Below are 288,358 nucleotides of genomic sequence, written 5' to 3'. Positions count from 1 at the left end.
AACTAAATTTAGATTCCTAATAACCCTCTGAGGCAGATACTTCAGATGTAATTACCCCCATTTTACAGATGAAGACACTAAGGCTGAAAGCAATTGGGTGATTTAGCTAGCCATGGTCACACAGCTAGTAATGACTGAGCTGTATTACAGTATAGGACTTCTGAACGCTGTCATTCTAACCTACTATAACACATACCACTATAATAAAACATTTATTTGACTTAATATATACTTAGTAAGCATCACAGGTCACATTTGGGGCACTGCTCAAGTAAAAGCAGCCCATGTTGGCTTGTGTCCTGATTTCCCTAGCTACAGAAAGACGAGGTGCCCATTTAACCATTTACCATTAACCAGAAAGGGAATGTAGTTTAGGATGTTGACCACTAGGTGACAGTATGTTCCAGCCACCAGTCCAGTGATGACTCCTGAGCAAGATGGCCTCTGTGTGCAACACTAGTAAGCCTGTGGTTCAAAATAAACTGGCAGGAAACAAACTCTGGCTTACCTGGGCTCTGAAGGAATCTAGAGCATAATAACAATTATTTTAAGTATTCCTCAGCATTGTAAAAATAAAATAACTCAGCGCTCTAGAGAAAGCCCACATTCCCACTGACTAGAAAATCCCCTACCTCAGTCTCAAACCTCTAAACCAGTGGTTCTTTACTTTGGGCCCCAATATTTTGATTATTATTTTCATTCAGTCGTTTCAGTCATGTCCAATTCTTTGAGACCCCATTTGGGCTTTCTTAGCAAAGCATTAGAGTGGTTTGCCATTTTCTTCTCAAGCTCATTTTACAGATGATGAAACTGAGGCAAATAGGTTAAGTGATTTGCTCAGGGTCACACAGCTGGTAAATGTCTTCAGGAGGATTTTAAGTCAGGTCTTCCTGACTCTAGTCCTAGACCATTATATTACAATATAATTGGATTCCTTTGTGATCCTATATATTTCATTTCAAGCATTTAAAAACATTATCCCAAAAATGAGTTCATAGACCACCAAAAATGTAAAACAAAAACTCCATAACACATGCATAACACCAAAAAAAGGCTAAAAAACACTTATCTAAGCTGATAACACACAGGCAATCAATCTGTCTTGGTTTACTAAACATAGCAAAACTGCAAAGACACTCCAAAGACACTCACCCCATTCTTGGAGAGTTCTTCACCAAATTGTTTCTGACCCCCCCTCCCACTAATCCCCTTCCTCCTTTGAGGGTAATGACTTTGTAAACCTTCTGCACCCCTAGTCTTGAGGACCTCCAAGGGAACAGGGAAGGTACTGGAAAAACCTAGGCAGAAATGCCAGGAGTTGGTCAGGCCTTTTCACCAGCCGTAGAAGTATTCTCTGATTGTTTTGTCTCATCTAAAATATTTATTTCTCCTCACCCTGGCTCTTAATTAACTGACTACTCTAGCTCCTAGATTAATCCAACTCCAGTCCCTAAAGAAAAAAATAGAAGCCTGTTCAACACGTTAGAGTACTGCCAGATCAACTTCTAGGACATCTCTCTCTGGGTACAGCAGCAGCTGATTCACAAACTACCATGGAACAAGGCTCCAGGACAAGTAATAATTTCTTGTAAAGGGACAGGAGTTAACAGGGCACAAGATTATATTTAATAGTCATTCAAATTCTTGTTGATGGATTTTTAAGGCATTAAATATTAGCAGTTAGGTGACACCAGTTGATAAAGCCCTAAACACAGAGTTAAGAATACTGAGTTCAAATCTGGCCTGATTTACCAACTGTGCAGCCCTGAGTAAGGCACTTAACTTCTGTCTGCTTCAATTTTCTCATCTGTAAAATGGGGATAAAAATAGCACCTATTGTGAGGAACAAATGAAATAGTATTGGTAAAGTGTTTTGTAAACCTTACAGCATCATATAAATACTATCATTATTATTATTAGCTGACAGTAGAAATATTATTAAGTCCTACAGGTAAAACCTGTATCTTGATCATGGGGTATGGAATGGAAAATGGACACCCCACAGTATTTTGTATTATTTTATTAAGGCTTATTCAATTTACTATGCATTATTGATCAAGTTATTACTCTCTCTTAATGTCATCTTGAACTCCTTCTGAACTCCTTAAGTCTGCAGTTATTAACCTCTTTTTTCCCAAAACAAGCCACCCCTCTACCCACTAAATTTCCTTTCTCATTTCCAGTCACAATATCTTAAATTATTAGAGGCTGCTAACATGTAAACCACAAGTGTCATGTTCCCCCTCAAAAACTGCCAACCAAACCACAAGATTTCCCAGAGGATGTTGGTCCACCTGGTGACTGTCTGATAGAATTTGTGGTTCGTGACCTTAGCACTGGCCAATGAGAAATAAGATATGCCTATGTTGCTCAAGATTGTGTAGGGTGATCAGTTCCTCTATACTGACTGTAAAAGAGTTGCTTTGACTGTCAGATACATCCCTAGTTACTGAGGAGCCTTGAATCCCATTTATTAGCAATTGCTAGCTTTGTTAATAAATTGATCATGCTTGGAACATTCTGACTCAGTTTCTCTTTATTGCAGATTTTTTATTGCAACAGGAGACTGTTCACCTAAAATTTTTAATAAAAATATTTCTTGCCTAAGTAACCAGCACACAGGCACTAATTAGAGCAGTAGGACCCAATTACCTGCCATCATTATGTAACTGGATACAGCTGTCAGCTAGTAGACTTGGTTCAATAAGTGATTATTTTAAAAATTCCTTATCTTGCACACATGCGGATTTTCGATCATTTGACCCACATTGCAAAATGCTGAAGACTTCTATATTAAACCTTTGAAATTTAGAAATAATTTGGAAGAACGCTTCAAGGAAGTTTCTCAAGAATTGGAATCTAGACAAGGACGAGTCACTCACTAAAAGGTAATGGTGAGTATTAATTAATGATATTGGATTTATACAGTAAATACCGCTAAATCATTATGGTCACAAAAGGGCAGTCACTTGCTTAAGTGGAAAATAGGAAGCTCTTAAAGTATCCCATGTGATTTTTTTAGGATACAACTGAATTAAAAGGAAAAAATTACCAACTGGTCATTTTGTTTCAACATGCAAGCAGTAAATGCTGAAGTACTATTATCCACTCTGCTAAGACAAATCAAAATCCTGAGAAACAGAGTTTCTGGGCAATTAATAATCAATTTAATAATTAGGCTAGCTGATAATAAATTTACGTTCAGGCGTCTCTCTTGGCAACTAAAGACAAAACTATGGAGATCTATAAACGCTTAAATACTTTTTGGAAAAGGAGGTGGGTGCTCCCAACAGGTGAAAATCAATCCTGATTAGTGAATAATTAACGAGGGAAGAGACATATTAATGAGGAGGTGGGCTAAAAGTCTTCTGCTCCTGCTGAGAACCTGACTTGAAGAAACTGAGGCAAACAGGGTTAAGTGACTTGACCAGAGTCACACTGCTAATAAATGTTGAAAGCAGGATTTTACCCTCAGGTCTTCCTGACTCCTGACACCAGAGGCCTGATACTCTATCCACTGCACCTTGCAGTCATAGATTAATTGTTTTCCTTTGTGATCTTATGTACTTTATTTCAAGCATTTAAAAACATTGTCCTGAAAATTAATTCATTGCTTCATCAAAAATGTACTTCTGAGAAGATGACATGACTGTGAGACTCAGCCATCTCCAGAAATCTGGACAAAGGAATGCATCCCTACCCAGACCGCTCTGGTTGATTTTCTCCTTCATAAACTGGGTTACACTAAACTCCAATGGAGGGGTACAATGACTTGTGGTTGAAGGACAAGAATTTACCTAAATTAGATTCTGTTTATATTCTAAACAGAAGTAAGGTCTTCTGGTTGAATGGGGTCCAATCCAAGATCACAGAGCATGTACCCAGAGAATTTGGGCAATTTCATTTATCAGCAATGTCCTTCAGAGACTGACTGGCCTATTAGGGCTGGTCCCTGAATGAGGAAATAGAAAGGAAAAACCTCAATCCTAATTTAATTATTGGTTATTAATATAGTAGAAAAATAGTCATTTCCCTCACTGCTATTAAAGCTAAACAAGGCCAGCTGATTAAGTCAATCATTACCCCCACTCCACTTCAATAATAAGGAAACATACTCTGATACCTTATCCAAGTGAGAACAAGTGTCAAATCAAAGACACTTCAACTAAAAGTGACAAGGCACCTGTTCAGATTGACTGAGGAAAAGTAGTCACGTCACTAGGTCTTTGGGTTGTCTATAAAATATCAAGCTAGGTTAGTACCCAGATATTCAAACATCTGAGGGTAGAAATGAGAAAGAATGAACCATATGGGAGAGGGGAAAGAGCACTTCAGCTTTGGCCTTATCTCCCCCATCCTCATTTTGAACTTCTATAGACTGAAGGATTTGAATTTTTTCATGAACATCTTAGTTGTATCTCTAAGCCAGCAGTAGCTAGAGACAGCGTCTGTATAGGGAAATAAGAACAGATGCGATATGATAGGAGAGGCTAATAGAAATATCTTGAAAACTGTAGTAAAAGAACTTCTGGGAGTCCTTTCGCCATGTGTACTCTCTAAGTTTAAGTCTACACGGATGAGAGAGTATGTTATACACCTTTGAAGGACGTCTTTTTGAGAGAGGAGGGGAGATTTTTGTACTAACTGTCGCACCTTAGTAAATACTAAAAGCAATTAAGTAATTTTTCATTATTGTTCAGTTGTTTCAGTTGTGTGTGACTCCTCATGATCCCATTTGAGGTTTTCTTGGCAGAGATACTGCAGTGGTTTGCCATTTCCTTTTCCAGCTTATTTTACAGATAAGGAATCTGAGGAAAACAGAGTTAAGTAACTTGCCCAGGGTCACACAACTAATAAGTGTCTGAGACTGGATTTGAACTCAGGCCTAACGTTCTACCCACCCTAGCTGCCCCAATTAAGCAATGATTTGATATCAACTGCTAATCATTGTAGGAAGGACACCAGTAGGGACTTGTGAGCCTATAGGATTAGACAATCACTGTCCCCAGCCCCTCAGAGTTAAACCAAATATCCCTGAGGGTACATACTAGCCACCGTCTGAGGACTTCCAGTATGGGAGTGGGAGAGAGAGGCCAGTTTGAGTGCTAAGAACTGTGCTGGCCACTTCCTGCTGCTTGCTCTCCAGGCTTTCTCAGGGCAGCCTTCTGTTCCTGCTGCCTTTAGCCACAAAAGCCTTACAGGTTCCTGTAATCTATTTTTGGCCTCACAGGGAGGCTGGCACTTCCTTTTCTGGTGAAAGTCCCCTTTGGATTACTCCTGGGCATTTGTCTGGATTGTGTGCTGTTGTGAGATAGAAGAAGTCACAGTAACTGCTTGGATTTGCTGGTAATTATTCAGTCTGGTGTAAACATCAGGGTTTTGCTGAAGTCGTTATGAGAGAATTGATCAGTTTACCTTCCACTCAGGTAACCATCTTGGCCAGAAGTCCCTGCATTGACTCCCGAGAGAAGCTGAGCATCCTAAGAGTTAGAGGTGAAGAAAAAGAATGTTCCAAGCATAGGGAACAGGCAGTGAAAAGGCACAAAGATGAGAGATTTGGGGTGCTACGTATGAGCAACAGCAAGCAGAGACCACCATTCCTGGATCATAAAGGGGAGTAAATGGCAGAAGGCTAGGAAGATAGGAGGCCAAGAAGAGCTTCAAATACCAGATAAAAAGACTTTATATGTGATCTTGGAGGCAATAGGGAGCCACTGGAGTTTATTGAGTGGAGGAAAGATGTGACATGAGCAGACCTACAACACTTAAGCAAATGTGTAGAGGATGAATTTTAGTGAAGAGAGGCTTGAGGGAAGGAGACCAAAGAGTGAAATCTGAGGGACAGTTTAGAAGAGAGTGAAAGTGGAGACATCAAGTATAGGTGAGTTTTTCAGGGAGTTTAGCTGAGAACAGGAGAAGTAGGAAGATAGCTAGTGGGGCAAAAGGATCAAGTAAGATTTTTAAAGAGTGGAGAAGGCATAGGCCTAGTTGAAAGCAGAAGTTCTATCTCCAAAATAAACAGCCTTTAATTGTCTAATTCTATCTTTTCCAGGTTTCAGACTATTTAGTCAGACCTACAGACCCAGGAGTCTGTATGCAGCAGCCTGTTTCTCTCTTTGTCTTGTGAGGATAAGAATCATGGAAACCCAGAGGAGCAGGCAGCAGGCAGTGGCCAGAATGATTCTGTAGTACTCAGTGAGAGCCTAGGAGTAAGGACTCTGAAGTCCCCAAAGCTCTGTCTTGACAGTTCCAAGGGACTTAGGATGAAAAATGCTTTCCATCTCCAGAAAAAGAACTAATGGAGTCTGAACACAGACTGAAGTATACTTTTTTTTAAACTTTATTTTTCTTGGGTTTTTTTTTTTGGTCTATTGGCTTTCACAGTATGACTAATAATGGAAATATGTTTTGCATGACTACACATGTATAATCTATATCAAATTGCTTGCTCTCTCAATTGGGGGGAAGGGGAGGATTTTTAACTCCAATTGTTTTTTTTTTAATTTTTAAATCTCTGTCAAAATGTCAGTCAAGCCCATCAATGAACTTTTTTGAGGAAAGTTCCTGAGAAAGAGAAAGGACAAAAAGGCTCACAGTTCCAAAACTGTAGATTGCTTTGGCTACATGTGTTACTCATTACCATAGTATTTTAAATTTGTACTATTTCTGCAGTATATATGAAGGAGGTTATGCCCTAAAGTCAAGGGTAGAATATTATGCAATTCTCATTCTTGTTTTGCCTTTAAGAGTTGAGACAGTTTGATGATTTGATAATGAGAAGCACTTTGGTGGTAGCTCAGGATAGCCATCTCTCTGGAGACTCAACTTGCTAGCACAGTTCTGGAGGAGAGGAAAGGAAGAAGTGGGGAGAAACAGACAAAGAGAGAAAGAGAGAGAGCTAAATAAAACACTTTTACATGTTTCTGCAACTGCATCCCTCAATGAGCAGGTAATTAACTAATGGCACAATGCCATCTTAAATAGACTAATGAAGGCCAACAAAGTTATGGAATTCACCTTTGGGTAAATTTGACTGTTCTAGAATTGGAAGAGGCACTTCAACCAGAGTTAACCAGATAAGTTGTACTGCCACTATCACTGATGATGTTACAAGACCTTTTGAAAGCTAGATATTCTGCCTTTTAATTGGCCAGAGCAGACAAAATTGAAAAATGTCTATTTCAGCATCTGGTTCAGAAAAGCTCCAGTAATGTACAGTAATGTAGTGATAGTGGGGACTTTGGGAGGCTGGGATCTGACTAATGAGGCAGTATTATCAAAACTGAAAATCAATTCCAGGCATGCAAATTTCATGAGGAAATTAATGGTTCAGGACTTGAATATATATTCACGTGTATATGTATATGCATATGCATGTGTATATGTGCATATTTACATATGTATGTATGTGTGTGTGAGATGAGCATTTTACTGAATGAACATAGACTAGAGATATATCTCTGTTTTCATTTAGCAGGGCATAAATTATCTTTTCTTTAATGAATTCAAGAAGCAGATGGTACTATATAAATTATTTTATTTTCCTTATTTTTTTATGATAGATATTGTTTAACTGTGGACATAGCTTTCAAGTTTATACTGCAATGTGTTTATTATTACATAGCATATGTATATTCAGAAAGAAAACTTTGAAATAAACCATTACACAATTATAATACCTAGAGGTTTACATATTTTTAAATATTAATTGAATACCATAAAAGTATTGGTGTTGGGGAAATTGTTCAGCTGCTCAATTGCACTGGGCTGTTTTGAAGCCGGACTGGCTGCTCTGCTAGGCCACTTCACTGGTAGGCCAGACTTCTCATCTACCAGGTTAATGTAATACCTTTTACAAAAAGAGTGGAGACAGCTTAGCCTAAGATTTTCCTAACCTCTAATTTTGCTTCATCCATTCAATAGTATGCTAAATAGTAGTATACTAAGGCCCCCAAATAGTCAAGCAACTATTTTGCAAAAGTGAAAAAGTGAATAGCTATTTTGAACAGTTTATGACTCCAGAAATCTAATAGTAATTGTATCTGTCCATGCCTTAATACTTGCCAAAGACTCTACCCATCAACAGGAAACTCCACAACCATAGTTCCTACATGATCATAAGGCCCCAAGGAGAGACACTGAAGGACAGCTCACTTGGCTATAGGTTGTCCCAGGACCTATACAGTTATATATTAACAACAAAACCAGGCAGGGAGAGATAGAAAGAGAAATTCCATTCAAAATAATTACATAATAAACAAAATCTTTGATAGTCTACCTATTAAGTCACACAAACATAGGAACTATATGAATGCCACTATATAATATTTTTTACAGAAATAAAGGCAGACCTAAATAACTGTCCTCTCTGTAGAACTGGAAGTAGGCTCCTAATCAGGGAGAGGATTTAACTCTTTGGGTGCTGGAAGAGTCTGCCCAGGAACATAAAGAGAGCACCTAAGCCAATATTCCCTGGATGCTATTGAGTACACTGCATAAACTGAAGTCAGATTGAAAGTAAACTAAGCAGTGTATTCAGCAGCAAGGGACAGAGGGCTTTTAGAGTCCTGGTAGGTAGAGCTAAGATAATGAAGTACTAGGAAGCAGTGGGAGCTAAGATAAGCTCAATGGAACTGAATTCCAGTTTACAAACTCATCCAAATATATATAGAAAATGCACCTGCTAGGGAAATTCAGGGAAAAAAAATCGCAGTGAGTTTTTTGCTCAGTCCAACATAGGGAGACAGACAGGGAGGCCTGTAGACACCAGGGACAGAATCTGACCAGGAACATACTACATGAAATATTTCAGTGCCCAGGGAGAGAGCCTGTGTACCAGAGTGAGAGGAGATCCCAGATACACAACAGGGTAGCCCCAAACCTATACCAGGTGACCACAGCCAGGATAGGTATGACTGGTCAATTTTGTTATCCATACACAATTCTTGGCCATAGAACTATATTGAGGAAGGGATCTGGACAGGGAAGTGGGATTCCATTCCCAAGTTGAGAGGTTCTGGACAGTGTATGGAGAAAAGAGGAAGTTCTAAAGCCAGGAATAACAATGGTATGGCCCAGACACTAGACTCTTAGTGATGGGATACAGACTGAGAACCTCCTTGAACTCTCACTTAATCTGGCTTTTAATACCCAAATCTGTTGCTCTTAATCTAGCCTGGCCCTCTGTATTGCCCCGCCTGCCTGCTTCCCATCCCAGTTCTCCATTGTCTGTTATCTCCTTTTTGCCTCAACAGTTTTCCACCCTTGATCACACTAAAATTCCACTCTCCTGTTTCTAACTGGTAGTTACTCCAGTCCCATTAAGATCCATCTTAGTCTCCTCCTCAAGACCTTCTCTAAACCCCTCCTCCCATCACCTGAGAGTACTAGACCACTCCCAGATCCCTCCCACAGTCTTTCTGGATATAAGATCCTTTCTGTCTTCATCAAGTTGCTCAGATTCAATCTAGTTCAGATTCAAGCTAGGTCAGATTCTATCCGGTTCATTGGCATTAGTGTCACAAATGTTCAGATTCTTTGAGATGGTGAGGCTACTTAAGAGTCAAACCAATATGGTGAATCTTTAATAAACTTTGTTTTTACTTCAGCTAAAAGAAGGCTGGAGTGGAATTCATTCAGGCAGGACCTGGGGTATCAGTATTTTGGGGTCCCAAGCACCCCAAATCTCAACATATGGTTCTCTGACCTCAACATTAACAGGGTATCAGTTCCAACATCTAGCCCAGTCTTCAGAGCAATAACCAAGGCATGAATTCCATAACAAAGGGGAGTCAAAGTTCCAACATTCTGAACCAACAAGAGCTTTCCAGCCATTTGATATGGGCTGACTCTAGCCATAGTCTACCCTAACACAGACCCAAACCCAGGTCAGGAACTTGCGGAGCTCAAATGAGAGGGGTAACAATGAGACTTTACCCTAGATCAAACCACTTTGGAAGCACTGAAATCTTGCAGGTTTCCAGTCTGTCCCTGAATTCCTTCAATAACGCAACACTCAATACCCCAAGAAAAAGGTAGTAGGACCAACCAGACCTTTCCAGAAGTGTTGCAGAGTCAAGTCCCAACATTAAATTCAAAATCAGGAAGGAGGGCAAACAAAAAAGAGTCACATCATAATGAGTTGTTATGGTGGGAAGGGATGTTCAAGATACAAAAGTAGAAGAAGAGAATGACTCCAAAACATCAACAAGCAATGCCTCAGAGAAAAGCATATCTTAGACATGAATTCAACTAGAAATTCCCAGAAGAAATGAAGCAAGAGTTTTAAAAAGTGTTTGAAAATGTTTTTATAAATGGAATGAGAATGCTTAAGGGAAAAAATGGAAAAGAAAATGAGAGCTATGGAAGAAAGAATTAGAATTGAGAGTGTGGTACAAAACCTTGCCCAAGCTACAAACTCCCTGAAAATTCAAATAGACCAAATAGAAGCCAGTGACTCTACAAGAAATATTAATATAAAATAAAATGAAAAGGCAGAAAAAGAGAAGAAAATGTAAAGTACCTCATAGCAAAAACAACTGACCTGGAAAACAGATTGAGGTGGGGAAATGTAAGAATCATGGACACTCTGAATGCCATGACCATAAAAAAAGCCTAGATATCATTAATTCCAAGAAATCTTAAGAGAAAACTATCCAGATCTCTTAGAACCAGAAGGTTAACTAGAAATAGAAAGAGTCTACCTGAAAGAAACTCTAAAATAAAGACTCCTGGGAATATCATAACTCAAATCCAGAAATTCTGGGTCACAGACAAAATACTGGAAGTTTCCAGAAAGAAGTACAAGGAGACACAGTATCACATATGATTTAGTGGCCACTACTATAAAGGAGTGGAGAGTTTGGAATATAGCCTAGAAACCCAAGGCTTACACACAAGAATAACTTACCTCCAAAAACTTAGGATAATGCTACAAAGGAAAAGATAGAGTTTTAATGGAACAGAAAGCTTGAAAGGATTCTTGATTAAAAGAGCAGAGCTATGAAGAAACTTTGAAGTTCAAATATAGGAGTGAAGAGAAACATAAAAAGGTAAACATTAATGAGCAATAAAGGACTAAATAAGGATAAAGCACTTACATTCAAACATGGGGAGATTATAGTTCTCTCTAACTCCTATCATCATCAGGGTTCATTAGGACCCTGATTAGATAAGGCCTTGGAATAATAGTACTTTTATGTCTTGATGATCTTAAGAAAAGAACTGAAAGAGGGGAAGAAGAAAACCCCAGAAGAAAAGGGAGTTTTGGAGTAAATGAAGGAAAAGTTAGGGGAAATTATCTCATGTAATCAGAATACACAAGTAGACATTTATACGAATAATAAAGAGAGGATTGGGGAAGTTTCATAAAACTGAACTTCATCATCACCTAAAATGATCAAAAGAAAGAGTTGAGTACAGAAATATATTTCAGTCAACAGAAAAATATGAGTGAAAGGGGAAAGGGAAGGGAGAAAGTAGAGCGAGGGCACATTAAGGGAAAAATTAATCCAAAAAAAAACTCTTAAGGATGTAAAACAATATTTGTTGCTCTTTTTAAGGTAGAAAACACTGGAATTCTGAGAGGGAATGTCCATAAATTAAGGAATGTATGAATAAGATATGGTTTATAAACAAGATGGAATGCTATTGTCTTGCTACACTTTTATCAGTGTAATGATCAACCAGGATTCCAGAGGATTAATGCTCTACCCACTCCCTGATAAAAAGGTGAAAGACTGAGAAAATAGAATTAGATAATTTTTTTTTTTATATAGCCAACGTGGAAAGTTGTTTGACTACATATGTTTGTAAAGGGTTTTGTTTGTGCGCGTGTGTGTGTGTGTGTGTGTTGCCATAGGGGGAAGTAAAGATTTGGGTGGGAGAGTGAAAAGGTAGATCTAGACATATTAAAAACAAATATTTTTAGAAAGAAAACAGAGTAGGCAGCTGTGCAAATGAAAATATCTCTCCTGAGGAGGGCAGGATCCCACCCTGTGGACTCTGATCCAGAGATTTAGATTTCTGCTAAGAAAAGAGCTTTGCGTCCTTAGGGAAGAGACTGAGGAACTCTCAGGTAGGGTAAGAAAGTTTCAGGCTTATTCTGTCATTCTTTGCCCTGAGGGAACAGAAATTAGGCAGACCCTTAACACTGACCAGAGTAGAAAAGGATGCTGGAAAACTGTAAAAAAAGAACCTGAGGAGTACTTAAAGCAGTGGCTCATGAAGGTGCAGTGTAATGGAGTCAATGCCTAGAGGCTCTTTGCCGCAGTCTTCCACAGCCTGGGGGAACTCTTTGAGGATCTACTTTTAAAGCCAATTAAATTTATTAGACCCCTAGAGGGTAAATACTCTTTGTCCTTGTCCCATTTCTTGTAGCTGAGATGGGAGGTTGCACCTAAGCTTACAAAGATAAATTCCTATCCAACCAGCTTACCTAGGGGGATCTGTGAGGAAGGGAGTAACTTTCCTAAAGGATTGTATAATTTTGATTTGATAGTATGGATAGTTTGGTTTGATAGTACGGATTTGTGTCCTACCCTACCCCCAAAGCCTACCACACACCATACTCAACCTCAGGGGGGGTCTCCGGGTAGAACCCTACTGAATGACTTCAGGCTATCCCCAATCACACAGCCATACAGGTGTGGACTGATCAATTGGTGAAATTTGAGTAGGATGTCAAGACAGTTGCCACTTGAGTAAATACTGGTGTCAGTGCAAAAAGACACTCTAGAAATTGGCAGAAGACACAGAGCCCATTGCTATTCTAATAGCAGGTAGACTGAGAGGGATGACCCTATTCTTAGGAGGGAGCTTTGGGTGTGGCTCTGGAAACACAGGATTGATAAGAAAGTAATGGATGGCCAGACCATGGAGGTGTTCATAAAACTGTATAGGGAAATTAAGCATCTAAAAAGCACTGGGGGGGAAGAGGGGAGGGGATCCCTTTAATTGACTTGGTGGTAATTCTGAATCACTGGATAAGGATGAAGGAGAATGTTTATTTAACCACTGTGAGGGGACAACCCCCCTACAGAGGCTTCAAGGGGGCAAAGATTTTGTATCAATCCTCTGATGTAACTCTCAGGGAAAGGGAAGTTTTGGCAAGTGGACCAGGGTACAAGTGAATGGAAATACAGGGAGAACCTTGGTATTAATTTAGATCCTGGGATAAGTTGCACGCAAGAGATTTATGACCTCTTAGCCACTCTGATACAAATGACAATGCAGAATTAAGGATTGTTAACTGAAAGAAATGATTAGTTTTCTATTATATCAGTAACCAATTATTAAATTAGGATTAAGGTTTTTCCTTTCTATTTTCTCATTCAGGGACAAGCCATTGTAGGTCATTCAGACAGTCTCTAAGAGATATTCCTGACAGATAAAACTGCACAAATCCTTCAGGTACAATGCTCTGTGATCCTGGGCAGGACCCCCACTCAACTAAAAGATCTTACAAATAGAATCCAGTCTAAGCAAGTTCTTGCCCTTAGGAAATAAACTCCTGTCCCTGACACTCTCCATTAGAATTTAGGGTGATCTAGCTTATGAAGGAGAAAACCAATCAAAATAGTCTGTGTAGAGAAGGATTCCTTTGTCTAGATTACTGCAGGTACTTTATTCTCATGATCAAGTCATGTTCTCAAAAGAAGCTGAAGGCATTTGACCCACTTCCTCATGAATATGTCCACCCCCTTAGCAATTATTCACCAATCAGTGTTGATTTTCACCTATCAGGGGCACCTACTTTTCCAAAGATATTTAAGCATCAGGGATCTCTAAGGTTTTATTTTTGGTTACCAAGAGAGACTCCTGGCCATCAATTTATTATTTGCTAGCCCAATTAATAAACTGATTGTTAATTACCCAGAAACTCTGTCTCTCAGAATTTTCATTCATCAAATGACTGTGCCAGATGTGTCCCTATAGAGGTACTTAGAACTGCTCCTGCTCATCATCACTTCACATCAGGAGAACAAATCATTAATTTTAAAGGAGGTGTCATCATCTGTGCTGTTATTCTGATATTCCAAGTGCTGATCTAGGAATTAGAAGGCCATTTTGAATTTGGAGACCCACTTCGAACTTCAAATGTGTCATTATCCATTGTCACATAGATCAGACTGCGAGACTGCCAGACTTAGTCTTTCCAAAAGAGGAAGGAAAGGCTTAGGATTTTTGGCTTTTCTATTCCTTCACATTTTTTTGTTTCTCTGCTTTTCCCCTTAGTACTACCCATATCAAGGTGGAAGGTCCTTTAGAAAGTGCTTCTTAAACTATGGATTTTGACTTTAGAACCTTTTAATGTTGCTAAATTCTCACAAAATTTCTGAGGTTAACAACCAAAAATTTATTAAAAATCAAACGTGTAATGAATCCTAGATGTGTCTGGGAGCACTTGCCTTTACTGCATTGAGCAACTTCACTGCAGCCTTGGTTCTGAACACAAAGTATGTGCACTTTGCACTGCTAATGCCCTCAGGCCATGCAACACCAATGAATGTTGCTGAAAATTGTAAAGGGTTCACTAGTAGAAAAAGTTTAAGAAGACCTTGCCACCAACAGGTGGTATATGATAGGACCAGCATTTTCCTGACCCACTTTCTTTGCCCTAGCTTCCCTGATACAGATTCTGCCCCTTACATACTCTGGCCACAACTTCTCTGCTGTAGCTTCCTAGTCTATAGGATTAAAAAGTTTCAGTCATGGGTAGTCTGACCCTCTCAGATTTGGTAACTCCCTCAAGTCACATGAATCACCATACCCTGATGACTTGTTAACCAAATATTTGTAGATAGAGATAAGGGGAACTGTGTCTAGTGAAGCTAATGCAATTGTATCCTTATTGCAAATTCTTGGTATTAGGGCAACACAAATCAACTCAGTTAAATATCCAGGGACTTGTGAGTGCCTTAGTTTGATTTAACATCAAATCTGAACTAAGAAAATGCTGATATTAGAGCCTTATCTCTAATATGCAATAAAAATAACTTTACTTAGAATGATTGAAAAAAGCACAATTTCTAAAATTAAACTCAGATAAATTAACTTAGATAAAAAACTACTCCCCTCTGTATGCCTCTGTATTCATCCCATCAACCAGCCATTTGTGGTCAGAATGACATTGGTAATTCCATGAAAATTTTTAATACTATCTCCCCATTTTCTGTCTTTTATGTCTCAGGTTGCAAGGAAGACAAACAGATTCTCCTTTCTAAGGACCCCAACTTACATAAAACTAATGCTGCTCTTACAAAACAAGTCATTTAATTTCTCCTTACTATAAAGAAGGGATAAAATTTGTGCTATCTCCCCAGTTGATAAAGGGTCAAAGATATGAATAGGCAGTTTTCAGAGGAAGAAATTAAAGATATCTACAGTCATATGATAAAATGCCCTAAATCACTATTGATTAGAGAGATGCAAATCAAAACAACTCTGAGGTACCATATCACACCTATCAGATTGGCTAACATGATAAAACAGGAAGATGGTAAATGTTAGAGAATAGGTGGGAGAGTTGGAACACTAATTTATTGTTGATGGAGCTGTGAGCTGATCCAACCATTCTGGAGAGCAATTTGGAATCATGCCCAAAGGGCTACAAAAATGTGCATACCCTTTGACCCAGCTATATCGTTCCTGGGACTATATCCCAAAGAGATCATAGAAATGGGAAAGGGTCCCACATCTACAAAAATATTTATAGCAGCTCTCTTTGTGGTGGCCAAAAACTGGAAATCAAGGGGATGCCCATCAACTGGGGAATGGCTTAACAAATTGTGGTATATGAATGTAATGGAATAGTATTGTGGTATAAGAAATGATGAACAGGAAGACTTTAGAGAGGCCTGGACGGACTTATATGAACTGATGTTGAGTGAAAGGAGTAGAACTAGGAGAACTTTGTACACAGCAACAACCACAGTGTGGGAGGAATTCTTCTGGCAGACTTAGTACTTCATTGCAATGCAAGGACTTAAAACATTCCCAATGGACTCGAGGCAAAATGCCTTCCACATCCAGAGAAAGAACTATGGAATTTGATCCCAGAATGAAGCAGACCATTTTCTTTTGTATTATGTTTTGTTTTGTTTTATGATTTCTCCCATTTATTTTAATTCTTCTATGCAACATGACTAAGGTGAAAATGTATTTAATAGGAATGTATGTATAGAATCCGTATAAGATTGTACACCATCTCAGGAAGAAAGTGGGGACAGAGAGGGGAAAGAGGGAGAGGAAGGGGAAAAAATTTAAGATATATGGAAGTGATTGTAGAACCCTGAAAACAAATAAAATAATTTAATATAAATAAATAAGAAATCTGTGCTGTCCATTTCACAGGGTTATTGTAAAGAGCTTTGTAAACTATAAATATTAATTAGATATGAACTATTATTTTCATATAGGTTCTCTGAAAGGGCAGTAAAGGTAATTCTAGGAGAAAAAAATTCATGTGTAAATAAATAGGTATTCTGTTATGTGAATGAACACTCTTTTATCTATAATTCACAATCATTTTTATTAAGGTTCTCATTAGCTGCCATATTATAGTGGTCTAGTCTAGGACTGTGGTGGTCCCCCACTGTAGAAGTCCCCCAAATTATATAAACCCCAGTGATAGACTTCTATTACCTCTAAAGTACAGAAAAAAACAGCCTTTATTTTTTTCATATTAAACATATTTTCACATTAGTCATGTTGTAAAGAATCAGGATCAATGGGAGGAACCACAAGAAAGAAGAAATAAAACAAAAAGAGAGAACAAATAGTATGTTTCAATCTTCATTCAGACTCCATAGTTCTTTCTCTGGATGTGGGTAACATTTTGCATCGTGAGTCTTTTGGAGTTGTCTTAAATCTTTGCATTGCTGAGAAGAACCAAGTCTATCAAAGTTAGTCATCATACAGTATTGGTTACTATGTACAATGTTCTCTAGGTTCTACACATTTCACTCAGCATCAGTTCATATAAGTCTTTCCAGGTTTTTCTGAAGTCTACCTGCACATCATTTCTTATAGCACAATAGTATTCCATTACATTCATATACCACAGCTTGTTCAGCCATTCCTCAATTGATGGGCATACCTTCAATTTCCCATTCTTGGCCAACACAAAAAGAGTTGCTATAAATGTTCTTGTACATGTGGATCCTTTTCCCATTTGTATGATCTCTTAGGGATATAGACCTAGAAATTATTGATGGGTCAAAGGGCATACCCTTTTATAATTTTATAGTTCTTTGGGCATAATTCCAAATTACTCTCCAGGATAGTTGGATCAGTTCACAACTCTACCAACAATGTGTTAGTGTTCCAATTTCCCCACATCTTCTCCAGTATTTATCATTTTCCTGAAAAACCCAACCTTTAAATAAGCATACAAATACGTTATCACTGAGCACTTGATGGGTGCAACCTAGAGCAAGATAAACAGGAATTATTCTATTCTGCTGAGTACTGTCTCAGGCATGGGATATATAACTCCATTTTACCTAAGCCAGGTAAGCTAGGCTTGCAGTTATAGCTACATAAGGAGGGCCATTAGGGAATGAATGGAAGAACTGGGGCTAATACTATGAAACCTCCACCTAAATCTAACATTTTCTTATTTTTGCAGTATCCCATGTTTAAGACAAAGGGGAAGATCAGAAGAAAAGAAGATTTAAGTTGAGAAGAAAAAAAATTTTTTTTAAACCAACTTCCAGGAGATTTCCTGGCCTCTATATAAAAATCAGCCCAATTTCTAACATTCTCACTGTCTCAGGCATTAATTAGGGAGAATTTGTCCTCAGAACAACCCTGATTGTATGGAGAGGGGTAGGGAGATGGAATATTTTTGTGAGGGCCAAATGGCAAAATGTATTTTTTTCATCTTGGCAATCCCTCCATAGGGAGAAATGACTATTACATGAAAAGTAAATTTCTTGAGGGCAGAGATAGTCTCACTTTTGCATTTGCATCCCCAACACCTACCACAGTGATGCTACATGGGAGATACTTTATAAATGCTGAATGTTTGGTTAAAATTTATTCAAAGAAGTCTGGAGTACAAGAGTATATCTGAGTAAGAGTTGAGTCCTTAAGCTGTCAGCTTCTGGGCCTTCAGTGTGGCCTCTTGACTAAGTCCAAGTTTTACAGAACAAACCCTTTTTTAAGGGGATTTGTTCTGTGAAGTTTGGATTCAGTAAAAGGGCTACCCTTGAGGACTTAGAGGATCAAAGGTGGCCTTGAGGCTGCAGGTTCCCCACACCTGGGAGACTCATTAGGACTCTCCACCTTTCAGCTGGTTGCAATATTCTTTCTGACCACCAGAGGGTAAGCAAAGCCTAAACTGCTCTTTTCAATGATGCCTAACTGCTTTGTTTTTTGTTTCTTTTCAGCATTAGAAAATGGCTTCCCCTCCTTTCACATGATGACACTTTCAGAATTCAATGAATAAGGGACCAATAAAATATTTAAAATATTAATTACTTCAATTATATTGGCTCAACCCTTACCCTTTTGAATAATCCTCTCCGTTTCTCTCTATATACCTAATGAATTCAGGCAGGCTACTGTACTTTTTATATACATAAAAGTAAAATGGGCACACCCTCCTACTGCTCTCCCAGCTGGACACCATTTAAGATTGGGACAAGCTTTGCTACTTTTCTTTTAAATCCTTCACTCCCCCAACCTGTTTTTCCGCACCACTTGCCTCCTAGAGTACAGGGGACGAGGAAGACACCAACCATGTTTTTCAAGTTTGAAGGAGGACAGAGGGACGGAGTGTCTCCCAGTGCAATTATAACCGTTGCTAGACAGGATTCACTAGAGCCATTGGAAGTCAGCAGCTTAGTACTCTAGCTGAGGGTGGTAGCTTTTCCCCTTTCCACTGGCATCTCTTCCTCCTACAATATGAAAGGTCTTTCAAATCTCACAGGATCAGGAGCGAGCTGGAACTAGCTTATGGGAGTATACTGTTAAATTTTCAGTGTAAGCATTTGCCCCTTGGAAATCAGCAATGCTACAAATTAGGGCTTGATTTATTGGTTTGTTAATTGCCTAGACTAAAGAGAGTGATAGAGAAAACATTAATGCAGTTTAAACTTAAAAGTAGGCTCTGAGAGTATTTTTTTCTCCTGAGAAATCATTGTTAAAAATTTACCAGCCTACTGCTGCCCAGGGGACACCTAAGGTGGTCATAAATCACCGTTGTTCTCCTTTTATATTTGTCTTCCGTCATAGGGAGAATTAGCAAAGCACCCTAGGATAGCACTTTATCATAGAAATGTTTCAGTCTACCTCATCTTGTTCTCCTTGAATCTTCCAGGCTCTTGAGAGATCCAAAGAGGCGCAGAAAACTAAATAGATTTCCAATGCTTTACACACTCATTCTGTGGCTATGAAGTACTGTATAAATGTGAGTTATCATTTCTACAGATGTTCAATATAACAGAAAAAGTACTAGACACTTGCTAGAACTGTTTCCTCATTTGTAAAATGCTGTTATAAATGCAAATAAAAATAATAAATGACATTTATATTGCGCTTTAATGTTTGTAAAATGCTCTCTATATGTAGCACCTGGGATCTCCACTCTCATATGTGGAGTCCCCAAAATAATGCCTCAAATCAAGCTACTTTGTGGGTCCACATCTACTCAAAATAACAGCCCATGAGCCCCCAGTAACATGTTTATTTTTCTCAAGACAGCCAAGAACACTACTAGTTCAAAGAAAAGGACTTAACAAAATAATATATTTCAAAATTTCATAATAAAACATTACTTCTGTAAACCTAGGACACACTCTCCCACAAATATATGTAACTTCAGCTTTCCAGCTAAGCCGAGGATATTTTACATGAGCCTCCTAATTGGTGGAAAGAATGCTGACTCAACTCTGCATACCTGAAGAGGGTGGAATTGTTAAAGAGCTCTGGAGAGGGAAAACAGTTTTTATTATTGTTCAGAGAGAGAGTACACATGGCCCCAGATTGTCTTTGGGACAATTCCAGAGACATGGAGAGAGACAGATTTTGAATATTACAGACATATGAGAGAAACTGGCTCTTCAATATGTCCCTGATTTCCAAAGATTTGGGGGAATTTCCCCTTTGGTTAAATCAGGACCTCTCTCTTTTGGTTTAAACTGAGATATCCTGCTTCCAGCACAAAACTTCATTTATTCTGTGAATGTTCTATGCGGGGTGCAGGGGGAGAAGAGGGGAGGAACAGGAACCCTGCGACCTCAGGCCACGTGTGGCCCTCTAGCTCCTCAAGTAGAGTCCTTTGACTAAATCCAAACCTCACAGAACAAATCCCCTTAATAAAAGGATTTGTTGTGTAAAACTTGGACTCAATCAAAAGGCTGAACCCAAAGACACAGAAGGCCACATATGACCTTGAGGCTGCAGGTTCCCTGTCCTTGTTCCAGTGCATTCTAATCTGCACAGCTCCGATTTCTACAGGCCATTTTCTTAAATCAATAAGTTTACTCACTATTCACTATTTGTGATGACTCTTTTTTTGTGGGAAGATATCAATCTGGTAAATATAAATTAAGGGCTTTCCCAACTCTCCCCCACACAAAGGGCTACAAACAAAGCCAGGAGCTTCTTGTTGTGAAACAATCATGCCTTTAAAGTAACAATTTTTAGAAGGGTCAGAGAGATATCATTGTAATCCAATGTCCCTTTCAGAGAATAGAGAACAAATTGTCCAGCTTCAAGGCCCTTCTCCTTCCTATCTCAAGGCAGGAATCACAGCCTCCCTTGGAGAGGAGTGGCAAAGATTCCAGAGAGAGCTATCAGTACTTCCCTTTGAGCTTCCTAGATATACATTTGGATATCTCAAGTGGAGATACATCTGACATGGACTGGTATACCCCTTATGTGTAGGAGCTCATCCTGGACTACATGTGAGGGGTGTGTATACCCACCACTTTGGAAATTCCCATATAAAATACCCCAGGATTATCTGGAAATACAGATTACATAGACAGCCTAGATCACCAACACATCAGATTATGTTTTCTAGTATGTCTTCATGCTGCTCTTATCGGACCTGCTCTTCCCTGAACATATCTCAGCCAGGTACATTGCTCCTCTGAGGTCACTTGAACCTACTGGTCTAATCAGATCTACTAAATTTACCCCATATTCTCCACTTGTCTCCTAGTGACATCTAATTTCCACTGTCTTGTTCTACAAGTCCCACCTGGTCTTAGCTTGGGGGTATTCTGGTAAGTACTAGCCATTCAGACTCTACTGGGCATTGCTCTCTGATACTATCTTCTGAGGTTGTCTTTTCACCTTCTCACTAGCACTTTTGTCACCCTGGAGAGAGTCTGCTCTCAAGATAAGCACTTTCACCTACCTGGTGAATCCTTAGCCCAAGCATGTTCAATTCATTCTCCAGGTTGCCTCCAAGTAGGTATACTCTTCCAGCTTTCCTTTATGCATTGTCTTCCCCTGTTAGAATGTATAACAGAAGGCTGGCTAGTGAACCTAGTCCTTATGAACATTCAGAATACCAGGCTGATGCAGTCTTTATGTGAATATTAGAACATGTGCAAATGATCTATAACTGATTTTGCTCCACCAAACATGTTGGAAACAGGAGCCTTTTTGACTGACAGAATGACCAGAACTAGGGTGCATTCAAAAGTCAAGGCTTGGCTTTATTAGGACTTTTTCATGCCTATCTACGTTCTAGAACTCTTCTCATCTGTGCCCAACACGTGGGCTATGAATATGGGCTCCATTCTTTTCTCTTTACATTTGTTCATTTTTATTTTAGGTGGAGATTGGATATGACTTTGTAAGCTTCCTAGCTTAGTCCAACAGTTTCAGAGATATATTTGGAAAAAAAGGTTATGTAAAATATATAATTTTTTAAAGATACAATGAGGCACAGGGCCTCAATGGGGCACAGAGTGAACCTTGGGTCTTTCTTCCTGTAGGGGGTCAATTCAAGGCAGTACTTTGACTCACATTGTAGATTGTAGATATCCCTGCAAAAAGGCAAGACAACTGGAGAAGATATACTACTTGATTTTCTAGCAAGCTCTGTTTTATTTCTCATTTTTCTGAGGGCCCTTCACTACAAACTGCTTTATAAGTATAAAGTAAAAAAATGTGAGTTATCATTGCTATTACTACATTTAGTATGTGTTGATAGCGAATGTCAGGTCCATGTCACAGACAAAACAAAGAGCAATTAAGAAAAAGAAAGAGAAATTAAGAAGACAAGAATTTCTGGCATCCAATAACAAGATAGTGTAAAGTTACCACAATGTTCATAGGGTTTCAACCAGAAGCTAGAAGCATGTACCTGGGATCCAAATAAGAAAGAACCTCATTTCTCCAGAGAGAAGTGAGTACTAAAGGAGGTAGTAGCTAAAACCTGAAGCTGAACTAGAATTGAGTAGGCAGGAAGTATCTTGTGGGAGAGTGTTTAGTACATCTATGAATCTAAGTTTTTTAGCGGTGACATGAAAGAACAAATTTAAAAGGACTTTTCCAGACAAGGTGGCTCTGTCTGAATAGAAGGCAGACCACCCAAGTTCCACATATTTACTCTAACAAAGACTACAATTCACACTAAACCAAAAAATGACCAAGAAATCCAGTGAAAAGGGACAATAAATAACTTCTGCCACAGAACTATACAAAAAAAAAAAAACCAACATCCAGAAGCCTACAGGTAATAGGAAAAGAGGCCCCAATACCACACAGAGTAGTCTCCCAATGGAACCAAGAGCCTGGGTATGTGCAGCCTTCAAGGCTCCATGTCCAGCAACATCAACAGTTGAGGTATCCCCTGAAAAAGCCCTCAGTGGTAGGAAAACCCCAGGATAGGGATGTTGAAAGCTATGAGTGGGTGCTACAGCACTCAAATTGGGACAGCCCAAACCCAGTCCTGAGACACCAGAGAGGCTCCCAAAAATTAAGTAATCTGAACCTGAAAGGTACAGGAGAGTCTAACTCTAGAAGATGGAAGTCCATGCTGGAACCTGAGATAAAAGAGAAACTAAACAGCACTAACCACCCCACCCAAAAGCCCAGCAGAGAGTGGAATCTGGTCTTGCCACAAAGCCCCAATTAAGAAAGTAAAGACTGGAAAGATGAATAAGCTAAAGAAAATAACAACCGGAAAAAAATGTACCATCAGAACTAAATGTCATCAAAGGATATCGAGAAATAAAGGTCCTAGATATGGAGAGGTTCTGTTGTAAGGTCTTGAAAGAGGTGGGAAGATGGAGGGGAGAGAGAGTAAGGAGAGGATAAGAAGAATAACATGAGTGTAGATAAGAGAGAGAAAAGGGTGAAACTTGTTACTTCCCATAACTGGGGAGTATGAGAACAGGAGGATACAAACATGAAGAAAGAGAAAACAGGAGCAAGGAGAAGAACCATCTGATCGTTCTCTCTCTTATCTGAAATTGACAAAAGAGGGTTGAACACTAGCTGGTTAGCATAGAAATGTATCCCAGTCAACAGCTAAGACAGAGAGGTGGCATCGTGCATAGAACAATGTCCTTGGAGCAGGTCTGCACAACCTGCAGGACACCAAATGATTTGCTCTACATAGTAAGGGTATTTTCCTCTATGGTTTTTCATAGGCTGCCTGAAATTCTTTGGCATGCAGCAAGCAGCCCAAGGGCCATAAGTCAGCTGCAGCTGCAGGTTATGCAGACCTGACTTGGAGTAAAGAAGACCTGAGTCTGAATCGTGCTTAAAACATTTACTAGCTGTGTCACGCTTGCCTTGACTATTCACTTACCCTGTTTCAGCCTTAGTGTTTTCATTCTGTAAAGTGGGAATGGATAATAATAACACCTGCCTCACTGGATTTTTGCAAATATCAAGTGAAGCAATATGTATGAAACACTTTGCAAACCTTAAACTAGCTAGTTATCATATATTCCCTATCAACAGGATGGGGATTGGGGTGTAGGCTGAAAGGCGCTGGCTAAGCAGGAAGAAAATACTGGGGAGAGAATAGCTACAAGTAAAATAACCTTCCTGATCGTGAAAGAGATTTTAAAGAGGGAAGAGCTAGAATCTAAGGGGGTACCTTAGATTGCTTCTTAGACAAGTGAGGCATGACTTAAGAAATCAAGGTATATGAACATAGCATATAATATTATTGTGACATAAGAAATGATGAAAGTGACTATTTCAAAAAATTCTCAGTAGAATGAACTGACAGTGATGTGAGCAGAACCAGGAGAACAGTTTATGCAAGAACAGCAACATTGTAAAAAAAAAAACCAAAAACCAAAATTTTTGGAAAGTCTTAAGAATTATGATCAATGCAATGACCAACTGGAATTACAGAGGACTTATGATGATGCATGTTACCCATCTACTGACAGAGGGGATGGATACAGGGTGCAGGAACATATATTTTTGGAAATGGCCATTGTGTGGATTACCTGACTATGTATATTTGTTACAAGAGGGTTTTTTTTCTCTTCTCTCTGCTTTTAATTGGAGGAAGAGAATGAGGGGAGAAGGGTTGCCAATAGCAATGACCAAAAATGGCCATTGTAACTTAAATAAATTGTAAATAAACAGTAGAGGCAGCTAGACAGCATAGTGGATACAGCACCAGCCTGGAAGCCATGAGGACCTGAGTTCAAATCTACCTTAGAGACTAGCCATATGACCTGAGGTAAATCACTTAATCCTGATAATCTCCAAAAAATAAACAAGAAAGAACAAAAGGAAGTTTAAAAGGAAACAAAGACAAATAGGACAGTTTTGAAAGCATAGTATAAAAATCATTACATCATTTTTTTTCTAGCAATCGGTATCAAGTCTTACAGGTTTCCTATGGAATTCTCTTTCTATATCATTCCCTGTTTGTTTGTTTGGTATAAAACTTAAATCATCCCCTGTCTCCAATAGGAGACTATTTTGATAACATCCCTCTCTTGTTTATAACAAGTAGTCATTGTGGATGCTCCTGTAGATCATAACTAAGAAACTTGACCTTCCTGTGGCATGAAATAAAAAGTACAAAGACTAAGATCTATTAATAGTCTAATCCTATTTCCCCTGTTGTTCATCTTTGTGGATTTTCCACAGGCAATAAAAACTTCATAATAAATAACCGGGGGTGGGCAACCTGCAGCCTCAAGGTCGCATGTGGCCTTCTAGGTCCTTGGGTGCAGCCTTTTGGCTGAGTAGTTTTACAGAACAAATCTTTTTATTAAGGGGATTTGTTCTATAAAGTTTGGATTCAGTCAAAGGGCTGCACTTGAGGACTGAGAGGGCCACATGTGGCCTCAAAGCCACAAGTTTCCCATCCCAAAATAAACTCTATGACATACTTATTTCTATATATGTGAATATATAACATTCATATATACACATACATACATATGTGTATATGACCCCATCCATGGCAACATGCTTTAAAGTCTGAGGCAGAAAGACTTTTTCAGTGGCCACAAATGAGAGCTTCCCCTGGCCAAAGTCCACGAAGGAGTTAGTGTTTCACTGGCCCACAAGTGATTTTTTACCAGTGTAAAATTCCACCTTCTGAAGGTCTTCACTTCTTCAGTACAATGTGGGAATGTGTGTGTGTGTGTGTGTGTGTGTGTGTGTGTGTGTGTGTGTGTGTATGTGTGTTGGGAGAAGGGTATTCCTTGATCAATTTTATGAGCTTACAGGATGGGAACATTTGTCTGAGATCCAAAAGTTATTTCCCTATGGAAAAAAGGGAGCATGCTGGTTGGCAATTAGTTAAGATGATAAACACAATTTCTAAACTGTTTTCAGTGATTGGGGCTGCCTCCAAGATCAGGAGAATGAACTTTTGTTAGAGGAGTAATCACTCTCTGAAGGTTTATAGGTATATACTGCACATTTCATTAGGGTAAGTGCACAGGAAAATTGTTTAAGGCAAACATTTATTAAATATTCAATCATATAAAAGATTATATTTATTCATCAAATGAATGACATCAATTTAGAAACTAAATTTATTTTCTAAAAAGTAACTAAACTTTAAAATATAAACTTTAAAAAATCAGATTAAAATGACAAAAAACACTTTTTTGAGACATCCTATACATCCTATGTTATATGAAAGCAGGAAGCTGACAGATCAGCATGGCTTTAACAGAGTGCTCTTTGCTTCTTCGTATTCAGAGAACAGACCAGAACAAAGCCTAGCAGAGCTGTATTCTGGGGTTGTCTGGTGGACACCTGTATATTCACAGTCTCTTCCCCCCAAGAATTAGTAAGAGAGGGCTTTGTGGTAGAAGCACATGGAGTTACTTGGGAGCCCATAGCTCTTATGCACAAGTCAGAGACCACAGACCTGAAAGTGGACTTTCCTAGTCTAAGAAGCAGTAGCAGTGAGGGGATAGTGACAGATTTTTTTCCCCACAAAGCACACAGCAGGCAGATGTGTGCATGCCCACTCTATCTAAAACAGGAATTCTCATACAATGTTCCTGAATTCCAATGTTCCTATATAAACTATTCAAAGGAGGGGAGAGTTCAGCAAATTGTCAGCGAAGAGAAATTTCATGAATGTCTCTCCCAGTTTGTTAGAGAAAGAAAATGATCACATGTGAATCAATGAAGAGGACCCATGACTTGGGAAAGCAAGGGACTTGGACCTTACCACTACTAGACCTCACTATTACATTGAATGACTCAAGACTACAATATAGATCCAATGGAAAGAGATGGTCCTTGTTCAACAGCTCCAAAACATTGATTGCTTTTGGGGTGGGGTGGGGTTATGAATTATTTAAATATTCCATATATTTGCTCTATTGACTTTATTGAGTCTTTTGCATCCTCTACATTTTTTGTGGGGTAAAAATAAAGGCTATCTCATACCTGATACCCATAATATTATTTTTAAGTACTTGCAAAATAGCTGACAACTATGTTACCCATATTTGGCTAAACTTAAACATATGAGCCAAACCTAATCTAAAGCAGGAGATTTGTTACAGAAAATTCCCTGTGGGGAACCAAAAAGAAAATTACCCTTTGGTCAGCCCCAGTATTGAATATGGTCTGTGTGAGAACAGAATCTTTTTTCTTTTCTCTTTCTTTTAAAGGGACAGGAGGTAGGGTGAGGAGGGGTAGAGGTCATGGACCACAGATCACACTTTTAATCCTTAAAACCTGACTTCTTTTTATCTTTGTGTCCTATTCCTTCCAAACTGACACCTCCCTCAGTGGCTCTTGCCCTCTAAGTCACTGATAGCTGTCATGCGAAGTCTGCTAAGGAGAAGTTATTTGGCAAGAACAAGCTAAATTCCAATTATCTTTTTTGGGAGGCCATCTGGCATAATGGTTAGAGCACTGAACTTGGCATTAGGAAGAAGCAGGTTCAGTTCCCACCTCTGACTCTCAGTTTGTGAACATTTAATCTCTCCAAAGTCTCAATTTCCTCACCTAATGTGAGAATAATAATATGGTAGAAAATACACTCTGGGACCTCTCTTCCAAAGCCAGTCCCTTCACTATTCCAGACTTATCTCTGAAGAACTGGGTAGTCTCTTCTCTAAGACTATCAACGTAAGAGCACATTCCAGTGTGGCTCCTGGTTGGTTAACCAGCAAATTAAATTCCAATTCCATTTAACCAATTAACATCAATCAGCTTTCACAAAACAGCTAGGTGGCATAGAGAACTGTGCTTTTAAATTTGGAAGACTCATCTTCCTGAGTTCAAATCTCAGGTACTAGCTGTGTGACCCTGGGCAAACCACTTAACTCTGTTTGCCTCAGTTCCTCATGCATAAAATGAGCTGGAGAAGGAAATAGCAAACCACTCCAGAAAACCCTAAAATGAGGTCATGGAGAGTCAGACATGACTGAACAACAACCACCACCACCACCACCATCACACTTTTACAGATGGACATTTCCTTAGAAAATGTAGCAGTCAAAAAAGTATATTTCTTCCCAACATCTCAGAAACATACTCTCCCCTATAATATCTCAGTGTCTGGGGAAGTATGGGATCAGACTTAGCACATTTCCTATAAAGCACTGGTTCCACCTAGTTGATGTCCAAATGTGTCACTGCTACTGATCAGTCCTAATCTCCCGGGCTGGGTTCCAAAGGTCCTCAGGCCATAAAGCCTGGGCTAGCTCAAAACCTGACATGGACTAATCTCTCAGACTGAATTCCCAGGTGGCTTCCTTTCCAGACCTTTGGAAACTCTCAAAAGCATAGCCTCCAGATGAATTTCCTTAATCCAAAACAAAATCAAACTTCAAGACAGGCAAAGAATTGAGGCCCAAATCAATGGCCAAATACTGGCCTTAGGCAGGGAAGGGACTAGAAGCTTCTCCCCTGACAGCATTGCCTTTTACCACATGCTGTCTAGTAGGAAAAAGCCATCTAAAAAGAAGTCCAGTGAAAGAGAAAGGTTCCACCAAGAGAGCTGAATGGAAGCTGATTAATTCCCTTTTTAAATTCCTCCATAGCAAATAAAAAAGCCTCCTCTTCACCTGACCAGAACCAATTATGGAATGTTTATACATGCTCCAAAATCTCTCCAAGGCATTTGGATTACACAACTCTCCTACAAGCCAGCTCCCCAGCCTCTTCCACTTGGGGAATTGCATCAGCAGTACTCTCTACATGTTCTCATGGGCCAGTCCACCTTTTCAATAAATCAGCTATTTGAAAGAGTTGTTATGAGCTTCAAATGAGATAATATATGCAAAGTGATTTGCAAATGTTACAGTGTAACATGAATGAAAAAGTACTGATCAAATGCTTGCTGCATGACACGGAAGCAGCATAGCCTTCTTATTGTGAGGTCCCAGGGCCAATATACTCTGGCTATTTGACACACGTCTAACTCTTTCAGGGAAGTTTGTGGTCTGCTCTTTTTCCTCAGAACTCACAACCTTACATGTGACAGCTATCTGTGGGCACTTATGACGCAAAAGTTTAGGAAACATAATTCCTGGGCAGTTAAACATTTTATTCATCATACTAGCATACAATTAATGAAAGGGGTCAGTGACACTCTTGAATGCAAAAGACCCCTCAAGACACCCACTCAACACTTATATGCCCTTGGAAAAGTAGGTGTTTCTAAGGGCAATCTTTTCTGATTGTTAACAAGTAATGAGAGACAATGAACATTATAATGAGAGGTGGACCTATTCTAATAAAGGGCTGGAGGTCTTGACTTTGATCATCTCCTTACTTCCAAATCACTCCCAGAAAGTATCTGCACCCTAACCTGAGTAGAACCCAATGAACTTCCCCATCTGGGTGAGGTCTGAACAAGATTGAGAAGTTAACCCAATCTCAGTATCAACTATGTCAGATGCTAGTTTGACCTTAGTAGATAATAAGGTTTCAGAGAGGGATAAGTCCTGTGTCTCCCCAATATTAACAATTAGTTATTTAATAATCATTTCTCTCACTTGTAAAAGTTTTTTCAACCAAATCTCCCAAGTTCTTACTCCAAGCTGAGTTAAGACTATGTGACTGCATTCATGGTATCACAGTATCTAGCTGGAGCTAGAAGGGACCTCAGAGGCTCTGCCCTCTAGTTCAACCTTCTCACTTTGCATGTAGGAAAACTCGGTTCCAAAGGCTAAGATCATATAGTGTGGTAGAATTACTATCTCAACCCCTCTCCCCATGTAGTTTAGGTTAGGTTTTCCTTAAAAGGTATTGAGCTGGAGATTTAGTTGGCTCAGGGGACCAAAGGCTCAGCCTATTGACATCTCTTCCACATAGCTTAAGTGCAAAACAGCCACAAAGAGCTCCAGGTCCAATCTCCAGTGCTTTACTAGTACATCATAAGTGGCAAGTTAGGCAAGGGAGCTTCGCTCAACTGAATCAACCACAGACACTCTTTTTTTTTTTTTTTACTTAAATTTTTTTTTTTTGCTTTCAGTTCTGAATTCTCACCCCCTACGTAGGACACTTCTCCCCTACACCCCACCCCCAATCCCACTACCACCACACCCATTACCTGGTGTCTACCTTAAGTGCTACTTGGAGGATAGGCTTTGCACTTCCTGGCAGGTAAGTAAAAGAGCAAGCCTCTCCCCTTTTCTTCTTGGGTGGGACAGAGTTAGTCACACAAAATGAACCTGCACAGATGGGGGGTGAACTGCAGAGTTAATTTCATTATATTATCTTTCCCCAAAAGCTCAAATCACTTCTAAAGTTCTGTCTGTGTTTGTTCTTCATTTTCAAACAAGACTATGACATCAGAGAAATGATGACATGACTTGCACTTTGATTTGAGTGAGGGAGGTCTGTGCAAGGTCACCAGCCTCACTTTCCCCTCCTGAGCCATCTGGATCTAGTCACCAGATATTCATCAGGATGACTGGAGATGGCTCAGGATGCACTGGGAGACCTTGGTCTATTCAGGTACTCACTTAGAGTGAGGTAACGCCCCCCTCAGTGAATAGGCCTCTTTAAGAAGTAATCAGGGAATGGCCCCATTACAAGGACATCCAATCATTCAGGTTCACAAATCATTGTTATTTTATACTCTTCACTCTCCCTTATCCCATATATCCAAAGTTTCCACATCTTGTTTCTACCTTCACAAGATCTCTAATGTCTGTCCCTTTCTCTCTACTCATATAACCACAACTTTAGTTTAGGACATTACATCTCACCTCAAATCTGTCCCCCTCTCAAACCATTCTTCACTAAGTTGCCAAAGTCACTCCTTTATTTAATAAACTCCAGTTATCAACTATAAATTGATTATTATTTCATCTTTATCCCATGTTTTTAAAAGTTTTATTTTGTGAAAACTTTATGATGTACATAATTATTCATACAGTGGTATATCTATATAAATTATTTTAAAATTAGTAATTCTATGCATAAAACATGGGCAAAAGTAGATATAATTAGAATCGCCCTTCATAGTTTTGGTGGACTGAGTTGGAGCTTTGGGGCCATCTTCCAACCATGTATGACTCATCATCAAGTTATTTGCTCCACAAGATGATGCAGAGTCTTCTGATTCATTATGGAGCTGAAGGAGTGAACTAAGTGGATGTACAGAAAAGATCAACCAGCCCCTCTGACTCTCTTTTTTGTCTGTATAGAAAGCATGTGAGGACTGTTTGGAGCTGTTTCAAAAAGTTGGATGGGAGAAGGCAAGTGTGTGTCTCTCACACCAAGCCTCCAAGCAGCTGTAAGCATATGTCCTGCCTAGACAAGTTTTCATTTGTGCCCCTGGATGCTTTTGTCTCTTTTGTTTTTGTTTTTTACCCCCTAATCTTATTTGAATTCGTATTCCTAGATGGATATGTCCAGGCTTGAAAGTGACTTTGTGAATCTGAAAGCTAGGGAAAGAAGTCTTGGGACCTTTGTGATTAGAGCTGATCAGTGACAAGGAATACTCTGGGCTGAAGAGGGATGCAAACCTGATCATTTTTACCAGCAAGCATAAGGATAGTGTCAAGATCAGGGTAAATGTGAATCGCCTAGTTGGCAGTTGTGCAAATTGCTTTATTTTCTGATTTCCAAATATCAGTGTTCCAGCAAGTTGTATCAGTAGTTGAATGTATGGCAAGTTCTCTCTGGCTCACTATCCCAGAACCAGAATGGCTGTATTTTCTCCTTTAAAATGTTATTGGCTCAGGCCTCTGTTCTAGATATGTTCCCCTGCTTTTGAGCACCAGTGACTAGCACCTCAATTTTGTTTGAACACTGTATGTTAGCAGGATTTTGTTAATCCTTTTAGAGTTTAGTTTCTTAAGATCCAGGGCCATGGCAATATCTAGTTTCCAGGTGTTAGATAATAACTCCCAGAATAGCCCCAAGGATTCCAGATAGTAATTCCTAGAATCATAGTGACAGATAGTTCTACTGAGGCTGCTCTATGAGATATGGGGTGACATAATTGATATTTACTACACTTATGCCAAATGATAATATTTCTAAAATTAACCTGTGAGCTTAATGTTGGCAAGATGCCTTCTTTGTCTGGTGCCCTATAAAGCAAATGGGGTTGGTGAGTGGGGGAACTATGGGGAACACATTGGGGGAGAAAAGGGAACCCATAGGGGAATCTGTGTGTGCCTTGACCATCCCCCATAAAGGCTTGAAGGGATTTAGGGGAGTACACAAGCTGTGCCTGTCTCAACTGGCCCCATCTCGCTGGCCCCTGCAAGAAGAGTGATTAGGGAATGTTGGAGTTGGTTCTCCCATTATCAGCAACCTTTCTGAGAAGACTAGACTAGAATAAAGTAAGATTATTAATCACTCTGAAGCTATCTGCTTGTCTGACCAGATCAAGAGTGAACCTGTTAGAGGCTGGAGTCCAAAAACTCCAGTGCCTCCCATGTGTTATCTGCGAAACAACTACTTAACTTTTAGAAAGGACTGCTTACTTCAAGAATGAAGAAGGAATAGAAATACAGATATTTCCCTCATCCTAACTTAGCACAGCTTCTACACAGCATTATTTCCACCCAATTTCTGTTCAAATGCAGCATCACTGTTGGCTGATTTGTCCCTGGATTGGGTCCCAAAGGTCAAAGGTCATTATTTGTCGTTTCCCCCCCCCCCCCCCAGCCTCGTATCAGTTCTGGGGTGACTAAAATGGCTATGATGGACCCATATCAAGACTCCTGATCTCTCAGACTCCCATACTTCTGGATTGCTAAGACTTCCATTTAGCTCAGTCTTCTGACCTTCATAACTTGTAAACTTTAACTTTACCTAAAATGTAAACAAGTACGGAAGAAGACAACCAGTGCCCACATTCATGAGCTTAGATCGTGGTCTCAGAAGGAAGGAGGAGACTTGGTCCCTAAATCAATGTCTCTTACAATATGCCATCAATAAAGGAGTCAAACCAAGAGAGAGGTTAAGGCCAACTGAGGACTTATGAAGGTATGTCTGAGAGTATCAGTTCCACAACTGAAGCTAATAAGAGTCTCCCATTCACCACATGGTTAGCAGTTACATAATGTCTGCACATGCTGCAAAGTCTCTCCAAGTCACTTCCAGAAGCAGTGCTCAAAAAATTTTTTTCCTGTTAAGAGTACATAATCCAAAAAGTTTGGTGACCACTGCTCTCTTTATATAACTTAGGCAATTGACTTTCTTTCCTGCCTTTTATAACCACATCATTTATTAAACATAGCAAAATTGCAGAGAAAATTATTAAGTGCTCCCTTCATGGAGCTCTCCTTCAAATCTCCCTCTCAGGGAGTTCTCAGAGAACATTCCCTCTTAGGATAGCAAAGAGAATGTTAACTTACCCCTTTTCTTGCCCAAGGCCACAAAAAAAAAATCAGAGAAAAGGATTGCATATCTGGAGCCCACATAAAGTCATTTCTACAAGCTAAAGAGAAACAGTAGAAGAACAAGAAAGGTAGCTCACTCTCCTTGCCTTTCTGCCATCCAGCAAGAGTCACAGCCACAGCAATTTAGTTCTACTTTTCTCCCATTGCTGCTGTACAGCTATGTCCAGCTCTTAGTGATCCCATTGGGGTTTTCTTGGAAGATACTGGAGTGGTTTGCCATTTCCTCCTCTAGCTCATGAGGAAACTGAGGCAAACAGAGTTAAGTGACTTGCTCAGGGTCCCACAGCTAGCAAGTGTCTGAAATCACATTTGAACTCATTTCTTCCTGACTCTAGGTGCAGACTCTGTGTTCCCTGAACTGAACAGGAATGGCAGGATGTCTCTTCATGAGGCCTGCATCCAGCTCTAGTTTCCCTCCTCATGTCTAAAGGCTTCTGGTACCAGGGAAAGCACAGGATCTCCAGTTACACATGAGAGAAGAGAAAAAAATATGTTATCAACATTAGTGCTCTTGACCTGTTCCCTTTCTCTGTCTTGAACTTATCATTAATCCAGGCACTGAGGTAAAATATTAATTCAGAACAGAGAAAGTGGTTTATCTTATCCACTAACTGTGCCATATCTTCTGGGCTCCCTACCTCCAACTTACATTAGCACTCAGGTTTTTAGGTTGACTCCTGAGGAGGGGAGACTGTTCTCAAAGGTTCCTAAGTGTATTGGATGGGTCTGCAATCCTAAAACTACAGCCCTCTACATTGTGCTGAATTTTAATTAATAGATAAGATTAGCTCAAAACAAAGGCAACTATTTACTAACATATTATCATAAAAACAGTAGTTACAAAACATTCCCTGACACACCTAGAGTTTACTTTCCTTTTAAAAAATTTTATTTATTTTTAGTTTCCTTTCCCACAAATACATACAGCTTCTGTGAGAAGAAGGGGCACACACTTAGAGTACAATGGTGGTGAGCTACAAATGTAGCAAACCTTTGTGGCCAAAGTTGTTCACACCACTGGTATCACACGGCCCCAAACACTGCTCCTCCTCCAAAATACATAATCTTTACTGGATTTTCTACGTTTACTCTTCTTTGTTCAATTTGATGACCAGGACTCATTCCTTCTTTAATCAATAATTGGCTCTCTTCTCTGCTGCCAGGGGCCATGTTCCTTGAAGCTGTTTCTTGAACCAAGCACTATGAATTTATTTCTGTCCTGCTTTAAGTGGTGTCTCCTACTGAGCAAGTAGCTCAACCTTGTGATACTATGGCCACTGAGGGAAAGAAAAAGGAGAGAAAAATTCTTTCCCCCTTCTGCCTTCTGATAGAGTCACAGGAGTCACAGTCCACAAAGCTGTTCACTGTTTACAACAGCCAGACTCCTCAAACTCTCTAGAGCTTGGCAGACTTAACTTTGTAAGGCTTCCAGGCCATAGTCCTCAGTTAGAACCCTCCTCTCTAGGAGGACACCCACCAGAATGGGGCAGGCATTATCTAGAGGTTTCTCCCTCCATAATACAACCGTAAACAAGTAGGTAAATCAATTGGTGATATTTAAGTGTGATATAGGGATAGTAGCAGTCTCCTGGACAAATACAGTTGTCAGCACAAATGGGTGCTCTAGAGACAGTGAGAAGAGACACAATAGCCACCTGGTAGACTAAGGGCAATGACACTTTTTTCTAAGGGGGTTTTTGTTGAAGCTCCTTAAATTTAGGATTAATAAGGAAGCAAGCAATAGTTGACCTATGGACTTTCCAGTAAAACTAGACTGTGACATCCAGGATGGACTATAAGGGTCCTTCTACTCAAATTTAAGCCATCCTCAAAAGCTCTCACCTGGTCTTGCAGTCCTGAGTCACCATAAATCTCTTTATTTAGTCTTGAGGAAATTTGGTATAAGTGCCCCTGGGGCCAAATTCAAGATTCCCCAGTAGCTCAGCTCATCAGAGTTGTATGACTATGATGGGACTGAAGGCCACATAACAGAGTTGTGATAGCCTATGAAGGGGGGAGGTGCAAACTATATCAACAACTACAAGACGCTAGAAGGCAAGTTATTATCATGTCATAGGGATGCCTCCAAATTACAGAGGCATTTCAATTGCCATTGAAGATTTTGGTGGGAGAAACTCCTTAGTCAGATTGAAAGTAGGTGGACTATCCTTTCTGGATCACAACTGTAGCAGCTAATCTGGATGAGCATATTGTGTAAATGAACCTGATAAGTTCTTAGAAGTAAGTATCAATATAGGCCCTTTTGGTCTATTATTTTAGAAGAACCAAGTGGAAATCTTTGAGTTGCCTGAGATAATCTGTAGTTTGTATCAAACAATCTCAGGTCCCCAGAGATTGGGGTAAGATGAAGGAGGCCAGACTCCTTTCTATATCATCTCCTCTTAGGAACAACTCTGTGTGGCCCATGAGAAATGTAGAAGGCAACTGACAGCCTGCAGTGAATTACAGAGAGCTAAACAAAATCATTATTCTGACAGATGAGCTTTTACTTTATCTTGACTAGAACCAAATATCCATACCACACATTGTTAATATATTTTGTCTTGGTGTCCAATGACATAATAGAGCTAAAACTATCTCTGCATGATCAAAGTGATAACGAATTTTCCAAGAAGAAAGAGGATTATATAGCCAACTTGTTGGCAGTTCTCAGTCCCAGGGTATAAGTGAAGGAGAATTCTTAACAGGTTCCTGAGGAAGAAAGGGGAAATCCCTCAGCAGAGCTCTCTAAAGGGTTTCCCCTGGAGAGTTTAGATTTAGTGTAAGTTTTGGTGTATCCCCTTGATAGGAGTCTCTGACAGTTTTTCCTGGTGATCCGGGAAACACTAAATGATTGACGATAGGGAAAGAGCTTTGGTGTCAACTCAGATTCCAAGATCAGCTGAATACAAGGGGCTTCTGACAACTTCGCTACTTTGCTGCAGATTGCCCTGACCTCGAATGAAGACTTCATGTATGCCATCTGGTGACTACACCAAATGTGTCACCATCTATGCTAGTATTTCTGATGTTGTTCCCATCCACTGTCACTACCATAGAACAGAAGTTGTACTGTGAACTATAAAGATTTGACGTCATCCACCACATGGAGTAGATTGTTAATATCCAGCATTCAGTCCTTCCAAACTGGGTTTTATATTTCCTTCAAAGGACCTTTAAATGTTTTTGCTTCTTTGTTTTCTTTTTGCTTTCTTTTTAGTTCAGATTTTTGACTTCTTTCCCCCTGGTATTACCTAAGCTAGTCTCTTCATATTCCTATGATTAGGCTAGGGTATATTGGGGGTATTGAGGGAGGACTAGCACCTCTAGTGCAAGGACTTGCTCAGCTCTTTTCAGAACTGCTCATTCATCTTTTGTGATTACCTCTCACTCAACTCTTGCCTGTAGCTCCAACAAGCTGTAACATGTGCAGTGGCCATACCCAAAAAATAACATCTCAGCAGATGGGCTAAACCAGGGTGAGGGTAACTGATAGGCCTCAAACTGGTCAGTGAGTTAGAGGGATGTTTAGCTCAAGAACATGAAGACTTCCTCTTGTAGAAAGAGTTAAATGAGAACAATTTGTTCCAATAGCCATAAAGGTAGCTAAAGCAGGTGTTGTGGAGCACTTAGAGCTTGGTCAGACATGAAAGATGCCAAGGTCATCCACTGCATCCCAGGCCATCTCCAGTCATCCTGACTTCTGCCTTAGCACTGGACTTCCATGACTGGAAGAGAGTGAGGCTGATGATTTTATGTAACTCTACTTCACTTAAATCCAATTCATAATTCATGAGCAAGTCAAAACATCACCCTGTGATGTCATTGGTCCTCTTCAAAAAGGAAGGACAGACAACAAGATTAGCCTTCTCCAGTAAAGGCATTTGTTCTTGACTAGACCTGACCCAAGTCAAGGCCCTGGCAGTTTAGGTTTGATGATGGAACAAAATAAGACGTTTGTAGAACATTCAGTAGTTAGCAAAAAGAAATTTACTTATCCATAGCAGGAGAAGGATATTTGATAAGGACAGGTATTGAGGACATCTTACAGTTGATTCAGCTAAGTAAAGTTTTCTATGATCCATCAGCCAAGATTCTCAGAACTCTTTTACCTCCTCATGGATGCTCTAAACTCCAACACAGATGAAATGATGTCAACAGTCTGAGCCTTTAGTCTCCTAAATCAACCAAGTGTCAAGAAATTTCTTAATACCTTTTAAGGAAAAACTAGCCTAATCTGTAGGAGAAGATGAGTTAAGATGTTGCTCCTACCATAACTCTAAAGCCATTTAAGTGATGGCAGGTCCTCTAAAAGACCATTAAGACCTAGCCACCAAGGAGTGTATGTGATAGGATCAGTATCCACCAGGAATTGTCCCTACTCCCATCATGTAAGTTTGGACAGTTCCTTCCCTAAAAATCAAGGTAATAGCTTCCTGGTAGACTCAGATAGCATTGATATGGCTTCCTGGTCACCTAAAGCATGAAAGTAGTTCATAGTAATTGGAATAAGAGTCCTGATTCCATAGAAGACCTAATGGTACAATAGATAGAACAATGGGCCTAAAGTCAGGAAGTCCTGAGTTCAAATCTTGTCTCAGACACTTATTACTTGATCCTAGACAAGTCATTTAATTTCTGTTTGCCTCAGTTTCCTCAACTGTAAATTGGGGATATTAATAGTCATCTACCTTACAAGGTCGTTGTGAGGATAAAATGAGTTATTTCTAAAAAAAAAAAAAGTGTCTAACACAAAGTATGCTCTATATAAATGCTTATTCCCTTCGCCTTCACACTTGAAGGATATCTGAAAGTGAAGGTCACCACACCTTGCCTTATGCATTTCCTATGGAAATAAGGGGGTAAGGGACACTTCTACCTGAGTTAAGTAAACCTCCATTTATTGAATGATCTATGAGTATCTCATTTCATTCCAATATGAAATCTGAGTTATAAGATCAGACTAGCAGTCTTGGCCTGGGACAGCTACAAGCTGTGACTTACTCTATTTTGTATCATAATCATGGTAAATTAGCGCTCTACACAACTCTTTTTTTTTTCCAGATTGGGGATGAATCAGTCAGCCAATACACACACACACATACACACACATGTATATGTATATACACACATACATATATACACACACATATATATACACATACATATACATATATATATATATATATATGTAGATGGTAAATTAGAGGTAATTTCACAAGGAAAGCACCAGCACTAAGGAGGATTGGAAAAGGTCTCTTTCAGAAGGTGTCATTTGAACTGAAACATGAAGGAAGCCAAGAATCAAGAAAACAGAGAGGACAAGTAAGAGCATTCTAGGTATGGGGACAGGTAACAATAATAATAATAGCTAACACTGATATATAGTATTATAAAGCTTGAAAATTGCTTTACAAATACAGGGTATCCCAAAAGTCTAAATGAAGTTTAAAGCTGTAAAAGTTAAAATTTTTGGTATACTTTGTATTTCTAAATTGATTTGCAAACTTTAAAGCTCTGTATAAATGCTAGTTATAATTATTACTAGTTATCCCTCATGCCTTCAAGGTACTCATTCTTCAGCTTTAACTTATTGTTTTTCTAACTTCTTTCCAAGTCAGTGCTTCCAAAAGTCTTTGTGCAGTTTAAAGCTGTTAAAGATTAAAACTGCACTAAGAACTTTGGAATACTCTGTATTATCTCATTTGATCCTTACAACAACTCTAGGAGGGACAAGCTATTTTATTATCTCCATTTTGCAGGTGAGGAAATAGGTTGACAGAGATTAGGTTACTGTCCCAGGGTCACACAATTAGTAAGTGTCTAAGGCCAGATCTGAACTTGTCTTCTTGACTCCAGGTCTACTGCTATGCCATTTGTCTACCTACTTAGTGAAAAGGCACGACATAGGGTCAGGAATGTCATGTGTGAGGAAATTAGTGTCACTGCATCATAGAATATGTGGAGAGGAGTAAAGTGTAAGAAGACTAGAAAGATAGGAAGGAGATCATTGTGAAGGGCTTTAAAAGTCAAATAGAGATTCTCTAAATCACTATTGATTGGAGAAAAGCAAATCAGAACAACTCAGAGGTACCATATCACAACTATCTGATTGGCTTACGTAACAAAACAGGAAAATGATAAATGTTGGAGAAGATGTGGGAAAATTGGAACACTAATGCATTGTTGGTGGACTTGTGAACTGATCCAACCATTCTGGAGAGCAATTTGGAATTATACCCAAAGGGCTATAAAATGATACATATCCTTTGATCCAGAAATACCACCTCTAGGTCTATCCCAAAGAGATCATAAAAACAGGAAAAGGACCTATATGTACAAAAATGTTTATAACAGCTCTTTTTGTGTTGGCCAAGAATTGGAAACTGAGGGGATGCCCATCAATTGGGGAATGGCTGAACAAATTGTAGTATATGAATATAATGGAATACTATTGTGCTATAAGAAATGATGAGCAGGCAGACTTAAGAAAAACCTGGACTGACATGAACTGATGTTGAATGAAATAAGCAGAACCAGAACATTGTACAGAGTAACAGCCACGTTGTGCAATGACTGACTTTGATAGACTTAGCTTTTCTCAGCAAGGCAAGGATCTAAGATAACTCCAAAAGACTCCCAATGGAAAATGCTATCCATATCCACAGAAAGAACTCTGGAGTCTGAATGCAGCTGGAAGCACACTGTTTGCTCTCCTTTTCTTTTCTTGTTTTGTTTCTTCTTTCTTGTGGCTCCTCCTGTTAGTTCTAATTCTTCTTTACAACATGACTAATGTGAAAATATGTTAAATATGAATTATAAGTAGAGCCTATATCAGAATGCATGTTGTTTTGGAGAGAGGGGAGGGGAGAAAACTTAAAACTCAAAATCTTATGGAAGTGAATGTTGAAAACTAAAACTGTTAATTAATTAATAAGATAAATAAATAAAACAAAAGCCAAACAGAAGACTTTATATTTCATCCAACAGGTAATAGGAAGCCCCTGAATTTACTGAGTAGGGAGTGGACATTTTCATACCTATACTTTAGGAAAATCACCTTGGCAACTGAGAGGAGGATTGCCTGGACTGGGAATAGATTTGAGACAGAGAGACCAAGCTTACTGAAAGAATCCAAGAATGAGGTAATGAATGTTTGCACTAGGCTGCTGTGTCAGAGAAAAGGCGACATAGAAAGAGAGAGAGTGTGCACATGGAATATGGAACATAGAATAGGACTTGGCAACAGATTGGATATAGCAGTGAGTGCAAGTGAGAAGTCAAGGATAACAATTAGCCTTAGCCACTGAGAGGATAGCTGTGCTCTCTTCAGCAATAGGGAAAGTAGGAAGGTTTGGAGAGAAAGATAGTGAATTGGATGGAAGGAAACAAGTATTTATTAAGCAGTTACTATATGCCAGACAGATTGCTAAACACTTTACATATATTATCGCATTTGGTCCTCACAATAATCTTGCAAAGTATTATTATCTCCAACTTACAGTTGAGAAAACTGAGGCAGAAAGAGGTTAAGTGACTTGCAGGGTTACATAGCTACTAAGTGTCTAAGGTCAAATTTGAACTCAGGACTTCTGGACTCCAAGACCAGTGCTCTAATTCACTGCATCATCCACCTGCTTCAGGGTCCAGGACAGAGTCTTTTCAGACACCCATGGTAAATTAAGAATGGCCATGGATATGGATTCAGCAAAGGAAAGAGAGGAGTGGCCAGATGGTTGTCAGGAGAACCCTGAAAGAAGAGATTATCTTCACCATTATTACAAGCTCCTGGCACACCATAGTATTCACCTTCTTTCTTGAATCTTCTATACATGTCTTTAAAATCTAAGCTAGTTGAAATTCAAGTACTGTGACCCTGAGTCTAGTGCTCTTTCCCCTATACCAAGCTCCCTCCCCCATACTTTGGAAAATCTGACATCATCGGTCCCCTGATAGCGCCAAAAAAAATTATCTAAATAGCAAAATTAAATAAGACCAATCAAAAGGTCCCTAACTTCCTACATTACGTCTTATTGTTTCCTAAAGATTCTCCCAGGCAAATCTGTAATTTGCAACATCAAAGCACTGACTCTTTTATGTTGCTTATAAAAACATCTCTTTTCCGGTCCTACTGCTGTGGCTGCATTTTTTTCCCCTGAGGTTTACCATATGTACTGAAATCAAGCACTTAAAAAAGCAATTTCCCTCTTGTTTCTTATTTGAAATTTCCAAATGTGTAAGGATTTGGGGGTAAATTTAAATAGTTAATTTTTAATTACTCTCCTGCACAGGATACAAGACCTCACTAGAAACAGGTTTATGCTTCACTATAGAGCAAAGATAGATACAAATCAAGGGAAAATAAAATATGCATAAAATTAGAATAGCTTCTCTAGTGAAGCGGTCGTCCATGTTCACCTTGCATATTCAGACAGCTTGTTTGTATTCTGAAAGCTTTCGAGCATAATGAAGTGTGGCAGAATTTAGCCAGCAGAGGGAGACAAATGAGTCTCCAAGCCCATGAGGGAGCCCCACCCAGACTGGAATTGTTTATGTAACATCTCTTCAGGGCCTTAAAAAAATGCAACTCTTTAACAGAAAAATGCTATTTTTTCCTTAAAATAAGTTGTTTTGTGTACAACTGCTTTTCCAAATCCGCCATTTGTTCTACTTCCTTTTCTTCCTTATCTACAGAAAAAGAATTGCAGAGCCTTGGCCTGCACTGGGCGGAGGCGGGAGCTCAGTCTCCATCCAGCTCTGCCTCCTTCCCACTCCCAGAAACGTCTCTCTAGGGTTAGGCCTTTCTCCAGAAATTCCATAATTCATGAGACATTCCAATCAGAATGGCTGCCTTGCCATTTCCTACAGAGATTCTAGCTGTCACGTGTCAGCAAAGGAGCCTTGACATTTAATTTAGATTCATTGTAGCCACAAAATGAGAAGTAACAATGTAACAATGTAATAACAATAAACCCTGCTCCTTTCAGGTGGCTTCATCCACCAAAAAAATGAAAATGAAGCTTCATCCCAACAGGGTACAGCCTAACAAATGCCAAGATTTTAAGGCTCCCATGTCAACTAATTATATTAAGTTGCAAGGTTATGAAAAAGCAGAACTAAATCCATAATGGAATAAAAGTATTCGGTTTTTCAGCCCTAGACCATTAAAGAAAAGTGGAAACTTCGTGGGTTACTGGACCAGGAAAGGGTAAAAAAAAAAATGCCAAACTGGGGAGGAAGGAGGAGGAGGGAGAGAATGCTTTGGGTGACTGGGAAAACAGGCGGGAGGGAGCCTGAAAAAGAATGAGGGTGGATCCGCCCAAACAAAGAGGCAGCAGCTAACTGCCCCAACAGCCAGAATCCAGTTCAGGGCGGTTTGAGCCAGTTTTCAAGGCTGGAATGAGACAACAGCAGCTGCTGAGACTGCACCAGGGCTGGGTAGAAAATGTGAACTGGATTCTCTGCAGTGGAAAGTGGATTCGGGCTGGAGTCTCAGGAGCTGAAAACAGTTTCCAGGAGAAGCAAAGTCAGATGAAATATAAGGCCTGGAATAAAGTGGATGGGGAAGGGAATAGCCTATTGCAAAGAGAGAAAGAGAAGCAGCCCGGCCTCTGTCCTGGAATCCATTCCACATTTTCCTTTCGACAGCCCCTTATTATAGCTTGCAAAGGGAAAAGGGCCTCTGGGTATCAGCTTTCCGGGAGAGAAAGCAAGCAGAGTTGGGGGAGGGGAGGCTTGTGGTACTTAGAGGAATGAAAAAAAATGCCAGAGGGTCAGAAGGGGCATGAGAGCCTTCACACCTTGGCAGTTCACACCACCTTGTGACACACCAGGCTCTTTGTTGCACACTTTAATAACCCACCCAGTCCTCTCTCATCTGCATTCTGTGGGCTTGCCACATAAAAGTGGCCCACGTACTAGCCACACATGTTCACAGTTCGTGGAACTCTAAACAAACACATGGTACATGAGGAGCACGTCGCTTATTTTCACGTGCGTCCGAAATGTATCTATATAGAAATGTATCTATATAGGCACACATGGCAACCCTGTGTGCATTCTACAATGGTAGTATTATATTCCAGCCTCCCCTCCCCCCGGGTTCCAGACTTTCCTAAGCTATAATCAGACATAATGCTGATGTTGGTTAGAGAGCGGCTGGGTGGCTAATAGACGCCTAAAGCCTGGCCCTGTAAGTGCTGGGGACCCACTCTTCCTTCAAAACAAGCTCCAAATACCTGCTTCCTTCAGCCTCTGGGGGCCGGAGAACCTTGGGGAGACAGGGAAATTCAGGGACGGCTTTAAGGTCAAAATGGGAGAAGTGTCTAGAGAAGCCAGAGACCTTGGATTTCCCCCAGTGAGTCACCAAAATTAGTTATAGAATTCCTATGGGGGTGACCCCTAAGTGTCTTCCATTCCACCCTTCCCCCCCATCATGGCTTCTTTTAGATTGAGAAGAATCACTGAGGAAACTGCATCCCAGAGGATGTTCCCTGAACGTCCCTGAGCTTTCAGAATCACTCCAGAAGTGGCCAGGGGTTTATTCAGACCGTCCAGGAAGAAGACAGACCAAGTTACCAAGGGTGTCACTCAACCAGCCTTAGATACACCAAAATGTCATTCCCCCTTCGACATAGGAAAGGCAAATGAGAAGAAACTACGTGCAATTAGAACCATCACAAAGGTTAAAGGACAAGTTTATGCACATCCCAACTACAGAAGAAGACAAACCAGTTTGCATCCTTTACACGTTTGCACAAGCTAAATCAGTGCATCATTGTTTGAAGCATTCTGTATTTATGGGTATTGCACACATATTTTATACAACACTTCGGTATATGCAATTCTCTCTGCCTAATGAAGACTGTTTCTCTAAAGCAAAGAAAGAACGTGGAGGGCTTCTGCAGAGGGAAAGAGTGTTTCTTTCTTCCCTCTGTTTTCCTGAGCTTAGAAAGGGGGCAGGGAAAAAGGCAGAGCCTGGGAGCCTGAAGCTGGAGAAATTCTGCTGAATTTTTCCTTGCCCTAGTTACCCAATGACAATGGTTCCACCTGTAAAAATCACTCCTAGGAAAGGCTTTTGTCTTCATAGCTAACAAAGCCAGTCACCTCAGGGAGTACCAGCAGGGTAGAAGCAGAGGTGGAGAGTAGGACTTCAGTTGCTAAGTCTGTAGCACAGTAGAAAATGTCGTTTTATTCTCTTACATCAAAATGGGAGCTCAACACCTGTAATGCAGATCAATCTCATAGCCACTCTAAATTATGGAGGTTTATTAGGGAAGGGGGAAGGGCAGTTATTATTATTATACATAAACTCTCTCTACTAAAAACTCCCTCTTTTTCAAAACATTTTTAGTTGAAGTGGTATTTTTTTTCTTAAATAATATATTCATTATAGAAACAAACTTCTCTAGGTTTCAGGATCAGAAGAAGAAAGAAAGCTGATTGCTACCTCTGGATTAAAAATTAACAAATGAAGGGAAGTGGGGGTGGAACCTGGGGGTGGGGGAAGGGGAAGTGGGAGAGGGAAGGAAGGGGAAGGAGAGGAGGTAGAGAAAGGGGAGGGAGGAGGAAAAAGAGAGGGGGAGGGGGTGCCAGTACAAAGGGGAGGAGGGAGAGATCAAGCCCCACCCCCATCCCTTCCTCATTCCAGCTCCTCTGCTTCAGTTTGGGTGTATGATTTAAGGGTTAAGATTGATTTCTTCTTCTTGTGTTTGAGATAATTGAGACTGAGAGAGGGGAAGGGAGTTAGAGGTCAACTGCTCCTCGATGGAAGGGCAAATTTTACATTACAGTGGAGTCACATTTTACTGTGGATCAAGTTCTAAAAGCAAATTCCATAAGACAAAGTCGAACATATTCAATTATCATCTCCCCTTCCAGTCGTCCTCCTCCCCTCTCCCTTCCCCCTTTCTCCTCAGTGAGCAGCCTTTGCCAAGTTGAAACACTGTAGGTAAGGGGAGTCAGGAAGCCCAGATACAGTAACTTTGAGCAAAGGATTGGCTCGGCTTTTAGGGCTCCGTTAATCAGGATTGGATTCGAAGAGAAGCTCAGAATCCAAGATGAAGTAGGAGCCACCCTTCCCCTGGCTAGTGCCCCACATTTCCCACCCTCCTACTCTTTCATTCTGACCCCTTCCTCCCTCTGGAGGCAGGAAGCAGCATCTATTAGGGGGAAACTACATCTGGGGCTGAAGATGGGGGAGGGGCAACTTTCCATCCTCCTTCTCAAACTCACTCCTGGCTATGAACTCATTGAGTAGAATGACAGGCAAAACCTCAGATATTCTTTAACTTGCTATTGACTTCTAAGTATCTGTTTTTGCTGAATGAGTATAGTTTAATTTGTATGTTAAATGCCCATATGATGCAAATTCATTGTATTGATAATTCAACTATTCTGTTCCATTCTGCTATATATGTTGAAATGGATCCACTTTAATCCAGAATTATTTTTTAGAGAACAGAGAAAACGTTTGTATTCAGAATTATTCATTGTTCTGTTATAATCAGAAGTTATTTCTTTAATTACCAAGTGGTATTGACAGCCTTTGACCTGCTCTGGTTTAGAAAAAGGATATGGATCTCCGGAATCCTACACTCACCCTGGCAATCTCTGCATGCTCTCCCAGGGCAGAAGTGGTGAGTAAATTGTCTCTATAGTGCTAAATTCTTGACTTTCTATCCCTCAACTCTGTCTCTCTTTTCGGAGCAATGTTGTCTCATTGCCAATACGTATGTGGATTTGCCTAATCAAAATTCAGCTAAGTCCCTACCCACTGGTGAGCCCTACCATATGAGATCCCTACAAACTCTTGGGTTCTGCCAATCTCCTTTCTGAACAGGCTATATTTCAGTAAATCCTAATCACATGATCTAGGCATAATGAAATTGATTCTCCGCAGTAACAGGGACCATATTCTTAGATATTAGAGTCAGTGTTTACTCTTTACATAAAATTGATCATCAAAGAGCTAGGCTATCATAATAAGAAAACAACAGCTAAGAAAATAATAAAATGCCCATTGAGCAACTTCAAGCCTGCTTCTCTCCTAAATTACCCCCAAACCCTTCAGGCAGTTTAGAAGCTGCTTCTGCTCAAGAGTCCTGAGGAATGAACGGTATGAATTTTATTTCCCCTATCACTGTTGCCCCCAGGAAGTGGTGGAAAGAGTTAGTGTAAACAACATTGTTTCCACAGGATGTGTAACTCATACTTCCAGTAAGGACTTGTCATTTAAAAAACAGAAGCATAAACTCCAGAGGAAGTTTTATGTTTGCCTTTCCCAGGTACACCTGTAGTATTGTGCACATTCCTTCCTCCTCCCACCCACCCCTATAAAATGCATCAGTCCTAAGTATTCTTTCTTAAGTGATTTGCTTATAAAGGCGTGCTGACATTTGATAGAAGATAAAAGACAAATGTGGGTCATAAGTGGAAGTAACATCTGTTAAGGCATCTGAATCAATAAAAATTGAGTTTGTAGAACTCAGAGTTGTACTAGACCAGTTCTCAGTACCAGCCATTAGTCTTATCCCAAGATGGCAGATACTTCAATAGATAATCTGTAAATGGAGTAAGTGCCCCTGTCTTTAGCAGTCCCTAGTACTTTGGTACACTGGGATTTGGTATACCTGATAGATCTGCTTCGAACTCAGATTGCCATGGTGTAGTAGAAAAGATACTAGATTTATAGTCAGAGAATCCAGACTCTGCTGCTTGGCAGTTATTTACTACTAACTCACTGGGCTTCTGTTTCCTTATATGTCAAACAAGGCGATTGGACTAGGTCAGGGGTGTAAAATACCCTGTGAAACTATATTGTGGGTTGTAAACTGGAACCAGATTAAAATGTAATTGAGAAATATTTAACAGGACATAGTAGAATATAAATAATGTTAATATGTGGTTTTCTGAGTCAATATGTGGCCCACAGAGATCCTTAAATAGAGTTTAGTGGCGCCTATTTCTATTTGTGCTCAACACCCCATCTGTAAATCCTATAATCCTGATAACCAGAGGGCAATGAATGTATCAGCTGTTTCCCAAGAATGCCAGGAATACACGGTAGAGTTGCAAAGTCTAAGAAAGTCAGAGGAACTACAGGGACTCCTGTACAACAGAGTTTCTGATCATTTTCACCAGAGACTCTTAGTCACAGTGCTTACATTTCCTTGAACTAGAAGATGGGAAGTTTTTTCTGGGTATACCTTCTGGGTATGATTCATCCTCTGCTATCTTGGGATGATAGGATCAGACCATGAAAATTATCTTGTGGCTCAGAAAAGATTCAAGAAATCACAAGATGTCAATAGATGTGAACCAGGAGTTCTCAGAAGAATGATAAACTATTAACAACCATATCACTAATAAAAAATACAAATTTAAACATCCCCAGGATTTAATCTGAAATTGGCAAAGATAACAAAAGATGGGAAGACAATATAGGAGAGATTGTATTATTGGAGGAGATGTTCGTTTGAAAAACCCATTCTAGAGAGTCCGGGAGGTGACCAAAAGCATCTGTAAAGCAATTTGGAATGATACTAGGAAAGCAATTAAAATGTCCATACCAGGGATGGGGAACCTGTGGCCTCAAGGCCACATGTGGCCCTCTGAGTCCTCAAGTGTGGCCTTTTGACTGAATCCAAACTTCACAGAACAAATCCCCTTAATAAAAGGATTTATTCTGTAAAACTTGGACTTGATCAAAAGGTTACACCCGAGGACACAGAAGCCACATGTGGCCTTGAGGCTGCTGGTTCTCCATCCCTGGTCTATACTGTTTGACCTAGAGATTCTACTGCCAGGCTTATACCCAAAGGAAATAACAAAAGGAAAAGTCCCACATATTTATAGAAATATTTATGGAAGCACTTTTTGTGGTTTCAAAGAATTGGAAACTAAGTAGTTGCTCATCAAATGGCTAAACAAATTGTGGTATAAAAATACTGCTGTGCTATATGAAACAATGATTATTCATTCCTCTGCAGGTCCATTCCTAACTTTTCTCAGCAGCTTTCTGAAACTAGAAGATCCCTCCTTTCATGTTGTCCCTTACTCTGTTTGCGTATTTCCCCACAAATAATCCATATTTAAGCTACAAGAAAAAAATAAATATCTGGAATTTTTCAAATTACAGAATTCATTTCTAGGATAGGTCAATAATAAAAGATCTATTAAAATATTTTAAAACCAATTTGTATGAAACACATAAAACTGAAATTGCATTTTTCCATATCAAATGAAAAATGTCTGGTTTTACATTCTACTGCTGGGTTTCAAAATTAAGATAATTCTCAACTGCCAAACAGTAACTAACTTTTCAAAAGAAACGTATTATAATAATTATTAATTAAAAATTAATTATAATTATAAATTATAGTAATTTATATTTAATTATAATTAATTGTAAAAATTAATCTCAGAATTAAAAATGTTTATAATAGAATGAAAATACAAATAAATCAAAGGGACTTTTGTCCTCTTATAACAAGGTGCCCACCTGTATGTTTGTATTCCCTATGGGAGGTCCTTATAAAATGTTTCAATAAAAGACTCACTGTTCTCATGAAGTTGAACTCAATAAGGAAACTCTTAATCAACTTCTGGAAGAGGGTAGGATGGTAACTGACAGAGATTAGGAGTTGCCTAACTCCTATTTTGCTTGTATGATATTTACCAACAAGATTCATCTTTAGTCTGGAAAGGACAGAACAAAGAAAGCTAATAAAGATTTGAATCCAAAATAAGCAAGAAGATAATAGCACTTAGTTGTCTTTTCCATATACAATGTGTTAGTCATTATGCATATTATTTTCCTGGTTCTGCTTATTCCACTTTGCATTAGTTGATGTAAATTCTCCCATGCTTTTTTGTTTTCATCATAGTTATCCTTTCTTACGGAAAAGTAATATCCATCATGTTCACATACCACAACTTGTTTAGTAATCCCCAATCTATGAGCATCTACTTTTTTCCAGTTTTTTGCTACCACAAGAAATGCTCCTGTAAACATTTTGGGGCTCACAGGGCCTTTTATTTTACCACTGACCTCCTTGGGGTATATGCCTAGCAATGGGATCGATATATAGAAATGAACATTTTATAAACATCTATACGTAAGTATGAACATTTTAGACATGTTCTTAACATAATTGCAGATGTCTTTTTCATGATGAGTGGAGGTCACCAGTCAGTCAATAAATCAACAAATATTTATTAAGATCCTACTATATACCAGGAACTATGCTAGACAATGGAGATATAAGGGGAAAAGTGAGACAGTTCCTGTTTTTATATTCTACTAGTGGATACAAAATGTTCCTAAAGAAGTAAATTCAAGGTAACTATAAAGAAATAAGTAAATGCAAGATAACTATAAAGCAATACATAGGGGCAGGTAGGTGGATAGAGCACTAGCCCTGGAGTTAGGAGGACCTGAGTTCAAATCTGGCTTCACTTGACACTTACTGGTTGTGTGCTAATCCAAAATGCTTTTATGATTCCCTGAAAGCTATTTATGGACCAAAAACCTATGGTGCATCACAACTATTCAGTGCTTATGGAGGCACATTGATTAGTGATAAGGATATGATTCTAGAGAGATGGGCTAAACTCAACAGACCATCATCAATCAATGCTGAGGCCATTGACCATTTACCTCAGGTTGGAGTCAATCCCTCCTTAGCTGAACTTCCAACTGAAGAAGAGGTTTTGAGGGCCATTAGACTCTTTCATGTGACAAAGAACCTGGTGCTTATTTTATTCCAGCTGAGATTTACAAGGTAGGGGGACCATTGCTCATACAAAAGCTGACTGAAATTTTCCAGATTGTATGGCAAGAAAAGGTTATGCCTCCACTGTCCATCTCTATAAAGGTAAAGGGAATAGATTGTCCTGCAACAATCACAGGGGGGTCTCTCTCTTAGTCATTGCTGGCAAGATTCTTGCTAGAGTCCTCCTTAATAGGCTGATCCTTCACCTGGAAGATAGGCATATACCTGAAAGCCAATGTGGCTTCAGAAAGGGCCGAAGAACAGGTGATATGGTGTTTGCTGCCTGACAACTCCAGGAGAAATGCCAGGAGCAGAACAGAGGTCTGTACACAATTTTTGTAGATCTTAAAATGGACAGACCAAGACAAGCACAGGCAAGAGTTCATTGAGAATTTGGAAGCATCTTTATTAGCCAGCGGCTGTCCTCAAAAGAAGTAGCCCTGAACAAAAGGTGTGTGTGCCTTTTAAGCATCTTAGCACTTCCCAGTACAGCCTTGAGGTTCCAATAGCACACATTTTTCAGAGAACAGTTTTGACAGGGGTTCCTAGGTACTGCTAGGCAAGGGGGCACAACAGAGAGGGAGGCCCAAGCAGCTGCTAGGCAAAGGGGTACAACAAAGATGGGGGCCTAGGCAGCTGCTAGGCAAAGGGGTACAACAGAAAGTATAGCCACTAACAGTAAGTGGCTACTAGGCCCAACCCTGCCTGGAAACTCAACAGACATTTCTCAACCCAGGGGCTCTGCGGGGGAGGGGAAATAATGTCCACTTCAATCTGACCAAGGCTTTTAACACTATTAGTCATGAGGGATTATGAAAAATTATGTCAAAATTTGGTTGCCCAGAGAAGTTCATCAGTATTGTACATCAATTTCATGATGGCATGTTTGCCAGGGTTCTGAATAGTGGACAATGCTCTCATGCCTTCCCAGTCACCAATGAGGTGAAACAAGGCTGTGTATTTGCTTTCATGCTTTTTAGCATGATGTTTTCAGCCATGTTGTCAAATACTTTCAATGAGGGTGAACATGGTATCAAGGTCATCTACTGTACTGATGGTGCATAATTTTCTGTTTGCAGATGATTGTGCACTCAGTGCAGCCTCTGAAGCTGAGATGCAACAAAGTATGAATCAATTCTCTGCTGCCTGTGCTAATTTTGGCCTAATAATTAACACCAAGAAAACACAGGTGCTCCATCAGCCACCACCACACCACCCATACGTGGAACCATCAGTTACAACAAATGGAGAAATTTTGAATGCTGTGGATAAGTTCACTTACCTTGGTGTACTTTCAGGGATGTACACATTGACAACGAGGTTGACATACCCATTGCCAGAGCTAGCTTAGTGTTTGGGAGGCTCCAAAGAAAGGTTTGGGAGAGAAGAGGTATTAGACTGACTACCAAACTGAAGGTCTACAGAGCAGTTGTGCTGACCTCATTGTTATATGCCTGCAAAAGCACGGACAGCGTAGCAGTGCCATGCTAGGAAACTGAATCACTTCTATTTGAACTGTCTTAGGAAGATTCTGAGAGTCACCTGGCAGAATAAGGTACCAAACACTGAAGTCCTTGCTCGATCTGAACTGCCAAGCATTCAAACTATGCTTCAGAGAGCACAAGTCTGATGGGCTGGCCATGTTGTTCGAATGCAAAATGTACACTTGGCAAAAAGACTATGTTATGGAGAACTTACTTGGGGCAGGAGATCTCACAGTGGTCAGAAGAAACGATGCAAGGACACTCTCAAGGTCTTTCTCAAGAACTTTGGATTTGACTGTGCAACATGGAAGACACTGGCACAGGACCACTCAGCATGGTGTGCCCACATCAGAAAAGGTGCTGTACTCTTTGAGCAAAGAAGAAATGAGACAGCACAAACCTAAACATAGGATGCACAAATTTGGGATATCCTCCCCAAATGTTCACATGGACTATCTGTGCCCAACTTGTGGTAGAGCATTCCAAGCTCATATTGGTCTGATCAGCCACAGTCGGACAACTGAAATTTCACTTTACAATGGTGATGATGTTTTGGTCCTCTTTGAAGGCAAAGGACAACAACCAACCAATATGTTTTTAAATTTGCTTACTGTGTTATACATAGGTCCCAATGATTCATTCAGCCAAACATGAAATATTTCTTTTGAGATGTCTTCTGCTTTCATCCATTGACCCAAGTACTTTGCTCCTCCAAAACTGATTAACGTCTTATTCTCACCTAGTTTATACCTTTCATGATTTGACCTGCATGCTCTACCATATATCACCACCAGTTTCTAAATGAATAAAATCCTAAATATATAAAGTTGGACAATTTTTTTCAGTTGGAAGAAAATAGAAGCATATATCTTTCATAAACATGGCTATAAGAATTTTTAGCCAAAAAAGGGAGTAGAAGTGATCATTTTCCACCAATCAATAACATCTAGACACTTTTTTGGAAAAAGCTTTTTTCTTTTTAAAATTTATATACTCTACATTGTTTATCTCCTCTTTTAAAAATCACCTTTATGCCTTACCCTTAACCACAGTTGTGAGAAGTATTTCCTTCTGTTCTACTTTAATTTGCTTGATGATGCAATTTTTAAAATTTAGGTGCTTGTCCTTTTGAAAGGGTATTGTATTTATATTTCATAAATATGTTTAAAATTATTTTCTTTCAGGCTAGTTTTCAGTTTTTCCAGCTGTTCATATCATAATGGGGAAAGGAGCAGTTGAGGAGGGGTCTTCTCTGAGTAGTTTTTATCTTTAGTATAATGAGAGGAGGGAAGAACCAGGTACTCTGTGTATGTACCTACAAGATATATACAACAGAAATGAGATAATGATATATACAATATAAATGAGATAATCTGATAGGGAAGGCACTTCCAGTAAGGGAGAGGTGAAATAGGGGTGGAGGGAGAATAGGAAAGGCTTCTTGTAGAAGCTGGGGTTGAGCTAAGATTTGAAGAAAGTTAGGGAAGCCAGGAGGAAGAAATGAAAAGAGAGAGTACATTCTAGGTATGGGGTTCACCCAGTAAAAAAGTAGAGGAGGTGGAGTATTATGAGGAACAGCAAACAAGTCATTGATTTTTGTTTTCAGTTTTGTTTACCTCTTCTTTGATTTTTATCATTTCTACTTTGAAACTTGTTTGGAGATGATTAGTTTGTCAATTTTCTAATTTTTTTGTTGTGCTGTATGTGTGACTCATTGGTCATTTACTTTTCTTCGTTTACATACCATATGAAAATATAAATTTTCCTTTGAGGAATAGTCTAGCTGCAGCTTACAAATTTTGGTATGTTGTCTCATATAATTTTCTTTAATATTGTGCTATTATTTGTTCTTTGGCCCACTCATTCATTCTTTAGGATAATATTATTCCATATTTAAGTTTACCTTTTCATATTTCCTCACTGATTACTCTTTTATTGTATTTTTATCTCCAAAGGGTATTTTATATATAACAACATTATGTATATATGTATAATAAATATATTATATAACATATATTACGTATATGTTATATATATAGCAAATTTATATTTCTGCTTTTATTTATGAGTTCTCTATTCTTTAGCACAACGGTCTTCAAAGTGAAGGACTAGGCCTCTGGGTGACTGTGATAATACCCTAGAGGGGCTGTAGACTGACCCACTTATGTGATAAATCAATTTGAGAGTGAGATAATAGATCACATCTCTCTCTCTCTCTCTCTCTCTCTCTCTCTCTCTCTCTCTCTCTCTCTCTCTCTCTCTTTCTCTCTCTCTGGTAATGAATCTTGGGCTCATCTCCAGCTCAAACATATTTACCCTTACAACACTTCCCCAACAACCCCCTTCTTTATGCAGTGTCTCATTTCCCCCTTACTTATTCAAGCATTGGCCACTCAAGGCTCCCAGTCACTGCAAGCATCAGTTGTTCACATGCCATTGGGAAAAGTTTTCCCCACCACCTGCCCCCCAGATTATTATGTGACTGTAACAGCCACTGTTGGAGAACAGCCTTTGTACTTACAGAATTATGATCAGGGAGTAAAAGCAATGCCCCACCCTTTTCTTCTTGGGTGTGACAGAGTAAGTGACGCAGGATAAGCAGACACAGCTGGCTTGTGATCTGCATTGCAAATATAATTACATTATCTTCCCCAACCCATCCCTCTTCCAAACTTACACATCATTTTCAAGGATACTACCATCCTTCTAGTCTCCCAGGTTCTGATAACCTCAGTGTCATCTTTGCTCACTTTTGCAAGTTCAGGCCCTTATCACTTGTCACCTGGACTGCTGCAGTAATCTCTAAGTTGATTTCCCTGACTTCAAACTCTCCCTTTTCCAATTCATCATCTATTCAATTGTCAAATCGATATTCCTAAGGAAGAAGTCTGATCATGTTGCTCTTCTATTCAATAAAATCTAGTTTTTCCTGTTGACTCTAGAATTAAATATTTATTTTGTGTCTCATACATTTTCATTTCTATTTTTGTGTTTTACAATGTACACAATTATTACTACCATATGTAAATATACATTATTAAAAATTCTTTTACTGTGATTGAGGTTGACAATAAAAAAAAATTTAAGGTTACTGTTCTAAAACACTGTCAGTGTTTGTAAAAGTGCCAGATAATGATGAAAAATGGGCATACACCTTGGATTCAAACTCAATAATCAGCAAAGGTCTGTCATAACTTTTAAAAAAATATTCTGTTCAGATCCTCATTTCTTTCTTTGTCATTTTGTTAGATTGGTCTAAATCTGAAAGAGCATGGTATAGTGAAGAGAGTATGATCGAATGTGGGTTCAAATTCCGCATCTATGAAGTTGGACAAATCATGTGTTCTTCCTCGGCCTAATTTCCTAATTTCTAAAGTGCGGAGTCTGGATTAAATAGCCCCTGAGTTATAGATGTATGCTCCTCAGTGGATACCATGACACTGAAGTCCCCTACCAATTCTTTTCTGTGATCTGGGTCATCTTGTCATTCACTTGATTTTTTCTTTAGTACTTTAATGCCATACTCAGTAAAAGTATAAGGTAGTACTGACACTATTTCATTATCTATGGTGCCTTTAAGCACAATGTATTTATCCCTCATTTTTCTGCCTTCCTCTCGTAATTGGATTTGCTTTTGCTTATCTTAAATCATGATAACCATTTCTTTTTTTTTTGATTCAGCTGAGGCATAATAAAGTCTATTTTAGCCCTTTATTCAAATTCTATATGAAACTTCCTCTGTTGTGTGGTTTTTGTATAACAGGCGTTTTGTTCACTATGTCTAAAGCAATCCCATGGATGAACGTGTGGGTATGTGTGGTATGTTGAGAGCAAAACTTCTCAGGTGCTTTCCTGGACAAATGCACCAACTTCCATTTTCTTTCCTGCTACTGATGTGTTACCTTATTAATTTTTCCACATTATGTTCAAAGACAATCAAGGGGTATGTGCTGATATTTCCTCAAGAAGTCTCACAAATACAGATCTTACTTCAATAATTTATCAATTTGCTCTGACCTCCCACCCTGATTACAAAAAACACAGAATCTCTTTTCAAGCCAGCTTTCTCTTCTTTGTTATTCTCAAGCTCCAGGCTCACAGGCCTAGACAAACATCAGTAGTACTGGATATATGATATATTAAAAAGTAACAAATAATGTAAAGAAATACATACATGTTTCAATATGCATCACTTGTCACAACCACATTAAAGAGTACAACCAGAGTCACCTCTCACCAATTGCTAACTCCTTCTCAACACTACAGGTCTCCAACAATTCAGTTCTCCCATGTTGGAAATTAGTCTCTCAGGATATCTTCACAGAATGTCTTCTTTTAATAAAAAATCATCTTTTTATTATTGTAATAATACAGAGTTTCTTGGCATAGGGGAACTTGGGCACTTGCCTTCTCCCTCTAAAGGGGCCCCTAGCTCTTGATCATACACATAAACTGGATTCATTCCAGGGGCAGCCTAGCCCCTAAAGGGAAGCTGTTTTTTCTGAAACTCTCTGGCTCTTTATATCATGACTACACTGGAACTTGGGGTGAAAATCACTTAAAACTAAGGTTGGACTTTTGTCAAGGGTCTCCCCTAAAAGGGAGCAGAAAGATTCTCAATGTACAATATAGATGAGGTATAGGGTAGTTATTTCCTCCACTTGAAAGAAATGCTAAAAACACAAAAGACTTAAATGCTTTCATTGACTAAGACTTAAACACAGTAATGTAACTTATAAATTCTAGTATATACTCTCCTGGGAGAAAAATACTTAAAAATTTAAAACAATGAACATTTAATGGGGCTGTTGGATAGGCATTGCACTTTTGCCTTGGCTCAGCCTTGACTGAACAACTCACTTCAAGTTCATGTCTTCTGGTATATATTACAAGTCAGGCCAAGCTTTGGGCTCATTCTTTTGCTGGTGGTCATTTTCTCTGATAAGCATTGTAATAGCTGCTTGAGGGAAGGGTAGGAGGACCTTAGCTTCCAGAGTGCAACCAATTTTGATTGAAGAACTGAGGAATTCCCAAACGAGGTGGTCATTTCCAAAAAATTCATCTCTCATGATTTCTGCTCAAGGAAGGAAATGTAAAGAAACAGAAAAGCATGCTGATGAATGAAAATTCATTCAGATTCACCTAGGTAGCGCATGGACTTGTAGCTGCCATGTATCAGTCCAGGAGTGATGAGAGAGGTACTTCCACCCCCACTCACAACCCATGGAAAGAGGGATTTCCACTTCATAGGTCTCAGAGGGAAGAAGGAAAAGAGAAAGAAATATTGGAAGTTTCCTTTCCTTTTAACTGACACATTGCTTCACTACTATCACAGGGGCAGGAGAGAGAGGTGTATATCCCAAAGCAGTAAGATCTTAATCACTGTACTGGAATACATGGCCCAATAGGAATGGCCCACAATCCAGCCATTTCTATTGGGCGATGTGTTCACAGAGACTTGGGATATTATCACTGCATCCTTAAAATAAAATCTTGAGTACTTACAATTGAATTATTATTCTATGGAGATGTATGTGTGAGGTACTGGGAAAGGATAAAAAGAAACTTTCTGGAGGATTTGAGGAGTTGAATGTAGTGGGAAAAGTTTTGAAAGACAATAAATAAATGCACCTTTTACAGATTCTGGGCAAACAATTTGGGAGAACTGAGCTGCAACTCGTTCTTTTGAGACAACATTCTTTGTATGTAACAGATGGGTCATCATTTCATATATTCTGTCCTTTGCATTTTAAAATGCTCATGATTGCTAAATTCATGATATGATAGGGGTTCATCAGTAACAATATCCCAGGTCTCTGTGAATGGGGCTATTTAAGCTGGGTTTATATTTGAACACAAGTAATGAGGGGTCTGGCACATGTATGTAGAATGACATATCTCCAGAAGGAGAGATTGGGAGGTCTGGTTCTGGGAGAACTATGATTAAGTGCAAGGTAAGTTCCCTAAAAGGATTATGGAGAACACGTAGACATTTTCTAACTTATTCCAATTGGTTAATGAAATGTCAAGAGGAGACTCTTTGGACTTCAGAAGCATTCAAAAAGAATTATCAGTGTACCTACCATCTCTCCCTCATTCACTTCTGGGGAATTTCAATGACTCCTTCCCTCTGGTGAAGGAAATAGAATTGAGGAGTTTAGAAAAGTTGGAAGTGCAAGCCACAGGAATCTATGTCAGGGCCCAGGCTAAGTGTTGCAACCAGTCCATCCATGAGAAACAAGGAGTGAGCTTCAGGGTGACTTTTGGGTTCATTTGCAAGCGGAAGCTGAGATGAGGTCTTAGAAGTTGCCTTTGGACATAAGCTTCATGGGACAAATGCTATGTAAAAACTGAGCTAACTTTTGAGGCAGCTTTGCTAGAGATTTAGAAATTACAGGGGAGATTATACCCCTGAGGAATTGTGGGAAATGTCTATATGTTTGTCCTTTCTATATCCTTAAAGAAAATATCCCTTTGTAAAAGTCAATCAATGTTAAATGGTGAAATGGAACTGGGATGCTAGTCCCAGGCTCCCTAATAATGGGGAGAAGGCTGAAACCAATAACAATAGGGAAAAGATACTTTCTGTCATGAGAGAAATCTAAACCAAAATTCCAGGCATGACCCATTTATTAGCACACACTAGCAATTGCCAATAAATGAAGTTAATGGCCTCTCAATGACCAAAGCCTCTGAGTGAGAACTGACAGGGACTTTTATAGTGATTAACAAGATGACAGAGCAAAATGTCCAGCAGCATAAATATATCTTCTTCTGATTGGCTAGAAAGCAAAAACCTCTCATATCAGCTTGATATTTGGACCTCCTCTTCTGAAATCTTATAACCACAAACAAAACATGTGACAGTATCATGACAGACAGTATCGGTTCTTTCTCTGACTGTGGATAACTTGCTTCATCATGAGTCTTTTAGAATTGTCTTGTGTCATTGTATGACTGAGAATAGCTAAGCCACACAAAGTTCTTTGTTGTACAGTTTTGCTGTTAACTGTGTACAACATTCTCCTGGTTCTGCTCACTTCACTTTGCATTACTTCATGTAAGTCTAGGTTTTTCTGAAATCATTCTGCTTGTCATTTCCTATAGCACAATAATATACCATCAGAATCACATACCATTCACTTGCAAACAGAAGCTGAGATGAGATCTCATCTAGCATAGAAGTTGCCTTTGGACATGAACTTCATGGGACCAATGCTACAAAAACAGAGCTAAGTTTTGAGTCAGCTCATTTAGTCATTCTCCAATTGATGCGTATCCTCTCAATTTCCAATTCTTAGTCACCACAAAATAGCTTGATCAAGTCTTAACAAAATAGAATTAAAAATCAATTTTCAGTTCTCAATTCCTCCCATTGATTCTTGGGGACTCATTCCTCCCATGAATCATTTAGCCTGATTAAAGTCACAAAACAAAGCGTAGTAAAAAAAAAGTATGTCTGTCACTCCATAATGTTTAATAAAGTTGAAGTAATGAATGCTGTGAATAAGAAATTTGAATTATTGTGAACTGCTATGAGTTTCTTGGGCATTAATTTATTAAAACCACAAGGCAATTATGCCTCGGGCTAGGAAAGACCTATGATATGTCACAGGTCCCTTGACAAACTCATGTAGTAAGCTAGTATCTCTGCTAATTCTAATACTGTAACCCTTATAAATGGGAATAGAAACTAAAGAAATTTTATGTCCAGTATTCTACTTAAACCGATTAATTTCAGAGGGGATAAGTCACCTAAACCATCAGACTTAATCTTTTTTTTTTTTTTCATTTTTAACACAGTTTATAACAGATAAAACAATTCAAACTTTTGGTCAGGTGATACTTCTTTCTAAAGCATTTACAATATGGACCACAAAAGCAGACTTAATCTTATAACAATTTACTCTTTGGTCTTTGACATCATCCTTGACCAATACATTGACAAATTCCATTGGGGTAGGTCCTCTTCAATAAGTAAGTCTTACAGAGACAACAGCACATGGAGAAGGAAGGGAAGGGTGAACATTAAGTCTCCTTCCTAGTAACTCATTCCCAATGTCTATTTCATCAGCATATTATACCTTAGGGCTTAGATAGTTCATGCAGTCATCTGGTTTCTGAAAATAGCTCCTCTTGGGCATTCTGGAATAGGCTTGGCCTCAGAGCAGCTCTGAATGGAGGAGCTTTTCCTAGAAGATCTACTTCTCTGGTTTAGGCTACTTTCAATATTTCTTAGATGTTTTTGCTATGATCTTTTGCAAAACAGACCTTATTATACTTCAGTACAGCTACCTACATCTGATTTTTTTCAATAACCAGCTCAGGCATCAGGAACCCATAATTCACCTAAAACTTCTGAGAATTTGTTTTACACCTCACCAACTGTTACCTAAACCTTGCAGCTGATATGGACACTGCTATGAACAGGCTAAAAGGAGAATCTTATTTATTTATTTTTATTTTAGACTTAAACACCAGAAAAGAATAGAGAAAAGAAAAAAAATATCATAAACTTAAATACTGAAACTTGAATATAAAGTAAGAAAAGAAGAACATGTCATGTGCATAGGAGAACATAAGAGAGGATTTAAAATATGTAGTGATAAATTTTCATTTCGAAAAAGCCTTAAAATAAATACTACATGTTATGTTGAGAGCTCTCCATTTTTTCTTTGCTTCCTTGTAAGTTTTCTTTTGTACTCTGCTGTGCACTTTTTACTTTGTTCTTTTTTTCCCTCCCCCACAAAGGCTGCAATTAAGTGCAGATATATTTAGAAAGAGATATAGATATATACATGCACATATATGTACGTACATACATGTCCTTCAGCCTTCTATATGGAGAGTCTGTTATACTTTGAGATTCAGAACTATCCTGGTATATTCATAATCTCCTTTGGTGCTGTGAATATTACCTGAGTGATACATTAGCCTACCCCCCTCAAGGATCTGTCCCTTATCCTCCCATTCCCATTGATCTGAACACCATTCTATACCACCCTTTAATCTATTCCCTCGCCTTCCCCTCTAGAGAGCCCTCCCTTATCCTCTCCCCCTCCCTATCCCCATTTTATTTCTTCTGAATTTAGAAGACTTATACTCTTCTAAAAATATATGTATTGTTCTCTCTTAAAACTATTCCCAATGAAAACAGGTTACCAGAACTACCAGCCCTCCTCCCCCATGTAATTCCTCTGTCATTTCTTCCTCTTGCACCTCATTTGTATAAAATATTTTTTTATCTGTTCCTAAATGGTTTTACTCATGTCATATTCAGATCTACCCTGATCTTCCTTACAAACTACCCAATTACTAATGACAATCTTAAACATATGTTTCACATTTTATATATGGAAAAGGTAAATAGTCTGTCCTTATTGAATCCTTGAAATCAGTATGTACCTTATATTTATCTTAGCTCTTGTATGTCAAATCTTCTATTAAGTTCAGATTTTTGTTGTTTTGTTTTTTTGTAACAAAATCCTGAAAGTCTGACAGTTGATCAAATGTCCTTTTTTTTTTTTTTTGTCATTCAGGATTATACTTAACTTTGCTGGGTATAAAATTTTCAACCACAACCCCAGTTCTTTTGCTTTTTGGTATATAGTGTTCCAAGACCTGTAGTTCTTTAGTGTCTCCATTGCTAGGTCTTATGCGATTCTGATTGTGGCACCATCATATTTAAATTATTTTTTTTCTTGTTCTTAGTATTTTATCCTTGAACTGGGGGTTTCAGAATTTGACTATAATATTCCTATGAGTTTTCCTCATAGGATCGCTTTTCAGTGGTGATCTATGCATTTTTTCTATTTCCACTTTTCACCTTTGTTCTAATGCTTCAGGACAATTTTCTTTAATTATTTCTCTTATTATTGTATCAAGATTTTTTTTTTAATCATAGCTTTATGTTAGTCTGATTCTGCTTATTTTTTTCTCTTCTCAATCTGTTCTCTACATCAGTTGCTTTTCATTTTCTCTTCTATTTTCAAAAGAATAATCTTGAAAAGAAATCCATGAGGGCCTGACTTGTAAGATGAGCCCTTCTAGATAAAGATTACTATTTATCAAAGTGGACATAAGCTAGAATGCATGAAAGCAAAACCTTCAATTCAGAAGTCAGGACTCTGAAACTCTTTAAGTTAAGCTTCAAAAATAAATCTCCACTCCATTCAACTTTGGAAATTTTTTTATATTTTATGTTACATCATTTTATATTACATCTTCATCTCACATCTTTGTCCTTAGGAGGATATTATCACAAATCAGCTTCAAAAAAATGAGGTCTCCAAAACCTATTCTCATATATAAACATACAGTTCTTAAGGGGGTGATAAACTCAAACAATATTTAGTTGGTTAGGATATGAAATTGATATTACTATTGGTATTTTAGTGTTTTTAATATGAGACCTCAGTAACATAGATGTCTTAAGTGTTCACCTGCTGTGACATAGAAATTTGCCATAAAAGGAAAAAGGAGAAACATAACTATAGTAAGAGGAATATACTCCCCACCCCCAGTTCTGTTTTAATCTAGGTTAGAGTCATAACTGAGAACCAATCATGTAGCAAAGCTCCACCATATTCACAGGGTAGCAAGCCAGGCTCAGAAATAACCAGGTGGAAAAATTTCATGTCCAGAGAAGAAATATCACAGTGGGAAGCTGAGTCAAGAGTCTCCTACTTTCACCTTCAAAAGGTCATCCTTTCAACTGTTCCAGGCACAGACATTCACCTATAGAAGGCCTCAGACTGCTTCATTTGAGTAGCACTGGCATTTCCTTTGCAAAGATGAACTATTGGCTTCACAGCAATTTAGACAATATCTGAAATCAAAATTTGAAACAGTATTGAATTAAAGTCCCATGAGATTTAATCTTAAATAGTAAAAATTCAGTGATCTCCATTCAGGGCTAGAATAGTTAATTTTGTTTTCATAATTACAAAGCATCATAAAGTTACTTTTATACTCTAAGCAAACTTGTAAGTTCTCCCATACCTTCTCAGAAAACCAATGTAACATTTTAGGCCTAAGATATGTTTGGTAACTATCTATTATTATTTATTTCAAGTAAACATATCAAAGTTAATGTGAAAAGTGCTGGGTCAGGAGTCAGAAAATTCACCTTCATGAGTTCAAATCTTACCTCAGACTCTAGGCAATTCTCTTAACCCTGTTTACCTTAGTTTCCTCATCTGTAAAATGAGCTGGAAGATGGAAATGGTAAACCAGCATCTTTGCCAAGAAAACCTCAAATAGGGTCACAAAGAATAGGACACAACTGAACAACAAGATCAATAGTAAGTATAAAGTGCTATTGCAACAAAGTGCCAGAGAAGCTAACACTGCTTTCAAATAGCTTTAAAATAGCTTTTAAAACAGACTACCCCCTTCTGACCTAACATATTCAGTACCTTCCAAAGTTAAGTAAAATATTTTATTCAAATAAATTTTTAGAATATTCATTACAGTTTCAACAATATGTTGAGTGGCCAGTTTACTGACAACCAGGAAAGACACTATTGTTTGATTAAAGCACTTGACATAACTTCTGTTTAATAAAAGTTATTCCCTTTAGTTATCCTTATTACATTTAAAAACATTATTTTCTATGGAAGTGTTTTGCATGACTACACATGTATAGCTTATATTGCATTGCTTGCCTTCTCAATGGGGGAAGGAGGAAAGAAGGGAGAGAAGTTGGAACTCAAAGTTTTAAAAACAAATGTTAAAAATTGTTTTTAAATGCAACTGGGAAATAAGCCATACAGGCAATGCAGTATAGAAATCTATCTTGCCCTACAAGAAAATAGAGGGGAAAGGGAAAAATGTGAAAAAAAGGAGGGATTGGGGGAATGGATAATCAGAATGCATGCTGTCTTGGAGTGGGCAGAAGGGAGAGATGGGGAGAAAATCTGGAACTCAAAATCTTGTGGAAGTGAATGTTGAAAACTAAAAATAAATTAATTAAAAAAGAAAAAAATATATTATTTTAAAATACTTTACCTTCATATGTATAAAAAAATCTCTATTTTAAATATCTGTATATTTGAGATATTTGCCTCTGATTTACTTAAACAATTAAGTCCACAAAACCTTCTTGCAAATTGAAGTTTACTTACTTTTAAGATGGTCACAAGACTTTCTCTTTTCCTGGAGGCAGTTCTCTAGAGCCAGATAAATTTAAACTGCTTACTCCTGAAAATTCACTGATACTCAAAAGCTATTTGCAGTTTCAATTCCTCTTTTTACTGACTCTTGCAAACAGGCTCAATTTCCCTTTTTTCTCTTCCCTCTTTAAAACAGTAAACTTGTTACTCCCTGGGGAAAGACTGATTAAAAGTTGATCTATTTTTCACTTTTCAGTCTCTAGACAGATTTTCTCTGTAGATTCACTATTCCTCTTTTCTTTAAAATACCGAACTAAAATGTTTGATTAGAACTTTAAAATTATGATAATATTTTCTAATTTCCAAATCAAGAAAATTGTATTTTTAAGTTCCTAACATTTCATACACAATAGTTTTATAATAAGAACATATACTTATAATATTAATTTTTGACATTCTAAATTGATTACATTCAAGGCCAATGGGGAGAAATCTTTATCAAATTATACTTTAAAGACAAAACTTATTTTTGCAGTTTTTAAACATATTTCCTGATGTCAAATATTGGACGACAACTTGGAAATTAAGCTTCAGAGCAATAATCCATATCTAATATTCCCCAGAGCTAGTTTTATCTTAAGAGTTTGTTCCTTGAATCCTTCTTCTTTGTGTAATACCTATTCCATAAACATGCTCATATCTTCTTTTTGCAATTCTTAACAACATGACCTTCTTTCAGACAGTAGAAACATCTAACCTTGGTCCTAGACTTAGATTTTTCTTTTTCTTTATATTTTCCTTCATAGACTACTGGCTTGTTGTTTTTAACTCATTAATTCCTTTCTCACATCACCCAGGGCAATTCTTTAAAAAAAAAAAAAAACCTTCCTAATTTCTGATTGAGACTGATCGACAATGCTAAGTTAATAATTCAAGCATCACATGAATCACTCGTGTTTAGATCTGTATAATGCTTAGCATTTTTGCACAATCTATTTTTTAAAAGCAGTTAGGAGTTCTTCTGGAAATTGAAAAATAGTTCAAATTCTAGAATGGACAGTACAAGTGACCATAATCTAAAAAATTTAGTTTTGAGAGTTCAACTAAATGTGGGTTTATAATTTCTAATATTTAAGATCAATCTTACTAAACTACTTAAAACTAAGGATTAAGTTAAGTTTCACTCACACTTAAGTTGCTCCTTGATTTAAACAAACATCTTTCCTTTCATGGTTAAGAACAGGGGTGTAGAACCTATGAACTTAAGGCCACACATGGCCTTCTAGGTCCTTAAGTAAGACCTTTCGATTGAATCCAAATTTTATAGAACACATCTTTTTATTTTTTTAATACATTTTTTTATTTTTTATTTTATTTTTCAAATAAATGTATTTACAATACCAAAGGCTAAAATAAGTTTCGATGAAAATATTCTTCCAAAATGACTGAAACAATTAGAACATTAGTAAGCCATAATGCCTTAATTGATAACTGCTATGCTATTTACTTGGTTCTAACTTCTCTGGGCTGACTGGCCCATTACCACACGAGACTGGTTGGTGAGGATTTATGGACGTCAAGTAAACCATTCTGTTCTCAGCTTTTGTCAACAATGCTCTGTATTTCTCTTTGAAGTAAAATTTGTGAATAGTTGCACAGCTTAACAATATTTTTAAATTCTATCTATTTAACAGCCCATCATGTCAAAAAAAGACCAAGAGAACACTGAAGGAAGAAAATAGATCTTTTAATGAGGATTGGGAATTGCAATATATCTTGTTTCTGCTAAAGATAAGATGATTTACTTGCTTTGTGATACTGCAATATCAACATTTAAAAATTCAGTGCTCACCAGCATTGTAACACTCACAAGAAATGCAAATATTTTAAATTAGAGGGAGAGGTGTGAAAGGTTGTAATGCAGCAATTAAAAGATGAAAAGCAAAAGCACAGACAGTTCTTTCAAGCAGTAATAAGACCTGGAAATAATGCCACTGAAGCAACTTATCAAGTAGCTTATATACTTGGGGAAAAAAGGGCAGCCTTTCAGCGATGTGGAAATTGTGAAAGAATGCATTGTCAAAGCTGTAAGATGCTTAGACCCAATAATGTTTCAAAGTACAAACAATTGCCTCTTTCAAGGAGACTCATAACTAGGAGGCAGCATAAATTAGCCTTCTACTTAATAGAACAAATTCATGCAATACTTCAAAATGAAAATACATATTATTCAATCACTTTGGATGAATCAACTGATACTACTGATGGTGCAGGTTTTATATTTTATTCAGGTCATAACAGGAGATTTTCTATACTATGAAGAGGTACTCACTTTGGGCACTCTTGCAAACAGAACCCGGGGAAGGGGTATCTTCACCAGCTTTCAAGATAAATGTCATGAGGTTGGACTGAATCTGGTAAATTTAGTGAGTGTGTATACAGAAGGTGCGCCATCCGCGAGGAAACACGGAGGGTTTATTGCACAGATAAAAAAAGCATTAACACATCCAAATGCTCTCAATTCTTTTCATCATGTCTTGCATCAGCAAAATCTGTGTTGAAGCTACTATTTTAAGTGACACGTTGCAACAAATTATAGGTATTGTTAACTACAGTTGTGCAAACGCAACGTGACATCATCAGTTTCATAACTTGTTAAAGTTGAGTGATGAGGTATTCAGAGTGGATTTGCCATATCATTCTAAAGTGTTTGACTATCTCAGGGACAGGTTTTAGCCAAAATTTTATGTCTGCAAGAACAGATAGTTAAATTTTATGAAAAACAGAACCAGTGATGTGAATTATTGAAAGATTTCTATAGGAATGCCATATTTCTGTGTGATATCATGCTAAATCAAAATGACTTGAATATTTCTTTGTGAGGTAATACTAACTCTATATACGATATGTGGCCAAAAAAACCCAAGCATTTTTTTAAAAAAGGTATCTTTTTTCAAAACACTTCTTCAAAAAGAAATTTCAGATGAACCTTTTCCTCAGTTAGCAAAGGTCATTGGTGAGCAGGATGATATATGTGAATCATTTGAAGAATATGCAGCTATTATAGACCTATTAGTTGGAGAAAATTTCACTGACTCTGTGAATCACAGCATCACATTCAAATTAGCATTTCAACCTCATCTAGTTGCTATCACCAAGGTGCCTAAAGAACTACAGCTGGAATTGATTGCACTCTTAGTAGATGGCATTTTCAAGTCATTGTTTGATGCTAAGAAAGATTTACTTGAAACATGGAAAAATGCAGCAGAATACCCATGCCTTCAACAATATGTCCAAAAAATGCTTTCTTGCTTTCAACCACTTATTTCTATGAATCGACACTCTCCTACCTAACCCAAATCAAGACTCCCTTAAGGTCATAAATGACTGATACCCATCGAGAAGATCAACTGAAACTTGGACCTCCATGCTGCCACCAAATAGTCGAATACTTTCTAACAAAAAGCAGACACAACAAAGTCATTAGAAGGTTAGTTGACCTTAAAATTAACAAATAGTTTTCACTTTTTGAAATTATCAAGTACATAGTAGTTAAATTTTTATAAAATAATGTACATTTTTAAAATATATGTAATTGAAGTTTCTTGAACATGGCCTTATTTGATTATAGCTAAATATTAATTCAGCTTTCCAACATGAAAAGGTTTCCCACCTCTGGTCAAAGAGAAAGTGCAAATTGTAAACTGTCTTTGAAATCTTATTGAAGCTGATTTTTTAGTGGATAGAGCCCCAGCCCTGGAGTCAGGGGAACCTGAGCTCAAATTCCACCTCAGACTAACTGTGTGACTCTAGACAAGTCACTTAACCCTGCTTGCCTCAGTTTTCTCATCTGCAAAATAGCTGGAGAAGGAAATGGCAAACCACTCCAGTATCTTTGCCAAGACAATCCCCAAAATGGGATCATGGAGAGTCAGACACAACTGAAACAGTGCAACAATGACAAAAACCCTCCCTTACTAGAATTATAAATTCTGTCTGTATGTAATCTATTTTTTTTCTAAAAGAAACTACAATTTTGAGGTACCACAAAGACACAACATCTACAAACATAATAAATTCATAATTTCAACAAGCAGTAAAGAACCTACATTTTAGTCATATATTTTAATACCTAGTTTAGTTTAAAATTTCATAAATTTTTGCAAACTGGGAACAAAGATTTTTACCAGATATGTGTAGCCAAATGTATAAAGACATGGTTTCAAGGATTACCCTGGAATAAGAAAAGCAGGGCTTCCTGTCAGAGTCTAATCATTCAAAAGGGGTCCCTGTCCAAGGGGTCACGTGGTTTGGTTGATTCTCCTGGCCTTTGCCTCCAGGAGCCTAATCACAAACCTGGCCCTTAGATCATGAATCTAAATAAAGTCCTGGAAGCCCTAATAGGGGATCCCTCTTGGTTGTCCAAGGCAATCAATTGATAGCCCTTGATTTTGAGGCTGCTATCACAGCACGAAGCTCAAGACAGCCTCAGGGCAACTGCTACCAATCTTAGTGTCAGAACTAGAGGACAATTTATGTCTAAGACCAGGGAAAGGTCAGTTCACTCTACTAATACACAAGGAGCAGCAAAGAGAAATAAATCTAGCTTGATTAAGTTTTAACAAAATAGGATTAGAAATCAATTTTTCATTTCATACCCAAAGCGCCTTTAAGTACTTAGAGGAGTAGATTTAGCTGACCTGGCCTTGACAAAAAGGGCCAGAGCAATCCATATTACACAAAGAAAGTTGTGGAGTTTTGTTTTGTAGTGCATTTTTCCACCCTCCCTTTTTTTACGGGCAAGTTCAACACATTTACATGTATAATTATGATGATTCTTTATTTTTTCCTCCAATAAATTCTAACAGGTTTTTCCCCCTCTTCTTTTAGAAGTAAAAATAAAGAAGACAGAAATCAGCTTTAAGTATCTCCACATAATATATCTTGGAACGATTTGATCAAAGACTTAATCCTACCTGTTCCTCTTCATGTCTAGAGAAGAATAATGAGGTCTTGTCCCTTTTCCTTTTGTAATCATATATATAGTAATGTATATTATAATAATTATATAATAACATATACACACATATATATGTGGTGTAAATATACACACACACATTTTTCCTTCTCCCAAGGCCCTTAGGCCACTCTTGTACCTAACTCTTGGTTTCAAACCCCAACCCCCTCATAGACCTGGTCCAGTTTCTTGTTTACTTTATTCCACTCCTACTACTCTAATCTTCTTCCTCCTTTTTTTAAACATTACCCTGCCTAAGCCAAATACAATCAAGAATCATCATAGCTCAAATTTCCCCAACACTCTTCTCTACTTTAAAATGATTTTCCCTAGCACCCTGATACAAAAACATAGTAGGCTTCCCCAGTCCTCCTTCTGACCCAGGTTCACCCCTTTGCTTACTTTCCTTCCCTCGGTTATTTTTTCATCTTTTTCTTTTTAACGTGTGAACCGCAGCTTGTCTTTCTCTGTTCCCTCTCTGACTATTGCACAGGGTAGCTACTCTAGAAATTCAATACTATCTTTTCCCTTTTTCATAATATAAGCACTGGAGCACTGGACAAGTTTTACTTGCCTACAGAGATTTCCTTGATAAGATTTTTGTCCCATTCTGGTTCAGTTAACTGGAATGTATAGAAGTTATCAATTCTATTAAAAGTACAGTTCCCCTGGAATATTATGCTCAGATTCAAAGAGTGTTATTTTGGGTACATACCATTTTGCTTTGCTTTTAAGTATATCAGATTCTAATCTTTGCTTTCCTGTCACGTTGTTGATGTGCAGCCTTCCCTGAATATGATTGGGTTTCCCTCATGTGTAATCAATCTCTCTCTTCCTATATTATTTCAATAATTTTTTTATCTTACTTGGGAACTCTAGAAATTACCAATAATATTTCTGTGTATTTGATACTTAGGGTTTTTCTCTGTGGGTTATATTGATCTGGACTTTGCTCTCTGCCTTCCATGTCTTTTGAAGTTATAACTTTTGTGATTTCTTAATGTGTTGTATACAGGCTTTTTCTTTGATTATACTTTTCTGAGACATGAGTGACTTTTAGATTGTCTCTTTATGCCTTTATTTCCCCATCTATTGGTTTTTGTTGTTGTTGTTATTCAGTTGTCCAGTCCTGTCACACTCTTTGTGACCCCATGGACCACAGCACAACAGGTCCTTCTATCCTCCACTATTTCTCAAAATCTGTCCAAGTTAGTTTTCTTTGTTTCCATGATACCATCTATCCATCTTATCCTGCTATCCCCTTTTCCTTCAAGTTTTCTCATCATCAGAATCTTTTCCAGTGAATCACATCTTCTCATTTATGTTGCCACAGTATTTAAGCTTCAGCTTCAATATTTAACCTTCCAGGAATAGTTTGAATTAGTTTCTTTAAGTATTGACTGATTTGCTGTCCAAGAAATTTTCAAGTCTTGTCTTGCACCACAATTCAAAAGCATAGCTTTTGTGGTGCTCCACTTTCCTTAGAGTCTAGCTTTCACAGCCACATCTCTAACATTGCTATTGGAGTAGTAGTGATGTGGATAGAAACAGTACCCTAAGAGTTAAAATATTATTGATTGACTTTGTGAAGCCCTTGGTGCCCTAAAGTCTCCCCTTACTACAACTTCCCCTTATCCTGGACCATAAGATTCCCTGTCCCAATCCTGGGGACATCCTGGGAAATGGGATTTCCTTATCTTGTGTTATTCATAGTCCTCACCCAGTGCCTTTATCTTGTAAGACTTCATCTTGCAAGATTTACTCTAGATCTCCAACCCCCACAAGGAAGTCCTAAAATCATCCTATACAAGTCAGTTCCTTTTCCTAAACCATTGCCTTTGTTTAGCTCCTTGCTAAATTTCAAGCCTGCTGCTTTTGCATCAATAAAGCTCTCAATGGCTACAGAGAAGGTCTAAGTGAATTCATTCACATTTTGAACCAGCTCTCCCATCTCTCTCTTCAACAGCAGTAGTAGTGGTGGTAGTAGTAGTAGTAGTAGTAGTAGTAGTAGTAGCAGTAGTTTTAAGAATAGATCAATCATGTTTTTCCATTTTTTTCTGTCGATTTTGATCTAACATTTCTTGTATCAGTGCATTTTTTCTCCATTCTCTTTTTTTTTGATAGCTAGTCTTTTGCTAAGGTTTTGCAGCCTGCAAAATCCTTTTAAGTTTTTTCATTAAAAGTTCCAATTTGACTCCTTATTTCTTCCTTGACTTGTGTTATTGGGCCATATAAATTCTCTAGGTATTATTTTGGTCATTCCATTCTGTCTTCTACCATTCTTGTTTGCAGATTCTTTCTTTCTTCAGTTTCTATCCTGGGACTCTATTACTCCCATGGAATTATTTCATTATATTAGTAGTTTTCTTTTGCTTGGTCGGTTCTTCATTCTCTCTAATAATTAGTTTGGTCTTTTTTTCTTACAGAACCTTTATTCCTCAATTTCTTGCTGTTGAATTGTGGGGCAGTTTGACTAAATTATTGCTGAAGGGGTGCTACAGTAACCTATTTTGGCTGATAAAAGTCCACCCACCTACAATTATTCCAGGTACTCTTGTGTTTCTGTATATATTCAGAGTCATTTCTTAACTATTTTCACATTATGTCTTCTCCACTCCAGTAATCAGTCACCCCTCCTCCTCTACCTCCCAACACTGGAAACCACCCCTGGGAAATCAGGCTCTAATAGGTGAACTTTCACCTTTCTTTGTTCAGAATCAGGTCTCACTACCACTTCTTGGCCCCCTATATGCTCCTATTCCCTTTTATTGTTTTCCTTTATGTATTGTTTTCCTCCATTAGAATCCAAAATACCAAAGGGTAAACATTGTTTTGCTTACTTGTATTTGTATTCCCGGTGCTTTGCCCAGTGTTTGTCGAGTAGTACGCACTTAATAAATACTGTCTCTGTCTCTCTGTGTGTATCTCTGTTTCTCTCATTGTCTCAGTCTCTGTGTTTGTGTCTCTGTCTGTCTGTCTATCGCTCTCTCCAAGAGTACAGGACCTTGAGGAGATGAAGGTATATAGGTACAGAGCAGAGAGCAGGGATTGAAAAGCAACAATAAATATTGGGGTGATAAGACTGTTGGTACTGGATGTCTTTCATCTGTTGTTAGACCTTAATGGTCTTCTGTCTCTGTAATCACTGCCACTACCAGCATATATACCAGCATACATGCATCACTTCCATTTGAACTGTCTTAATAAGATTCTGAAGATCATCTGGAAAGATAAAATACCAGAAATTGAGGTCCTTTCTCAAGCTAAACTGCCAAGCATTCAAACTCTTCTGCAGAGAGTGCAACTCTGATTGACTGGCTATAATATTTGAATGCAAAATGAACACTTTCTAAAAAGACAATTTTATGGAGAAGTCACAGAGGGCAAGTCTTCACATGGTGGTCAGAAGTAGTGATAGAAGGACGCTGTCAAGATCTCTCTTAAGAACTTTGGAATTACTTGTGTGACATGGGAGACACTGGCACAGTACATTCAGCATGCCATGCCCACATCAGAGAAGGTGCTATGCTCTATAAGCAAACCACAATTGAAAAAGCCCAAAGAAACATAAGATGTGCAAATTTGGAGAATCTACCCCCAAATGTTCACATGTGCCTGACCTGCGGTAGAACATTAGAAGCTTGTATTGGTCTGATCAGTCACTGTCCAACACACTGTAACTTGACTCTAGCATAGTGATGTCATTTTGGTCCTTTTCGGGAACAAAAGACAACAATGACCACACACATCCCTGAAGTGTGGGAGCAAAGTATAGTGGGGCAGGGTGCAGAATGAAACGGAGAACTGATCATACAGGGAGGAGACCCTTGGAGTTGTTTTACTCCACCTATTGCTAGTGAATAAGCCTTCTCCTGACTAAATGCTGTGATGGGAATTCCTCGACACTGAGCTTAGAGGATGTGGGGGAGGGGCAAGCAAGCAAGATTTAAAGCAGGGCAAGGAGTAGATCGTGCAGCCTTCTGTTATTGTTTTTCCCCTGAGTAATCACCTAAAAGTATTTTCTTTTCTTTAGATTTTTTTTGGGGGGGGGGTTTCTTCATTTGTTACATTTCTTAGTGTTTTGAGGTGGTGAAGGAAAGTTCTGTATGACTATAACTTTCCACTCTGACATCTTACCGTAAAGTCTGAGTTACCTAGGGTGTAGCAGAGTATTAGACAAATTCACTTGTTCTCCTAGTAGGCAAGCTATAATAATGATAATTATTATTGCTGTTGTCATTATCATTATTATAACCATTATTTATATAGCACTTTAAAGTTTGCAAAATATGTTAAATGTATGTTAAGCTCATTTGATCCTTACAATAACCCTGTGAGGTAGGTTCTAGTATTATCTTCATTTTACAAATGAGGAAATTGAGGCTGATTGAAGTTAAGTGACTTGCCTAAAGTGACACAGCTAATAAGTTTCTGAACTTATGTTCTTCTAAATCTAAGTTCTATGACAGAGGGGACAATTTGTTGGAGAAGGTAGGATAAAGTGGGATTGCTTGAGCAGGTAAATTAGCCTTGATAAGGAGTTAAGGCTACTTTATCATGTGAAATAGGGGTGAAGGGGGAGAAAGTGGCAGAAGGGATCTGAGTGATGGGAGATGAGGAAGAGGTGAACAGAGGGAATTAAGAGTGAATGCCCTCAATTCCTTTCTGTAAAATATGAAGCAAGGTTCTCAGCTGAGAGAATGGGAGGAGTCATGGTTGGAGGAGGGATGAAAAGGCTTGGAAGAGCTCTTGCAGGAGAGTAGGATAGGGAGTCGATTAGAGAGGTATTAGGAAGGTCAAATTGCTTAGCAACACTGAAGGTCCAGTGAGGCTATGTAACAAATTTGTAGTGAACTCAGAATGGTTGCATGATTTTCTCCACCTTTATTCAGACACTCGTGTAGGCATGAAAATGATCTAAGGCTGAAGCTTGAATGGGCATCCTCAGCAATATTATAAGGGGGCTAGGGATTTAAGAGAAGAGAACAGTGTAAAGCTAAATTGGTTCACAAAGGAGTCAAGATGGAAAGAAGAGAGAGTAGTTAGTGCAGGGAGATGGCCTGGGAAAGAACTGAGGAGTCATGGGATTGGAGGTCACAGTGAGGATGGAAGAGAAGACAGAGGGAGAGGTAAAAAGTCAATAGATTATAGTCAGATAAATGGCCATTTTTGTGTGTGACTGATGTGGGATGAAGGAGTAGCTCATGGGAGATAAGTAGATTGATGAGCTAAATGGTTAGGGTATTTGAAGGAGAATCAATATGTATGTTGAAGTCCCCTAGTATGAGGGCAGGAATTGGGGAGGAAAAATAATTGCAATCTAGCTATCAAATTCATTGAAGAAGACCTGGGGGGTCTATAGACAATGGCTATCATGATTTTGATTGGGTGGTAGATATGAATTGCGTGAATTTCAAAGGAAGAGTGGTTACTGAGTAAAAGAGGAAGGGAGAAATTTGGACATGGCAATGGAGAGCAAGAAGTATTCTAACTCCCTCACCTTGACCAGTAAGTCAATAAGAATGAATAAAGGTTTATCCAGCACTGAAAAGGGTAGCCAGAAAGGCTATATCATCAGGGGAAAGCCAGGTTTCAGTAAGAGACAGTACATGGAAGGAGTGGAAGAATAGATTTAAGGTGAAGGGAAATGTGTTACCTATGAGGGCACAGTGGAAGACCTGGGTAGAGTTAGGATGAAATGTTGGGGAGGGAGGGTTGAGGGAGATGAAAATGAGGAATCAAGTAATAGGGGGTACTGAGTGTGGTTTGGACAATGATCTACAGGAGTTCAGAGTTGCTGAGATATGAAGGGTATGACCAAGTATGAGTATGTTCATCATTTAGTAGAGGACATCATTCTAAAGGAGTGATGCCCTCTACTCTCATGTGAAAAGAAAAAAGATTAAACTAGATTTTCTTGGCCTCATTGGGCTGAACTAGAATCAATGGGTAGACATTTCAAAGAAGCAAATTTACACTTAATTTAAAATTTTATAACACAGCTATATCAAGTGAAATGGTTGGCTTCAGAACACAGTGGATTATCCTCATAATAGGTGTTTAATTGAAACTGACTGATCACTTTGGCTGAAAGACAGATTGGGTCGAATTCATTGGGGCAGGACCTGGCATGTGGGCATTTTGGGGTCCATAGCACCCTAAACCTCAACAACATTCCATATAAAGAACTTAGACAGAGTTTTTCTTGACCACAAAGTTGATCCTCTATGATGTCATTTGCCTCTAGAGAGGAAATATAAAAAGGGACAAATGTAAAGTCCTACTTTTGAGAAGAGATATAACTAGGATGAAATGACCAGAGATTTCCCTCATATTTAAAAAGTGCTGTCAACACTTTGAGTATTTCATCAGCATGCAAACAATAGAGTTTACCTCCTAAATAGAAAGGATAATGAGTGAAAATAAGAAGCTAACAGAAGATGAGCAGAAGAAAATTGTTCCTGCCCCATAATGTTATTTTATATTTGGGCACACAAAGTCCTCACACCTTTCACTTACAGCAGTCCCTTGAACAACAACCTGTGTCCTGAAGTCTTTTTCTCCATCTTCCCTTTCTTCTAAGCCTTGGGAATTGGTAGTGGTACTTGCCCTAGGCACAAAAATTCCTAGTTATGCATGTGGGTTAAAAACAATTATCTTTAGAAGTACCATAATGGGAAAGGCATTGCTAGATGGTAATTTTATGCTAGACAGGTAGGTGACAGAGAGCAGTAAGGTGACACAGGGGATAGAGTTCTAGGCCTGTAGTCAGGAAAACTCATCTTGCTGAGTTCAAATCTGACCTCAGACATTTACTAGCTGTGTGACCCTGGGCCAGTCAATACTGTTTGCCTCAGTTTCCTCATCTGTAAAATGACCTGGAGAAGAAAATGGCAACCTGTTCCAGTGTCTTTGCCAACAAAACCCCAAATGAAGTCATGTAGAGCCAGACACAACTGAACAACAACAAACAACAATTTTCATGAAAAAGATCTGGGTGGGTTTTTTTTGGATTTTCAAGTTCAACATGAGTCAACAGTGTGATATAACAGCCAAAAAAGCTAATATAATACCATCTTAGGCTCTATTAAGGAGACATGAGTGTGTCCAGGGAGGTGACAGTCCCATTATTCTTGTTTTAGTCAGACCAAGTTTAGAGTACTATGTTCAATTCAGGATACCCTAGGCCTGTCTTGAAGTATTTGAAGGATTTTCCTGTGGGAGTTGGATATGATCGAAAAAAGAACTGAACAGACAAACCTGTGGAGGTGTGGAAGCTGCTGTGCTTTTGTACATGAGGAACTTAATGCCTTCTTGCCCCAGGATCCATATCATTGGGAAATTTCATTTTCCTGAAAGATTAAGTCAGCCGTGGTACTCACATCTCCTTGATGTCCTTTGTAACTCTGATTACACCCTCTGACTAGAGGGTATTTCCATGAACTCCAACACTTCCACTAAAGGAAGGAGCCTAGCAGTCTTTTCCCCTTCTCCTTTTCAGCTTCCCCCAGTTACACTATTAGCACTGTGCCTGGCACATAGTAGGAGCTTAATAAAGATTTAGTGACTAACTGAACGGAAAGTGATTATATTTGTTTTATTTAGTCTTAGATGGCAAAACTAGGGACAATGGATTGAAATCTTCTAACAATTAGGGCTATTCAAAAGTAGAGGCTCTTTGGTGAGTTTTCCCTGCTCCCTAGAAATCTTTATCTGAAGGCTGTTTGACCAACCCTTTATGGGGGATTTTAGAGAAAGGATTCTTATTCAAGCACAGGTTATATGAGAATGTCTTCTAGGTCTACCTTCCAATTCTAATTTTCTGTTATTTAGTCAGATACTATAACTAAGCCTCTAAGAGCAGCTGTCTGGCCTGAAGTCTTCCCCAGGTAAGTGGGATTTTTTGGGGGGTGAGAGGCAGAGGAAGGGGAAGGACAGTGGTGAAGATCATAATTATACCTTTAGATCCAACTACTAGATGTCACAAATGGACTATGTTAAAGCCTACTATAAGTATTTAATGTATTCAGAGTCTTGCTACCCACCCCCACTCCCAGCAATCTCCTCCCTCTTCCTGGCTGCTTGAAATTCCTTTAACGGGAAACAAAGCCTTTCATTTCTCTGTGATAGATTAAAGGCTTAAGTCTGGGGGAGGTAAACACAATTTAAATGTATTTCAGTTCTGGCTTAAATAAATGATAAAAGTTTCTTTTTAAAAATAGTGGCTAGAAAAATTAAATTAAAATTAATTTATTTGATTAAATTGAATTTTAAAATTGATTAGAAAACAAAAGGAAGCTGAATATCTGAAAGGACACTGACAAAGGGAACATACAATTCAAAAGGGGAGGCTAAAGTAGCCAATCAATCAATGAGCATTTATTAAGTTCCAACTATGTGCCAGAAATACACCAGGCTCTGGGGATACAAATAAAATAAGTACTCACAGACCGTGCTTAATTCACACTTTAGCTTCAGGAAAGCTCTGTTTATATATATAAGTTGCTTTGTGAGAAAGTATAAGAACACAGTGTAAGAAAACAGCCTTTAGTCCAAAAATATAACTTCTACTGCCTGTCATTGTGTTTGAAATTTAACCATTATAGCTTCATTCCTTTGAGTGTTGAGCCTTTTGTTGTTGTGGTTTTTGGTCTTCATAAAATTCCCCTAATAAAACATAAAAATTTTTCGAAGAAGTAACACCTCATTTAGAGAATCTTCTGAAAACAGAGCTTTGTAGATGTCCAGGGGAACAAAGAAGGCCAAAAAATACCAGGTATACTGTAAAAGGAGGTAGGAAAACTTCCCTTGCATGAGAGTTCTACTGAGGACCCATTCATTAAATAACTTAATCTCATAATACTTCATTTAGCTTGTCACAGAGTCATACAAAATTCAACATTTTATGTTTGGTTCCAATTGCAATTTTTTTTAATGGAACTTGAGAATTGGAAGGGACCTCAGATTTATTCCTTCATCCTAGAATAGAAAAGTTCTTCTCAAAGTTTCTAAACTCCACTTTTTTTTTCAATTCAACTCACAGAATTTCCCTGAACAAACCCCCCCACCCCTTGCTGGGCAAAATTCCCAAGCTCAGGTCCCCTGAACTATTTCTGTTCATTCTTTCCAAGCCATAATTTCCCTACAACTTCAGACTTCTTCACATTACCACCTCCTTTCCTCTTGGCCTATGACTTGATTTTCTAATATTGTCATTAATATGCCTAAATATCAATTATGATTAAACTATTTCTCTGCCATGAAGTCTAGAACTATGCTCAATTCATGAATAATTGGGAAGATGGAATTTTTCTATCCTCACTATCTTTCACTTAGCACTAAGGAAGTTAATAGCATTTTTATTGTATTTTTTAAAATGATCTTTCATTTTTAATTTCTCCTGCAGGGCTCCTATTTCTTCATGCAGGATGTGGGAAGGAATAGAAGGTTGGTATTACACTGATCCTTACCTTACCACTCAGGCTTTGGTGAAAGTCGATTTTCCCTTCCACTTTTGTTTTAAAAGCTGTGCTTGAAATCATTGCAAATCTGTCTCTCCACCATATCTCTGAAATAGCTGTTTACTTAGACAGCTGAACCCCTAAGTTCATTTAGAATTCTTTTCTATTTGACTCTAGATAAGCCAATTAATATCCCCTGCCTTTCTATTGACATCAGGTGAAAAGTGAGAAAGAACTGGAAACAAACTTTAATTTTCCTTTTTAGTGATTGGATATTAGTTCCATATCAGTGGTACTATTCCCCAGTTTCTGCAGGTTCCCTTAGATTCCTAAAATAAAATGCATGCATTATTCTTAACATATTATCTCATCAAATTATGGTTAACTTCAAATTTTTGCTTCCTTATGTGGCCCTCAGTCCAACTACAAGTCATGGGGAGTTCAGATGTTCTGTGGTCTGCTCCCTGAAATGACATTTTATCCTGAATTTAACTTCTGCAAAGATGAAATCCTTTCTTAATTAATGTTCTTTTAGCTGCAGTCAGCTTTACACAAAAAGCTGATGGTAAACACCATGAGCCTGACTGGATGTTTAACTGTGGAGTTCCTTTCTCCCCCCCACAAATAAAAAGTAATTCTAGTGAAGAAAATGTTATAGTTTGTCCTTAGTTCCGGAAGAGGAACAATGATATCACAAGGGTAATGTGGGAAACAAAGAAGTTATGTTTCTACAGGGTAAAAACTCCCAGTTTTGAGTGGTGACAGTTAATCAGAGTTGTGACCTAGCATGGTCAGGTAAAAAGGTCAGAAATTTGTATATAAACATATATACCCCACATAAAATTATCCCTTCATTTTCTGATCATGGGTCTTATGTTGAAATATGTTTGGGAGAGGGGAGCACACCAAAGAGTGATGTGTAGTGAGCATGTCAAAGATTTTGTGACCCAAAAGAGAATGGACCAATCCATCATCTTATGGGAGGATCTGTCCTAAATTAACATTATATGAATGTCCTCACTTCTGTATCCCTCCTTCCTCCTGAAAAGGGGGGTGGGATCCACTTTAGCCAAAGTGTTCAGTTCCTCTGAACTCTGGTCTAATAAATTTTCCTTGATACCTTTTAGTGTCAAGAATGTTTCCAACAGGTGATGCCTTGATTTCAGCATGAATTGGTTTTAAATGAGGCAGAACTGTGCAGAGTCATCAGCCTCACTGTCTCCTCCAGCATCCTCAAAGTCCAGTGACCAGACAAAAGTCAAGACAACTGGCAATGCCCCAGGATGCAGTGAGTGACCTTGGTCTTTCTAAATTAAGGTCTTCCCAGGTCCCAGATTATCAGAGGCAATGTCCATTCAACACTAAGGGCAAGGTAAGAATTGGGACAAATCTGTGAACATGTTGTTTCATGCCAGTAAAATATAAACTCCTTAAAGACAAGGACTACTTCATTTTCACATTTTCATCTCTAGGATCTAGTACAATACAATAACTGGTACACAATAAGCATTGAATAAATTTTTTTAATTGAATCAAGATAGAGATGTGATTATGAAAATCCTTTCAATAACTACATAATTTAAAAGGATGGAGTTTATTTTTTCCTCCAAACCTGTGGTCTCATCCATCTAAGAGAACACATTCAAAAGTCTTTTCCTTCTAAAAGTAACAGACAACTTTAAGGGAAAAAAAATGAAATTTACATGATAAATTTGTTATATATTTGGAGGGAATAGCAAGTTGTACAGGGTAGATTTGCAGTTTCATGTGTGATCATCTTTTTTTTATTGTTCAGCATTATGGAAATGCTTGCTTTGTTCCATGAACTGAAAATAAAATAAAATTGTAATACAAAAAAATTGAGACAAAAGATGGTCTAGATTATCATCACAAAAGTATTAGTTTGGGAAGGAAAACCTCAGAGTTTCTGGTAAGAACAGAAAACAATTGTTATTATACGCATTCTAAGCCATCAAAATCTAAACAATGAGCAGCAAAGCTTTGGACTGGGGCTATTATTGGTCATTCAATGAAAGTTAGAATGATTTGGGTTAAAAGGTTTAGTTAAGTAGCTCTATTTGAATACAACAGGTTTTCTTAAAGTCTGTTTTTTTCAGAGCTATATTTCAAGAAATCATAACTGAAAACTGTGCAAGACAAAAGGTAAGTTGTCCCAGCTTTTTGAAAATAAAATAAAATAAAAATAAATAATTAAAATAAGTCTAGCTCCCCAAATGGCTTACAAAATATAAGCCACTAAAAATTATATTCCTATGGACAGAGCACTCACATGATGCCACAAATTGAGAGAGAGACCAAGTGGCAAAGGAAGAAGAAAGGAGAAGGAGATGGAGAAGAAGAAGGAGGAGGAGGAAGAGGAGAAGCCCACAAGCATTCTCCAGAAATAAGACTGGAGCTGGCTGAGGAGGTAGTGGGTGACCTTCAGTGAAAAAGGTAATATTTTCCTAGGACTTTTGTCCTTATGACTAGGACTATATCATAATGGATAATCATACTTCTCTTTCCTTTTTATTTTCCTAGTAAATTGCACAGTTCCTAACTTGTGTTTGTTCTTGACTACAAGAGAACAAAGAAAAAAAACAACTTGTTCCATTTCAAACTTAGTGTAATATAAAGTCAGTGACTTTATTGGCAACTACATCATTAACAGCATAATTGTCAAAGGTGAATCATCACCAACAATTCAATTCAACAAATGTTTATTAAGCCTTACTGTGAAGAAGGTACTGTATGAAGTGCTGGGAGACATAGAAAATTTAGATAAAACAAAAATTTTACAAAGGTTAGCATTTGTTGATATATATTACAGCTACGTGATATAATCATCAATATACTATATAGGTACCTAAGATATAACAGAAGAACTATATGATGGAGGTGAGAGAATGGCATGTGTGAGTTGAAAGATAGTAAGGCTTAATATAGGAAGTAGTTTTTCAAACCTCTAGTAATACTTATAGGATTTAGTACTATCTATCTATCTATCTATCTATATCTATCTATCTATCTATCTATCTATCTATCTATCTATCTATCTATCTATCATAGTATCTCATTGCATCTCCACTTTTTACTTGGATTTCTGGGTTTCTTACTGATATATTCTAGCTATTTATAGCAATCCACTATGAATTTGAACTTTCTAAGTAGAATTGTCCTGTCTAGCTGTATTTTTGTTTTCCATTAAGATTTTGAGTTCTTTACTGATATGTTTCCTTCATATAAATTTTAATATTCTATTAGTAGCTGTCTAGTAGGAGCTGAAACTGTATGGGTGGACTTGCTACTAATTACTATTTGTAGTTTTTGCTTAAGAGTTTAGTTTCTTGGTTGTTATATTTATTCAGCTAGATGTCTACATATGGAAAGATTTTTGAATAGGACTATTGAAAATAGTCTGCTTCAAATGGTAAGAACAGGTATGCTTCAAAAAACATTTTTGAAAACAGGCAAGGTCATTTTAATTCAACAAATGTTTGTTTAGCAGATGTTCAATGTACACAAGAAAAAAGATAATCTCTGTCTTTATTATAGTGTTTTATAAAGTCGTATATAAATGTTGTTACTGTGGCTAATTATTAAATATTTTATTTGAGTGGAAGAAATTAACAATTGTCCAATATCTGATAAATATTGCACATTCATAGGCAAAGAAACTCGTGGTATATAACCAACCGGTTTTTAATACAGCTTATACTGTTTTGCTGATTATTTTTGTGATTGACATTTCCCAATAGATTCTACCCTCCACCCCAATAGAACTCTCCCTTGTAGCAAAGAAGTAGAGCTAAAAAAAAATTAGCACATTGTCATTTCCAAAAATGCATGCCTCATTTCATGACTCTAGTTTACCAACTTCCTGTTGAGACAATAGGCATATCTCACATAGTGTTTTCACTTTATTTCATTGTTCAAATGAGAGTGAGGTTCAAGTCTTATCTCTCCCTCTTCCCACCCCACATCTTCCTCCTTGTTTATTCAGATTCCTACTTGTGCATTCCAATTATGTAGGAAAGTTTTCCCCATGCTTCCTCACCTCCTCTCCCTATTGTATTCCTTTTCTTTCCCTCTCTATTCTTTTGAAATAATCAAAACATAATTTAATAAAAACTGCTGGGAAATCCAGAAAATAATATGGAGGTATGAAATGATACAACCATTCTGGAGAGCAATTTGGAGCTATGTTCAAAGGGCAATCAAACTGTGCATACCCTTTGATCCAGTAATACTGCTTCTAGGTCTATATCCCAAAGAGATCATACAAATGGGAAAAGGACTCACATGTCCAAAAATACTTGGAGCAGCTCTTTATGTGATGGCAAAGAATTGGTGAGGAAATGACCATCAACTGGGGAATGGTTGAACAAGCTGTGGTACATGAATATAATGAATCATGAGCAGGCAGATTTCAGAAAAACCTGGAGAGACTTATATGAACTGATTCTGAGTGAAATGAGCAGAACCAGGAGAACATTGTACACAGTAAGAGCAACATTGTGCAATGGCCAATTTTGATAGGCTTAGCTCTTCTTAGCAATTCAATGATCTCAGACAATTCCAAAAGACTCATGATGGAAAGTGCTATCCACATCCAGAGAAAGAACTATGGAGTCTGAATGCAGATCAAAATATACTATTTTATCTTTTTTCTTTCTGGTGGTTTTCCCTTTTGTTCTGATTCTTCTTTCACAACATGACTAATGTGGAAATATGTTTAATATGATTGTATATGTATAGCCTATAGCAGATTACATCTTAGGAAGGAAGGAAGGGAGGATGGAGGGAAATTTAGAACTCAAAATCTTATAAAAGTGAATATTGAAAAACTAAAAATAAATAAATTTTTTAAAATAATCAAAATATAACAGAACCACTCCCAGTCCTTTTGTCTAATTAGAACCCCTCTATGACCCCTAATGATGATAATATCTTAAAGGGAGACATGTATTAACTCCTTGCAAATAGCTATCATTGTTCAACCTTTTTGTTTCTCTTGACATCTATGTTTATATTTCAACTCAGATCTTTTCATTAGGAATGCTTGAAAGTCCTCTATTTCATTAAAATCCACTTTTTAAAAATCTCTGTAGGATTCTGCTCAGTTTTGCTGGATAAATGATTCATGATTCTAAGCTTATATCCTTTGCCTTCAGGAATACCAAATTCCAAGCTCTCTGCTCCTTCAAAGTGATGGCTACCAAATCTTGTGTGATCCTGAATGTGACTCCTCAGGACTTGAATTCTTTATTTCAGACTGCTTTAAGGTTTTTTTTCCCTTTTCTCTGGAAGCTCTGGATTTTGACTATCATGTTTCTGGGAGTTTTCATTTTAGATTTTCTTTCACAAGGTTGACTGGTGGATTATTTCTTTATTTTCACTTTGCCAGTGTTCTAAAATTTTAGTAAGCTTTAACTGATCGTTTCTTAAAATAGAGGCACCTAGGTGGTATAATAGATAGAATGCTGGGCCTACACTCAGGAAGACCTGAGTTTACTTCCAGTCTCAGACAATTATTAACTATGTAACCTTGGTCAAGTTACTTGATCTACATTAGCCTAAGCTTTCTCATCTTAAAAATAGGGATAATGATAGCACATATCTCTCAGGGTTGTTGTGAAGATCAAGTAAGATAATAATGATAAAGTGCTTATCACAGTTTCTGACACGTAATAAGTGCTATGTAAATATTGGTTATTATTATTAATCATATGATGTCTAGATTCTTCTTTGGGGGCAGCTAGGTGGCACTGTGGATGGAGTGCCAGATCTGTAGTCAGGAAAACTCATCATCCTGACTTCTGAACTGGCCTCAGATACTTACTGGCTGTGTGACCTTGGGCAAGTCATTTAACCATACTTGTCTCAGTTTCCTCATCTGTAAAATGAGCTGGAGAAGAAAATGGCAAACTATCCAAGTATCTTTACCAAGAAAACGCCAAATTGGCATCACAAAGAGTTAGATATGACTGAAATGACTGAACAAAGGGTCCTTTTAGATAATAGCTTTCAGGTAGTTCAATAGTTTCCAAATGTTCTCTCAGTATATTTTCCAGGTGCATTGTTTTTACTGAGATACCTTACAATGTCTTCTATTTTTTCAGTCTTTTGACTTTTTAAAAATATTTCTTGATATCTGGTAGAGTCATCGGCTTCTATTTTATCCATTTTAATTTTCAGAAGTTTATTGCTTGGGGTATGTTGTTTTCATCTTAACTTGTGCCAAGGGAAAACCTTCAACAGAAATAGAAATTTAGTATTGTCCCTTCCACCTCACCATGATGCTCACATGGAGAGGGGAATCTTGGTTGATTCACAAGCATAATGGTCAGGTCTGACCTGACTCAGGCAGGTACCTTATTAGTTTGGTTTTGAATTAGAACAAAATGAGATATTCGTAGGTCATTCAGAAGTTGATAAATGGAGGTTTACTTGACAAGTAAAAGCTATCCATACTATACCACTTAGTTTACATAGATGTAATCCATCCCAATCCTCACTCCACCATATGAAAATATGTCTGTTAAGTAGAGAGAATGTGGAAAGTACCCAACTCCATATAGGTAAGTCTTTGAAATGTCCTTGGGTGACAAGGAATCACATTAATATAGGCAGAGGCTATCAGGAAACTTCAAGGGAAGCACAGCTTGAACCTCATCTCCTGGTCCAATCAAGGACAAGCTTTATCATAATCCATGTGTCAGGGTATGGGAAATCCTGGCAGACAGTGGTCCTATCACATCCCACCCCTTGGTATCAAGGTCCTAATGATCCTCTAAGAGGACCTTTTACCATTTAAATGATGTCAGGGCTTTTCCTGAATAATTCTCATCTTGTGAGTATGAAGATCCTGGCATAAGTAGTCCTGGAGGAAATGAAAGGGGAAAGGGAACTAAAAAAAAAAAATAGGAAAAATAGAGATTCACAACAACAAAAAATTTAATGACTCTCTTAAGGACTGACTAAAAATGTGAAAGAGTCTGAAGACCAGATACCCCAGCCTTTTTCTCCCTATTTCAGAAGGATGAAGTCTTAGATCACTCATTTCTTTTTTGGGGGGGGGGAGGGAATAATTTATTTTTTTTAATTTATTTCTTTTAATTTATTTATTTAACTTTTAACATTCATTTTCACAAAATTTTGGGTTCCAAATTTTCTCCCCATTTTTCCCCTCCCCCAACCCCAAAACACCAAGCATTCTGATTGCCCCTGTCACCAATCTGCGCTCTCTTCTCTCATCTCTCCCTTCCCTTGTCCCCATCTTCTCTTTTGTCCTGTAGGGCCAGATAACTTTCTATACCCCGTTACCTCTATTTCTTATTTCCTAGTAGCAAGAACAGAACTTGACAGTTATTCCTAAAACTTTGAGTTCCAACTTCTTTTCATCCCTCCCTCCCCACCCATTCTCTTTGTGAAGGCAAGCAATTCAATATAGGCCATATCTGTGTAGTTTTGCAAATGACTTCCAAAATAGTTGTGTTGTGTAAGACTAACTATATTTCCCTCCATCCTATCCTGCCCCCCATTGCTTCTATTCTCTCTTTTGATCCTGTCTCTCCCCAAGAGTGTTGACTTCAGATTGCTCCCTCCTCTCATTGCCCTCCCTTCCGTCATCTCCCCCACTCTGCTTATCCCCTTCTCCCCCACTTTCCTGTATTGTAAAATAGGTTTTCATACAAAATGAGTGTGAATTTTATTCCTTCCTTGAGTCAAGTGTGATGAGAGTAAACTTCATGTTTTTCTCTCACCTCCCCTCTTTTTCCCTCCACTAAAAAGTCTTTTGCCTGCCTCTTTTATGAGAGATAATTTGCCCCATTCCATTTCCCTCTTTCTCCTCCCAATATATTTCTCTCTCACCACTTAATTTCATTTTTTTAAAGATATGATCCCATCCTATTCCATTCACTCTGTGCTCTGTCTCTGCGTGTGCATGTGCACGCGCATGTGTGTGTGTGTTTGTGTATGTAATCCCACCAACTACCCAGATACTGAAAAGTTTCAAGAGTTACAAATATTGTCTTTCCATGTAGGAATGTAAACAGTTCAGCTTTAGTAAAGTCCCTTATGACTTCTCTTTACTGTTTACCTTTTCATGCTTCTCTTCACTCTTATGTTTGAAAATCAAATTTTCTTTTCAGCTCTGGTCTGTTCATTAAGAATGCTTGAAAGTCCCCAATTTCATTGAAAGACCATTTTTTCCCCTGAAGCATTATAGTCAGTTTTGCTGGGTAGGTGATTCTTGGTTTTAGTCCTAGTTCCTTTGAATTCTGGAATGTGATATTCCACACCCTTCGATCCCTTAATGTAGAAGTTGCTAGATCTTGTGTTATCCTGATTGTATTTCCACAATACTTGAATTGTTTCTTTCTAGCTGCTTGCAATATTTTCTCCTTGACCCAGGAACTCTGGAATTTGGCCACAATGTTCCTAGGAGTTTCTCTTTTTGGATCTCTTTCAGGCGGTGATTGGTAGATTCCTTGGATACTTATTTTGCCCTCTGGTTCTAGAATCTCAGGGCAGTTTTCCTTGATAATTTCATGAAAGATGATGTGTAGGCTCTTTTTTAGATCATGGCTTTCAGGTAGTCCCATAATTTTTAAATTGGCTCTCCTGGATCTACTTTCCAGGTCAGTTGTTTTTCCAATGAGATATTTCACATTATCTTCCATTTTTTCATTCTTTTGGTTTTGTTTTGTGATTTCTTGGTTTCTCATAAAGTGATTAGCCTCCATCTGTTCCATTCTAATTTTGAAAAAACTATTTTCTTCAGTGAGCTTTTGAATGTCCTTTTCCATTTGGCTAATTCTGCTTTTGAAAGCATTCTTCTCCTCATTGGCTTTTTGACCCTCTTTTGCCAATTGAGTTAGCCTATTTTTCAAGGTGTTATTTTCTTCAGCATTTTTTTGGGTCTCCTTTAGCAAAGTGTTGACCTGCTTTTCATGCTTTTCTTGCACCTGTCTCATTTCTCTTCCCAGTTTTTCCTCCACCTCTCTAACTTGATTTTCAAAATCCTTTTTGAGCTCTTCCATGGCCTGAGCCCATTGGGTGGGCTGGGATACAGAAGCCTTGACTTCTGTGTCTTTCCCTGATGGTAAGCATTGTTCTTCCTCATCAGAAAGGAAGGGAGGAGATATCTGTTCACCCAGAAAGTAGCCTTCTATAGTCTTATTTTTTTTCCCTTTTCTGGGCATTTTCCCAGCCAGTGACTTGACTTCTGAGTGTTGTCTCCACCCGCACCTCTCCTCCAGATCCACCCAGCCAGTGCTGGGGTCTGAGATTCAACTTCTGCTTCCCAGCCTCAGGGTTTTCAGCCGGGGTGGGGCTGCTATTCAGTGTGAGATTAAGTTCAGGTGCTCAGGTGGGGGCAGAGCTGCCTCACAGGGCTCAGTTCCCTCAGGGGGTTTATGCAGAGACCTTCAACAATGGATCCAAGCTCCTGCCTGCTTTGGGAGCCCCTTTCTGCTGCTTCCCCCTCTGCTGCCTCCCCCAAGGGGGCCTGAGTTATGGGGACACCCCACTCCCCTCTCGACCAGTCAAAGAGACCCTCTCACCAGCCTTAGGCACCTGTGGGTGGAGGGACCTACATGGCTGCTGGAGATTCTGTCCCTGAAGCCTGTTCAGATCTGCTCCTCTCAGTGCTGCGCAGCCAACGCAAGGCTGGGCTCTGCTCTGGGTTTCGGGCACGGTGGACCTTTTGCATTGGTTTTTCAGGGCTCTCTGGAACAGAAATCTCCTCCACTCCATTGTTCTTTGGCTTCTGCTGTTCCTGAATTTGTTGGGAGTTCTTTTTTACAGGTATTTTATGGGCTGTGCATTTGGAGCTAGCATATGTCTATCTTTTTACTCTGCCATCTTGGCTCCTCCCCCTAGATCACTCATTTCTAACCTAGCCTTAATCATTGAATGGGCATTGCTTCATTCAAACTGAGACATGTTAAAGACCTTAACTTAAAAATAGCCAAAGTCTCCTACTGCACCCAGAGCCATCTCCAGTCATCCTTATCTATATCTGGCCACAGGATCCAGATGACTTTGGAGGAGAAAGTAAAGCTGATGATTTTGCACAGCCCTCCCTCACTTAAATACAATTCATTTGCTTGTCATTGCATGACCACCCTGATGTCGAGGTCCTTTTGATGAGAAGAAAGAACAAGAACTTAACAGTGGGTGTCTTGGTGTAAGATGATAACAGTGAGCACCAGGAACATAAAGTGACAGATAATGATACCTCCAGCACAATCACAAAATCTTCTAATATAAAGCAGTGATGACAGGTAGAAGGATCACCAGGAACAACAGGATCACAACAGAGATGATTATACTTCCTGCATAGTCACAAATCCTTCATCACATGTCAGTCATCTCTGTAAAATGGCTAAGAATTCATAAACCTCTTGCATAGAACCTGTATTGGGGTCTGAGTTGATCTACTTATTCTGTGTTCTCTGGATCAGTCATCAAAAATCTTCCCTCCCAAAGATGCCCATGAGAGTAATGATTCCAAATTTTTACCCTTTTAGAAGCTTCTATGAAAAGCTACCCCATTCATCCACAGGGACTAGATAAGGATTCTCCTTTACCTTCATGCTGGAACTTACATGTAAGGAGCAGTGGGGAACCCTGATGTTATATAAACTCAGGATTACCAACAAGCAAACTAGGGAGATTCCCTTTCTTTAATATGAATACCTATCCACCATAATTATATATCAACAATTTCACTTTCTTATACTGTTAAAAATTAAGGCTCTTCTCAACAATGCCATCCCTTGATCCCCCAAGCTTTTTCTGGGAAGGCATTATCTGAGCAATCTCAAGGGAAAGTAATTCTGTCAATTTATGGGGACCTGAGATATTTCTCCAAAATGTAGAGAAGCTTCTAAGGTGATAAGAACCTCAAGGTCCAGGAGACCATACCAAAGAGGAAATAATGAAGGACCAGAGAGAATCAATTAGAACTTTGTCCAAAAGTAGTCATTTTTATAAGGAAGTCTTCCTAGAGATTGGTTCTAAGAAATGTCCACCTGAAAGTTTGGTTAAAGAAAAAGCAACAGGCTAAATGCATATATTTTTATTCTTATTATTCCCTTTAAAGTTAACAATACATGGATCCACAGAGTCAGGATTGGATCTGCCTGCTCAGTACAGGAATGGTCAAGCTTAAATACATTTTACCTTGAGAAAGGACCTCTCTTAGTTGAACAAACTGTAAATTTAGTGAGACAAGACAATTAACAAAGTAGTATCAGTTGGAATTTATGATTCCAGGATGTGTGAATAGCATATGTCTCTGTGACACAAGATAAGGAGAAAATCCCACCACTCTGGTGGCAGGCATCCTGTCATAAACAGGTCTTTGAAATTGCTGACACAGGAAAGGGAATTTTTTAACAGAGTTGGCAAAGTTTCAATTGAAATTATGACCCAAGATATCTATGTCTTCTTTACCATTAACATATCATAAGATGTGGAAAAAATGTCCTATAGTGTCTTGGATTAAAGGTCTCATAAGGAATGCTAAGTCAGCCCCATTTGGCTTTGTTGACATAGAAAGAAGCATTCTCTGAGCTTGCTTCAGAGAACAATGAGACTGTTAGGCACAGGCTCTTCTTAATTCAACCTCTGGCCCTTATTAGAGTTCAAAATTTATACTAAATATTATCAGAAACTATTGGACTTTTCTTATCTCATAGGAATGTGTTTCTCATTCTTGGTGATACATTGATTTATCATCACCCTTACCCAGACATGGTCCTAATGGGGCAGGGGATATAGGAAATGTCTTATACATGAATGGGATTCAAGGGCCTCTAATGTTATATACAGTGCTGAATTTCATGGAACACATGGTAACTAGCACCCCTATAGGTAAGCCATCAATTGCTGTCACATTGACCCTGTATTTTCCAAAGTGATATCCAAAGCTCCCTCTAGAACAGTGTCATCTCCCTCTACCCACCAAGCAGAGTAACAGGCTCTGTCCCTCATCTCTCCAAACTCAGAGCATTTATTCTTGACACTGACAGCAGTTTTCACCTTTGCCACTGTTGTCCAGAACTTCTGCTCAGATTTCACCAATTTGTTGCCTCACATCTGTATAGCTGTAGGAGAAACCCATAGTTAAAATCATTAAAGTCATTGTGGTGGAACTTCATAAAGTTACATTTAATTACCCCTGAAGACAAATAAAAACAAATAATTAATTAAAAATAAATCTAGCTCCCCAAATGTCTTACAAAATATAAGGCACCAAAAATTACACTCCTAGGGACAGAGCACCCACGTGTAGGACATGGTACCACAAATGGAAATAGGGACTAAGTGGCAAGGGAAGAAGAGGAAAGGAGAAGGAAGAGATGGAGAAGAAGGAGGAGGAGGAGAAGCACACAAGCACTCTCCAGAAATCAGACTGGAGCTGGCTGAGTTTCTGAGTAATTAATAATCAATTTATAAATTAGGCTAGCAAATAATCAATAAATTGATGGTCAATGGTCTCTCTTTGTAACAAAAGAAAATTGAGTTCATTGAATGCCTTTGCAGAAAAGTGGGTGCCCCTATCAGGCGGAGGTCAACCCAGACTGGTGAACAATCAAGAAAAGGATGGACATATTAATGAGGAGTAGAACACAAGTCTTAAGCTCCTCCTGCTCAGAAAGTGACTTGATCATGAGACTCAGCCTCCAGAATCCATCTCTAACTAGACTCCTCAAGTTGAACAATGGGGTTTCCAAGGGCATGAGCCTATTTTAGGGCAGGAATTCACCTAGACTAGATTTTATTTACACTGGTCTCTAAATGAGGAAATAGAAAGAGGGGAAAACTAAGGTTTTTTGCTTAGTGGCTGCCCAGAGAATCATCTGGTGAAACAAACACTTCCAACGAGTAAGCCCTAAAGTAAAACTTCACCTCAGAGTATTTATACATTTTTCAGAGTCAAAGGGCATCACAACCCTGGAGAACCAGTGCCTCATTAGAAAACTAACAAAAGATGTGGCCCTTCCCTAATCAGGCTTGCCTTAATGGGCAGGCCCATTAATGGGTGGGGAAGATCTTTAACTCATTAGCATTACAATAGTCTGTTTCATTCTGTGTTCTGACTCCATAGTTCTTTCTCTGGATGTGATGGCATTTTATATCAAGAGTCCTTTGGAAATGTTTTAGGTTCTTGCATGACTGTAAAGGACTATCTCTATTAGAAACAGTCCTTGCACACTGTGGCTTTTGCTGTGTATAATATTCTCCTGGTTCTACTCATTTCACTCAGCATCAATTCATATAAGTCTTTCCAGATTTTTCTGAATACTGACTGTCATTTCTTATAGCACAATAGTATTCCATTATATTCCCTTTAGCCTGAATTTAGAAGATTTTTTTTTTTATTGTGGCTTTCAGGTAGTTCAATTATTCTTATTTTTTTTCTTCTTGATCTGTTCTCCAGATCATTTGTTTCACATTCTCTTCTATTTCTTCATTCCTTATATTTTGTTTTATTATTTCTTGGTCTCTTATAAGTTCACTGGCTTCCCCTTACCCAATTTGAATTTTCAAGTAGTTGGGTTTTTTTCTTCTTTAGATTCTAGATCTCCTTTTTCAAATTGGTTAACTTTCTTTTCATAACCTTCTTGTTTTTCTTACATTGTTCTTTTAAAAAAATTTCCTCAATCTCTTTTCAAAATTCTTCTGTGAATTCTTTTTGGGCAGGTAACCATTTGAAGTTACTCTTTGTGGTAGGAGAGTCTTTTTTTGCTTCAATATGATCCTCTGAAGAGCCCTGATCTCCTCTATTCCCATAGTAAGTTTCTGTGGTTGGGTTCTTTCTCCTTTGCCTGCTATTTTTTTTAACATAGCAACTTGTTACAGTTATATCTAATTGGGGGATGTGGGGTAGACCTCTGACCTCAGGTCCTCCTTCATTTCTCCCCTCTATCCTGGAACTGAAAACCTGGGTCCATCCTCCTGTAAATGTCCACAGACAGCAGTGTCTCTTCTCCACTGCTTCTGCAATCACCAGGAGTATAGTTGTTTTTTCTTGTCCAGGGCCCCATCTCAGTAGCACAGCTGGAACTGGTGTCTCTTATCAACAAAGGTCCCCTCAATCTTCCCCTGAAAAGATGCCCAACTCTCCACCCTGTCTGGGAGATGAAAATTACTATGGCTTGGGCTGAGACTACTTCCCAAGGCAATTGGCCCCAGGGCTCACTGTTGTTTCAGCAAAACAAGCCTGGAGGTGTTTACACTTCACAGGGACCAAACCTGCATCCTGGAATTTTTCTTCCATTTTTCTCTGTTCTGGGAGGACTACTGTTTTATCTCAGTTCTTACTTCTTTTTACCACTCTACCTTCACCCTGAGGTGCTATTTTGTCTTGTTTGTGGGGAAATTTTGGAGAGCTTGGAATTTTCTGACCTACTCTGCCATCTCATAATCCTCTCCCAACTTATGAACTTCTGAATTTATCTCTGAGACAAGGAAGCATGAGTCAGGGAGCTACAGAATAGAATCAATTACAGAATGGAATAAAATATGAAATACTAAAGTAATATTTTAATTTCTCACACTGAATGATCCATAGCAGTCAAGAGCACTGTCAGTCATACTGTGTTGATGGTCTAGATTCTGTAGCACTGTCAACAACAAATAAGGAATGCCCAGTTAGATGATGTCTTTATCCTCCTTATTAGCCTTCTCCATTAGCACTGAGCTAATTACTCCATGTCAGTGGGGGCCTGATCTCTGTTCTATATGGAAGCATTTAGGTCACAGAATGGATAGACCACTGAGCTTGGAGTCAGGAAAACCCAAGTTTATCCTCAGTTTATCTACCTTCAGACATTCATTAGTTATATGGCCTTGGACAAGTCACTTAATCTTAGTTTGTCTGAGTATTCTCAAAATGCAAATATATAAACATAAATATATAGATATGGAACTATAAATATATTGATATAAAATCTTATTTTTGTGAAGACAATAATGTTACATAGATGAATTTTTATAAAAATATAAAATGGGGATAATAACAGCACCTAATTTGCAGAGTTTGTTAATCAAAGAAGATAATATTTGTAAAACACTTAGAAAAGTCCTTGGCACAAAGTGAGTGCCAGATAAATACTTATTCTCTTCCTTTTCCTTCTCTTTGATATGCTGCCATGCCACAAGTTACCATGGTGTCATCTAGTCACATCCAGTCAACCCATGATCTATATTTCTGTCACCTTTTCACCATCACAACAGGGTCAGGGAAGCCAGCTGCGTGTGTGTGTGTGTGTGTGTGTGTGTGTGTGTGTGTGTGTGTATATATGTGTGTGTGTGTGTGTGTGTGTGTGTGTATGTATGTATGTATCTGGGAGATGCCATGGTACTGACAGTCAAAGAATATTGGGGGCATGGTGGTACCAATCAAATGTTGGTATCAACACTGGCACCAAGGATTGGCTACATGCCAAAAGATAATCACCACTTATCTTCCTAGTAATGATAACTGTGAGTCGAAATGAAGGAACAATGACTGTGCCTAAAGTATCATCATCTAATGCTATGGTCCTGAAGTTTCTGGTATATCTGACCAAGGTCTTCGACATTGTTAGTCATGAGGGCTTATGAAAAATTATGTCAAAATTTGGTTACCCAGAGAAGTTCATCACTATTGGATGTCAATTTCATGATGGCATGTTTGCCTAGGTTCTGGATAGTGAATAATGCTCTTGTGCCTTCCCAGTCACCAGTGGAGTGAAACAGGGCTATGTGCTTGCTCCCATGCTTTTCAGCATGATGTTTTCAGCCATGTTGTCAAATGCTTTCAATGAGTATGAACACAACATCAAGGTCAACTATCATACTGATGGTAAGTTCTTCAGTTTGGAAAGGCTACAAGTGAAGACCAAAGTGGAGTTTGGTGCATGATTTTCTGATTGCAGATGATTATGCACTCAATGCAGCCTCTGAAGCTGAGGTGCAACAAAGTATGGATCAATTCTCTGCTGCCTGTGCTAATTTTGGCCTAATAATTAACACCAAGAAAACACAAGTGCCCCATCAGCCACCACCACACCATCCATACATGGAACCATCAGTGACAACAAATAGAGAAATTTTGAATGCTGTGGATAAGTTCACTTACCTTGGTGTACTTTCCAGGGATGTACACGTTGACAATGAGGTTGACACACCCATTGCCAGAGCTAGCTCAGTGTTTGGCAGGCTCCAAAGAAAGGTTTGGGAGAGAAGAGGTATTAGACTGACTACCAAACTAAAGGTCTACAGAGCAGTTGTGCTGACCTCATTGTTGTATGCCTGCAAAAACATGGACAGTGTAGCAGTGCCATGCCAGGAAATTGAGTCACTTTCATTTGAACTGTCTCAGGAAGATTCTGAGAGTCACCTGGCAGGATAAAGTACCAAATACTGAAATCCTTGCTCTATCTGAACTGCCAAGCATTCAAACTATGCTTCAGAGAGCACAAGTCTGATGGCCTGGCCATGTTGTTCGAATGCAAAATGTATGCCTGCCGAAAAGATTATTTTATGGAGAACTCACATGGGGCAGGTGATCAAAGGGTGGTCAAAAGAAGTGATACAAGGATACTCTCAAGATTTCTCTCAAGAACTTTGAATTTGACTGTGCAACATGGGAGGACCGCTCATCATGGTGTGCTTACATCAGAAAGCATTCTGTGCTCTATGAGCAAAGCAGAATTGAGACAGCACAAAGTAAACATAGGATGTGCAAATTTGGAGTATACACCCCAAATATTCATATGGACTATCTAGAGCATTCTGAGCTCATATTGGTCTGATCAGCCACAGTTGGACACAGTAAAATTTCACTTTATCATGGTAAATTGGTCCTCTTCGAGAATGAAGGAAAATAACCAACCAAGAAGCAAACTTTTATAATGTTACTGGTTATATCAGGAAACTCACTGTTAATTTTAATACTTGGCAGAACTCACCACATGTAGCATATTCTTAGAATCTGAACTGAGTGCCTTGTGGAGGGAGTGACAGAAGGGAGGTGAAGCCTGGGATTTTTTATTTTCATTCTCTTCTGTGTTCATTCATTCCTCCAGAAGGCCATTATTATCACCTTCCTGATTTTCTCTCTCTTTTACCTGAAATAAGCTCTTCTTCTTCCAATGTTTACATCAGGCTTCTTGAATTCTTGAGATCAGAGCTATCTAAGAACACCACTAAAGCAATTTTATTAGTTGAAGTCCCTCTAAAAGTCCTTGAGTCCTTGTCACCAAGAACTGGGATGTGGTAGAAGATATAGCTATCATGAAGAGGTATGGTGGCAAATATTTTAAAAATCAGTTGCATAATACACTTTTAAGTTTAATCTGCACTTTAACATTTTCTCCATCATTTCTTAAGTCTAGGCAATCCATAAAACAATAAATTAAGCCTGATTTGTATTGTTTGTTGATTTCCAGGGTGTACATACTCAAAATTAATTAAACAATTTAGTAAATGGGTTCAAGCTGGCTCTGGCTCACTCCTAGTTGAAAAGTTTTGAAACTGATAGCAGGAATAAGTATAAGAACACTCTACTCCTAGAAAATTCATTTGATTGGGTCCTGCTTGGGAAATATGAGATGAAGAAAAAACGTTCTAGGGAGCATTTCTCCAGCCTGGGCCAGCAAAGGGAGATAAACGTAGAGGTCTATGGATACTGAGTTCAGAGATTAAGCAGAAAAATCACCTAGACCATCCCAGGCCAGGGAAAGACTGTGGGCCAGAGCAAGAAGAGATCCCAAATCCAATATGCAGAGACCTAAACTTGTGAAGTGTGCAAGAATAGATGCTAAATCTTTATTTCCCATCACCTAGTTGCAGGTCATAGCCAGAGCTGACTGAGAATGAGACCTGTACCTAGGAGTAGCATAAAGTTCAAAAGCTTAAGCAAGCAGCAATTACATGGCTCTTACCCCAGGAGCAAATAATGCTCTCAGTTCTAGATTCCTGCTTAGTCTGAAACCTGTAGTATAGGCCTGCATAACCTTCAGGCCCCCTAAGGATTTCAGGTGGTCTGAGAAAAATGTAGAGGAAAACTTTCCATGGGCTGCCTGAAACCCTTTGGCATGCCCACAGGCTACTTATGGGCCAAAGGTCACAGGTTGTGCATGCCTTTTATAGCAGAATAATCACAGTATGAATTTCATAATAAAGGGTAGTATTTAGTTTTGGACTACCTGAAAGTCATGACCCAAAAAAGAACCTAGATATCATATTTCAAGAAATCTTAAAATAAAGCTACCTAGATTTTTTTTTAGAACTCCAGAACAAAGAGAAAACAGAAAGAATTCACCAATCACTTCCTGAAAGCAAACCTAAAATGAAAACTCCCAGGAACAAGATAGCTAAAAATCCAGTTTCCAGATTAAAACAAAACAAACTTCAAGGAGCCTGAAAGAGAGAATTCAAGTGCTGATAAACCACATTCAGGATCACACAAGATTTAGCAGCCACAACCTTGAAGGAGCAGAGAGCTTGGAATATGATATTCCTGAAGGCAAACCAAGAATAATTTATCCAGAAAAACTGAATATAATCCTATAGGGACTTAAAAAAATGGATTATGATGAAATAGAGCATTTTCAAACAATCCTAATGGAAAGACTTGAGCTGCATAGAATCTTTGAAGTACAAACATAGGAGTCAAGAGACACATCAAAAGGTAAATATGTGTGAACAATCATAAGGGACTAAATTCTTTTATGGAGATCCTTAAAGGGACTAGAGGAAAGTTGGGGAATGGAACTCCAATAGTAGCTCCTTCCCCCTGGGCTCCCTGGATGAAGTCTGGTGGTTTATGTCAGGGGCAGAGGGAAAGGGAAGGATGTGTGTACTAATGGCTTTTCCCACCTAACTGCTGCAAATATTTTCAGAGTACATACAACCCAGAAGTTCCTAATGCACAAGTTGAGTATAATCTTAAAATTTCCATGCCACCATTGGGAGAGGGAACATTCCTGATGCATGATCATAGGGTTACATTATAGTTAGAATCTCTTTCACAGATTTTGTCAACTGACTAGACAGTAGATCATTGCGGCTGTATTTTACCTCTGGGTATGCCATTCCATTTTGCCTCTGAAGTTTATGTTTTACTGTGTTTTTGCTGAGCTGCTGCTGCTATCTACTTCTCCGCTGCTTTTTTGCTGGCCAGCTGCAGTTTATTGAAGTTGTGTTTGACTAATGGACGTTTATACTCCTTAAAGAGAGCATTATTGATTTTTTTGTGAACTGCTCAAATTTAGAAATAATCAACATAGCAATAATCAACACATTTTAGCTTTTTTGATAGTCACCTTAGGTTGCATCAAGATAGCATAGAAAGAACCTTTTGGGTCAAGATCTTTGTTTTCCAACAACCTACCTCCTCTGCATTAATATTAAACATCTTCTATATTGTTAGGTGAGCAAATTTCTTTCATCTCACAAATGATTAGAACCTTGACAGCTAGTTGCAGGGTTTGTGTAAACTATGCAGTAGTTTCAAATGGTCTCAAGAATATTATAGCTAGACTAATACTGTAGCTGATGACCTTTGCTCTGAATTTTTATTACTATACTCAGATTACTATCCTCCTTAAATATGAATTTATCAATAAACATTGTTTAAACATGTTATATTCAAGCCACTGTGCTAGGCACTATAATTATAAAAATGGACACAGTCTTTGTTCTCAAGGAGTTTATAAACTAATAAGGATAGGGAAAAGACAATACTATATAGATAATAATACTGTAGAATAAATTTTTTTTTTACTTCATCAGGGTTTGTCATGGTGGGAGCATAGGCACTGGTGGGAGCATAGGCACTGGTGGGAGCATAGGCACTGATGGTAGCATGATGTTTTCATGCAAGTGGCAATGCATTGCCACGAGCCTGTCATTCACTCTGTTTGGCAAGCATACCAGCTTGCTGACTATATTAGTTTTGATTGCAAAACCTGTTCCAGCATCATGGCATTCCCCTTCACTGTGGCCACTCCAGAAAAATGTGTATCCAACTCCAATTTCAGAAAGCTGGCCTTCATTTGCCAGCCTTATTTCACTCAGGGCTGCTCTTTGGATGTGATATCTATTGAACTGTCTTACAACAAGAGCAGTTCGTCTTTCAGGTCTACTGAATTTTATGTGGTCTATAAGTGTGTGCATGTTTCATTTGCCAATGGTGAGTGCAATCATCTTTGCAGATGTTTTTGTACATTTTGTACATTTTTTTGTGTTTTGACCACATAATGGGATTGCCCTCCTGCCACAGTAATCAGGCCAGGATTGAGTAAGCAGACAATTTTTAGGGCACCTTTTCTAGCCCCCTTCCTCACATCAGAAGGTGAGCAGTGCAATTCTTAAAAGCCTGTTCAGACACCCTGGAGAGTGCCAAGTCCCACTGCTGATTCCAGTGAGAAATGACCCTATGGCCTGAGTCACTTGTGTGTAGAGTTGTGACTACAGCTCCTATTGTATCTGTACCAGTTGCTTTATCACTTGCCTGTCGCCACAAGACTCTGAGGTATAATAGTAAAATGGTAAGGGTGATGTCTTGTGATTCTTGTGTAAATTGAACTTAAGTGAGGCAGAGTTGCATGAAGTCATCAGTCTCAGTCTCTTCTGCAGAGTCATCATAGTCCAGTGGCTGAACAGAATCAAGACAACTGGTGATGGCTCAGGATGCAGTGTATGACCTTGGCTTCTTAGGTGTCTAACCAAGCTCTAAGTGCTCCAAATCACCTGCTTCAGCTGCCTTCCTGGTCGTTGGAACAAATTGTTCTCATCTGCCCATTCCCCCAGGGGAAGTTTTCATATGTTTGGGGTAGAAACCCTGCTAACACACTAATGGGTTTGAGACCCTTTGGTTACCCTCAACCTGGTTTGGCTGTCTGCCAAAATGGTTTACCAATGTGTGGCTGCTGCACATGCTGCTGCTTCTTGGAGTCACAGATGCGAGTTGAGTGGAGCAGGTAGACACCAAAGGTCGAAATCAGCCCTGAAAAGGCTCGGCAGTCATGACATCAAAGGTACTGGTCCTCAATGAGGTAGAATGCAAGTCATAGGTACAAGTAAAGTATTATTAAAAAATATAAGGAAGAAGAGAGTCATTTCATCTGGATATTAAGGGTTATCAGCAAAGATTTCTTGGATAAAATGGCACCTAATGTGGGCCATAAAGAAAGGGGGAGACATCTACAGATAGGAATTTGGATGGGAGGAGTGGTGTCCAGGCATTGGGCAGAGGGGCAAAATAACATAAGCAAAAGCAGAAATGGGTCAAACCAGGCAAGACAGCATATACAATTTGGCTCAAATGCTGAGTACCTGAAAAGGAGACTCATGAGGCTAGAAATAAGGAAATAATATATCAAGAAGGCTAGAAAGTTAGAGAAGAGTCAGATTGTGAAAGGCCTTGAATGTTAGTGAGTGGTGATGGAAAATTTCTGAAGATCATTGAATGGAGTCATATGACAGGAAAATTGCTAAGGGAGTAGTTTGATGAATGATTTGAAAACAGAATTTATGAGAAGCTGGTTTACAGTTTACTTCTATAGGCTTTTACAGGAACTTATAAACCTAAATTCCATAATAGAGAATAATAATGGAGTGCTTTCCAAAGGCTGTTTATACTTATATGAGTACCCTAGGAAATCAAAAGGAGAAGAGTAAGACCTGAACGATTTAGATTATCATATTCAAGTAAAAATACAGATTAATTTGTTGTTTTTCTGTGAATAATTAAGATAGTTCATATTATTATGTGTTGTGTTGGTAAGGTCTTAAGATAAGCGTTAGGGGCACAGTGGATAGTGTCAGACCTATGGTCAGGAAAACTCACATTTACTACCTGTATGTCCCTGGTTAAGTCATTTAACCTGTTTGTCTCAGCTGACTCATCTATAAAACAGGGATAATAACTTGTCTCAGAGGTTGTTGTGAGGATCAAAGGAGATAATACTTGTAAAGTGCTTAGTACAGTACTGAGCACATACTAGGCTTTATATAAAGTTTTCCAGGGGTAGGGAACCTGCTGCCTTGAGGCCACATGTAGCTTTCTAGGTCCTCAAGTGCAGCCCTTCAAACTTCACAGAACAAATCCCCTTAATGAAAGTATTTGCTTTGTAAAACTCGGACTCAGTCAAAAGGCCATACTTGATGACCTACATGACCACATGTGGTCTCCAGGTTACAGGTTCCCCAACCTTGGTTTTTGTTGTTGTTTAGTTGTTTCAGTTGTGCCTGATTCTTCATGACCAAATTTGGGGTTTTCTTGGCAAAGATATTGGAGTGGTTTGCCATTTCCTTTTCCAGCTCATTTTATAGATGGGGAAATAGAGGTAAAGAAGGTTAAGTGACTTGCTCAGGGTCACACAGCTAGTAAGTGTCTGAGGTCAAATTTGAACTCCAACCTTCCTGACCCTAGGCCTTGTTCTCTATTTACAGAGCCACCCAGTTGGTCAACATAAATATTAGCTATATCCTTATTGTTATTAATGCTGTCATTATGTTATCATCCTCTATAGTTTAGAATAGCATTTTGCATAATAGCTGTTCCTAATTGATTTTTATCATGGTGACAGTCATGATAATTATGAGTGTAGCTTAGAAAACTTATTGGATTTTTTTTCTTCACCAGTCTTGTAGGCTCTGAGATGAACACATAGTCTAATCAGTATAGATAATGTTTTACAATTGTTAAATTGTTTCATGTTTTGTCTTTTCAAGGTTGTGAATTCTTAGAAGGCAAGGTATTTTCAGTGTCTCTCTTGCAGTAATGCTCATTACATTCCTTTATGAATTAGACTGATATTATTATATAAGGGGTTGATCTGGTGAGTTCTCTAATCCTGTTGATGAGCTTAAAGGGCTATGAGGGTTTATTTAAAAATCTTAGAGAAGGTGTAAGCATGACTAGGAATGCCTCATTAAGAGTAAGGACATCTACTTAGGTCTCACTCAGGGGAATGAGTTGACTGACTCAGATCATAATGTTAGGCCTATACAAAAGGATGTCAGTGGCAGTCAGACTCTTTTCTCTTTTTCAGAGATATTCTGAGATAACTGAAAGTATAAGAGTGACCAAGTTAAGTGTGTACCTAGATCCTGGGAAAGGAGACAGAAGAACCTGTGTATGCACATTGTCTTTTATACAAGTATTATTAATTTGCTTTGTGCAACAGGACTATTGAGTTGCATATGCTTTCACCTTCAGGTTTAGAGTTCCTACCCCCCAAGTTCCTAGAATCTAAAGTGCCTAGATGCAACTTTGTGGAGATAATGGAAGAAGAATGTTGCAGATGCACACACTCTCAACCAAATGGTACCAGGAGAGGGGAGGAGGACTTCTGTTCCTAAATGTTAGCCTCTTAGATAGCAGAAGAGCAATTTCTAGGCTAATGTCCAGTTCCTGGAGAGTTTGGGGACTCAGTGTTCTGAATAGAGAACAAGAGATTTCCTGAGCAGTTTAAGCTTTGGAATTGTCATTATAGAAACTTGAGGCTTAAGAGTTTTACAATTCAGACTCCTAGAAGAAGCAGAAAGGGCTAGATAGCACCAGCTTCCTGAAGAAAAGAGGATGCTTCTCAAACAACCCTAAATTTGTTTCCTTTTGGGAGCAATCCAAGTCTACACAGTAGTACCATAAACGTGGAGGCTTGAATGTATAACTGGGGTACCACTAGAATCAATCTGAATATTAGGGTAGGGGGCTACTTCTCTTAACCTCAAGCATTTCCTTTTTAAGAGAGTTCAAACTACACAGCTATGTTGTGATATTGAAGGACTGTTTAGGGCCCTGGGGGTAGGTAGGATTTACCATAAAAGAAGGAGAATTGCATCTATTGTTAATTGGCTATTATGAGTCCTTTGATTTTCTGTATTTTCTCCTATACTCTTGTAAGCCCAAGAAAAATGGAATTTTTTGTTGTTTTCTTTCTGGAGTTCAGTTTCCCAGGCTTATTGAAAAACATCTGAAGGATTGATTTTCTTTGAACCCTGATAATTCACAGCTGTGCTAAGTCATGTAGGTTTCCTTTCTACTGGCTCTGAGCTAATCAGGGACCAAGTCTTTGTTATATATAATGGGAGGTTGGTATTTTATTTTGGGGGTTCACTTATGAGAAGGACCTTTTATTGATTCCCAAAAAGAGATTCTGAACAGCTGTTTGTTAAGAGACCCCCTCCACTCCACTATTCAGATGTTGTTGGTACTCCTCCATCCGGTGGTGTATGTAGGTGGTTGTATTACTTTGTTCAGATAGTTGATCTTTGTGCTAATTTTTCTGCTTGTATATTCCCCATATTCAGGGTATTAACCTTTCCCCTGAACTAGTGAATGACTTAAGCATAAGTTTAATTAAAGAAAGATTGTTAACCCCTTGGAAGCTGTCTTTCCTTTATAAAGTAGATCACAGAACCTGTGCTAGCAGGCCATCCTGAGAACGCTTGATACTACACCTCCATATGCCTTGTTACTCTGAGTGTTTGCATGGTAGGTAGGAACTTTTAAATCTACCTCTGTGGAGACCTAGATATGAGTTGTCATTGAACTATATTCTGTGGTTTTGGGAGAAAACTTCAGGTCAGAATCAAAACAAGTCACAAATACAGAAAACAGTCTTACAGAGACCTTGGGTCAGGTCATTGGTTACAGTTACTACTGATGGATAAGTTGACTAGGTTGCTGTTGTTGACTCCTGTGGCACCAACCTCACGATGATCTGACCGTTCCCTTGGCTCCCTTCAAGTTTTAAATTATTAGAAACTTGGGATTGGTTCTGAGGTGATCGAGTGTGGATGCGATTGTCCAACTCTTTGACATCTGATTTGTCTCTAAATTTGGGATACTTTTTTTTTTTTTTACCTTTTGTACATTTTGCACTTCCACTTGAAAGTAGAATGTAGGAATTGTTTATCCTTACCATTGTGACCTTTCAAACAGAAAACCAGATGCAAAAAAAAAAAAAAAGATTAAAATATTCAACCTCTTGAAAAATATTGATAGGTTTTACCTTTTGTGTTAATGCTTTTTTAAAAAACAGACAAAAACATGTGAAAACAATTTCAGAATATTTTGAAGGGGCTATACTTTTTGAAAATGTTACTTTATTCTAGTCCAGATCCATTATTTACTATTTTTGTTACCTTGTACAACTCACTTCACCATGAAGGAGTCTGCCCAGGACACAAAGCACTTGGAGAGGAGGCAAACCATGTCTCCTTAAAACTACTTCCAGTTCCTGCTTTCCCACATTTAAAAAGATGCAGAGTGAAGACAGCAAGCAGAGGAAAGGCAGAAGTAAAGAAGACCAGTCTGGGAAAAGAGGTGACACATCCAGAGAACCCTGGGGGTAACATCTTTAGATGATGGTGAGAGAACTGTGGTCACTACCTTACATGATCCTCTTTGAGGAGCAGGGATGGTTGGCCAGAAGTCCAAATAGGGAAGAAGAAAGCAGGATACCTCTGCCCTCCTTTCCCATATTGGCATCCTGGAGCAAAGTCTTTGACAGCATGAGAGTTACGTCTTTGTCCTGAGGTTTCCTCATGTCAAAAAAGGGAATTGATCTTTATGCATCCTTCCAGAGTTAATGTTCTATGATTCATAAGAAATGTGTATCTACCACATATGCTCCCTATTCACTCTCTGGACAAAGCTTCCTACCAACTGAGTATTGATTTATATTATTCTTTTAGCAACGTTGTAATGCTGTGCTGTGCAAGTAAATAGGTCAGTCACTTCCTCTCGCTAACCTCAATCCTTGTGTGGGTGGAGCTACTTCCTGCATTGGATGTGACTCTCTCTCTCTCCCAGCCACTCTTTCTGACCATTCTCTAAAAGCATACTAGCTATTCACAACCTTCTCTCCTTTCCCTTTACTCCTCCCAGCTCACCCCACAAAGCACAGCTTACTCATTTCTTGCCTAAAGGAGCCCTGCTATAAATATTCTCTTTCAGCGCTGAAGCATTGTTAAAACAAATCAATAATTCTTTTTTTTATCTTTAAGCTCCTAGCAAGTGGGTTGCTACAATTTTAATTCTATCTCTCTTCTCCCAGATGTTCCTTAATTATCCCTTCTATGTTGCATTTTGAGCTATGCAATGCATAGGCCAGCAATGCAGTGGTTAACCACATTTATCACAATTACTGGCTTAAACAGAGATGAATATGAAACAGAGAAGCATGAAAAGATTTAAATGAACAGAGGCAAAATGAAGTAAGCAAAAAAAAAAAATACAACGATGTAAATGCAAAAACAAGAACCACAAAACAATCAAGAAATCTTGCAAAACTTCAAAGAACAAGTTTGGCCCCAAAGAAGACATGAAAAGCTATATTTCCCCACCTCTTTTAAAGGTTGGGGTAGGGGGTTCCAAAGGTGTGGAAAATTGCACATATTATCAGATTTTTTTCAATGAATTGAGAGGTTTGTATATTTCCTCTTCTCCCTCCTTTGCTTTCTTTCTAAATCTTTGCCATAAGGGACAGCTTTTTCAGAGAAAAGGATGGATACAGGGGAAAATTTAAGCAATGTGAAAACTAAAGCTATCAATTTTTTTAATAACAAAAGGGTACACAAACTTTTAAGAAAGAGAGTTAGGGAGCAGGCATATTGCCATCTTGGAAGAGAGGGAGGAAAAGGAAATAGAAATCAACAATACTGGGTCTTGCCATCTGGATGGGTTAAAGCAAAGCAGGATCCACCCTATAAGCTTTGACACTGTTGGTGCCTCTGGAGTCCTGGTGTTGGTGATCTCATCTCTGCAGCACTTTTCCCACTTCCATGGCAACTGGGTTTCCACAGGTTCATTCTTACAGCTCCTCTTGGTTTTCTTTCCTCTCAAAGCTTCTGCTCCTCAGAGCTGTGGCTGTGCCACTCTGTCTTCCACATATTCTTCCATTCTGTCACATCACCTCTATCCACCCCTGTCTCAAATTAAGGGCCAATGTGTTTCATTTCTATTACTTGCTATGTTTTTAATTCTGTGGTTTTGAAGAATAAATATTACTCCAAGGAAAGATGCAAAAGTTGTAGCTCTTGGAGAATACATGCTGTTCAACCACTGTTTGGGATATTGTAGCAGATAATATGTAGAAGTCACGTATTTCAAGGGTCATCATTATCAACCTAATTTTATGGAGAACTCACACAAAGTAAGCTGTCACATGGTGGTCAGAAGAAGGGGTACAAGGACACTCTCAAGGTCTCTTTGAAGAACTTTAGTATCATTTGTGAGACATGGGAAAGACTGGCACAGGACCTCCCAGCGTGGTGTGCTGACATCAAAGAATGCGCTGTACTCTGTGAACAAAGCAGAATCTCAGTAGCACAAAGGAAGTGGAAACTGCACAAAGACATCTCCATCCCAAATATTCTAATGGACTGCTTGTGCTGAATGTGTGGTAGAGCCTTCTGAAATCATATTGGACTGATCAACTGAACACACTGTACTCTGACCCCAACCTTCTGATATCATTGGTCCTCCTCAAAAATGACAATAATAAAAATTGCTAGCATTTATATAGTGCTTTGAGATTTGCAAAGTGCCTTACCATTATTATCTCATTTTATCTTTACAGTAACACTAGCAGATGGATGCTATTATATCCCTATCTTACAAATAAGGAAACTAACACAGACAGAGGTTAAATGACTTTCCCAAGGCCACAGAGCTAAGAAATGTCTGAGGCAGGATTTGAACTCAAGTCTTTTTGATTCCATCTGGCACTCTATTCATAATGCCACATAGCTAAGCCCCCCCCCACCCTCCCCATCCCTGAAAATCAGGTCCACAATAAAACAACAGTTGAAGTACAAAGGAAAGTATATTTATAAATAAAAAAACAAAGCTTAGGATTTAGACTATTGTGGTGAAGCATCCTAATTAATCCTCAGGAAATACTATCATAAGATAAGACCTGAATCCTATGAAGAAAACTAATGCTTGTGATGAGCAAAATAATACTGTACAAAGACTGGAGTACTAAAGATGAAGGGGAAAGGTGCAGTTTTGTTGATGTAGCTCATTCTTTCATTTATATTCAAACAATTGTCAGAAGTCCAAAGTAGACTATATTATCTGGGAATCTTTATCAGACTAAAACAGCCACCCTTTAAAAATGTTTTGGAGATTATTTTTTTCTCCTTACAGTAGGTTTTGAAGTCATGTCTCCATTGAGAGAATTATGAACTCTGGCAAATATTACAGAAATATTCAAATGGAGTTGGATTACTGCAATACAGTCTTGGGCCAAGTCACACATTGGTAAAGGTTAAGAATTTATCTGAGCAATAGAGATAAACTCTAGAAAGCAAGAGCTGCTTTTGTGTTTTTGTCTTTGTTTTAATCCCCAGCATTTTAGGCAATGCCTGGCATATAATAAGAATTTAATAAAAGCCTCCTTATTGGTTGAATTCTTCAAAACCCCATTTGAAAACTTATGGGCTATTAGCTTAGACTTTTAAAAATGAATTGTTCCTCCAAGGTATGTTTTATATGCAGTGTGATGTGTGGTTTCATGATGCATCAAAGAATGTCAAAATCATGTAAACACTGTCAAACCATGCAAAACGAGTGAAAATGTCATATACTAAAAGTTTTTTAAAAGATCTAAAACACTGAAAGATTTATTGTACATCAGTAAATTTAATTCTGTTCAAAGTAATTCAAACACTCTCATATACTCTGCTTTGGCAAAATCAGTGGACTCATTCCTATTGTAGGTTTCCATTTTCTGGCCTCCCCATTCTTGTTTGCCTTGGTTCAGGCTGCCAAAAACTCCTCCAATGCAATTAAAATGGAGAATTCTGTGGCTATTGTGGTCTGGGTGGGTGTTGTCTAGAAGAGGTGTTGGGTTGTATTGCTTCAAGGCTGACATGACCAAACATTTTTTTTAGAGGTGGGGAGAGGATAGTTCTGATAGGACATGGGAGAGACTTGTTATATTAACAATGAAAACAATTTGTTTCAAGTGGGTAACCACTTGTGAGTCTTCCTAGCAACATCCTCTTGTGTAATGTTTCCCAGCTCAACTATACTTCAAACTGGTTAAACAATTAAATTCTCTATAGCACACAATCAAAATTATACTGGCACAAACATGTTTTACATTCTAAAAAAGAGTAAACTAAAATTTTAATTTAAACACTTTAATAAATTTATCTTATCCCCAACTAAAATAAAACTTCACATTAAAAGTATAGTTACAGACATATGAATGTTAAGAGAAATGGGCATAAAAAGAAAAATATGTAGAAACACAAGATGAGTGATTTGTCATTTTTACTTACTACTATTTCTACTCTTTAGAATTAAAGATATGACAGATGTCTAACATCAACCAACTCTCTTTAAAATTATTATTATAATCAGAATGGTTTCCTAAGAGCAGAAGTTCCAAAAGCAATGAAGTCTTCACAGTTGTTTTTCTTTTCAAATAATAAACATTTGAAAATAGAGTTCATTGGTATTTGTTTCAATGCATTTCTGTTCTGTAGATTATTTTAATTTCTAATTTTGAATGTTTTGTCTTAAATGTTAGCTGCATGAAAGCATAGATTTAGAGCTAAAAGGGATTTTAGGGGTCATCTAGTCCAGCATCCTCATTTTATAGTTGAGAAACTGAGTCCCAGAAAAGTTAAGTAATTTCCCCAAGTTCATAGTGGGAGAATGTATCAGAGCCAGAATTCATATCTAGGTCCTTTGACTCTAGATTCAGTTCTTTCCACTTCATGACCCCGTTTCAAGTGTCTTCTGAGTCAGAAACATGTACAATAATAACTGATGGACTGACTGGGTAGAAGAGAATGTGCAGAATGACATTTTGAAAAATTGTGCAATTCAGTCAGTGACTGAGGTAACAGCTGACGTTTATATAACCTCTAAAGTCTGCAAGCTGCTTTAAATGTCTTATCTTAGTTCAGCCTCAAAACAACCATATGAGATATACAGGTGTATTGGCAGTTAACACATGACTGGAAAATATCACCAACAGTTTTCTTGATGAAGGAACTGAGGTTCAAATCCATGAAAACCATTTTCCCATGCTTCGGATCCAAATCTTGACTCCAAATCCTGTACCCTTTCAAGTACTTCATACATCCTTTGTCCTTTGGTCATTTCAGTCATATCTGACTCTTTGTGATTCCATTTAGGCTTTTCTTGGCAAAGAAATGGTTTGCCATTTTCTTCTCCAGATCATTTTACAGATGAGGAACTGAGATAAAAAGTATTAAGTAACTTGCCCAGAGCCACACAGCAATTAAGTGTCTGAAGCCAAATTTGAACTCATGAAGATGAGCCTTCCTGATTCCAAACCCAGTGTCCTATCCATTGTGCCACCTAGCTACCCACCTCTGTCCTGCCCTGAAATATCTTTTTCATTATAATGCTGTTCTGGTAACGCTATATGACTACAAATCATGGACTACTATTCTCTGAGGCAGCTAGCTGGCACAGTGGATAAAATGTAGGCCTGGAGTCAGGAAGACCTAAGTCTAAATCTGGCCTCAAACGTTTATTAGCTGTGTGAACCTGGGCAAGTCACTTAACTTTGGTTTGCCTTACTTTTCTCATCTGCAAAATAGAGGCAATAATAGTGCCTACCTCCCAGGGTTGTTGAGTGGATTAAATGAGATATTTGGAAAGTGCTTAGCACAGAGCTTGGCTGTTAGTAGATTCTATATAAATGCTAGCTAGGGCAGCTGCGTGCCACAGTGGACAGAGTGCTAGACCTGGAGTCAGATGTGACTGAAAAATGATTGAACAACATATAAATATTATTGTTGTTATTATCTGAGAAATAGGAATTTCAAATCACTAGGAGGGACAACGGACAATATGTAAGAGTGTTAGTCTTCCACAAACCTAATTATAGAAAGGGAGCTAGATAATAAAGTGCTGATTTAGGAAAAAAAAATATATCCAGTTCATATGATATTTTTATGAGATATGAACAAGTCACTTGAATGAATCAGAAAGAAAACAACAACCACAAGATATAAAATGACACGCCATATTTCTGGACAAAGTTATGCTAGTAAATGTTTAACAAATAGCTTTCCAAAAAAGAAAACAATTGTATATATGACACACAGTTTAATCTGTATTATTAATTTTATTCTATCATTTTCTTTAGTCTAAAAACAATCCACAAAACAAAAAATGAAGCCCTGATTTGTAAGATTTGCTGATTTCTGTAGTTCAAGTACTCATAATAAAAAATTAATGATCATCTCTTTTGAGCTGGTATGAGTTAGCTCCAACAAACCCCTACTTCTGAGTGTCCTTTAAAAATCAACTTAGTGAGTCCAGGAAACTGACACTTGAAGAGGAACCCGGTCCTGGTGGGATGAGTAGAAAATGCATGAGACTGGGGAAAGTGAAATTCTCATTGGCCATTGAAACTCTCATAGGCCAAAAGAAAGTTCAAAGAGGATCAATACAAATGATCTGTAGCTGAATCCCCCCTCTTAAGCTACTAATCTTTTAAGTCCTTTCTTACCTCAAGCTTTCTCATGGAATAAAAAACTTTTCCCTCTGGGTACAAGGAAAGTCTGTTTACCATTATTAGTTTTAGTAATTTGCGTTGTCTTTAGGAATAATTTTAAACATTGGCCTTTACAGGTATATAAGTCCTTATTGGAAAAAGATAGGAAGATATAGGGGAGGGAAATTATTCCTAGAGAACAAAGAGAGATAGAGCTAACGCTGAAATATTTTGCCAGAAGTACTATCGCTGACTGGGGGCTCAGAGCTAACAGAAAGGATAAATAGAATTATAGATACTATGATGTTATTTCTCAGAATGGGGAAGGAACATATATACTGAAAAACTTGGACATAATAACAGTTCAACATAACAAGTTCATAGTAGAGTGAACAGCAAATAGGAGTCGTTGAACAACTATGACAAGATCAGACACAGATCCCTGGGACATTCTACTAGAGATTTCTAACCTGACAGTGAACCAACAAGACTCTTTCGGTTTGTTCATTTAATCAGTTGTGAATCAAACTACAGTACCATTGTCTAGCCCACTTCTATCTTTTTCATGAGGATACCATGAGACACTTTGTTAAAGGATTTGCCAGAATGTAGGCAAATCATATTTTGTCTAGCAATCTAATAACCCTAACTAAACATGAAATGAGGTTAGTCTGGCATAACTTGTTCTTGGCAATATTGTCATTTTGGATCTTTATGATTATCAATTCCTTTTCTAGATGTACTCTAAACATTTCTTTTTTTAAAAAATGTATTTATTTATTTTAAAATTTATTTTTAGGTTACGATATTCATTTCCACAAAATTTTGAGTTCCATTTTTCTCCCCATCTCTTCCCTCCCCCCACCCCATAACACTTTGCATTCTGATTACCCCTTCCCTCAATGTGCCCTCCCTTCTATCATACCCCACCCTTCCCTTAACACCATCTTCTCTCTTTTCTTGTAGGGCAAGATAGATTTCTACACCCCATTACCTGTATTTCTTATTTCCCAGTTATATGCAATAACAATTTTCAACATTTGTTTCTAATACTTTGAATTCCAACTTCTCTCCCTTCCTCCCTCCCCACCCATCCCCACTGAGAAGGCAAGCAATTCAATATAGGCTATATATGTGCCATTTTGCAAAAGACTTCCATAATAGTCATATTGTGTAAGACTAACTATATTTCCCTCCATCCTACCTTGTCCCCCCTTTATTCTATTCTCTCATTTCACCTTGTCCCTTCCCAAAAGTGTTTATTTCTAGTTACTCCCTTCTTCCATTTGCCCTCCCTTCTATCATCCCCCTCACCCCACTTGTCGCCTTCTCCCTTACTGTCCTGTAGTGTATGATGGACTTTTGTACCAAATTTAGTGAGCATGTTATTCCCCCCTTAAGCCATATGTGAAGAGAGTAAGCTTCACTTTTTCCCTCTCACCTCCTCCCTTTTCTCTTCCATTGAAAAATATTTTTCTTATCTCTTTTATGAGTGGTAATTTGCCCCATTTCATTTTCTCCCTTTCTCCTCCCAATATATTCCTCTCTCACCCCTTAAATTTTTTTTATAGATATCATCCCTTCTGACTCAACTCAACCTGTGCTCTCTAAGTGTGTGTGTGTGTGTGTGTGTGTGTAATCCCTCCACCTACCCAAATACTGAGAAAAGTCAAGAGTTACAGATATTATCTTTCCATGTAGGAATGTAAACAGTTCAGCTTTAAAAAGTTCTTTATGATTTCTCTTTCCTGTTTACCTTTTCATGCTTTTCTTGATTTTTGTGTCTGAAAGTCAAATTTTCTCTTCAGTTCTGGTCTTTTCATCAAGAATGCTTGAAAGTCCTCCATATCATTGCATGACCATTTTTTCCCTTGAAGTATTATACTCAGTTTTGCTGGGTAGGTGATTGTTGGTTTTAATCCCAGTTCCTTTGACTTCTAGAATATCCTATTCCAAGCCCTTCAATCCCTTAATGCAGAAGCTGCCAGATCCTGTGTTATCCTGATTGTATTTCCACAGTACTCGAATTGTTTCTTTCCAGCTGCTTGCAATATTTTCTCCTTGACCTGGGACCTCTGAAATTTGACTACAATATTCCTAGGAGTTTCTCTTTTCAAATCTCTTTCAGAAGGTGATCAGTGAATTCTTTCAATATTTATTTTGCTCTCTTTTCCTTGAATATCAGGGCAATTTTCCTGGATAATTTCATTAAAGGTAATGTCTAGGCTCTTTTTTTGATTGTAACTTTCAAATAGTCCCATAATTTTTAAATTGTCTCTCCTAGATCTATTTTCCAGGTCAGTTGTTTTTCCAATGAGATATTTCACATTATCTTCTATTTTTTCATTCTTTTGGTTTTGTTTTGTAATTTCCTGGTTTATCATAAAGTCATTAGCTTCCCTCAGCTCCACTCTCATTTTTAAAAAACTATTTTCTTCAGTGAGCTTTTGGACCTCCTTTTCTATTTGGCTAATTCTGCTTTTTAAAACCTTCTTCTCCTCATTGGTTTTGGACCTCTTTTTCCAATTGAGTTAGACTATTTTTAAAGGTGTTATTTTCTTCAGCATTTTTTGGGTCTCCTTTAGCAAGCTGTTGACTTGCTTTTCAAGCTTTTCCATGGCCTGTGCCCACTGCATATTCATTTTGGAGGTACTGGATGCAGAAGCCTTGCCTTCCTCTGACAGTATGCATTGTTCTTCCTCATCTGAAAGGATGGAAGGAAATACCTGTTCACCAAAAAAGTAACCTTTTATGGTCTTATTTTTTCCCCCTGTTTTGGGCATTTTCCCAGCCAGTTACTTGACTTCTGAATCCTTTGTCAAGAGGAGGGTTCTAGTGTTCCTCCTCACCCCAGGATCATGCTCAGGGCTGAGATTCAGATCAGCTGCTCAATTCCCCCAGGGGCTTTAGACAGAGTGATTCACAGATAGATTCTGCAGCCCTCTGGGACCAGTGCTGTGGGGGACCCTGCTCCCTTCTCACTCAATTGGGAAAGCCCTCTTACTGACCTTTGCAGCTTTTTTGACTCTTGTGGGTTGAGGGATCTGAGACCCTCCATGCTGGGGATTCTGCCCTGGAGGCCTTTCTGGTCCTGTTACTCCTGGTGGCATGTGGTCAGGGCTGGGCTCTACTCTGCTCAGCATCCTGTAGGATAGACCTTTCCTGTTGGCCTTGCAAGTTACCTTTGGCTGGAAATCTGTTTCACTCTGTTGTTCTGTGGCTTCTGTTGCTCTAGAATTTGTTGAGTCATTTTTTACAGGTATTTTATGGGCTGTGGGGAAAGGGCTAGAGTATGTGCATCTTTCTACTCAGCCATCTTGGCTCCACCCCCTCAACAATTCTTTAAAAATATCATGTATAATTTTGCCCAAAATTGAAGTCAAATTCACTGACCTGTAATTTGCATGGTCTACTTTCTTCTTGAAAACTGAGACATTTGTTTTTATCCAGTTCTACAACATATCTCCCAACCATCTCAATCTTTCAAAAACTATTGAAAGTAGCTCGTTTACCAGTCATCTCATTACCCACAAAGGCAATTTATCTAAATCTAGTAACACAATGTCACAGAAGGCAATTAAATATTCTTTTTCCATCTTCCTTGAGTTTCACTTCCCTATTATGAATTTATGTTCTCTGCTTTCTGATCCAAAGATTATTCTCCTTAGGAGAAAGCAGAAGCTAATTAATATTGAGAATATAATTGGAAGAGATTCAACTCTTCCCCCTTCCCCATCTTACTTGATGTAACCATAGAATGCAATAAACACAGATCATGAGATATTAGGATAGTAACAAGGTGTTAACATCCAGTAATGTCTTTATGAAGAGTGAATATCTTTCTCTGACAAAATTTAGAGTAACATGGCCATTGTATGTCCAAAAGAACTGACATGTTCCTCAAAGCTTTAAATAGCTAGTCCTGGAGACATTTGGGGAGTTTGAGGGTTCAAAGTAGTGAAGGCAAAACCCAGCAGTCTTGGAAGAAACCAGTTCTTTATCTCTTGAAAGGAGGAAGAGATTTTTCTTTTCTTCCCTCCTCCCCAACTACACAAGATATTTAACTGTAGACCCATTTTCCCCGAAGACACCCCATCTAGAAGTTGGAGACAGTTCAAGAGAATTTATGGCACATTTGAGGGAACAGAGACACACACTCCAGATGGAAATGTTAACTTGAGGGTTGAAGCAGCTTATAGAAGTAGGACTTCTGGCAGGATAAAAGAGAGCCTACTATGAACTCAATAGAGAGCTAGCCTTGGAAATCCAGAGTTGAGTTATAATACTCCACAAAGAAAGAACTTTGAGACATTAAAAAGAAGGGGGGAGGACATATTTGGTTTTTTTAAATTAATTTATTTAAATTTTAACATTCATTTTCACAAAATTTTGGGTTCCAAATTTCCTCCCCTTTTGTCCCCTCCCCCCACCCCAAAACACCAAGCATTCTAATTGCCCCTATCACCAATCTGCCCTCTCTTCTCTCATCTCTCCCTTCCCTTGTCCCCATCTTCTCTTTTGTGCTGTAGAGCCAGATAACTTTCTATACCCCGTTACCTGTATTTCTTATTTCCTAGTAGCAAGAACAGTACTTGACAGTTGTTCCTAAAACTTTGAGTTCCAACTTCTCTTCATCCCTCCCTCCCCACACATTCCCTTTGGAAGGCAAGCAATTCAATATAGGCCATATCTGTGTAGTTTTGCAAATGACTTCCATAATAGTCGTGTTGTGTAAGACTAACTATATTTCCCTCCATCCTATCCTGCCCCCCATTGCTTCTATTCTCTCTTTTGATCCTGTCCCAGAGAGGACATATTTGTACAAAAATATTAAAGCAGCTCTTTTTTGTAGTGGTATAACATCAAGGACCCCAGCATATACAAGAGGGCCTGCTGTACAGGTTCTTAGATCTGCCTTTCTAAAATGAAAACAACTTCTGAGGGGGTCAACAATCGACTTTAATCAAGTACATATATCATTCACTTAGTTCAGGGAAAAAAGTCAGCACCCTGAACTTCAGAGAAAATAGAAACAGAAATTACAAACAGAAAGACCAACAGACAGGGCTTCCAACTGTTTGATCATAGACAGTACATATATCATTACCAGAGAGAAGCACCAACATCTGTGTTTTCAAAGTTGGGGGGCTCCTTAGTGGCTACCCAGAGTCTCATCTAGCATACGAACTTTCTTCCAAAAAATAAACCCCAAAGGTTTCAGAGCTAGAGGGTACAACTCTCATGACACAATGCCTCATTAGAAATTAACAAAAGGTATATGAGGCCTATTAATGGGCAGGGAAAATCTTTAACTCTTCCCCCCACTCACCATTAACTTTACATTAACATTACAGGTAGCCAAGAACTGGAAAGTCAAAGCCCATCAATTGAGGAAACAAGTTGCAGTATAAGATTGTGATGGAATATTATTGTACTATAAGAAATGACAAGAAGGATGGTTTCAGAAAAACCTGGAAAGACTTACATGAACTGATGCAAAGTGATGTGAACATAAGTAGGAGAACATTATACATGGTAATAGTAATACTATACAATAAGGAACTGTGAATGACTTAGCTATTCTCAGGAATTCAATGATCCAAGACAATCCCAAAGAACTAATGATTAAGCATATTATCTGCCTCCAGAAAAAGAATTGATATTGTTTGAATGCAGACGGAAGCATTCCATTTTCACTTACTTTCATTCTTTTTTTATTTGAATCTTTTTGTACAAAATGACTAATATTGAAATATTTTACATGATTACATGTGTATAACCTATATCTGATTGCTTACTGTCTCAGGGAGGGAGAAGGAGGGATAGAATTTGGAACTCAACATTTTAAAAAATGTTAAAAAATTATTTTAACACTGAGGGAAATTAGGGGAAAAATAATTGGGGAGAAAATAAAATAAACTTTTAAAAAGGATTTTGAGAAACTGCAAAACTGCAGGAATAAGTAACCTTGGTTACATGTATTCCCCACACATGATTGTATGGTTTCCAGGGATTGTATATTTGTGGAAGAGTAAATCTCAGTTCTGGAAGAAGGGTAAGGGTAGGGGTTATTGCTACCATTTTTGCTATTCCATATTATTAAATGTCTTTGATAAGTGATAATTGTATTTTCTGGTTGACTGATGATAGGAAGCATACTTCTAGGGGCTTTCAAGTTATGGTTTTAGGAGCTATGTACCACAGTTACTAGATGTGTGATCCTGGGAAAGTCACTTAACCCTGTTTGCCTCAGTTTTCTCATCCGTGAAATGAGCTAGAGAAGGAAAACAAACCATTCCAGCATCCCTGCCAAGAAAATCCTAAATGGGGTCATGAAGAGTCAGACATGACTGAAAGGAATGAACAAGACCTACAGAGTACTCCCTAGAACCAAGGAATAGTAGGTTGTTCTCTACACACACGTAGGATGCCAGTGACCTGGGAAACACAGACACAGGGCTGCCCAGCATAGCATGCCCACATCGGAGAAGGTACTTTGTTCTATTAGTAAAGTGAAATTGAAATAGCTCAAAAGAAACACAAGATGTGTAAATTTAGAGAATCCACCCCAAATGTTCACATCAACATGTAGTAGAACGTTCCAAGCTTGTATTGGTCTGATCAGCCACAGTTGGACACATTAAAACTTCACTCTAGCATAGGGATGTCATTTTGATCTTCTTCAAGAACAAAGGACAACAACCAACCAACCAGAATGCCAGTGTGTTGGAGAGTAGCCCAGAAGAGGTATTATAACTAGTTCTACCTTCTCCCCATTATATATTGTTATTGCCTCATCCACCCAGATGAGGCACCATAGTCTCATCTCCTATTTCCCCCAATGTGGTTTTTAAAAAGGCAAGAAACTCTCTTTATTTTTGTTAGCTTTCTTATTCAATGTCATCCATAGTTTTAACATTTCTAATATTTTTCTTATGGAACAGTACCACATTTTTTTTATCTTGTTATTTGTCCTTACTTCTTGTAAACAGATCATTTTTTCTCATTTTTATTGGTATATTTTACCATTACCTTTATTTACAAATATTCACTTCCAATGTTACCTACCATCTCTTGTAATATAGATTAAGAAAGAGGAAAAAGCATTTCAGCAATCCTCCTAAAGACTTTTGGGCTATGGAATCCTATCTATAGATTCTCTGAACCCTTTGAAATCTAACAACCCAGCGTACATATCAGATTATACCTATCTTTATCTTCCTCTGCCACAAAACTTAAAATAAACAGGCTATTTCTTTCCCAAGGCAAAGTAGACAGTATATTAGATTGGAGCCAGGAAACCTTAGGCTCATATTCTCCATTCAGCACTTACTCACTGTAAAAATGAAGTGATTGGATTAAATAGCTTCTAGGGTCACTGGTAAAAACCAATTCTAAGACAATAGTTCTCTACTTTTTGAAATTTATGGAATTAAAGGTTCATAGATTTAAATCTAGAAGGAACACAGAAGTCATCTACTCCAACCCTCTTTATTTCACATATAAGAAAACTGAGACTCAGAGAGGTTAAATGACTTGCATAAGGTCATTCAGCTGATAAGTAACAGATTCAAATCCAGGTCCTCTGACCCCAAATCTGGCACACTTTCCTCTATATAATGCTGCCTTTCACTTGGTCATTAAGGCAACCTAAGATATAAGTAGCTGTTCTATATGTAAAATGACATTCATCAGTTATCTGGATAATTGAAGTTCCCTATCACTATTATATCAGGCAGAAAGGTGGTTGAGTGAATAGAGCTCTGGGACTGGAGTCAGGGGGGTTAAGTTCAAATCCAGTACTTACTTTCTATGTGACCTGAGCAAGTCATTTAACCTCTGTTTGCCTTACTCCACTGGAGATGGAACTAGCAAACCACTGCAGAATCACTGCCAAGAAAACTCCATAGACAAATATTGATGTGGTCCATGGGGTCACAATCAGACATGACTGAACTGACTGAGCAGCAACAATCTAGTGATATGGTGATCTATCAAACCTCAATGCCAGGCTTGCATGTGCTATGTTCTTAAAATTCTCTTCTGTTTCTTTCTCTCCCCCGCTCCATGTTCTGGTAGTCTATTAATCTTATAATCTGATTATAATAGCACGTTTGTTTCTGTCTTTACTGATCTTTATCAGTAAAGATCTTTATCTCCACAAAGCTTCCCCAAACCCTTCCCCAGCCCAGGTTCCTGGTCTTCCTCACGATAAATCTTTTCAATATATAATGCTGTAATGGTACCACCCTGCCCCTACCCCTGCCCCCAACATCGTTTTTACCTAGGATATTCCTTTAGGATAAGCTATTGCCTCAGGAGCCATAGTTCCCATTCCATCATGTTTCAGTGATACAAGGTTAAAATTGCCTCCCTGCATTAGTGTCTATATTTCTCCTTGACTATTATTCTTATTTTGTGTATTCATGGATACCATGAGTTTTATTTCTGGCTCCTTTCTTGGATGTCTTCCTAAACTGCAGCTGTTCTCTAACTTAGGGAGAATAAGTAGGCATGTTTTCCCCTCCTCTTTCCTTTTCAGGTTAAGTCCTTTTGGATGAGATTCCTATGACCCTAGGCAAATATTTTTTCTAGCCCTCTTTAGGAGCACTCCATCCAAGAAACTATCATTTCTATATTTTAAGCAGTGATAAGAAATATAAATCCCATTCTCAGACACCATCTTAAACAGCTGTTGATTTCCCAAGTTTGTCTTCGCCTTTTGAAAACTTCAGTTGGCGCAGGGCTTGAAAACACTATTTGTGCTTTTTATGTCTTCAGTTTCATTCTCAATTCTTCCTTAGCAATGCTTTCTAGCTGCATCTGTTATGAATCACCAGACCTGAGGAGCAGTTAACTGGTTTTACCTGCCTTGGGAGGTTTCCTAACAAAACAGGAGTTTTTTATTTTTTTAAGGTCAATGAAGGACTGCTTCAGTAGGGAATTACCAATTAACACCATTCATCTCTTCTTCCTCTGAACCTTATTGGATGATCTCTCACCTAATGGTGCCTATAGATCCCTATTATCAGCTACATCCTGTTTTTCGAGTCCAATTCCTTCTTTTTCAAGAATACTCTCATTTCTGTTACTTGACTGCAAGTGTTCAGTGATCCATTTTCCTTCTCTGTCACATTTTTCTACTCTCCAACATCTCTGACACAGATTTGACTTCCCCCCTGCTTCTTCAGATCCTTTTAAAATTCTTTTTTTGTTTTTACATTAAAACTATTCTTCCATTTTTTTAAAAGAATGTTTCATTCTTTCTAATAACATGAATAGCAAAAAAAAAAAAAAAAGGCAACATGTATGTAGTGCTCTAAGGTTTGCAAAGCACTTTATATACACATTATCACATTTGATCCTTGCAACAACCCTGTCAGTTCCTTATCTTTCTCTTCTAGGACAGATATCAGTCTATGTTTCAAGCACAGAGTGCAGTTACCTGACCATGGCTAAAAGACAAACATTCTTTACTCTATCTAAGACATTTCAAAATTCCTCCTCTTAACAATGAAAACAGCTAGTATTTATATTGCAAAGTACTTTTTACTCTCATTTTATCATAACAACTCTGGAAAATAAGTGCTATTATCATCATTCCACTTTTGTAAATGAGGGATATTGAGGCAGACTATTTAAATGATCTGACTAGGGTTTCACAACTAGGAATTATTTGAGGTTGTATTTGAACTCTTCTTGACTCCAAGTCCAGTACTCTATTTAGGATGCTACCTTTTGTTGCAATGTCTGACTCTTTGTAACCCCATTTGAGGTTTTCTTGGCAAAGATATTGGGATGGTTTGCCATTTCTTTCTCCAGCTCTTCTGACAGTTGAGAAACTGAGGCAAACAGGGGTAAGTGACTTGCCCAGGGTCCCACACCTAATAAGTGTCTGGGGGCAGATTTGAACTCATGAAGATGAGTCTTCCTGACTTCAGGTCCAGCACTCTATCCACTGTACCACCTTGTTGCCCACACACAATACCATCTAGTTGTCTTATTTTTTTTTCACTATACTTGTCAGAAAGAAGATTCCCAGTCTATTTTTCTTAACTTTTTCTTTCACCCCTATATTGAATCAGCTGAAAGTTCTTTCAAGTTTCCTTCTACAATGCCTTTCTCTTCTATTCCCTTATCTACTCATCGTGACTCCAGTTATCCAACCCATTTTAATAGCCTTTTAAGGGACCTATAGACATCCAGTCTCTTATCCTCTCCAATCCAGCCTCCACAAAGCTCTAAAAATAATCATTCCAAGACACAGGTTTGGCAAAATACACACATGCACACACACACACACACACACACACACTAAAAAACTCAACTCTTTATAGTGATGTAGGATATGATTTTTTTCTTTCAGATTTTGAGTAGTCACATTTGTATATAAAAACTTCTGCACTAAGGCTTGTCTTCTGGAGATAGACAGCCTGTGTACTTTTTTTCTAAGGCCACTCATTTAAGGGGGTTAACAGAAGGACTTTTTAAAATGGAAGAACTCCAAAACCCAGAATAACTTGACAATTATTAAGAAAATAATCAGGATTATATAACAAAATAGAGGACTAGATATTTTCTATGATCACAAATTATTTCTCAAACCTCTCTAAAACAGAAATTATGCAACAAAATAAAAACGACTTTAACTGTCTCCTTAGTCTAGGATACCAGGAACACAATAAAACATTTTAAAAAAATGAACTGACATCTACTGTGAGCTCCCTCAGGACCCCCTCCATCATTGCTAATTATTCTACCAGTGGTGAGGTTACACTAGCCACCTGACACCTGAGCTTATAACAAAATCCATCCCTGTACCCTGTTCTGTCCTCCCTCTTTGCATTGCTTTGGAGATCTGGGTTCTAGGCAAGGGGAATTTGCCAATGCCTCAACAACAACAATGACATAGAAACATTCTGTGCTGCAAATGATCTCTGCAGGAGAGTGGTAGAACAGAGGGATAGAACAGGATACATTTCTGGCCTAGAAATAGCTCTCAACTTCATATCCCAATCTTCTCCTTTTTCCAGAATCTCAAGGACCCAAAATCCAAATGAGAGAAATCAATCCTAGATGAAATGCTAGTATTCTGAACTGAGGAAGAGAGGGAATAAGACATGGGAACAGGACAGAATATAAGTGGGGAGGAGCTGTATGGTACTCTATTATACCTGAAAGAGCGTAGCAGCCATCTAGGGCTAAGTCTGTCCCAAAAATCACTTGAGGCAGAGACGTAGGCTAGTGAATCATGAATCACTCAACATGGAAAAAAGCTAAAACAGTTAAAATCCAGCTCCCAGAGAAACCAACACCAGAGAGGGGAAAAAAATTTATATGATAACTTTGTTGTATATTTAAAAGGAATAGCAAGTTGTATATTATAAATTTGCTGTTTCATGTGGAATCATCTTTTTAAAATTATATTCTTATGGAAATGCCTGTTTTGTTCCATAAATTATAAATAAAATAAGTTAAAACATTGGCAGAATAGAAAAACTGGAATCTGTGATGGAAAGCCTCACCAAAGAAATAAGAGAGAATGTAAATGCAAATACACAGATGTGAAGGACAATCTAGAAGAAGAGAAGCAAAAAGCCATAACATTAATGGAAAATATGTCATCTATCCAAGTAAAACAACATTGATCTTGAAGATAGAATGCGATCTTCAAACATGACAAGTCAAAAAATCGGAACACCCTAATGCAAAAAAGTTATACAAGAAAACTATTCAGAATTTTTGAATACAGAAGATAAAATATCAATTAATAGAATGTATAGATCACCTGTAGAAAAAAACGCAGGGTGCAAACTCCAAGACACATGGTGGTTAAATGTAAAAATTCAATTCAGAAACAAATTCTACAATTATCTGAACAATGACCTTTAAATACAAAGGAAAGGAAATTTGAATAATATAAATCTATTCTGTAACCACCAGAAAATACTGCAGGGAATGGAATAATATGTTTTTTAAAAAAAGCAATAGAATTCAGTATATAGTCCAAGGTGACCTATCCTGCAAATCTGAGCTTAACCATAAATGAAAAAATATGAACATTCAGTTACTAACAAGTATTTGAAACATTCTTATAAAGAGAATATATTGGAGTTATTTTTTCCTTGAACACTTTAGACAACAGAGTAGAAAAGATGAAAAAATGCAACAGGGAAGGACAAGAGCAACAGGATGACAACAGAGACATCAATAAGAGACTTCTTTATAAGTAAAGAATTTATCCTTTATGAGTAAATAAATAAAGGAGAAAGAGGTTGTTTCAGTAAGCACCCCAACACACATGGGAGGGCCTGCTGTCACAGGTTCTTAGATCTGCTTTGATAAAAGGCAAACAGCTTTCAAGGAGTTAATAATCACTTTAATCAAGCACATGTATCAGTCCTTTAACCAAGTGCATCCATCATTCAGTTAGTTCAGGGAGTCAGCACCCTGAATTTCAAAGAAAACATAGAGAAGTCAAAAGATCAACAGACATCACTTCCTCTGCCTGAATTCAACAGACAGTTGGACCCCAACTATCTGACCATAGTTACCAGAGAGGGAAGCACAATGTCTGGGTTCTCAAAGTCAGAGGCTACTTTAGCACCTTCCCACAGTCCTTTTCAGGCCAAACAAATACTTCCAATCAGTAAGCCCCAAAGTAATCAACAGACATGGCTTCTTCTGCCTGACCATAATTCAACAAACAGGTACAACTATCTGACTTGTTACCAGAGAGGGAAGCACGACATCTGTGTTTTCAAAGCCAGGGGGCTGCTTAGCAGCTTCCCAGAGTCCTCCTCTGGCACTCAAACCTTCTTACCAAAAACTAAGCCCCAAAAATAAAACCTCAACTCAGAGTATTTATGCCTTTTTTAGAGCCAGAGGGCCTCACAACCCTTTGACCCAGTGCCTCAATAGAAAAAACAAAAGGTACTTGAGACCCTGTACAAAACAACTCCCCATTCAAGCTTCCCACAATGGGTAGGCCCATCAATGGGTGGGAAAGATCTTTAATCACATTAAAATAACAATACAAATACATTCACTGTTTCTAGTTAAAGAAACTCTTACTTTTGTACTTCACTCCTTGTAAAGACTCATGATTGAGAAAGGCAAGATTCCATCACAGGCACTTGATTATACTAAAACAAAAACAGCAAAAGATCCTATTTTGGTGGTCATCACAGAGGTGAAGGCAGAAGTCAGGTAGAGATTCCAGTGGAAAGGAGGGCCTTCGGCATTATGAACAGAACTTTGTGATACCCTACATATAGGTAAATTATATGTTTTGATGAACTGCATTACAAAATAAAGTGGTGCATAAAAATGGGGGAAGGGACTAGGAAGATAGAGGGAAGTGTGTGATGTTCTGGGTCAAAATGAAGGCTAGCAATGAATGGGATGTGATCCCTGTGGTCTCTAAAGAAGAGAAGAGTCTATGAGGCAATGAGTAAAAGATGGGGAAGAAAGAATTAAACAGAGGATAAAAAGGAGGGAGTTCTTGTTTTGGAGGTGGGTAGGGGTTCCACTGGTGAAGAGAGATGTTCTATAAAACAAGATGGGCACCTTGGACTTGGTGTTGTCTGGGGGATCTGGTGCTTGAAAAGACCACTTATTGTACATCCCGTAGGTGGATCTTGAACTCCTGCAGACAACTGACACCTAGAAGGATGTGAGGGCATAGATACAGGGAGGAGATTTTGAGACAAAGGAGAAAGAAGGTAATTATGGGGAAGGTATAAATCAATGGTAGGTTACATAATCAGAGATGGGAGGGTGACTTCACATAGGGCAGTGTTTTCTCCCTATGAGAATTGGAATTTTTATGGGAGAGAGCACAATAGAAAAGGGAAATGCATGGAACAAGTTCTGCAAGGCAGCAATAGGAACTGCCAAGAGGGCAGAGCCCATTGGGAGAGTTTTGATTCCATGAGGAATACAGAGAATAAAGAGGATCTAGATAATTAAAGAGGTTATGAACCAGAGAATGAAGGTCTAGAGTATATACAGAGAATGGATAGTGAGAATAGATAGAGAATGAAGATAGTGAGAGAAAATTCTCTCTGGAAAGTGGTACAAAAAAGGGAAATTAAAAAAAAATCAGCAAGACTAATTGAAAAGGAAGAAAGGAAGGAAGAATTTGCTTGATTAACTAAGAGGAAACCAAGAGGGGAAGAATTAAATGACCAGATAAAAGCATGAAAGCAAAAAAGAAATCCCAAAGAGAAAGAAGTAACAAATAGGGAGGAAGAATCAGGAGTGAGGGGAAGAGAGCCAGTGAGAACTGAGTCAGATTTTTAAAAGATTAAGCTAAGGTAACTGAAAAGATGTAGAACTATGTTTACAGTGAAAGAAGGAAAAATCACAACTTGAAAAAAAAAATCAACATTATAGACAAATGGAGGGCAAAAAAACCCTAATTCTCAAAACCTTAAATGAAAACATATTAAACAATCCAATGAAATGAAGAAAAAAAGGAGAGGATAAAAAACAAAATCTTTAAAAATTGCTTACAAGAAACATTAAAAAAAACAGAAATATACAGAATAAAACTGAGAGAATGGGAGGAAATTTTACTTTGCATCAAGGGAATCCAAAAAAAAGCAGGAGCTGCAATCATGCTATCTGGCAAAGCAAAAACAAACATTTGAAAAAAGAAAAAGAAATAAATAGGGAAACTATATTATGCTGAAAGGAACCATAGACAACAAACTGATATCAATAATAAACTTACATGCACCAAATGTCTTAGCATCCAAATTCCTAAAAGAAACTTTAACTGAGTAACAAAAAGATATCAACAGTATTGCACTAGTGACAGAAGCCTTTGATAATTCCTGTCTTAGTTTTAGGTAAATCTTAACAGAAAGATAACAAAAGGGAAAATAGGGAAATGAACAAATTGCTGGAGAAACTAGAGCTAAAAGGCTTATGGCATCTTCTAAATGGAGCTACGAAAGAATATGCCTATTTATTAGCAGCATACCGTCCTACCCCCAAATGACCATTTAGGGCAGATATTGCAAACAAAGATAAAAAGACAGAAATATTCATTATATATTTTAAAGATCATAATGCAATAAAGATAAAAATTGGTTCAGGGGCTACAAACAAAATATACCTACCAAAATAGAGCCTTAACAATGAAATCCTAAATAATGAGTCAAAGGAATAGATACAACTAATTGTTATGTAAAATAAAACAAGAATGAGGAAAGAATATACCAGAATTTCATGATACAGCTAAAAGTCATCAGACCAAAAAAATTATATCCCTATAAATACATGTTAACAAAATAGAAAAAGAAAGGATTAATCAAGCAGAGGATCAAAAACATTAGAAAGTCAAGTAAACAAACTTCAAATAAGACAGAAGAAGGAATACTAAATATTAGAGGAGAAATAGATAAATTGGAAACAAAAAAGAAACCACAGAACTGACCAAAAAAACATAAAAGCTTATTCTTTGAAAAGACTAATAAAAATTGATAAAACTTTAGCTAATCTGACTAAGAAGAAGGCAGACAATCAAATCAATAAATAATAGTAAATAAGCAAGGTGAAATCACAACAAAGCCAGAAGAAAAAGAATAGTAAAAAGAAAATAATCACTCTCCCTTTGACTCATTCACAACGAAGAAGATGAAGACCTTTCCTCAGCGATCAAACTGTTGACATCCCAAAAAATGTTTATATCTCAGTGCAGGACTGGACAGTGATCATGAAGAGCAACACTAGAATCTAATGGGGAGATATCAATGGTTAAAATGGCTCAGTCCCCTGGGAAAGGGGCAGGGTTGGGGAAGGGAAGCACTTTGTTGACAAGTAATGAGGAAATGGAAAAGAACTTGCAACAGTTCCCATAATCTGTGGTCATGTGCAAAACATAATCAAATTTTACCTTGTATTTTTTATATGATATGTGTATGCTCACTTGCCTACCAATATTGCTATGTAAGAGGCTGCCTCACTTTTTGAAATTAGAAACTTCTTGAATTAAAAATGTATGAGAAGGGTGGCAGCTAGGTGGCAAATAGGATAGAACACTGGCCCTGGCTTCAGGAAGATCTAAGTTCAAATCAGGCCTCAGACACTTGGCCCTTACTAGTTGTGTGACCCTGGGCAAATCAGCCCCAATTGCCTAGCCCCACCTCCCCAAAAAATGCATGAGAAGAGAATGCCCAAGACCATGTGTTGCTTGTCCATTTTTCAAACCCCAAAAGTGGAATAGAAAGAGGCTGCTTCTAATAGTGATTGGATCCAACTACCCCAGGTACTTGCCAAAGACTTCCCTAGCTGATTTAGCTTCTTTTACATTTTCTAAGACTATATATAGCCTGTTCCTATGCAAAAGTGGTGTAATTTGCAAAATAGGATCCATCAAAAATAACTGAGTAGGGTATGGATTCTCCAAAATCTGAAGAGTCTAACAATCTTCCAGGATTCTTTTTTAGTACTGGAGGAGTAAGTTTTTATAGTTTATTACAGATTGTATCTGGGATCACTTGGGTTCTACCTATCTGTTGTCCCCAAAACTTAAATGAGGGGCTGGACCCTGAGTTTTCTTAGAATTGATCTTCCCATCTCTTATCTCTTTTATAAATTACCAACTAATCTAGGTCCTCTGTTACAGTGGTCTCATTGTGTCCACTGAACTTTGCCTTGTCAATATATATCAATGGATGGATATCAATGTCCTCAGTTAATAGGGCCTATTTCTTTAATGACCAAACTCTGGCAATAAGAAGAGTTAAATAACCATGAGGAAATATGGTGAAGGTATTCTGAACTTCCTAGGTAAAAGTAAACTACTCCTAATGCATCTCAGCCACATACATAGAGAAAAAAAGCATCAGCAAGTTTAATAAACCCATACCACTAGCCTGCTACCTAGATACTGTAAATGCGACTATAAAGCAATATCCTTTTAATTCAGTTTTGGTATTGGTACAAAAAGAGGCACTCACAAGCCACTAACACTTAACAAAAGAGGAGGCTTACTTTGCCTTAACGTAGCAAGAAAATGCTTAGTTTCTCTGGACACAACTCCCTTGCTTCCATCTTGAAATACTTCTGCTCAGTAAGTCATCAGAATATTGTGATTCATATAGTCTCAGGCATCCACCAGGTCTGAGATGACAGATTACAGGTGGTTGGAATCTTTTATGTCCCCAAATCAAGAAGTTGTATCAGGGGAGCTGGGGCCAATCAGATTGCATGAGAGTGGGGGAGGGAGGAAAATGTATCAGGGAAATCATAGAAGCTGTGTCAGGAACATGCTGGTACTGTCACATACTACTTTTTGGTGTCATGGTCCCAACAATCTTCCAGAAGACCTTCCACCATTTAAAAAACTGTACAGTCCTTCTATCATGGGTAATGCAAAGGGAGAGAAAAGTGAGGGAAAGGGGAAAAAAAAGCAAAATAATACAAAAATATTGACTCTGGACATTTCCTTCCCACACTTCCTCCTTCTTTGGAAAGGCCAAGGCTCAAGTCTTTTAGTGGACTGACTTCTGAGCATAAGCAGTACAAAGGAGAAAAGGGGAATAGAAAAAAAATGCGGAAGAATACTAAAGCCAGAATTCCTAAGTTGTTTCTTCCTCTTTCAGAAAGACTAGATCTCAAAGTCTTGTAGTCTGGTCCATGTGATGGGTAATGTCACATCTTTACAGTTCACAATGGGTCTCCTAATGCAGACTGGTGATGCTTGACCCCAAGAATATCAGAATAGCAGTGCAGATGATGGCACTTCCAGTAAAGTTGCATATTTCTTCTCCTAATATGAGTTGATAATGATGAGTAGGAGCAGCTCCAGGTAGCTCAGGACCTGAGCACAGATACTTCTGGTATAGTTAACAATTCTTCAGGGTTATCTGTAGTAAAGTAGCTAAACAGTCCTAATCTTCTTGCATGCAACCTTCAGGGGTATTTGCAGGATTTTTGCTCCAGTTTAACTACCATGTGAGCAAGGTAGCCATCTCCTCTTGTCCCAACCTACAAAGACTGCTACACCAAATGTTGTAGGAAAATGCTGGTCCTATGACACTAGGCTCCCTGGCCTTCTAGCTCCAGATAATCAAAGTCAGTCCCCAGGTACCATCTGCCTTTTTCACTGGCCACAAACAGTTATTTTATGTTGTTTGTATACTTGAATACTTCAGTCTTCTTCATAATCATAGCTATAGTCAACCAACATTTATTAAGATCCTACTATGTGCTAGGTATTGTACTAAGCATTAGGGACAGAAAGTAAAAAAAAAATTCTGCTCTTGAGGGGTTCTGTTGGAGGATACAGCATACAAACAGCTATGTACAAACAAGATATATACAGGATAAATTGGAAGTACTCGTAGAGTGAAGGCACTAAAATTAAGGAGAACTGGAAAAGGTTTCTTATAAATAGTAAGACTTTAGTTGAGACTTGAAGAAATCTAGGAAGCCAGGAAATGGAGATGAGAAGGGAAAGTATTCCAAACATTGAGAACATCCAATGAAAATGCCCAGAGTCAGAAGATAATAGAATAGGAAGGAAACCAATGTACCTGGATTGATGAAGACAAAAAAAAGATGTAAGAAAACTGGGAAGACACAAAGAGGTCAGGTTAGATTTTATATGATCCTGGAGGCAATAAGGAGACTTTGGAGTTTGATAAATGGAGGTAGGCATGATATGGTCAGATTTGTGTTTTAGAAAGATCAATTTGACTACTGAGCAGAGAGTGAATTGAAGTGTAGAGAGACTTTTGGTAGACAGACCAATCAGCTTGCTATTGCAATAGTCCAAATGGGAGTGATGAGAGCCTTTACCAAGATGGTGGCAGTGTCAGAAGAGAGAATGAGGATTGGGGAAAATATAGGAGAATATTATGAAGGTAGAAATGACAGGATTTATCTACTGGTTGTATATGAAGGATGAGAAAGAGTAAGGAGTCAAGGATGACACTTATTTAGGCCATGAATGAAGCACTGAGAAGATGGTGGTACCCTTGACTTTTATAGAGATGCTAGGGAGAGATGAGGGTTTGGAAGGAAAGATAATGAGTTCAGTTTTGGACATGTTCATTTTAAGATTTCTATGGGATATGCTGTTTGAGATATCTAAGAGTTGGTGATGTGAGACTGGAGGTTGGGAGGGAGGTTAGAGGTAGACAAATAGATCTGAGAGTCATCTGAATAGAAATGGTAATTGAAACCATGGAAACACTGAAATAGTATAGAGGGAGAAAAAAATAAGGCTCCAGACTGAGTTCTGGGGGACTCCCATGGTTAGCAGGAGTAACATGGATGAAATTTTGGCAAAACAGAAAGAGAAGGAATGGTCATCCCCATTTGTAGAGAAGACACATCTTTCACTCCTACCAATATCAACTATTGTTTCATATCAACTACATAGAGCAGCGTTGGGAGTAGTTTGGGCAACCTAATGGGCTTTCATAGCTGTACTCATAATAACTGGCATGGAAGATAACAGGTAACTGTCTTCCATGTTTCAGCCTCTCTGGACTATCTGACAACTGGAATTACACTGTGGGTGACTTAAGCTGTTTGTCTTTGGCACCACTGTTCTGAAGCCTTACTATCCTGATTGTTGGACTAGACAGCATAAAGACACATGACCCTCTATATAGCCAATCCATATCCCAGAACATGCTTCACATCTCATCTGATCATTCATTCTGATTATCTCTTTGCTTCCTTTTGATGTGTCTATACCACTTTGTTCTCAGTTTCCACCTCTTGCTCTCACAACAGTAGTAAAAAATACTGTAATTGCTTCTGGGAAGGTTCTACTCATTATCCTCTTGACTCAAGCCAAAACACTCTTTTCTTGCCACCACTTGTGTGTATCTTCATTATGGATTGTCTTGATCATATATTTCTATCCCCATTGCAAGTATTTAATGATTGCTTCTCATTCTTTCATTCATTAACATAGTTTAAGACCATAATAGTTTTTTTTTTAATATTGCTCTAATGGTTCATTCTGAGCATACAGTTTATTAAAATCCCCAGTTATTTTCAATGTGAATTATTTCCTTTCATGATTTCAGCAAATAGGATCTTACATTTATAACCATTAAGTTTAATCTTATTGGTTCATTTCTTCATCCTTGTCACCACTTTTTAGATCCATATTTTTTCATCTGCAAATTTACTAAGTATTCTTTCTGTCTTCATCCAAGCCATTGATAAGACTACTAACAGCACAGGACCAGGAGACATCCCTGAGGCTTTCCAAGATCCAATTAATTAATCCAAGATTAATCTTTGGGTCTGGTCATTTTACCAGTATGGAATATACATAACTTATGTTAACATCTCTCACATCTTATCCACAAGGTTATCAGCAAATCCAGTTATATTATGTTTATGATAGTCCTGATCTATCATCTAATGATCTTCAAAAGAAGAAATGAGGTTAATCTGGTATTACCAGTTCTATTTAATTTTTAAAATTCTGTACTTGAACAATAAACAGAATGAGCATAAAAAGAGGGTTGCATATGAAACTATGAATCTCCACCTCATATCCCTTTTTAAAATATATATATTTTAATAAATTCCATATATTTCTTTCATAACTGCTCTGTAATTAAGAAGCATTCCAATGACACTCTTTTTAAAAAATCATTATTGCTAAATTTTCCCATAACCCTTCAGTTTAATAAAAAAATTAAAAAGCAATGTGTAACAAATAAACAATAGTTTAATGAAACAAATTTGCTGAATGCCCAAAAATGTATACTTCTTTCTGCACCTTGAGTCCATCATCTTTCTCAAGAGGTAGGTTAATATGCTTTATCACAGGTCCTCTGGAAACATGAAGTCTGTTTTCCATTAAAAGACCATATTTTCCCCTGTGGGATTATATTCAGTTTTGTAGAATAAGTTCTTGGATATTCTTGGTGATAAGCTTCTTTCTTATGTATTTTTGAATACATATTATATTCTAAGATCTAAGATAATATCTAAGATAATATTATATTCTAAGATTTCCTCTTGTTTGAAGTAGAAAATGCTAAATATTCTTGTGTGATCCTGATTATGATTCTTTTGTCCTTTTTTAATACTTGTGGTATATATTTATGTTGTTCTTAATTTTGAATACAACATTCCTGGGACTTTTTATTGAAATTTTTTCCAGGATATGCTTGATACATTCTTTTTTACCTTCACTTTTCCTTGTGGTCCTAAAAGATCTCTGTAATTTTCATTTATGATTTCTTGAAAGAAAATATCCAGGGCTTTTGGGGGGAAAAGTCATAATGTTTAGCATATAGAATAATTCTTAAGTTATCTCTCCTTGACCTGTTTTCTGGGTGTAAATTTAAAATTGATTTTAGTTCTGTTTTGCTAAGACTTAATCAAGACAGATTAATATTATTTTTCCTGGTTCCTTCCCCTTATAAACTTTACCCACTATTCATATTCTCAGAGAAATTCTCAGGTCAAGTTTTTGTTTTGTAATTACCTCCACCTTTGTAACCCCACTCAACACCACCAGAGAAACTTTATTAATCTAAAAGATCAAATCTCATCAATTTAAACTGTTGCAGCAATTCCTGTCATCTGAGAACCTTTGTCTTATGACTGAATCATACATGATTTGGAGGGTTTTTTAATAGAAGAGAGGTCCAAATGGTGTAATCTCAATTCTATTTTTTAAAAAAATCCATAGCCAATCAGAAAAAGAAACACCTAAATTGTTTGAGATTTTTCTCTGTTAGCTTTCTAATTGTTATAAAAGACCCTGTCAGTCCTCACTCAAGGTCTTTGGTTATAGAGGTCATTGACACAATTTATTGGTAACTGCTAGCCTACCTAATAAACTGTAATTGGAACTTTGTCTCAGATTTTCTATTGCAACATAGGTCAGATGTCTTTGGTTTTGTTATGACATTTCTTGCTGTCACATGGAGTAATTGATTTCCTTTTGGCTTCTCTTAGTTTTCAGGGAGTCTGTTATTTGAGTAAAGTTTATCACACTCTCTTCTAATTCATTTTCCTTTCATTTCTTTTCTCCAGAGCTTTTTTTTAATCTCTTATTTCATTTCTTTTTCTTCTTATGTGACTTATATGACAAAGTATAAATTTGTAGAATTTCTTCAGTCATGGAGTACTTATGGAAAAATCTACTTTTCCCCCTTTGTGTCTCTGCTTGTAGTTGTTATGAAGTTGCTCTCCTTTTAGACCGGGATTCAGGGCATCTCTACATCTATTTTTAAAAAATTTATACTTTTTGATGTCATCTTTGGTTTACTCATCTCTCCAGCTAGTTTCTGCAGTGGGGCTTTGTGCCAAGGTCAGGCTATATAGGCTACCGTGCTTTTGGGTAGGGTAATCAGGTCTGCTTTGTCTCTCCATGGGTTGCCTCAGTTCCTACACTGACCCTCAGCATCCCAGGTTAGACCTCCTACTTTGATCTTTGTGGGTCAGAGTTCTAGACCTTTAGGGTTCTGTATGGAATCTCAGACTAGTGTGCTAGGGAATGTAGAAGCTTGGTATCTAGACTGGCCATGACCTGAATGCTATAACTGCATTGGTTGCTTCCACTTCCTAGAGCTTCTGAGGTCCCACTGTGTGTTTCCATATACCCTGGAGCTTCTTGATCACCCTCATTTCTCAAGGTACTTCTCCATTCTTGTTGTTTCCAAACATAGTGTTGTAGGCTATATGTATCTCTGGACCATCTCTGTTTTTTTCTGACTATTTTAGGAGACTTGATTTCCTTTTCTGGCTCAGGCTTGGATAATGTCACCCTTTCCTATTGTCTAGTGAATTTCTGACTAATGTTCTATGTGGTTCTAAAGAAGAAGAAATTAAGATCCTTTCTCATTTTATTTCTTGATTATTATTCAGTCTGGTGTGATTTTAAGATTTTTGCTGGAGTCAGATACATGAGAGCTGTGTGGTTTGCCTCCATTCAGGCTTACATATTGGCCTGAAGACTTTGACTTCAATTAAATCAAACCCCAAATCAATCTTCTTTGAATAGACTTCAAATTTAAGAAGATAATCTTGATTCCTCAAAACTGAAATATTGGATAAGCCTTATTCATAATCACCAGACTAAGAGTGGGAATATCTTTGGTAAATTCAATTTAAAGAGTCTTTTCTTTATTCATCTTTGATCATATTGAAAGACAAAGAGTCAGAGAGAATGATTGGTTTCAGGAAAATATTTTTCCAAGGCTATGCCTGAATTATCATTACTATTGTTCTGTTTAAGTAAATTAAAAAATGGGAAACTTAAAGTATCTATTTTATTTTACCGCTTTGTAGAATTTTTAATTTTATCTCTTGATTACTATAAAATGTAAGCAGAAATTTTTTATGTCAGAAAGAATTCTGATTCGCAAGGGGAATTCTGATCTTCTGAACATCTCTTCAAACATAAGTTCTTGTGTAGCTCATCTTCACTCTATCAATAAGCAATTGTCAAGCTTTTACTGTGTGTGACAGGCACTGTGCTAAGTTCTGGAGATACAAAGAAAGCCAAAAACAGTCTGCCCACAAGTTCATATTCTAAGGGAAAAGATGGCAAGCAAATATTTATTTATATACAACATGTGTACAGTGTAAATGGAAGATAATTTTAGTGGAAAAATACTAGCAATGATGGGGGAAAAGAGAGAGGAAAACCACAAAAGGCTTCTTGTAGAAGGTAGAATTTAAACTGATTTCTGATAGAAGCTAGGGAAACCAGGACAATAAAGGTGAAGAGCAAGGGCATTTCAGGTATGTTGAACAGCCAGCAAAAAGTCACACAGTCAGGAGATGACTGTCATGTACAAGAAATAAGAAGTAGGGCCATGTAGCTGGATCTTAGAATTCATAGCCTAATGAATGAATGGAAGACGTAGTTATTAAGCACTTATTATGTGCAAAGCACTTGCTGGAAGGAACCTCAAAGATAAAGAAAATTTCAGAAATATCATGACCAAATCCAGAGTTTCCACATCATAGAAAAAATTACAAGTATTCAAAAAGAAGTACTTCAAGTACCAAGAAATTATAGTCAGGATCACACAAGAACTGGCAGCTTCCATTTAAATGAGAAGGGATCTTGGAATTGTTGTGTTTACCTTCACTCTCGAAGAGGACCATGACATCAAGATGATGACATGACTTGCAGTTGATTTTGATTTGAGTTAGGGAGGGCTGTGCAAGGTCACCAACCTCACTTTCTTCTCCTGAGCTATCTGGATCTAGTGGCCTGATATTCGTCAGGATAACTCGACATGGCCCAGGAGTGAGATACACTCAATCAATGAATAGGTCCCTTTAAGTAGTTACTCAAGGGATGGCCCCTTTTAATAAAAGAAAAAAATAACCAAAAAATTAAACTGGGAGGGCAAGACTCTCAGGGCTCCTGGGTAAAAGAGAAACAGTTACTATTTAGTAATTACATTCATTCTGTGGTAGGTGGGTGGGGACCTGGTGTCCAATCTATGAGCTCCAGAATGAATTGGGCTTAAGGCTTGTTCTTTGAGCAAGAAATGTAGTAAGTAAACTCAAAGGAGAAAAGACAGCTTTTGGCCATGGGGAGAGGAGAAGAGTAGAGGGGAGGGGAGAAGAGGAAAGGGGAAGGGAGGGGAGGAGAGGAGAGGAAGCTACTCATTCACAGGTTGTGTTTGTCCCTCATTCTTGAAAAGGACTATGTCATCAAGATGATGACTTGCAATTGACTTTGATTTGAGTGAGGAAGGGCTGTGCAAGGTCACCAGCCTCATTTTCCCCTCCAGAGCCATCTGGGTCCAGTGGCCTGATATGCATCAGGATGACTGGCGATGGCTCAGGATGCAATGTGGGACCTTAGCCATTTTGGGCTAAGGTCTTATCAGATTCTCACTTTGAGTGAAATACACCCATTAAATGAATTTACAGAGTGAATGTAATTACTAAATAGTAACTGTTTCTCTTTTACCAAGAAACCCTCAGGGATCTTGGAATATACTATTTCAAAAGACAAAAAGAGTCTTACAACCAAGAATGACCCACTGTGCAAAACTGAGCATAATCCTACAGGGGAAAGAATTGTTCTTTAACGGAATAGAGGACATGGGACAGAACCTTAGGGGACAACTTGATGCAGTGGTTATAACGTAGATGAAAATGTAGTAAAAGATACTGACTTCCAATTTGTATACTCATATTGATAAGCTGGATCCTCAGAGCATGGCAACTAACTCAAATCATTAGGTATTCCGTGTCTTTGCTCTTAACAGTAAAACAATAGGCATGATAAGCACACAGCAAAGGTATTTACTAATATGGCACAGTAGAACAGAAACTATAAAACATTATTCCCCCACTCCTCCCACAAATGCACACAGCATCTATGTAAATAGTAGGCACAAAATTAGAAGGAAAATGATAGTTGTTGTTGTTGTGTTGGTCCTTCATTCTCGAAGACAACCATGACATTAAGATGATGACATGACTTAGAGTTGACTTTGATTTGAGTGAGGGAGGGCTGTGCAAGGTCACCAACCTCACTTTCTTCTCCTGAGCCATCTGGGTCTAGTGGCCTGATATTCATCAGGATGGCTGGAGATGGCCCAGGATGCAATGTGAGACCCTAGCCCTTTCAGGCTAAGTTTCACTTTGAGGAGATACACCCATTCAATGAAAAGGCTTCTTTAAGTAGTTGCTCAAGGGATGGTTCCTTTAACTAAAAAAAAAAAATCAAACTGGGAGAAGCCCCTCAGGGTTTCTGGTAAAAGAGAAACAATTACTATTTAGTATTTAGTAGTACACATACAGGGAACACATGTGGCCATGGATACTGATACTACTCTGGTATTACTGGACCCTGAAATCCATTTTCTCCTGTGAGGAGTTCTTTCAGATCTCCCCACAGATACAGCATCTAGTAAGGTCAAGCAAGGTAGGATCTTTTGCTGTTTTTGTTTTAATATAATCAAGAGTATAATCAAGTGTCTCTCATTGAATCTTGCCTTTATCAACCAAGAGTCTTTAGTAGGAGTAAAGTACCCAAACAAGAGTTTCTTTAAGTAGAAACAATATATGTATTTGCACTGTTAATATGATTAAAAATCTTTCCCACCCATTAATGGGCCTGCCCATTAGTGGGAGTTTGATTAGGGAAGATTTGTAGGAAGGCCCACATGTTTTGTTAATGAGGCACTGGTTCTCAAGGGTTGGGGTGCCGTTTAACTCTAAAAAAGGTATAAATATTCCGAGGCTGAGGTTTTACTTTGGAGCTTAGTTTTTGGAGATTGTTAACTCCTCAAAAGTTGCCTTTTCTTTTAGAAAACCAGATCAAAGAACCTGTGATAGCAGGCCCACTTATGTATGTTAGGGTACTTACTGATACACATCTGCTACATGAGTTGTTCTCCTAGTATCTCTTGATGTATTCATCTCAATAGTTTGACTCTCAATTGCCAGGCAAGTTCTATCTTGAATCCATGGATAGCTCTTTTCTCTGCAGCCAAAGGTCCTGCTCCTGGAATGTTTTCTTCCCTGGTGACTACTTATCTATGTTTGTGACTGTTTTAAGTGTGTACCTCTGTTCTCTCAACTGTGCCTAAAACTCTTTCAAACCAACTCTTCATATTCTGTATGAAGTATTTTTCCTTGGTTAAGTAATTTCATTGCTAGATATCAAGACCAATGGAGCAAGATGGGGAGAGGGAAGAAGTATAGATGGAGAGGAAAGAGAAAATTCTTTCCTTTCTCCCCAAGAGTTGAATTCTGGCTCTCTAGCTGTTCTATCTCCAAGGCTATTTAAAGCCCCCAGGATTGTGGCCAATTTTTAGCCCAGCCATTTGCTCAATTCTGAGATATATATGCAAACTACGTAAAGAAATCACTAAGTTTGATTTGTCACCACATTAACACCTCATCATGTGTGATCACATCTCATAATTACATCACTGAGGAGAATGGGAGTAATAGATAAAAATTTGCTCTCCCTTACACTTAGATACCAAAAAAAAGCAGACTTTGACTGAAAAAGTAGGTGAAAGTCATTTATCTCCTATACTTGTAAGAATTATACCAGTTAAGAGAAACAAATTAACATACATCGACTAAGTCTGAAAACATATGCCGTATTTCACACCTATAGTTTCCTTCTCTGCCAAGAAGGAGGCTTTGCTATGAATCCTTTGAAATCATGTTTGGTCACTGCATTCATCAGAAGCCAATCTTATTTTCCTTGCATTGTTGTGATCATGTAAATTATTCTATTTCTGGTTACGTTGCTGCTCATCAGTTCATGTGTTTTCCCATGTTTCTTTGAATTCTTATGGACCATTTCTTATAGTCCAATAATATTCTAGTAATTCATATACACCATGATTTATTCGGTATTTCCACAATCTATGAAAATCTTTGTTTCTAGTTATTTGACCCATTTATCTTTTAAATATACCTTGCCCCATTAAAAAAGGTAGCAGGGGAGAAAAAGAAAAAAATATTCTGTAATTCAAGCTTTAATTACCAAAATTCCTACACAATAAAGTATGTATGAATTTATGATAATAATAGCTAGCATTTATGTAGCACTTACTCTTTGACAAGTACTATGCTAAGTACTTTACAAATATTATTTCACTTGGTCCTCATAACAACCGTAGGAGGTAGGTGCTATTATTATCTGCATTTTACACTTGAAAAAACTGAGGCAAACAGAAGTTAAGTGGCTTACCCAGGGTCAAACAGCTAATAAACTTAATCACAATGTCATACAACAGTATAAGGATAGGTACAGGAAAAATGTAAGTAAGTAGTAGTGAGAAAAGTCTTGCCTCTCTAGACTTCATTTGATGGTAAAATCTCTTCTATGTATATATTACTAGATTGTTTACAAGGCATGCTCACATCTTCCAAGAAGAGTCTTCACAATAATCCTGTGACATAGGTAATAAGTACATAGATTCATAGAGTGATTTAGAATAATAGACTCTTAAAGCTGGAAATGACTTTAGTGATCATCTAATTTAATCCCATTGTTTTACAAATGAGAAAACTGAGACCCAGACATGTAAACTTACTTGTCTATCATCACAAGGCAGAAGAAGCAGAATCAGAACAAGAAATCTGGACTCAAGTCCAGGACTCTTTACATAACAATAAATATTTGTTTCTCTGTTAAGCATTTCAAACTAGATGTCCAAGAGAAATCTTAAACTCAGCAAGCCCAAAACATAACTTGTTTCTCCCTAAATTCACTCCTCCAATGTCCCCATTTCTGTAGAAAGTATCACCATTTTTTGTACTATTCCAATTCTGTAAACTTATTATTCTGAGCTTCTCACTCTTCCAGGTATCCAATCAGTTGCTGGATCCAACTTCGTGAAAGCATAGATTGTTTACTTCTTTGTATCCTCTTTTTTTTAGTCATGGTAACTAGCATGTTGTAAGCCCTAAACAAATGTTTGTTCATTATTTGTAGAATGAATGGACACCATATTGTTTCCTTTTTTTTCAAATGGGAGCTACCACACATTGTTTATCAGAAAACAAGAAGTATGATGTTGTCTAACACCCTTGAGAAATATAGAAGTTGAAGGACCATAGTATCATATATCTTGAATCGGAGAGAAGTTGAAGAGAGTTATGTTGGCTGGATTATTCCAGGTTTTTAGTTTTAAAGTTAGATCCTTACCGTTTAACTTCATTATTTTGTTTGCAATGTTGTCACTTTCCAATATTTTATTTGTATTTGCAGTGTTGTGAATATCCATTATACACTATGGAACAAAATAAAAATGGGTTGTTTTTTTCTTGGATTATTTGTGTGCACCACCATGGTTTTCTAACCACTTATTTATTTTTAACCATACTTGCTATTTCATTAGTGTTGGGAGTTTCTAATTTAGAACTTCTTTACTAATGCAGACTGACACCTTCCCTGCAATGTATACTCTTAGAGCGTTGCCTGAGAGTACTGAAAATCTAAGTGACTTGCCAAGAGTCACAAAGTCAGTGTATGTCAGAGGATGGACTAACACAGGTTCTTTAACCATTAGCACACGTAATAACAAAGATTTCATTATCGAAACCATCTAGTCTTTCCTTGGCTTTTTTTTTTCTCCAAAAGCTTGTCAGACTACTTGAAAAAGAAAGCCATGGTAGGTCTGGGATATGACTTGGCAGAAGTAAGAGAGAGATTGAGAAGAGAATAGGATTGAGGATCCAATCTTGGAACCCCTGGTCTGGATAGCAGTCATGAGCTCCAAAATCTCCATTTAAGGAGGGGTCCCAGAAGAATCTCATTTCCCACCAGGTGGACTGCTTTTGAATTTCTCTATCATGTCCCCAAGCAAGGTATCTTTTCCCTACCCCTCTTTTCAGTATTGTCTTCACAAGTTAGATTGTAAGCTCCTTGAAGACAAGGACTGCCTTTTAAAATCTGTTTCCCCAGTGCTTAGCACAGTGCCTCACACATAGTGGGAGTTTAAGAAATGTTTATTTACTGGTTGACTGATCACCAGTCTTGCTTCTAGACTACTTTTCACAGTCATTATTCATGGAAGCAACTCCTGGGCTGGAAAGAGCCAGCTATCACCATTAACTGTTACCAACTGCCATATAAAGGAGAGGCAAGCTAGACTAGCTAAAGTAGCAAGGCAACCTCCCTTTGTGAAAAACAGGAAGGTAAATCAAACTACCATCACTATATTTGGTCACCATTTTCCTTCAGACACTGATGAGGATGACCCAGGATCCCAAACTCAAGAACCTTGGGAATACCAGGCCATTAGACTTAATTCCAGTCTGGTCTTCACACGCATTTTCATGAGGAAATGGGGGAGGGGAGGCAGGTTCCTTCCTCATCACCAACATCTGCTGACCAATCACCACCAATAGGGAGATAGGCACAAGTGCCTTTTTCCAGCCATTTCTTCCAGGTAGGGATGGCTGGAGAAAGGGACAGCCATCCAAACCAACTACCAAACAACTACTACTTACAGATATACAAACCTGCCTAGCTGAAGCAGCAAAGTACCTTGAGGGAAAATTGTATGTGTCAAGCAAATCAAACCATCTTGACCACCATCTCCCCATACACCCTGGTAGGGACAGCTCAGGTCTCTGAATACAATAGCCCTGGGACTAATAACATTAAATAATGACATTAAAGAAGAGGCATTCCCTAATTGATGAGCATCCCTGCAATTTCCAGTTTTTGCCACCACAAAGAGAGGGGCCACAAACACTCTAGAACACATAGGTTTCTTTCTTTTTTCCCTAATCATCTTTGGAAACAGACCTAGCAGTGGTACTGCTGGGCCAAAGGGTATAGGCAGCTTAATAATTCTTTGAGCATAATTCTAGATCACTCTCCAAAGTGGCTGGGTCAGTCCACAACTCCATAAACAATGAATTAGTGCCCCAATTTTCCCATATCCCCATCAACACTGGAAAAAGGGGGAAGAAAATAAGAGGGGAAAAAAGAAAAAAAGAAATTTACTTAACTTTTATTATAATACATATAATTTATGGTATATAAAGGGAATATTATATACTAATTTATTATACATTTAAAATATTCATTACATATTATACTTCTTATATATTTAAAAGGAATACCAAGTTGTACATAATAGTTTCATGTGCAATCATCTTTTCAATAATTATGTTATGGAAATGCTTGTTTTATTCCATAAATTAAAAATAAAATTAAAAAATAAGAAGCATTAAGATCTGCTTTGCTGCTGCACCCCAGAGACCATTAAACTTTTTCATCTGACTCACAGACAAAATCTTCCATATGTGTTGTCTCCTTCCTTGGAATGTGTACTACTTGAGAGCATTTCGTATGTATCACCAAAGCAACATGTGCACACAATAAGCACTTATTAAATGCCTCACTTATTCAATTCATTCATTATGTACTATGCCATCTATATCTGCCTAAAAAAATTATTTCTGGCAGACTTGAATCTAAACATGCTGAGTAGAGTTTAATATTTTTTTTTTCTTTAACAATCTGGATCTTTGATTCCTAATGTGAGGAACTCCCATTTTGGAAACTCCCCTAATGCTCACAGATTGGCAATCTGCGGGAACAAAGAGGTTAAATGACTTGCCCATAGTTACAGGGCATCTAAGTGGCGCAGTGGATAGAGTGCCAGGTCTAGGATCAGGAAGACTCATCTTCCTGAGTTCAAATCTAGCCTTAGACACTTACTAACTGTGAGACCTTGGGCAAATCACTTAACCCTGTTTGCCTCAATTTGCCTCATCTATAAAATGGCAGAAATATAAAATGGAGAAGGAAATGGCAAATCACTCTAGCATCTTTATCAAGAAAATCCCCAAAGGGGTCACAAAGAGTCAAATATGATTGAAAAATGGCTAAACAAAAACCAAAACCGTCATCACATAGCCAGTATATTTCAGAGGTCCTTGAATCCAGGTCTTTTGTACCTCAAGGTAGCTCTCTATCCAATGACTACATCATATTACTTCTCATAAATACATTGAGGTGTTATTTTGTTGCATTAAGGTAAGGCTACCAGAATAAAACAAATGATATTCCTACTATTACTAATGCTACAGCTTAAAATCTTTCCTTTGGATCTGGGGTTCTTAACCCTTTTTGTGCCATTGAACCTTTTAGCAGTTTGGTGAAGCCTATGAATTTCTTAGAAAAATGTTCTTAAATGCATACCATACAACATACAGGATCACAAAGGAAACCAACTATGTTGAAAAATAATTATCAAAATATATTTAAAAGCAAATTCATGGACCCCAAAACAAGAACACTGTTTTCAGTGAGATAGTATTTTCTCCTCGGTGCAGAAAAATCACATCAGTTTTGAAATGTTTTTTACCATATTGTAAAAGTGTGCATTTTTAATGAAAAAATCTTTTGTTTTATTCATAATGTGATTTCTTTTGAGCCTAATTATGCTATTTACTATATTACATTTACTGTTTGCTATATTTCATATATCTACAATGTATACAATATGCAAATCTACGTGGAAATATACTAAATTTTGTACACTGTATTTAATGATCAAAACCATTTCTATTTACTAATCTGTCCCTTTAAGTAAACTGTTTGAGTGCAATGACTGCAGTCTAACAGTGCCTTATAAAGCATTTTGTTCATTTTCTTGGCAAAGATATTGGAGTGGTTTGCCATTTCCTTCTACAGTGGATTAGGCAAACAGAGGTTAAGGGACTTGTCCAGGGTCATAAAACTATTGAGTGTCTGAGGCTGAATTTGAACTCAGCCCCCCCTGACTCAAAAGCCCAGTGCTCTATTCACTATACCACTCAGCTGCTTCATATAGGATATAACATGGACAGCTAGGTGGTGCAGTTGACAGAGCACCAGTGCAGGAGTCAGGAGGACCTGAGTTCAAATCTCTGACACTTGACACTCACTAGCTCTGTGACCTTGGACAAGTCACTTAACCCCAATTGCCTCATCCTGGGTCATCTCCAGTCATCCTGATAATATCTGGTCACTGGATTCAGATGGCTTTGAAGGAGAAGAGAGGCTGGTGACCTGCACAGCCCTCCCTCCCTTTTGAACAAAGTCAAGTGCAAGTCATGTTATCATTTCTCTGATGACATGGTCTTCTTTGGCAAGGAAAGACAAACACACACACATAGGATATAACGTGCTTAATAGGTTTAAATCTTTTCCAAGAAAACCGTAAATAGGGTCACAGAGAGTCAGACTTGATTGAACAACAATAAAAATGTGCTTAATAAATGCTTGTGGAATTGAAGTAATAAAGAGTAGTGAATAGAGAAGGCTGGTGTTACAGTCAGCAAATCTGTGTTCAAGTCCCTCTTCTGACACATACTGGCTGTGTGACTACAGGCAAGTCACTTAACCTCTCTGGTTCTGAGCTTCTATATTTGTAAAATGTGTGTGTGTGTAAAAATAAGTCTAAGTCTAAGGCACCTTTCACAAAATTAGAATAGCAGCTGGTTTGCCTTATCACAAGGTGGTTTATATGCGGGAAATTCCCTAACACTAATTAAAGGTACAATCAGGAGAACCAAAACTAAATGTGGTCTCAAATAGCCTTTAATAGTACATTTATAAAACATTTAATACAATTTATATAGGGCAATTCTATAATAAACAGTACAGTAGAGTAAAAACTTATTTGCAAAAAAGAAAAATCCAGTTCCCTAAAGAAACTGGACAGCAATGCGGCAATTAAACAGCAGATTTTTAAAAGGCAGAAATTGTCAGTGACATTATTCCTAAATATTTGTCAATAATACAGTATATATGTATATGACATATGCTGTATGCACATAAAACTGTACATAGCATTATCAATCATACAGTATAATTTTATCAAAAACAGTATATTATAATACTGAATCTATCAATAATACAGTATCTTTATCAACAATACATTACAAAAGTATATTTACATACTGCATCTTCATCAGTAATATAATATATATTTACCAACAATACAGTATAATATATACAGCATTATATATTATATAATACACAGTAAAATACGATATATTTCATACAGTACCCAATAAAATACATTATATATACACTATTACATACCATATTATTGATAAACAACACATAATGACATGCAGTATCTATCTACAGATATAAATTTAAGGCTTTCAAAGCTCCCTACTTGAAGCCACTGGATAAGTCTCAGAGTGGGAGAACTCGAATTCAGGTCCGCTCTGTTCCACCGCTGGGCACCACCAGCCTTGGTGTTTGGGGTGAAGCCCAGGTCTTTGTGCGGAAGGACCCTGGGCAAGGGGCAGGTGAGGGTTTTCCCCACCCCCACCTTCCGCTCCTGATGCTTTTCCCTGGAGAGGTTCAAAGTATACCCTGAAAATGTGAAAGTAAAAGATCTACAAACTAAGCCACTTCGGCTGCTAAGCTCCCTGCAGGTCTCACGCCCGGCCTTCGACCTTAACTGCCCTGCCCTTCCTCTCTTCCTTCTGGCGGTTACCACAAGGGCTAAACACAAGCGCCTCAGCCGGCAGCACGAAGCACAAGTCAATTATATAGCCCAACGGGCGGCGAGGTGATTGACCAATAACCGTCGGACCTCTCCGCAGGGTGGGAGGCGGGGCTAATCGCCTTCCTCATTCAAATAAAAAACCGGGAGATTTGCATGGCGAACCAACGGCCGATTTTCTCATTGGCTGGGAGCTCGGTGGGCGTGGCCAAGAGCCTGAGGAACGAGCCCCTCCTCCTTTCATTTGCATAACGGCCCCCGCGCGTGCAGGGGAGAAGCGGGTTTGTTTTTGAATCTGCGGAGGCGGTGGCAGCGGCGGCGGCAGGCGGCGCAGAGAGGGGAGTGTGCGCGAGACTGAGGTGACGAGTTTGAGAGACGCCAGTGCGGGGCGGACTGCAGGAAGGAGCTTGGCCCTCCCTGCCTCATCTCCAGCCCCAAAAGGTATATATGGACCCTAGGGGCTGTTATAACCATAGTTTTCTTAAATTACTATTGTAGTTCGCCGAGCTTCCCGCATTATGGCGGTCGCTGATGGAGTGTTTGCGCTTGCGCGGTTGCGGCGCTGCGGGCGGCGCTGCATGGGAGCACGTGATCCTGCGGGGTCCGGCTGTAGCTGCAATTGTGCAGCTGCTAGGGCGGTGGCTGCGCAAGCGCAATGTTCATTTTTCAAGAGCTAGGTTTTTTTTGGGGGTTTTTTTTTTTTGCTGGACGCCATTAGGTTCTAGACGTTTTCCCCCCTGCTTTTCTCAGGCGTTGTCTTTCTGTGTCTTGATGACTTTGGAGAAATGAGGATCTATCTGGAGGTCATTTATTTTCAAGAGAATATTTTACTTTTTTTCCAAGGCTCTACTCGATTTTCCTTTTTTCTTCCCAGTTCTTTAGGAACAATGAAGCTGGCTTGTAAAATAGAGGGCACGTGGTTCTAGATTATAATTTAATTCTTGGATTGTTACTGAATTTAAATTTCTTTTAAAAACATGTTCTTCAGCAGTCACTTAAGCAAGATTTAATGGGACAGTTTCAGGAAAATAGTTAGGCATGTTGCAGAAGCAGTTTTTTAAAAAATAAAGTTAAACTGAGAATTTTGCAAGTATTTGTTTACCCATGCCTATAAGTGACATTTTCTGAATATGAAGGCTTTCTTCAGGAAATTCGAAAGAAGAAAATATAATTTTAAGAAAATAATACATTATAAAGAAAACTTTTCAGTTTTTTTTTGAGTTTTCCAGATTTGTATAGTTTTAAATGATTGAAGTTTTAATTTTAGTTAATTGGGGTGCTTTTGAAGTTACATTTGATCATTTCTATCTTTTGGTTATCTTGTATTTTATGTGACATTTTTACCATTTAGCCATAGTTAATGCCAGAGGTGGTTTTTATTTCATCACCTTATTACTTTTTTAAGTGCTAACAATCGTTTTGTTCTGATAAGCATCAGTGAGCATATTTGTTTTGTAAACTTTAACTCTCTTTATACACACAGAAACATTTGGTAGGGTCTCTAAGAAGAAAGTACAGTGTACATATCAGTTAGATGCTTTTTAAATAAAATTTAGGGCTGGAATGTACCTTAACATCTTCTCCTATCTTCTTTTGTTGTTGAGGAAATTAAGACCCAGAAAGGTTAAATGACTTACCCAAGGTCACACAGTAAAAGGCAGAATCTGAAACTAAGTCCCAGGTTCTTTCCAAGTGTCACTACTGGACTACTTTCCAATAGATTTTTTTTTATTACTTTTACATGTAAACAGCATTAAAAAACAAGCATTGAGATTAATATCTGTAAATGTGCTTATTATTTTAGATTAGTTAATGTTATAATGTGACTTATAATAGCATTGTTATAATTAACTGTCATTGCACATTAAATTATTCTCCCAAATTGTGGGAAAACTAATCTTAGGTATTTTAATTATAAATCTTGTAAACAATTTTAAAATAAAACCTTTCAATTAATATGCAGAGATTTTGTATCAGGTTGGTGTTAAATAAGGAAGTGGTGTATCAAAACTTACTTAACTGTTGCCTAAAACAAATAGAAAAATAGAAGGAAAGTAAACTGAAACTTTTTCAGATTGCTTATTTTGAATTGATGTCATCCTGTGTAAGTCAGAGGTGGCAGAATTTGGCAATGGAACTTGTTTTGTTCTTAGAACAATTTAACCAACAAGCTTCTTTTAGGACTCAATTATACTTATAGCACAATACTGTAAAATTCCTTCCCCTGCTTTCTTCCACCATTAGAATTGATATTGAATCTTATATGTCAGAATTTTGGGAAATCTCCCTTTATGTGTTTTGGATTTATAAGTAATTATGTTGTGTTACATTTCTTTTATTGGAGTCAGGAGAGACCTGGATTCAGATCTGGCCCCTGGACACATAGTAGTGTATTTCCTTATTAGTAATATGGGGATAACAGCACTTGTATTTTTCTTGGTATTATGAGAACCAAATGAGATAATATGTCTATGTGTCCAGTTATGAAGTAAAGTGATTTTCTAGAAAAACAAGTGATTTTAAATGTAAATATTTTAGGAGAGTTGAAAATAGGTTTGAAACAGTTTGCATATTAGGTTAACGTTGAAATGAATTGATTTTAAAATGCACCAAAATTTAATTTAAAACATATAAAGGGTTTATTCTAAAAGTATTTGATATGGAAAAGCCATACACATTTTTCATTTTTGTTTGAATGAAGAAAATAATTATCTTTTGTGAATTTTAACAATTAAGAGATTGTTCTTGCAGTAAATTTTATTGTCTCACTATTTAGTCAGCCCTGGTTTTTAAAGCCCTTCACCACCTTGCACTTACTGCTCTTTCCAGCCTTATTATGCATTACAACCTCTCCCTCTCTGCTCTCAATCGACTGCCTTCTTGTTCCTCACAGCTTGCACTCCATCTCTGTTCCTTTTGTGCTGTGTCTCCCATGCCTGGAATGATCTTCCTCCTCAGCTCTCCCCTCAGTTCCTTTTATGTCTTTCAAGACTCAGCTCAAACATTTTACATGAAGCTTTTCCTGATCTCTGCTACTGTTACTGCCTTCCTTCCCTAAACTACTTTGCCTTTATTTGTGTGTACTTAGATATCTACTCTGCCTCTCCTGTCAGCCTTTTCACTCCCCCCTCCCTCAGGTCCTTGAGAACAGGGACTGTTTTGATTTTTGTCTTTGTTTGTAGTGGAGCATAACAGTATGTGAAAGGGAGTAGCGGCAGGAGGTAAGGTAGAGTGAAACCAGATTGTGGAGGGTCTTAAGGACTGGAAATCTGGAATTTATAAATTTAAGTGGCATTTTAGTATATGTAGTTGGTGTGCTTAGTAAATACATGTGTATTGCTACATCAGTAGGATGGGATGCTCTTTTCCTTAATGCTTAGCTTGTCCAAATGGAGTTTCATTTTAATTACAGGGTTTATAAAGCAGACCTTTGTAGTGCAAAGAGCACAAGTTTATGAGTCAGGAGATTCAAAAAACCTAGTCTGCATTTAGTTGGTATAGCCTTAGACAAGTCACTTAACCTCTGGATCTCAGTTCCTCCATTTGTAAAATGAGAGAATTTAACTAGATAATTTCCATAGTATTTGATACACAGTGATTTTCTTTTTATCTCTAAAATTTAATGTGTTTCATTCTTTGTCCCATTTTATTCTTTTAATCATACCTTCTCCTCCTAGATCCTCTAGATCTTCATGACACTGCTTTCCATTCTCCTCCTACCACTCTGACTGACTACTTTGCTGATTGATTATCATTCATGCCCAGACTCCAACTATATGTATACCTCAAGGCTTTCCCTGGACTCCTTTATCTTCTTTTTCTGCACTCTCTCTTCAGTTCCCACGTGTACAGTTATCTTTATGCAAAGGATATGCAGATCATATGCAGAACTACTTTCTCTAGTCCCGGACATTATCAGTTGTTTTTTGAATATTTTCTACTGGTTGTCTTTTAGGCATTTCATATGTCCAAGATAAAGCTACTTTTTTTCTATCAAACTCATTTCTTTCTAACTTTGCTATATTTCTTGGGGACACCACCATTCAATTTTGTAGATTCTTTCCCCTAGCATCTCATATCCATTCCCTTCTCTTCACTTCAGTAGTCACTACCTGACACCAGTATCCCCTAGCCCCCATTCTTTTACCTGGACCAAGGAGCCTTCTAGTTGACTTTCCCCCTCTCCAGTCCATCTTCCACACAGTTGTCAAAATAATAATCCTAAAGTCCATGTGAAGGCTCTTAAAAATTCGTGTTGGTTGGTTGATTGATGTTTGTTAAATAAGGAAGAGAGTTCACAGGAAACAAAAGGGAGCAGTGGAGGCTGGTAGACCAGGTATGGAGGAGGTAGAACTTGACCTTCATTGATAGATGGAATTAGAATAGGAAAAAGGGAACAATTTTGGATGTGGGGGCTAGCCAGTGCCAAGGCAAGGTGATGAGAGATGGAGCATTGTCTAACAAATAGGCTAAGATCGCTCAAGGAAGAAAGTATTGTGTTAAGAAGACTGGAAAGGTAGGAAGGGGCCAAATTGTAAAGAGTTTGAAGTAGATCTTAAACAGAAGAATTTATTTTGGATCCTGGAGATAATAGGGAGCCACTGAAATTTGGGTGGAGTAGGGGGGAATAACAATTAAGGAAATCAACTTTTATTGGCAGTGGGGAAAGACTTGAGGCAGGGAGACCCAAAAGTAGTATTGCAATGGTCAGGACTCGGGTGATGAAGACTGAGTAGGATGGCTACTTTTGTTAATAGAGAGACTGGGGTATATGCAAGGGATATTGTGGAGATAGAAACAACAAAATTGGGCAACTACTGAGTATATATAGAGTGAGACTGAGGAGTTGAGGATGACATTGGGTTAGTGAATCTGTATGTCTAGAAAGAACGGTAATTTCTTCAATGGAGATAGTCTTTTGATGGAAAGATAGTGAATTTTATTTTGACTTTGTGGAGCTTAACATTTCCACAGGACTGGACATCCAGTTTGAAATGCTCAGTAGTTAGTAAGGCTAGAAATAGACATCAGGGATTTATCTACATGCAGTTGATAGTTGAACTTTGGGAGCTGATGAAGTCATCAGTCGTTAAGTATTTAAGTGCCTACTGTGTGTCTGGCACCACCCGGGACTGAGCTTTGGAGTATAGCCACAGTTAATGGGTATGGATGATGATTCCGCAAGAACTCTGAGGAGAGATCAGATAGGTTAAGAGGTAAAACTCAGAGCAATGTCATGAAAATCCAGAGAGAATAAAGTATTCAGGAAGCCAAAAAGGAAGAGCTGGGCTCAAGTTATGTTTCTCACAACATGCTGGTTAAATGAATCTGGAAAACTTTTACTTAAATTTTCAGTGCTTCAGGCAGGACATCTTAAATGCAGTGTGTCCAAAACAGAACTCATTATTTTTCCACCTAAATCCTAGAGGATAACACCATCTTCCAGTCCTTCTGGTTTTCGATATAGCAGTTATCTTTAACTCCTCACTGTCTCTCACACTAACACCTCCCTCTCCCATATCCTAGATGCCAAAGTCTGTCAATTCATCTTTGTAACGTCTCCTATGACTCCTCTGTACTCCTCCTCTGACAGTACCACCATTCCAGTGCAGGACTCAATACTTTACTCCTGGATTATTGAAATTGCCTGCTGATGGGTATGCCTTCCTTAATTCTCTTCCCACTCCAGTTCAACCTTTATTCAGATACTAAAATTCATTTCCTAAAGTGCAGGTCAGATCATGTCATTCTCCTGCACAAAACTCCAGAGGCCCTCTATTGTCTCCAGAAATGCAAATTGCTCTGTTTGGCATTGAAAGACTTTCATAATGTAGCCTCCTTTCCTGTGATGCTGGCCTCCTATCTCTCAGCTCTGGGAATTTTTCTCTGACTGTTCCCCATGCCTGGAACACTCCCTCTTCTATTTCCACTTCTGTTAGTGGCTTTCCTGACTTCCTTTATTTCTCAGCTAAAATCCCATTTTTTACTTGAAGCCTTCCCCAAACCTTCTCTGTTAATGATTTCCTCTTATTTATCTTTTGCAACTTGCTTTGTATATGTTTATTTGTAAGCTCCTTGAGGGTAGGGACTGTCTTTTGCCCATTTTTTGTATTCCCAGTGCTTAATACAGTGCCAAGTACATTCGCATGGAAGACTTTGCTCAGTTAGGACTACAACTTGTAGAGAAGTTACTTATTGGAAACTTATCACTAGGACTTACCTGTGGTATTGAAATCACAGGTCTGGACCAAAATAAAAATGCTGATTTGTCCCTTTTTAAAAGGATGAAGAGCAGCATTGGTGGCATAGTTATGTGGCACTCTGATCTGAATTATACCATTTTATATATCCTAGGGTATCTAACTTTATACAGTTTTTCTTAAGATTGTAATTTAATTAGCTTATAATCTACTAAAGCTTAATATGATTTGGCCTGGGTAGAACATATTATGGTGATTTGGTTTAAGTTGGCTTGATGAGAAGATTATTAGCAAAATGGATGCTTCCCCTGTTGGTGGAGGTGGTAATGCATTCATGCATTCTCATTCTGTATGATTTAAGTCTTCATTCTATAAATCTCTCATAGGTACACGCAACATGCTGAATAAGTCTTCCTGTTTGAAATTGCATATGTACCAATATAGCCAGTGCTTATCTCTTAATTTGGATATGTGAACTGCTTATTTATTTATTTTCAATTTTATTCTTGTTCATGGTATTATCCTCTTCCCTCTGCCTGTCCCTATCTATCTCTGAAACCCATCATCTTTTACCATCACACATTTCTTTGAAAATATGTTTTATGTTGCATCTCTTGCATAATACTTTAATGTTAATAGGTTTTCACCTACTGAGGCCCATAATGCATCACTTTATTGCTTTTTGGGTGACCTGCAACTTTGATTCTTCAGAAATGTGGTATTTATGTTTTGTAGCTAAATATCACCAAAGAATAGTGATGTTTAAAAGGTGCCTGCCAGTAACAAATGAGTAGGTTAAAAAAAATTAATAGTACTGGCCATGCAGCAATCTGTTTTGAAAAATATAATGTACTTATTCACATTTGAAGTACTTTTATCCTTATGACATAACCAGGCATAAAATGACTCTGGTGCTCAGTAGCATTTTATCAATTTCCTGTCAGCTCCTTTGACTTTTTTGACGGTGAAAGGGCCAGCTTCTTTCTGCCAGCCATGAAGATCGATGAATGTCTTTCCCTCCCAGATTTCTTACCTTCATTTAACTCCTGGTTAGCTAGCCCCAATGGTTTAGGTTTTCTATAAAATCCGTTTGAATGACTTCTTGTACTTAAGCAAATATTAATTGAGCATTTTTTCTTTGTGAGACTATGTGCCAGATACTGTGAGGGATATGAAGAAGCCAAGTCTCAGCCTGCCAGGGTAGATAAGTTGAATTTCCAGAATGTTAGAGGAAGAATTAGCCTTAGACTAAGATCATCTATTCTAATCCCTGTTTTTACAGACAAGGAAACTGAGGGAGGTTTAGCTAGGGGGCATACTTTGAATCTAGGTCTTCCTGCCCTAGGAAAACTATTTTTGAGTTACTGTCTGCATGTGTTGAAGGGGGATCTCTCTCTCTTTGAGAAGAATGGAAGCCCCTGGAAAACAAGGAGCATTTAATTTTTTCTCTCTGTATCACCAATACTGACCTCAGCACCTGGCACACAGTGGACATCTGATAATGCTGAGAGAGAGAGAGGGAGAGAGAGAGGGAGAGAGAGAGCGAGCAAGCAAGCGAGTGCCAGTGTGCAAAATAAATTCAAGGCACTTAGCAAGAGAGAGCACCAGCACCTACTAGAACAGGGATCAGGAATGGCCTTGTGAATGTTTGAACTGTCTCCAAAGAAGAGAAGGGTTCTTTGAGGTCTGGGAGTACATGGAAGTTGGTTGATGCAGATTAAATGAGGAAATCATTTGCCAGTATGAGAAACAGAAGAAGGCCAGTTTGGCTAGATCTAAGAGTGTGGGAGAGGTAGTAATATTCTTATGAGGCTGAAAAGATAAGTTGGAGCCAGTTGTTTGTTTGTTTTTTTTTTTTTGAACGACTTTAATAGCTAAAGGGCAGAACCCTAGTTTGGGAGTTTATACGTTTTATCCTAGCAAGACTTATGTTTGCATTATTTATTAAAAGAAGTGAAAGTGTTGTTAACTGTTTTCAGCTTGGGCATATAAGCAAATGAACTAATGATTTGGTCTTAATTTTTGTTTAAAAATTTTTTTATTGATCTTTTTTTTTTATCACCCACGTTTCTCATTGGAATTGGCAAGACAACTGTTTTCAGTGTGAGCATTTACATGTCAGAAATCAGCAAATGATACAAATGAGGGCTTGATTTATTGTTTTATTGATTGTCTAGTCTTAAGGAAGTGATGGAAAAAATGTTAATAATATAGATTAAAGTTACACGTGTGTGGACCTTGGAGGCAGTTAAACATTTACCAGCAGATCTCTGCCTACCCCCTTCCAGAGAACTATCCCTTGTAATAAATTATTAAGAAAGGGATAAAGAAAAAGTTCTGCAAAACTTGAATATCAAAAAAGTCTCCCATACCTATGATCCTCAACTTATGCAGAGTTGAGGAGAAGTGCCTTCTCATGCTTCACTGGGACCAAGTCAGTCATTATAATTTTGCAGCATTCAGTTTTGATTGGTTAGGTATTGTTTACATTATTGTATCATTCCCTGCTTCTCTGTGTTCATCATATTAAACATTTCTTATGGCACAGCAATAATATTTTTGCACCACAACTTGTTTAGCCATTTCCCAATCAAAGGTTGTTGACATTTCCCCCAGTTTTTTGCTACCACAAAAAGTGTTTCTCTAAATATTTTGTTATATGTGACTTTTTGTCACTGACCTCCTTTGGGTATGTGCAGGGTAAATTTTAGATCAGCAGGTCTAGATATTTTAGTCTGTTTTGCACAATTCCAGACTCTTTTCCAGAGTATCTGTTGGTTGGACCAATTCACAGCTCCACTAACAATGCATTAGCGTGTTATTCTTTTCATAATTCTTCCAGTATTGACTTTTTTCATCTTTTGAAGTCTTTGCCAAATGGTTGGATGTGAGGTGAAACATTAATTCTCTAATTTTATTATCTTGGAACATGTTCACATAGTTATTCAATAATTTGAAATTCTTTTGAGACTTGTCTATCTTTTGTCCATTTAACTATTCAGGAATAGCTTTTGATTTTACATATTTCTTTTAGAGATCTGTGCATCTTGGTTGGATATCACTGGTCTTCATTTCCCTTGCAATTAGTAGATTTTTCTAAGACACAGACCATGTTTTCCTGGCTGAAGCACACCTAATAATAAAACTATGTACATAAAAATAATAAAACTACTTACATAATAAATTTTCTGTTAGAACATCCTAAGTATATAATAAATATGCAACTCATACTCAATGAATTGAATCAAATGTGAGTAAATGGAGAAGGTAAAAATATTTTTTTAGAAGTAATTTTCTTATTGCTATGGAGCTTGGAGGTTTTATCCTGGTGCTTTTTATCATCTGAGACAGGCTTAGACAGGGAAGGTTATAAGCTTCATTCAGGCCTTTTCTAAAAAGAAAGGAAGGTTGCTAGAAGAAAGTATCTTTTTGGAGAAGGAAGAAGTGCAGAAATGGTACAAAGGGCCCTAGGGAGAGTATGCCACTTAGTCTGGTTTGGGAGCACACAATTGATTTTTAAAAAATGTCTTTTTGGAAATGATTTAGCCAGGAAGTGGTAGGAATAGCCTCTTAATCTTGATCTCATAATTATGTGTTATCTCATATCAGATTAAGGAAATATGTAAATATCTGTCATGGTGACCTATTCTCAGTTTGATGAAGTTCAGAGAGAAAGTGTCATAGTAAATGTTATCTTGCTATTATTATTTTATGCTTAATATTCTGCTATTTTGCTGGTAGACAAAATGATAGCCTTTTGTAACTGAATAGAAGTATTAGAATATAAAACTCATCCTCTGTAAATATACAGAAAGTATCTTCAGGACAATCCATAGAGCAAACAGGATGCCAGAGAGATGCTGTTTACTTTTTACTGTTCCCATGTAGTTTCACCTTCTAGGTCGGTCTGTTTTGAAACTTTTCAATCCACTTAATTCCTAATGCTCCAATTCCAGTATAGTTTGCTGAATTATTGTTAACCTTTCTATAATGCATTTTGTATATACACTTGAGCATGGGGTTGTCTTACAATAACATAAAATAAGCAGTCACTGCAAAAATAATTGTTAAGAAAATTCATAATGCTTAGAATTTTTCTAACCAATGTATTGTTTTTCTCTATTAATTTTTTCTTGCTCTTTATTTCATATTAGAGCTAGGCTTAATCATCACAGGTTGATGTGACTTCACCTACTTCTTCCTTGGTGGGGAGAGGAGAAGAGGGAGAGAAATAATTTAGTGTTTGTTTATGAGAATTTTGGTTGGTAGACTAAGTGCAGGATATAAATGTTTATTTCATTCTCACTAGGTTGAAATTTGCTTTCTTAGTAAGAATCAACGGTATGTTAATTTGGGCAATTAGGAAATTTTAAGTAAATCTCAACCATGAAATTAAATAAATAAAAGGAAGTATAAAAGGTTATCAAATCAAAGCAAGGTAGGTAAATAATTTACAGTTGAGCAGTATAAAAATGGTAATTCTCAGATAGTTTAGATAACCAATTGAAATGTACTTGTAGATGCTATGTTGTTGCATCTTAAAGACATTTTCCTAGAAGACTTAAAGGTAGTGTGGTAGTTCTATAATAGACTATTTGAAAACGTAGTTTCAAGTTTTGTTTCTTAAACACTTGACTAGCTGTTGGCAGCCACTTAATTTCTGTTTATGTAGATCTTTCAGTTATACCAAATTTCTACCTCCTTGATTCCTAGGCAGTCAAGGGTTTCCTTGAAGAAATATATGGTATGATTAATTTTTGAAACTGAGTTAAAACACTGCTAAACTAACCAATGTTAACCAGCAAATACACCTAAGGAATGATAAAAGTGGACAGAATCTGGTTTGAAAAAAAAAAAAAGATGCTTTTAGAAATCTAAAATAAATGGTTAGAGAACATCATGGGGCAAAATATATTTTTCCATAACAAAATGAGTTGGGCTAGAACCCAACTTTGGAAGGGAGAATGGGAAACAAAGGATACCTGTCAGTAACTGTAACTTACCCTAATTCAAGCATATTCCTAACCATATTGAGCTTTAACAGTGAATATGGTTGTGTCCAAGTAGGCATTCCCAATCTTTTTTTTTTTTTAATGTAAGGAACTTTTTAAGATTTAAAACTTTTCATGGAATATCCCCTGCCCCCTTGTAGCAGTTGCTTTATGATTTTATATCTATTGATTTTTGAAATAAATCATTATCAAAACTTGAGAAAAAACAAAAAATATAAAGCTTTGTAAACTTTAGTATTATGTAAATGCTATTATGATTTTAATTTCCATTTTATTCACACCAGCATCTATATACATTTGAAAAATCATAAGTCACTTCATATTTAGTTGAAGCTGAATAAAGATCAAAATAACAATGATCAATATACATCTGGATCCAGGAACTCCCTGTGATAATACCTGGTACTCTTAGCACAAACCCGTATGATGGGAACCATTGCCATCTAGCTATTCCTAACTTGATTTTAGGGAATTCTCATTTGCCTTATTCCAATTTTTCTGAATTATTCAGTTTTAAAAATTAAAACATTTTAATATTTTCTATGGCTATACTGTTTTTGCCTCTTGGTATCCTTAGTACTTAGCACAGTACCTGACGCAAAGTAGGCACATAATAAATGTTTATTGATATTGATTACTACCTTACCTAGCAGTACTGCTGTTTGAACAGTTGTGAATGATTACCGATCTTGCTGACCAATTGTTTCTGAGCAATTGATTTTAGAATGTTTTACCAAAAAGGTTATGAATTACCTCTTGCAGTTCAAGGACACATTTAATTTGTTTTCATTTTCTGGTTATATTTAAAGTGCTTGAATTAAAACTGTTACTGCTCATATGAGAGGGAACTTTCTGAGTAAGACATTTCTAAGTTATATTAAACATTTTAAAAATAATCATATTTGAGTTTAAATTTTTAAAATTGAATAGTTAATGAAATTAATTAATATGGTAAGTTTGGTAACATGTCAGAACTATAGGAGAATAGCTACTTAGTGGAATTAAAAATGGAATGCCTTGTAGTATGTAGTAAATTGTAGTATGCTAAATCTTCATATAGAATTGATGTGATGCCTCAAGCTTACTAGATTTTTCAGGATTCCATCCTGATTTAGGAGATGATGTTCTGTTGATATCAGTGCCCTATTTTACATTGTAATTATACATCATAGATTGAACCTTAGAGGTCTGTCATAAAAGACTTTAGAGTTCATGTAACCCAACTCTTTCCTGAAGCATAAATGTCTCCCAGCAGGTTGTACTGTCTGGCCTCACCTTCAACACTTCTAATGATGAGGCACTAACTAATTGATGATGAAATATTCTTTTTTTTTTTTTTTTTTTAATACATCATGTAGGTTCATCTTCTTTAGGTTGAACCAAAATTTTATCTCCTTTAAACTTCTGTTGGTCTTGTTTCTGCCCTATGGTTCCAAACAGAATAATTCTAATCCCACTTCCATATAACCCTAAATTAATTTTAATGTAAGATTCTTTCCAACCTTTAAGAATGTATAGTTCTGATTATTATTGTGCCTTAGGCACTTGAAAATAGCATCCCATATGTGAACCAAAAGGTCTGGGTCTTTATCATAACACACAGTATCATAAGTTAATACTAATCAAATGTTCTTAATACCTCAGCAGTACAGAAAACAGATTTTTCTAACATTTTAAAAATGTACATTTATTAAAAAGTAATGTTATGTTCCCTCACTTTATGCTATGGTTGTGTATCTCACCTATACCTAATTTTCACCTCAGGATTTATTACCGTGGTATATGTCAACCTTAGCTTGAAGAACTCTGTTGTTAGAGAATATGTTACCTCTAGAAGTAGGCCATTACATTTTTAGACAGCTCTTAATTGTTGTGAAGTTTTTTGCTATAACAAATTAAAATAGCTTCTCTGCATCTTCCATTCATTGTTCCTAGTTCTGTCCTCTGGGGTCTGGCCCTTCAGTGAGGTTTTGAATCCCCGGCACTTTGCCAGCACAACTGCAGATACTTCAGGGGTGTCAGTTGTTTCAGCAGTCTTCATGTCTTCCTTTAACCAGGAAGGCTATCTAACAAGTAGTAAGGATCAAAATTGAGATTGTTGTAAGCATAGGAGGAAAAGGAAAGACTGGCAACTGTGGCTGGGCAGATGAGGACTGCCCCCTCCTACCCCAAGTACTCTGTGTATAGGTTAAATTAACATTTATTGATTGAATCCTGTGTCCTATTGTAGTGCAAACTAGATAGGGATGACTGAACGAAGAGGACTGATATCTATAGTAGATGTAGGGAAAGGACAATAGCAATGGGAAAATCCTACAATAACTCCTTCAAATCAAATGAGATGTTTGTAAAACTCTTATTAGCATAGGGCCTGTCATAGAGCAGGAGCTTAACAAATGCTTTTCCCTCCTTACCACCACCCCTATTTAAAAATATCAATGAATCAATTACTCTATCAGCAAACCTTTATTAAGTGCTTTACTATGTGTCAGGCACTGTGCAAGAAGCTGAGGACACAATAGAAAAAAAGTGAAAAAGTATCCTTTAATATAGGATCAAGCTGCTTTGCTAAAAAGAAAGACTCAGAAGCAAGTAGCTTTGCTTTTGCAATTCACATTGGAAAAATATAAAGAGTGAGATATTTTAAAGTTTCTGGTAATTTATGATGTTATAGATAAAATATTCTGAAAAGATCTACTAAATAGGTTTCTGAAGTTACTTAGTAGATCTGTTACCATATCTTGAACATAGTTTCTATCAAATAATTTAGCCTCTTGATCTTTTATATAAGAAAGACTTTTTATTTATAGTACACGTTGGATTTGTTATCGTATTTTACCTTGACATCTCACCAGAATTGTCTATAATAAAGCAAATTTGGGTAACCTCCTTCCTCCCTTTCTTCCCTCCCCCCCCAATCCCCATGAGTAATGGATATCACAAGGAAGTTTTTGGTGGGGGAGGGATCCTAGGATTTTAGAGCAAGAAGGGAGTTTGGAGGTCATCTATTCCAGCATTTTCATTTGCAGTGAAGATAAAGACAAAAGAGAGGTTAAATAACTTGCCCAAGGTCACACAGACAGTAATGCCCAGTTATCTCCCTATTATAATAAGTCTTTTTTTACATTACACCACATTGCCACCCATGTTTGTATTTCCCAAAATGTCCTTTAAAATGTGTTAGCTATATATTGTATCTTTATATCCCTTAAGACCTAGTGGGACATACAAGGTTTACAAGATGTGCTACTCTCTTACCTTTGTACCCAAAGGAGAATGGCGACTGTAATTGTTCACCCTCCTTTCCAGGGATACATGTACTTCTTTATGCCCTCCTCCAAGAATTACAGATACCCAGAGAACAGCTTTTGTGCAAAAAGTATTTTACTAAGAGAAGATTTTTTTAAAACTAAGTAGTTAAAATAAGCTTCATTACTTTGCTAGTTCTAAGTGTATTTTTACCTCTTTGAGTACTCAAAATAATTTGTGAATTTCACAGTTGGCCCATATACTCTGCAAAATATTTTTTTATTTGCAAAGATTTGGATATTTTGTGGCTTGTGTTGGATTAAATTCCATAGCATTTTCTTGTCTTCTGGAAACAATGAATTTTGGTTGCTATAGCTTTTAAAGAAAAGCATTATTTGAAAGCTAAATTTCCAAGATTGGCAATATTGTGAAAATGTAATATGAAAAATGAAATGGCTGTGAGCAAGGGTTTTTTTTTCTGGACTGAAATGTAGAATTTTCTTTGAAAAGTATTCCCTAATATTTACCTACTCTGTGTGATTTGGCTCTTTCTCTGTAACTGTTAATATATGACATGGAGTTAAAGCTATCTGGGATCTGGAACTATCTGAAGTCTGTATTGCATATCCTGATTCACAGGCGTTACATTACAAAACTGGCTTCCTGCCTTCTGTGTTTTATTGTTATGTTCTCAGAGGCTGCATTGTTTGTTGCAGTTTATGCATTAGCTGTTGTCTCAATGCTTATTCAGTTTCCTGCAGGCTGACAAAGTGGGAGGTGCTTTGTTTGATACATTGCTGATTTTTCACTGTGTGCTTGTTCTGGAGTGCACATTGCAGCCATCTTAATTACATTTCAGTGCAACTGAGACAGTGCAGTGTCTCAAAATGGCTGCTTGAATGTTCTCTGTAGCAGTTTAGCTTGAATGTATGCTAATAAGCAAATCTTTTGTAGTCACATGCATCGGGACTAGAGGTAAGAAGCCATTTACAATATTCTTGTTTGGAAAATTAATTCTTACCAACATATTTGAATTTTGTTTTAATTTATGGAACCAAAATTTTATATAAAGGAAGAATAGGCTCTCTTGAGAAGTTAACATTAATAATTACTCTTAGAGGCTTTTTGCTTATAAAAAACTCATAAATTAATGAGGTCAAAGGTTAAATTCCTTAAAAATTCTCAGACTAGAAATAAATTTTCATTATCTTAAATTGTTTCACTCAGATACACTAACAGTGCTTTTCTGGCCTTGATTGAGTTAGTTAATGTTTAGTTTATGCTAGGACTTCTTGTATGTTAATTACTTTTAAATCTTTATCAAATTGAATCATTTGTGTTGTTGTCTTTTTCTGAAGTGTTTTAAGTCAATCTGATTTTCTAAAGGTTTTATAATAGAAACAAAAGACTATAAGCCTTACATTTTGAAGAACAGTAAAAGGTTTCTGTTTCTTTGGAAAAAATCATTGTTTTTAGTGATTTTAAAGGTCTATGTTTAAATGTTTTAGTGTATGAGAACTATATTACTTAGTTATAGACAGTTCATTTTCTATCTTGTATTCCATCCCTTCCCCCTTTGTGGTTCTCACTTACTCCTACCACCTCTAAAAATTAACTTTTTTATTCTAGTATTAAAATGTAGTTGACATTTAGATGATGACCTTGAATTTAGAAATTATTCACATTTTCTTGGGCCCTAATAAATGTTTTGTTTTTCTACTGCTAAAGTGTGTGTGTGTGTGTGTGTGTGTGTGTGTGTGTGTGTGTGTGTGTGTGTGTGTGTGAATCTGCCTTCGGGATCTGGAAAAAAAAACATTTAAAAAATTTAGAAAGCTGTTGGAAGGATATGGAAGAAACACCTGGATAAATGATATTCACAGTTACAAATAAGCTCTATTGACATTTAAAATCTTTTTCTAGGTTATTTTTTAATTTCTAGGTTAAATCCTCATCATATGGGATTGAATAAATGTTATTTTAATCTTCTATTTTAATTAGCTTTATGTATTTCATCATCTTATAAGATTAGAGCTAGAGTGGACTTTAAAGATTATTTAATCTAACTTCCTTATTTTACAAATGCAGCTGAGGCCTAGAGATCATACTAATAAGTTGATAAGGTGGGATTCGAACCCATGCCCTTTTATCCATTGATCTTTCCACTTCGTTGAATATGTACAGAAAAACCTCATTAAATTGGATCTAAAATTCAGACATGTGGCATATGTGGTTATGTTAAAATTTTAAATGATTCTTCTTTTGAATTTTGAGGAATCATTTATTCCTTAGTGATGAAACCCAACCTAAAATCCCTGCTATTTTTAAATTACAGACTTGAGAAATTGAAGCTATCATTATATGGGTAATTGTGAATTAAAATTTTACACTTATCTTAAATTTATTTTTTATTTAGACATTAATTTTCCTAGATTTTTTATATACATTATTTAAAAGAAATAATAGAAATAAAATATTATTACTTTGCTCTTTGGAATATTTATGTGGTCATTTAACTGTAATGATAGTATGGTAATTCTAGTTATTCATAATTGTTGGAAAATGAAGTTATTTAAGGGAATTTAAGTTTTCTGGATAGCTGAAAGTTAATTGTCATGGAGTCAGAAATTTTAGAATTTGAAGGAACTTCAGTGGAATTTAGTTCCACCTATTATCCAACCTTTCAGGTTCAACTACTTCAATAAATGCAAAATTTTATCTGTATCTCTGTCTTTTCATATTCTATCAATTAAGTTGAAACATTGAAATGATGATCATTATTCTAGCAACCATATGCAGTTCATCACCAATACTTTTATTTTAACCCTCTGATGAAAATCTAAAAAGTATTAAATACTTACCTCCTTTTCAGGGGAGTTTCATTTGCAGCCCATGCAGGCACATATATAAGTAAACATAATTTAACCTTTTGAGAGGCTAGCTCAGGATCATCATTGTGATTATTTGTACTATTTTTAAAATCATGTGGGACACTGAACTGAATTTGTACTGATTCCAAAACATACTGTGCACTTTGGTTTCTTTGATAAAAGAGGTAATATGGTATAATTTTTAGAGTGTTAAACTTGAAGTCAGTCAGGCTTGAGTTCAAGTCCTTCTCTAAAACTTGTATGATTCTGAATAATAGTTTCGTCATCTCTAAAATATCTGCAGTATTTGTCACATATTTCAAGGACCAAATTTGATAATTTATGTAAAGTGCTTTGCAAACCATAAGTATGTTATTGGTTATAATAGTTACTAGGAAGTTCTCTTGTAATGCATTAGAATCATGCAGTACAGGAAAAATAAGAAAAAGGAAATCTTGAGTTGGCAAAATGATGAAGAAAAACAATAGGACTATAATTCAAAGCAGGCATAAGATGGTTAGCAGTGCCCTGAATTGTTTTACTATTTCAGTATGAGATTTGAACTCATTCTAATTGTATGTTTTCCATGACAACACATCCTTAGTTTCACAACCAAAAATTTTGGGTTTTTTGTCTGCTTTATTGGCCTGCATGTGTAGTATACTTAGGAACTCTGTAATGAGTTATGGGAATAGTCAAACCAAGTGACCCTTATATCACTTGGTCACCTTTGTGATATTTGTACAGCCTGTTAGTCTGATTTACGGATTCTTTGGGAATAGTTATCCTAGCCTTTTGTATTTGAGATCACTTTTGGGATCATTTCTCCATACTTGATCTATTTGATCTGGACTCTAGCCACTAATTACCACATAGATATGTTTTACCTTAGATATGCAGAATTGAGTGAACTTTTTTTAGTTGATCTCTGAAATCCTTTCCAGTTACAATTACTTTGTCAAGTAATTTGAGTTAGATGATAACAAAAAGACTAACAATAAATGAGAGAATGAAAAGAAATTACATTGAGGGGGGAGAGAGTATAGAATAATAGCATGTTTAGGATTATAGTAAAAGACAGACATGGTCTGTATAACAGTGTAGCAGAAAGAAGACTGGACTTTGAATCACAATATCTGAGTTTTAATCCTGCATCTGGTGTTAATTAAGGAAAATTTCTTAACATTCAAACTGGTTTCCCCTCTAAAACGAGGGGTGTGAATTAGAATTATGAAATTGCAAAATGAGAAGGTTTGGACAGCTATCAAATCCAATTCATCCTATCCCATTACATTATGCCTTTTATATAATTTCTGGTAAGCATTTACTAATCTGCTTCAATGAATGCATGAATCAATAAGTTTATTAAGCTTTTATTATATGCTAAGCACATAGAACATAAAAGAGATGCAAATAAAAAAGGAAGTGATATATATTGGGAATTGATGACCAAGGAGGGATATTTTGGTTTGGAATGTTACAGTGATGGTGAATGAAACCATAGGGGAGTGAATTGACACATTCTTTCCAATAACATTGACAGTATTGATTTGATATAGTTTCAGAATTAGAAAAGTAGGAGAAAGGAAGGGCTTTCTCAAGGACTTTAGCGAAGAAAGGGAGTAGAAATATAGGGTGAGATGGGGAGGAGAGAGGTAGGACATTAGGGGGTATGGTAGGATGAAGGGGTGGTTTTTGTTTTTAAGGAGAGATAAGGGATTATTTGTAGGTTATGGAGAGGGAACCAGTAGATAGGGTGAGATTAAGGCAGTGGGGGCAATCTGTTGGAGAAGGCTGATAGAAATGAAGTCATTTATCAGTTTTTTATAGAGGTGTTAGCCCATTGATCTTGGCAGACAGAAAGGTCACTTCATCATTGGAGACTAGGATGAAGGAGGAGCTAGTGAAGGATAATGTCAAAGAGATGTGAAATAAGGAATGGAGAAGCTAGAGTTCTCATCTAATAGCCTCATTTTTTTTTTTTCATTTAAGTATGTATGAGGCTGTTCTTCAGCTCTGAGGATGGGGAAAGGAGTATTACCTGAGGCTTGAGGAAAGAAGAGATTTGACATAGCTTCTGTGGTTAATGAGATAGAGCATCAAGGCTAAAGAAGTAGTAGAATTGCCTTGCTACAGTGAGTGCCCACTTAGAGGTTTTTTTTTTTTGTTGTTGTTGTTGATAGTTTAGTAAGTTTTATTGAATAAGCTTTGTAGAAGGGTACTGTATACAGAGGGGATGGGTGTGTGTGTGTGTGTGTGTGTGTGTGTGTGTGTGTGTGAGAGAGAGAGAGAGAGAGAGAGAGATAATTTCTTGCTCTTTTCCTTGGACAGTCCTGATATCTTCTTTCTTAGCCTGTAGACTCTTTCTTGCCTCTTTAGTCTTGGACCTGTGAACCTTAGTCTAATCAGACATGACCTGGTGTATCTACTTTCAGTTTACAAATGTGGTCTATAAGGAGCTGGTTTTTTTTCTTTTAAATTATAGGCTTTAGTACTTCATCTAAGTCTGTCTACTTAGATCAGAAGGGTGAATGTGTTTATATGTAACAATCAGTTTTGTGAAGTTGATTCTCTTCAGATTCAGGTCATCTTTTGCATATAAGCATTGGCTGTACCCTTTTTCTTTTCTCTGCCTATGTGCTTACCTTTCTGGTAAGCTGGAGTGCTTTTCTAGCATTGGGCATGATAATGGATAGTAACAAGCCCACAGATGATCAGTCCATTTTACATCCGTTTTTGAATCTGCTGACAGGAGGTATGGCATTTTCATTGGTGTCATTAGGGTTGTTATACGTTTCTTTCCAAACTGAGGAACACTGTCCTTTAAAGTTTAAGCATTCTAATGGCTACACCTGGCCTATTTGAGATTAGGTAACATAAATTTGTACTGGAGTCTGTCAGTGGCTTTTTAATTTTCTTCGGTTCTGCCTAGCTCCTTGTTAGTTGGAAGGAAGTAGGTAGATAATAGCTCTAATGCAAGGCTGATGTTTGGAACGAGGTAATTGGAGAGAGGACAAGGTGGCAAGGGATTTAAGAGCAGAGAATAGTTTAGAATTCAATTGGTTCACCAGGGGGTTTAGGAGTAGTCTAGAGTGTATCCAGCTCAAGGTTGATGGCATTGGGACCATGCTGAAGTATTAAGGAATGGGGTAGCAAAAACATGAGTGCCTGTTGACTAGGGAATGGCTCACTGAGGTTTGTTATAGAATGTAATAAACTGTTATGCCACAATAAGACAACTTATGTTAACTAATGGAGTGGGAAGAAAGCAGAACCAAAATAAATGATTATAGTAAAGTAAAGGAAAGTAACCTTAAGATAAGTGATTCAGATTAAATTCAAAGACCAGTCTTGGCCGCCCCCCGCCCCCCCCCCCCCCCCCCCCCGCCCCGAACAATAATATGTCCCTTCTCTCATGAGAGGGGTAGACGAGGATATATAGGTAAATAAGCCAAATAAATACATGTGTTGCCAGTTGATTTTGCTTAGTTTCACAAATGGAAGGAAGGCTTACACCTATGAAAATACCCATTGAAGTATTTTAAGGTTTGTTATAGTATTAGAATCATACTTTCTTCAAAATGAATAAGAAGGGGGCTGCACAATGGCAAACACAAGATAACATTAAAAATGATGTTGGTTAAGTTTTAAAAGCTAAAAGTTAACTAGTTATCAACATGGGATTCATTTCCAAATAAACTGACTTTGTACAGTCAGTCCATTATTAATAGAGTAAAGGTCAAAAGTAGTACAAAACTTAACCAAAGAAAAATGAGATGTGGAATGAATTTGAGGCAGCTCCAACTTGACCTATTTAAACAAAGTATTCCCACTGAAAAAGTAGATAGAAGAACAAATATTAACCCAAACTATTACTGTTTTTTAACTAGTATAAGCAATTGCTACAACAAGGAGAATAAATAAAAATATCTAGAACATACCTCTGACATCAGAGACTTAATATTTTTGCTCAGCAAAGAAATGTCAGCTAAGGGCAACACTGCTTTAGAGTATAAATGCTAAACAAAACTATATCATGAAATGTGTTTAAGGATAAAACTGGAAGGACATACAGTAGATTTTTTTAAAAATGGAAAAGATCACACACACTTGAACAGAATCATAGTTTGGAAGTCTGAAGTAATTTCATTGGCTATATAGTGCAAATCAAATATGGAAGGAATCTCTGCTATTAATATAACCAACAAATGGTTGTCCAGCCTCTGCTTAAAGCCTTTCAAGAAAGGGGAACTCTCTACCTCTAGATCTGTAGTGATTTATAGTACAAACTCATTTCTCCATCAGTGAGAGGAGAGTGACCACATTTAGACTTTAACATCTCAAGTATGTGTGTATTCCATGAAGAAGTAAAAATGAAAGAAATTGAATGCATCATTATCCATATAGGCACACATAGTAAAAACTTTTATTCATATTCTTTACCACTTAACCTTTGGGTAAAGGCTCTTGGCCATATATATTTGGGTTAATTCCCTGTATACCACACATTTCAGATATTTGTAAGACTTGATGACAAGTTTTTCCCCTCATTTTCCATTTTATCTTACGGCTGCATTGATATTTTGGGGTGTTTTTTTGGGGGGAAGGCTTTTACTTTTAATATAATTTTGTAGTTAAGAATTCTTGCCTAGCTATATATATAAACATTAGTTCCTTCCTCCACAAATTTTTTTTAATGATATGATCTTATATTTAGGAATATATATCTATTTGGAATTTATAGTAGCATATGGTATAGGTCAGGTGTTAGTTTTAACTGTACTACTACCATAATGCTTCCAACTTTTCCCAGTTTCTTGTTGCTTTTAGGGAATTCAATCCCTAGTAGTTTTGTGTTCTTGAATTTATTGTGTTCATTTGATTCTCAACTGTGCTTAGTTTCAGTGAGTTTCATTTCTATTTTTAAACAGTACAAAATAGTTTGTGTTGCATTATAATTTGAGATAATATTTCTCAATAAAATATTGAGGTAATATTAAGTCCTATTCATTCCTATTCCTCCCTTCCCCCAGTAACTTCAATTTAGAGTCTAGACATTTTTATTACCTTTTTATCCATTTGCATAACCAACTCTCTGGTAATTTGATTGGCATAGCTCTGAAATTTGTAAATGAATTTAGGCATTATTTTTATAATATTGGTACAGCCTAACCATGTACAGTATTTTTTAAAGTAATGTTTTATTTCTTCAAAGAGTTAGTATTTCTTTAAAGAGTATGTAATTATTCAACTGTGGTGGGTGTTTTGCTAGCTGATACCCAAATGTATTACTCATTTTATTTTAAATAAATTTTTTTCTACTTTTTCCTTTTGGGTTTTGTTAGTGATATTCATATATGCAAACTTCTAATAGTTCTATTTTGTATTCTGCTTTATTGGAGCTAATGTTTTGATTGATTTTTTTCATTGATTCTCTAATATTCTCACAATAAACCATCATCATGTGCAAATACAGGTAGTTTTTGCTTTTTTGGCTGTACTTTCTCCCTGCATTTTTCTCATCTCATTTTTATAATTAGCATTTCTGCCATTATGCTAAGTAATTTTGAAGACACTAGGTATGCCTCTGTCTTTTTTGGATAACTTCTGCTGTTTTAGTTACAAATAATGCTAATTTTTTTTGTTTAGATAGATTTTATTTCTATGCTTTTTGTTGTTTTTAACCTACTGTTGAATGATTCTTGGGCTAAAGCCAACTTAATCATATTTAATGCCTTTTTAAAAGGCATAATGTTATAGCCTCTTTGCTAAAGTTTTAGTTAACATGTCTGCATCAATATTAATGATATTTGTATGTGTAATTTTATTTTTCTATTTTTTTATCTCCCTGATTTCAATACCAGGACTTTTTTTTTGTCACAAAGACTTTGATAAAATGCCATCTTCTCTTTATCTTTGCATATAATTTATGCTACAATTTTTTGGGGTATCAGCTGAACAATGAATTGAAAAGAGGGAAAAGATTGACTTGATTACTTCTGGAAAATTTTAGAATTTAAAGATTTCAAATTCTTCCCCCAAGTAATGATTCATATCTTTTAACACTAGTATTCTTTGGATAATGTTTTGTCTTTGAGTTGAGAGTTACCTCTAAAAGCAGTGGAGGGGCACCAGGTTGTGAGGGGACTATATAGCACATTCCAGACAAGGATTTATGTAGATGAATTAGTGTTTTATTAATTAAACATTAAGAAATGTTTAGTCAGATTAGAAGGTGGACCAATTATGTATAGAGAGAGTAAAGGATTACTGGTTGACAGCAATGTTTAAGATAATAAGAGGAAGGCCCTTATCACATTGGGTAAATAAATCCCTGGTAACTCATGTGAAATAGGGACAAGAATTACAAAAGTTGGACAGGCAAAGATGCGTTGTAATCTCTATCACTGGAGGGAGTTAGCAGATGACATCTTCTGGAGTAGATTTCAGAAATTTAAAAAAAAAATCAGAAAATTTTAAAATTACTTTTTTTTACCTGAGATATTCTATATTCCTTACCCTGCTAGCGCTTTCAGGTTCCATTGTTTATGTATCAAACCACTGAGTATTCTGTGCCACATTAGTTTTGGAAACACTATTGTAGAATTATTGCATTCTTGGAGCATTATTTTCAAGCATTTATTAAATATTTACTACATGCCAGGCATGGTGCTAAGCTATGAGGATATAAATAGAAAAGCAAGACACTCCTTGCCCTAAAGAAGCTTACATTCTAATTGGGGAAGGGAAATAATGGATCATTCAGTATGTGAACTTTTATGTGCCACGGACGAGTGTTTTGATTTGGGAGGTTATAGAGATGAGGAGTTGCCATAGGACAACTGATTGATGGGGTCTTTCCAGAAACAATAGTAGGATTAATTGACTACAGTTTCTTGAGTAAGAGGTGAATAATGTGAGTAGGGGAGGGCAAGTACACATTTGGCAGAAAGTCGGATGGCAAGAATGTGGCCTGTTGAAGCTAACTAAGATGTAGTGGTCACACCAAGTCATTCAACCAAAATATATTTCAGACACACATAAGAAAAGTATCAAGCAGTAAGTACATTAGCGGTGAGTATTTCAGGACCTGAAGCAGCAATTTCACTAATATGAGGAATGTAACAGGCCCAAGAAATAACTAAGAAAGTGTGGTGGCATTGGGGACTGCTACCCCAAGTTTAAGCCATTACTTTAATTCCCTTTAGAACTAGGGAAGAGCCATGTTGCATTCCACTCCTAGTGAATGAACATTGTTTCTTGGAGGAGTTTGTGCCACTCTTACTCTGATCATTAGCACCAGTTTCGATTATGAAATATGCCAGAATTGGTGAATTTGATAAAGAGAAGATTTTGGTTACATCAGCATTTCATGTTCGTATTTCTAGTAACTCCGTGGGCTGAAAAAGAAATGAATTAATAGCTGCAAGGACAGAATGGTTAAGTGTTTTGGGCTGGGCTTGACTCAGGCCAGTGTCCCCCCACTTCCCATCCCCTCAGTTTGCCTTTGGAACAAAAGGAGGCGAGAGTCAACAAGGACATGCATTGAGAACCTCTTGAGTTGATTCAGCTGAGTGAAGCTCAGTTGTCCATCTTCTACCAGCTAACAGTCACAGAGCACTTGGAGCTCATAGCTGTTTTGAATTCAGAAAATGACAATAGCCTAAGCCTTTAGTTTCTTTTGAGCCAGTCATTTCCAGAGGATGATTTTAATACTAATTTCTTTTTAATTTAAAATTTTTTTGTTCCATTTTAAGTTCTGAGCTGTTTTCCTTCCTTCTCTCCCTCCCCACTCTGCACTAGAGAAGGCCACTATTTGTATGTGAGAGTATGTCTCTTTGTGTGTATGTGTATGTAAAATGATATTATATATACTTTTATAAATTGGTTCTTTTTCTGGAGATAGCATCTTCCTTCATAGGTTTTTTTTGCAGTTGATTTTAGTATATACAGTATTCAAAATAAGTCATTTACAGATAATTTTTTAATTACATTGCTATTACTGTATACAGTGTTTTCTTGGTTCTGCTTATTTTACTTTTCATTATTTCATGCAAGTTTTTCTATTTTTTTCCCCCTAAAACCAACCTGCTCCTCATTTCTTATAGCACATTTCTGTCACAGTCATATACCATGACTTGTTTAGCCATTCCCCAATTTATGGTCATCCCCTCAATTTCTAGTTCTTTACAACCACACAGAGAATTGCTACAACTATTTTAGAACATATAGGTTCTTTTCCTTAATCGCCTTGGGAAACAGTTATAATGGAATTGGTGGGTCAAAGGGTATATACAGTTTTATAATTCAGATTGTTCTCCAAAATGGTTGGATCGGTTTACAGTTCCAGCAGTAATGTATTAGCATCTCAGTTTTTACACATTCCCCTACAACATTTGTCATTTCCCCCTTCTATCCTTTTAACCAGTCTGATGGATATGACAGGATGTCTCAAAGTTGTTTTAATTTGCATCTCTCCGATCAATGATTTAGAGAATTTTTATATGATTATATATAACTTTAATTCTTCATCAAAAAACTGCTTGCACATATTCTTTGACCATTTATCAATTGGGGAATGACTTCTGTTCTTATAAATTTGCAAAATTCTGTATATATTTGAGATGAGACCTTCAGCCAAGAAGCTGTCCATAAAAATTTTCCCCCAATTTCTGCTTTCCTAACCTTTCTAATTTAATGTCATCAAAATCATCCATCTTACAGTACTCTTTATCTTTTATTTATTCATAAATTCTTCTAAGTATGATAGGTAATATGTTTCACGCTCTTCTAATTTAATTATGCGATTTCTCTTCATATCTAGGTCATTTATTCATTTTGACTTTATCTTAGTAAATGGTAAACCATACTACTTTTCCGGTTTTCCCAATGATTTTTACTAAACACTGAATGCTTATCCCTAAAGCTTAAATTTTTTCATTTGTCAAACATAAAGTTACTATAATTGGGTTTCAGTACTTATTAAGGAAGAACTAGCCTAACTTGCATGGGAAAAGATATTGCTTCCACCATGCTTGGGAATCTTAGGTTTAAGAAGGACTAAGACATCGTCATCACCGTGATTGCTGGACTGGCCAAAAGGTTTTCAAAGCTGTATCCCATTTGAGCTTCACAACAACTTTGTGATGTAAATGCTGCAGACGTTACTACCTGCATTTTATTGAAATGAAGTTAAAAGGAATTAAAAAAAAAAAGCATTTTTTGAGAACTTAACTTGGTAAGCAGTATGCTAATCTCTGAGGAGGCAAGTAGAAAAAGCTAGGCGCAATCCTTGTTCTCAGGGCACTTAATTACATTGTAATTGCAGGAGAAAGGCAGAAAAGCCTGGAAATCCTAAAACAGTTTCTTGAGAGTGGAGATTAAGTAATTTCATAGGGTTATACAGCTGGTATCTGAGAGTATTTGAACCCAAATTCTCCTGACTCCCAATTGAATACTAACCACTCTATTCAGAAGATTCCAAAAACTTGGACAAATGCATTACATAACCTCTAGAAAGGGTTGGCTTCTTGGAGAGTTTTCTGCCTCCCTAAAAGAGTTCATTATTTATCAGGGAAACAGTGCAGTTGAAAAAAAAGGTAGTTGTAATATATTTATAATCATATTTGAATACTTCTGAATGGAGATGGCCAGTTACTTGATTTTTCTTTGCTATTTGCTCCTCATCTACATGAGGAATTCTTAACCATTTTTGTTTCATGGATTCCATTAGCATTCTTTTGAAGCCTATGGACCATTTTCAGAGTGTTGTTTTTAAATGCATAAAATAAGTACAGAGGATTGTAAAAGGAACCAAATATTGTAATAAAGTTAGTAAAATTAAAGGAAAAAGATTCTCTTCTTTAGATATCCATTTCATATTCAAGTCATCCTGCCATTTCAGCCATATGCCTTAGTACACAGACTTTGATTGGGTCATAAACTTGGAATCATTTGGTCCAGATATTCTTTGACTAATGAGGAAACTGAGACTGCAGAGGTTATGTGTTGTGCCCATGGTCATAGGGATTCCAGCCCCCCTCAGGTCCTTTGATTCCAAATATCCGGGTTAAGCTGCCTGGGCCTCATTTTTCCTTGCTAATTCAGCTAGCTTTACTTATGGGTTATATAAATTAGAATCTTAGAATTGAAGGGGAAATGGGTAGCACAGTGAATAGAGTGCCTGTCCTGCATGCAGTCCAAAGGACATGAGCTCAAATCCAGCCTCAGACATTTTCTAGCAGTATGATCTGGAGGCCAGTCACTTATCCCTGTTTGCCTCAGTTCCTCATCTATAAAATGAGCTGTCTGATCTCAGAAAGCAAAGAGGAATTAAGAAACCTCTTGATGAGAGAGAAAGAGAATAGTCTAAAAGCTGGCTTCAAAAGTAACAAAAAAACAAAGGCAAAAAAACAAAAGATCCTGGCAACTGTTCCTGGCAAATGCAGAAGAAATAGCAGCAATGTTAGGTTTTATATTGGACTCAAAGATCACTGCAGATGGCAACTGCAGCCATGAAATTAAAAGATGCTTGCTGCTTAGAAGGAAAGCTGTGGCAAATCTGTATAGCATACTAAACACAGAGACATCACCTTGCTGACAAAGATTTGCATAGTCAAAAGCTGTGGTTTCTCCAGTGGTAATGTATGACTGTGAAGCCTTTAAATTGTAGTACTGAAGAAGACTTGAGAATCCCTTGGATAGCAAGGAGGTCCAGTGAGTCAGTATTTAAAGCAATTAATTCAACCTGTTCACTGGAAGGTCAGATACTGAAACTGAAGCTTAAATATTTTGGCCACATAATGAGAAGATAGGATTCGATGTTGGGAAAGATTGAAGGCAAAAGGAAAAGGGAATGGCAGAGAAAAAGTTGGATAGATAGTACTGTGAAAACAATTAACATAAAATTGAACAGACCTCAAGAGGTAGTGGAAAATAAAAGGGCTTTGTCTGCTCTGGTCCATGGGGTTACAAAGACTCGTACATGATTGAATGACTGAACAACACCAAAAAAATAAGTTGGAAAAGGAAATGGCAAACCACTCTAGTATCTTTGCCAAGAAAACCCTAAAAGGGGAGACAAAGAGTCCAACATGACTGAACAACTAAACAACAAGATCACTGATAAGTGGTTATTCAGCCTTGTATTTTCTCCTAAGTTATTATAATATAAGCTCCTTAAGGGCTAAGGGTACCTGAAATATTCTGTTTTTTTCACCTCTACCTCCTAGAATCATTAGCATCCTTCAGGTGCTGTTTCCTACAGGAGGCATTTCATGATCTCCCTACATATATTTTCTGTTTCTGTATTGTCTTCCCCAGTCAAACATAAGCTTTTTGAGGGTGGGGATTATTTTCTTTTTTGACTTTATAATCCCAATATCCATGCTTAATAAATATCTTAAGAAAATAAGATAATTTTAATAATTAAGTAACTTTTATTTCTTTTTCTTCTCAGATGTAGTTCTTAAAACTGGTTTCTTTGACTCATTACTTTATGATTGAAGATGAAATTGTCTTTTTTTTTTTTTTTTTACTTCTGTTGGCCTTATGTTTGGGTTTCACAAAACACTAAAAGAAAATTAGTTAAAGGAAGTAATAAAAATATAGATTTGCCTTAGCTAAGATTATTGTGTCTTAATTTTGATTTATCATCAAAAGTTAGCTTCAACTGTCATCTGTTTTCATGTCTAGATTTTCTTTATGAATATATTGTTCAGTATATCTTAATGATTAAAATGTAATTTTGCATTTAAAAAGATAAGCGGAATTGTGTCTAGCTCTTATGAAAATTAAGTATCTTAGGATCTGGCAAAGAGTGAAAGCAGCCAGTTTCTAAATGTAACTCAAGTACATATGTTGATTATAAAAAAATAGAAGAATCTTTAATTTTATTATTTGAAGTTTCTAATGGCCTTTTGGTTAAGGATTATTTTAATTTTAAAGGTTTCAATGGAATGTAGAGAAAATTTTTCATTTGATGTGGTACAGTGCAATTTTTGCTGCATATGTTTGTTTAAGTTTTTTTTTTTGTAGTTTTAGGAAATTCTTTGTTATCTTCTTATCCCAGGAATGAACTAAGTAACAAACTGTTCGGATTAAAAATTTAAAAGCATTTTTCAATTGTAATTGAATAAGTTAGCTTTCATTTGTGACTTAGATCTGGATTATTGGTACACAAATGAATAGATTGTTTTCTAGAAGTAGGCACTGCCAGAATTGGGGAAAAGAGATTGGGTGGGATGGGGAAAGTTTATTTGGCAATATCCTCCTTTAGTTTAGCGATGAAATGAGAGTTGCCTCTATGTAAATTGTTCTTAGCAGGCCAGCTAGCTGTAACTAGTCAGGCTGGGTTTGGGCAGCAAATAACATATGTAATGGACTTTCTCCTTGGAGTGTGTAAGAATTCAGCTTTCTGGAGTGAAAGAATGTAAGTGATCAGAAAATGAGGAGTTTGATCTCCAAATAAGGACATGGAAAGTATAGAATGTATAGGAACTAGTTTCCCTCCCTCCCTCCCTCCCTCCTTCCTTCCTTCCTTCCTTCCTTCCTTCCTTCCTTCCTTCCTTCCTTCCTTCCTTCCTTCCTTCCTTCCTTCCTTCCTTCCTTCCTTCCTTCCTTCCTCCCTCTGTATTTCATGCAATAACGTCTTTCATCTTCAGTGTCACCAGGGGACCCTTTGGTGAAAAGTAGCAGAGAAGATAGCAAAGGAGATGAGAGAGACAGTAGGAATGTAGAGGAAAGAAAGTAAATATATGTGTTGAATGAAATAGGAACAATGCCAGTTCCATAGGTGTCATATTGTTGCTTTAATTCCTGATATATTGGCTATACCATAAACTATGTGTAAATGCCCATTACAGTTATTAGGAGCACAGTGAAGAGTCTCTACATATTCTTGTAGGAGGCTCATAATAACATTGCTTCTGGTTTAGACAAATTCTTGTCACAAGCGTATAAAACTTAGAGCCAGCAAGGACCTTAAATAATAGTAATAATGATAGTAGCTAATATTTACATAGTGCCTTTTAGGTTTACCAAATATTTACATACATTATTCCATTTGACCTTGGGGGGTAGGTGTTATTATTATCCCTATTTTACAGATGAAGATAACGGGATAAGAGAAGTTAAGTGACTTTCTCAGGTTACACAATTAGTACTTGACTGAGGTTACACAATTAATACAAAGATTTAGGTCTGCCTGTGTAACACCAATGTGATGCCCATAGCAGCTGCTGTATTTGTATATGCATGTGTATTTCCAGGATAAATTTGTAAAATATAAACTCTCTGCCTCAAAGATGAAATCAGAATATTTATTCAGATACCAGAAAGCCAAATTCATCATATTAACACAGAAATCTATATACATTATCAATGCAGGAAGCACAGCCATCCCCAAGCCTTCCTTCTGTCAGACCTCCCCACAAACAAGCTTCCTTAGGCAAAATCACTCCCTCTCTCACTCACGCTAGCTGCACTCCTCTGCCTGCTCTCTCCCAGTTCTGCCTCACTCTCAACTCCACTCTTCTTGCTCCACCCTTTTGCCAAGCTCCTCCCACCATTGGCTCCATGTGACTCAAGCTGTGGGCTGGGCCAAAGCTCAAAGCAGGTCATGTGGTCCTATTAAAGGGCAGGGAAGATCTTCAAATTCCCTTAGGGTCACAGCCTGACTCACAACTCCAGTACTATGCCTACTGTATCACATCTTCACTTTACAATTCAGGAAACTGAGGTTCATAGCAGTGAATTGATGGCATAGATGGTAAGTAGCAGCGCTGAGATTTGAAAAAAACTGTTAATTTCAAATTCCAGAATTTTTTGCTGCTTTTCTATATGTATTTCAGCAATTACTTCCTTTTGTATCCTTAGGAAATACTAAGAACAAGGACTTTATTTTAAAGACAAAATGACAGTTAACTCTTCAAAGGTTTTTACAAAACCCTTCTCACCTCTAAAGATCACCACTGCTAAAATACATCCCTAAGTTTCTAAGCCGCCCTCTAAAATAGAAGTATTTACACAAAAATGTGTTCTTTTGATTATATCCCACTGCCTGCTGTTTCTCTTTCCCAGTAATAATTTTAAATAGATAATATTTTAGAAAGTTATTGGCAGAGCAGTTTTTTTACATGTCATCATTTTAAATGTTTTGGCAACTTTTGACTTAAAGAAAAAACAGTAGATCTTTTTGGTAAGGCAAGTGATTTTGCTTTGAAATTGCCTGGACTGCAATATAGACATCATAACCGTAGAGAAGGTCCAGAGAAGGACAATTAGGATGGTCAAGAGAACATATTATAAAGGCTGTAACTTTTTCATTTTAGAAGTAAGAAATCTGAGAATGAGATGTGATTGAAATCTGCAAAATCATGAAGGGAATACACATACATACATACATCGATACATGTAGCAAACATACATTCCCGCTCCCAGTTCTGGTATAGTAGAACTGTCAGACATTCCTTTTGAATCTTGAAAAAGGTAAATTTAGGTTAATTTAAAGGAAGGTTTGTGAGTGACAATGGGAAATTATTACCCAAGAAATGATCCAAAAAGACTGAGGTATATCTTGGGCTCCTGTTATTAACTGAAAGTAAGATGTTTTGAGGTACGTTGTTGGCCTTTGAGTTCCTTCCCATCTTTAAATCTGTAGTCCTTTTTGAAGTTATCAAAGAGTACATTTGACGTATAAAATGTACATATATATACATACATATGACATATACATAAAATTACTTGGTGCAACTGGCAGAAAGACAGTTATGTATTGGTTGAACTATCTTTATGCTCTAATGTTAAATTGAAATGAAAAATTAATCAAGTACTTATTAAACACTTATGATATTCTAGGCACAGGGCTAAGCACTGGGCAAGGAAGTAAAATGAATGAAACACTCCCTAAGCACCTCAAGATGACTGTACTTTGGAGGTGAAGGAAGGAGCTGTAGTGTAGTAGGAAGTTCTTGATTTGAAGTCAGAGGGTCTGGGTCCAAATCCAGGTCAGCCCTGTCATGTCTGAATTTAGTCACTGAACTTTTCTAAGCTTCCTCAGTTTCCTCATCTGTAAAATGAGTTTATTATACTGCTGAGTCTCTTTTAAGCTCTACAGCTATTACCTTAAGAAATTAGCATTGTGGTTAGTATATCTCAGTGAATAATGTTTTTTAACATAGTTTGGGATTTATTGAGATAAATAGGCTATACTACCTATAGAACAGAATCCATTTATCTGCATAAAAAATGACCATCTAGAGTATTGCCTTTAGTATAAAGTATTACTCTTTGGTTATTTAATGAATTGTTTTAGTTTTATTAAGTAATTACTCTGTAAAATTAAAAATTTTTAAAATAATAGAAAGTCAGTTATATCTGATATTGGAAAATATTTGTGTTCTTAAGCACATAATAGGATTTTATTATTTTTCTCTGTACCCTCATTTAGTTCTCCTGACCTTTGTGGATAACCTTTCAAACTCTAATCTGATTAGAGATCCCTAATTCTCTATCCAGTCTTTGACCTCTTATTTTATTAGATTACAGATGCCTGGTCTGTGGCTGCTGACAACACCCTGGATAAGTCCTGACAACTGATTTCCTTAGTGCCCTTCAGTCATCTTACTTGACCTGTCAGGCATCCTTGCTAGTCAACACTGTATGTTTTGCTTTGGAAATGGAGCAAAATTTGGATTAATTCAGGTTACCTCATAGCAAAATATTCTAATATAGTCACAAAGTGACTGAGACCTGGGAGCTAAGTTCCTATAGACGCAAGAATGTGAAATTGTCTCACACTTTTATTTTTATTTTGTTGAAGGATTTTAATCCATCTTCTTAGTAGATATACTACTATCATATAATGCTATTCCTGAAGTTGTTTCTTGCCTTCTTATTGACTCTACTCAAATCTGCAGACTTACATAGGTTGGCCTTACCCTACAGGTTAATTCAAAGATGTTTTACATGCTGAGTTTTATACACTGCTTCTGTCTTCTGACACTGCTACTATGCTGGTGCAGACTCTTATCACTTCATGCCTAGACCATTGCAGTAGCCTACCAGTTGGTCTCCCTCCCAAGTCTCTCCCCATTCCTAGCCATCCTCCCATGAAATGTCAAAGTGATCTTCCTAAAGTAAATTTCAGTGGCTCCCTATCACCTTTAGGATCAAACATGTCATTTGAAGCTCTTCACAACCTGTCCTCCTCTCTCACCTTCCTCTCCCCCCATCCCCTAGGTCCCCTTCTTTAGTCTTCCTATACCTTAACTGTACATGTTCTACTGGGATCCAGTGACATTGACCTCCATGTTGTTTCTTCTATAAGGCATTCCATATCTCTGTTCTGGGTATGTGTACTGATTGGCTCACATGCCTGAAGTTCTCGCCCTTCTTCATCTCTGTTTCCCGGCTTCCCTTTCTTTCACTTCCCAACTAAGAACTTAACTTTCTGCAAGAAGCGTTTCCCAATCTTCTTCCTTAATCAGCATGAGAAAGGCACAAAGCATTATCTTCAATTCATCCTATGTATATACCTTGTTTGTACATACTTTCTTGCATGTTGACTCACCCATTAGACTTTGATCTCCTTGAGATAAGGAACTGTCTTTTGCCTTTCTTTGTATACACAGCACTTGGCACAGTGTTTGGCACAAAGTAGATGTTTAATAAATGTTTATTGGTATCACTTGTAAGAATTTCAGAGTTGATTAATTTTGAGCTCCTAATGTGATTAGGAACTTTGAGGTTTTCCCTTTAAAATTTAGGTTTATATTCAGAAAGAACCCAAACTCATGATCTCTTTCTCAGGCTTAGTCAAATAACCCAAATTGTTCTTTTAGAGAGCAGAGTGATGTCCAGTAAGAACAACAATAACAACAACAAAATTCAAAACAATATTCAAAAAAAGCCTTGAAAGGTGAAGGAGGGGGGGAACCTCTGGCCTGTTGGCTAAATTTCACCTGGTGTCATGCTAGTTGATCTCTATGTATATAGCTTGGAGATGCAACTTACCTTAAAAACCTAGTGTCAATATTTTGTTTTTCCCTTAAAAAATTTTTTTTTTAATTCTGAACTTCATAGACACTCAAAAAAAAAACTGCAAGAAACATTTTTTGTGTAGGAAGTAGAACAGAAAATGTGAAAGTGAGAAGTTTTATTATATATAATAACTTGATTTTTAAAAAAAGTCTAGAATAAATTGTAAGATGTTATACTTTCAAAGTTGTTGTGTTTCTCTCTGTTCCCTTATGAACTTCTTTCTGTTCTCTTTCAGTGGCAGTATTTTCACTAGCCACAAAATAGCAGCTGTTTCATGGCAGTGTGCTTCCGTTTTTCTTCATTATAGTTATGCCTGTTTATGTTCCTTTACTGAGAGAATTTATATATTCTTAAAAGTGTGATCTTTTCCTTCTACTGTCCTCTGGATGATCTAATTGTTAGATAATTTAATGCATTATATACCTTAGCAGACCGTTAATATATTTAAAAATTTGAAATTTTCAGTTATTTGTTTCTAATGAATGAAAAAAGGAATACTTAATCTATTTCATTTTAATAAAATTTTATGTTCCTGTAATTTAAAAAAGAGAGAAAGAAAGAGGGATGAATGAAATGAATATCTTGTGTTTGAGCACATATGTACATACCATACATAGTCCTGAGTGAGCCCTGGCACCTGATTATGTCCTCATAATCTCTCTTAAATGCACACACAAAACAAAAAGAAGTCAACGAGATTGTATTTTACTTAGAAATCCTTGGTTTGATTTTTTTTCTATTAAAGTTAATAAGCATTTATTAAGTGTTTACTAATGTGCCAGGTACTGAGATGAGCTGGGGATACAAAGAAAGACAAAAACAATCCATGCCTGGTCTTCAAGAGCTAATGTTCTAAAGGGGGAGGCAACATTCCAACAACTATGGATTATGGGTTGTGGGTCTGTGGTCTTCAATAGAAAAAGGGCCCTCCAACTGTATGATAATGCAAAGCGAGCTGCTAATTACTTTTGTTGCATTTTACCTGGTAGATTATGTTGAAATTCAGGATACGTTGGTACTTTCATATATACTCCTCTATTTTTCTATGTCTAAAACCTCAAGTACTGTCAGGAATGAGTGAATTGGTAACCAGAGTGAGAGAATCATTCATGGGAATAAGCTCTAAACTGATAATTTCTCATTATCTTATTTGAAGGGAAGAAATTGCAACATTAATAACCACTTAAGACAATTTAAAGAGACATCACAATTCTTTGAAGCTATTTTTTTCCTATGCAGTTTCTGTAGGATTGTACTTTACAGTATTAAAACCAGAGGACCTTTAGAAATCGTTTAATTAAACCTTTCTGGTGGTAGCTACCTCATTCTTAATGTAGCTGTAATTATTCTCCATTTTTGGCCAAGAAAAAGGTTATATGAATATGGATATAGAATATTAAAGAGTATTAACATATGTAAGTTATCTTGATCCAGTGGAACTATATTACATGATCTGTGAGAAAATAGCAATAAAGGTTTTCTTTATTCAGCCATGATTGTTGTCCCCAGGGCTTATCAAAGTATCTGACTTTGATAAGTCAAATGCTTGTTGATTGATTGATCGTTTGTTACTTTATAAGCTCAACCTTAATCATACCTAAAATTGTGCAGTAATTTGGCAGAAATTTCTTGGATTTCACCAGTGTGTTAGAAAAGCTTCCAGCATAGTTCTAGAAATTGTCTTCTTCGTAAGGATCATCTTAATTAAATGTGCAAATGCTCATTACAAGTAACCAAACCTCTTATTGATGGCTATGGTAATCCTTGAAACAAAGAAAAAGACAAAATAGTCCACAGTCCTTTGCAACCAAGCCCATTGCACTTCCACTGTGAAAGTGGCAAAGTAAAGAAAAAGGAGATGGGGATGGGGCTTAGCATCACAGTTTTTATACCATCAAATATAAATATGGCTGACAGTACTCCTGTCTAGTGATCAACAAAAGGTATGTTCCTAGATAAATGAAACTATATCAGTTTTAACATTTTTTTCTATAAGTGATAACAAAATTATAATTAGAAGGAAAGACAGCTCACATGTCTTTGGAGAAGCAAAGCAAGTAAAGGAGCTGTTGGAGTTGGTTTTTATCATTCATGAAAGGCAACTGGAAGTACAGTTTTATGAGATTTTTAGGTCATCTGATATTGCAATACTCATTAAAATTTGTGAACTATTTGTTGAAGATTTTAGAAGATAAGAGAAATTCTAAGAAGAATTTGGTAGAATCAATTCATATATTTTCATAATTAGTGACTTAAGTGCAAAAATGCATATCCAGGGTTGCAAAAATATGTGGGAACACATGTGGCTGGAGTAAGAAATGAGGATGGCCAAAAACTTATGATCCACGTAGAAATTTGGTGTCGTATCATAAATAGTTTGTTCAAGAACATCTGTTGGACATAGAAAGTACCAAATAACATTACAAAAATGGAAATTGATTGTGTTTTAGAAAACTGATGGTTTCTCATTTGAGTAATTTCTGCATCTGCTTTCTCTATGTAGTCAAACAACCATTGACTTGTTTGTACAAGGAATCAGGATTAGAAGAAAGAATAAAAAAATGAGACTGTAGGCTGCAGTTGAGTTAGCTCTACCTGGACCTATTTAAACAAACTGCTGACATTCACAAAAGAAGTAGATAAAATAATATACATCAGTATAGATTATATCACATTTAATCAGTTGTCATATTGAGCTCAGAAGGCTGGTAAGCATATCACTTTTTCTTGAAGCAGCCAAGGATTACAGTGGGCTTAGAATGTAAGAATGGTATAATATTGAGTAGTAGTACCTTATAATACAATTAGAAGTAGAAGAGACAAATTTATGGAAAACTTGGTGAGAAGCTCAACTAATCCTTATAATCTCTAGGAAATTCAAGGATGAAGGTTACAGGAAGTTGAGTAAACAAAACAGAAGGGAAAGAGATAGGTTGAGGTTTCTATAATTTTTCCATAAGTGTCTGCAGAGCTTTAGATTCAGCATCCTAGTTTCTTTTGTTTTCCATGAGAAAGTAGAAATGGCACCAAAGAAAACAATGATATGAAAAACTGTTGACTTGAAACATGTATACAGGCCTTCCATACTTGAGACAACACTATTTTGGGAGTATTTGGGAGAAGAGTATATCAAATAATCATTGATCTTACTAGATTTATAGATTTAGAGCTGGATTGGGAACTTCAGAGGCTCTCTGGTTCAAACTTCATCACTATAGGTTAGGAAACTGTCAACTAGAGAAGTTAAATGGTTTGCTCCACATCTTACAAGTAGTAAATAAAGCGAAGATTTCTATCTGCCCAGTTTCTCTTTTTCCCTGTCTGTGAAATGGACGTGGCATTTCTCAGCAATACATCACTAAAATAATAACAGTAATAATAAACTACCTTTGTCTTTTTTTTAAAGTTTATAGTATTTTCTTCACAGTTGCCTTTTGAGGTAAACACTGCAATTTCTAGTACTTTTTTGTACAGATGAATAAACTGAAGCATAGTTCTGTTGAACTAGATTATTTTGAAGGTTCCTTCCTGTTCTAAAATTCCACAGTTCACTATGACATCACCAGGGATACACAGCTAGAACATGTTGAAGTCTGGGTCTCCAATTCAGATCTTATTATTTGCAGATTTTTGGTTTAAATCCTAGTTTGTTCTCTGACTTTGACCACTACTCCCCAGGCTTGCTACCATGGCATGTCCTTATTCCTTTCTCCTTTTGTGGACTTAGACTGTTACATCCTTTCCTTCTTTATATTTGATTTCAGGTTCTATAATCTTCCATATCCATTTAACCCAGATACATTTTGGTAATTTGTATCTTTACGCTAATCCTTTCAGAGGCTTACAATAAACTGCTGCATGTCTAAAACAAGAAAAACTTGTTATACTTTTAAGTATGACAAGTAACCTCTTAATCAGCATTATCAGGCAGTGTGACATTCTATGTGATTATTAATCAGAAGAAGAGATTGAGAAGATATAGTTGTTATTCCATATGGCTTGTTTCCCACCTCAACAAAGTCTTTGTAAGATTAGTCTTTGCAGCACAGGACATCCTTGATAAAAGTGTATGGGAATGGAACTGCTAGGCTTTTGCAAACTATTCTTTAGCCGACTGCTCGCTTCTCCCCCCCGCAACCTTTTGAAGCATTTGGGATACAGTGACTCGCCCAGAGTTACACAGCTAGTAAATGCCAGAGGCCAGATTTGAACTCATGTCTTCCTGACTCCAGGACCGGTGCTCTATCCACTGTGCCTTATAGTTGCTCACAGGTTGCTACATTTTGATAGCCATACAGTTTGAAAAATGTGGAGAATGTAAGACTGCTCAGTATTTATTATTTATGACTACAAAAAAAAATGAACTGTATTTGACTCTGATTGTTAATATCAATTGTAGACATACTTGCTAAAAGTATTTGCTGTTGCCATTGACAGTATGCCTTCGTTGTCTAAATGGTGAGGAGATTCTTTCTTAACTGGGAAGTTCTAACGATGTTCCTGTTTGGAGATGATATTGTGCTGACACTATATAGCCAGCTAATGAGATCCCAGATCAATCAAATATTTTGTCTGACTATCCACATAGAAAAAACCAAGTGGATGAAATGTTCTTAATTATTCAGCTTATGATATGCAGTTGAGCAAGCCAGAGTGTCATTCTATCAGTACATACATGTCTTAGGACAGAAATAAATAGATAATGAGATTGGCCTTTATTTGGAAGAAGAGAAGTGGATAGATTGGCTCTTCTCTTGGGCAAGCTGTATGGGTGCAAGTCATAGGCTATTCAGTTACTGAAGAATTAAAGTTGAGAATCAACCAAGTGCATGGGACATGTGAATAATCTGGAAGTCATTAACAGTGAAGAACTATTCAAAAATATCATAAAAGGTATCAGAAATATATGATTGTAAAAGGTGATTAATCTTTCATGTAAGAAAAATGAGAAATAACCAGTGGAGAGTACAATATCTAGGCAATGTCAAGAGATCTAGAAGAAGGCCGCCAGCGTGTTGAGTGAACCCCATGGAGGATTTATGGTAGCATATCAACTAACTTGGTGTAGGTAGGCTAAGAATAGGTGGATGTGTTGTAGCCTGCACTGTTAGAGAAACTGTCATAGATCTATGGAAGTATCAAAGTATTGTTCTGGAATCTATTTCCCTTTAATTTTTACCCACTGATCCTAGTTTATGCTTATTTGGGGCTAATTATTACAGTCCTTCAGATAATTGAAGGTAGAGATTATATTACTTCCCTGGCTTTCTTCATATTAAATATCTCCAGTTTTACTGATTGATTTTTATATGTCATAGTTCTAGTCTCTTCACCATCCTAGTTACCATCCTGAATATGTTTCACATGGTTAATATCCTTTTAAAAATGTGGCATCTGAAGCTGGATACAGTACTGAATTTTATTTTTCTAGGACAGCAAGACCAAGGAATAATCAGTTTGTTACATGTGGTTTTGATGGAATTATCCTACTCTCCATTAGGAAAAAAGGCTAGGCCTTTATACCCACAGCCAACCCTGTGCCTTCAGTAACTCTGTCTCCTGACCCCAAGGAAACGATTTTTTGTTCTATTTCTTTCTAAAGGCTCTTTGTTACCTCTATTTTCTGCCATTCCACTAGGGTTATTTGTTCACTAGTTGCCCTTAGGCATATCTTCAAGATTTAGTAGACCAGTCCATAGTTGTTGAAAAAGTCTGCTTTAATACTTCCATAATTCTGTGATCTCCTTAATTGCAGGAATTCCTTCGGAATATGTAGATTGCATCCTTGATATCTTCATATCTTATGCAAAATTTGTCAACCTCATACTATAAAAAGTTATTAAGTTTTCTTTGGGTTTTTGTAAATGTTCTGGCAGAAGCTAAATATTTGTAACTTAAAAGTTCTTTGGAGAAAGTAGCTTTCAAGTAAAAAGTCATTTGTAGCTAATTTTGTATAATGATTGCTATGGGAAAAATTTGATGTGAAGTGTTAGTTTATATTGTTGGCTTCCAGAATTGCTCTTGAGCGGAGGGGAACTTGGGATGAATGAAGCACTTGAGATTGCTTCTCATTCACAAAGGGACACCCAGTAAGTGTAACTACCTTTTTAACCTATAAAACCTGTGATAATTTGGAGACTAGCTGTGGGAGATGAAGACTGGTAAATGACAAAAGCTCCTGAGATGACGTTCAGTGCAAAGCTTCCCCAAAGTACTGGTCTCATATGTGTCTCAGGAAAAGTTGACTTTAATGTAGAATATCCAGGATGAAGTAAGCATTTCTGAGGAATTAGAGATAGACTAACCATTGACTTGTTGGTTCCTTGCATCTTTGTTCCTAAAACTCCTTTCAACAGCATCATCAGCAAAAAAAAATGTTTTGTGAGCCTCCAGGGTAATTTAAAATACTATTCTGTTTTCAATTAATTTATTGTTTATAGTAACTAAAATAATAACTTTTGCCTTCAAAATGGCATTTACATTACATAGTCATAATTATTATGTGGAAATTTTCATTCTACCTACAATTTTGAAAACTATAAATTTATAAAAATCATTATGAATATTTTATGTGGGACATTTTCTAAGAAGTAATCTGGAAAGACCACATGCTTGCTGTTATCTGCGAGACTTCATATTAAATTCATATCAACTTAAATAATTAAATTAAATTACAAACTGTTGAATATAAATAACATTTTTAAAGAAGTTACAACTTGGAAGATATTTTAACATAATATAAAAATCACATGTAAACTTGATTGTAATGTTTTACTTTTTTATTTGAACAAAAATTTGCAAAATTTGGCTTACCACTAAACAGTTTTAAATTTAGTTCTGTATCATGCTTATTTCAGTATTTTGATTAAAATGAGAAAATCTTGCTTATGCAACTATATGGTAGAAAATGGTGGAATAACTAGTTAACAGTATAATTTATTTAATTTTTTACTAATTAATGACAAATGCTGCATTAAATAACATATACTTGAAGTTCAGTTGGCATATATTGCTTTTTAAACAATGTTTAATATATAAGCTAACCTTTGTAAAGAAAGAATCCCTTCAGAAATTATTTTCTTCCCTTCTAATCACTTATACGCTTAAAGAAACTCAATTGAATCACTGACCAATGTTGCCAATTTGTTCATTTAATAATAACAAGTTTAAATCAGAAAACAGCCTTAAATACCACAAGAGGCCATAAAAGGTTTATTTCTGTAGAACTTTTGTGAGTCTCTGATTATTTCAAGATGATCTGTAATGTGCATGCCCAGTGATTGTAATTTTTAAACAGCCTGACATTTATGCTATCAGAATGAAAACTTTTTAAACATCTTGATCACATGATTACACAGCTGGTGAGGTATTATTACAGAGTAATAGGAGGAAATGAGGGAGCTACTCTGGTGCATTGTATAGAATTCAAGTGAGTATGTGCATACTCTAAACATCCTTGGGAATCTAGTTTGTGCCTGAATGTTGAACCCTTGTGGAGGTTTGAAAACAATTTGATGACAGGTTGTGAAACTTCCAGAACACATGTGTTCAGATGTGGTCCAAATTTGATGGAATTGCTGCATGAACACTAAAATTATTATGTGCTTGATTATAATAGTTTCTAATTGCTGCAGAAACAAACCTATAATGCTTCAAACAAGCACATGCTTTTTACTTCACAGAGGAAAAATATATTTTGTAAAATATATTGGACATTTTATAACTGCTTAAGACACCATTTAGAGAATTTTTAGAATCATTCCTTTGGACCATCCTTGGGAACCCCTAAGCAGTTTGTGAACCACTGAATGGGAACCATGACTGTGCTAGATAAAATAGTGTGCGAATGTGTGTGTGAAATGTCTAAGCTTTTGAATATTTTGGACTCTGCTTATCCTGTGTCTTTTAAAAGTCACTGGGAATGCTATTTAATGTGTTCTGTTGTTTAAAAAGAGTTGTGTATTAGATGTTTAAAAAAACATAATTAAGTGCAAAACTGATCATCTTTCCTTCAGTTAATCTATGAATAGGTTGTTTTGATGATGACATAATCAAGGTACTACTTTTGGTCTGGTTGCCTCTTATCCTGATTATAGAGACAAGAACTGTTTATATTGTCAGCCAAAAGCTACAAACTGATAGTAAATTTCCCACCATTGATGGGAACTTTTTTTTTTTTGATAGTTCTGGTAAAAGTGAGGGTTATTTTAATAGTAATTACTTTAGATTATTTCTGATTTGTGGACTCCCCTTCCCCCTTTTTAGGTAATGAAAGATTTATTTTCTCATGTAAATTTACTGTTTAATTTTTTTTTTTATTGTTAATTCAGCAGTCAACTCTTGCAAAACATTTCAACATACAGTGAAAGGGGAAAAAAGAATAGTGTATGAAGCCAAAAACTTTTTTTATGCAGTTATTTCTTTAAGTGTACTTTTAAATTAAACAAGACAGCATAAAATTGACCAATTTGTTTACCTGTTGAGTCTCTTGTTTTCATTGTGTTCCACTGATACTCTTTTCTGTCGCTCTGCTTGTTTTGTTTTTTCCATCCCTGTCACTGCATACAAAACCCATCTGGAGGCCCTTCTTTTCCGACCCTAGGCCTTCCCTTATAACACACTAATAAGCATAGTCAAGCAAAATAAATCAGCACAGAGGCTATATTTGAAAATATAGGTCAAAGGCTAGGTGTAGTTTGGTGTCTTTTTTGGGTGTGCTTTGAAATTGCTTTTTAGAATGTTTTGTAACAACTCTCATATCTCCTTTAACGGTTGACAATTTTCCTCTTGTTATTTTTGCTGGTATGATAAGTGTACGGTAGACTCTCAATTTTTAAAATGTTTAGTTCTCTTGTTAGTGATTTGAAGCATTTTTTCATATGGTTATAGAGAGTTTACATTCCCCCCTTTTTAAAAGGAAATTGACTATTCATATCCTTTAACTTGTGAGTGGTTCTTGTTCTTTTCTGTTTGTATCAATTTCCTCTTCATCTTAACTATCAGATCTTTATCAGAGAAATTTGCTGCTAGTATTTTCCCCTAGTAATTTTTTCCTCCTAATTTATATTCCTGATATTCCTTGTGGCATACGAGAACCCTCAATCTCAACAGAGAAAATGATAATGAAAATATTTAAGAAAGAATTAATTTTTTGAAGAAAGACAAGTTAATGTAAATATAACAACTCTTTAAAGTAATAGAATTCATGTTCTTTTTGATATCAGTCTTGGAACACTTATGAAGAACTTACTTGTAGTTGGCATCTTGATTGCTTTACTGTTGCATTGTCTCTGGGATTATTCCTCCTAATTCCCTCTGTCTTCACTATGAAAGCTCTAGCTAGGCACAATTATGCATTGTCAAGTGGCTGCCAGATTTCTGAGAGTATTAAACTTGGCCTGTTGCTGTTGCTAAGCGACCACTTGTGAAATCTTCTTGCTGGGTCTTTATTAGGAACAGAAGTATAATTGAAGTTGATTGAAGGAAAGGTTTTTGCCTGACTTTCTCTACCATTTGAATTTGAATGAGCAGTTAAATCTTAAAAAACAAACAAACAAACAAACAAAAAAACACAACCCAAAAAAAGCCAGACTAAAAAATTAGAAGTAACAACATTCTGGCCATTCTGGGTGATTGGATATAAAGACAAAAATGAAAACATTTCTTGTTTTCACAGAACTTACATTCTTGACCTTGTTAGATTTGAAGGAATGACTTTTGGTAGAGTTATCGTAATGGATCTGATTTCATATATGCAGCAGGCATTTGTCATTTTCATCTTTATTTAGTTAAAAACAAGTATAGAAATATGCCTTAAGTATATTGAGCAACTTATCTGATGTAGAAATATATACTATTATATATACTATATATATTTATATATAAATTATATGATCATTGCACAGGACATTCCCTTTCTTCTCACAGCTTCAAGTGTCTTCACTAGCTATCTCTCATGCTTGGAAAGCTCTCCCTCTTCATTTATGTTTCCTGTTTCCTGGCTTCCTTTAAGCCTCAGCTCAAGTCCTACCATCTCCATTTATCCTTGTGCCTTTTCATCTGAGACTCCTCCCAATTTATTTTGTATATTATATCTTGTTTGTACTTAGTTGTTTGTATATCTTGCCTCTAGAAGATAGTGAGCTCCTTGAGTTCAGGGATTGTTTGTTTGTCTTTTTTAACTTTTCTTTGTATTCTTACTGTTTAGCACAATGCCTGGCACATAGTTGACCTTAATTTAGCGAATCAATTAGCTAACTGACTAGCAAAATACAAATTTTTTGAAAAGTGTTATTGAATTTTTTTTGTCATGTATTTTAAAAATCAACTTATACTAAAAGGTATACATGCTACCTTGTTGTGGTATAACATTTTTTTCTAAACTAAAAGTGGAGCCTCATACTTGAAAAAGAGGAGAAGTGCTATTGCTCTAATTATACCCCCACATCACAGTACAAGTACATAGACTTAGAGAAGTGAAATGACTTTCCCCAAGCTACACAACCTAAGTGTGTGATTTGAACTGAAATCCTCTAATTCCTGTCCACTTTTCATTGATACAATGCTGCCTCAAAAACCAAGGACTGTTAGCTCAACCACAGTCTTCCAGTTCACACAAGATAATTATACAAGAGTATCTCCTAGACTCCATAAAAATGAGGGTGTGAAACTAGATTTTTCTAAGGATCCATGAAAGATAATGAGGGTAGTAACAGAAATTAAATCGGATGACAACAGGAGGATAGTTATTGACCATGACTTATTTTTAACTTTGGGTTTTCTTTCAAGAGGTGAATGCATGCCTTTTACTTTCATTTTTTTATTTGTGTTAATAGATTTGGGGCAGTTCTTTTTTTTATATCTTGAAGTATAGTGTCCAGTTTTTTTTGTTATGTCATGGTTTTCAGGGAGTCTAGTGAATCCTAAATTATATTTCCTTGATTTGTTTTCCGGGTGAATTGTTTGTGATAGTTGATAACTTTATGTATTCTACTTTTTCGGTCTTGATTGAATCAATAAACTCTCTATGGTCCATTCTATTTTTCAGGCTACTGGGATTGTATTTTCTACTTCCTTTTTGCTACTTATTTTCTGTTCATTTTTTCCCTCTCAAGAACTTATAATTTCATTTTTTTTTAATCTTTTATTTCATTTCTTTCATCCACTCTTAGGGTTCTTGTGGACAAGCCTTGGGAGGAAGGGGTTGGTCAGACTGGCAGGGGTGGGGAACCTGTAGCCTAGAGTCTACATATGACCTTCTTGGTCCTTGGGTGTAGCCTTTTGACCAAATCCAAGTTTTACAGAACAAATCCTTTTATTAAGGAGATTTGTTCTGTGAAGTTTGGATTCAGGTAAAAGGCCACACTTGAGGACTTAGAGGACCCTATGTGGCCTTGAGGCTGCAGGTTCCCTTCCCTGGGTCAGTGGCTCTACTATCATCTTTTTTTTGTGTTGTGGGCTTCTCTTTAACTTGTATTTCTTCTTTGTATTCACAGTTGTCTTTTGTTTACTCATTTCTAGAACTTCAGTTCCTGCATTCAGACTGAACTATTTCCAGGCCCTGCTTGATCCTCTGAGAAACTGAATTCTAATGTTGCTACCTTGAATTGAGCAACTGGGACTAGGCTTCATCCTTTACCATGATCCCTAATTGTTGTTGAATAGTGTCCAGCTCTACTGGAGTGGTTTGCCATTTCCTTCTCCAGCTTATTTTACAGATGAGAAAACTGAGACAAACAGGGTTAAGTGACTTGCCCAGGGTCACACAGCTGCTAGTAAGTGTCTGAGGCCAGATTTGAACTCAGGAAGATGAGTCTTCCTGACTTTGTCAGGCACCAGATGCCCTTGATCCTTAACTTTTCCATTTATTAGTGACCCAGTTCAGGTTCTCCACATTTCTGTAGCATCCTTTTTAATAATATTAGCTATTATTTATTTATTGCTTCATGATTTGCAAAGCAGTTTATATGTATTACCTCAGTTTATTCTCACCACAGCCCTCTAAGGTATTATTTATACTTCAGATACTCTGTATTCTATTCATTTTACATAGGAAGAAGCTGGTTGTTGAGAAGGCTTTTAAGGGACTTGTCTGAGGTCACACAGCTAGTAAGGGTCTCATGTAGGATTTGAACCTAGGTCATCCTCACTCCAAATATAGCACTCTATCCATTACACCATTTCACTAGTCTAAAAAGATATTGACAAGCACAGCTCAGGTTGAGTTATAGTCTGCATCAGTGGGTACAGTATTTTCCAGTATGCTTTTTTTTGCCAATTGATTACAGATTTTATGCCAATCTACTAGTTACAGGTTTATATTATTTTAAAAATTATTTTTATCACTGTTATTACTGCTACAGATACACAGTCCTTCTTGAAAATTTCGAAACTGAGGTGCTAATCTCATTCTGATCTTCTCCAAATTCAGAGAGACTTTTCCTCAGGTGATAGACATACCTTGTCAAACCCAAAGTCTTTTTAATTTGAAAGTGATATGTTTAGTAGATTGTAAAGTTCTTAAACAGGGGACTAGTTCTTTTCTGTCTTTATATTCCTAGCACCAAGTATTGTGCCTTGTATACAATAGACACTTAATAATTGTTAGTTCTTAAGTAGGAGCTCTCAGTTTTGTGCTTTGTGGCATAGCTTTTAAAATCCCATTACCACCTGCATGCCAAAATGAGTCATTATCTTGTAGTACTTTTTTTTTTTTTGAGATAGCTACTCATATGTTTTTGTTATTAAATTTATATACTTTAATGTAACAGTGTGAGAAACACAGTTTGGGGATCACAAGACTAACCAGGCAAGGTCAGGGAGTTAGCCTAGGATGAACTGCCACTGCTCAGTACTTCATTTCCCAGAGTACCTTCTGGAAGACCCATATTGATAGACCCATTCTCACTGAAAGAATTCAGAGACCCAGTAGGAGTCTTCCTCTGTGAAGACTTTATTGTGCTTCTCCAGAGGAAGTGGGTGTGGCGCTCACTAGGAACACCCACACTGATACAGAAGCAGTAGTGAAGTTACACAGTTCTGTCCTTCCTGTTGGTCCAGGTTAGTTCAAATTCCTCACTTTATTTCCCTACATTTCCTCTGTCCTAGCTGTTTGTCACACCACACCCCTTGTTGTTTCCCCCTGAAGCCAAGATGCGTTCCACCATCATCCTTGCAAAACAGGTTATGCATAGTCATCTTACCACAAGCTCCCATCAGCCTAGAAGTTTTACTATTTTTCAAGAACATTTGTGGAAGCAAAACAAAGATAACCTAGTATCACTTCTTAGAATAGTATAAAGAACAAATTGTGAGAATTATCACAATGTTGCATAGTTGATATTACTAGCTAGAGAGCTGACCTGGAAGCCAGGAAGATCCTCTCTAACTTACTATCCCTGGGCATGTAATTTGACTTTTTTGGTGCTCTAAGCAGCTCTTTAAGACTCTTTAGGGTACAGAAAAGCTACTGACCTGTGTTAGTAAAGAAAGTTTCTCTTCACTGAAGAGTCTCTTATACTAGTGAAACTATAGGACCTGTCCCTATCTCTGTCTGTAGACAGGCACACGTGTGGCCCATGATCTTGGCTGCAGTGTGCTCTCAGGCAAGAAATGGATTGTTTGTCTTAGGTGGAAGTATGTTTACACATTAATAGAATGAGTCAACATATAAGTACAGAATACTGCTTTACTTTAGCGACTTTACAGTTATTTGGAACTAGCTTCAAATGGTACTAGTAGTAGTAGTAGTAGTTTAATCAAATTTACTATGATGACATGTGACAGTAGTATGCCCTGATTTGCAGATCAGTAATTCAAAAAACATGTAAATACCTACTTGAGCATAGCACTCCCCTGTGTTGGTCTTTCAAGGAAGAAAAACATGGAGTTTTTCCTTCGTGGAGTTTTAAACACTAAGTCCATATTTTTGGATCAGTAGCCCAAAACCATCCATCAGGTAGATTAAAATAGAATATTTTTTCAGGGTGGCACAGTGGATAGAAGGCTGGACCTGAAGTTAGGAAGACTCATCCCCATGAGTTCAGACACTTAAACTTGGCGCCAGACACTTACTATCTGTGTGATCCTGGGCAAGTCACTTAACCCCATTTGCTTCAGTTTCCTCATCTATAAAACGAGCTGGAGAAGGAAATGGCAAACCATTCCAGTATTTTTGCCAAGAAAACCCCAAATGGGGTCACAAGGATGCAGATACAACTGAACAATAATAGCAAAAAAACCCCTGACATTAATATGTGCCCACAATTTGAGGGTCCTCAATCCTATATATTATAGGATCTTCTGTTTAGGTATCATGAAGGCAGTCTGTCTCCACCCTCCATTTTCTGTAGCCAGCCTATGTGTCATATTCTAGGACTCTGCTCTTTCTAGGGACCTTCCTTGAAAGCTGAATCCTGGAACCAGGATCCTCCCCACAGTTCTCACTTTGTCTGGGGAAGATGGCATTCCCATTCCACCATGATTTGGTATTCTGAAGAAGAAGAGGAGGTGGTATTGCTGATTGAAGAATTGCTGTGCAAATTTGCCGTGCAAAGCTGATAGCTTGATTTTTTTTTTTTAGGTTCAGCATTTTAAATAAAGTTTAGATAAAAACTTTTTTAAAAACCTAGAACTCCCTTCCCTTCTCTTTCCCCCTTAACCCCCCCCCCCCCCCCCATCCTCTCCCCATCCTTTCCAACTTTTATGCCTCAGGATAATGATATGATTTCAAGATGGGAGTGGTGGTTATATTCATGGAGTTAGGAAGCAAAGTCACACTGAAGACTAGTATAGTCTATATTATACCTACCAAGGGAAATCCTGAATCCCATTGATTTTAAGGGAAAATGCCTCTATGCCCCCTTCTGATGTTCTTGATGATAAAGTTCTACTCCACAAACTTGAATCTCAAAAGGGCATTTGTACTAACTGCTCAGCCCCCCAAGGAAGAATCTGCTGCTCTGCAGTGCTGAGGGAGGACTAACAGATTGAGGAAAGGGTTAAGCCTTTTAGGGGCTGTTTGAATGAAAGCTGAGGCATTCATTTCCCACAAGTAAGTCAGGTGTAAATGAGGAGGCAGATGTGTTACAGTGACTAGGAAGGGAAGCTGGGAAAGGCTTTGCTTCTGGTTTGTAAAATGTCTTGTCTTGACTCCTGGAACAAGGTCCTAATCTGGTTCTTTCTCTTTTGGGCTTCTGATATTTGTTTGACGGTAGTGGGTCTAATTAGTGTAGGCCTTTTCCAAGTGATTGAGCATTTTTTTTACTCTTATCAAATTAGTTTTTATCTAGTCATCTTATGCTTAACAAAATTAAACTTCACTAAACAACTAAACCTGATAGAAAATCCAAATTTTTTTTGTTTATGACTTCCTCTGCATTCACTGTCATGCCTTTAGATAGGTGCTAAAAATACTCTCTGCTATTATCTAATTTCTTTTTTGGCAAATATTTATGTAGCACTTGCATTAGTCCCTGTTTCGTATGTATAATCTTGTAATGCAAATATATTTTAGTCTTTTTAAAGGGTAATTTGATTTTTACCTCTTTTCTGTTCTCTCTAGCAGGTGTGAATACAGGTGTGTAATTCTTTTTGACCTGGCTTAATTAAACTAAGTGATAAACATTGACTAAATTATATCCAAGTTATTGACATTGCTTACAATTTTCAAACCATAACTGTTAGATACCGATAGGTATCCAAGTCTTTTATATGATGGCCTCAATATAAAGATATTGTTGTTTTGAAGTATCTGGATAGCTCTGAAAGACAATTTTATTAAAAATTTCTTGTCAACAGTAGTTTTTCTGGAACCAGGAGCAGTGCAACCGATATAAAAGGATAATTCTCTGACTATTGTGATTTTCTGAGGCATTGTAGCCCACCTCATGTCCTTCTGTTCAATTGAAAATATTTTTTATTGATAATCTTTTTTTACATCACCCCAGTTTTCCTCCCCTTTCCTTCCCAAAGAACCATCTTGCATAATAATATTTTTTAAAGAAAAATATCAGTAAAATTGGTCTAGATAGTAAAAAGTTCTGAAAATATGTTCCATGTATTATACCCATGAACCTCTCCCACTTTTGCAGAGGGTGTATGTGTGTGTGTGTGTGTGTGTGCGCGTGTCTTATATCTCTGATTTGGAGTTAAGTTCTTTGTAATTTCACAGTGTTCACTTTTGATTTTTTTGTGGTTCTTTACACTTACATTATTCTGGTCATATTGTTTCTTGACTCCACTTATTTCAGTACGTATTAGATTGTGTAATCTTTCCATACTTTTTGTATTTATCTATTTATAATTTTTCATAGCATTACATTTACGCACCACAATTTGTTGAGTTATTCCCTGTTGTAGGTGGGATGAAATGAGGCACTTGTTAGTTGTTGACCAGGTTTATGTTTAACAGGTTTATTTTGCCCTAACATGGCAAGGATATATACAGCAAGTATATCTTCTCTAAAGTAGACCCTTCTTGCCTCTATCTGAAGACATCTCTATTTGGTCACTCAGTTATTAGGGTATAGCAGTTTGTATGGTCATAGGCACCCTAAATGATAAAACTCAGTAGAGCAGCTAGGTTTAGGAGCAGTGTGTCAGTGAGGATGGAGCTTTACCGGGGAAGCCACTAGGGAAATTGGGGCAGAAGAAAGTTGTATGGGGAGAAAGTTGTGTCAGAGTATCAGGAGACTTCTATTCTGCCACATTCCCCAATTAGTGGGCATATACTTGAAACAAAGTAAAGAACTGGAAACACAGTTCTTTGCTGTCTCAAAAAGTGCTCCTGTACATATTTTGGGACTTTTGAAAAGTATTCTTATGAATGACATTCTACTTGTAAGCCTAGAAGTGGAATCTCTATGTCCAAAGGTATGGACATCTTAGTCATTTTATTTGCATGATTCCATATTGCTTTCCAGAATATTTGTACTCATTTACGGGTCTACCAGCAATACAGTAGCCTGCCTGTCTTTCTACAACGCCCTCCAACAATGACTTTTACCACATTTTGTCATCTTTGTCAATTTTCAAGATATGAGGTAAAACCTTAGAGTTGTTTTGATTTGCATTTCTTTCATTAGGGATTAGAATTCTTTCATGTGGTTGCTAATAGTTTACAATTAATCTTTTGAGAACTTTTGTTCATATCCTTGTAGTGGTAATTTAAATGGGAAGATCTTTCTCATTCATTAATAGGTCCATGTGACCTTAAATCATATGGAAGTCTAAGTCACTTGTGGTGGGACGAGCTTGCTGAATGGGTGAAACTGGAAGGGGGGAGGGAACTGAGAGGAAGTGAGTGAGAGCAGTTAGGGCATAAAGAGGTGGGAGGGCTTGGGAATAGCTTTGTCCTCTGCATTGCTGATGTGTATTGAGTTCTTGGCTACTATGATGGATTTGACTTTCTGGTTGATATTTTTGGTTTTCTGGTGTCTGAATAAATGTTTTTCTTCTGCCTTCAATATGGAGAGTATGTTATATAACTCTGTAATTGCGAACTATGTTCACATATTCATAGCTACCATTAGTGCTGTGAATATTTTCTTGGTGATACTCATCTACTGGGGAATTGCTGTACGTACACACGGATATACATATATATACATATAATTTGTATATGTGTGTATCTGTGTTGTTTATATATCTTGGATACCAAACACTTAGGGAAATTTGATACAAAGATTTTTTTCCCCATTTGACTGCTTCTTTTCCTGTCCTAGGTGCATTAATTTTGTTTGTGCAGAAGAAACTTTTCAGTTTCATGTAATCATTATTGTAATTATTTCTGTTCTTTTTTTGATTAAGAAGTAGATATGCCCTTCACAGCTATGGGAAAGAAACAACTATTCCTGTTCAACCCAAGGCCCAGAGCATTATCCATTTGTAGTGTCTGTCTCAGATATGTGTGTATATACACACATACACACAGACACAGACACATAGACACACACATTGTGACTTGTCTGTTTGTTGGTGTATCATAATCTGGACAATAGACATTTCATCCTTTTGATTTTTCTTGTGAATATAATTAGGCCAAACTCTGCATGAGTGTGTCTCATTTTCAGTTTCCTCATCCAGGAGTTCTTCAGATCAATGAAACCAAGTCTGATCCCCATCACTATCTTGTTTGCCAATTTGTTGATTATGTCCTAAAATCTCAAAGTTCTTATTCATGTTTCTCTTATTATTTAGACTATTTTAATATGGTTTTTGATAGTTTGCGTATTTTTTAAACCTGTTTGCTTCTATCTTTTCTCTATATTTATTGAGGCATAGCTTTTGGTCCTAAATATTTGTAATGCAGAGGCACTATAGGATTTCTCATTAAGATCAGGACTTAAATTAGGTTTTCTTGAGCCAACTCTACCAAACCAACTGTTAAAATTTCAGTGTCAGCATTTGTACACCAGACAAAATTTCATTGTGAACATTGACACCTGAGAAATGGGCAAATGCTACAAATCAGGGCTTGATTTATTGTTTTGCTGATTCCTAGACTTAAGAAAATGATGGGAAAAATTTTAATACTGATTAACCTTAAAAGTATGTACTGCACACATTTTCTCCTTGAAGAATTGGTTTTTAAACATTTACCAGGACATTCCTGGGTAAAGATGCTCATCACTACTAATATTATTTGGTATTTGAATGTTAGAAATGTTAATTATAGAAATAAGACAAGGAAAATAAGTTTAGGAAATAAAAATGAGTAAAGGAGAAAATGAAATTATTGAAAACAATATAAACATTTACTTAAGGAATACCACAAAATAAACAAAAAAGGTTTAGACAACTGATAACTTAAAGTCATAGGATAAAATCAGCATTTTTTAACATATTAATGGAATCTAGAAAAAGGAGTTAGAAAAGTTCTATTAATTGCAAAAACGAGTATTTTGTCTACTAATTTACCAAGACGAATTCAAGACTTATAGCAATACAACTTACAAACAGTCTTTTTCAAAAATAAAGGAATATGTAAACACCTTGCAAAATAGTCCTTGTTCATTTTATTCTGTAGCAATATGAGAATGATGATACCTAAATTAATTTATATATTTAATATCATAATATTCAAACCATAAAGATTCTACCATTGAGCTAAACAACATACAGTTATTCAAAACAATTAAGGTTAACGATTTCAACAGAAGTAATGAAAAAAGATGAGAAATAATATCATTGCTTTATTAAATCACAAACTGTGTTACAGCATTTATCTTTGAAATTATTTGGCATTGGCTAAAAGTAGATAAAAAAGAAAAGCAAATCGATGAAACACAATAGATAAACAATATCTAGAAGAAAATGAGCATAATGCTTCAGTCTTCCATAATCCCAAGAACACAAAACTTCAGAGGAAAGTTTTGACAAGAAAAACAGGGAGTGGGAGACAGTTTGGTAGAAAAATAGCCTTAGGATCAATATTTTGCACTGTCTACCCACCAAGCTCATTTGATGGGATAGAAACCTTAATATAAAGGTCAGTTCATGAGAGACTAGAGTGAAACATCTGGTTTGTGGGATAGTGCTTCAACTAACAGTCTAGAGATGATCCCCCAGTAAACCCCACAGTAGACATTTTTGATTATTTAAAACTAAAAAGTTCCATTGAATGAACAAAATCAATATGCATAGAATATAAAAACATGTTTTTGAGTGAGGAAAATAGTGTCACATACATTGGATAAAAATCTTATTTCCTTTTTTGACAAGTTAGACATTAGACATGATTTGTGGATAGATAAATTTGTCTAAATATCTAAATTTAAGGAAGACATTTAGAGAATTTCTTTCATGAAGTTGGAGAGATATGGGCTAAATGATATGACAATAGACTCAGAATTTCCTTGAATGTTGATTTTTAGGTCGATATCAACTTGGTGAAAGTTCTGGTAGGTTACCCTAGTAATCTGTGCTTGCCCTTGTACTGGTTAATATTTGAAGGCATGACTTGGAGGAAGACTGATGGCTTTTTAGGCAATGAAGGAACAAATTATGCAAAACTGAGAGCAATAGCTAACAGAGTTTATGACACTGGGCCTAATCAATAATAAAATGAAATTGGGAGAAATGTAAAGTTATACATTTGGTTTCAGAAAAATCAGCTTCCAGTCGGGAAGTGTGGAGAGAGAGCCATAGGTTTATTCAAATTTTTTTCCTTTGAAAGAGAAAAATTATGTATTTCAAGTTGAAAATTAGATCTGTTTGTTGTAAAGTTTCAGAATTAAGTGGTCTACAATATATGAACATAAAATAATTGAGCTCAAAATAACATAATAAAAAATTAATTCGAGTGGTAAACATTTGAAATTTTGGACTAATATTTATAGCTGTACTGATGAAACATGAAATTTTAACAGTAATTTATGGATAATTTTAAAACATAATGCCTCCTTAGCTATACTCAGGGGATATGTTAATTTGGATAGCTAGAAGGTAAACTTTTGATGGAAGATTTCTTATTTGAAACTTTCCCCAGTGTTAGCAAATATAGTATACCATATATAACTTATGGAATCAAAGAATTTTCCTCAAAAAAAAAGGGGGAAGAGAATTTATTAAGCATAAGTATTTACTATGTGTCAGACACTGTGCTAAGATAGAAGTGCTTTACAAATACTATCACACACATATCCTTATAACCCTATCAGGTAGGAGTTACTATTTCCATTTTTACAGTTGAAGAAATAGAGGTTAGTCACTTACTCAGGGTCACACAGCTAGGAAATGTTTGAGGCTGGATTTGAGCTTGTCTTCCTCCCTCCAGGCCCAGCACTCTATCCACTCTCCTACTGTCCCACTGTCCTTGCTTTTTGTGTTTGTGTAGCCAGCACTTAGCACAGTTACTGTCGTGTATCTAGTGCTTTATAAATGTTTTCTCTCTGGTCATCCATTCACCCATTTATTTATCTTTTATTTATCCTACCCTACCTCCCCTTTAGATCATTTGGTCCAGCTCTTGAGGAAACTAAAGGGTAGATACTTGGCCAGATTCCCTCATGTAATAAGGAGAAGAGCTAAGATTTAAATCTGGGTCCTCTTCATATACTCTATAGGTACAATAGAAAAAAATAACTAGTTATGTTTAATTAAAAATTAAACTTAAAATAAGTTTTATGTTTTTAGTACATTTAGAGTAAATTATAAACTCATTGCTTAATTATTTCATCACTTAAATGAATCTTTGAAAGTCAATCTGTGCCTGTGTGATCCATGTCTTTGCCTTCCCATACGTCATCTATAGATCTTTCTGTCCTTGAAACCTTCCTTCCTCAAGGCGTTTCAGCATTTTGTAGACATAATGGAACTACTGAATGCAGTCATATTTTTTATCCTTTACTCTTCTTATGTTATTGATCCCTCTCCTTTTCTGTTCATACATTTTGTAGATTATGTGTGTCTGTGTGTCTGTGTGTGTGTGTGTCTGATAGCACTTATTCTGCCCATCATGTGTCTCTCCATTACCACTGGGGTTGCTTTAAAAAACTGTGGTCTATGACTCATAGCATCTCTGGGAAAAATATTGATACCAAAAAGACATTTGTTTTACATATGTGACAGGAAGCAGTTTGTTAGTATGATTATTTTGGCATTTTCCCAGTGTTAATAGGTATAGTAAAAGCAGTTTTCTTAGAAAATGCTGTTTAAAAATGTTTGTATTTTTAAATATGGCTTTGCTTTACCCGGTGTCATTTTTTTGTTTTTGTAATGACTATCCTTTATCCTTATTCCTTCCCTTATTCACCTCTAGTTTAAAAATTAAAATCCAGAGAATTACATGTATGAACAGTTATATTTGGTAGCAAATGCATGAAAAATTTGATTGCAGAAGTTGATTTAAATCTTAGAAACATAGTAGCACATCTCAGTATTTATTGATAAAATGATTTGGAGCAAATTAAAAATGACTAAAAGAATCAAGTTATAAAATAATACTTTTGTTTTTAACTTACCTTTAAAATTTCAGATATTTAATGAAAATTTGTATGTGTGGTTATTATGCCCATTTTTTGATTTGCTATCAGAGTCCAGTGTTACGCTAAGATTGCAGTTTTCCTATTATGAGATTAATTCAGAAAATACAGAAAATAGGCATTTTAATTTGTTTAGGCACCAAATCAATTTTATCTAGACATGCCTCTGGTTTATGAAACACTAGAGAGGAAAAAAATAGACAACTTTGCTTATATTCAAAATATGAATTATAAAATGAGTAAAATGAGAGCAGTGGAGACTTTAATGTGATTCTTCAGCAAAGTGAAGAATGTTCTGAATTTGAATGCAGTTTTCCCTTATTTCTGTTGAAAGTAAAATTTTTGAACAGCCTGACTATACCTTGGTACATCATTTGAATAATGTACCCTATACCTCAGTTTTGTTTTAGGGATAAAAACAGGTAGGCTCCATTTTATTTTTATTTTGTTTTACTTTATTTTATCCAAGGCAAGAATGCCTTTTGTTGCTAGTATTGCATATATTTTCATCCTGGACCAAGGCTCCATAAGAAGAATTTTTAAGGCTTTTGTAAGGCAGACTTTAATTTCTCTCCTGTTTGCTCAGCTACTAACCATTTGATCAGTTGATTAAGTTAAAATCCACAATATCTAATGACTATACGATGACCGACCATAGGAGTTTCCCTTTTTGGATATAACAGATATAGATTCCTTGTAAAATATTATATTTTAATTCATTTTTAACAATAAAAAAAGCCCAACAATCCAGACTTGTTGACCTGATTAGTACATTTAAGAAAGGTTTTATGTTCACTTTTGCCTTAGCAGTTCATGTGTATATGAGTAGTAGTTATAATGTGTTCTTATGGTTTTGGTAAATAATGCACACTATTACTTAGGCTTCTAAGGAATATAGAAGCAATAAATATGTGGCTACAAAATATTGCTAGCATATGTATCTTTTGAGAAGTTTACACATTCCCCCTTTTGATTCAGGAAAGGGTATCTTTGATTTAAGAAATATTTTAGTTGTTAGTCAATAAACATTTATTAAGGACACATTTATTAATGTGTTAGGCACTGTGCTAAGTACCTGGAGTTCTAAAGAAATGCAAAAGACAGTCCTTGCAACTACCTTTGCTTTTTGTGTTTGTATAGCCAGCACTTAGCACTGTGATTGTCATATCGTCAGTACTTTACAAATGCTTTCTCTCTGGCCATCCATTCACCCATTTATTTATCCTTTAATTTATTGAAAGACTAATTGGAGCCAGATTTCAATCAGTCAGTAAATACTTATTAAGCACCTGCTATTTGTCAGGGACCATGCTAAACATAGGGGATACAAAGAAAGGCAAAAGATAATCCTTGACTTCAAAGAACTCAGTCCAGTGGAAGAGACAACATGCAAAACAGGTACAAATAAGATATAAACAGGATATATTGGAAATAATTAGCAGAGGTAAGGAACTGGCATTCAGGCTTCCTGTAGAAAGTGAGATTTTAGCTGAAGAAAGCAAGGGAAACCCAGATAAATGAAGAGGGAGAGAAAGCTAGTCATAGGGGACAACCAGAGTCTGGAGATATGGAGTGTTTTGTGCGAGTAGCAAGGAGGCCAGTGTCACTTTTCACAGCGTATTGGGCTTAAGTGGATTAAGGTGTTAAAAGATTAGAAAGGTAGGAGGGGGAGACCAGATTGTAAAAGGCTTTGAATGCCAGGGGATTTTATATTTGTTCCTTGCGTTGATAGAGACCCATTGGAGTTTACTGAATAGAGTATATGATGTGGTAAGATCTGCATTTTGGGAAGATCATTTTGACAGCTGAGTAAAGGAGGGAACTAACCTGCCTCAAGGAAGGCAGATAGATCCACAAGCAGAGGAGTCTACTTCAGTAGGCGCAAGATGAGGCAATGAAGGCCAGCACCAAGATGGTAGCAGAGGAGAAAACAGTGTATTGGAGAGTTGTTATGAAAGTAAAGTCAATAGGACTTGGCAACTGATTGGATATAGAGGGGAAAAGGTAAATCTTTTGTGTCTAGGACTCAAGGATGACACTTAGGTTGTGAGCCTGGGTGATTGGGAATGTAGTGTTAAAAAAGAGGAAGTGTGGCATAATGGATAGATACTGGCTTCCATGCCAGTTAGACCTGGATTTAAGTACTGCCTCTGATTTGTGCTGGCTTTGTGACCCTGGGCAAGTCATTTAACCATTCAGTGTTCTAGGTAGCTGTCTAAGATTATAAACTAGAGAAGGTGTTGTCGTGCTTTGTAAAGGGACTTTCTTTATGCTATACTGAAATTTCAGGCCAAGCCTCATTGTCACTGTTTGACAAATAATCTCAGAAGTCTTCTTAATGACATTAGCCTATTTTGAGGTGTACTTTCTTATTATAACTTAACAGACATCATAGTTATAATGTTTATACTTTAAAAGTCACATATTAAATAATAATTTTTTTCATGCAGCAGTACATATCAATCTAAAATGTTCCCCTTGCCCCTTCCAAACAAATCTTAAACAAACTTCAAAATAGCTTATAGATAGTTTTACAAGTTAGTAGAGATTTGGCTGGGAGGATCAAAGCTATTAACATTGTTTATGCAGGAGAACAACCACACATGAAACCCAGCAGAATTTTTTTTGTTTTTTAAAATAGCTTTTAATCCTTTGAAGTCTTTCCTGATCTTCCTAACTGTTAGTGCCTCAAACTACAGTATATTTAGCTACCTTGTATTTAAACTCACCACATTAATTCTGTAAATATTGATATATATTCCTGTTGTCTTCCCTATTAGAATGGACACCACTTCAGTCCAAGTAGAGTTATTTTATTCTCTTCACTCAAATGCCCCAACTCAAAGTTTTAGTTCCAACAACCCATTTATTGGTCTATTCACCAATTGAGCTGTTGGTAAAGACATGGAAATTCTTTTCCTTGGACCACGGGGTGTTAAATTCAACCACTGGGTCCCTGTCTCAGTAGGAAATATATGCTTTTTGGTTTAGGGAACTTGTAATGAGGACAATTCCTATCAAGAGAGATCTGAAATTCTTAAGGGCACTGAGAATCTTAGTGATTTCCCAGGTTTATAATGTCAGAGGTGAAATCTAAAGCCAAATCGACTTGACTCCCAAGTCAGAAATGGCAGGGTCAGGTTTATAGGTTCTGAGGATTCATACTTTGGCTTTTATTTGTGACCATTATGAATGGATAAAGGAGTTTAATAAATGTATTAGAACAAAGATTAGCAGGTAAGATGTTATGTGGCATCCTGCTGGACCAGTACTTTGTATCTTGCCTAAAAATACTACAACTAAGCATTTGACATATACAGCAACATGTTTTTATGTTAAATCAAGGAGGAACATTAAGGAATTGAGCAGAAGCAGTCATGTATGTTATCCCTTGCTTGAGAGTAATGGTGGCAATTCTTGGGTGTCTTCCCAGAAATGGGCATGATATTTCACTAAATATACTAACAAAATAGTGAACCACCAGCAAAGACCATGTATTTGAAGATTAGACTAAAAAAAAAAACCTGAAATACCAAATTTTGAGTGTGCAAAAGCCTCAATAGTGACAATAGTTTTGTCAGTTTTGTTTCATGCAAAGAAAGCAGTCACCCACTTTGTATGACAGTTCTTTTTAGCTGTGTTTTTATGAGATATTGCTGTTTCTTATTTCAAGGATTCCCAAAATACTTGTTTTAGTGCAAATTATAGTTAGAAACATGTGTCATGGAGCACTATTAAGGATAATGGAGGAAGTTACAAAATCAAATAATAGTAAACTGAAAAGTTTGCAGTTCACTTATTAAACAATTTGAAAGAATACTTTCAAGCCTAGTCATTTAAAAAATGAATTTAAAGTTGTTATTATAATATTCAGGGGAATTATTCACCTTCCACATTTTATAATCATAAAAATAATTGAGGATAGAAACTTCTGTATTAAAAGGAGGATTAGTAAAACATTAAGTTCTTCAACTTTTTTTCTAGGTGCTTTTCATGTCTCTTTAAGATTTTAGTCTGCTTTAGTCTGGTCTCATATTAAATTACAGGTATTACTGAATCAAATGGCAAAATGAGACCACATTTGTATTGTGGAACATTTAACCACATAATAAAGAGTAATCGATTTCTTATACTATTTGTTAACCTTTTTTGAAAATCTGGTGATACTGAGATACCATTTTTCTCGAGGCACAGTTCTCAACTTGTTTTCACACATCTGAATTCTTCGTTTAGTACTTGCCCTCATATGCTTCCTTTGTTGCTGGGCAGGCTTTGTGGAAACAGTGTTTCATTGGTTTTCAGGCAGCTACTTCTTAGAGCCAATCAGATAATGGGTGAATTTCAGTTCTCTACCAGTACTGAACTAGGGAAGCTTGGAATGATTTTTCCTGTTGAGTATGTAAACTAAAAGATATTGCTGTAGCAGGCTCCCTCTGGGGTATGTTTGAAAAATTACAAGGTTCATCTATGTTTAGAGGGGGAAAAAATGGTTTTAAAATGGGTTAATCTATATATTGAGTATAAGCTTTAAAAAAAATATTCCAGTGATAAAAATCCCTTGTATATGTTTTATAATTTAAATATTGAATGGAAAATTGATTTAACAAAAGTTAAATTTCCTCAAAATTTACATGGAGATATAAAACCATTTTCCTTTATGCTTGGAAGTGGTGATTCAAATCTTTCTGTAACTTGTTTCAAGGGAGTAAGTAGACCACATTTAAAGTAGTTGAATTTATATGAGTTTAAAACATAGATTATTTTAAAAGCAGAATCAAGATTCATCCTCACTAGAAATTGAGAATTTTATACTAGATCTGTTAAACTAGTTTAGCATACAGTAAAACACCATAGAGGAACATACGAATCTTTTTAAAAATCAGGATAAAAATGGAAGTTAACTTTCGGAACTAGGATAGTATAGCAATGTTACTGGTAGATGGACAAAACAAACCGTTTTATATTGAATTTAATACTAATTTTTGTTTGCCCTTTTTATTTATAAATGCCTTAATGTTGAGCTTAAATTTTAGGCATTCTCATTGTCACACAGCAAATATTTTCTAGAGTAATGTGACCTTGTTCTGGGACTGCCTTTGGTTCTCTAGATAGCAATTCATTCCACATCTAGAAAAAATTGATGGTCAGTCATTAAACTAATAATAGCTTTTATTAACCACAAAGGGCTTATTAAACAATTCATATTATTTTGTGTTGTTATTTATTGCACTATGTACAAATAGTAGACTTGGACTTTGATAAATACTGTATTCTAGATTACTTAATATTATGCAAAGAACCACACTGCATTGGTTTGGGTTCTTTGTTTTGTTAACTCTCCTTCTTTGTGACCTTCTCTTTTGTCTGTCTCCTGTTGCCAGGCAGAATTCAGAAAGCTGATTGTTCATTGGCTGACTTCTGAGCTACTCTTGAATAGCTTCTTAAAATTCTTGAGCTTTTTGAGATGGCAGATTGTAGGCTAATAATTCTCTTTGTTGTTTCGTTGTAGTGATTTTTTAAAAAATGAAACAGAAGAAAATGTACAGTTTGGTACAGGAAGCAGCCTTTTTAATTTTATTTAAGGAGAAATTTTAGTTTTATCAGTCCATTCTTGGTTATTTTAATCCTTTAATAGATTGAAAAACCCTTGCTAATGCTGAAAGATATTTTATTAGAGATTAATTATTTCCAGAAAGCTTCTAGTAATTTTCGGCCTCAATATATAACAGAAAATTGTTTAAAAACCTTTTAAATGGCTCTATCAAATGATATTTATACATTTTTTGTCTGCCATAAGGACAAAAATAATTAAAGACATAAGTTGATTAAACTTCTCTGATATTTATATCTGGCATTGGGAACAGTCTTTTGTTCTAAAATGTAAGCATTTTATATCCTGAAAAAAAATTGATATGTAAAAGCTGTATGATGCTAATATTGGTAACCAAAAGGTGAATTTTCTTATGTAGAATGATTATGATAATAAGTCACTTTTAAAAGCATTTTAACATTTTGTTTGTTGGTATTTAGCCTACACTGCCTAGCTCAGAGAGGGGTGCCACCCTTTTTTGATATGTAGCCTCTCTAAGAATTCCTTTTATTGATGCAAAACAGATTTCCAGAACAAGATAGCTGATTGGCTTGCACAAATATGGCTAAACCGGTCTGAACTGGTTTGCCAGATACTACTTCCTTGTTAGTTCGATTTTGTTTTTCGTTGCCTTCTGTGCTGTAAAAGATCTGTTAATGGCTGCAGTATGCTCCCTTGTGGGTATGGATGGTAATTATTCTTTAATTCTCTACAGTAAAATACAATCATTTATTAATAAATCAAATAGTAGTTTTGTGATGGAGCTACTTATTTAATAACAATTCTTGACCATGTTTGCTTTTTATTGAATGTTCTGTGACTTTGTAGTGTTTCTGGATATTAAGAAAGTAACTTCCTATTTCATATTACAATTACCAAGTAAAAAAATTCCTAGAGGATCCTTTCTGTGACATCTTTGTTTTGGTGGCATTATTGTAGATATACATAAGTTAATTATGTATTTTAAATGGTGTGAAGATATACACCTATGGGAAGAATATTTACTTTTAGATTAATTGTGCACAGCTATCAGGGTATGTACTATTTTTGTAATAACTCTGGAGTGAGAATCTTTTCCAAAATGTCTTTTCTTTTCCTGTTTGCTTTATTATTGAATGTATTACTTAAAAGGATTTTTGGTCATTAACAATCTAGTTAACAAATTTTTAAAATTACAAATTAACTTTTATATTTTGAGTTGCAAGAGCAAGATATTTACTTGCATTGATTATCAGTGCCCTTCTGAGACAGGTCCCCTTTGAGCCATTTGCAGCCTAGTTAGTAATTTTTGTAGATTATGGACTAAACAGGGTCCAGGAGAGTGAAGAATTTTGTGGCTACCTCCACAATATCCTTTCTTCAGTGCTCTAAACATTTTTACAAAACAGTTTTCTTAGAGTAACCATTTGTATATAGTGCAAGTAGTTTTGTCCCCATTTTACAGGTCAGGAAACCGAGGGTCAGAAAGAATGACATGCTAAAGGGCTGTAGAAATTTGGACTGAAACCTAGATATCTTGATTTTAAAAACCCTTATGCTTTTCACCATACCAAGCTAATTTCCACTTTCTAGTTATCTGAGTTATCCATTTCCAGAAGCTTCTGTTCTCTCCCAGGGCCATAGGACCCTTTGGTCTTATGGAGGTCAATTTAATATCCCTAAATGTATGATGACATGACCCTAGGGCCCCAGCTTATGTGGGTAGATCCTTCATTATAATGTGAGAGACCACGCAGGAAGCTTTGTAGCTTCATTGAAGCTGTTAGTGTGAATGTCTGTGGCTTGTACTTGAAGAGGTCTCATAGTTTCTGCTAGACACTCTGACACTCCCTTTCCCTGTGGAGTTTTATAAAAATCGAATTTTTGTACAATACTTGACTTCCCAAAGAATTCATAATCTAGGCGCTAGAAAAAGGGAGAAAGCAGTTGTTGGAGGTTTGCTGGAGGTTTTCTTTGTTTTGCTTCTTTGTTTCTAATCTGTGTCTTTACAGCTGACTTTTGTTACAGAGGTATGTATCTCTTAAGATTTACTTTAGCCTTTATGGACATCCTAGACTTAGACTTCTCCTTTCTCCTGCTTTTTCTCATCCAAGCAACAATAAATTGCATAGAGAATCACATGAAGCAGTTAGTAACTTCTGATTTTAGATTGTGGCACAAGTAGATTGCTCTCCTTTAAATATTTTTTCTTAATTCCCTGGTATTTGAAGCAGAAGGTAGTATAAATATTGATGTGTATTGAATTGCCAGAGATTTTTTCTTAAATGCTGTAATGTGTTCAGTTCAATTCAGCAAGCATTTATTAAACCCTTAACTGTAGTAAGAAACAAAATAAAACAGGTTGCTGAAGGAGCTTAGATTTTTCCTAGAGGTAGGGAGTGAACATTTCATATATAAAGAAGAGACTGAGGCTTGAATGGAGAGTTAAGAAATTGGAAGTAGGGGCTTCCGTTAGGGAGCCAGTAATGAAATGAGGAAAGCTTGAACTACATTGGTAAACAAATGAACAGAGAGAAGGAAGAGACATTTGAGAGGTGATACAAAAATAGAATTTGTGAGACTTGATGACGGATTGGTTGTCAGTGATGGGGAAGGAGCCAAGAGCTAAGTATGATTGGGTGAGGAGGCACAGGTATGGGGAAGTGAGAAACCTAATAACTGTAAGGATGGTGGTACCCAAAAGAGGGAAGTTAGGAAGCTCGAAAACTGTCGAGACTCCTTAATAGAATTCATTTTTTAGTGGTTCTTAGTTTAATTTTTAAAAAATTATTTGGTGTTCTGTTAATTTAGATAGTTTTACAATTAATCCTTCATTTCTTTAAAATTTTCAGCATTGCTGACTAAATATAATTGTGCATAATATGTATTATGACTGTTTTATTTCCTTGTGATTTCACCATGTTCATTTTTATTAGTAATTTGATTTTCCTTTTTCATCAGGTTAGCTAAAAGCTTATTAATTTTGTTAGTCTTCACAGAGAACTAGCTTTTAAATTTTATGATCACTTACAGCATTTTTGTTTCCAAGTTTATCTTTAATTTTTAAAATCTTTTTTGTGTGCTGATTTTGGTGCTGTTTGATTTTCTAAAAAGTTAAGTAATGCTCTTGTTCTGTTTATGCATGTTCTCAGAAATACATTTTTTTCTAAGTACGGTTTTTTCTGCAGTTCAGAAATCTTTTACAATTTGTCTCATTGTTATTCTTTTTTACAATTTTTTTTTCTATGATATGTTCTTTGACTCATTCATTTAGCAAATCATTCTTAAGTCCCCATGTAGGTCTGTATCCTTTTATTTTAATTTCATTAACATCAGTAAATAATGTAGTTGTTTCTGCCTTTTATACATTTACTAATTCTCTGTGCCCTGGCACATAGTTTATTTCTATAAAGCTATCATATAACATCCAAAGATCTTTGCAATCTTAAATGCTAACATCCAGAGAATTCCCTTGCTTTTCCAACTCTAAATTCTCCAAGTGTGTTCAGTTCTATATTTTCCCTTTCTGTTAGATTTTTCTAGGTCAGAGAAAAGAACATTTAAGACTCCTATAATTGTTATTCCTATGTCTTTTTGTAATAAAGGTAACCTACTTTATGAATTTAGATGCTATACATTTCAATTGAAATTTCTAAAAAAATTTGTTATGGTCATTGTCCATGATTCATTTAGGTTTAAGGTCTCCATTTTTTTTCCCTTTCTACCCCTCCCACCCACTTAGACAAAGACATACTTTTATTAACACATGCAAGTAGTTGCCATAATAGTCTGGAGGCAAGGGAAAATTGTCCCTCTCCTCCCTTCCCTTGTAATGGAAAGTACTAAGTATAATCTCAGAATCCTACCACATTCAGTGTATGAGAAGAAAGAAGAAAAGTTTTATCTCTCCTGATGCTGTGAATATTTATTTTTGCTTGTTTTAGCACAATTAGCAATACCTGCTTTTATGGATTCATCTGACATATATTTTGTTCTTGCCTCTTATTTTCATTCTACACTTCTCTTTGTTTTTTAGATGTATTCTGGTATACTACATTTTGTTAGGTTTTGTTTTCTTATTTTGTCATTGTCTTTCATTTTAATGGATTCTTTAATCCATTCACATTTTAACGTAATCTGTTAAGCTTGTGTTTTTCTCCATTTATGTTGTAATGTTTTGGTCCCCATCCACAACCTACTTTTAAAAAATTTATTAAATGAAATTTTTAAAAATTCTGTACTTAGCACCAAATAAAATGAGCATTTCTATATAGAGAAGCAGAACAGAAAAATAGAATTGCATTTGCACTTCCTACAGTTTTCTTCTCTTTGCAAGTGAAGGAATTTGTACAAATTCAAAATGTTATTTTCGAAGCTGTTCTGGGAAACTTACATTGTTAAAAAGAGAAGCAAACCAACTGACAGCTTGGGATTTCTGCCAGTACTGTTTTGTAATATATAAGAATATTGTGCTTCTTTTAAAAAATGGTCTACTTAAAAGAGCCTTTGTTGTCAGAGAATACTTGAACAGAGTCACTACATTAATTCAATTGAATTTTATTATAAAGTGCCTGGTATATTCTAATTTGACAACTGGGTATAATGTATTACATCTGTTAATTTGAATGCCTTAACTAGAATGGTATTTATAAATCCTATTTTTGGAAAATTTTATGCAGAATTTTGTAAAAGTTAGGCTGTCTACTTAGACTTATCACCTTTATGATTCTGCCTTCTACTTCTGGTGAAGTAACAAAACATGGTGGATCGGTAACTTGTTTATAATAGGGAATGAATTTAAGTGTTTAGTATTTTTTTTAAAATACAAAACCTTTTACATTGTTACATAAAATATATTTTTATATTATATGTTATAGAAAACTATATTTTATATACATATAAAACATAACATCTTTATTTTAAGATTAACCCACGAACACTCCTTTTTTGTTTTTTATATTTTGTAAGCAATTAGAAAGTCCCTGGCTGTTATTCTCTTAAGTTCAAAATAAAGTATTCAATCCTAGATTATTTTGGATATTTACTATCCATTTTATGCCTTCCCCACATTTACTGTGAATCTATAGTGCTTTTGTCCCTGTGTCATCATTCCTCTTTACTTTGTCCACTTCAGATAACAATGAGATTTCTGTGTTCTACGATTTTATTCTTTTCATAATTTCATATCCCAAGTTATTGACAGTTTGTTGCCATGAGCCCAACCATTTTCTTTTTCTCTTCATATCTAGCTACATATAATTACACTTGTATTTTCTTTCTAAATTTTACTTTATATATTTTGTTTGTATGTCATCTTTTTTCTGAACATAGTCTTCCACTTTCTTTTATCATCCCTTGTGATAAAGAATAAAAAAAGAAAAAAAAAAACAGTTTAGCAAACTGAATACCAAGTCTTACAGTATATATAATGCCATCGTTCCTCCCCTACCCCATAAAGAAAGGTGGAAAATGAGTTTTAACCTTTTTTTTCTCAGTTTTTCAGTGAAATTTGGTAGGTTGAGTTATAGATAGGTTTTCATTCAACAAACATTAGGTGGCCTAATGTATGTAAAACTGTGATAAACACTGTAGGTTATGATTGAGACAAGTAATAGACGTTTTATAGATGCTTTCATGATTTGTATGAACATAATCCTATGATCTTGGGGCATAAGTCCTAAAACAGAATAGTATTTTCACACTTGAGAGTGAATTTATGATTTCCTCTATGGGTACAGATTACAGAAAATTCATTCCCAGTCAACCTGTATGATTCTTGTCTATGTTCTCTGATAGATCTCTATCTAGTTGTATTATGCGTTCCTCAGATATTTTAGTGTTTCATAATTAGTGCAATACAAATTGTATGTCTGTTATCTCCTTTACTGCACTACTTGACCAACCTCATTTTCCAAATATATATTTCCTTGATGTTTTCCATTGAAATGACAACTTATTTTACAAACTTTTACTTGAAGTTTACCTGTTATTTCTAGATTAAAAGTTCTCATTCAGGAGTTCAGAGGATTTTTAGTGCAAAAATACTGAATCGTTTAAGGCAGTTTTTAAAATTTAAGACTTTGATTGTAGTTGGTAGTTCCTGTTTAAAAAAAACAACACTATACACACTATCCTAAATCCTTACAATAAGGATTTTTGTTACATTTAATCTTATTTTGTTACATTAATTTTTCGAATTGTTTCTATACTTGATAGGACTACTGGAAACTGAAAAAAGTAAATTATTATACTATGTAATTGTGTGTATGTAGTAGTCACTAGTGGACTGACACTGGCAAGTTCATAGTTGGAATTGATGGTCATTTTAAAAGCTGTCTATACATTAAAATGATCTCTTCTCACTTGGGATGTTGGCAGTAAATCACAAGATTTAGAACAGAAAGAAGGAAGGACTCTGAGATGAATCTAGTACAAGTCCTACTGGAAGCATTTGGTATAACTTCATTCACATTGCCTTTGCTTGAAGAATTCCAGTGATGTCTTCAGCATACGATTTGACAAGCTGTTGAACTTTTGGATAGCTTTGCTAGGAACTTTAAGTGTAAAGCCAAAAATTCTTGCTCTGCACCTTTTACTCATTTGCTGTATAGCACCAACCAGAGCAAGACTAAACTCCTGTTTCACAAACCCTTCAAGAGAGACTTGTTACTGCCTCCTCTCTAGGTTTCCATTGTGTTTGCTTTTCAGTGAGTTATTCCTTAGTGATCCAAATCAGGTCTAGATTATCAGTGTTCTAATGATCAGTTATCACCCCCCCCCCGCCCCCCAGCTGCTTTAAACAGTTAAACCCTAGTGAAGTCAAGAATGCTAAAAGTAAAAATAAAAAGCTGTTGGAGAGGTATGAACAAGTTCCAGATTTGCTACTGTGTTCTGCTTAGAATGCTAGGTTTATAGTCTGTTTCCCCAAACCCACCATATATTTCTTCTTTCTTGGTACATAATCAAGCAAGAAATCATATGTCAATCATTTCACTCTCTGATCTCCCTAGGTCCATGTATCTTCACCTTCTCTCTGGCCATTTTCTGCCCTGCTTCTGCTTCAAACTGGACCTTCAACCATGCCTAGGAGGTGCTAAAGCACTCTGTTATGAACTCCTTGAGCCTATGCAGCCTCATCTTTACACTGGCCATTTTCATCCTGCTGCTGACCCACCCTCCAAACCAGTCCTTCAGAGACCATTTCTGGAAAAAGCTATGACATTCAACTCTGAACTCCCTGGACCCCATTTATTCATCCTCATCTTTACCCTGGCTGTTTTCAGATTTGTTACTATGAATATCTCTTAACCTTCCACCTCTTTAAGTAATCAAATCAGCTTTACCGTTAGCTTTGTAAAGGTTTTGTCAGTGATCTGCCCTACTGTTACATACATCATCGATGAGAATACCTCTTTCTGGCTACCAGTAAGGGAATATTTTCTCTCCTTATAATAAGCTTTAGAACAGGGAATGTCTCACTTTTGTTTTTGTATCCCTAGGGCTTGTGTTTGGCACACATTAAACATTTCATAAATGCTTTTTCATTTATTTGCTAAGTACCTATTATGTGTCAGGCAATATGCTAGCTGCTGGGGATTGAACAAAAGTTAAATAGTTTCTGATACTAAAATAGGATAGGCAAATACACATATATAAACATACAAATACATGTAAAACATATTAGTAACTCAGGGGGTAGGAAAGGCCTTATTCTGATTCTTGGAGGAAATTACAGATTCTAATAGAAAAGGAGACCTTTCTGAATATAGAGGACCAACAGTCAGGCAACAAGCATTACAATGTGCCAGGCACTGTGCTGAGTGCTGGGCTACAAAGAAAGGCAAAAATAAAAGTAAAAAAACCCTACTCTCAAAGAGGATGTATTATGAGGGAAACAGCATATGAATATGTACATAGAAGGGAATAACAGTATATGTAGAGAATCTGAAACAAAAAAGGAAGGCATTATTAGTAGCTGAGGGGACCTGAACAGCCCACCTGCAAGAAGATGGGATGGTGAGCTAAGTCTTGAAGGAGGGTAAAGGGCAGGGCATGCTAGTAATGAGGGGATATAGCCAGTGCAAAAACATTGAGTCAGGAGGTGGAGGTCTATGTGAGAATTTTCGATTGTGTAGAGAGGATTAAAGTATGTAGAAAAGTAGGAAGGGGTCAGTTTGTAAAGGTCTTTAAATGCCAAATAAAGGATTTTATATTTCATCCTAGAAATAATAGTCTTTGGAGTTTATTTGAAATGGGGGATGGGTGAGAAGAGGGCAGGGAGGTATAATTTGGTCAGATATGAATGGAGTGTTAGGCAGGGAGACCAAGTAGTTGACTGTAATATTCCTATATGTCTTTTTTCCACTAATCCCAGTAATATTCCTGTATGTCTTTTTTCCATTAATCCCAGTTTTGTACTGTACTTTTTCACCTCACTCCTTCTTGGGTTTCCTCACAGGAATATGTCATATTGATCTACATGACCTGCTGGCTACATTTGTGGTCTCTCTTTCATGATCTCTTGTTTATCACCCAGAATTTGTACAATTGTTTACAGACATCTGAGGCCTTGAAATTTCATTAATCCCCCTTCTCCTTTGATATTTACCAATGAGCAGGAAGGCATTAAGTGCCTATAATTAATTGATAGACACTATTTTAGGATCATAGATTTTAGATCTGAAAGAGGCCTTCAAGGCCTTTGAATCCAACCCCCTCATTTTCTTTTGTATCTGCTGCTTATTGTGATATATGGCTTGGTAGCTGGCATATGGCATGTAAGCAGTTTCTTTTCTACTCAGTTTTCTGCTTAAAGGCCTTTAGGTGAGAGTGCAGGTTTTCAGGCCGATTTTAACTGTTGAAAAATCCACATGGCCTTCTCAGATGCCACCTTCTTAACTGATCACTCACAACATTTTATCCCCCTCTGAAGCCCCTATCTTTGATCAGCAGTAATGATGAAAAAATGCCACCTGCACTCTTAAAGTGTTCAATCATACCCAAGTGTAATGCCTAGCTATAGGAGTAGGAATTCCTTCAAGTGTTCTCATTTGTCCTTGGATGAATTACCAGAATTGAGTAATAGCTGTCTATCTGGCTGTTCTCAAGAGTTTCTGCACATAATGTATGTACATCTAGTGAAGCTATCATCTCTCCTTATTTTTCATGTCACCTTAGCATATAATTGCTTCATTACCCTCTCAGAGTGATCAGCCAGTGCTAATTATATATTTTTTTTGCTGCCAAGTATTTGATAGGTTTTCTCCTAGTAGCATATGTGAGATTCTTCTAGTCATTCCTTCAAGCTAGCAAAGCTTCTCTGCTTGAGGTGTGTGGGGGGGGTGGAGTGGGGGGGGGGCTTCTCTCTGGAAAGTTCCTTTAATCTATAGCATAGGATTCTTGAATGATAACCATGGTTATCCTGTTACAATTGCTGTGGCAAGTTTCTTGTTTCAAGACCCTCACATTCCTGGTTGTCATTGTTCTTAAAATATAGGGTTCAGAATTGTATGTAATATTCCAGATGTGGTTTGGTTGGGAATAATGTTTATAACATATAAGGCCCTTGTTATAGATCCTAAAATTACATAATTTCATGCAGCCAGAAATTAAATATTTTTTGGCTGCCATGGCACACTGAATGTTATTTTGCTACAATTCTTATTTTGAAAACATAAATTTCTTCTAATGTGATTGATATATCAGGAAATAATTTGAATTTCACATTTTGCTTATGTTCCATTTTTTTCCCCATGAGAAACACCAGATTAATACATAAAACTGTACTTAACTGAGAAATATGGGAGTACACAAAACACACATGCACATGTGTCAGACATCTGCCTGCTACCTCACATAAATTATCTTACGAGGCTGTATTTTTCTCTTCTTTCATGTTTGTGAACTTTTCTATATATACTCATTAAAACTTGTCTAAACATCCTTGCTTAAAAACATCAGTCAGTTCATGCAAAAGGAAATCTGTGAGTACTGGGGAGAAGTTTGAAATAATGCATTTAAAATAAATAAATTGTAAACAAAATGGAGCGTCTGACATCTCCCCAGCAACAGAAATAAAGAAATTCACATTGCTGATCATCAGGGGCAACCTATGAAAATAAAAGAAATATCCATGACTGAGAAGTGTTGTTCTCATGTGCCCTGTGGTTTTTCTTGTACAGTTTTGTATAGGGTAGTGCTTTAAAAAAAAAAAAAGTTAAATTTATTGACGTAACAACTTTTTATGTTTTCAAAAAGTCTTAATATGTAATGTCCCCCTTTTGTTTCAGGCATTTGTTTTACATGCTTTGAAATTGAGTTCATAAGGTTTTGATACAGTCTTTAATTATTCATCATGAAACATTAATACATTAGAAATTAATCATAATCTTTGAACAGTACATTTCCTGAGTCTAGTCTTCATTATAGCCTATAGTTTTCCATTAAAGCAGACAAGTGCCCAGGCTGTTGAACATGTTTATCATCATCTCTTAGATAAAATTTTTTTTAGAATAATATTTTATTTTCCCCCAGCTATACGTAAGGATAATTTTTTAACATTCTTTAAAAAATTTTTTGGGGGGGTTCTGAATTTTCCCTCTCCCTCCCCTGTCCCTTTTGCCTCAAAATAGTAAGCAATTTGCTATAGGTTATATGTGTTCAATCATGCGAAACATTTTACCATGTTAGTCATGCTGTGAAAGAAGACAGATACAAAGGGGAGAAAAACATGAAAAAAATATAGAAAATGCAAAATGGTATGCTTTGATTTGCATTCAGACTCTGTCATTTCTTTGTCGGGATATGGATGGCATTTTTCTTCCGGAGTCCTTTGAAAAAATTGTCTTGGATCATTGTATTGCTAAGGATAGCTAAGTTATTCGTAGTTGCTCATTGTATAATATTGTTTGTTATTGTGTACAGTGTTCTGGTTCTGCTCACTTCACTTTGCATCAGTTCATATAAGTCCTTCCAGGATTTTCTGAAATCAGCCTGATCATCATTTCTTATAGCACAGTAATACTCCATTGCAGTCATATTCCACAACTTATTCAGCCATTCCCCAAATGATACTCATCCTGTCAATTTCCAGTTCTTTGTCACTACAAAAAGAACTGCTGTAAATATTTTTGTACAAATAGGTCTTTTCTTCCCCTTTTTGATCTTTTTGGGACATCGACTTAGTAGTGATATTGCTGGATCATAGGATATGCACAGTTTGAAAGCCCTTTGGACCTAGTTCCAAATTGCTCTCCAGAATGATTATATCAGTTTGCAATTCCACCAGTGGTGCTTTACTGTCCCAATTTTCCTACATCCCCTCCAAAATTTATAATTTTCCCTTTTTGTCATATTAGTTAGTGCTGTGATTTTTAAGAATGCCTATGTTGAGCTACAACAGAACTGACTGTACTGACTTAATGTTGAGTTTGCAGCTCACTTAGTTCCCCCTCTCCTGAGGTTTTTGTTTCTCAAGTGAATCACTTTTTAGCAACTGCTTCTCAAGCCCATACATATTTGTACCAGCGGAGTTTTAAAAATATTTATTCAATTTTTTTCTATTTCTACTACATTTAATCTAGAAATATTTAGCCTGTTTTTAGGTCCTGGTTTTGCCTTCTAATATATTAGTTCTTCCCAGTCTTCCACAAATTTCCTAAAAAATCTACTCAAGAATGTGGAATAAAGAGTATTTGTATTCAGAAGCTTGTTCTGCTACTGGCTTGATGAGTTTTCTCTGCTCGAGTTTCCATACCTGTAGAAAATGAGGGAACTCTTCACAATACTCTCAGGTCACGTTAGCTTCTAAATGTATCATCACAGTGTTGAAAAAAAAATAGTGCCAATGAGAATGTTGGCCCTGTAGCATTACATGAGAAAACTTTTTCTTGGTTGACATCTATCTATTAATCGTTGCTCTTCTTTGAATTTAATTTTAATTAAATAGTCTGAATACCACTTCAAATACTTATTAGCTGTGTGATAATTGGCAAAGGAAGGGGGAAGTGAACAAGCATTTATTAAATGCCTGCTGTGGGCCAGGCACTGTGCTAAAGTGCTTTACAAATATTATCTCATTTGATCTTTACAACAACCCTGGGAGGTAGATCCTATTTTACAGTTGAGGAAACTAAGGCAGACAGAGGTCTAGTGACTTGCCTAGGGTCACACAGCTAGTAAGTGCCCTGCTACCAGAGTTAAACTCAGTTCTTTCTGACTTCAGGTCGACTCTGCATTTTGACACCTGGCTTCCACTTATCTGCTTAGAACCTCAATTTCTTCATCTGAGAAAGGGGTAATAATAATTTTCTGCTGTATTTCACAGGATTGCAAGACCAGAAATTCTCACCAGAATTTTACCATTTTGTGTCTTTTATGTATATGAAATTATCATGAGAATCACAAGGATATTTCTATAGCTTTTCTATTACTTTTCCTACAGTATTTTAAATAAATTTTTATTGATGTCTTCTGTTTCTTATATCACTGTAGCTACCCCAGTGTTCCTTTCACTTCTATTCCCAGAGAGCCATGCCATATAATGAATAGTATTTTTTTTTAAAGATGAAAGAAAACAGTAAAACTGATCAAATATATTGACAAAGTCCAAAAACATGTGCAATATGTGATACCTGTGGACTTCTTACCTCCTGAAAGAGTGTGATGAAGATGTCCTCTCATATCTGTTCATTCAAGCCATGCTTGATCTTTCTAATTTTGTTCCATCTTTTTTGAGGGGTGTTGGTGTATGTGGTTGTTCATTTATGTTGTAATTATTGTGTATATTGTTTTCTTAACTGTGCTGACCACTCTTCACCAGTTCATACAGACCTTCTAATGCTTTACTGTATTTATGACATATATCATTTCTTACAGCAGAGTAATATTCCATTTTATTCATGTGCCACCATTTATTCATTTCCCAATCATTGGGCATCTGTTTTGTTTCCAATTCTTTGCTATCACAAAAAGTGAAGCTATAAATATTTTGGTGTATGTATATAGGGGCTTTTCTGTGATATTTTATTCACTTCATAAGTTTCATAAATCTTAGGGTTAATGTTTATTCTATTTAATTGAAATAAAGATCTAAAAGATTATTTGGAAACATAACCTAATGAAAAAACTACTTCTTTAATCATTTGTCTACCATTGCTAAGATAAAACGTTATCTAGTCCAAGATAACCTGGAAGATAACCTTATTCTCCTGAATTTTTATTGTAAGGTTCATCTACAAAATAAGGTGGCGGGAAAAGTAAAAGTGAGTGGTTAATTGTGCAGGAAAAGTTTTCATGTTATTTTCAAGGTTTAGGAGAAAATAATGCTAAAGGCAAAAGTCAATTAAAAATGTAATGTAATGTAAAATATTAACTACCTTTTTTTGTCTGATTTGCTTGAGAGCTAGTGGAAAATTTTAGATTTCATAATGTAAATATTGCTAATTCTTTTTGAATTATTTAAAATGATCTTATAGAATGTGGAAGAATATATGTCTTCAGTTATAATCTTAAATCTTTAACATTAGTTTTTAAAAATTAATTAGAGATAGCCCTGGACTTGAAGTCAGAAGTGACCTGTCTTCACATCCTATTTTTTGTATTTCATTGCCTCTATGACTTTGGACAGACCATTTAATCCTAACGTCAGTTTCCTAATGTGTAAAATTGGGGTGATATACCAATAGTACATTTTTCATGGGTTTTTTAAGAGTTGCAAATGAGATGTGCTTTTCAAACCTTCAAGTGTTAAATAAATGACAGATATTAGAGATTACTACTTAAAGGCAAAACTAGCCAAGACAGTGATATGTGATGATAGAGAAAGTGATATGAAAGCAATCATTTTAAAGGGGAATGTCTTTGTCTTTTAGTAAGTACCTAATTTCTATAGAAATGTTCTCCTTTTAAAATTCTAGTGTAGCTTAGTAAATACTGATAAATGGTACTTAAGGAAAACTTCATGAAGAGTGATGGGCTTGTACCCAGCACTGAAGTATTTTTCATACTAGACTAATGGTTTTTGTAAGTATCTTTACTTAGACCTGTGATCACTTTGTATTGTCAATACATGGTTTATTAAAAACATTTTTTGTGTATCAAATTGATTATTCATATAATTTGTTAAATATTCACCTAGTTATTCTTTTTTTTTTTTAAGATTCAAAATGGAAAGTACAGAAGAACCTCAGAAAAAAGTCTTTAAAGCCCGAAAAACCATGCGAGTGAGTGATCGTCAGCAACTTGAGGTAGTATACAAAGTCAAAGAAGAGCTACTAAAAACTGATGTCAAACTGTTAAATGGCAAACATGAAAATGGCGATTCTGACCTAAATTCACCATTAGATAATACTGATTGTATAGATGGTAAGGAGGTGAATGGCATAGAAGATGTTTGTTTGGACCTTGAAGAAAAGAAATCTGAACTGAAGGAACCCTCTCCTAATTTCTTAAATATTGATGGAAAAGAAGAGGTTGAAGATTCAAGTCTAAAATGTGAAACAACATCTCCAAAAAATATAATTTATGAATCAGAAAAAGACACTGTCCCTGAAACTGATAACATAGTTCCTAATAGCAATAAAGATGATGATGATATCCTTGAAAAAAATAGCACAGATGATGAAAATTTGGACCAAAGAGAAAGAGTGAGCCCACTTGAAGACAAAACTATAGTTAGTGATAATATTGAAACTGAGGAAGAAAAGCTGGAAACTAATAATGTACCTATTAGTTCTGAACTTCCTACTGAAAATGAAAAGAATGTGGATGAGAATCCTGTTATGGAGTCATCTTTTGAAGAAGAAGCAATATCTAGCAGTATGGAAATAGGCAAAGATGGGAAGAGTGAAGATGACAAATCTCCAGGTCTTCCAGAAACCACTGTTGAAAACGTTCAAGATGATAAAAATGAGAAAATTTTAGACAACACAGACTCTATGGAGACAGATGAAATTATTCCCATTTTGGAAAAGCTGGCTCCCGCTGAAGATGAACTTAGCTTTTCTAAAACTTCTCTCATTCCACTTGAAGAGACAAACCCAGATTTGGGAGAAAAATTGGAAAATTCTTTAGGTTCACCATCTAAACAAGAGAGTAGTGAGAGTTTGCCGAAAGAAGCTTTCCTGGTACTCTCTGATGAAGAGGAACCTTCTGGTGAAAAAGACGTTGAAGTTGTCTTGCCAAATGAATCAAGTTCTCCAGGTTAGAGAGTTTGGGTTTAAGTTATTACTTATATTTTTCATCATATATAGATTGGATAATATTTCATGTATTATTTGGATTTTAGTTAATTTTCACTGGCTACTTCAAGGCCTGATTTGTTATTTGTAAGTTGTGAAATGTCTCTTAAACTTAGACACTTGAAAATATGGAATAAGGAACTTAAAAGTCACTTCTTAAATTGGAGATATTGGGAGTCATCCTCTGGGAACTTATACTTAAAATAACTTTTGTACATGACATATGAGTGGGAGAAGAACAGATTAGAGACCTGAGAACAGAACCTTGAGAAATGCACACATTTGGGAAAGAGCCAGAAAAACAATTGATTTAGAGTTAGGGGGGAATGGAATAGACTCAGTATCAAGGAGAGGGAGATCTTAGGTTTAGATACTTTGGAGAGGTCAAAGAAAGGAGCACAATAAAATAGCTTTGATTTTGGCTAGTCATGTGGTTTCCTTTTCTGTAAAAACTTTTAAGTATTATATGTTTAATATAAGGAGTATGGGTATTGAGTATTTTAAAACCTCTGTGTTCTTATATCCTTTTAGTGAGGAAAGAAGGAAATTTTGAAAAGAATTGCTTTGCTTTATTTTGAAGTAGCAGTTGTATTAGCACTACAAGGACTTTTCAGAGCAAAACATGTTTTAAAAAAATTTGCTTGGCAGTAGCTTAAATTAAGGAACTTCAGCCTGTTTTCTTCACATTTGGAAAAAGAAGGCTTAGACGGCAGTAACTGGTAACCCTGTTAGGGATGCCTCTTACTTCTTACCTCTTCCCTACATTTATTTTTCTTCCTTTTCTATGTTATCTGGGCAGCTGATTGTAGAGCTGTTGAAATATAGTAATGAACTAAGAGTCAGGAACTTTTTAGTAGACTTTTCAGTGAAATTTAGAAACCTTTTCTCACCTCTAAGTTTCATTATTATAAAGTAGAGATAGGAATATTTTAACTACTTAAGGGTAGATGTGGTGAAAACTCAAATGAATCTCTGATCTCAGTGATTTGGATATTCTCCACTGAGATTTAGCTTTTAATTCATGCCTTCCCTTTCTGTGGGACTTTAGTCAATATCCTCCCATAGTTTACAAGAGGGCATTCACCTACTGTGTTGGAGACCTTCCTTAATTTCTCTTTAGATTATCAGTGGAGCAATCAAGCTATCCCCTTGCCTTGTGATCATGTGACCAGCCCATCTTTATTCATTTCCTGTTGACACCTTTTACTACTTCTGTTAGAAATTTTTTGTTGATTTTATGTTGCATCCTACTCACACCCACCAGGCACTTCTCTAATGTGGGAAAAACTTTTTAAAAGTTCTATAATATGATCTGTTAGTATTTAATCACCTAAAATTTATCTGTTCCTCAAATCATCTCTCTTTAAATCATTGTGGCCCTTTAGATTCTTAGTCAGGAGAAATAGGTTTCAATTCCCATTTTTTTATAATTGACAATGGGGAAATTCATTTTAGTAGGTTGAGTTTCATTTTCCTTGTCTATAGGCATAAAAATACCCTGATTCACAGGGTTTTTATAGAGAAAGGTCTCTGTAAACATTAAAGTAGAATGTAAATGTGAGATATCGCTGAAGAATAATCAGTAAACATTAAATAAATATTTGAGAGTTTTCTGTTTGAAGACAGATCTGTGTATTACTCTGAGGTGTTTGAAGAACTTCGGTCTCTTTTTTAAAATCAATGTGATGATGGTGACAAAGATTATTGCAAATGGAAAATATGTAAAGAATATGACAGTTATCTTTAAATGCCACATACTGTCCTTCATTTCAAAGACCCAGCCTAGAACCCAAAACTCAGATACTCTGTCTTTTGTTGCCATGATCTCTTCAACATGAAGAACCATTAACCCCAAGCCCAGTGTCTTTTCTTTCTTAACACTTGAAAGAGCACTAAGTACCCTGTACCATTTATAGAATTCAAGAGTATGAATCTAGTTAAAAGGTTACTTACCTCATATGGCAGTTTTTCATCTCTTTATTATTCCATCCTCCACTCCCCTGCTCCCTGCTCCCCCTTCTGTTTTCTGATCTCCATCCACTGCAGCCCTTCCATATCCCAAACCAGCTCTGTTCAGTCTTTCTGTTGTGCTCTCTGGAATTTCTGTGCTATTGCTAACAAACTCCCTTTTGTCTTAAACATTTTTTTCTCCCTGCTTCTTCCATCTTCTGGCACCCACAAGGAACTTAGCTTCTTCCAGAAAACACTGTATCCCTGACTGTCTTTTACAATACTGATTGTACCTTATCATACAATTCCTTTGAAATTCATTCTCTCTAGATTTATCACCTAATCCAGATCCTGATGTCAATTGTCTCCAGTTCCCTCCCTGATCCCATTTTTTCCTTTTTTAAGGTAGTCAGTACTTCACTCATACACATACATCTTTTTCACTTCAACTCCTGCCCTTATACTTCATGCTTTTCACTTTTACACATTGATGTTGCTTCAAACTCCTTGTCTTTCCAGTTCCTTAATTGCCTCAGTTCCTGTGACCTATTCCTTTACTGTACCTCAGTCACAAGGGAGGGTCACATCCTCAATCTCACCATCATCTACATGTTCCCATGATCAAGAACTTTGAATTTCCTCTATCCTGTCATTCTTCTGTCTCTCCCTGTGCTTCACCCATCCTTGGTCATGAGCTTTCTTTTCTTTGTCATTCTTTTTTTTCTCTCTTTGTGAGCTCCTAGTTTACAGGGCTATCTTTTGCCTTTCTTTGTATCCCTAGCACTTAGGTCACAGGAGGCCTTTAATAAATGTTTATTGACTGATTACCTTTCTGTCTATCTGTTTATTAAATTAAATACCTATTATGCCAGGCACTGTGCTAGATGCTGGGGATATGAAGACAAAAATGAAGCAGTCTATATAAGTATATACAAATATACTTTGGGGAAGGGTCCAGGAGATACCCAGTAAGTAAATTCCTTATACCATTACAGATAAGAAAACTCATATCCGATTGATTGATTGATTGATTGATTGATACCTGATCTTCATTTTGCCTAAGGGTCCTTAAAAGTTAAGAGAATTTGCTAGTCACATAGCCAGTATGTGTTGGAAGTGAAACTGAAACTCTTATTTTTTGAATAAGATTCTGTCCTTTAGGAAATATTGACTCTGTCCTTTAGGAAAATCACTTTCTAAGCGCTTAGGTAGAAAAATGCAACTTTTAATCTTTTGAGCCATTTCTCTGAACTCTGAACTATGGTTCATTGTGTACCACTGAACAGGCAGTTTGATGCTGAGTTAAGAGAACCTTAGTGTGAATTCTGCCAGCCTGTCTACCTGTGAAATCATTGACTACTATCTTTGTAACTTTGGGTACAATTTTCTTAATTTCTCTGGACTCCAAGTTCCTTATCTATAAAATAAGAGGGTTATACTAAATGACTTCCTTTCCAACTTTAATCTTTGATCCTGTGATAATTAGATTATAGGCTATAGGTCTGTTACTGAATAGCATTGTGAGCATATGCAAATCACTTAACCTCTCCTGACTAGTTATAAAATGAAGGGATAAACTAAATTTTTGCTGAAAGTTTTTGAACTTTAAACTGTTATTACTGTATTCATGTTTGAATCGTCTATAGCAGGCCTGCACAACCTGCTGCTTAGGGCCCTTAGGCTGCTTGCCAGTCACAGAATTTCCTCTACGTTTTCTCACAGGCCCCCTGAAATCTTTTGGCATTCCACAGGACTGCAAGTTGTGCAGGCCTGATCTATAATTTAGTTACGGTGGTAGGGAATCTCTGACCCTCAGGGCACATATGGCCCCCAGGTCCTCAAGTGCCACCCTTTGACTGAATTGAAACTTCACAGAACAGATCCCCTTAATAATTTGGAATTGTTCTGTAAAGTTTGGATTCAGTCAAAGGCTGCACTTGAGGACCTAGAGCACCCTAAGCTTTCAAGGCTGTGGGTTCTCCACCCCTATTATAGTACATAATACTTCTTGGAACATAGATATGAATGTCAACTGAGGGAGATCTTTTCAGCCAGCATATTTTGCCATTGACTTTTCATTGTTTTTATTATTTTTGTAGGTAATTCTAATACATCACTTGTATTATTCCCTTTCCTTAATATTGTTGCTATGAAAATAAGAGAGTTGAACCCTTTCACTAAAACTTGCTTTTGTGAAAGGACCTTCAATTTGTAAGCAGCCTGTGATTCTCAATTTTGCCAACTATTTTGGACTTAAAGAAATTTATTAATGTTACAATAGCTTTTTCCATATTTAAGATATTAAACAGTAAAGGCATCAGTACCTTTAGTTTTCTGCATAAACTGCATTTTAAGAAAATCTGTATGTAGCTAGACTTGGTGGTACACAGCTATAATCCCAGCTACCAGGAAGTTTGAGGCTGACCAGAGCTGTAATAAACTGTGAGGATCAGGCTTCCCCAGTAAGTTCAACATTAATATGGTGAAGTTCCTGGAGTGGGCCTCCCCCCAAGTTGTTGCTAATCACTGTTGGGATCATCCTATGAGTGGCCTCTGCACTTTTATCCTGAGCAAGATAGGGAGATGGAGACTCAATCTCGAAGGAAAGAAAGGAAGGGAGGGAAGAAGGAAAGGTCTGTATTTCAGTTTTAATATGAATAGAGAATTTGACAGCAGCCTTCTTAAGGTAGTTCTAGTAGTCATTCTTCTTGTTTCTTCTTGTTTTACTCTTTTAAAGTTGAAGTTGACTTTTGTTATTTTCATAACTATTAATTATCATGATTTTTAAAGTAGTCAGGATTGTAATGAATTACTTTGAACTTACACATGTAAAATTTACTTTTTTTTTTTAACAGTAGAAACAGAGACAAAAGAAAAGGATTCAAAATTAGAAGAAGAAAAGGAAGCTCATAAAGAAGAAGAAAGGCCTGGAAAAAGTATGCCATGTGCTAATAAAAACATTAACTAGTTCTCACGGATAAAAAACAATTGAACATATATTAATAGCACTTCATTTCCTGTTATAGTAACAGGATGATTCTCTTTCCATTTCCTAACTGTTCCACCTCTCCTTCCTATCACCAGATTAATATTTAGAAATCTTTTGTTGATTTTTACTGTGTAATGAGGAATGAGAGAATTTTTTCTGATCTAAAGCAGTAGAGAAGATAATTCTTTATAGAAAGCAATAGAGTCAGACTGAGCATTCATTTTATTTTGTGCTTCCAGATGAATTGTTATCTCGGAGAAAACGGTCCAAATCAGAAGATATGGATAATGTGCAATCTAAACGTCGTCGGTATTTGGGAGAAGAGTACGAAGCAGAACTCCAAGTAAAGATTACAGCAAGAGGAGATATTAACCAGAAACTCCAAAAGGTATGAAAATAAACAACTACATCAGGGATTTGAACGGAAAGCTTTGAGTTATTTTGTTAGTATTCTAGGTCTTTGTAGAAAATTTAACAATTTTCAATTCATATGAATATAGAAGTAATAAGTGTTAAGTAATCAATAAAACAGTAGATTATCTTAAAAGTTAGTGTTTGGGTTTTACTACAGAAAATGGAACACTATTTAAAGATTAAATTTTACATTAATGATTATATACACTACTGACATGCTAGATAATTGTTACACAATATTGTCTCTGAATTTTCTTCTTTCACAGATACATTATCATAAAATATTCTATATAGTAAAAAAAAACTATAATTCTTTTTTGTTCTCTTTCCTTTAGCTTTGAACTACGTGAGTGCCGCCCCGCCCCCCTTTCATTTTTAAAGTAGATATTGAGGTTCTTTGAGGGCTAAGTGAATTGTGTAAATTCTCAAGCTATATAGAGACATTTAGCATTACATAGAATTTTAGAGGAAGTAACTTAGAATTGTCAAGCTAGTCAGGGAACTAAGATTTGGAGAAATATAATATGACTTTCTTAGAGTTAAACATTTTATTGGTAGCAGAGTTGGTACTGGAGGAGTGAAAAAACATAAACTCCTAAGTACTAATCTTCTGTTCTTTCTATGAGCAAGCCAATTTTGGCTTAGAGAAAAAGATGTGACCTAATGCCTGCAGACTATTGATAATTAAATAATGGTCTTTATTATTGTTAAGAAATTTCCCAGAGTAGATTATAAAAATTGATGCTCCCACTAACAATAGTATATTCCTCTAGGGATATTTCTTTTGTTTAGATTCATGTTTTTTAAAAAACAACATAGTCATTTGCTTTTATGTCACACTTTCCAGTAACTCTTCCCTTGTAAGAAATACAATTAAGTAAAACTAATTGAAAGAGCAATTACATCTAATTTAATATCATAAACAGTGTTTGGCACCCCTGATATCCTCTTTCTCCATAGAGTGAAGGGATGTGTTTTATCCTGTTCTCCAAAATTAACTAATTATATTTTCCCAGGGACAGATTCTTATATGGTCAAGTCAAATAATGTGTTTCATCTATATTGGTAGATCTGGGCATGTTTGACTAAGGTGAGATAATATGAAGGAAAAAATGAACTGATGACTAGAGAAACAGGTGAGGGCAGGAAAATTATAGAAAACAATATATCCAGAAATGCATATTAAATGTTTGAAATTAAATATTTGAGAAATGGCCATTTTGGTGAAAATTAACACATTTTTAGTGCTTACTTGAGGTTCTTTTTGAAGAGCTTGCAGGTGGCAAATAGTCAAATGCGTCATGACTGTTTAATTATTTTTAAGACAAATTAGTTGACTTTAATACTAATTAAGTCAATACTTTACTAGATCTATGATCTCAACAGTAGAGTGAGAGTTGATAGAAGTAAGATGTGGAAGTATAATCAAGATTTGGCAACTTACTCCTCCAATGACAAACTTTACCCAGTGTCAGAAGCCTTCTTTTAGGTTTCTTTAAATTTTTGAGTAACAGCGTAGTACTTGATCATCTCTTAACCTTCATCTACCCTACGTGACTGTAGTGTATACTCCTCTTTCATATTATATGTTTGTGGATAACATCCCTTATGCCACTTTCCCCCCATAAGCCATTGTTGAAAATACAGTTAAGACTATTTACATTTTACTCCTGCAGCTTTTATGTCATAGTATTTTATGAGTTCTAAGATTTGTAACCCTATAGAATTACCAAGAGAACTTTTGTATTACCAAATAAAATGAGGTTTTTGTCCTAGGTACAACTTACTGTACATTTCAGCCTGTGGAATTAGTTGTCAAATTGTCAAACTTTCAGCATTATAGGTATAATGCTTAGTGCTTAATATGCTGTACTTTCTGATATGATAACACTGTTTTATGTACATTAGGTTGTACAGCGGCTATTAGAAGAAAAACTGAGTGCTCTGCAGTGTGCCGTGTTTGATAAGACTTTGGCAGACCTGAAAATGCGTGTGGAAAAGATTGAATGTAATAAGAGGCATAAAACTGTTCTTACTGAATTGCAGGTATGTATGCAAACTTAAATTTTCTACACAGCATAATGAAAGGAAAAACTGTCCCTCAATATAATATGTAACTATAAAATTTTATACCTGAAAGGAATCTACTCCATAAATAGTTCAACTCCTTCACATTACAAACTGTGAAGAGAATTAACTGCTTGGAGACAGAAAAAGGGAAGACAACTGAATAAAGGAAGATAAATTGCAAAAGTGATTTGAAGGGTACTGGAATTTTGAAGAAGGTTAGAGATTGAATTTTGGGAGGAGAAATTTGAGAGGACTTGAGCAGAAATTGAAGGGGAAGGACTTGAGTTAAAGGAGGAGATGTTTTCAGGCTAAATAGTAGAAACTCAGGAGAAGGAAGTGAAGGACCCAAAGAAAACTTGAATAAGAAGGAGAAAGTCTTGAACTGAAGAGTTAAGAAGCAAAAGTTGCTGTTTGGCTAGATAATGTTTGAGGGTTAGGGATAAAAAAGAAAAGAATTTGAGCCGACTGTCAAACTGTTAGAAGTGTTCAAGTTGATATAGAACTAAGAATGGAGTGAGCCAAATCTATAATAATGCCCTCTAGCAGTTTGCCAAACCACTATGGGAGAAGTACTAAAATAAGCATTGAGAATCTCACTTTTGGTACAAGGGGAAATTCTTCGAGAATGTGATGTTTGTATATCTTTCATGGTCAGGCACCACTCTCCTATGTTCAGAGGACAGGTTTTCCTTTCCTTTAAGAGGAGTTTGGAGAAGCTCCATTTGTCATTTGTCCACTTGTCATTGCCTCTCTACAATCTAAGGGACTTCTTTGAGACAGTCTTGTGAAACCTCCCCACTCCTCAGAATAATGTTTTTAAATGCATAAAGTAAAATAGATAAAATTATATAGATAAAACTAAATTGAAATAAAGTTATCAATATTTTTTAAAGTTCACAAACCTCAGATTAAAAATTCCTGATGTGGATTATGAGAGCTATATTCTCTAAGGAAGCAGCAGCAGCTTTTTCTCCCAAAAGTGATCCTGTAAATCCATAGGTGCCATCAGGTGAAAGTTGACACAAGTGACAAAGGAAGAAGAGGAGTAGTGGTTGTGTTGACTCCTGGCTGAAGGTGCTGTGGCAGATGTATGTCAGCTGAGAACCAACCGCCATAAAGAGGACTACTGTTCTTCTTGGGATGTGTTTTTAGCTGACAAAGGACTTTGCAATACTTTGTCAAAAAGAACAAGCACTATTAGCTTCTGATAACCTACATTGTGGTAAAGGATGTTCCCAAGAAGATCATAGCAAACGTTCCCAAGATCATTCTCAAAAATATTAAAAAGTTTAGGGCAAGAAACTGAATGAAAACCATAAAAGGGCTCATGTGGTGTTTTTTAGCACTGACACCTATTAGAGGAAAGGGAATTCAGAAAAGAAGCACATTTGGGAAGTGAACAGCTAGTTAGGAAGATGGCATCTGAGAATGGAATTTGGATTTTGCGATGACAGCTTAAAGTAATGGACCATACCTAATGACAACTTTTAACAATGTACTTGCCCGAGATGTGTAGATTTGTTTTACTTGACTATAGTAATTTGTTGACAAGGATTGCATTTTTTCCCTTTTATTTGAAGGGGAGGGGATTTGGAAGCGATGGGGAACCTAAAAAAAGTATTGTCTTGTGAAGAGAAATAAAAAAGTCATTGAAGCATCTAATGGACTAATCAGAATAAAATACAAGAAAATTTGGAGGGAAATAGGCAAGCTGGACAGCTTTAAAAGTAAAATGGGGAAATTTATTATGTTGTTTAAAAAAGCAATCTATAAGTGATAGACATTTTGTGTTTCCCATGTAATTCTCTTTTTTCTATTCTGCTTTGTATATAGAACTGTTGTTTTTGGAGGACTGAAGGTGTTCATTAAATTTGGAGTAAACAAAATTGTAAAGTTAAAAGATTTTTTTTTAACCTGATGTCTTATAAATCTTTTAAGAGCTTTAAGCTAAAAATTAAGGAAAGCAAGGAGAAAACGGCTTGTGTGTAACCACTAAAGTAGATACCATAGAAGAGTTGTGACAAGGAGAGACAAAATCCAAGAAAGGAACCAGTAACAAAAAAATCATAGCCCCAGATGGTTATATATATACATATATATGATTCTAACATAACTAGAGAAATCTGACCTCATAAGTAAATATTGGTATTACTGAACAATATTAAAAGTAAAAATAAAACAATATAATTTCTGGTTTCTTTAACCCTGTGGATAATTTTAGAACAAATTCTGTGCTTTAGCATATCATGCCTTATTATAATGTGACAGTCTCCATAGTATAGATAGAGTTTAGTATTTTTGAATCATAAGATCATAGATTTTGGTGCTGGGAGGAAATTTGGAGATCATCTTGTCTGTCCCCTGTCTTACATCTCTCTTCCTATTTTTTAGATGAAGAAGCTTAAATTAAAAGTGATTTCCCCCTCCCCCTGAGTCATATAGGCATCAGCTAGCAAATCCAGTTTTGAAACTCCTATATTTTTACTTTAGATGTAATCTCCTTTCCATTACGCCATGCTGCCCGTGAATTAGTAACTTTCCTAAGGTTATATAGCTAGAAAGTGAAAAACAAATGATTTCAGCATACGTTTTCTGGTCTCATATCTAGTTCTTTTTCCATTTAGTGTACTACACACAGTCCATTGGCTAACTAAGAATTAGGCCATTGATTTGATGTAATAGAAAAGGGCAGTTTGAAGTCCTCCACCACCAAGTGTGTCATTTTGAGTGAAATATAAATCTTTGTAAGAGGCTAAATTTCTAAAATAAATGTTTGGGAGCAGATAGGTACGTCAGTGGATAGAGCACTAGGCCTGAAGTGAAAAACCTGAAGTCAGATCTGGCCACAGACACTCATTAGCTTATCTGGGCAAAACACTTAACTTCTTTTTGCCTTAATCCACTGGAGAAGGAAATAGCAAACTACTCCAGTATTTTTGCCAAGAAAACTCCATGTGGAAGTCCCAAAGAACCAACAACATTTATTTTAAAGGGATTTTTTTTTCATTTTAATGTAGAATTTGTTACACATTTCCTATTTAAAATATGTCCTTAATGAGTCTTAAAAATAATTTTAATTTCCATATTAATTTCTAAAATTTATTCATCAATAGAAATTAGAGTTCTAGTTTCACTAAAAGTCATTCTTCCCTTTCACTTTGCATATCTTTTGAAAATAATATTCTCATATTTGTGTTCCCATCCATTAGGAATGTATAATTATGGAATTATGGTTTTTTTTCTTACTGGTGCTTATGAAATGATGTAGATCTAGAGAGAGAACATTTATTAAGTTCCAACCATGTGCCAAGTATTGTACTAAACATTAAGCATAGATTTAAGTATGCAAGATGGTATCCCTCATTAATAGCTTAATTCTTTCCAAGTTGTCTATAGTTTCCTATTGATATTTTTTGTTAATATTTGGAAAAATATAGACAGTACGCTTTGGAAAGGAAGGTAATCTAAGTAGGTACTGGAAAAATGTATAGATAAGAGACAGAAGTTTTAATTCGTTACTTTCCCCATTGCTGCCTCCTAGGTGTACTTTATATACAAGTAGGGAGAAAAAGATTTTACCATCAGAAATGTTATCTGGGAATCATCTAGCCCCTGTTTCTCATTGAGTAAATGAGAAAAATGAGGTCCACAGAGGTTAAATGACACTTGTTTAACATCAGATACTTGGTTAAGGGAATAATTATTTTTACAACCCTGGACTCCACTCCCAGGTCATTCCTGGAATCCTTTGGGATAAAGAGATTGATTAGTCAGAAGAAACCTTCAAAACTGGCAGTAGTATGGTTAGCTACACTAGAATTAGCTATATTGTTCTGCTGGTATTAAAAATTTAGTTTGTTTTGGGATTGACTTCAGCTAAGACAGTTTTGCTTTAAAAAGGGCCTCATTATTTTAATTTGTAGTTAGAATATACTTGTTAATGATAACAGTGGTATCATAAAGAACATATACATTATAGAATGAAGGTATTTATTTTGCTTTTTTCTTCTACCCTCATTACATCCAAAATTGCCAGCATTTTGATAGCATGCATCTTAACTAGTAAAACCGTTTGTCAGGAACAGTACATTGGACTTAAATTTGATGTTTCAGATTCTCTTACTCTTAAAAAGTAAACTTGGAGTTTTTCATCTGTTACAACAACATATATTTAGCATTTGCTTGGTGCTGCTTGGTGGCGTGGTTGGGAGTGATACAGCAGGAATACAAAGTTTAAATAAAGCCCAATTCCTGCTCTTATGCATGATCATCTATTAAGAGAGAAAGAACTATATAAATAACTATATTGTTTAAGATTACATGATGATTATATTAGGCAGTTAAAATAGAAAGTGTTATGTGTGAGCTGAAGGGGAAAGCTTCCAAGAAGTGATGATTTTTTTTCCACTTAAAAGTATTTTTTTCTTCCTCCTACCTTCTTTCCCCTCCTCACCGAAGAAAAAAGAAAGAACACTTGTAATGGATTTGCATAGTCAAACAAAACAAATATTTGCATTGATTTCCAAAAAAGTATATCTCATTCTACATTCAGAGCACATTACCTCTTACTGTGGTAGATAATTGATGGTGGGTAGTGATTCATCATCTGACTTTTGGATATGTTGTTGGTCATTTTGTTGATGAAAGTTCTAAAGTCAGTTATATATCTTGACAATGTTGTTATTGTATAACTATTCTTCTAGTTTGTTGATTTCAGTCAATCAGTCAACTTGCACTTATTCAGAAGCTGCTCTGGCACTGTTGTAAGTAAGTACTAGGGGCATAAAAGAGGCAAACAGTCTCTCCTCTGAAGGGGAGTGCTTGATCTAAAGGAGATAACCTATAAGCAACTCTGTACAAACGATGTATATAGCAAAAAGTTGAGGTTACTTTCATAAGGCACTGAGATTAAAGAGTATTGGGAAAGCTTTCCTGTAGAAGGTGAAATTTTAGCTGAAACTTGGAGGAAGCCAAGGAAGCAGGAGGTAGAGATGAGGAGGGAGAACATTTCTAGGTTTGGTGGACAGCCAGAGAAAATGCTCAGTCTGGAGACAGTTTGCTTTACATGGAAGACAACAAGTATGACAGTGTTATTACATAACCTTCTGCATCAGTTCATACAAATCTTCACGAGTTTCTTTCAAAGTATCCCATTAATAATCTCTTTAGGGTAGTAGTGTTCTGTTACATTTATGTATCATAATTTTGCTCAGCTATTACCCAAATAATAGGTTCTCTCTGCCCCCTCCCCCCAAGTTTCCAGTTCTTTGCCATCACTAAAGCTGCTATAAATATTTTTGTACATAAGTTTTTTCCCCCTCTTTGTTTGATATCTTTGAGGTATCAAAGTTGAAGTATTGTTGAGTCAGAAAATATTTATAGTTGAGTGACTTTGGGGGCATAGTTTTCAGTTGTTTTCCATTGCAGCCGTACCAATTTACAAGCTCTACTAACAGCATATTAGTATGCAAGTCATCCTACATTCCTTCCAAGATTTGTCATTTTCAGTTTTTGTCATATTTGCCAATCTGATAGCTGTGAGGTAGAATCTTAGAGTTTTAATTTGTATTTCTTCATTAGTGGTTTGAAGCATTTTTCCATATGGCTGTTGATCTTGGATTTCTTCCCTTGAGAACTACTGGTTCATGTCCTTTGACCATTTATAAATTGAGGGATGGAGAAGAGGTGATTCTTTTTTTCAGATGAAGGCAGAATATGTCCATTAGAATTTCTACTTCTTGAAAGTAGTCTGTCTCACTTTTATATTTGTCTTTCTATCACCTGGCACAGTGTCTGGCACCTAGTAAGTTTTAATAAATTGATTGATTGGTTAGATTAATTACAAAGAGGGTGTGGGAGATCACTGGCAATATCAAAAGGGAGCAAATTGTGTGAGAGAGAATGGGAGACAGAGGTACAGTGAACTCAGTTGCTGTGTGAAAGATTGTGTTCAGGAAAGACCAATGATGGAGAGGTACTAAATGGTAGAAGGGATACCCCAAATATGATAGAAGAAGGAATAGGATCTCTGATTGTGGTAAATGGGTGATAATAGCTAATAATAGTGAAAGAAGTGTTACTAGGTTTTTGTTTTGCTTCTGTTTCTTTTGTCAAGAAGAATGACCTTTGTACAGGAAATGACAGAACAAAAATAGCTGTTAAAGAGTTAATACCTAAGATAAATAGGAGATTATAAAAGTGTACCCATTTGCTCAGATTAGCTAATCCTTGTGTAAAGAATTGCCAGTTGTAACTGAGCCACTGTCAGTACTATTTCTAAGATGTGAAAATTGGAAGAGGTCAAATATCCCAATTTTCATAAAGTCAAAGACAACAGTTTGTAATACATAAGCCAGTAGGAGTGACTTCCATTTCTGGGAAGCTTCTAGAATGCCTCATAAAAGAGATGGTTATTGAAAATGTAATAAAGAAAAGGGTGATTCCCAAGAGCTGGCATGACTGTAGCCAAAAGAGATCTTGCAAGACTAACCTTGTTTCCTTTTTTTTTTTAAAGGGTCACTAAACTGGTAGATGAGGGGAATTCTGTGCATATAGTTTACTTAAATTTTAAAAATGCACAAAGGATTTGATAAAATATTTCAAGACTCTTCTTAAGGAGAAGATAACAGAGATGTGAACTAGATAATGATAATATAATTAGGTGGAGTCAGAACTACTTATATGGCAAAAATCAAAGAATAGTTGTTGTGGCAAGATGTGTTCAGTGCAGGCCCTTGGGATCTGTGTTTAGGCTCTGTGGTTTTGGTTGTTGATTTTTTAATTTACTAATGACTTAAGACACATATAGCATGCTTATAAAATTTGCTAAAAAACAGGGAGGAATATTTAACATAGGATCTGAAAAAGGTCTTGATGGCCTAGACTAGAACATTGGGCACAATCTAATGAGATGAAATTCTTTAGGGATAAATGTAAGACTTGCTTTAGTTAAAAAAAATCAACTTTTTAGAAACTATAAAGAGGCATGATTAGAGAGCAGTTTGAAAAAAATTTGAAGCTTTTAGTGGACTAGAAACTTACTGTGAATCAGCAGTACAGTGTGATAGCCAAAAATGCTGATGAAATCTCTGACTTTAGTAAGAGAGATGTAGTTTCCAAGAATGAGGTAGTGATAGTTCTTCTCTGCTTTCTCCTGGTCAGACCACATTTTAAATATTATGTTCATTTTTGAGTGCCAAAAGGGTATTGATAACAGAAAACAAAGGCAGCTGACTAGGATGATAAGGGACCTTCAGTCTGTGTCATATTAGGATTGGTTGAAGTAATGAGGCTATTCGTTCTAGAAGAGAAGCCTCAGCTGGCATAGATAGCTGTCTTCAGTTTCTTGAAGGGTTGTAATGTAGAAGAGGGATTAGACTTTTTATTTTTGGCCCCAAAAGGCAGAATTGGAACACTGGATGGAAATTGCAGAGAGGCCATTTTAAACTTGATGTCAGGAAAACCTCTCTTAAAATTATAGCTGGCCAAAAAGTGAAATAGGCTGCCTGCAGAGGTGGTGGGTTCCCTTATTGGAGGTCTTCAGGCAGAGGCTGGATTCTAATCAGGTATGTCATAGTGTAGATTATTTGGGATTATGGGTTGGACTAGATGACTGCGTAAGTCCCTTCCATTTCTCAAAATTTGTGATTTCTGTGAGGCTGCATCTGCAGAGTTTGGAAAAAAGTTGAAGTAAAGGTGGAAGGTCAAACATTGCTTCCCAGTTCAATATGAAACCATATTTACATATACAGCAGTATTATCACAAGGTCTTTGTGTTGTTACAGAGGAGGTGTTACCTTAACAATTTGTAATTCATTTCATTAATTATTTTTAATTAACAATTCTTTTAACTAAAGTATTCAGCAACAGTAGCACCTAAGTTATAGTGGGTAGGAAGTAAATCTCAAAGAAGAAAGAGTAATATTAACCTATTGTTGACAGAATTATATTCCATTAAGTCCTATTCTTCAACCAGGTTTGTTGTGGATTAAGTGCTTCAAGTTCTGTATTACTCCTTTAAAAGTACTTAGATAAGTGGTGCTTTTATTAAATAGTAGTCAGTGAAGTTCCCTTTTTATATTACTTTGTAAGTATGTAAACCCCCACAGTGACCCCTGGAAAATAGGCAGTATAAGAATTTAGTATTTTACAGATGAGGAAACAGGTGCAGAATGATTAACTTGCCTGTAATCGCACAGCTATTAAGTAGTGGACCTAGGCTTTGACTCCACATCTAGCTTTCATTTTGTAATGTAATCCTGCCTTTAATTGTTGAAGCACTTAAGGTTAACAAAAGGAACATTATTTACCCAAATTAAAGGTTGATTAGAATATTTAAGGACAATAATAGTTAAATTGTTTCTTAAATTGATGAAGTATACCTTTAAAGGAAGGAATTTTAATAACTAGGTACAGATTTCTAAATTAATGAAGAAACTTCTAGAATTGATCAAGTAGAGAACAAATTTTGTTTCATTAATCTTTAACGAATGGATTTCTGAAAGAATTAAATGTAATCACTATTAGGTGAAAAAGTGAGATTCATTATAGGTGTATCTCAGTATACACATAAATAGATATAAAGCACATACAAAATAATTTTGAGGTGTTGGTAGAAGAATACTAACAGTTGGCGAGATGATAGCTAGTCTTTATATAGTACTCGAGTTTTGCAAAGTGCTTTACTTATATGATCTTATTTTATCCTTACAACAACCTTAGGAGGTAGCTATTATCATCATCCCTATTTTCCAGATGAGGAAACTGAAGCAGAGTGTGATTAAATGACTTTCATAAAGTCACCCAACTAATTAGCGTTGTAAGCAGGGTTGGCAGTCACATCTTCCTGACTCCAGAGCCAGCACTTACATACCCTCTACCACAGTTGTTGGGAATAGTGATGTGGGCCTGAATTATGACAGTCTCCATGTGAGTAGAGTCAGAGGGATGAATCTAAGAGACACTGTAGTTAGAAAGTACAAGTTCTTTGCAACTAGGTTAAAGAATTGATTGAAATGATTTCCTCATTTATTTCTATTATCTCTATAAAGTTATTCCTACATTAAAAATATTCTCTAAAATATAATAAAAATCACATTTGAAGACTCTGAACCATCATTTTTAGAATATTTTATATCTATTATGCGCATTTAATTGAATTTTCATAGCCTTTGAGGAAAATAAATCAAATGAGCAATAAGTCCATTTAATCTTAAGCAATTTTTATTTATTTATTTTATTTATATTATATTATTATATTATACATAATCATGTATATAATTATATATTATATATATTTATAATTATATATTTATATATTATTTATACATTAGTGTTATGTATTATATTAATAATATATGAATATATTATATAAAAATGTATTTCTAAATATATATTTATATATAATTATATATTATATAATATTATATTATAATATATTATAATATTACATTACATATTTTATTTATTAACAGGTTTAGGTACTTCTTTGTTTCCACAAATAAGTTGTAGCTTAGGATCTTCTCCCACTAGCTTTAAAAAACCCCTTAAAAAACTTGCTTTTTACCCAAAAATCCAGATAGTCAATTTGGGGATGGGGGTGCTTGTGTTTGTGTTTGTTGTTGGTATCCCTTTTAATATCTAACTTAATTAAAAATCCTGTCTTACCTTGAAGGTAAAGCAAGTAACCAAATTGGATGATTTGAATTTCAGTCAAACATATGCAGCAGAAAGACTACTAAACCAATGATATCTTTGGCTATTTCATAGTTGAGTACGAAGTTGAATAAGTGATAGGATGAAGCATCTATGTGTAACTATAATGTTATTTTCACATAAAATTTATTTCAACAGTAATATAACTTTCATTATTTCTTCTTGTATTTTTAAATTGTTAAATAGTTGAATTTAAAAAATTGTATAATAATATTAACGCTATAATGACTACCACAGCAAACCCACAGGAAATTAATATTTGAGAAAGCTTCAAGAAAATATTTCCCATAATTTATTGTGATTGTTTACTCTTTGTTTCATGTGCTTCCATTTGGGAGCTAGCTCATGGGAATATGTAAAGTGTAAACCTCCAAGACTACATGCTTCTTTAAATGTTATTTGTTAAATTTCTTTTTAACCTTCAATTGAATGTCATAATGCAAACTTTTTTCAGTTTTATTATTGTTTTCTTTAGGCTAAAATAGCCAGGTTGACCAAACGCTTCGGAGCAGCCAAAGAAGACCTTAAGAAAAGACAAGAAGTAAGAATTAGTATTTATAAATTAATATTGGGAACTAAATGGTAATTTTTTTTTTTAAGGAAATGGTGGGTTTAATGGGAAATTTTATTTTTTTAAAGGTCTTAAAATTACCCCTACCACCTTTTTTATCCATTTATCCCCTTTCTGACCAAGCTCTTCCCTCTTCCAGAAATTTGAACCTTTTTTGTACCTTAGTTCTCTCTTTTTGTTCATCTTAATAAACTTAGTACATACTTCATGTCTTCATACTGATTACTTTAAGTCTGTTTGGTTCTTTTCTATGGCAGTCAAATGTTTTGTATATATTTATATCAACTGCTTTGAATTTTATTTCCCTATATTATTCTCTCTTGATTTTACACTTTAGTCCTTCAGTGTGCTTACTTTTTCTTTCCTTCTGAATTCACTGCAATTTGTCTTTATTGTCTCTATTATACTAAGATTATGGTCTTATAAAGTTACTACAAGGCTTTATAGCTATATTTAGAAGTGTCATATCTTTCTCTTTGTGGCCTTTTACTTTATTGTGTTTTTTCTTCTCTTTTAATCATTGATTTAAGAAGTAGTCTTCTTGACGATTCCACTATCTGCCTTACTATTCCTTTGATATCTTCTTTCTTTTCTCTTCATATTTGTGTTCCTTGATAGGTATGTATCCTGAAATTCCTCCATTACCCATTCTTTACAACCTCACTTAGGAAGTTCATTTATTTTCTTGACTATTAGTAAGCAAATACTGACTGTAACATGTAGTTCTTAATGTAATGTTCCATCATCAGCCTACAATTGATTACGATATACTAATTATTTCTAATCCACTATTTTCAACTGAAAGAGTGAGCACTTTTATATTTTCTAATTGTTTCCTAGTGTACATATTTTCTTTACTTGTTTCTTTTTCCTATCAAATTTTTAAAAATTGATGCCCTTTGTTTTAGCAACACATTTTTTTCTCAGCATATCCCTCTCTACCCTATTCAGCAAGCCTTCCCTTCTAACAAATTTGAAAAAGAAAGAAGTTTGTCGAAACCAAATATTGGTATACATGAGACTTCTATTTTGTTTTTGGAATATATACCTTGTGGTAGAAGAAGACCTCTGGATCAGAGGATTGGAACATTTTAGTTACTTTCTAAACATAATTTCGAATTGCTTTGCAGAATATTTGGACCAATTCATAATTCAAATTAGTTTATAATGGCACATTATAAATAGTACATTCATTTACCTGTCCACCCTGGCTCCTTCAATATGGCTTATTTCCATCTTTTGTCACTTGGCAACTTGCTGAGCATGTGGTAAAACTTTAGAATTATACTAACCTAATTTTCTCAATCACTGATTTGGAACAGGCTTTCTTGAAATTGTTAATAATTTGTGCCATTAATCTACTTTTCTATTTTTAAACCTATTCCCAATAGTTTTAATGATTACTGTTTTATAAATAATTTCAAGTCTGAAAGTGCTATTTATTAATCTTACTTCTTTCCTACTTTAAAAAATGGTTTTCCTTGATATTCCAACTCTTTTGTTCTTCCTTATGAAATTTGCTGTTATTTTCTCTAGGCCTGTAAAATAGTTTGATAGTTTTTGATAAACTTTGATGGTTTTGTTTGTACAGAGGAAACAAATTATATGTTGAAATATAATCATCAGCTTAAAAAAACAAACAAGTTCATGAAAACTAGGTTAAAAACCTGTTAACTCCTATTATATGTTCAGTTACCATGTCTTTTGTATAAGTCATTTTTATAGGCTTTCATCCCTACTACTTCTTTTCACATTAACACCATCAGAAGTTCTCTCACTTAACAGGCCATTATTTTAATGACTTATTTTTAGGTATCTTAATTATTATTAAGTAGTTCTTCCAGAGGATTACTTGACTCAAATAAATACCTATGGGAAGTAGTCAAATACAATAATACTCAAAGAAAGGCAACCCATGAAGGTTTACAAAGTGTCAATATTACTATGCCTTCCATTATTGTAGACTATTATTAATTGTATATTAGCAGCCAGCCCAGTTGAAAAACAAAAAATCTTGACCCAAGATTCACTAAAATATGCCTGTGTAAAAACACATTCAAATCTGTTCAAAGTTCCATACTCAGATATGTCTTTAAACTTTTCCTACATTGGAAAGAATTTAATAATAAGGCTTATGTTATTCAAGTCTTTTCCTCCCCAAAACAGAAATATGAGACCATGGAACATACATGTTATAGCTTAAACATTTTAATTATTTTCATTAGGAAAACTCAGAAAAACATAAGTTAGAACTGAATTACTTGACACTTTCTTCTCTGCACCCAGTTCAAAACGTTTACATTTCTTGATGGCCTTAGAATGATGGTGATGGCCTTCCTCTCAGACCTGTAGTTGAGCTGTCCGGTCTTCTTTTTCTTTCTTTAGAAAATTAGCTTTGCTTTATTTAACTGTCATGGCTTTAGTGCCTAAGTAAGTAGAGAGTCCTTGCCCTTTTTGTACTGTGTTACTTTATGAGGCTTATACTTGCTATACTTCTTGTGTTAAGATTTTAGGGACATTTGCTATGTCAGCTAAGATATTTAGAGAAAAATATGTATGTATAGGTAGTATCTCCACATATTTATATTATCTATATTTATAGAGATTTAGATTTTTATATGATTTTTCATTAAAGATTTTGGTTCGTCATTTAAATTCAGAAATCAAGTGAGATATACTTAGCACAGTGCCTGGTACGTAGTAAGTACTTAATAAATGCTAGTTCCCTTCTTTAAGTACCTAGTTTAGTACAAAGTATTCTGATAAGTGGTGCAGTGGAATAGTGTGTTGAGTCAGTTAGGTGTTAGGTCCAGAGTCAGGAAGACCTAAGTTCAAATCTGGCCTTAAAACAATTACTAATTGTGTGACCCTAGGCAAGTCATATAACTTGTTTTGCTTCTTTCCTAAACTGTAAAATGAGGATAACAAAACCTACTTTCCTGGGTTGTTGTAAGGATCAAATGAGATAATATTTGTAAAAGGGCTTAGTGTAGTACCTGGCACATAATAGATGTGCCCTTCCCCTCCCTCCTTCTGTGCCTAGTTGTAGGGAAAATATAAAATCCAAATAAGACTTGATCCCTGACTGTTTGCAGCCTTTTGTTCCATGGTAGGGGGACATGATGTACAAATAACTGGAATTTTTAAAATGTACATAATGTGACCAAGAAACTTGTGGAATTTCCGTTATAATGGACTTAAATTTTTTGTGCTACAACTGTTATGTTTAGGTCTATTTTCTTTATTATTTTAAGAAAGGAAGAATAGTTTAATTTACTATGTACAAATATCCTTTTTTGAGGGGGAAGGATTTATTTTACAGTCACTCTTCACTCACTGGTAGTTGTTTGGTGATTAATTAGTCAATAAATATTTACTAAGTACCTTACTGTATACCACGAACTGTGCCAGGGTCCCGATAGACAAAGACAAAATAAAACAATTCCTCCTCTCAAGGAGTTTACATTGTAATAGAAAAGACAACATCATATATTTGTGTGTGTGTGTGTATGTAGTTGTTGTTCACTTGTTTCAGTTGTGTCTAACTACTCATGACTTCATTTGGGGTTTTCTTGGCAAAGATACTGGAGTGATTTGGGTGGTTTGCCAGTTCCTTCTTTAGCACATTTTGTAGATGAAGAAACTGAGGCAAACAGAGCTAAGTGAGTTGGCCAGGGTTAGATAGCTACTAAGTATCTGAGGCCAGATTTGAACCTGGGTCTTCTCAACTCCAGGCCTGGTACTCAATCCACTGTACCACCCAGTTGCCCATGTAGAACACATAGAAAAATATTAAATGCAAGTTAGTTAGAGAGACAGGTGCTGGTGGTTGGGGGTGTTAGGGAAGGCTTTTTGTGAAATGTGGTGTCCCAGTAGAATCATCTTCTTTGACCGATGGATCTCTATGAATTCATAGGCTTATAAACCTAATAGGAAACTAAGCCTTATTTTATAGACAAGAAGTCTTTTGAGTAGAAGTTATCTTAGTTTCTGTTTACCATTTTTTATTATAGATCTCAAATTTCTTAACTTCTTTGATTTTTTTAAATTTCTTTTTTTCTGTATTCTCTTCTCCTCTCTTGGATGTACAGCTTTGCCTATTTCTTGAAGCAGAAATAGTGTCCACTACCATGGACATGTTTAAAATGATTTCTCTACTTTTCTGACTTTTTGTAAGGTACTCAAGTTCAGTTTTTTTTTTCTTTAGCCTTTCTCTGCAAACCTGTTACCCTGATATTGGTGACTTTGTAGCTTTTATTATAACCCCTATACCCATTTTCCAAAGTTCCTAAAAACTGATGCCCAAAAAGTCATTTGAGTACCTACTCTCTATATAGTGCTTGGCTTGTACTTGAAAGGATGGAAAAGATAATATACTCTCTCTCCTCAAGGGCCTTAATTTCTAATTGTAAAGACAAACAAATAAATGAAAGCATGTTAAATTAAAAACTATATACAAGTGCTTATTTAAATACCCTAAAGTATTTTTGATTACTTTGTATGTATTCTTTTATCAACATTGATCCCACCTCTTCACTTATTAGTAGACTCTTTTCATGAAATTATTTAGCAGTAAAAAAAAATAAAAGAACTTCATCAAAATAAGCCTTACAAAATTTTACAAGACTGGGCGGAAGTGGAGTCAAGATGAAGGAGTACAGAAGAACTCAGCTAACCTGTCCCACCATTCCCCTCCAAACAACTTTAAAATAATGCCTCACATAAAATTCTAGAGTCACAGAGCCAACAAAAGACAAAAGTGAGGCAACTTGGGAGTTCAGAAAGAGAGGTCTATGACATGGGGTGGAAAACTAGCCCAGAGCCCACAAGAATGAATCACCACAGTGGTGTTAGATGGTCACAGCAAAAGAAGAAGTAGCTTCAGGAGCTCTCTAGCCAGCAATGGTAAGGGGGCCTGATAACTAGGCAGAGATTACCAGGTACTCCTGTGTTAGTTCTGGATTCAGGACCAGATGATGTTTGGTAACTCCATTGCCTGTTTTCACTTTTTGGTCATAGTTCAAGGGCAGAGTAGAAAACTTTTAGTCAAGAGAGACTGGAAATCCTAAGAGGGACATTATCACTTCCAGCTCCGAGGGATCGAGGGGTCCTGAAGAACAGTTATTGATTGCAATCCAAAAGGACCATAGGCTCTTCCTGGTTGAGAGTGTAAGTGCAGACCAAGAAAACAGTGACTACATCTCTCCCCAGATCACACCACCTGGGAAGCACCAAAAACTTTCAAACCCCCAGAAGTAGCTCTGAAAACAGCCGTGTGAAAAAAAAAAACTTGAAGCTTGAGACACAGTCCCTCCCTCCTTCCCTTCACACTAGGAACAGAGCCCAACATTAACATAAAGTTCCAAATCAAGAAATAGGTAGAAAAATGAGCAAACAACAAAAAAGAGCCTGACCATTAAAAGCTATAGACAGAGTGACAGAGAAGATCAAGACACAAACTCAGAAGATAAAAAGTCAAAACAGCTACAAGCAAAGCGTTAAATTAAGAAATGCGAACTGGACACAAGCCTACTAAGAATTCCTGGAAGAACTAAGAAATTATTTTCAAAATTAAATAAGAATGGTAGAGGAAAAAATAGATAAAGAAGAAAGGAAAGGAAGAAAATAATGAAAATAGCTTGGTTAAAGAGGCCCAAAGAATATTGAAGAACCTTAAAAAAATAGAATTGGCCATATAGAAAAAGGAAGCACAAAAGGTCACTGAAGAAAGAAGGTCCTCGGAAATTAGAATTGGGCAACTGGAAGCTATTGACTCCATGAGGCATTAAGAAACAATAAAACAAAGTCAAAAGAATGAAAAAGTAGAAGAAAATGTAAAATACCTCTTTGGAATAAAAATTGATCTAGAAAAAAAAGATTGAGGAGAGACAAATTAAGATTTATCAGATCATCTGAGAGCCGTGATCAAGGAAAGAGACTCAATATCATATTTCATGGAATACTTGTGGAAAACTTCCTCATTATCCTAGAACCAGAGGATAAAATAGAAATGGAAAAAAATCCACCAATCATCACTTGAAAGAGATCCCCAAAATGAAACTTCCAGGACCATTCTAGCCAAATTTCAGAGCTCCCAGGTCTTCAGGAAGCCAGAAAGAAAGCATTCACAACCATGAAGCCATAGAATCACAAGATTTAGGAGTTACCAGATTAAAAGACTGGAGGGCTTGGAATACAGTATTTTAGAAGGCAAAAGAGCTAGGATTATAACCAAGAATAACCTACTCAGCAAAATTAACTGTAATCTTTCAAGTGGAAAAAAAAAATGGTATTTGATGAAATAGAAGACTTTTCAAGCATTCCTGGTGAAAAGACAAGAATTGAATAGAAAATTTGACTTTCAGACATACGACTTGAGAAACATAAAAAAGTAAATGTGAAAGAGAAATCATAAGGGATTCAACAAGTATAATTGTTTACCAATAATTTGATTTTACATAGAGTGAGGGCATGGCAGTGATGTTGGAATAATGTTTAAAAACTGGATAGGTGAGATAGAAAAATCTCCTAAGAGAAGGGGAAGGGAGAGGAAGAATGAAGAAAATTATTTCTTATAAAAGAGGTGCTGAAGGAAGACCTTTTACAGTAGCAGAGAAAGTGGTAGGAGCAGTTAAAACTCACATCTAAATTGATTCAAAAAGGGAATATACATATACATACATATAAGTACTCAATTGATAATAGAAATGTATCTTAACCCAATAGGAAAGTAAGCATGGAAGGGGATAAGAGGAAAGAATGGAGGACTTGATAAAAGGGAGGCCAGATAAAAGAAGGGAATAGTCAGAAGCAAAACAGATTTTAGAGAAGGGACGAAATAAAAAAAACAAAAACAAATGGAAGAAAACAGGATGGAGGGAAATACATAGTAATCATAACCGAATGTGAATGGGATGAACTCATCCATAAAATGAAAGTGGAGAGCAGAGTGAATAGAACCAAAATCTGGCACTGTCTTGTCTACAGAAAGACTTGAAACAGATAGATAGATAGATAGATAAATAGATAGATAGATAGATAGATAGATAGATAGATAGATAGATAGATAGATAGATAGATAGATAGAATAAGGGGTTGGAACAGAATCTATTAGACTACAGAGGAAATAAAAAATGCAAGGGTGGCAATCATGATCCTCAGACAAAGAGAAAGCAAAAATGACCTAATTAAAAGAGACAATCAATGAAACTATATCTTGCTAAAAGGAACCATAGGCAATGAAGTAATATCAATACTACACATAGGCACCAAATGACATAGCATCCAAATTCTTAAAGGAAAAGATAAATTATAGGAGAAAATATACGGTAAAAAAAATACTAGTGGGAGGGGACCTTAACTTTCTTCTCAAAGAACTACATTAATCTAACTATAAAATAAAGAATTCAAGAAGATTAATAGATTATTAGAAAAGATAAGATAGCTCTATAGGTGACATCTTTACAAAAATTCACCATGTATGAGGGAATAAAAACCTGACAAATGCGGAAAAGCAGAAATATTAAATGTGCCCTTTTCAGACCATGCAATAAAAATTACATTTAATAAGTAGGAGTGGAAGTATAGATTAAAAGCTATTTGGAAATGAAGTAATTGAATCCTGAAGAGTGAGTCAAAAAACAAATCGTAAAACCAGTAATTTCATTAAAGACCCCAGTGAGAAACATTCCAAAATTTGTAGGATACAGCCAAAGCAGTATTTAGGGAAAAATTATGTCTCTAAATTTATACATCAATGAAAAAGAAATAGATCAGTTAATTTGACATGTATCGAAAAATGCAAGAAAAAAGAACAATTTAAAAAACCCAAACTGAACACCAAAATTGAAAATCATGAAAGTCAAGGAGAAATTAATAAAATTCAAAGTAAAAAAAAAATTTAATAAAACTAGGAACTTGGTTTAATGAAAAGACAAACGGAATAGATGAATTATTGGTTAATTTGGTTTAAAAAAAACCAAATTGCTGTTAACCCAAAATGAAAAGGGTGAATACTACCAATGAAGATGGAATTAAAGCAATTATTAGAAGCTATTTTGCCCAACTATATACCAATAAAATTGACAATTTAAGGGCAGTAGATGAGTATTTACAGATATATAAACTATCCAGATTAACAGAAAAAGAAATAGAATACTTAACTCTATTTTAAAACAAGAATTATACAAGCCATTAATGAGCTCCCTAAGAATAAATCCTCAGGAGCAGATGGATTCACAAATGAATTCTAGCAAATATTTAAGGAACAATTAATTCCAATATTATACATACTAATTGAAAAAGTAGCTAAGAAAGGAGTCCTGCCAAAATTCTCTGTATGACACAGATATGGTTTGGATACTTAAACCAGGAAGAGCAAAAACAGAAAAAGAAAACTTATAGACCAGTTTCCTTAATGAATATATTTATGCAAAAATTTTAAATTTAGTACTAGCAAGGAGATTATAGTAACATATCCCAAAATCTTATATTATGACTAGTGGGATTTATACCAGGAATGTAGGATTGGTTCAGTATTAGGAAAACTATCAGCATAATTGACCATATCAGTAACAACAAAATTCATGTGATTACATCAATGGATGTAGAAAAAACTTTAGACAAAATATAATATCTATTCATATTAAAAACACTAGGAAGTATAGGGATCAATCCAACCATTCTTAAAGTGATAGTGTGTATGTAAAACCAAAAGCAAGCATTATTCTTTGGCAAGGATAAACTTGAATCCTTTCCAGTAAGATCAGGGGTGAAGTAAGAATGTCCATTATCATCACTGTTTTTCAGTATTGTACTAGAAATGCTAGGTGTACCAATAAGACAAGAAAAAGAAGTTGAAGGAATAAAAGTAGGCAAAGAGGAAATAAAACTATTACTCAGAAGATGATACATGATGTACTTGGAGAGCCCTAGAAAATCAATTTTAAAACTAGTTGAAATAATTACCAACTTCAGCAGTTTTAGGATTGAAACACAAATCAGTGTTTCTATATGCTACCAACAAAACCCAGCAGGAAGAGATGGAAAGAGAAATTTATTTTCCAATCTGCCAACAATATAAAATACTTGGGAGTCCATTTGCCAAAGCAAACTGAGAGATTATATGACAACAATTTCAAAACACTTTTCACACAAATTCAAATCTAAACAATTAGAAAAGTACTAATTGCTTGTGGGGTAGGCCAAACCAATATTATAAAAATAACAGTGCTTGAACTAATTTATTTATTCAGTGCATACTAAATTACCAAATAATTTTTTTATAAAGCTAAAAAAAATAGTAATAATATTCTTCTGGAAGAATAAAACATCAAGAATATCAAGAGAATTAACTTTTTTTTTTTACAGTGTCTAGCAGTTCCAGATTTAAAACTGCATTATAAAATGATAATCATGAAAATCTGTTACTGGCTAAGAAATAGAGTGGTAGATCAATAGAATTAATTAGGTACACAGTAAAAGACCATAGTAATTGTGTTATTTAGTAGTAGACATACATATTTATATATAGGTATACATACATTTATATACGTACATACATATTTATATTTAGGTATGGTATCAGAGACCATCTTTTTAAGTATCTGTTAACTTCACAGATCTACCCTGATAGCAATTATTTTTAGCCTCATTTTGGCACTTTTTCTTCTCTCCCTGTCTCCTTCACCTCCACGATGATTAAACATAGGTGGTGTTTTGCTAAGTCTGGAGGTTCCCTTTCACATCTAGATACACTGTATGGCTTGATTTTGTCTGTGTCATACTGAAATCTACCCATTTTAGCAGTGTTACAGAGTCCCAGCAATGGAGGGGACTTAATAGACTTGGCATTCCAACCTAAACCTTTTCAGGAAAGTATCCTAAAACATGTCCAGCAAGAAGTCATCTAACCTTTGTCTCTATTGAAATGGGCAACCCACTGCACCTTGAGGCAACCTATTCCACTTTTAGAGAGCTAAAATTGTTAGGAAGTTTTCTCTTACATGTACCTTAATTAAATATTTTTCTGTGCAACTTCTGGTTGCTACCATTGCTCATAGTTACACCATTGGGTCAAAGTAGATCAAGATTAATCTTCCTTTTACATGATAGTCCTTCAAATACTTGAAGGTAACTACCATTATTTCCCATTGAAAATTGGGAAAGTCAAATTGATTCTATTGTGTTACTGATTTTATTCTGTATCACTCCCGATATTTTTGTAACTGCCTAAGTCATGATTCATTTGCCTTGGAGTTAAATTTGGAAATTCAGCTTTTCTATAAGTTACTTATTGTCTGAGTGAAGTTTGGAAGTTCAGTTCTCCTGCTAATCACTGTTCTATTCTTGCCTCAAAGAAATCTCATCCTTAAAAAATGCAAGTAGATACCAGGGTAGTCTGATCCACCATCACTAAATTGTCCTTGCAGGCAGATTCCAACAATGAACATTTCTTAGCTACAGGATCAAAGAAAAGAGGGCTTTGCGCTTAGCCTCTCATTCTCAATTTCCAGTCAGTCATGTTGTTCCTCATGCCTGTGATGCTGCAGACTTTGTAACTGATAATACCATTTTTGCTGTGATGCTTTTTTTCCAGATGCTTTTTCTTTTGTGTATAAAGGAAAGCTGTCCCCCTCATTTGGGGTCTTTTCTAAGAAGGCTGAGACCGTTTATTAGCAAATTTGCACTTTGTCAATAAATTGATTGTGTTGAACTGTGCCTCCTTTTACTTTGGTTTCTATTGCAATAGGCTCAATATTAACCCAACAGTATCTTCAGCTAATAATCTTCACATGGCATGATTTGTCTCCTTAATTTCAGTTCTGGTCTTTTCATCAAGAATCCTTGAAAGTCCTCTATTTCATTGAATTACCATTTTTCCCCCTGAAGTATTATACTCAGTTTTGCTGAGTAGGTGATTCTTGGTTTTAATCCTAGTTTCTTTGACTTCTGGAATATCATATTTCAAGCCCTTCCATCTCTTAATGTAGAAACCGCCAGATCTTGTGTTATCTTGATTGTATTTCCACAGTACTCGAATTGTTTCTTTTTAGCTACTTGCAGTATTTTCTCCTTGACCTGGGAACTCTAGAATTTGGCTACAATATTCCTAGGAGTTTCTCTTATAGGATCTCTTTCAGGAGGTGATTGGTGGATTCTTTCAATATTTATTTTATCCTCTGGTTCAAGAATATCAGGGCAGTTTTCCTTGATAATTTCATGAAAGATGATGTCTAGGCTCTTTTTTGATCATGGTTTTCAGGTAGTCTCGTAGTTTTTAAATTGTCTCTCCTGGATCTGTTTTCCAGATCAGTTGTTTTTCCAATGAGATATTTCACATTATCTTTTATTGTTTCATTATTTTGGTTTTGTTTTGTAATTTTTTTGTTTCTCATAAAGTTATTAGCTTCTATCTGCTCCATTCTAATTTTTAAAGAACTATTTTCTTCAATGAACTTTTGAACCTCCTTTTCCATTTGGCTAATTCTGTTTTTTAAAGCATTCTTCTCCTCATTGACTTTTTGGACCTCTTTTGCCAATTGAGTTAGTCTATTTTTAAAGGTGTTATTTTCTTCAGCAATTTTTTGGGTCTCCTTTAGCAAGCTGTTGACTCACTTTTCGTGGTTTTCTTGCATCACTCTCATTTCTCTTCCCAATTTTTCCTTCACCTTTTACTTGATTTTCAAAATCCTTTTTGAGCTCTTCCATGGCCTGAGACCATTGCATGTTTATTTTAGAGATATTGGATGCAGAAACCTTGACTTGTAGGTCTTCCTCTGATGGTATGCATTGTTCTTCCTCACCCAAAAGGATGGAAGAAAATACCTGTTCATCAAGAAAGTAACCTTCTGTAGTCTTATTTATTTTCCCAGCCTGTTACTTGACTTTGAGTCCTTTGTGAAGAGGAGGGTATACTCTGGGAACCTGTAAGTTCTCAGTTCCTCCAAGGTGACACAAATCAAGGGAGAGGAGTTTACTCCTTTCCTGACCTGTGTTCTGGTCTGGCAGCTACTGCAAACTTTTCTGCTCAGAATCCGCAGTAGAATTCCCTCTTCAGAGCCTCCACCAGCTCCACCACACCAGCCAGCACTCCTCGCCCCACAGTTGCCACTCAGGGCTGAGATCCAGATCAGCAGCTCAATTCCCCCAGGGTCTTTAAGCCAAGGGCTCCAAAAATGGACGCTGCCACTATACAGTTGCTGCTGCTGGCAGGGCCAGATCACATTCCCTTCTTCCCCAGGTTGAAAGAGCTTTCTCACTGACCTTTGAAGCTGTCTTTGATATTTGTGGGTTGAGCAATCTGAGAACCACAACTGCTACCTGAGATTCTGCGTCCCAGTGTGCTCTGGTCCTGTCCATGCTGCAGCCTAGGCTGGGTTGTGCTCCACTCTGCACTTGGTGCAATAGACCTTTCTTATTGACCTTCCAGGCACCTTGGGCTGGAAATCTCTTTCATTCTGTCATTTTGTGGCTTCTGCTGCTCTAGAATTTGTTTAGAGTCATTTTTTACGGGTATTTTATGGACTATTAGGGGGAGCTTCTACAGGACCATCCTTTTACTCCACCATCTTGGCTCTGCCCCCCATCTGTAGTATATTTAAAAGGAAATGTTACTTTTTTTTCTTTCCTCCAAATGCTGACCACTCTTCTTATGTATAGATTCCTTCACATGTGTTAAATATTCTTAAAAAATTATTTACCATCTCTTGTCTGTTGTTTTCATTTTTCACGTAGTATTTGCTTCTGTAGCCATATTCTAATCCTGAGTTCTTTTTCACCAAATCTCTGTGATAACACATCATACTTGCTTCCTTTGGTTAGTCTTAATTCATATTTTAGACATTTGTGCAAAAAAAAATTTTTATCATGGACTTTATTTTTCTATTTATTCTTGGATATATCCTGTGAAATAACAGTCTTCTCTCATTCTTTTATTATGTTTATTGCTCTATGTGCTATTCAGTTTGACAGGTATATTCAGGCAGTTTTAGTTTAAAGCCTGTATCCTGTTTTCCATGCATGAGATAACTTTATCTTTGTCAGGTAATAGGTACATTCTCTAACTGATCTTGAAGCCATAATTTAAGTCATATCCAGAAATCCAAATACTTTTCTTTGGAGCCTCTACTTTTGACAAGAATGATGAGAACAGCACTTAAGACGCTATTGCTATTAGTTGCTCAGAATTTCACAGTCTGTAGCAAGGTTTTCTAAATGCTAGTTAATTAGCTAGTTAGTGCTTGTCTGGTTTGTCAGATATTGTCCTGACACTTAACATGTCTTAGATACATAGCCTGGGAACACAGTAGACTTTTAAGTTAAGCATCTTAATCGTAAAGTCTGACGACCAGTTCTTATCTCTTCTTTCTCTCCCTAGTACTAGATGACTTTCTCCTTTTATCACTTGTTGCTTTAAAATGTCATGCCCTTGAATGTGGGAAAAGTGACATACCTTTTTTATCGCTCTGAAATAGATATGAAGCAGCCTAGAGTTAATCAGATCTAATTTATTTTATCTACTGTATTGAATTATGACTAGTAATAATCAGAATTGACACCCTCAGATATGAATCCTAGAAGCATTGGCTACCATCTTATCTGACTTGGCCATTCAGCTTAGTTGTTCCCTTTATAATATACCTAGAAGGTGGTTAAAGAACCAAATCATTTCCATTTATTATTAGAACTAGGGTACCTCATCTTCGTACCTCATGAAGGCATCTCATCTTGAATAAGATGAATTTCAGATTCCTGTCAAAGCTTTCATTTAAGTTGAAACTGGCCTTAGATGTGTAGGAGAGCATCTTTTGTAGACAACTAGTTTTCATCTACATTTTACCTCTTCCTTTCTCTTATCTCATATACAGTTGTTATACTTTAGATTTCTTTTACTTTCTATTTTCACTTTGCTGTTTCAACTTCTCATAGTGTCTCGATTTCACTTACATAATTTCACAATACTTCCCCTTCAAAGCTCTGCATTTTATCTTATTAAAATAAAATTGTTTAGACTTCATTTTGGGAATTTTTACAGAGTTTCAGGATAGTCCCTTGGGTGATTGGAACCATACTAGATTATTTTTTTTTACTGGGATTTCTTACCTAGATCCTTAATCAATTTTGATGGAGTAAGAATAAAATGAAATTGAAATTAGTATATAAAGAAACATGTTGACAGTATATCTGAAGTTTTTGATTGTTTTATTTGTTGTGTGAGACATAAAAACTTTTATGATTCTGTTTTTTTCTTTTCAGAATCCACCAAATCCCCCTGTGTCACCAGGGAAGTCATCTGCAAATGAAGTTGTCAGCATTAATAACTTAACTTATAGGTGAGAACTAAAAGCATTGTGCATAATATTCACATTTATAGGGGAGCCAGTTTAGATAGGAAAGCCATAAAATATAATCATAAAATCACATTTAATCGTAATGTATACTGAATTAATCTTTTATGTTTTTTCTGTGTTCTATTTCTTTCCTGCTAAAATTTAATATCTGAATTCAAAATAATTTTCCCCTGTAAATCATTAAAAAAAAGAATTTGTAGTAAAGGAGCATTATTTTAAGTAACTTAGAAATGTTTGAGAAAACTTTTTTGATAGATAATGTTTTTTGAAGCTGCTTAATCTTTGCCTTCTCGTTGAAATTAACCAGTCAATAAAAGAATGGTCATTCTCCAATTTTTTTGGCCACATTGTTTGGAATTAGTTAATATCTCATTGCTTTTCTTCCTTTCTGCCTTACTGCATCCTGTCTTTACTGCAGAACCAAGTTTTTGTAGCCTTTTGATGCTTTCCCCTTTTTATTTATTATTGTTTCTCTATGTTCTGTGTGCATTCTTGGGAATGGTGATGTTTAACATTTATTTCATAGAAATGCTGGCACAGTGAGACAGATGCTGGAGTCGAAGAGAAGCATAGGAGAAAGCACACCATCACCTTTGCAACCCCCTGTCAATGCAGGTAACAAAGTGTCCCTCACCAAAATAAAAATGCATTTTAATAAGTTTTAGGATCTGTATTTTTGCCTTTTTCTTTTTAAGCATTTACAAACGGAAATGAAACTCAAAAGAAATATGAGTACATTTGTCTATATTAGCACACGAAATAAAATTATACTATTGGCATCAGTATTTAAGGGCAGTCATCCTAAAGTTTTAGATGAGTAAATCTCAGATTGGGTATCATTTTGACCTAGTTTTATGTTGTAGATAAATATCTAAATGTTGTCCTCATGTGCTGACTACCTTGGCATCAAAAATTCCAAGCATTTAAATGTAATATGTAGTAGCTCAGAAGTATAGAAATCAAAGAAACTACTGAGCCCAAGTATTACTCTTATTGTTTTGGTTGGGTTTTGATTCCATTTTCATCTCTATAGCCACTATTCAGTTTTTGTGGCACATTCAGATCAGGCAGTGGGGGTCTGTGTGTGTGTGTGTGTGTGTGTGTGTGTGTGTGTGTGTGTGTGTGTGTGTGTGTGTGTGTGTGCATTCTGTGCATTCATTAACTATCACAGGTAACAGGAAAAACTTGTTGCAAGGAATAAATATTCCCTGATAATAAAATTCCTGGTGTTCAGATAGTTTTTGCAATGACCTCATCATATTGGTTAATGGTGATAGTAATCTTTGAAATGAATTTCTTATTTTAGTGGCTTTTGAATTATGTCTTAGGTTTACATATTGCTTTTTATTAATATCTGTTGATCAATATTAGTTCTTCATTGTTTATTTTTTCTAGTAGATTTTTCGGAAGTTAATCAGGTCTTGACATTGTGTCCAACAGAATAGGCTTTTATTAGCCAAACAACATTTCTTTGCACGTTAATTATCATTTTCAAGCTCTCTTTATACTAATGAATGCAACATATCATTTTATTAAAAATTGTTCTGAATGCTCAATTGTTTTAAGTCTAAGATGTGGTTTATAACAGTTTTCATACTATCTGCAAATTATCCTAATATTTGAAGGTTTGTATTACTTTAACCTAGTTGATAACTAAAAATGGAAGTGGCTCACTGAAATTCTTAATAATCTTCTTTCTTTATAGTATCTTCAGCCAACCTTGCTACCCCTCAGACAGTGGTCAGTGGTCAACCTAAATCTCAAGCTCCAGTAACCTCTGGTTCCTTGACGGCATCAGTTCTTCCTGCACCAACTACAGCTCCAATAGTTGCTTCTACCCAGGTGTCTAGTGGAAACTCACAACCCACAATATCTTTACAGTCTTTGCCAGTGATCTTACATGTACCTGTTGCAGTATCCTCCCAGCCTCAGCTCCTACAGGGCCACACAGGGACTTTGGTCACTACTCAACAGCCTGGCAATGTTGAATTTATTTCTGTGCAAAGTCAGTCTGCAGTTAGTGGTCTTACCAAAAATCCAACACCCTTGCCATCAGCAAACCCAACTAAACCAAATAACAGCCCATCTGTACCCAGTCCTAGTATTCAGAGGAACTCTCCAGCTAGTGCTGCATCATTAGCAACAACACTTGCGGTACAGGCTGTTTCAGCAGCACATTCTATTGCACAAGCCACAAGGACTTCTTTACCTGCAGTAGGTACTTCAGGACTGTATAATCCAGCCAGCAATCGAAGTTCCATACAGATGAAAATTCCACTAGCTGCATTTGGTACTACATCTGCTGCTGAGCCTAGCAGTACTGCAGTTCCATCTAGAGTTGGTAAGTTATCATGGTTTTTGTGTTAGTGATGGCAGTGAGGGAAATAGACTGACTAGGCTAGAGTTTCTAGCTACTTGTATAAAGAAACAGAGTAAATAAAATTCCCTTAGAATCAATTATTCTATATTCACATCTCTATGTGTGTGTGTGTGTGTATGTACATGCACATACACACATATATTCACATCTAAATAGGAAAAAAATGACCGGTGAATTTTATTGGGGGTAAGGAGAGGCTAAAAATTGTGTACTGTGAAGTTTTTTTTAAAAATAATAATATACCTTCTATGCATATCAAACAAGTTATTTTAACTTTTTTCAGAAGTTATTCTGAAACAAGTATTTTGTATAAATAATCCATGTGGATTTAAGCTTTCAAATTTCATATTCTTCATCTGTATTTTCCTTGGTATCTTGGGGTTAAGAGTGGGAGAGAGGGAGGTGAAGGGGAAGAAACAAGGAAATGAGCTAGTATTATCGGATTTTTTTGGCAGTAAAAAACCATGTTTAAGAGTGTATATTTAGCTATAAAACTTTTTACTTATAGAATGCTCACAATATAAGCAACTTATGTCTGAAATCTTTCAAATCCACCTGTATATTTCTTACTGTCAAGAAGGCCACATTTTTCTTTAATCTTCAAGTTTAAATGGTGTTTCTGATCTTACTTCTTCCTAAGCTCTTTTCAAAAGACAGATGTCAAGCAGCAGATTCCAGGGTTGTAAAATTTCCCAATTATTGAATAAATTCTGAATTAAAAAATAACCTTTGAAAATGAATAACACCAAGCATTTTATAATAACATATCAAGCATTTTGTCATAATCAGCTTTCTTTTAGTAAACGTATCTTGAGCATACATATGCATATGTGACCTGACCTATTCAGTAGCCTACTCTTTGGCACCTTTTAAATATCAGTAGCCATTACTTGGTAGTAATGATGAATACACAAACTAGGGTAGAGTTCAATGATATTTCAAGGTCCAAATACTAGTTTAATCACAGTTTAGGTTTGTCAGACCAAGATGCACCATCAACTCAATCAGTGCACAAAGCTGGTCAAATAGTGTGTGCTGCTCTGTGTGTGTAAGTATCTGTGATAATTTGCAGTATTAAAAATCTTCCTTTGGGTTACAAAGGCATTGTTGAACTTTCATTTTCAGCTGAAAAAGAGCTAACTGATTGTTCTATAAAGTATGTGAAAGGAAGAGTAGGAATTCTCATCTCAGGGTTCAGAAGATTCACGTTTATAATGAAACATCCCAATATTGCTAGCATGGTTACAAATATAGTCATAAATGGGTTTGATTGGTTAATGCCTGTTAATAGAGTATAAGTTGCTTAAATATACAGCAGTTGTTCCATGTAAACAGATCCATATTCTAGGATGTCTTAAATCTTGATGATACTTCATATATGTATGTGTATTTTATTTATGTACGTATATATAGTATTTATGTGTTTTATGTATTTATATTATATTTATATATATATTTTAAAATATATTTTATATGTACATATTTTTATACATGTATATATCAGAGTATGTTATTCCAAATATAGGCATGTGTAACATTCGAAAAAGATATCTCTGAATCATCAAAGAAAGATTAAATTGTGTCCATTTGATTTTATTTTCATATATCTTAATGTATTAAAATTCTTTTCAATTAGTTATCCATGTATAGTGTTTCTTTTAACATTATTAAGCAGAATATTAGACCAACCAACACACCCTATTCTCCAGCTGTGTAATCGTGCAGCCAAACCTCTAGTTTGATTTTTTTACATTTTTCTCAATACCAGGATGTCAGGGTGAACCTTAAAAAAGAATTGGTTGTGATATTAGCATCTAGTATTCATTGATTGTTACTACTGAATGAAATGAGAATTGAGAACTATCAGTCTTACTTGATCTTCACAGTTATCTTGTATCCAGGCGTTATTATCCTAATTTTACAGATGAGGAAACTTCAACTCAGAGAGATTAAATGATTTACCATGATCACAAATCAGAAGTTGAACTGAGGTATATGCTCACTACTAGTATAGTAGTCTTTCTGCTATCACCATACTGTTTCCTAAGTCATACCAGGGAGTTCTGATGGAAGCTCCTTAAGTACCTATATTCATCAGAAATTGTTGAATTCATCTCTAAGAGATGCTTTAATTAATAAAAGCAGATGCTTATAAGAATGTATTCTTTAGTTGGGCTAATTCGTTCTCAGTTTAGAAATATTTTGAAAATTACAAAAAAAGGAAAATTTCTATCCCCTTTACTGGCTCTTCCTAAAGGACTGTGGAATAAAGAAAGAGAAAGGTGTACAGATCAAGTTGGCTGTTGTATTCATTAGTTTTAGTTTCTTCTGTGACTTGGCCAAACATACTTATTTAGTCGTAACTATTTTCAAGAAAACTTGAGAATATATTACCCTCTTAAGTTAGTTAAGTAAAAGTTTGCCTTATTTTTTCTAATTATTATTTTATTAATAGAGTATGGCAAAATCATCCCCCAGACATCTTTGATTAACCTATGCAATTAATTGGTGGTCACTCTTCTCTATGTAATTTCACAAAAATTGCTTTTGTGGGGGTCAGGGGAGGATGAGGCAGAGTGATGGACTTGTGCTTTCATTGATTATTCTACAACTTGACTTAGAGAGTTGCTTGGCATGCTTAGGGGTCATGATCTGACCAGGTGTGACTGAGGTAGAACCTGAACCTAGGAGTTGTTTCAATTACTTTCAGAAACTTAAGCAGTTGTGTGTTTATTCACTTTTCTTGTTATATAGTAATTAGCAAACTAATGAATCAAAATCACTGCTCTGAAATATCAAGAAAGACAATTCAGTTATGAGTTTTGAGAAACATTATAGTTATTTCACACCATGAGAATGGTTCATTATTAGCAGTTTGTCATTCTTTAAACTGACTTTGATTTTATCAGCTCCATCCCAGGAGAGCAAAATTTATTTTTTTTTAAGAGAAATTCTTTATTTTCTTTAAAGTATCCTAACTGTTGGAATGATTTTGTTATGCTGTATGCCACTCTAGTTGAAAGGAAAATTGTTTTTGATTCCTTAGAGAACCAGACCAACAAAACCACAGATGCTTCTGTGAATAAGAGGACAGCTGAGAATACACCACAGGTAGGATTATTTTTCATCCTAAAATCTTAAATTAAAATCCAAAGGGATAGGATCTCATTATTCTCTCATGACTTTTTTAACCAACTAGTTTTCATAACTTCGTTCAGATGCTTTTATCTCTTTAAATGGTTGGCAAGAAGAATATATTCTTCTATAATGGAACTGTTACTAATGTTTTCCATCATAGATAGTACTTGTTTTAATGTATTGTCTAATCTGTTTTGATTATACACATGAATTCTTAGAGCAGTCTGATTGGGTACTATGAAACATTACTAAGAATTCAGTCTTTGATTAAGGAAAAATACTTGATGTTTATCATCCTTCCATAAATAATTCTTTTCTTGATAAATTATAGGTTTTCAGTTGTTTCTTCATCAGAGCTTATCAGCTTTAACTTAAAGGGAAAGTCATTAAGAGAGTAATGAGGAGCTTTTTAGCAGTTTGATGAAACTCATGAGCCTTCTACCTCAATCCCTAAGTAAAAACCTGATATTCTACTTGTGAAGTCAGAAGTCATGGGCTAGGTCACCTAGCATTCTGAAGTTCTGATTGAGCATGGCTTCTATTATGTTTTACATATACACATCTACTTGCCACATCGTAGGTCTTAACCATACTGAAAAACATCTGCAATTAAAAATACAAAAATTCTTTAGTATTCTAGGAAGGAATGACTGGCAGATGTGTTTGAAAAATTAGGACAGCTGTCTTATGTATACATTCAGTCTTAATTATATTCATTTTTAGGGATAAATTAGAGCATAGTTTCTTTTGTTTTATGAGGGTTTTTTTTTGTTTACAAAATGTTGTCAATTTGTAGTAGAACCAAATAACCAAAGTAGTTTATTGGTTTTGATTAGTTTGATTAAATATTAACTATATTATTAGTTTATGATTGGTTTATTTCATATTTCTCTTTCTCCACTGCAGTTTACAAAGTCAAAAATTTTCCACTATCATATGACCTTCATTTTATAGAATTTCAACCAAAAAACAAAATGTGCTGTGACATTTTATGAATCTATTTAAATGTGACAGCCATAATTATACACACACACACACACACACACACACACACACACATATTACCAATTCTATAGTCTATGTTACATGCTATTAAAAAGGAAAGATTTGGATGGGAACATCAAGGGGGAAGATACAGACTTTCCGTGGAAGATTCCTGGAAATAGCATCTTTTAAAATGAATGTTTAAGTAGAAATGCAGTATAGATAAAATATAGAATATTTTGAAATCATGTGCAGGGATTTTAAATGACATTTGTACAAAAGTAACATATACTTAGAATTTCGTGTTCAATGAACCAAAGAACTTAAAAAATCATTCCCCTGTAGCATTGTTAATGAACATTTGATCAGTTGTTTTGAAAGCTAGATTAAACAGGAAGAAATTTCATCAGAAAGAAATGAGAGAATAAATCATTCTTAACTTCTCTTTGGGGAATGTTGTCTTTGACTTGGAGGAAGAGGATGTGCCAAAAAATATTAGAAAAGGAAAAGGCTATCTGGGTATATAGTCTATTAAAGCAGTAACTAATCAGAAATGGCAAATATCCTACCTTTGAACTAGTTCCAGTTACAGTACTGAATATACATTGGAAATAACTAATGTAATAAATTTATGCATGGTTGTTAGAGTCAGCACCTTAGGATACCTTAGGACACCTTAGGATGCATGGCCTGATGAAACATACAGAATTTGACAGTGCAAATACTGTATTACTCAGTGCTCTAAAGATACAGTATATGTGGGGAAAAGATGAAGCACATCCTTATCTATTGATGGCTACTGTGTATTTGAGTAATATATTGTCTAGTCATAGGACTCAATTCATAGCCTGCTTTCATTGGTCAACAACGTTTGGTGGTTAGTTTGCAATTGCATTTTACTAAATGATGGAAAGAAATTGTAAAGAATTTTGTTCTAGATTTATTTGTTGAGAGGGCAAAAAATAGACATAGATATGCCGTCGTCAGAAAACCTAGCAAAGGAGGAATTCAGAAGCTCCCCAGAAAATGGGGATAATAATTAATGTTTAATATTATTCTAGAGAATCCACACTGTTCAGTTTTCTCATTATATCTTTTTTCTTTGCCTATGCTTATTCTTTCCATTTCTTTTTGTTGTCTTATTGTTATAGCTAGCATTTCTAGTACAATTTTGAATGGTAATGGTGATAATAAATATGCTTGCTTTACCATTGATGTTATTGGAAAGACCTCTCTAGCTTATCCCCCTTAAAAGATAATACTGGCTCTTGATTTTTGGATAGATACTACTTCTCATTTTAAGGAAAGCTTTCTTTACTATGCTTTCTAGTGTTTTTAACAGTAAGAGTTGTATTTTGTCAAAAGGTACAATGAACAATAGTCTTCTTTAAAGAGGAAGGAAATAACATTTTGCTTTGTTACTCAGCACAGATTTATTTCAAAAAAGGGAAGACCAATAGGTGCAACAGTTATATGCAAGAATCTACAATATCTAAATTGAGAGGATAGAATGACCTTTCTTTATAGTTTCTATGAAATTAGAACGTAAAATGAAGAAAAAAGAGATAAAGAAGAAGTAGAAGGAAAAAAGAAGAGAAAAAGACTAAATCTTCGTATCTCACAGAAATGCAGGGTCCAGTCCTGCTCTGATTGGTACACGTACTTTGACCTCCGTTTCCTACCTCAGCACATTTGTCCCTCTTCAGGCAACCTGGTGGCCTCCTGCTTGAGTTTGAGAGATGCACAAATCTTAGTTTCTCATACTTGAAATTACAGATACACATCACCACACCTGACTTTTTGTAGTATATTTTCCCAGAAAATCACAAGTACAATTGCAAGTCTAGAGAAGGTTATGTCAGCAAAATTACATAGGAAAGCAATATTTTAAAGATCCCTATAACACTATTTATCATTAAGGGTTCGTTTATTCTTTTTTTAAAATTAATTTTATTAATTTTATTTATTTTCAGTGTTCTACAATCACTACCATATAACTTAGATTTTTTCCCCCCTTCCCTCTCCCTTCCCCCTCCCTCTGTCATACAGTTTTATATAGGTTCTACATATATATTCCTATTAAATGCATTTTTACTATAGTCATGCTGTAGAGAAGAATTAAAATGAATGGGAGAAATCATATAACAAACCAAAATGTAATACACACACAAAAAATGATCTGCTACATTCTGCGATTGAATTCCATAGTTCTTTCTCTGGATGTGAAAGGCATTTTGCCTTAAAAGACCATTGGGAATTTTTTTAAATTTAAATTTAAATTTTAAATTTTTTTAAATCCTTGCATTGCAATGAAGTTCCAGGTCTACCAGAAAAATTTGTCGCACACTGTGGTCGTTGCTGTGCACAAAGTTCTCCTGGTTCTGTTCCTTTCACTCAGCATCAGTTCATATAAGACTTTCCAGGCATCTCTGAAGTCTTCCTGTTCATCATTTCTTGTAGCACAATAGTATTCCATTACATTCATATACCACAATTTATTCAGCCAGTTGATGGGCATCCCCTTGATTTCCAGTTTTTGGCCACCACAAAAAATGCTGCTATAAATATTTTTCTACATGTGGGAAAGAGTCCGTTTATTCTTAATTATAAACCTATATATCATTTACCTTATGGAATATCATATTCTAAGCTCTCTACCCCTTTATTGTGGCTGATAAATCTTGTATGATGCTCGCTGTGATTCCTCAGTTCTTGACTTCTTTATTTTTGACTGCTTGAAGTGTATAGTTTGCCTTGGAGCGCTGGATTTTTTCTATAATGTTTCTGGGAGTTTTTATTTGATTGGTGGATTCTTTCAATTCTACTTTGCTCTCTGGTTCTAAAAGATAGATGCTTGTCTTCCTGTTTTTGTTCTTAGCTTTCAAATTGTCTAATGAGTCTTAAATTACCTCCCTTTGATCTGTTTTCCAGATCAGTTTTATTTTTCTATGGGATGCTTCACATATTCTTCATTTTTTCAGTCTTTTAACTTTTTATTTCTTATTAATGTCTCTTGGAGTCATCTGTTATTCTAATTTTCAGAGAAGTTTTCATCTTTCTTTATTAAAAGCATACAGAAACTAAAGATTGAAAGTAAATACCTAAAACATAGTGTTATATGATAACAAGCTAGCACCATTATTCGAAACCAATGAAAATATATATGTAAGCTTTCCAAAATATAGATGTAGGCATATTAAAGCTAAATCCCAAAATTAAGTGTTTAATTCTGCTTGCATGTCTGTAAATTTTTTGGACTCTTAGATCTATAAAAAATAGTTTTAAGTTGTCTGTTACAAACTTTGTCTTACAGATAAGGAACATAATGGGGGGGGGGGAATCTTGTGATAAGCTAATCACTTCAGAGAAGTTTAGTGACTCCTGAGGAAAGTTTGATGGCTGACCATAAATAGAGCCTAGGGTCTTTTGGTTTTAAATATGTGTATTTAGTAGAGTTCTTTCTCTTTCTCTTAAAGCTTTAGATTTACAACAACAACAACGACAAAAGCAGAGCTCAGGGTCATTATTGAGATTTTGCAGATTTTGGGAATTTTTCTTCCAGAAGGAGGTTGCTAAGCAGCTAATGTAGTCTTTATTCTACTGGTGAGGAATCAAAATTGCATATTTATCTGTCATCACCAGTCTTTGAGAGATTTCCCCTTCTGATCCTGCTAATTGGGGATTTGTGGTAACTTAGGGCTAGGTGGAAGATAACCTTAGGGAATTATATTCATTTGCATACTGTGTAACTAATTACAAATTGTAGTTATTTAATTCACTAAAGAATATTAGAGCACCTTTACTTGGGATATGTCTTGGCAACACTTTTAGTTATTAAGGTAAGTAATAAATCCTACATTAAAAAAAACATTCCATTAATTCTTAGTTTTCACAAAAGTAGACTGGCCTTTTCCTCAGAATCATAGAAAGTTAGTGAATATAGATCTTACTGATGTAAATATGGATAAAGCAGTTATAGAAACTATAGTGATAAATGTCCACATTTGTTCCATGATGGCTACTTGATAAATTATGTAATTCACAGGGAACCTTGCAAAATGTATTTGCTCAGAACTTCTCTTAACCACATGAAGTGTTATCCCTATAGAATAATTTTTTTAATGCTGTGATCTGCTTTTTCTAGATGACTATAAAGTATTTAGGAGCTTCTTTCCTATTTCTGAGATTCTTGAGAAACACACATATTTGGAAAAACATTTGAAATGAAAGCTTGCTACTCTGGAGGGCGAAAGATAAAATGACAGGAAACAAAGGTTCACTGTTCTGAGCATAACAATTTATTAAGCAGTGCATACCAGTTGCCCAACAAATTGGGACTAGGTCTTCCTCAGCTTTGACCCTGAATACAGGGGCAGACAGACTTTTATACATTAAAACCAGTTATAATCAGATAAGACCAATTAAAAGAAAATAATTAACCAGGATACAAAATTAGGCAATCTGATTTCTAATTGGAGGAAAGATTAGGAATTTTACAAGTTGAGAAGGAAGAAGAAGCAGAAGCAATTCTCTGAAATCAGAAAAAGAGGGGTACCATTTCCTCTGAATGTCTGTAATTAATCAAAGGAACAAGGAAATGCTAACTGATTAACCATTACAGAGCCAGTTTTCACACAAAACGTATGGGTTGTTAGAGAGGTCTAATTGTGAGAAAACTTTCATCAGTCTTTGGATCTGACTGGATTTCTGGTCAGCATAGCCAACACCCTTAGTTAAGCATCCCTAAACAATAGGTAGAAGTGGTCCAGCTTCCCAGTCCTGGAGGGCTGGGTTCAAATAGTACAATAAGATTTTCTCCCAATTCCCACAGTTAAATAAAGGTTCCTCACAAGACAGAAATTTGGAGACTAGACCCATGATTAAATAGAAAAGGAACTGAGCTAGCTCCAAAATTGAGTCACAAGATGGATTCAGTTGTGGTTCACTTAATTCTCATAATTAACCACTTGCTTTCCTATTCCCCTTAATTCCTTCACAGATATTTTCACTCTTCTAAAGTAAGAACTGATTTCTACTATGTGTTATGTATCTGACATAGGTCTAATAAAAATAGAATGTCTGCTTTTTTTTTTTCACCTAACAGCTCTGGTGAGAGTGGGACTCAATCCAAATCCATGAGCAGTTCAATAATATTTTCTGATATTCTTTAGAGTAATAAGAAAATTGAGTAAATCTAAATTTATAAAAATGGTTATAAAAATAAAGTTAAATCAAATTGGACTAAAATTTGTAGTTTGTTACAGAGTAATGATAACACTTAGTGTTATCTACTATTACATCTTTAAATTATTACCTCAAGTTTCCATTATGTAGCTTATAATTCATATCACATATATTAAAAAAAAGTTCCTCTCACAGTTAATATTTTAAGCATTTTTTAATGAATGTTTTTCTGAAAACTTGGGAACAATTAAAGAATCCTGGTTAGAAATTGTGTCTTCAGTTAGTAATCTATGCTCTCTGTTTTGTTTGAAGTTTGATTTTGATTATTTTCTTGGCATTCACCTATATAGAGTATTTTTTAAATTGAATTACGTTATTGGAAGAGAGAAGGATTGTATTACAGTTATTCTTAAGAGTCTCATCCTGGTGATAGAAATAGCTATTGAATGAGTATGTCTATGTATTCATGTGAATCTATCCCTTCTAACTAATACCCTAGCTTATGATTTGCCAAGCTTTTAAAATCAATCACTTCGTTAACAGTAGCTCCTCCAACTTTCCCCCTGTTCCTTTATGGAAATTATCTGGCCCACCAAGGGATGAAATTAGTTCTGGGACAGGAAAATAATATTAAAGTTATAGTTACCAGTGTATTAAAATGAATCAATGATAAATTTTGAACCTGAAGAAAGCTTCCTGAGTTAAATTCCATTAGAATGTAGATTGCTGTAATTATCTTAGAATTTCCACAGAATAAATTTCTGGATGTTTCAGGAAAAATTTTCATGAAATGTCACTAGCTTTACTTATGAGTAAAATTTTGAAGAATTGAAATACTGTATATTGTTAATTCACTCTTCCATCCTTAAATTTTTTTTTCTGAATGGAACGTCCATAGTAAGCATAATAACTATATTTCTGTTTGGTTCATACATTTAGCTTCATTGATTTATCTGTTCTATAATTACCAATCCATTTTTCATGAAACTGATTGTCAGTACCCTACTTTTCTTCAAACATCTTTTAAAGATGTATAATTTATTTAAAAGTCTGGATACTACCTACTATTCCTTACTCCTCAGTGCCTCATCCAGTTTCCTCCACCTTCCATTTAGTAACTAATCTAGACTTTTCCAACTCCCCTCCCCCTTTTGCTTCAGCCCAGTATTCCCTTTCCCCCCTTTCCTCTTCTTTCATGTCTCCCCAGTTGCCTTTGCAAAATGCAGAAGTTTTGTCTTTCAGAGTGGAAAAGCCACAGGCAGTGATTCAGGAGGTGTCATTGATCTCACATTGGATGATGAAGAAGTTGGTACTTCACAAGGTAAGTCAAAGAAGTCCTGTTTTCTAGAGAGTGTTTTACTTTAGTAATGAACTAAAATAGTCTTTGGTGATAGGTCTTGGATATCTTTCATTTCAAAATTTTACATAATGAATATGTTTTTATTGGTGTTCTTAAAACGATTTGCCCAAAAGTGTTCTGATTCTTGACTTTTTGGTCACTTCCATTTTAGTTATAAAAAGGTTGTATTGCAAATGAGTTAACTTATATGTGTACTACAAGAAAACTGACTCTATAAATGTACATTAGCAGTTTACATTAAAAAAATACCTTTTTATCTTTAGCATATCAGAATTGTTAGGTATTGTAATGTATCAGCATCTGCTTATTTTCTCATTTTTTTTCCTTCTTAAAAGACTTGCTTATTTATCAGTTTAAGTGTTCAATGGAAACTAATTGTTCAAAAGAGAAAACTTGTTTTTGCTGAGTTTTCAACTACTTCTTTAAAAGTTTTGTTCTCTGATGGAAGAATGGAAATCCTTGTTATATGATGCATGAGGCCTAAAATGTTATGTAAATTTTGACAATATTTTAGAAGTGACAAGTTTAAAGTATGTGTTATTTAAAAATTCATGAGGCCAGAGTTTAACAGACAAAACTTAATAAATAAAGTAGGTAGGAAATGAAGACTATAATGATAAAACACAGTAAGGGGTGCTTTTCTAGCACATCTTCCAATCTGGAAACTTCTTTTTCATTTGGTAAATGTATATATATAAATATTCACCTAATAGCTGTGAGAGGTGAAAGATAAAATGACTGAAGAAACAAAGATTCACTCTTCTGAGCATAACAATTTATTAAGCAGTGCATACCAGTTGCCCAACAAATTGGGACCAGGTCTTCCTCAGCTTTGGCACTGGACCCTGAACACAGGGGCAGACAGACTTTTATACATTAAAACCAGTTAATCAAATAAGACCAATTAAAAGAAAACAATTAACCAGGATACAAAATTAGGTAATCTGATTTATAATTGGAAGAAAGATTAGGGATTTTGCAAGTTGAGAAGGGAGAGCAAACAGGAGCAATTCTCTGACATCAGAAAAAGAGGGGTACCACTTCCTCTGAATGTCTGTAAATGTAAATGAATGTCTATAATGCTAACTGATTAACCATTACAGGGCCAGTTTTCACACAAGACATATGGGTTGTTAGAGAGGTCTAATTGTGAGAAAACTCCTTTCATCAGTCTTTGGATCTGACTGGATTTCTAGTCAATATAGCCAAGACCCTTAGTTAAGCATCCCTAAGCAGTAGGTAGAAGTGGTCCACCTTCCTAGCCATGGAGGGCTGGGTTCAAACAATGCAATAAGATTTTCTCCCAATTCCCACAATTAAGTAAAGTTTCCTCACAAGACAGAGATTTGGAGACTAGACCCATAATAGAATAGAAAGGGGACTGAACTAGCTCTAGAATTGAATCATAAGATGGATTCAGTTGTGGTTCACTTAATTCCCACAATTAACCCACTTGCTTTCCTAACTCCCTCAGTTTCCTCACAATCCAACAAGCATTTATTAAGTGCCTAGTATGTGTCAGTTATTGAGGATACTATATAAAGATGACATAACAGTCTGCCCCCATTGACTTTACATTCAGTACTAGATATATGCCTAAAGACAATCTGTAACTTTATACTCAAGCTTTCCCAGCAACCTATAGCATCATTCTGTAAAGATGGAACATTGAAATTCATTTACTATTCATTATTACTCCCTGTGCTTAGTAAATTCCCATTGCCAGTTACTCTTTGTGTTGTTGTGTTACATAATCATTGATTACCTACAAATAAATTTTACTTAGTCCCCACCTCCCATTACTTCATCTTTATCTTCCTCAATCCTACCTCCCCCAAAGCCCCCAAACCATATTCCACCTCAAATCTCTCCATCTCAAAACTCTCCATCTCTTCCACTGTGCCTTGTAGAATTCCTGTTTCAGAATTTGAAAACTTTCTTTCATTCTGGACCTCTTTTCATCGACTCACATTCTTCACTTGTTACTCCTTTCATCTACTTGTATTCACTGAGACCTTGCTTCCCCCATGTGACATTGCATCCCTGATCTTCCTCTTTTCTCTTACACTCCACCTCTTTTCAGTATGTTGGGCTTGGAAGATCGGAATATCGCTTCCTCCCCCCTGTCACTTGAAGATTCTCCTTCAGAAGATTAATCCCTCTTACACTTTGAAGTTTATGCTATTTAAATTTTTCACCCAATATAGATGTGTAAAACCCTTGTCTGTGATGTCTGATGTGTCAGACTAATGTTTTGACCCCCATATTATTCTTCCTCCTTTCTCAAGAGTTCAGTACTTTATCTTTCATTCCTTCTGAATTCTGACCCTTACACCAGGAGACTTTGGCATACAGATTGATGCTTCCACAGAAACCCCCTTAACCTCTAAGTTCATCAGTCCCTTCAGATCCCATGATCTACTACGTCACTCTATCTGGAGGCAACGAAGTAGCACAATGGATAGAGTACTGGACCTGGAGTCAGGAAGAACTGAGTTCAGATCTGGCCTCAGGCAGTTACTAACTGTTGTCACCCTGGCAAGTAACCTCTGTTTGCCTCAATTTCTTCAACTGTAAAATTGGGAAAATAATAGCATCACAGAGTTGTTGTGAGGACCAAATGAGATAATATTTGTAAAGCACTAATCACAGTGCCTGAACATACCAGGCACTTAATAAGTTAAGTGCTCCTTTTCTCCCTCATTCCTTTCCTCCCTTCTCAATTACACCTCTGCTTGAAAGGGCCAGAGTCTCCTATTGCATCCCGGGCCATCTCCAGTCATCCTGATGAATATCAGGTCACTGGACCCAGATGGCTCAGGAGAAGAAAGTGAGGATAGTGACCTTGCACAACCCTCACTCAAATCAAAGTCAACTGCAAGTCATGTCATCATCCTGATGTCATGGTCCTCTTCAAGAATGAAGGACAAACTTAGCAACAACAGTTACACACAGCAGTGGTCATATTTTTGATTTACCATTCATTACTATTAACATTTCATTTAATTGATCAAAAACTGATATTCCTGTATCTGACCCTAATCTCCTATTATTCCAGCTCTCCCTACACCTAACCTCTCTTAAACCTATTTTTCCCCTCATTATAACCTTTTAATCCCTCCAACTTTCAGTACTTTCTCAGTCCGTTACCTCTGCTCTGACTTTATTTTCCCCCCTTCCTAAGCGCAACCCTGTAGTTAATAATTCAATTCTACATTGTCCTGTGCTCCTGAATTTCTCACCCCCTGTCCTGTTGTTGTTCGTTACTTGTCCAGCTCCATCCTTGAGTTAATCCTTCTTCTCTGTCTCCTAAAGTGCTGCCCAATTCCTGCTAGAGGAATTTACAGAATTAAACCGAATGAATAACAATACTAATATAGGTTATCTGTCATCAACTAGGCCTTCTCTACAGAAGTGTACCTCTTCTCTTTCTTTTTCCCACCATCCTTCATTGATGACCAGTCTACAGAAGCTATTCCAAACCTTCTAGCTTCTCTTCATCTTAGAATTCCTCAACATCACCCCCCTCTTCACGCCTTCCTACTTTTCTCCAGTTTCTGATAATGAGGTAGAGCACAGGCTTCCGAAGTGGGCAATATACTACCCCCATGGGGGCACTGGAATCCAAGGGCACAGTAGTAGCCTCACGTGCGATGGAGGCAGGGGGGGCATTGAATAAAAATAAGGGGGCAGTGGAAGCATAAGAAAAGAAGAAAATTTTGCAAAACTCTTCTTACATATTTCATCTGTCACGTAACACAGCTAAAGTCATAGTGATTACATTGTTTTCCAAATAAACACACAGAATGCAAAGTTATAACCAATCAGTGGTCAAGTCCACTGACAGGTCTTACAACTGTTGGCAGGCAAGCATGTGTTGCACATTGTTGGGAAGTCCAGCATTCATCAGGAGGAATATGTGTGTGTAATGACTTGCTTACAATATGTTACTATATGGTTACATGATGCAGTATTGCATCATCAATATTTTAATACAGGAGAAAACCCACAAATTTACAATAAATGATTAAATTTAAGATGCGTCTTTAAAGTTTTATGTTTTTTAATGATGCATATAAAATAACATTAAAGATTTCCAGGGGGGCACTGATTAATTTCTTTTTTTTAAAGAGTGGTAGGTCAGATAAGTTTTGGAACCTCTGAGGTAGGCCTTCTTGCCTAAAGTAGCTTGTCTACATGTGCCCTTGATCTCATCCCCGCTTGTCTTCTCCAGCAGACTGCAGCATCAGTCATCCCCCATCTCTCTCAAATCTTTCAACTCTCTTCCCTTTCTACCAGATTGCCACATTTCTGTTGAAGGCAGTGTTTTTCCTTCAGTGCTCCCTCACCCCACGTATCCATTCACTTGCCACCACCTCTTGCAGTAGTTGTCATAATATTTTCTAGTTTTTCTGCCTCAGGCCCCTCCCTGTTCCAATCTGTCCTCCTCCCCACAGCTGCCCAAGTGATTTTCAAGTGCAATTCTGCTCCCTCCTATTACTTCTGAAATGCTATATAAACTCTTCTGTTTGACCTTTAACAAACTGACCTTTAATAACCTTATCTATATGGCTGGTCTGCTTGAACATCACTCCATTTCTCACACTCCATAGTATCTCTCCCAGTTGAATATTAGCATTTGAATGTAGGGATTGCTTCACTTTTTGTATTTGTATGCCCAAAGCCTAACATTGTGCCTGGCACATAGTAGGTGCATGTTAGACATCCGCATGCTTGCTCCATAACAGTTTGCTATTCTCCCTCTTATATATTCGGACATCAGTACAGGGTGAGAATCAAACAACTTGGTCATTCCTGAAAATTTTTAGAATAACTTGACTTTCAAAGTAACATACCCTGGTTTTAGCTTCATAAAAATTTCAAGAAAGCGTGAATATTTTTGAGAGAATGCAAGCTGAGTTTGTTGTGGGATTCTGACAGCCACTTCACCAATGAGTAGTGTTTACATTTATAACTTCGGGATCTGTAATAGGGGAAAAACCTTTATTTTTTAAAAAAAAAACACAAACCTTGATTAAATTTCATGTACTTGGAAAGAGGGCAGACAATTTTGGAAATCCCTTCATTTCAAATCATACCACATAGCATGCACCATATTTAGTTATAAGTTTGTGCCCTTCTTTCTGGGGCAGACAGATGATGACATGGATGGTGTGCTGGAAGAGTTGGCTACCTCATTACAGGTATGTATCTTAAAAAGATGATTGATAAAGAAAATTAGAACCAGTGCCAATTAATGGTAAGCCTAAGCATCTAGTGAGAATTGCAGAGGTTACAGCATTCAGTTCTGTTTAATTCAACACATTTATCAACTGCCAGGCATGGAGGATACAAAGATAGAAACAAAAGCAGTTCCTGCCCTCAAAGAGCTTAAATATTCTACTAAAGGACATAAAGTCTACAGAGGGAATATAAGAGAGAAGCACTATCAGTTGAGAGCAAAACTTGTATGTGGGAGGTGACATCTGAACTTGATCCTTGAAGGAAAATAAGTTTTATGAGAGGTAAGGTAAGGAAGAATTGTGTTCTGGGCATGTGATGTAATGTGCAAAGCTACGGAGATAGGAGATGAAATGTTGATTTGGGGAAATATCTGGTAGGCTAGGCTAGCAGAAAATATGACTGCATGAAGGAGGAATAAAATGTCTGGAAATACAAGCTGAAGCCAGATTGTGGAGAGTGCTCAAGGTTGTGTGTAGAGAAAATGTGGAGTCACTGACTATCTTGAGTAGAAGATTGATGTTGTCAAACCTGTGCCTTCACATGATCCTTTTAGCAGCTGTTTTGAGAATATATTGGAGAATGGAGAGACTATTAGGAGGGGCAGAAAGTTTTCACAGTAGTCTAGGTAAGAGATTGTAAGGACCAGATAGGATAGGTAGAAGCAAGAATAGGTAGAAGCAAGTGTACATAGAATTGGCAAGATTTAGTATCTGCTTTTAGGCTTAAGACCCTTGGGGAAATTATTAGCAACTGGAAATGGTCATTTCGTTTGTTAAAGAGAATTTTGCAAAGTGAAGTCGTCATCATCACAGTCTTGATTCTTGGCTTTAATCTAAAGAGATAGAATTCACTCTTAAACCTAAATGAAACGGTAGATTTTATTGTTTTAATCACATCACAGCTCAGTTTTCAGTTAGTTAAAGTGGAAGAAGTAACACAGTTAATACTTTACTACTTGTGATTAAAAAGCAATCGTTGACCTCTCAGAAGAAAAGTAATTATTATATTCTCGTTACCTGAAAAAGAGAAATCACTTAACCTTTGTCTCTGCCTTCTGGTTTTCTGACAATGAATAATCTTTCATTAACAGATCCAAAAAAACTAAATCATGCACCTGTGTCAGCGATGACTCAATCTGCTCAGCCTCTTCCTCGTCCATTACAACCCTTGCAACCTGTCCCTTTACAGCAGGCTGGGGTGCCAACCAGTGGACCATCCCAAACGACCATACACCTACTACCTACAGGTATTATATGCTTAATATGCTAAATTTTAGTTAGATGAAATAAAATTGGGTTGTGGTTTTTTTTGTTTGTTTTTAGGGAATTTGAAGTCACCTTGGAGAGGGATGTGACCTATGAGGAATAAATAGAAAGTTGAAAAGAATGAGGTAGTCAGTACTACATTTGATTAATATCTATCTTTTGGGTGGTAAAAGAGCTTCAATTCACAATAATTGCACAAATCTGCTTGAACCAAGCACCTCGTTCTCATAGTTAAAGGTAAAGGTAACTAACAGAATTGTGTGCATGGCCCCCTAAATCTCCACATTTTCATTTTTTTGCTGGTAACTTAATGAATCAAAAGTAGGTTCTCTGCCAAACAGGTCTGAAGAAGTTCTAGTTATAACTAGAAGATGCCAGATAATTAAAAAAGAAAGTTTATGTGAATATGCAATCTACTATCGACATGTTAAACTGTTCTTGATGCTTTACTTTTCCCAGAGGAGGTATTCACTAATGCTAAACACACGCCATCTCAAGAAACCTTTAACTCAATCCAGGATTTTGAGATCTTTACCTGCTTCCCCAGAACTGAATGAAAGCCAGACAAGAAGGGAGCATTTCCTTTTGTGATCCTGCTGCAAGACATGAGAATTTTTTTGAGTTTTTATCAGCTTCAATATCTTTTGTTTAACATTACCTTCATTTCCAAATATATCTTCCCTATTCTCCCCTGAAAACCAGAAATAAAGAAAAAGAATAAAGAAAGAATAAAAAAACACTTAAGTAAAACTAAACAATGTATCAAATAAATATGACTGTGTATTGTTTTTGATACCCATAGTCCCTCAGCTCTGCAAGTAAGGAAGGGAGGTTCATTTTCTATAGGTTTACTTTCATTTGTGGTCATAGCACCAAGACATAGAATGTAACTTTTAAAGCAGTTTCTGCTGCTACATATTTGATTACAAATGAAATGACTTCCAACCCTCTTCCAATCCAGTATTGTCACAATTCACTGGACCGTAACATTAATTTGTGAAATTGTGAATATGATAATACATACTAAATTACTTAATGAAAAATCAATCAACTATTAGTTATTCCTGACACTTCTGAGTTGTCAAGTTTTTATGAAATAAGCTATATTTAATGGATGTATTTACTTTCGTCAGGCTAAGAGAATGACCTCTTAAATTCATTTGTATCGCAGTGTTTTTGTTTTGCATTTACGTGCTGCAATATGTTTAAATGGTATAATAGTTATTCACCCATGACTGAGGGCAAGGACCTTGTACTTGTTACATTTACATCTCTTCTTTTGCCACCACAGAGCTTTACCAAAACAATAGGTCCCTGCTATAAGTAAGTGCTTTATGTAACAGGTTCTGCTGAAATAATGAAAATTCTGAGGTTTCTTGTTAATTGCTTTCCTTTTTGTTATCTGTCAGTTTTTATTGAATGTAATTAAGCTTTTTTTCCTGCTTTTTTATTTCCTCTTTTGCTATTAGTGTTACTGATAATCAGGGAACAACACAGTGAAGAGGTGGAAGAAAGAGGGAGGATATTAGTGAGAATAAAAGACTCCACAGAACTGTCATTGAAAGTGTAAAATGGAGAAGAATCAGTAAAGGGAGGGAAAGAAGGTTGTAGTTGCTTAGGCTTTGGGACAAAAAAATCTACTTGTTCAAAATAAAAGGTAAATTAGGATAGCAAAGAGAAAAGAATTCAATCATATTTTTTTTATAAACTTGGTTAGTTTATAAAAAGATGAAGACTTACAGTTATTGAATCTTTGATGAAGAGCTCATAGCGTAGCTGTAACAAGGTGGGGAATGAACCCTCACGGATCCTCCTTCTGATAAGAGTTATTCGTGCAACTCTTGAATGGGGGTTGGTATTGCTTTTATTTTTTCAAGTATTGAAGCTCTTTCCCTGCTCCCTTTACATTATCCTGCTTTTACTTCTTCCAAAATGGAAAATAGCGAAGATACTTACCTTGAAATTTCTCTGTGACCTTATATATAACCCAGCAGCATAAGATATAGTATAAAGGTATTTTATGAATTTTGTTTAGCTTGGACACTCTTTCATTATGTGCCTTGTTTAAGTATTTGACATGTATCATATTTATCTGTGCTCTCATTTTAATGCTGTTAAGTTAGTTTTCATACCAAGAATGTTGGCTTTTATTCTGTTTGTACAACATAAAAAAAAGTTGTCTTCATTTAATAGTAAAACCTTTATTTTTGGTTTGTTTCATGCTTGTTAATGTCTTTTTCCATTTCCCATCAGCTCCAACCACCGTGAATGTAACACATAGGCCAGTGACTCAAGCTACTACAAGACTCCCTGTTCCAAGAGTTCCTACTAATCACCAAGTGGTTTATACCACTCTTCCTGCACCACCAGCCCAAGCTCCAGTAAGAGGAGCAGTTTTACAAAACTCTACTGTACCTATACGACAGGTCAACCCTCCAAACGGTAAGGAGTACTGTTTAAAATAGTTACAAATACTTAATCGATGTTTGGGAAAGAATACCATATTTAGGAATGAAACAAAAAAAAAATTGCCTCCAGTTTTATTTTTAAAGACCAATAAAATTGCATTTCATAAAAAATTTTTTAAATTAAACTACAGGAAATTTTTTTTTTACATTATTTGAGTGCTTCTCTTTCACTCAGTTTGGAGGTAACTGATTTGTGATATGTTAATTCAACCACAAAACTAAAATTTAAGTGTCCATTCTTTATCCTAAAAATATACTTGTTCATACCTGATTCTACAGTCAGAGATCATTCTTGCTAAAGGTACGTATCTTTTCTTTCTACACATTCAGAAAAGAAGATGCTTTTCTGAAAGTGGGGGGGTAGTTTCTGATAAGATGTGGGAGTTTCAGGAGAGGAATAGTAAATGAAAAGGAAGGAGATATAGAAAAAGATATCTCAGATTCCCTGAGCAAAAGTTTGGGATTGCTTCATGAGGTTAGGCTTTTTTGAATTAAATATTAAAGAAATGTTCCTTACACTTTTCATTTCTTCCTTTCCTTTTCTCCATATTTTTGTTTTCCACCAGATAGAAAATGAAGGGCCATGTGTTTCTGATTCATTGATGAGACGTTTTAGGATTAAAACTTTGTTTTAGAAACAAACAATCATAGAACCTCAGATTGAGAAGGACTTCATAGACCATCTAGCCAAATTCATACCTGAACAAGAATCCATCCTCTCTATAACATTCTTGACTGCGTTTGTTAAAAGACTTCCTAATAAAGTCTGGTCTGTTTTTTAGATCACTCTGTTAGTAAGTTTTTTCTTAGTGTTATGCCCCTTTACAACTTCTGCCCATCTCTCCTAGATCCATTCTTTGGCCATCTGGTGAACAAATCTAATCCATCTTTCATGTGCCAGCACTTCAGATACTTGAAGACAACTCTTATGTCTTCTCCTAAATCTTCTGCTCTCCTGTCCACATATGGCTTGAACCTGAGTCTTTTCACCATCCAGATTTCCTTCCTTTGGGTGCTCTATACATTTATAACTAATTAAAGTTCTTTGTCAAGTGGGGTGTACAAAACTAAACACACTACTTAAGGTAAACTCAGACCAGAGCACAACAGTATACTTATCTGCTTAGTCTTGGCTACTTTTCCTCTCTCGGGGCAGCTAGGTGGTGCAGTGGATAGAGCACCAGTGAAGGAGTCAGGAGGACCTGCGTTCAAATCTCACCTCAGACACTTGACACTCACTAGCTGTGTGACCTTGGGCAAGTCACTTAACCCCAATTGCCTCATCCTGGGTCATCTCCAGTCATCCTGATGAATATCTGGTCACTGGATTCAGATGGCTCTGGAGGAGAAGTGAGGCTGGTGACCTGCACAGCCCTCCCTCACTCAAAACAAAGTCAAGCGCAAGTCATGTCATCATTTCTTTGATAGCATAGTCTTCTTCTGCAATGAAGGAGGAACACATACACTTTTCCTCTCTTAATGGAGCCCAAGATTACATTACCATGGCTGCCATATCACACTATTCACTTGAGATTGGGGATCTAATAAACCCTAAGGACAAATCTTTTTCTAAGTATACCTTTCCAGTCTTGTATTTGTACAGCTAATTTTTAAAATTCAAGCTTGAGTCTACATTTAATACTTAGGAAGTTTAATTTAATTTGTTCTTACATCCTTTTGGGTCTTTACTTTGTAAAAGTGTATTTACTATTCCTCACAGCTTTATGTCATCTGAAAATTTAAGATACATGCCACAGATCCTTTATCCAGGTGCAGTGTTTTACAGCTGGTTCAAAAAAAAATCAACTCACAAAATGAGAAGCTAGGTAGCAAACCACCCAAAAAGATTTGAGACTTTTAATGGACTCGGTATTCAGTCAGATATCCAATGTGACTCAGATGTGTGATATGACATCCAGGAAAGTTTGTGTGCTCTTTGACCACATTAAGAGAAGTATAGTGCCCAGGACTAGGGAGATGATAATCCTGCTCTCCTTTGCCCTGGTCACACTCTACGTATAGCAGGACTTAACCATTTTTATGTTATGGACCCCTTTGATAGTATGGTGAATTTCACAGATCTCAGGTTAAGAATCTCACTTGAAGTGTTATGAGAGCTAGAGATTTGTTCAGTTGTTCAGTCGCGTCTTACTCCTGTGTGACCTCATGGACTATAGCATGCTAGGCCTTTCTGTCCTTCACTATTTCTTGAGGTCTGTCCCAAGCTCATGTTCATTGTTTCCAAGATATTGTCTGTCCATCTCATCCTCTGCCATCCCCTTTCCCCTTCTCAACATCAGGATCGTTTCTAATGAATCCTGTCTTCTTATTATGTGGCCAAAGTACTTAAGCTTCAGCTTCACTATTTGACCTTCTAGTGAATAGCCTGAATTAATTTCTTTAAGTATTGACTGATTTGATTTGATCTCCTTGATGTCCAACGGACTCTCAAAAGTTTTCTCCAGCAACTATAATTTGAAAGCATCAGTTCTATGGCACTTAGCTTTCTTTATAGTCCAACTCTTGCCATACATTGCTACTGGAGACACCATAACTTTGACTAGTGTGGCCCTTTGTCAGCAAAAGTGATGTCTCTGTTTTTTAGTATGCTGTCCAAATTTGCTTTCCTTCCTAGGAGTGTCTTTTAATTTTATGGCTGCAGTTACTGTCTGCAAAGATCTTTGAGTTCAAACATATAAAATCTGATACTGCTGTCATTTTCTCCCTCCACTTCCCAAAAAAAGTGATGGTTGCCAAGATCTTAGTTTTTTTTGATGTTAAGCTTCAAGCCAGCTTTTATACTCTCCTCTTTACCCTCATCAAGGTTTCATAATTGTTCTTTACTTTCTGCCATCAGAGTAGTATCATCTCCGTATCTGAGATTGATGATATTTCTCCAGGCAATCTTACTTCTGGCTTTTGATTCATCCAGCCTGGCATTTGCATGGATGTACTCTGTGTATAAGTTATGAGGTAACAGTATACACTCCTTTTCCAGTCTTAAACCAATCAATTGTTCCATGTTTAGTTCTTACTGTTGCTTCTTGGTCTGCATATAGATTCCTCAGGAGACAAGTAGGATGATCTGGGCACTTCATTTAGTCAGTTCACCTTTCTGAGCTTTTCCTTAACCTGTGAAATGAGGAAATTGGAGTTGGTGGTCTCTAAGGCTCCTTCTGGCTCTAAATATTTTAGCTGTAAGTAATTTGAAAAGCTGTCACATGGAAAAGGAATTGGATTAGTTCTTGGCCCCCGAGGGCAAAACTTAAGTAGAGAGGGCTAGAAGTTGCAAGAAGACAGGTTTAAGCTTGATGTGAGAAAAAATAGTGGAGCTATCCAGAAATGAAGTGGACTACTTTATAAGGTCATGCCTTCCCTCTCACTACAGGTTTTTAAATAAAAGTTGGACGAACACTAGTAAGATATGATGTAGAAGGACTCTTTTTCAAGTATAAGTTTAACTACAAGGACTCTGAAGTTCGTTTTAACTCTCAAGAGTCTGTAAACATGTAAGGAATCAAAGCATTCTCAGGCTCATTCTTTTGTCTGATTTTTAAAAAATATTTGATGAATGAAATTTAACATGATTCACTGGCTTCACATTTATTAAATTATTTAATCAAAGTTCCACTGAAATTAGAATAGATTGGTGATGATGCACTTTTTCTTTCTTTTGGTAGGGGTCACAGTGCGAGTGCCTCAAGCAGCTACATACGTTGTAAATAATGGACTAACCCTTGGATCAGCAGGACCCCAGCTAACAGTGCATCACCGACCCCCACAGGTGCATCCTGTAAGTAATTTTTTGGCATTATTAGACTATTAACTATACAAATGATAAGTTTAGCTGTACAAAGTATTTGTTTTAGACATTGTTGTATTGAAGCATATATGAAGAAAGAAGCATAGTGTGCCTCACATCTAGTTGTAACTTATTATGGAATTTTTTTTTCCAGTGTGTATTGTACTGTGTAGATCATAGAGACTAATTTTGATCATTTGACTTTACTGTGTGAGAAGAAAATTCAATCAGTGGTGAAGATGAAATACTTTGAGTGACACAAAGAAGTTTAAGATTCTGTAGGATTCCAGTCTCATCTTCTACCCACAAACCCTAAGGATTGAATTATGCCTTGAAGGGTTTTGTTTTGTTTTTTTAATGACACTGAACTGAATTTGGTTCTTCATTGATTACTTTAGAGAGTGCAGAAGAAAGCCATTTTTTTCTTTCGCACTTGTCCTATTGTTTGGAACAGTACATGATTCCTCTTTAGTTTTTGATAGTTTGTTTATATTTAAAGAATTTACTATTATATGCTATTTAGAGAATTTACTACTAATACTATATACTGGGTAGCAAGGGGAAGAGTTGAACAGTTACATTGAAGTAGTAAATAAGAGTTTATCAGGCAATTATTAAATGCCTACTATATGCCAGGCATTATGCTAGGCGCTAGGGACATGAACACAAATAATAGAATGATCTGTTCACAATGAACTTACATTCTGTATGAGAGAAAAGTACCTATTTTAAGTATATTCAGAGTAAATATAAAGAGAATAAATGCAAGGCGGTTAGGAGGGAGGGAGAACACTACTAGCAGAAGGGAGGATGAGGAAAGGCTTCAGGTAGAAGTTGACATTTGAGCTATGTTTTAAATGAAGAGAAGGGTTCTTTGAAGAGAGAGTATGTCCCTTTCATGGGGTTGGGGAGGAATTTGGCCAATGCAGAGGTCTAAAGACAGATGGAGTCCTATGTGTGAAGCTGTACCTTAGCATGTGAGAAGAAAAAGAATGAAGAATGATATTAAAAGATAGACTAGGGCTGGGTTGAGAAGAGCTTGATTTTGTATTTGATCTTAGAGGCAACAGGGAACTACTAGAGTTTATGGAGCAGGGGAGCGACTTGTTCAGATTCTGGGCTTAAGGAAAATCACATTGATAGTTGTGTGGAATATTAACAAGGGTTGGAGAGAGATGTAAGAAAGGTAGACCAGTTAGGAGGCTCTTGCGGTAAGCTAGCCAAGAGGTAACTAAGGCTTGAACTAATTTCAACTGTGAGAGATGTTTCGGCAATTGAGTGGATATGTGGGGTGAGGGAGAATGAGGAATTAAGATGGTATCTAGGTTAATAACCTTGGGGACTGGAAGAATGATGGTGCCTTTAACAGGAAATAGGAAAATTGAGGAGAGTAGAGCATTTAGAAGGAAAGATCTGTGAGTCATTGCATGAAGATCATAATTAAACCCAGTAGAGCTGATGAGTAATTATGTGTGTGTGTATGCATATATATATATATATATATGTATATATATATATATATGATAAATTATAGCTAATCATCAAAGGGAAGGTACTAGCATTAAGTGCGATCAGAAAAAGCTTCTTACAGAAGATGAAATTTTAGTGGGACTTGAAGAATTCCGGGCATTGGGATATAATCAGGGAAAATTCCCAGTCAGGATATGGAGTGCCTTGGGCAAGAAATAGAAAGTATCATTGGGTAGTAGACTTCATGGAGATGAGTAAGGTTTAGAAAGACTGAAAAGGGAATGAGGAGCAAGATTATGAAGGCCTTTAAAAATCAGAGCATTTTCTATTTGATCCTTGAAGTGATAGAAAGCCACTGGAGTTTGTGGAGTACGGAACAGGGGAAGGAATAGTGACATTGGTCAGAGCAGTACTTTGTAGGAAGATCACTTTGACAGTTGAATGAACTGTGGTGGGGAGAGATTTGAGACTGGCAGCCCCACCAGCAGACTATTGCAGTAATCTAGGCATGAGGTGATGAGGGCTGGCACCAGGGTGGTAGCAGTGTCAGAGGAGAGAAAGAGTTGTTTATGAGAGATCTTAGAAGGGCAAAATTGATAAGACTTGACAACTGATAGTGAAGATTTTTTTTAGGGATGGAGGTGACTTGGGCATGTTTGAAGGCAATAGATAAGGAACCAGTAGACAGGGGGTAGTTAGAAATTACAAAGAGAGAAGATAAGAGGATTGAGGTTTCTGCCTGCAGGAGAAAATAAGAAAGAATGGGATTAAGTACCTACATAGAGAGATTGACATTGGCAAGAAGGGCTACCTCATTGCCTGAGACGGGTAAAGGAGAAGAGAATGAGGGATGATTTCAGAGGGTTTGGGGATGAAAGAAAGAGAAGGTGAGGAGTTCACACAGAATAGCCTTAGTATGCTCAGTAAATTAAGAGGTGAGATCCTCAGCTAAGAGACAGCAGGGAAAAGGAATGTGTAGGAAGCTGTAGGAGAGAAGAGACTGTGGAAAAGACTTCCCCTACTGCTTTGAAGACCGTGCTGAACTTGGATAACATGATTTTATAATTATCCAATTAGCAAAATTGTGTGCCCACTTCCATCTCTGTTTTATAGAATTTTTGAATCTAAGAATGATTTCTGATCCTACATATGTCCCTACTTACAGAAATTATATCTTATTCTCCTTAATTCCTTCATCATTCCTACATGGCATGGTGGTGTGAAATCTACGCTCTGTGGAGCTGTACTCTAAATTCAAAGATCCTAGGTATAAATCCCACCTCTTACTTCTCATTTTGCAGATGAAAAAATTGCAGCCTGGGGAGATGAGTGAATTGTTGAAGGTCACTTGTAAGTGTTAGAGGTGGAATCTGAACCTAGGATCTTTGATTCTAGAGTAGGGCTCCACAGGTAATTTCAAATCATCTATGCACTTTGATGGGGGAAAAAAATCTTTATTTCATTACAGTTATTTTCCTTTGTCATGATTCCTATGTATTTAATTTTATGCGTTTGAAAACATTATCCTAATAAGGGATCCATAAGTTCCACTTGGACCTGCCAAAGTGGTTCATGTCACAAAAGCATCATCTAGACATCTTTCCACTGCATAATGCTACCTATAAGAAACAGTATTTCAGGAAAAAGGAATGAGAGATGCCAAAGACTTGTTGAGACTCCACAGAAATCTCATGCCTTTATGTCATGAAAACATCTCAGTCCTTAACTATTTAATGATTCATTTTAGCAATAAGAAATGGACATCAGAAATGACTTCAATACTGATGATAACATTTTTACGTAATAATTTAGCTGTTATAAATCTTTACTCCAACAGGAATCCCCAAAGGACCCTAATCAGCAAACATTTGACTTACTTTTCCAGGAAGAGAGAGATTGTGATCAAAAGCAATATAAACAGAAACATTGGAGGGTAAAGCCAGTTTTAAAAAGCTTGGCAAGAGACTCAGCTAAGTCACCCCCAAAGCATTAGAGGATGGAAATGGAAAAACTCCTGATTAGAAGAAAAATGGGAAAAGTTCTATAGAGATTTACCATTAGCAACCTTTTTTTACCATGAAAGGTAGTGGGACTGTTATACTTGGATCCTAATACCACAGTCCTGGATATGCTTTTAGAAGAGGCAAAAATGACACTCAAAAGAATATAGATAGAGCACCTCATTGTGCTTATTATTTGTTGATCAAGCATTGTATTCATTAGAGCAAAATGCTTCCTCAGAGATTCTTTTCTAATAAGATGCCTCTCATCCACACATCAAAATAATCAAATATTCCTAAAAATCAAGATAGAACCATGTTCAAGAGCTACGATTATAAAGATTATACAAGTCATAAAACAGGGACATGTATGCTTACTGGAGGAGTTCACTGTTGAGATGAAAGAGATTCAGTACAAAGTTCAAGTTGAAGAGGGTTTCTCTGTGTTTGGTCAGATCTTCTAGTTGGTCGAGTTGTGAATGAAAATGTACTGGTTGTATCAAGTCCCTGAATGTCACAGAGACCCATAGGAGAAATTTTTAACCACTCAAGAGTGATAAGAGCCTGACCATCCATACAGGAAAGACTTAAGTGATTAAGGAATTTTTGTTGCTCAGATGATGGTATGCATTTGGAAGGAAAACATTGGTTGTCTATTGGTATGTATGTCTGAGATAGACGTGACAGAGGGATGAGGAATTGGACACACAGTTGACCAGAAAGAAAAGAACAGATGGATTGCCTTTGGCAAATTGCTCCATGGAAACAGAAGTCCATCTTTTTGTGATACTTACATCCTAACAGTGACTAGGCTGTAGAATATAATTGATGAGAAACCTCAAAGGAACAGGAATAAAAGTTGTTACTGAGGAAACGTGTAATAGGGAAAAAGAAAAGATAGGTCATGTGGGCAAGGGTGAGAGGTAAGGTGCAGAGTGTTCTCCTGATAGCTTTGCAGTGTCAGGAAAAAGCAGGAAAGGCCATAAGCATGTTGGGTGAACCTTCTGTTTCAGATTTATGGAAAGATATGGACAGTAATTTCACAGGAAAGCCAAACTTGCGTTGTGATCTACATTGTTTGAGAGAATTCCAAAACTAATGGGATCAGAGGTCCAATAGAAAGCTAAAGACTTGAAATCTCCAGTTTTTTAAAATATTGGACTACTAGCGATATTAAATATCATTGTAATCAAATTCATAAATTATCTTAATTTTTGAGTCATTTCCATTAAATGGCCATCAGTTTTCTCTACCCATTTATTTTCATTCTTTATCCTCTGTAATAATTATGTACTCAGTTCTTCCGGTTTTAAAAAAAAATTTTTTTTTCATTATCTTTTCCTATTTCCCTTTCTGCTTCATACTTGTTAATTGTCTTAGTATCATAGCATTCTATATCCATTCATTTTTAAAACAAGGAAATTTTGCCTCAGTGTTTTCTAAGAATTTCCAGCAGTATGTCTCTCATTGTCTACAACAATGAACAAATTAGAATATCTGTAAGATAGTTGAGACAATTAGACGTTCCTACTGGTGGCAGCAGTAATATTGGGCATAGAATTGTGGACTAGGACCCTCAAATTTTAGAAGTTTAGAGGTACTCGTAAGAATTCAGTGATTTAAAATTGTTAATCATGAAAGAAGGCCACCAGTATTTTGAGAGATGAAATGGCTGCGTCTTGAAAAACAACAAAAATAAATTTAAATAATTCAGGGGACAATAGAAATATACATTAGGAATAAGTAGGCTGTAAGTTATCAGTGATGTTGTTTATAATCAGTATATACTGATAGACTAATCAAGTATATTTATGACTTGAAAGAGATATTGCTGGTCTTTAAATTAGAATGATAAAAGAAAGATAGATACCCAAAATGGTATGCTAGTATCCTTGACATGAAAAACAGAAAAGCTTCCAGCTTATTGGGTAGACAGGGAGTTGATATCATAAAGGATTGTAAGGTTCAGGGAGAGGGATTGTGATCTGTGTTAGTGACGGGAATAGCAATGCTGTTGTTTTAAGTAATTCAGAATATCAGAATAAGGTATACTTGTATTGAAGTGTGTGACATAATTAGTTTACTCATTTGTTAAATGAGTAAGTTTGTAGGATCAAAGATTAGAGCTGGAAGGGTGGGCCCTCAAATCTGTCTAGTCCAACGTCCTTGTTTTACAAATTAGCATCTTGAAACCCAGTGATGTTAAGTGACTTGCCTAAGATCACTATTGTGTCAGAAGCAGTATTTTAACCCAGATCTGACTCTAGAGTGAGTGTTCTTTCTACTGTAATAATGCTGCTTCTAAGGTGAGACCAGATAGAACATGTCTGACTAGTTGATTACTAAGCACCATTCCAACTCTGAAAGTATGAACCTGAGTCTTTTCTTTGATTATTGCAACTCTAATCTTGTCTCCTACTTTCTTTTGTGTTTTAGGAGCCATCTCGCCCTGTGCACCCAGCACCCCTACCAGAAGCCCCTCAGCCACAACGTCTGCCCCCAGAAGCTGCCAGTACCTCTCTTCCTCAGAAGCCACACTTGAAATTAGCTCGAGTACAAAGCCAGAATGGCATTGTGCTGTCATGGAGTGTCCTGGAAGTGGACCGTAGCTGTGCCAGCGTAGATAGTTACCACCTCTATGCTTACCATGAGGATCCCAGTGCCACAATGCCATCACAGTGGAAGAAAATTGGGGAGGTAAAAGCACTTCCTCTGCCTATGGCATGTACTCTTACTCAGTTTGTATCTGGCAGCAAATACTACTTTGCTGTCCGAGCCAAGGACATTTATGGACGTTTTGGACCTTTCTGTGATCCCCAGTCAACGGATGTGATCTCTTCCCAGAGCAGTTAAACACTCAGAGCCTTTACATCTTATCTCTCTTTTAAGAATTTCATGGGTTTTTTTTTTTTTGGTTTTTTTTTTTAATCTTGTGCATGATATTCACTGTAAAATCCACATTCTGCAAGATTTTTTGGACAGATGTGTGTAATACACTACATACATTTATATCCAGAAGTAAAATAAACTCTCAGTCCACAATGCAAGAACTATTTTCCTGGACATTTCAAGCTTCAGGATTTTGAAATATAAATGTGCACCTTCCTTTTAGTGTTGAGAGTTGGGGGACATTTTATGTGTGTGAGTATGAGAGAATGTGCGTGTGTGTATATATGTGTATGTGTGTGCGTGTATATTTCCTGTTTGTTTATTTGATTCATTACAGCAGTTTCTCCTCTTTACATCCTCAAATTTACCTCTGTTCCAGTATAGAGTGTAAAGGTCATGGAGGAAATAGCATGAACAGTTAGGATTTTGCTTCTTAATGAGGGTGGGTTCATACTTTGCACTACACAACTGAAGCTAAACATAACCCAAAGAAACAATCAAACAAAAAGCACACGCGAACTAATTTTCCAGTAGACTAATTGAAACATAGATTTCTTCATATTTTTCTTACGTTGGGTCCCTTTCCTAGTCTCTGCTAAAGATTTGACAGGGGAAAGAAAAAACCATCTTTTTCTGAACTACTCATTGTCTGCACTAAGAATATGTTCTCAAAATGCAAACGTTAATTAAGGAAGAGGATGTTATTTCTGGTCAGTTTTAGTGAAGAACATAGTAAAGATAAAGAGACTCTCCTGCTTGAATCTGAGAACATGTTCTCTAGGCCATTTAATAATCTGCTTAACTAACAAAGCCCCTATGCCCTCCCCTTCTCTTCTACTACTTATTTTGAATTTATTTTGTGCCTTATAGTTTAATTGTGAAAACAAACATGGCCATATCTTCATTGCTGTTTACTTTTTTCCCTTTGAAATTTTCATTTTATATCTTCATTATCCCCAGAACTTCAAAAGATTTTTTTTTTCTATGAGAAGGTTTTGGGGTTAGGGGAAACAAAACCTTAGGCTCTTTTATGATTCTTACCCCATGGTATCATTAGATCTACTCAAAATTCATGAATAAATTATCTGTCTTCCCTCTCCCTCCTTATAAAATATCCAGAATTTTGATTGTTACTACAAGTTTAGCTGACTGCATGCAGTGTGTGGACTGAAATTTTACCAGGTTTTATTTTAAAAGCATCATCCTTCAGACATCTTTTGGCATCAATATTGCCTACTTGCAACAATGATTAACAAGGCAGTTCTAGCTTACCATTACCATAAATTTTTAATGTTCTCTTAGTTTTAGAGTAGCAAAATCATTTCCAATAACTAAGACCCAAGGCAAAGTTAGCTTTATAAATTTGTTAAACTTACTGTCTCAATGGTTTGGAGCAACCCATGCGCTATTTTAAAATAAATCAAGTGGAGAATGGTTCACATCTTTTGTCACATCATTCTTGTTGACCTGTTCTAAGCAGTCATGCAAATAAAGACTTTTTTATCTTTTGATGGTGCCAAGGTAAGAATTAGACCTGCCCTCATAAAATTTTACATACACTTTGGTCAGAATTAAAGGTGTATCTTTCTGTGTTGTTTTATTTAGCATACTTTATTTAAACTCCTGGAAATCATAATTTAGCTCCAAGGAATTCAGCCTTAGATCATGATTTTTTTTCTTTTTTTAAAATATTAACCATATTGGTATTCGACAGGTATTGGGAGTAGATATGTTGGGTGGGGATGGGAGGGTTGGAATAAGTTGAAAGAGGTAGGAGAGGGTTATAAAAGACTTATGAAGTCTGTGAAATGACTTTCTAAATTTGCTGTGTTGGTGGCTTTATTCCTGCCATCTCGTTTTCAAAAATCTAATTCTGAAATTTATTACTTTTCTTAAAGCATAGGAGGGAGCTAACTTTTCTCTCCTCCTGTCCTTTTTTTTTTTTTATCTTTGATGGTTTGTAGTTGCGCCTGTAAGGAATTTATCTTCTGAGAGAGTTCACACTTCAGATTGATGTAATCTGTTAGTGTAGACATTTTAGGCTTGGTGCTGAACAAAGCCTTTCTGACTACTGATTGCCAATAATGCAATGCTCTGATGCCTTCCTTTCACTTTCAAGGAATAAGACTAAAGAGAATTAGGGTTGTAATAAAGCCAATTGGTTCTTTTATGAGCCAGTTCTTGCCAACTATGGGCCTTGTCATTCTAGAGCATTTTTTAAGTGCAACACTAAGGCAGTTGCCAATGTCACACCACAGAACATTAGAAATTTCATTTGGAAGAGATGTGCTATTTTATATATGTACATATACATATACATATTTCTACATGTACATATAAAAAATTTTAACAATCAAAAAGTTGCTTATGTTTTCATGATGATTCCTGACTACAGTATGCCCATCTTTGACAATGTTCTTTATTGGCGTTTTTAATGTTTATGTGACGCTCACCTATATGATGACTTTGCTAGAAAAAATACATTGCCTAGAGTGATCAGTATGACTTTACATTCATTAGCACTAATGTTTATGACAAAAGCCTTCCTAGTACAATGACATGGAAGTCAGGTAGCAAAGCCAAGCAAGTGAAATGGATTTCCTTATTTAGCCTGTTTTCCCATTGTGTCTTTTGTCAGAGGAAAACAATTGGAAATCTCAAATAGTAATCCTGAAAATTACCCTGTAAAATTTTGTTTCTCTTAATAAAATAGGGCAAAAATAATACTCTGAGCTTTTTCTTGTTCCCAACAGTGGAAGGACGTTGCAAAGAGAATTGCAATCACTTGGTGACGGCAAATTATGGACTTGTAGTCCTCATGTAGAACAATATTCAGTAGGTGTGATTTTATTGTTTTAGTTATTAATGGCCTGATTACAAGCGTTTAGACATAACCAATGGATTGATAGTACATTTAAGTCTATTAACTGCAGCCATCCCTCACACTAGTACCCCTATGGGGTCTGGAGGCAGCAGCTGATTGAATGTGCAAAAAGGGGTCGAGGCTAAAACTTAAAGCACTTCTTATTCTTGGCTAGTCTCCCTTTGAGAGTTTGGGCTTTTAATGTTACTTTTAGGGAAAAGCTGAGATCACAAATGACTAGAAGTAGCCACTTTGAACATTTCTGCTCTGGTTGAGAGTTACACTCCATGATACCTCTTTACTCCATGGTACCTTTTCACAGAGTATTATAAGCTGGATTTTCACATTATGGGAAAGCAAGCTTGCTACATTTTTAGTATGACAATATCTCCCTAGTGTTGCCCTGTTGGAAATTTTGGGAATTTTAAGAATTTTAACTTGAAATGTAGTAAAAGTTTAGTTGACTTTTGAAGTGAC

General features: G+C 36.4%; 1 protein-coding gene across 6 annotated transcripts; it reads left to right on the top strand.

Annotated features, from left to right (window-relative positions):
* The first annotated feature begins 158,712 nt into the window (after positions 1-158,712).
* On the top strand, positions 158,713-286,457 carry ATF7IP (activating transcription factor 7 interacting protein). Of its 6 annotated transcripts, none has more exons than XM_072653886.1 (15): positions 158,713-159,052; positions 219,695-220,737; positions 225,581-225,661; positions 225,954-226,102; positions 228,037-228,174; positions 238,388-238,453; positions 252,740-252,816; positions 253,361-253,449; positions 254,540-255,175; positions 258,261-258,325; positions 265,763-265,841; positions 272,215-272,370; positions 274,643-274,831; positions 278,538-278,650; positions 284,566-286,457. In XM_072653886.1, the coding sequence occupies exons 2-15, from the start codon at positions 219,702-219,704 to the stop codon at positions 284,980-284,982; spliced, it is 3,291 nt and encodes a 1,096-aa protein (XP_072509987.1). In that variant the 5' UTR covers positions 158,713-159,052; positions 219,695-219,701; the 3' UTR covers positions 284,983-286,457. The 6 variants fall into 6 exon arrangements, with proteins under 6 accessions (XP_072509987.1, XP_072509989.1, XP_072509986.1 ...); XM_072653888.1 differs by having other exon boundaries at positions 158,896-159,052; positions 225,584-225,661; XM_072653885.1 differs by lacking the exon at positions 158,713-159,052 and adding an exon at positions 206,162-206,238.
* Positions 286,458-288,358: the final 1,901 nt, after the last annotated feature.

The sequence above is a fragment of the Notamacropus eugenii genome, chromosome 3 (assembly GCF_028372415.1).
Source record: "Notamacropus eugenii isolate mMacEug1 chromosome 3, mMacEug1.pri_v2, whole genome shotgun sequence".
Lineage (NCBI taxonomy): Eukaryota > Metazoa > Chordata > Mammalia > Diprotodontia > Macropodidae > Notamacropus > Notamacropus eugenii.
The sequence above is the reverse complement of the archived record's forward strand: the minus strand, read 5'-3'. Positions and strand labels throughout refer to the sequence as shown.

Coding starts and splice junctions, on each gene's coding strand:
- ATF7IP (XM_072653883.1), top strand. CDS start 212,936: ATGAGAATACCTCTTTCTGGCTACCA. Junction 253,450..254,539: donor GCAACCCCCTGTCAATGCAG/GTAACAAAGTGT, acceptor CTTTCTTTATAG/TATCTTCAGCCAACCTTGCT. Junction 265,842..272,214: donor AGAAGTTGGTACTTCACAAG/GTAAGTCAAAGA, acceptor TTTCATTAACAG/ATCCAAAAAAACTAAATCAT.